The sequence below is a fragment of the Salvelinus alpinus genome, chromosome 26 (assembly GCF_045679555.1).
Source record: "Salvelinus alpinus chromosome 26, SLU_Salpinus.1, whole genome shotgun sequence".
Lineage (NCBI taxonomy): Eukaryota > Metazoa > Chordata > Actinopteri > Salmoniformes > Salmonidae > Salvelinus > Salvelinus alpinus.
This window is the reverse complement of record NC_092111.1, coordinates 1,717,278-1,949,509: the sequence shown is the minus strand read 5'-3', so window position 1 is coordinate 1,949,509 and position 232,232 is coordinate 1,717,278. Positions and strand designations below refer to the sequence as shown.

The following is a 232,232-nucleotide window of genomic DNA, read 5'->3' as shown; positions in this document are numbered from 1 at the left end:
GTCTAAACCCAGCTCACGTTCCCTATTAGTGGGTGAACAATCCAACGCTTGGTGAATTCTGCTTCACAATGATGCAGATCGCACTGAAATCATCTCTTTCGGGACCTGCAGCCCTCTATAGCAGTCAGTACACAACAGTATGCTCATAATTTCTTAATATGATCAGATGGTGACAGGGGTCCCAGCAGGGTCAGACAGCAAGGGAATGGAGCTCAGGGAAATTTTGCAGTATATTAACAATATCAGTGAATGATACAAAGTTCCATCTTGAATTGATGGACAGCAGTTTAGGCTTAAAGCTACGGTCTGGGATCTGGGATTAATGGTCATTTCAATTATTGAACCATTGATTCTGTTCTGGGATAATATAATGTCTAAATGTACACCAAGGTCATTCTTTGCCGTGCCTCATTTTAGGGGGATCAGATGGTGACAGGGGTTTCAACAGGGTCAGGCAGCCAGGGAAGACCCGTCTGTGACGGAGGTGAGGTGAATTCTTGCAGATACAATACTTTGTTCTCTCTGTGCAGAAAACACTGGACAAGACAGATGTTATTTTAAGGCAGTCTGACAAACTTCCAAAGTTGATTTCAAAACTTTATCAAGGGTTGATAGAGGCTTCTCCCGATGACACAAAACATGTAAAACAAAAATATGAGGAAGACCTGGTAGAAGCTATTGATGGTGATGAATGAATACAGATATGTTAGAATGCCCAGTCATATTCATATCATTTCTGACATAAATTAGTGCAGTTTAAGACCATCCATAGAACATATATGCCAGTGAAACTGAATATCATGCACTCAGAAATGTCATTCCTCTGCCGTGTAAAACACAAAACGGGACATATGTACATATATTATGGTCTTGTGAAGGCTGGCTGAATTCTGGCAAAGAGTATGTTATTTTATCTCAGCATGTCTCCCTTCTCCCTGTTTTTGTTTGCTTGGAAATGTTGATACTGGAGACTGTTATTTGAAGAAACTGTGTAACCAAGCATTTAACAGCCTAACACACCCGAAACCAATAATGAATGTTTCACTAAGATCCTCTAAAGCTGAGTGGGATGTGTTGGGTTGGGGCACTGCAGGGTGATGGACCACTAGGGTCAGGACGGGGCTACCCAGCTATATTGTGTACAAGTAAAAAGAGCTCTACAGTACTATTAGTCCTATGAGATTAATTATATGGAGGATTTGTTGTTTCTGTGTGTTAATGTATGAGGTGTAGAGTTTTTTTGTTGTTGTTTTTTCCCCAAAATCTTTCCCTTGGGAATAAAACAAATTTAAGGTGTGAACTGGGAAGGAAATTGTGTTTGGAGAGAGATGAGTTATTGACTAGACTGGTGGGGGTCGGGCGTGCAGGCGGCTCGGACGTTTTAGGAAAGACAATCAAAGGTCTTTGTATTTTTTCAAGAGTTGTTCATTTGTTAGGCTATTGGTTAAAGGTGCAACATGATATTTATGACTGAATTACCTTTGATCTTGTTCAGTCTTATGAATCACTTAAACATATTTAATAATGATATTTTACCTAGCTTGATGACTGTGGGCATTTTTGCTTACTATTTGTTCTAAATAGAGATGCCATATTGGAATGTGTAATATTTCTGAAAATTAGCTTTAGATACCCAAACAAATTCTGGGGGAGGACACCCCACCTCTAAAACCAAATTGGCGCCCCTGAGGAGAAGTGCTGTATTATCATAAGAGACGTATACTTGGATTACAGAAGAGGAATGGAGGGGAAAAGAGAGGCAGAGGAGGTTGGAGAGAGGAAGAGGGTGAGCTTGAATTGGTTAAAAATGGAGGGAAAAAGGGAGATGGTTTGTTGAAGAAGTATGTTAGAAAGTGTAAGCAGAGTGAGCTATACACCGGATCGAAGAGATGAGGAGAAATGGAAGTAAATGAGGGCGAAGTATCAGAGGTGGTAAGTGTGGTAAAGTTCTTGGAGCCCGAGGCTTGCACCGTGGGTCAGGATAAAGATGAGTCTGTGACGGTAGTGACATTTTTTGAAAAAGTGGACCCTTGCCTTTTGGCTGATTCATTTGTGGTTTCAGGGTGGGTGAAAACGTAGTTAAGTGCTGTGGAATTGGTGAAGGTAACCCAAAGCATAGTCGTGGGAAGTAGGGGTGCTGCGGATGCTGCCGCACCCCCCGAAAAATCTGAATAAAAGAAAAATATGTATAGTTGAAGTCAGAAGTTTACATACACTTAGGTTGGTGTAACGGCTTCCGTCGTTGGAAAGAGAGGAGGACCAAGATGCAGCGTGAATATCATCCATATTTAATGGGAAATACTTAAACACCGAACAAAACAACAAAAAGGAACGAAGACGATATAGTCCCGTAACGTGAACACTAAACACTGGTACAGGAACAATCACCCACAAACAAACAGTGAAAACAGGCTACCTTAATATGGTTCCCAATCAGAGACAATGACAAACACATGCCTCTGATTGAGAACCATATTAGGCCAAACAACAAACCCAACATAGAAACACAAAACATATAATGCCCACCCAGCTCACATCCTGACCAACTAAACAAAGACTAAACAAAGGAAATAAGGTCAGGAACGTGACAGTACCCCCACCCCCCCCAAGGTGCGGACTCCAACTTGACAGTTGGAGTCATTAAAACTCGTTTTTCAACCACTCCACACATTTCTTGTTGACTGTGCTTTTAGAACAGCTTGGAAATTTCCATAAAATTATGTCATGGCTTTAGATACTGCTAATTGACATCATTTGAGTCAATTGGAGGTGTACCTGTGGATGTATCTCAAGGCCTACCTTCAAACTCTGTGCCTCTTTGCTTGACATCATGGGAAAATCAAAAGAAATCAGCCAAGACCTCCACAACTGGTTCATCCTTGGGAGCAATTTCCAAACGCCTGAAGGTACCACGTTCATCTGTACAAACAATAGTACGCAAGTATAATAAGTATGGGACCACGCAGCCATCATACCGCTCAGGAAGTAGACATGTTCTGTCTCCTAGAGATGAACGTACTTTGGTGCGAAAAGTGCAAATCAATCCCAGAACAACAGCAGAGGACCTTGTGAAGATGCTGGAGGAAACAGTTACACAAGTATCTGTATCCACAGTAAAACGAGTCCTATATCGACATAACCTGAAAGGCCGCTCAGCAAGGAAGAAGCCACTGCTCCAAAACCGCCATAAAAAAGCCAGACTACGGTTTGCAACTGCACATGGGGACAAAGATAGTACTTTTTGGAGAAATGTCCTCTGGTCTGATGAAACAAAAATATAACTGTTTGGCCATAATGACCATCGTCATGTTTGGAGGAAAAAGGGGGAGGCTTGCAAGCCGAAGAACACCATCCCAACCGTGAACCACGGGGGTGGCAGCATCATGTTGTGGGGGTGCTTTGCTGCAGGAGGGACTGGTGCACTTCACAAAATAGATGGCATCATGAGGCAGGACAATTATGTGGATATATTGAAGCAACATCTCAAGACATCAGTCAGGAAGTTAAAGCTTGGTCGCAAATGGGTCTTCCAAATGAACAATGACCCCAAGCATACTTCCAAAGTTGTGGCAAAAATGCTTAAGGACAACAAAGTCAAGGTATTGGAGTGGCCATCACAAAGCCCTGACCTCAATCCTATAAAAAAATGTGTGTACAGAACTGAAAAAGCGTGTGTGAGCAAGGAGGCCTACACACCTGACTCAGTTACACCAGCTCTGTCAGGAGGAATGGGCCAAAATTCACACCAACTTATTGTGGGAAGCTTGTGGAAGGCTACCCAAAACGTTTGACCCAAGTTAAACAATTTAAAGGCAATGCTACCAAATACTAATTGAGTGTATGTAAACTTCTGACCCACTGGGAATGTGATGAAAGAAACCAAAGCTGAAATAAATCATTCTCTCTACTGTTATTCTGACATTTCACATTCTTAAAATAAAGTGGTGATCCTAACTGACCTAAGACATGGAATTTTTACTAGGATTAAATGTCAGGACTTATTGTATTTGGCTGAGGTGTATGTAAACTTCTGACTTCAACTGTATTTTGGGCCTTTAAAGAAAGGAAAGGGGAAATGTACAACTGAATGGATTCAACTGAAATATGTCTTCCACATTTATCCCAACCCCTCTGAATCAGAGAGGTGCGGAGGGCTGCCTTAATCGACATCCACGGCGCCCGGGGAACAGTGGGTTTAACTGCCTTGCTCAGCAGCAGAAAGACAGATTTTTACCTTGTCAGCTCGGGGATTCAATCCAGCAACCTTTCGGTTACTGGCCCAACGCTCCTACCCACAAGGCTACCTTCCGCCCCCCAATAGTCCTGTATTAGCGGACCTATATAGCCGAATGCAGCGCGGGCAAAAACTCCCTACATAGCACCTCACCCACAAACTACTTCCCCACTACTATGACCCGAAGTGGCCTTGTGATAATTGTTTGTGTTTCTGTTGGTCAGAGGGAGCAGGTTCTCCGTATCAAACGACTGGGGACAAGAGATGTGAATTGTTTTGTGCTCAAGAAAAGGGTGCCATTGAAAGGAGTGATTACTGGGGTAGCGGTAAATATGAAAGAGGACCAACTGAAGGAGAAGATTCCTAGTGTTCGTGATGCTCATCGTTTGGTGCAACAGACAGGGTGGCATGAGTGGAGAAACAGAAGAGTCGTTGTCTGTTCTTTTGTGTTTTGATGTTGAGTCTTTGCCCGACAAAGTGATGCTAGTATATATCAGTTAGGAGCCGTGTGAATAGTAGATCTGTACCAGTACAGAGGGATAGGCCAACAAGTGATATAATGTATGCTTCAGTAAGATTGGATTTTTTGAGTTTATAGCAATGGTTATAAACTATACTACAGGGATGGGACGTTAGTCCCAGAAAATGCAGGTTGCGGTGGCAGCTGCAGAGAACTATTTGGATGTACAAGATTTGACGTCAGAGGAGTTACAGGGTGTATTAAGTGGTAGTGTCCCGTCCTTTCAGGCTGTTGGCCTGAGTTAGGACTAGTTAGATTTAGTGGAGTAGGGTGGTATTTTTTTTGTTTTGTTGTTTTGTACTTTTACCAAACAAGGTCGAGAGCCATGCGTCCTTCGAAACACGACCCTGCCAAGCCAAACTGCTTTTTGAAACACTGCACGCTTAACCCGGAAGCCAGCTGCACCAATGTGTCAGATGAAACACTGTACAACTGGTGACTGAAGTCAGCGTGCAGGCACCCGGCACGCCACAGATGTCACTGGGCGTGATGGGACAAGGAAATCCTGGGTGTCAAAACCTCCCCTAACACGGACAACGCTTGGCCAATTGTGCAGCGCCTCATGGGTCACCTGACACAGCCCGGGATCGAGCAAGGGATTTGTAGTGACGCCGCAAGCACTGCAGTGCAGTGCCTAAGAGCGCTGCGCCTCTCTGGAGGCCCAGGGTGGTGGGTTTTTAATGAGTGTAGGGTTAGATGATTGGTAAAAAAATATATATATATATATTATTATTTTCATGCAAAGTATAAGGGAGTTATACTCCAGTGTAGTTGGTGGCGGTAATGCAACATTTATTGGATGCCAACCGCCATTAAACCAGAGTGGGCCCCCAAGTGGCGGAGCGGTCTAAGGCACTGCAGCTCAGTGCAAGAGCTGTCACTACAGTCCCTGGTTTGAATCCAGGCGTATCACATCCGGCTGTGATTGGGAGTCCATTATGGCGGCGCACAATTGGCCCAGCGTCGTCCGACTTTGGCCGTCATTGTAAATAGGAATTTGCTCTTCACCGGCTTGCCTAGTTTAAATAAAGGTTCAATTTAAAAACTTTTTTTTTTAAAACCGCATCGAAGAAGAACATCTCTTTTTACACAATGCTATCTAGCTATGTGTCTTCTTCACAATTGTTATTTGATTAAATGTGTAGCTAGCTTGCCTCAAAATCAATACACTGTTTCGTTGGAATATCACTCACACATTGGCTCAATGTTTGATTCACTATCTCCTGGGATCTAGCCAGCCAACCCTTAGATCTAGTATCTAACGCAGAAATATTAGAGAAAGGAGGAGATAGGAATCGCATCGGCAATAAATGGACCTACGTATTATGCCCCACCCAGCAGACTGTCGACCAATCGTGTTAACGTTGTCATGCTGCGTCGCTCAATCCCTTCTCAAAGTCAGGATATGAGTTGATTAGCCTGCTATTTTCCTCGAAAGTACGTAATGGCATGATTCCAAACTATAAGATATTACAGAGAACGTTAATTATCTCACATTTCTGAAAATATTTGTAAAGTTGTACTTCTTGTTCACGAAATTGTTGTAGCTAGCGCTGCCATTCACGCCTTGCAAGAGAGCTCTCCTTGTCCCAGAATCGCCCGGAATGCCCATTGACGACGCCTGGGCGTTAGCACGATTTATATGGAGTTTCCCATCTCCTCAAAAGTATATCTGGGTAATGTAGCAAACCCAAGAAACCTCTGAAGAAGGACATTTCAGAATGGCCGAGTCACCTCTGTCCGGTGTGAATGTAGTGCTAGTTATGGCATATGGCAGCCTGGTAAGTGATATTTTAAATTCATTACTAGGCGCAATCAATGACTTAGCTATATGTACACATCATTGGGTGCAATCCGCGAGAGATGTACCGCTAGCCAGCCAGCTAAGCTATGCATACAAATAGCCCCTGATGAATAGGCTAACAACAGTTAGCTATCTATCTAACGTTAATGTTACAGCTTCTTTGTGATATATGGTTGCATGTCACATGCCTTAGACCAGGGGTCTCCAATCCTGTTCATGGAGAGCCCTGCCTTAGACAATCGGGGTATATTTCACTACTTAAAATGACTTATAAGTAGCACAAACTGGTATGGATTGTGCCTTTTTTTAAAGTAACCTATACTAATATTGCTTATTGCTAATATTCTTGACATTCTGACTTGGATAGTTTTTTTGCACAGGTGTTTGTATTGCTATTTATCTTCGTCAAGAGGCAGATCATGCGTTTCGCTATGAGGTCCCGCAGAGGACCCCATGCCCCTATTGGACACAACGCACCCAAGGCAAGACCCTCAGCTGTCAATAGAGACAAACCTCTCGGTCATCTCTCTCATTTACTATTATCCTACTCTATGCTGCAATCAATCAAACAGATTAATACCACAGTATGTGTTATCTTTGTATGTTGATGGTTTGAGCCTTGTGGGTGTTTCCGCAGGGTTTGCGGGAAGAGATTGACGCACGCCTGTCCAAGGTTCAGGAAATCCGCTTCGAGCCGCGTCTGCTCTCTGAGGAGGATGATAGGCTGAAGCACGGGACACAGTTCAGTAAGTCCCCATTCAAATGTATACATGCAACAAATTTGTTCTCTGTAGTGGACAAGATGTTGTGTTTTTATAGTACTGTAATAGTATCATTAATGACCTCCATGATATTCTCAGGTTGCTACAACTACCTGTACAGGATGAAGGCTCTAGATGCCATTCGGGACTCGGGTAAGAGCCGATAGTAGAGATTTTAAGATACCTATGGTTTAAAGCATGGCTGTATATTCCAATTGGCATTACGTTCTCCTCTTTCTTATAATTATGCGTCCTCTCTCCAACCCCAGGGATCCCGCTGCAGGAGATGGGCCGCAACCCGAACGCCATCACAGGACGCAGTTTCCGCAACTGGCTGCTGGATCTGCGTAACTCCCACTCTCTGATCAAGAGCAGCCGTAGCACCCTCATTGACAACCTGTTGGAGGGATATGACAGTGCACGCCATGGCACAGGGGTAAGTGTTTGTGTGTGATTTTTTTTTTTTTTTTTTTTTGTGAATTGACTGTTTTCGTGTAGACAGTGTTCGTCAGTGGAAGTGACTCTGTGTTTTAGGTATTTGGGGAACAGGAATATATGAAATACCAGGATGCTCTGAATGAACTGGCTGATGTGTAAGTATTATTACAAAAAGTAATGTGTTTGCTCAACAAATAAATATATCAGTAGGAAGAGATGTTTTTCGTCCTCAACTCCTCATCATGTCACAGAAATCTTCACTCTCACGTTATCATGTCATTTAATTTCAGTTTGACACTACCCTCTCTCTTCTCCCCTCAGTGTGAAAGCCTACTCCAGCACCACCAGTCTGGACCAGCATCACCAGTCAGCAGCCAAGGACCTGACAGGCTCCCTAGCCCGCAGCACCCCCTCCACCATCCAAGTTACCTACCTGCCCTCCACCAGCCAGCGCAGCAAGAGGCCAAAGCACTTCCTGGAGCTCAAGAGCTTCAAGGACAACTACAACACACTGGAGAGCACCCTGTGAGAGGTGACTGTTGGGTCAGTTAAATTTCAATTCCTGCTTGTTGAATCCATAGGAATTGTATTCAATAGCAATAATTGGAATTGTGATGGAATTGACCCCAGCTTTGCTATGGGGACTATCAAAAACATTGTAACAGATCAAGCATGTAGTGTATATACTAAAGCTTGCGGAAGATTGCATGTACGTTTTACTTTATTTCCATTGGCAATAAGGAGAATTGTCCCATAATACAAAGCATTTGAATAGAGTCCTATCGTCATATCAGGGTCTTTATCCCAGGAATCTACTATGAGTCTATGGTTCTTCAATGTATTGGTGCTGACACATACACTAAGGACAAAGACCATTGTACAACAGTTATGCATTACAACTGTAAATTCCCCCTACACTTGAATTGTAAGTTTCACATGTATGTGTTGTTTGTATAGATGAAGAAAATATATTTATATTCCAACAGCTTTTTTTATTTTTATTAACCATGCATGGTGATGTCTTGTTGCTCCTGGTTCACACTTCCAGGAAGGAATTTGAATGCACTTTGAAAATAAATAGCAAATGCTAAATTGGGCAGTTGGAAAATTGAAACAGCTACTTTCCATTTCACTTTGCACTTTGCATTTACAATTTTCCCTTAATCATTTGCCATTTTCTGTTTAGAATTTCCGTTTACCGGTTCCAATTTAAGCAGCCATTTTCATTTTATTTTAACATTGAAATGTCATTGTGGCAAGAATCATGAACACTATGAAAATGTAAACGCATTTATCATTTTCGCATTTCAATTGAGAATCTAAGTATTGCAATTTTGAATTGGCACTGAACACCCTCCATAAAGTGTTTATTATAATAATGCTTTTTTGATTTCTCTAAAGATATCTAACATGTGGGACAGAAAAAGGAGGGAACAACTTTTTTTCAACTACTTTAAATAAGCTTTATTTTGACAAACAAAGACACAGATAAAAGTACAAAGTACAAAGACTACATGCACAAAGCTACTACACAACTTATCTACAATAAACAGAGGGACGGTTTTCACATTAAATATTATTGGTTTGTAAAAGGGCCCTTAACTGTAACAGAAAAATATTTTGTTTAACAAAATAAGAGCTCTTAAACCAGACAGCAAAATCGGTACTAACGATATAGGAAAATACCACACAATGGTTGCGTCCCAAATGGAACCATAATCCCTATGTAGGTAACTACTTTTGACCAGGGTCCAAAAGGGGGAATAGGGTGCCATTTGGGGGACACACTATAATCATCAGAAGTTATATGCATGCAGGGTGTAATGATAGTGCGTTAAACTACCTCCTTTGAAATTATACCATCTATGGGGGCCTCCCGAGTGATGCAGCTGTCTACGGCACTGCATTTAGTGCTAGAGGCGTCACTACAGACCCGGGTTCGATCCCAGGCTGTGTCGCCACGACCGGGAGACCCATGAGGCGGCGCACAATTGGCCCAGCGTCGTCCGGGTTAGGGGAGGGTTTGGCCAGCCGGGATGGCCTTGTCCCATTGTGCTCTAGCGACCGGGCGCATGCAAGCTGACTTCGGTCGCCAGTTGTACGGTGTTTCCTCCGACACATTGGTGCGGCTGGCTCACGGGTTAAGCGAGCAGTGGGTCAAGAAGCAGAGCGGCTTGGCAGGGCCGTGTTTTGGAGGACGCATGTCTCTCGACTTTCGCCTCTCCCAAGTACGTACGGGAGTTGCAGCAATGGGACAAGACTGTAACTACCAATATCACGAAATTGGGGAGAGAAAAAAACATACCATCAAGGCCCAACCTCCATCTAATTTCAGATAAAAACAAGTAGATGAAATCAGAGACATCTTATTGTTAACAAGCAACTGCATGCCTGTGTGTGTAAGGTGCACTGCAAACACAGGAGTGTGACCTATGGACCGTGAAGCGGAGGTGTCCTGGTTAAATAGGCTACGGAACTGGGTGCTGAAAACTCCCCCAGTGTGTGTGAGTAACTGCTTTGTCTTGATTGTCTCCCTAGGGTTAACTAGAAAACACAGCCATCAACTATTTTAAAAGGTGTCAATTGAGCACCAATTTGAAAATGAGCTCACTCCTTATATCAAGTCATTCCATATATTGGCCAAATTCCCAATTCTAGATACCACTTGGGAAAAGTTGAGAGAGACAATAATGCACACATAAAACAGTCTCAAATGCGGTTATGCCTCAAGCAATAAAGTAATGATGGAAATGGGACTGTCACTGTAACCAGAGTGCTTTGTTACCATCGGGTTTATCTAGTGTATGTCAGGCGTCAAATCACAACGAACCAACAGATATCAGTATCAACGCTAGGAGCTGGCTATATATATATATATATATATATACACATATACACACACTACCATTCAAAAGTTTTGGGTCACTTCGAAACGTCCTTGTTTTTGAAAGAAAAAATGTGCTTTTGCCCATTAAAATAACAGTGAAATACAGTGTAGACATTGTTAATGTTGTAAATGACTACTGTTGCTGGAAACTGATGATTTTTTATGGAATATCTACATAGGCGTACAGAGGCCCATTATCAGCAACCATCACTCCTGTGTTCCAATGGCATGTTGTGTTAGCTAATCCAAGTTGATCATTTTAAAAGGCTAATTGATCATTAGAAAACCTTTTTGCATTAATGTTAGCACAGCTGAAAACGATTGTCCTGATTAAAGAAGCAATAAAACGGTCCTTCTTTAGACTAGTTGAGTATCTGGAGCATCAGCATTAACGGGTTCGAATACAGGCTCAAAATGGCCAGAAAATAATAATTTTTTTCTGAAAGTCGTCAGTCTTTTCTTGTTCTGAGAAATTAAGGCTATTCAGTGCTAGAAATTGCCAAGAAACTGAAGATCTCGTACAACGCTGTGTACTATTCCCTTCACAGAACAGTGCAAACTGGCTCTAACCAGAATAGAAAGAGGAGTGGGAGGCCCCGGTGCACAACTGAGCAAGAGGACAAGTGACCACAAACTTTTGAACGGTAGTGTATACAGTTGAAGTCGGAAGTGTACATACACCTTAGCCAAATACATTTAAACTCAGTTTTTCACAAGTCCTGACATTTAATCCTAGTAAAAATTCCCTGTCTTAGGTCAGTTAGGATCACCACTTTATTTTAAGAATGTGAAATGTCAGAATAATAGTAGAAAGAATGATTTATTTCAGCTTTTATTTCTTTCATCACATTCCCAGTGGGTCAGAAGTTTACATACACTCAATTAGTATTTGGTAGCATTGCCTTTAAATTGTTTAACTTGGGTCAAACGTTTAGGGTAGTCTTCCACAAGCTTCCCACAATAAGTTGGGTGAATTGTGGCCCATTCCTCCTGAGAGATGGTGTAACTGAATCAGGTTTGTAGGCCTCCTTGCTCGCACATGCTTTTTCAGTTCTGCACAAGGATGAACCAGACTTGTGGTGGTCTACAATTTTTTTTCTGAGGTCTTGGCTGATTTCTTTTAATTTTCCCATGATGTCAAGAAAAGAGGCACTGAGTTTGAAGGTAGGCCTTGAGATACATCCACAGGTACACATCCAATTGACCCAAATGATGTCAATTAGCCTATCAGAAGCTTCTAAAGCCTGGTCTACAATTTTTTTTCTGAGGTCTTGGCTGATTTCTTTTGATTTTCCCATGATGTCAAGAAAAGAGGCACTGAGTTTGAAGGTAGGCCTTGAGATACATCCACAGGTACACCTCCAATTGACTCAAATGATGTCAATTAGCCTATCAGAAGCTTCTAAAGCCATGACATAATTTTCTAGAATTTTCCAAGCTTTTTAAAGGCACAGTCAACTTAGTGTATGTAAACTTCTGACCCACTGGAATTGTGATAGAGTGAATTATAAGTGAAATAATCTGTAAACAATTGTTGGAAGTCCTAACCGACTTGTGTCCTAACCGACTTGCCAAAACTATAATTTGTTAATTAACAAGAAATTTGTGGAGTGGTTGAAAAACGAGTTTTAATGACTCCAACCTAAGTGTATGTAAACTTCCGACTTCAACTGTAGATACACACACACACCAACCATATGTCTCTCTCATTTGATCACTTCCTCTATCCATCTCTCTTGATCTTTATCTCCCTCTGCTCAGGACATGATATCGATGACTCCGATTAAAGGCAGTGACTTATTTCCGTGCATTGATGAAGGTGGGCAAAAGAACAGAAATATACCAACTTCCTTGGCCCTCTTTTCTATCCTGGAACATTATACTGTGTTGCTGCTGTGTTGTTCATGAAGATAACCACACATTGACTGAATTGATTTTTGTGTAAATATATCTTTTTCTTTTTTGACTCAATGAAAAATCTCCATTACAATAGCTTTTTAGTCCTGGAATAGGTTTAATCTGTGTCCGGGAAACCGACCCTATAGAGATAAAAGACAGGAAGGTGTTGTTGTCACCTGTAGATAATCTGGGGATTGGGTTTGCATTCTTTGGTGGGCGGAGAAGCAGGCTTCTGACCCTCCTGGAAGTACTCTATCTGGTCACGCATCTCTGTGTTCTGGAGAGGAGAGGGTTCAAAGGTCATTCAGACAGAGAGGGACCTAACACAGGGACCCCTATCCCCCCCCCACACACACACACACACACACACACACACACACACACACACACACACACACACACACACACACACACACACACACACACACACACACACACACACACACACACACACACACACACACACACCACAAATAGTTGTATGAGTACTGACCTCAGCTTCCAGAAAAGCCACCTTCTCCTCTAGATCCCTGATCACTCTCTCTCTCTCCTGTATTACTGTCCGTGAGTTCTGCAGCTGTAACACACACAAAACAAATACACTTAGATACTACAGAGGAAAACCAACCTTCACTCTAACTTCCACAGAAGAGGATGCTCCATCACTTATTCATGATGAGTGTTCTGTTTCAGCAAACAGTTTAGCTTGGCTTACGGTAATTCCCCTATTGCCTTTACAAACCAAAGCAATTAGGAACCCTCTAATCCCTCCTTTTCAATATCATTTTCCCATTGATGGCTGCTACGCATGCAGGGTTTGTGTGTGTTTGTGTATGAGTGTGTGTGTGTGTGTATGTGCTTGTATATACATGTACGCTCTGTGCACATCCATCTGTGTGTATCTGCCGCATGTGTGTACGTGCGTCCATGCATCCATATGTGTGTGTTCTCACCTGTTCGATCATGTGGCGGACCTTCCTCTGCTGGCTCTTCAGCATGTCGTCCAGGTGATGGATTTTCTCCTTCAGGACAGCCAGCTCCTTCTCCAGCTCCTCAGTTCTGACAACACACACCACAACCCACTGGTTACATAAGCATAATTACCATAATATTTGCACTATATATAAACTTGCCATATTTATGGGTCCAGAGTTTAAAGAGAGTATACAGTATCCTTTTAAGTGTCTTGGATAAATATGGCAATTCATTAATGATGTAGTCTATACAGTAGCAATGTCTGCAGCTGAGGACTGTAATGTTTGTATAGTATCTCATATACAACTCATTTAGAGTAGTGTAGGAGTTGTATATGTGATACTATGTGCAGACAATCTACGTTTCAGTTTTATGACTGATTTGTAGTCCTTATGGTGACAGAGCCTCTTCACCTCTGCTTTTTCTCCTGCACCCCCCCCTGGGCTGCTCTCAGCTGCAGCAGTTCAGCCTCACTGGCGGCTATTTTGCCCCTCAGGACAGCACCCTCCAGCTCCATGCCCCCCAGCAGCCTCTGCAACTCCTCCACCCTCTGACCTCGCTCCCCCGCCTCCCCCTCCACCCACTGCAGGTGCTTCGACTGCTCGTCCAGGCGCCGGCTGAACTCATCGCTTTCAGCCTGCAGGGGGAGCCAGATAAGTAAAGTTCCCAATTAAATCTAGTTACAGTAATCGTCAGGAAATAGTTAAAATGTGTTACATGATCAGTGGATATTCAATTGTGGACTGGGATGGCTTAAATGCAAATACCAATACTAATATCAAAGATGAATAACTGAGCCCTCAGTCTTTAGTGGTCAACAGTAATACTTCTAGGTCATTCTTATCAATACTACCAGTCAATCTACAGTACCAGTCAAAGGTTTGGACACACCTACTCATTCAAGGGTTTTTCTTTATTTTTTACTATTTTCTACATTGTATAATAATAGTGAAGACATCAACTATGAAATAACACATATGGCATCAAGTTGTAACCAAAAAAGTGTTAAACAAATCAAAATATATTTTACATTTTAGATTATTCAAAGTAGCCACCCTTTGCCTTGATGACAGCTTTGCACACTCTTGGCATTCTTTCAACCAGCCTCACCTAGAATGTTTTTCCAACAGTCTTGAAGGAGTTCCCACATATGCTGAGCACTTGTTGGCTGCTTTTCCTTTACTCTGCGGTCCAACTCATGCCAAACCATCTCAATTGGGTTGAGGTCGTGTGATTGTGGAGGCCAGGTCATCTGATGCAGCACTCCATCACTCTCCTTCTTGGTTAAATAGCCCTTACACAGCCTGGAGATGTGTTGGTTCATTGTCCTGTTGAAAAACAAATGATAGTCCCACTAAGCGCAACCCAGATGGGGTGGCGTATCGCTGCTGTGGTAGCCATGCTGGTTAAGTATGCCTTGAATTCTAAATAAAGCACAGACAGTGTCACCAGCAAGCACCCCCACACCATCACACCTCCTCCTCCATGCTTCAAGGTGGGAACCACACATGCGGAGATCATCCGTTCACCTACTCTGCGCCGCACAAAGACATGGCAGTTGGAACCAAAAAGCTCAAATTTGGACTCATCAGACCAAAGGACAGATTTCCACCGGTCTAATGTCCATTGCTTGTGTTTCATGGCCCAAGCAACTCTCTTCTTCTAATTTGTGTCCTTTAGTAGAGGTTTCTTCGCAGCAATTCGACCATGATGGCCTGATTCATGCAGTCTCCTCTGAACAGTTGATGTTGAGATGTGTCTGTTACTTGAACTCTGCGAAGCATTTATTTGTGCTGCAAATTCTGAGGCTGGTAACTCTAATGAACTTATCCTCTGCAGCAGAGGTAACGCTGGGTCTTCCTTTCCTGTAGCGGTCCTCATAAGAGCCAGTTTCGTCATAGCGTTTGATGGTTTTTGCAACTGCACTTGAAGAAACATTCAAAGTTCTTGAAATTTTCCGAATTGACTGACCTTCATGTTTTAAAGTAATGATGGACTGTCATTTCTCTTTGATTATTTGAGCTGTTCTTGCCATAATATGCACTTGTTTTTTTGCCAAATAGGGCTATCTTCTGTATACCAACCCTACCTTATCACAACACAACTGATTGGCTCAAACACATTAAGAATTAAAGAAATTCTATAAATTAACTTTTAACAAGGCACACCTGTTAATTGAAATGCATTACAGGTGACTGACTACCTCATGAAGCTGGTTGAGAGAAGAATCTAAAATCTAAAATATATTTTGATTTGTTCAACACTTTTTTGCCGGTTACTAAATTATTCCACGTGTTATTTAAGACATAGTTTTGATGTCTTCACTATTATTCTACATTGTAGAAAATAGTACAAATAATGAAAAACCTTAAAATGAGTAGGTGTGTCCAAACTTTTGAGAGAGAATCTATCCATACACTGACCTGCATTCTGTCTCTCTCCTCCTGGTGTCTCTTCTCTGACTCCTTCAGCTGGGCATACAGGCGCTTGCTCACGTCCCTTATCTTTGCACTGTCCTCTGAATTCTCCCTGACCTTTAAGGGAGAGACATAGATCAGGCTAAGTACAAGGTCAATGAACTTGAACACAGAGTAAACACAAACATACAGAGTGCTAGGTGCTGACATGCCATTTGCATACCATTTCCGTATTTGCCTGAGGTAAAAGGCCACCTAAAAGGGTTGGTGTGTCAGGTAAATGTCAGGTGTCTGCCAGCTAAACACACTGGTTTTCACAATAAAATACCACACCATGTATTGTGTTCCCTAACATTAACACAGTTTAGAATGGCTAAAAAGGCCAAAAAGATCATGAAGGCCACTGCCTATTCACCCTACTATCATCCAGAAGGCGAGGTCAGTACAGGTGCATCAAAGCTGGGACCGAGAGACTGAAAAACAGCTTCGATCTCAAGGCCATCAGACTGTTAAACAGCCATCACTAGCACATTAGAGGCTGCTGCCTACAGGCATTAGTCATCTCATATGTATATAGTGTATTCTATACTATTCTACTGTATCTTAGTCCGTTCCGCTCTGACATCGCTCGTCCTTATGTATCTAGTCTTAATTAATTCCTACTTAGATTTGTGTGTATTGGGTATATGTTGTGTAATTTGTTAGATATTACTTGTCAGATATTACTGCACTGTCGGAGCTAGAAGCACAAGCATTTCGCTACACTAGCAATAACATCTGCTAGTCACGTGTATGTGACCAATAAAATGTGATTTGATTTGAACGGAAGGCATCGTAACAAGACTCTAACCAAAGGACAGGTCATAGAATACAGTCACTGTCCAGACATACAGTACATTCCCTTAGAATGTATTGTTATTCCTACTAGTGCTGAGAGAAACTTAGTGAACTCTTCAGCATTTTCTGTATTTCTGCATAGATTTGACATAAAATGTGATCAGCTCTTTATCTATGTCCTAATAATAAATCAATGCAAATCGTCTGGGTAGCCATTTGATTAGCTGTCTTATGGCTTGACAATTTTTAGGGCCTTCCTCTGACACCGCCTGATATAGAGGTCCTGGATGGCAGGAAGCCTGGCCCCAGTGATGTACTCGGCTGTACGCACTACCCTCTGTAGTATCTTTCGGTCGGAGGCCGAGCAGTTGCCATACCAGGCAGTGATGCAACCCGTCAGGATTCTCTCGATGGTGCAGCTGTAAAACCTTTTGAGGATCTGATGACCCATGCCAAATCTCCTGAGGGGCAATAGGTTTTGTCGTGCCCTCTTCACGACTGTCTTGGTGTGCTTGGACCATGTTAGCTTGTTGGTGATGTGGACGCCAAGGAACTTGAAGCTCTCAACCTGCTCCACTACAGCCCCGTCGATAAGAATGGGGGCGTGCTTGGTCCTTCTTTTCCTGTAGTCCACAATCATCTCCTTTGTCTTGATCACGTTGAGGGAGAGGTTGTTGTCCTTGCACCACATGGTCAGGTCTCTGACCCCCTCCCTATAGGCTGTCTCGTCGTAGTCATCTATTGTGTCATCAGCAAACTTAATGATGGTGTTGGAGTAGTTTGCAAGCCTTGCCACATTCGAACGAGCGTCGGAGCCGGTGTAGTATGATTCGATCTTAGTCCTGTATTGACGCTTTGCCTGTTTGATGGTTTGTCGGAGGGCGTAGCGGGATTTCTTATAAGCTTCCGGGTTAGAGTCCCGCTCTTTGAAAGCGGCAGCTCTACCCTTTAGCTCAGTGCGAATGTTGCCTGTAATCCATGGCTTCTGGTTGGGGTATGTACGTACAGTCACTGTTGGGACGATATCCCCGATGCACTTATTGATAAAGCCAGTGACTGATGTGGTGTATTCCTCAATGCTATCGGAAGAATCCCGGAACATATTCCAGTCTGTGCAAGCAAAACAGTCCTGTAGTTTTGCATCTGCTTCATCTGACCACTTTGTTATAGGCCAAGTCACTGGTGCTTCTTGCTTTAATTATTGCTTGTAAGCAGGAATCAGGAGGATTTTGTACGCATCTCTGTGTGTGGAGTAAAGGTGGTCTAGAATTGTTTTCCCTCTGGTTCCACATTTAACATGCTGATAGAAATGAGGTAAAACTAATTTAAGTTTCACTGCATTAAAGTCCCTGGCCACTAGGAGTGAAAAAGATTAATGTTTTTCTGTTTGCATATGGCGGTATATACAGCTCATTGAGTGCGGTTTTAGTGCCAGCATCAGTCTGTGGTGGTATGTCGATAGCTACAAAAAATACAGATGAAAACTCTTTAGGTAGATAGTGTGGTCTACAGCTTATCATGAGATACTCTACCTCAGGCGAGCAAAACCTTGAGACTTCCTTCGATGTCGTGCACCATTTATTGTTTACATATATGCATATGCCCCTGCCACGTATCTTACCATAGGCTGCTGTTCTATCCTGCCGATAGAGTGTATAACCCGCCAGCTGTATGTTCTTAATGTCGTAGTTCAGCCACGACTCGGTGAAACATAAGATATTACAGTTTTTAATGTCCCGTTGGTAGGATATACGTGCTTTCAGTTCGTCCCATTTATTTTCCAGCGATTGAACGCTAGCTAGCAGGACGGAGGGCAAAGGCAGATTAGTCACTCGTCGCCTGATCCTCACAAGGCACTCTGATCTTTTTCTGCAAAATCTCTGTTTCCTTTTCCAGAGAATGACGGGGATCTGGGCCTGGTCGGATGTCTGTAGTATCTCCCTCCCATCCGACTCATTGAAGAAAAACTCTTTGTCTAATCTGAGGTTAGTAATCAGAGTTCTGATGTCCAGAAGCTCTTTTCGGTCATAAGAGATGGTAGCAGCATCATTATGTGCAAAACAAGTTACGAACAATGCGAAAAAACTAACAAAATAGCATAGTTGGTTAAGAGCTGCTAAGATAAAGTGAACCTGATTAAATTACTTTTATATTTCTTTATTGAGCAAATTGATCCATCATTCAATTTCTTTGTTGGAAAAAGTATGTGAACCTCTAGATTAATGAGCTCAATAAAGTAATCAACATTTTTGTATTTGGTCCCATATTCCTTGCATGCAATGACTACATCAAGCTTGTAACTTTACAAACTCGTTGTATGCATTTGCAGTTTTTTTGTGTGTGTTTTGGGTTATGTTTTTCCCAACCTGAACTGAATGGTGAATAGTGTCTTGTGGCATTTTGGAGTCAGTTTTATTGTAAGTAAGAATAGAAGATGTTTCTGAACACTACTACAACAAAACATGTTAACATGCTGTCTTACAATAAAAGTGACTCCAAAATGGCACAAGACATTATTCACCATTCAGTTCCGGTATTGGGCAAAACATAGTGTAACCCCCAAATGCAAATGCATACAACGGGTTTGTAGAGTTACAAGCTTCATGTAGTCATTGAATGCAAGGAATACAGGACCAAATACTAAACTTTTGATTACTTGAATACACTTAATTGAGCACATTAATCTAGAGGTTCACATACTTTGTCAGACAAAGAAGTTAAATGTTGGATCAATTAAAAAGTACAAGTGTTTTTTGTGTAATTTTTTTAAATCAGGTTAACTTGATCTATTATTTAGACTAGGTCAAATCTATGCAGAAATACAGTAAAATGCTAAAGGGTTTACAGACGTTCTCTCACCACTGTAGGTAATGGCTGTCTGGTGTCCTTTTACAGGATGCTATGTTGTGATGCACTGAAATTGGATATGTTGTTAGAGCGTGTGTGTGTGTGTGTGTGTGTGTGTGTGTGTGTGTGTGTGTGTGTGTGTGTGTGTGTGTGTGTGTATATATATATTGTGTGTGACATCTCTGTGTGTGGTCTATATCACTATACTTTTAAAATGGAGACCAGCAGCCATTTAAAAAAACAGAGGGATGTGGTTTGTGAAAATGTTTTTAAAAGTATTTTATAGTTTGAATATAAATGTAATTTTCAGTTCATGTTCAAATTCCTATTCAAATCGTCTCCACAGTAGTTAAATACTTCCTTTCTATAAAGCACTAATGTGGAACTGATGCAAACAAAACAAAATATTTAAGAGAACAAAAGTTTGAGTAAATGTTGATATGCAAATAAGGTCTTACATTTGTTTCTGACTCAGTCCCAACAATTTTACAATTGGTGACAATTGCTGGGTTGGTAGGCAGGGTGACACTGACTTTGTAACCATTGGCTGGAAGCTGAAGGAGAGAGCAGAGGTTAGTGGAGTTATTTCATCAGTATTTGTATCTATTTGTTTGTATTTGAGTATCTATTTGTTTGTATTTGAGTATTAGAAAGTATAAGAATGAGTTAAGTGCTTTCAGAAATTATATATATTTTTCCCACATGTTGGTGTGTTACAGCCTGAGTTTAAAATTGATTCAATTGAGATGTTGTGTCACTGGCCTACACACAATACCTCATAATGTCAAAGTGTAATTATGTTTTTAGAAATGTATTCAAATTAATAAAACATGAAAAGATGAATTGTCTTGAGCCAATAAGTATTGAACCCCTTTGTTATGGCAAGCCTAAATAAGGTCAGGAGTAAACATGTGCTTAATGAACATTTTACGGAAAACGGACATCAAACAAAACAAGAACAGTGTCTGGACGGGGGAACAAAACGTCATTACGACAATAATGCTGACACGGGGAACAAAACTGAGGAACAGACAGATATAGAGGGGGTAATCAACAACGTGAAGGAGTCCAGGTGAGTCCAATGAGCGCAGATACACGTAATGATGGTGACAGGTGTGCGTAATGAAGGGCAGCCTGGCACTCTCGAGCACCAGAGGGGAAGCGGGAGCAGGTGTGACAGTACCCCCCCTTCTAGGGGCACCACCCGGCGTCCCACCTGTGCGAGCCTGATGGGCCGGCCGAGGCATGTGCGCTGGACTAGTCGGTTGAGGCGTAGAAGCACGATGAATTGGCTGAGGCGTGGGACCCTGACGAGCCGGCTGAGGCGTGGGACCCTGACGAGCCGGCTGAGGCGTGAAAGCCTGACGATCCCACTGACGTGTGGGAGCCTGGCGAGCCGGCTGAGGCATGACGTGGGATGGGAGCCTGCCGAGCCAACCGAGGCAAGGAAACCTCTAAGGCATGGAAGCCCGCATAGCCAGCTGAGGCACCCCCAGTTCCATCAGCGGCGGCACCCGGACCTGACGTCACCACCAAAAACAAGAACTCCCTGATGCTTCAAATAGTGCTGTCAGCATTCTGTAAGGACCGACGCTGAAGACGAGAAGCAAGTACAGGGAGTGAACATTTAATGGAAAAAGGACTTCAAACAAAACAAGAACAGCGTCTGGACGGGGGGAACAAAACGACATTACGACAATAATGCTGACACGGGGAACAAAACGGAGGAACAGACAGATATAGAGGGGGCAATCAACAACGTGAAGGAGTCCAAGTGAGTACAATGAGTGCTGATGCGTGTAATGATGGCGACAGGTGTGCGTAATAAAAGGCAGCCTGGCGCCTTCGAGCACCAGAGAGGGGAAGCGGGAGCAGGCATGACAATAATACTGTTTAACATAATTTTTGAATAACTACCTCATCTCTGTACCCCACGCATGCAATTATCTCTTAGGTCCCTCAGTCAAGCGGTACATTTCAAACACAGATTGAATCACAAAGACCAGGTAGGTTTTCCAATGCCTCGCAAAGAACGGCACCTATTGGTAGATGGGTAAATAAAATAAAAAGCAGACATTGAATATCCCTTTGAGCATGGTGAAGTTATTATGCTTTGGATGGTGTGTCAATACACCCAGTCACTACAAAGATACATGCACACTTCCTAATTCAGTGGCATGAGAGGAAGTAAACCGCTCAGGGATTTCACCATGTAGTCAATGGTGACTTTAATAGAATTACAGAGTTCAATGGCTGTGATAGGAGAAAACTGATGATGGATCAACAACATTGTAGTTACTCCACAATACTAACCTAATTGACAGAGTGAAAAGAAGGAAGCCTGTACATAATATAAATATTTGAAAACATATTTGAAAACAATATTTGAAAACATGCTGTTTGCAACAAAGCACTAAAGTAATCCTGCAAAAAATCTGGCAAAATGTTATGTTTGGGGCAAATCCAATACAACATATTACTGAGTACCACGCTCCATATTTTCAAGCATAGTGGTGACTGCATCACGTTATGGGTATTCTTGTTATCGTTAAGAACTGGGGAGTTTTTCAGAATAGAAATAAATGGAATGGAGCAAAATCCTAGAGGAAAATTTGGTTCAGTCTGCCTTCCACCAGAAACTGGGAGATGAATTCACCTTTCAGCAGGACAATAACCTAAAACCCAAATATACACTGGAGTTGCTTACCAAGACAACTCTGAACGTTCCTGAGTGTCCTAGTTACAGTTTTGAATTAAATTGGCTTGAAAATCTATGGAAAGACTTGTAAATGGCTGTCTAGCAATGATCAACAACCAACTTGACAGGGCTTGATACATTTTTTAAAGAATAATGTACAAATATTGTACAATCCAGGTGTGCAAAGCTCTTAGAGACTTACCCAGAAAGACTCACAGCTGTAATCGCTGCCAAGGATGATTCTAACATGTATTGACTCAGGGGTGTGAATACTTATGTAAATTAGATAATTCTGTATTTAATTTTCAATACATTTGCAAACATTTTATAAAAACATGTTTTCACTTTGCCATTATGAGGTATTATGTGTAGATGGGTGACTTAAAAAATATATTTAAGTCATTTTGAAACCAGGCTGTAACACAACAAAATGTGGAATAATCAAGGGGTACGAATACCTCCTGAAGGCATTGTACCTTGTTATTCTGTCTGGTGGCCATCTGTTCCCTCAAGGTCTTCAGACAGTACCGAACCTAAAGAGAGACAACACATAACACACATTATATGTTTTATTTCCACTACACCAGCATGCGCGCACACACACACACACACACACACACACACACACACACACACACACACACACACACACACACACACACACACACACACACACACACACACTAGAAGGACTTTACATCAACAACACACACCCTTCCTCTGTACACCCAACCCACCCATTAATTTCCCTGTCCTTCAAGAGAACCCCACCCACTGTGTAATGTTGAGTCATTCTCCCATATTGCTGGTGCAGAGAAAACTAAATCAAGATGGCAGCACTCACTGACCTCCTGTATCTGAGACACCTCGTCTGTCAGCATCTTGACACTCTGCTGGTGTTCTCCTTCTTTGTTTGTGGGACTTGAGGTACACCTGTACAATAGAGCTGGGGTATTCTGTTAGTCAAGGGAAGCTCTGAAATCACATACACACTAATGCACACAGGCTTAAACTTGCTCATACACACCTTAAGGACCTCTACTTTCTCTTCCCAAAGGTGGGATCAGATTTAGCCTCTGGCTAGTCTGGTATTCACTGGTTGACTGGTATTCACTGTTTGACTGTGGCTGTGACTGTGAGAAATAGAGTAAGAATACAATACAATATAATCCTGACTATTATTTAGTAATAGTGAGAATAAAAAGAATGATCAATGTACCTTGTCAATGAACTGTTCTGATGACTGGGTTGACTGATTCTGTGCTTGTAGAGTGAGTCTGAGCAGCCTGCACCCAATCTGAAATCAGAGGCAAGAGGACTAAGTGTAACAGTTTAACTTTAGTCCGTCCCCTCGCCCCGGGCGCGAACCAGGGACCCTCTGCACACATCAACTGCAGTCACCCACGAAGCATCGTTACCCATCGCTCCACAAAAGCCGCGGCCCTTGCAGAGCAAGGGGAACCACTACTTCAAGGTCTCAGAGCAAGTGACGTCACCGATTGAAATGCTATTAGCGCGCACCACCGCTAACTAGCTAGCCATTTCACATCCGTTACATAAGCACCCCTCTGTTTCTGTATATGTCTGATGTTGTCTTGTCAAAAAGATTATGACATTGTTAACGCCCGTAGCAAACCATTTCATATTTAACTTACGTTGATTGGATTAAATTGTTTTTGGTGTCTTTTAGTTGTCACTGTATTAGACTAAGAATCGGTGATTGGATGATGTTGAAGTTGAAATGGTGCTGGTTCCATTTGGGACACAGACACTGACTGCCTGTTGTTTCCACCGCACTGCTTTTCTAATCCAACTCTGGATCTGACCTAAAATTACAGTAACTAACTAGAAAAGTCAAACCAGTCCAACTAAGTACTGTGGGTCCTTAAATAGCAACACATTCCACATTAGGGATGGCTGTCACTTCACAGTTGTGCCCTGTCCCTTTGGCAATACCAGCAAAATGTTGACAACATAGCAATATATACTGTTAATAGGCTATTTGTTCTCTACTGTATGGACTGAATATGAAAATGTGTACTTTATCATAAATAAGGCATAGATTTCAATGTGGTCAAAATACCTGTTACTCTAGTAAATCTTAATTTATGACATACAATGTGTGAATTAACTCAGGTGATCCTCCTTATATTATTTACAATTAAATGGACAATGCTTAAGTTATTGAAAAATAATGGTTGAGTAACAATGGTATATTCTGGAATCATCCCACTGGCCAAAGACTGGTCGAATCAACGTATCAAGGCACAAGGTGAGACCCAGATGCAGATACAGGAGGCAGATGGTTGGAGTCTTACAATGTTTAATAATCCAAAGGGGTAGGCAAGAGAATGGTCCTGGACAGGCAAAAAGGTCAAAACCAGATCAGAGTCCAGGAGGTACAGAGTGGCAGACAGGTCAAGGGAGGCAGAATGGTCAGGCAGGCGGGTACAGAGTCCAGAAACAGGCAAGGGTCAAAACCAGGAGGACTAGCAAAAAGGAGTAAGGGAAAAACACGCTGGTTGACTTGACTAAACATACAAGACGAACTGGCACAGAGAGACAGGAAAATAAGTGACACCTGGGGGGGGTGGAGACAATCACAGGAACAGGTGAAACAGATCAGGGCGTGACACAACGTTGTTAACATGTCATTTCAACCAAAAAATCTATCTGATAACGTTGAATCAACGTGGAAAAAGTTGAAAACGTGGATTTGCAAAAAGTCATCAACGTAAGGGGATTTAGTATTTTTCCCCAAAACATTTAACCTAAATCCAATGACATGGTGACATTTTTTGTTGATTTCTCGTTGAATTCACGTTAGTTGGAAACTCAACCAAAACTAGATGTTGAACTGATGTCTGTGCCCAGTGGGATAATTTCAGGCTCTCGAGTGGTGCAACGGTCTAAGGCACTGCATCTCAGTGCAAGAGGTGTCACTGCAGTCCCTGGTTTAAATCCAGGCTGCATCACTGGCTGTGGCTGTGGTTGGGAGTCCCATAGGGCGGCGCACAATTGGCCCAGCGTCGTCCCGGTTTGACCGGGGTAGGCCATCACTGTAAAGAAGAATTTGTTCTTAACTGACTTGCCTAGTTAAATAAAGGTTCAATAAAAAAGGAGCCTTATCAAATGAGTTTTAAACACTTAACTTCGAACGTTTGAAATAATTTTTCATTCTATGGTCTTAAACATGTGTAATTTAATTGTCATAAGGTCTTTTCTCAAAAATAAACAAACATTCTCTTTGGGGAAAACCCCTTTTTAATAAGGGAGGTTAACTGCTTTAGCATCAGTCTGAATGGGAAAATAAAACACTATAACGGCAGTTCCACATGAATTAAGAGAGTGAATAGTCTTCGGAGAGGTGGTTTAGGCTTTACTTAACATGATTGTAAAGGCAGCTTCTCTAGATGTCACTGTCTGATCTGATCCTGCGTCTACAGAGAGTTTCAATGCAGTTAATCCATGTTTATGTTATTTATACTGAGCCTTCCTGAACTTGTGTGTACAGTGTGTGTACAGAGAGGTGAAGAGGTGTGTTTGTGTGTGTTTGTGCGTGCCTGCATGTGTTCCCTTACAAGCCTGAATGTGTTTGTCCGACTGCCTCTATACCGGCTCTCCCTTCATCCAGCTCAGTATAGACCAGTGGTGGCTCTTCAGAGGAGGAAGGGGAGGACCATTCTCATCAGTGAATTTCATAAAAATGTAAATTGTAAAACATTTAGAAAGTTACGTTACGTTAATGTAGTGGGTTTACTAACGTGTTAGTTCTATTAGCTATGCTGACTATGTTACTTTAGCTAATATGGAGCCAACAATCTAGGCTGTGTGTAGCGGTTTGGTTTGGAAAGGTTATTTAACCTGGTCACATACAGCTGATGTGTTGTGCATTGAAGTCCACAAGTGAAGGGAAGAGGTGAGAGGAGGAGAGTGCATGAATGCGAGAAGGAATACAACGTGGCTGCTGTGAAAAGAAACTGAACTGAAAATGAAATTTACGCGTGATAAAAGGGGTGTATTCTTTCTGCCGATTCTGTTGAAAAAGTTTCTTAAACGGAAGCAAATGGTACAAAATGGGGATAAACATACCTAAATTTGTCCAATAGAAACTCTCGTTTGCAACTGTTGGACTAATGACTACACTAATGACTATCAGCTAGATGCAGGCAAGAGTGTGCAAGGCAGTACTGCATGTCACTGTCTGTCACATCAAATTTGTCTCTCAACCTGTTTGCACCCACATTGTAAACGTTCATTCATAGGCTAGGTTGTAGCAACCTCATGATGGGTATAAGGGAAATTCGAGTATCATGTAGTAGCCTAAACCTATCGCTGTTGAGAGTCATCCAATATGCTGTAATAGAAATAAGGCTATGCTCATGAAAAAAAAGGCCTACCTCATTTTAAAAGGCACTGACAACCACTGATATAGACCCCATTTGCTTTATGTACACTGAACAAAAATATAAAACGCAACATGTAAAGTATTTTATTTTTATATTGTGATAGCTTTTACTTCCATCAATGTCTGCATCATTCCAATCCCACATATATTTTTTTGCTAAATATATTATATATACACACACACACATACAAATACCCACACATATATACAGTATATGTATAAATAAACATTCATGTAAATACACACATATATATACATACATACATACATACATACACAAAGTGTTGAAATGAGCTGAAATAAAAGATCACAGAACTTTTTCAAACGTACAAAAAGCTTATTCCCCTAAAATTTTGTGCACAAATGTGTTTACATCCCTGTTTGTAAGCATTTCTCCTTTGCTAAAATAATCCATCCACCTGTTCTCCACAGATTAATCCCGGTTTCAACTTTACCGGGCAGATGGCATCATGTGGGTGAGCGGTTTGCTGATGTCAACATCGTAAACAGATGGCCCCATTGTGGCGGTGGGGTAATGGTATGGGTAGGCATAAGCTACGGACAACGAACACAATTTGAATGCACAGAGATACCGTGACGAGATCATGAGGCCCATTGTCGTGCCATTCATCTTCCGTCATCACCTCATGTGTCAGCATGATAATGCACGGCCCCATGTTGCAAGGATCTGTACACAATTCCTGGAAGCTGAAAATGTACCAGTTCTTCCATGGCCTGTGTGTACGACCGCGTGTTCCAGTTCCCCCCATTATCCAGCAACTTCGCACAGCCACTGAAGAGAAGTGGGACAACATTCCACAGGCCACAATCAACAGCCTGATCAACTCTATGCGAAGGAGATGTCTCATAATATTTCTAAATCTATACACCTGTCTCCGTCCTGCTTTCCCATGACTGATATACAGTGCATTCGGAAAGTATTCAGACCCATTCCCTTTTTCCAAATTTTTTTCAACGTTCAAGCCTTAATCTAAAATGGATTAAATAGATACAAATTCTCATCAATCTACACACAATAACCCATAATGACAAAGCGAAAACAGGTTTTTATAAATGTTTGCAAATGTATAAAAAAACTAAACTGAAATACCTTATTTACATAAGTATTCAGACCCTTTGCTATGAGATTAGAAATTGAGCTCAGGTGCATCCTGTTTTCATTGATCATCCTTGAGATGTTTCTACAACTTGATTGGAGTCCACCTGTGGTAGATTCAATTGATTGGACCTTGATTTGGAAAGGCACACACCTGTCTATATAAGATCCCACAGTTGACAGTCCATGTCATAGCCAAAACCAAGCCATGACGTTGAAGGAATTATCCGTAGAGCTCCAAGTCAGGATTGTGTCGAGGCACAGATTTGGGGAAGGGTACCAAAACAATTCTGCAGCATTGAAGATCCCCAAGAACACACTGGCCTCCATCATTCTTAAATGGAAGAAGTTTGGAACCACGAAGACTCATCCTAGAGGTGGCCACCCTGCCAAACTGAGCAATCGGGGGAGAAGAGCCTTGGTCAGGGAGGTGACCAAGAACATGATGGTCACTCTGACAGAGCTCCAGAGTTGCTCTGTGGAGATGGGAGAACCTTCCAGAAGGACAACCATCTCTGCAGCAGTCCACCGATCAGGCCTTTATGGTAGATTGGCCAGACGGAAGCCACTCCTCAGTAAAAGGCACATGACAGCCACTCGGAGTTTGCCAAAAGGCACCTAAAGAACTCAGACCATGAGAAAACAGATTCCCTGGTCTGATGAAACCAAGATTGAACTCTTTGGCCTGAATGGAGGAAACCTGGCACCATCCCTACGGTGAAGCATGGTGTTGGAGCAATATGGCTGTATTGTAACAAAATGTGGAAAAAGTCAAGGGGTCTGAATACTTTCTGAATGCACTGTGTGAACAAACGGATTCTAAATCTCCTTGTGATCATGCGTGGACACAGCTCCTAACAGAGTTTTACAAAAGCTCCCTTCCTCCACACATCTGCTCTTTGAACAGACAACAATGCACTTGGCACTGCTAAATGGTTAATCGATAAACCGATAAGCTCGACTCTTCAAATACCGTAAGTATTTGTATGTGTATAACATTTAGATTCACTCAGTTTTGGAGAAGTAGGTTATGTAGTTTATTCCTAAGAAAACTGGTTATGGATGAATATTGGGTAAATCCATTTGAATTCACTCACTTTTTTGATTTAAACAAAACTTTTCATATGTTTGCTCACAGAAGAAGCGGTCAGAAAGTGACCTTTTGGACCTGAATGCCAAAACATTCAGGAGGTTGTGATGCTCAAAGTTGACCCATTGTGCATACCCCACCAGACCATGAGACATCAATGTATTCCTCACTGTAAAATATATATGGTGGAGTTTGACATCATTTAAAATCAAAACAATTTTATTATTGCTTACATTTTTTTTTAAATAAAAATAATTTGTAAACCTTTAACGTAAATTATCTTAAACTCAGATTTTTTTACATTTGCATATGTTGTCGCTTAGACCCCATTTCATCTGAGGCTTTTGTCTTGTGCCCATTGGTTGAGACACAACATGCTCTTGAATACAGGGTTGGTGTCATTTCAATCATATAAATAGAATTCATAGAAGAATGGATTTATCCCTTCCCTTCAACATTGAAATTTTTATTGAATTGAAATTTTAACTTATAATTACTACCACAAAGATGACCGCCGGTACCACCCACTGTCGAATGTCAACTTAAACAGTCATGTATATTCTATTTTCTATATTTCTATGATTTCATTAGGTTTCCTATGGATGATTGACAGTATAATTGAAAACAACAGATATTCCCATTCAAGCCAACATTCTCTGATGTGTGGACCTCCAACCATCTTTGAGGTACCATTTGAAAGTTTATTAGCCCAAACATGACATCCATCCTGTATTCAAGAGCATGTAGTGTCTCATCCAATAGTGGGCACAACACAAAAACCTTAGATGTAAATAGGGTGTAAGCTACAACATATGAGATTGTGAGTTTACGTATTTTTTTATAATTTACAGTTGAAGTCAGAACTGTACATACACTTAGGTTGGAGTCATTAACTTGTTTTTCAACCACTCCACAAATTTCTTGTTAACAAACTATAGTTTAGGCAAGTCGGTTAGGACATCTACTCTGTGCATGACACAAGTCATTTTTCCAACAATTGTTTACAGACAGATGAATTCACTGTATCACAGTTCCAGTGGGTCAGAAGTTTACATACACTAAGTTGACTGTGCCTTTAAACAGCTTGGAAAATTCCAGAAAATGATGTCATGGCTTTAGAAGCTTCTGATAGGCTAGTTGACATCATTTGAGTCAATTGGAGGTGTACCTGCGGATGTTTTTCAAGGCCTACTTTCAAACTCAGTGCCTCTTTGCTTGACATCGTGGGAAAATCAAAAGAAATCAGCCAAGATCTCAGAAAAAATGTGTAGACCTCCAGAAGTCTGGTTCATCCTTGGGAGCAATTTCCAAACGCCTGAAGGTACCACGTTCATCTGTACAAACAATAGTATGCAAGTATAAACACCATGGGACCACGCAGTCATCATACCGCTCAGGAAGGAGACGTGTTCTGTCTCCTAGAGATGAACGTACTTTGGTGCGAAAAGTGCAAATCAATCCCAGAACAACAGCAAAGGACCTTGTGAAGATGCTGAAGGAAACAGGTACAAAAGTATCTATATCCACAGTAAAACGAGTCCAATATCAACATAACCTGAAAGGCCGCTCAGCAAGGAAGAAGCCATCATGTTGTGGGTTAGGAATGGGAATGGGCCAAAATCCATCCAACTTATTGTGCGAAGCTTGTGGAGGGCTACCCGAAACGTTTGACCCAAGTTCAACAATTTAAAGGCAATGCTACCAAATACTAATTGAGTGTATGTAAACTTCTGACCCACTGGGAATGTGATGAAAGAAATAAAAGCTGAAGTAAATCATTCTCTCTACTTTTATTCTGACATTTCACATTCTTAAAATAAAGTGGTGATCCTAACTGACCTAAGACAGGGAATTTTTACGAGGATTAAGTGTCAGGAATTGTGAAAAACTGAGTTTAAATGTATTTGGCTAAGGTGTATGTAAACTTCCGTCTTCAACTGTATGTTTAAAGGTAAAAAGGACATTTTTTATACAAAACTTTTTCCCAGAAATGACTTAATAGTTTGAAAGCCCTATTTGTAAGCTTTTAAATGATATCAAACTCAACTGTTTATCTTTTCCAGTGCTAAAGACATGGATGTCTCATGGTATGCTGGGCTATGCAAAATGGGTCAACTTTGAGCACCTTGATAATAATACTAATACATTTCTTAAATGTCTATAGTGTTTTTCATGTCTATAGTGTCTCCAAGTGCTTCAAAAGCAAAATACAAAACAAGTAATACATCATCATGAGTAACAATAGTTAGGTCAACCAATAGAGGCCATGCATCCTCCAAAGAGAGGGACAGTTCATGACTTGATTCTAGGAAAGTGGTCAGGGAGATGCTTGATGAAGAGTCTGGTGATGATCATGTAAAGGACTACTCTGGGAACCAGCCTGAGTCCTATAGCTACTGGATTTATCCTTCACAGAGTATGCCACACACTTGGGTGATGCCTCAGCAGCTCTTGGCACCAGAAAGCTCACCACACACAGTGGTTATCTCTTAAATGTATTGGCATTCATGTCCAAAAAGTCACTTTCTTGGCACTACTACAATGGGCATATATGTATGGAAAGTTTCATTCAAATCAAAAGGGTTGCTGTGAAAAATGGATTGACTCTATTATACGTTTGATATTTGTATCCAGCCAAGCTAAATGTGTCTCGGTTACCCTCATTTCCATTGGCTTCTTTCACACACAAAGAAGGTATTTTTCAATAGGCTTCTTTTACTCACAACAAAGCATTTTCATAAGTGTCTTAGGACAGGTGTGACTCTCCTACCACGTCCAAAGGCACATAGCTTTGGAGTCCGATAAAGTGCCTTAAATAAATGTCTTTATCCTGTCCATCCCTTTTCAGTTGTATTACCATGTTAAGTAGGATTCATTTTCATGTGACAGTCATCACATTTGTAATGGTAAAATCACAAGACAACAGAGACAGATTTCATTATCAACATCTTTGAGCTCATTATTTTCCAATATACAAAAATGTCCTCCTAAAAAAATATATACTGTACATACACCCATACACATCCCTAATTGTTTAGCGTGAGTGCAACAGCTGTGATTACAGCACAGTAATCATAATGATAGTGGCAGGCTCTGACAACACCTTCCTAGCATACCACAATCTGTTACCAGTTAGGAGGACATACCAGCAAACAACACACCAACAACAAAACACTGACTGCAATACACACAGCACGAGGACATATTGCAGTGATACTAAGTACTGTAAAGTCTCGGTCTTAGCGCAAATCAAAGTTACAATAATGTAATTATGGTAAAGAACAGACATGTTTGTTTAAAAAGAGGGAGAGTGGGATCACGCTGAGTCACTCACCCTAAAACACCCTGCCTGTCTATGTAATAATATAGCCTAGTCATATAGCAGGCATTTACAGTTAACACTCATAGGCGTACAGGAATCAAACCCCCAATTTTGATGTTACAAGGACTATGCTCCAATCAAGAGAGCCATTGCACCCCCTCAGTCCTTCTCAAACCACATCCTGCAAATGAGTGTCTCCATAACTGCAGATCCTCTGACTGTAATAGGGGAGCCAGCCAAGCAGTGGCTTGTCTGCACAGGAGCATTCTGCCTTAAGTGGAATAGGCTGGGGCATCATCCATCCATAGAGGGTAGAAGAGGTGATGAATAAGAGTGAAGACAGGAGATGAGTCCATCTGACTCACCATGTGAGCCGTAATAGAAGATCCAGCTGTAATAGGAGATGCCTGATAAGGGTGGAACACTGCATGTGGCGCCGCCCAAGGACAAGGATATTAGCTATCACGATACAGTATGACGACTACTGAGAAACAGCATGTACTACAGTAAAATGTACATAGGAATGTGTCCATTTGCATGCATGTGTGAGGATAGAGTACAGTACATGCATCGACGTAATGTGTATTTGCATAGTTATGTTTGTATCAGGGTGTGCACCATTTTGAGTGTACTGTATTTACAGTATTTGTGTGGTGGTTGAAAAAGAGTCCTAGATTGAAGTTGGCAAGCTAGATTAAGTTGTATAGGGTGTACCTTAATGATTTTCTCCCTCTAATGTATTGTGTGTAATGGCAGGGCTTGTAAAAAAAACACTAAACCATCAGTTGTGGTTGTATCAGCCAGCTCCCTGCACTATGAGAGTTTGAGATCACAGGGAGCGACAGCCCCAAGGCTTATCTCAGTCAGAGGCACAAAGACAGATGGAGAGAGAGCGAGAGAGCGAGAGAGCGAGAGAGCGCGAGAGCGCGAGAGCGAGAGCGAGAGCGAGAGAGAGAGAGAGCTAGAGAGAAAGAGAGCGAGAGAGAGTGTATAGCCACACCACCACACCCATTGCTCACACGCCCCTAACACGGAGACACAATGTTCTCTCCCTTCACCACACACTCCTTCTCTGGCTCTCACACAGTCATTGCATGGCAGAGATTCGTTTTAGCGGTCCAAATTCCGCGAGGGGGGGGTTTGTGTGTACGACTTGGCTGTCTGACAGAGTCAACAGGAGTTTGTGCTTGGTTGTCACAGCTTTTACTGTTAATGAAGCACTTTTAGTTTGATTATGGTGATTAACTCACACGTACATGCACATTGCTCACAGGCAAACACGAAAGGCATGTGATACGGAAGAACATCCCATATACATAAACACATGAAATACAAAGTCCCATCCAACCAAGTTTGTTCTGAATCCCTTAGTAATTGTTCAATCTAGCTTCAAGACACACTGAACTTTAGCTTTAAAACATCAACCTCAGGCGTCAAAATATAATAGGCAAGCTTTGTTTTAATAAATATATGTTGGGAAATAGATGAACATGTATCCACTTATACTTGTAAATGTGAGGTCCTTTTTATCTAACTTTATATTTACAGCCTGATAAATGTAACCACCTGTCCTGAGCTGTAAGTTAAAAGGGAGGCGCCTATAAGTCTAGAGGCACAGATGCCTGGGGCCTGTACCACCCACATGAACAAAATACTACAGTCTACTATTGAATACTACAGTATTTACTACATAATTATGTAGTATACTATACTTCACACTGTAGTATCCCTTGATCATGTGTAGTGCTTACTATAGAATGTTGTAGTATACTGTAGAATACTATAGTATTCTGAAGGAGAAAGCCTGCACCTCTATGTCAAAGATAGTAAAACAAAAACATATAGTAAATACTACAGTAATGTCCGCAAAAAACATTGCAATAAATACTACAGTAAATATCTGCAAAAACACTTCATTAATTACCATAGTGTATAAGGCAAAGTGCAGTATCTGCAAATTCGGTCAAAGATATTTTATATTTTGTAAGGTCCGGGTGTAATATCTGATTAATGTGGAATTTAGTTTCCTGACACAAGAACAAGCCAGATTTTCAGAATAATTCATGAAGTACCAAAAATGACTCTCTTTGAAGTCAGATTTTGAAGTAAAATATTTTATGTAGTTTCTGCACTTTGCCTTTGTAGGGCAGTGCAGTTATTTTACTACAGTATTTATAGTAGTTACCTTTAAATTCTACAGTATACTGCAGTAAATACTAGTATTCACTGTAGTGTTTTTGCAGACTTTACTGTGAATAGTACAATAGTCTACAAAATACTATATATATACACTGAACAAATATATAAAACGCAAAGATTTTACTGAGTTACAGTTCTTTGCTTACCGCCCCAATAGCTCCACAGACGATGCAATCGCCATCGCACTGCCCTATCTCATCTGGACAAGAGGATACCTATGTAAGAATGCTGTTCATTGATTATAGCTCAGCATTCAACACCATAGTACCCTCCAAGCTCATCATTAAGCTCAAGGCCCTGGGTCTGAACACCGCCCTGTGCAACTGGGTCCTGTACTTCCCGACGGGCCACCCCTAGGTGGTGAAGGTAGGAAACAACACCTCCACTTCGCTTATCCTCAACACTGTGGCCCCACAAGGGTGCTTGCTCAGCCCTCTCCTGTACTCCCTGTTCACCCATGACTGCGAAGCCACGCACGCCTCCAACTCAATCATCAAGTTTGCAGACGACACAACAGTACGCTTGATTACCAACAATGGCGAGACAGCCTATGGGGAGGTGGTGAGAGCTCTGGGAGTGTGGTGCCAGGAAAATAACCTCTCATTCAACGTCAACATAACAAAAGAGATGATCGTGGACTTCAGGAAACAGCAGAGGGAGCACCCCCCTATCCACATCGACGGGACAGTAGTGGAGAAGGTGGAAAGCTTCAAGTTCCTCAGCATACACATCACGGACAAACTAAAAAGATAATCAAGGACAACCACCACCCGAGCCACTGCCTGTTCACCCCACTATCATCCAGAAGGTGAGGTCAGCACAGGTGCATCAAAGCTGGGCCCGAGAGACTGAAAAACAGCTTCTATCTCAAGGCCATCAGACTGTTCAATAGCCATCACTAGAACATCCATATATTTATATATTCTTAATTCCATTCCTTTACTTAGATTTGTGTGAAAATGTTGTGAAATTGTTAGTTATTACTTGTTAGATATTACTGCACTGTCGGAGCAAGAAAGACAAGCATTTCTCTACACCCGTAATAACATCTGCTAAACACGTGTATGTGACCAATAACATTTGATTTGATTACAGTGCACTCGGAAAGTATTCAGACCTGGACGTTTTCCACATTTTGTTACGTTACACCATTATTCTAAAATGGATTACATATTTTTTTCCCCTCATCAATTGACACACAATATCCCATAATGACAAAGCAAAAAGGTTTAGACTTTTTTGCAAATTTGTAAAAAATTATGAAGTGAAATATCACATTTACATATTGTATTCGGAAAATATTCAGAACCCTTGACCTTTTCCACATTTTGTTACATTACAGCCTTAGTCTAAAATATATTAAATAAAAATCCTCAAACCTACACACACACGACAAAGCGAAAACAAGTTTCTATAAATTTTTGCAAATTTATAAAAAATAAAACACAGAAATACCTTATTTACATAAGTATTCAGACCCTTTGCTATGAGACTCGAAATTGAGCTCAGGTGTCCACCTGTGTTAAATTCAATTGATTGGACATGATTTGGAAAGGCACACACCTGTCTATATAAAAGGTCCCACAGTTGACAGTGCATGTCAGAGCAAAAACCAAGCCATGAGGTTGAAGGAACTGTCCGTAGAGCTCCAAAACAGAAATGTGTCGAGGCACAGGTCTGGGGAAGGGTATCAAAAATGTCTGCAGCATTGAAGGTCCCCAAGAACACAGTGGCCTCCATCATTCTTAAATGGAAGAAGTTTGGGCCTGCAAAACTGAGCAATCGCGGGAGAAGGGCCTTGGTCAGGGAAGTGGCCAAGAACCCAATGGTCACTCTGACAGAGCTCCAGAGTTCCTCTGTGGAGATGGGACAACATTGCAGAAGAACAACCATCTCTGCAGCACCAATCAGGCCTTTATGATAGAGTGGCCAGGCGGAAGCCATTCCTCAGTAAAAGGCACATGACAGCCCGCTTGGAGTTGGTAGCTGGCCACCCGGCAAGATCAGGCCCCAGTCGTGAACCGAGGTTGCCTGAGCCACAAGCAGAGGTTGTGTAGGCCCCCCTGCTTGCGGGGCCAGCCCCCAGTGGTGGACAGAGGTTGGTAGCTGGCCCACCATGGTGCAGGAAGCCTGGAGGGTGACCTTTTTTTTTCATTATGATTTTTTTATGTATTTAATTTGAAGACTGTACATTGGAAATCTCAAGGTAGTTTTTTGTTTGTTTAATACGATACAGTTGAAGTCGGAAGTTTACATACACCTTAGCCAAATACATTTAAACTCAGTTTTTCACAATTCCTGAAATTTAATCCTAGTAACAATTCCCTGTCTTAGGTCAGTTAGGATCACCACTTTATTTTAAGAATGTGAAATGTCAGAATAATAGTAGAGAGAATGATTTATTTCAGCTTTTATTTATTTCACATTCCCAGTGGGTCAGAAGTTTACATACACTCAATTAGTATTTGGTAGCATTGCCTATAAATTGTTTAACTTGGGTCAAACGTTTTGGGTAGCCTACCACAAGCTTCCCACAATAAGTTGGGTGAATTTGGGCCCATTCCTCCTGACAGAGCTCGCGTAACTGAGTCAGGTGTGTAGGCCTCCTTGCTAGCACATGCTTTTTTAGTTCTGCAATTTCTATAGGATTGAGGTCAGGGCTTTGTGATGGCCACTCCAATACCTTGACTTTGTTGTCCTTAAGCCATTTTGCCACAACTTTGGAAGTATGCTTGGGGTCATTGTCCATTTGGAAGACCCATTTGCGACCAAGCTTTAACTTCCTGACTGATGTCTTGAGATGTTGCTTCAATATATCCACATAATTGTCCTTCCTCATGATGCCATCTATTTTGTGAAGTGCACCAGTCCATCCCGCAGCAAAGCACCCCCACAACATGATGGTGCCACCCCCGTGCTTCACGGTTAGGATGGTGTTCTTCGGCTTGCAAGCCTCCCCCTTTCCCTCCAAACATAACGATGGTCATTATGGCCAAACAGTTCTATTTTTGTTTCATCAGACCAGAGGACATTTCTCCAAAAAGTATGATCTTTGTCCCCATGAGCAGTTGCAAACCGTAGTCTGGCTTTTTAATGGCGGTTCAGGAGCAGTGGCTTCTTCCTTGCTGAGCGGCCTTTCAGGTTATGTCGATATAGGACTCGTTTTACTGTGGATATAGATACTTTTGTACCGGTTTCCTCCAGCATCTTCACAAGGTCCTTTGCTGTTGTTCTGGAATTGATTTGCACTTTTCGCACCAAAGTACATTAATCTCTAGGAGACAGAACGCGTCTACTTCCTGAGCGGTATGACGGCTGCGTGGTCCCATGGTGTTTATACTTGCATACTATTGTTTGTACAGATGAACGTGGTACCTTCAGGCGTTTGGTTCATCCTTGGGAGCAATTTCCAGAGTTGTGGAGGTCTACACATTTTTTTCTGGGGTCTTGGCTGATTTTTGATTTTCCCATGATGTCAAGCAAATAGGCACTGAGTTTGAAGGTAGGCCTTGAGATACATCCACAGGTACACCTCCAATTGACTCAAATGATGTCAATTAGCTTATCAGAAGCTTCTAAAGCCATGACATAATTTTCTAGAATTTTCCAAGCTGTTTAAAGGCACAGTCAACTTAGTGTATGTAAACTTCTGACCCACTGGAATTGTGATACAGTGAATTTATAAGTGCAATAATCTGTCTGTTAACAACTGTTGGAAAAATTACTTGTGTCATGCACCAAGTAGATGTCCTAACAAGAAATTTGTGGAGTGGTTGAAAAACAAGTTTTAATGACTCCAACCTATGTGTATGTAAACCTCTGACTTCAACTGTATATCCTAATTGTAGAGCTCGGGTATACAATGACTTAAAAACTGTTATATAGTGCGTCCCTTGTTCGCCGATGTGAATCGGAATGATTAGCTTTTAACGTAATAAATATGAATAGATGTATTATATGGCTAGGATAAAGGATTATATAATTAAAAACCTGCCTAGGTTCTCTATTGGAATAGGCCTGTATGATTATAAAATAATTGGTATTACCCTTTTACATTTTAAAAACAATTAATCTCAACATAAAAAATGTAAGGAATGATTATTCTTCTGATACACACAGGCAAATGGATGGATTAGGTATTGTCAACCGGGTTGTTGTCTCTAGTGTGTGTGTGGGCTGGTTAACACTGGGATAAAGTGATTAAAGTTAACGATAATTGGAAGCATATGGAAGCACTTCTCTAAGCGAGAGAAAGGTATATTATATATTTCTATATAAGCTAGTTATGCTACCTTGTATATTCTTGATCCTTATGATATAGGCCTAGCTGTAAAACAGCCAAGGTGATAGGGCAACGACCCTGGAATAAAAAACATAATGTGTAGGGTGGAGAGAGGGTTGGTTTTACAGGTTTACTCGCTCTGGATTGTCAGTACTGCATGTGTTCTTGGCTGTCGTGGTGTGGCTGTGTCGGAATCGATTGTGAGTTGAACTTGAGTTTCCCTTCACATAAGGGAGTGCCCAGGGTTGACTTGCGGTCGGCTCTGGCACAGCCATCAGCTTCGGTATCCTCATAGATAATTATGTTATCATGGGACTGCCCAAATTTCCCTCTAGCCAACACCAATTGGCGGCCAAGGGTTTGCCTTAGGACGCAAAGGTGCATCATGAGTCAGGGAGATGGTCTGATTGTCTTAGTAACAACAGACCTAGATATGGGGGAGATTTTAGTGTGTGGAATATTAGGACAATTGGAGGTTTACAAAGTTGCAGCTACAGTATGCTTAAAAACGTCTTGTGAATAGGGGGGCGCTGTTTTCACTTGGGAAGAAATCGTGCCCAAATTAAATGGCCTCGTACTCTGTTCTAGATCATACAATATGCATATTATTATTACTATTGGATATAAAACACTCAGAAGTTCCTAAAACTGTTTGAATTATATCTGTGAGTAAAACAGAACTCATTTGGCAGCAAACTTCCATATAGGAAGTGAAAAATCTGAAAACGAGGCTCTGTTTCAGGGCCTGCCTATTCAACTGGCTTTTATTTATCGATATGTATGCACTTCATACGCCTTCCCCTAGATGTCAACAGGCAGTAGAAGGTTGAATGGGGTGTCTAGCCTAATGTGAGGCCGAATAAGAGCTTTTGGAGTGACAGGTCCGGTATTTTGTTTGTTTTCGACGGCGCGCGGGGGACCTCAACATTGTCTTCTGAAAAGCGTTCGGTATACATGACGAATTGCTCCGGCTCTGATTTGATTTGATACATATGAGAAAAACATCATAAAGTAGGATTTTTCAACCGAGTTTGATCAGTTTATTCAACGTTTATTGGGACTTTTGGAATTTTCCGTTCTTTGCGCCAAGAGATGATGGGCATGTTCGCGCCACAATGCTAGCCAAGGTTGCTAATTCGACAGAAGAAATGGACATTCTAAAACCAAACAACGATTTATTCTGGAAATAGGACTCCTTGCACAACATTCTGATGGAAGCTCAGCAAAAGTAAGACAATTTATGATGTTATTTCGTATTTCTGTGTAATATGTTGACTCCAACTCGGCGGAGAATAGGTGAGCGCTGTCTCACAATAATGCATTTTGTATGTTGTAGTAAAGTTATTTTTTTAAATCTAACACAGCGGTTGCATTAAGAACCAGTGTATCTTTCATTTGCTGTACAACATGTACAGTAAAGTTTAGTAAAGTTTATGATGAGTTCTTTGATTAGATTAGGTGACTGTCCAAAATATCTCCGGAGATTTTGGTGAATTGTTGCTACGTATTCACAATGTATAACCACGATTTGCAGCTCTAAATATGCACATTTTCGAACAAAACATAAATGTATTGTATAACATGATGTTATAAGACTGTCATCTGATGAAGTTGTTCAAGGTTAGTGATTAATTTTATCTCTATTTTGTCGGTTTTGTGAAAGCTATTTTGGCGGGGAGTAAATGGCATTGTGTGTTTGGCTATTGTAGTGAGCTAATAGAAATATATATTATGTTTTCGCTGTAAAACACTTTTAAAAAGAAATCGGGAATATTGGCTGGATTCACAAGATGTTTATCTTTCATTTGCTGTACACCATGTATTTTTCTTAAATGTTTTATGATGAGTATTTATGTATTTCACGTTGCTCTCTGTAATTATTCTGGCTGCTTTGGTGCTATTTGTGATGGTGGCTGCAATGTAAAACCAGTATTTGTAGCTATAAATATGCACATTTTCAAACAAAACATAAATGTATTGTATAACATGATGTTATAAGACTGTCATCTGATGAAGTTGTTCAAGGTTAGTGATTAATTATATCTCTATTTGTGGGTTTTGTGAAAGCATGGTGAAAATATGCCGTTGTGTGTTTGGCTATTGTGGTTAGCTAATATAAATACATATTGTGTTTTCGCTGTAAAACATTTTAAAAATCAGAAATGATGGCTGGATTCACAAGATGTTTATCTTTCATTTGCTGTATTGGACTTGTGATTTCATGAAAATTATATTATATGATATCCCTGTCCCGTTAGGCTAGGCTATGCTAGTCAGCTTTTTTGATGAGGATGCTCCCGGATCCGGGATGGGTATTAAGTAAAGGTTTTAACAGTGGAAATTATTATGGTACAGCAATATTGACACTTAATCATCATTGTGCTTTTTCCAGCTTACAATTGACTAATTCATCTCTGTAACCATACCCCAAATTGTTGCTGTAAATGAGAATGTGTTCTCAGTCAATTTACCTGGTAAAATAATGGTTAAATAAAAGATACATTTTTACATGGCTAAAAGAGAAAGAATATAATATCTATTGTTTACAGGAAAATCATTCAACAAATATAGATGAGTTTGGGTGGAAAAAGACTGGGAGGGAGAAATATATTTTTGTCATGGTCAAAAACTCAAAAGGGGTGATTATTCAAAATAATATACATTTTTATCCGATTGTGCAAACTGATCCGCAAGGAAGATGGATTGTTTTAAATTTGCTATTTGTTCAAAAACAGATCTGGCTAATTAATCTATATGGGCCAAATAATGATCCACACTTTTTCAAAAATATATACAGTGGGGAGAACAAGTATTTGATACACTGCCGATTTTGCAGGTTTTCCTACTTACAAAGCATGTAGAGGTCTGTAATTTTTATCATAGGTACACTTCAACTGTGAGAGACGGAATCTAAAACAAAAATCCAGAAAATCACATTGTATGATTTTTAAGTAATTCATTTGCATTTTATTGCATGACATAAGTATTTGATCACCTACCAACCAGTAAGAATTCCGGCTCTCACAGACCTGTTCGTTTTTCTTTAAGAAGCCCTCCTGTTCTCCACTCATTACCTGTATTAACTGCACCTGTTTGAACTTGTTACCTGTATAAAAGACACCTGTCCACACACTCAATCAAACAGACTCCAACCTCTCCACAATGGCCAAGACCAGAGAGCTGTATAAGGACATCAGGGATAAAATTGTAGACATGCAACAGGCTGGGATGGGCTACAGGACAATAGGCAAGCAGCTTGGTGAGAAGGCAACAACTGTTGGCGCAATTATTAGATAATGGAAGAAGTTCAAGATGACGGTCAATCACCCTCGGTCTGGGGCTCCATGCAAGATCTCACCTCGTGGGGCATCAATGATCATGAGGAAGGTGAGGGATCAGCCCAGAACTACACGGCAGGACCTGGTCAATGACCTGAAGAGAGCTGGGACCACAGTCTCAAAGAAAACCATTAGTAACACACTACACCGTCATGGATTAAAATCCTGCAGCGCACGCAAGGTCCACCTGCTCAAGCCAGCGCATGTCCAGGCCCGTCTGAAGTTTGCCAATGACCATCTGGATGATCCAGAGGAGGAATGGGAGAAGGTCATGTGGTCTGATGAGACAAAAATAGAGCTTTTTGGTCTAAACTCCACTCGCCGTGTTTGGAGGAAGAAGAAGGATGAGTACAACCCCAAGAACACCATCCCAACCGTGAAGCATGGAGGTGGAAACATCATTCTTTGGGGATGCTTTTCTGCAAAGGGTACAGGATGACTGCACCGTATTGAGGGGAGGATGGATGGGGCCATGTATCGCGAGATCTTGGCCAACAACCTCCTTCCCTCAGTAAGAGCATTGAAGATGGGTCGTGGCTGGGTCTTCCAGCATGACAACGACCCGAAACACACAGCCAGGGCAACTAAGGAGTGGCGCCGTAAGAAGCATCTCAAGGTCCTGGAGTGGCCTAGCCAGTCTCCAGACCTGAACCCAATAGAAAATCTTTGGAGGGAGCTGAAAGTCCGTATTGCCCAGCGACAGCCCCGAAACCTGAAGGATCTGGAGAAGATCTATATGGAGGAGTGGGCCAAAATCCCTGCTGCAGTGTGTGCAAACCTGGTCAAGAACTACAGGAAACGTATGATCTCTGTAATTGCAAACAAAGGTTTCTGTACCAAATATTAAGATCTGCTTTTCTGATGTATCAAATACTTATGTCATGCAATAAAATGCAAATTAATTACTTAAAAATCATACAATGTGATTTTCTGGATTTTTGTTTTAGATTCCGTCTCTCACAGTTGAAGTGTACCTATGATAAAAATTACAGACCTCTACATGCTTTGTAAGTAGGAAAACCTGCAAAATCGGCAGTGTATCAAATACTTGTTCTCCCCACTGTATATAATAATCTATTGAGCTAGTTAACTCTTACAGAATTTCCACGTGGACGGGGATATTGGAAATGTAATCAAAGCCTATTGGATGACAATTTGTTCTTAACAAAATAATTCAGAATTAACTTTTTTTTGTACAACATAGGTACAGCAGATCCCCTTACTGTATGGGACACTTTCAATACAATACTCATGAAAACAAAAGCAGTTTAGGTCAAAAGAGAGACTAATAAAGGAAATAGAGGAAGTAACAGCGCAAGTAGATGGTAATGGAAACTGTACTATAGAGGCACAAAATAGGTTAGAGGAATAACAAAAAGAAATGGAGGTACTTATTCAAGAATGATCAAGTGTAATGTATTACAAAAATAAAGCGAATTGGAAATGGGGTGCATTATCTTTTACCAGATCTAATGTGTTATATTCTCCTACAATAATTTCACATTTCCACAAACTTCAAAGTGTTTCCTTTAAAATGGTATCAAGAATATGCATATCCTGGCTTCAGGTCCTTAGATTACAGGCAGTTCTTCTGTGGTAATTTCAGTACTTCAGCATGACGTTTCCTACAGGTTTCCTCATGTTTCTATTTAGAGTCATGTTCTCAAATTTTTCCAAGAACGTTATTAAGAAAACTTTCCATGGAAACCACAAGAAAACTTTAGTAATGTTCATAGACCGTTCCAGTAATGTATATCCCGGTTTCAGCATCAACAAACTATCCTGTTATGTGTGTTCAGGTGTGTTGGCCTCACTCCCTAATTGGCCACAGCTGAAATTAGTGCTTGTTTCCTTTGAAATGGGGTCTGTTTGAATCATAGAAAATGATAGAGGCCTCTAGTGGCCCAAAGGACATTTTAGCATGGGCAACGCCATTGAGGGCTTCGACCATTTAAATATAGTCAACTGGGTGGGACTTCCAACTTCTTTGGCTGATCCCTCCTGGTGACCCTGTTGTTGTCAACCGGGTCATCAGGAGGGATCAGCCAATCGTGAAGAAAATTGACTGCTTCAAAATGGAGATAGACTCAATGGCGCTGCCCATGCTGTTACAGACGCTATAAATGGCACAGATAAAGATTAGTCCTCTATCTAATCTCTATGGTTTGAATAAACTAAAATGAGCAGTTTTCTTATGAGTTTAAAAAACATGGCATACTTGCTCCATCCTGGTGGCATAGTGGACTAGTTCCATGGACAGACAACAGAATATCATAGGTTTGAATCTCACTGATGCAGTGTCACAATCCCCAAAACAATGTGTTTGTATGATTAATGCCTAAGCAAAGGAATTTCCATGTCTGCTTGGAGTTCAAAACAGTTAACCTAAGCTAGCAGTATTATTAAAAGTCTTGCTGAAACATGATGTTCACTTCCATTCTCAGAACATTTAAAAAAAAGTTATCGGTGAGGAAACTTACGGCTTCATTCACAGAACCAATGGGAAACCAAAAACATATGTTCCCACAACTTCCAAGGAACCAAATGTGTTAGCTGGGCTCTTAAGTTAGTAGCAAATTACTCACTCTTCATATTGGGCTTTTAAAAGCAATGGAAGATTTACATGTACGCAGGAGTTATACACACTCATCTCAAGTCAGAAAAACCATGCTGTTCATAAGTGTGACGCTCCATTCTTTAGCCAAAACAACTAAATGGTTTACAACAGCACAATAATATAATTTTTATTTTATTTAACTAGGCAAGTCAGTTAAGAACAAATTCGTATTTACAACGACGGCCTACACCGGCCAAACCTGGACGATGCTGGGCCAATTGTGCGCTGCCCTATGGGACTCCCAATCACGGCCGGTTGTGATACAGCCTGGATTCTAACCAGTGTGTCTGTAGTGATGCCTCTAGCCTTCAACCGTTGCGCCACTTGGGAGCCCCAATACTGAATCACATCCTAGGTAAGCCATGAAAATGATCTGGAACTCCCTTTTGTGATTCTATCAAGTCCAAAAGCACAGGCACAATACATACATTAACAATTTATTGCTATTTAAGGGATACACAAAATTATTTTACAAATATCTTCTAAAGTACACATGCCGTATCTTAATTTGACCCAGTTTTTCACAGCAGGAAATGGGAATTATTATGTGGATTATAATTCATGGATGTTTTTTGTAGGGGTGGATACATTTTTCGTTAGGGCAAATGATGTCTGAAATTTAAAGTGGAAATTACAAACCATAGAAGTCTTTTTAAACCTGGAATACACTACAAGTTTGCATTTCCTGCAACAAGGATCAAATTAATATACAGCATCTGTAATATCTGAACATTTTGCTTAGTTAATACTACTTTGCTACTGGGTCGTTCCATACTTGCGGGTAGTAGGGGTGCTGAGGGTGCAGCACCCCCTGAAAAAGTAGTGCACTAGGCCTTTACTAGTCCTGTATTAGCAGACCGATATAGCTGTCTTTAGCCCGGGCAAAACTCCCCCACCCCCAAACGTAAGTGTAGGTGAATGGATGATCTCCGCATGTGTGGAGCATGGAGGCGGCAGTGTGATGGTGCTTTGCTGGTGACACCGTCTGATTTATTTAGAATTCAGGGCACACTTAACCAGCATGGCTACCATAGCATTTTGCAGCAATACGCCATCCCATCTGGTTTGACCTTAAATGGGACTATCATTTGTTTTTCAACAGGACAATTACCCAAAACACACCTTCAGGCTGTGTAAGGGCTTTTTTTTTTACCAAGGAGGAGAGTGATGAGTGCTGCATCAGATGACCTGGCCTCCACAATCACCCGACCTCAACCCTACAGATGGTTTGGAATGAGTTGGACCGCAGGTATGAGGAAAATCAGCCAACAAGTGCTCAGCATATGTGGGAACCCCTACAAGAATGTTGGAAAAGCATTCCTCATGAAGTTGGTTGAGAGAATGCCAAGTATGTGCAAAGCTGTCAACAAGGCAAAGGGTGGCTACTTTGAAGAATCTCAAATACAAAATATATATTGGTATGTTTAACACTTTTGGTTACTACATGATTCCATATGTGTTATTTCATAGTTTTGATGCCTTCACTATTATTCTACAATCTAGAAAATAAAGAAAAACCCTTAAATGAGTAGGTGTGTCAAAACCTTTGACTGGTACTAATATATATAATCTCTCTCTCCTGACAATGGATACAATAAATTATACTTGGGGAAATTCAACAGAGCCACATTGACTAATCCCATCTATACAAATTCTGGTTATGGAAACAAAATTAACTCATCATCATACACTATATATTCAACCATCCCAAAATGTTAGCATTGCTGCTTACATTAGAGGAACTTCTTATATGACAACTCAGCATTAAAAATATGCTCTCAGTCACAGGTTAACACGATTACTGATATATGAAGTCAATATCAAAAACCATTGTCTCCTTGTCTAAGAGCAATCAAACGTTTACATACAAACACACCTGAGAATAACTAATTTAAAATCTCTCACCACTACTACAATAATAAAGCACCTTTACATCTAAATCACAGGTTAACACTATTACTGTAATACAAACAGAAAGCAAACAGCGCTTTATATAGAAACACACCAGAGCTCTACTTTAAACTGTGTCAGCACACTAGTCTAGAGTAGCTTTACCTCTACCTGTCTCACAAGCCCACATGCCACCCATTTTCAATGTACCTGTATCAGAGCAGTTGTCCGTGGGCCTTCCTGACGGTGATCTGACTGTTGCGACTGTGTGTCTGTCGGTGTGTGTGAGACTCAGTATGGGAACCTACTGTAGCATGGGAACCTACTGTCTTGCCTTACATGGCAGGGTGAGGCTCAGTCACCAGCCCAGCCCTGTTCCACCAGACTATGCAGCTCCCACCTACAACCCAGACAGGACTAGCTCCCCCTACAGGGAGAAGAATGACGGTGCACTGGTGAACACAGCAGATGGGAGAAGAAATAGCCAGCCTCTTAAGGATCGGTGTCCCACCCTCAGGACGGTTGAGCTAACGTGCACTTACGTGATTAGCATGAAGTAACAACAACATTTCCCAGGACATATACATCTTATTTGGGCAGAAAGCTTACATTTCTAACTGCACTGTCCAATTTACAGTAGCTATTACAGTGAAAACATACCATGCTATTGTTTGAGGGGAGTGCACATATATGTACTTGAAAATGTATATATTGACTAATTAGGCACATTTGGGAAGACTTGATACATTTTGAACAGAAATACAATGGTTCTTTTTTTCAAAATTGAAAAAAGGGTCCTATCCTTACTATTAGTGGTTATAGACCGGCCATATTCAGATAGGCCTGGTAAAGATAAAGGTCAGGGTTGGAAGGCCACTGTAAAGGCAAGGCTTTTCTTTTTTATTTTACTGTCACGTTGTCAGCGGAGTTGAGTGTCAGAGGGACTAAAGGCACCTGTCAAATTATTTGAGTCCATGGTGTTTCTAAGTGTCCTATGTATTAATAATTCAAGAGGAGCTTTCATACTTGGTTTCGGACTTTATTGACGTGAAGGAGTGCGTAGGTGCCTTTGTTTGAGAGCGTCTGTGTCTCTTAAAACATCCCTTGAAACAAGCTGTAAATTGGCTCGTTAGGCTGTTTTCAGTTGTTATACCTGGTAAAGGAAGAGTTAAAACGTGATCAAATCAAAAGGTGTTCCATCGCTACATGGTGGCAGTGGTACCGCCATGGTGCAGAATGTGGTTCTGTCACATACGTGATTAATGAAGCATCTTTATATAATAGCCCTCTGTCGTGAGAGATGTGCAGTGTAAACAGGACTGTGCAAGCAAAACATGTCACGGTGTCCAAGAATGTGTGTGTACCAGTATGTGAATTTAGTCTGTCTATGCGTTTGCATGAGTTTCTTTGAGTCTGTGTTGAACTTTCCATTCTTGCATGTCTGTGTGTTTAAGCATTTTATCACTTGTTAACATTTTAGCTGACTACACTCAACAACATACGTTGGAGTTTAGCAGCGACAAGTGTGGGCGGATTGCACCTCCGACTACATTGAGTCACTGTCAGTCGATACTTCCATTCTTTAATAATTTCCTTGTACCTGTTTGTAAATAATGCAAGTCTACCGCAGAAGCACCGTTTAAATATTATCGAATGACCACCTACAGTAATCGTATCATGCAAATGAATTCTAGGTAGAATGTTCATCTTGGCACGTGACCATATGCCACGTAGCAGTGTAGACCCAGCCACCCTAGTGTGGATGCAGGGACAGATAGAGAAGCTGTCAAAGCTGTGGAGCTGTGGCGAAAACCAGTATCTCGTCATTAGTGATGATTAAATGGATCGCCTGACGTGAACAGCGGTCGCCATTGCAGGTAGCGTAACATGGAAGACAGGACAGAAAGCAGCGCTAGTTTGAGCAATGATAGCTGGCCTACCTTTACCCTTCCTATTAGTTTGGGAATGCTTTACCAACAATGAACATGCGAGTGGCCATAAATCAATAAAAAAATCGTGAGATCATGCAATTATTAAAGAAATTAATATGAATTGTATTCCCCAACCGTAAAATACCAGGAGAAAGCCATAAGCAGCTGCTTCTAATTAAAATAATTGTACGAGCCAAAACGCCCTTCCCTCAACATGAATATTTTTTGCATAGAGTGAGGGGGATGGGTAACCTCTTGTCTTTGCCCGAAGATTGCAATTTTGAAGCCCATGAGGTGGAAAAAGCCGCCATCTTGGTGTATGAGGATATTCTACCTATGCAAAGTAGCTAATGGTCCACTGGCTGACAGAATCATGATCATATAGCAATACCGCAAGAACTCCGGTAGGTTTCGCAATCCTCAGAATAAATTGTAACAGCAGAGGATCAGAGTGAAGCTAGGATCAATTGAGGAGCAGTAGCAGATGCAGAATTGGGCGCCAATAGCTCAGAGCTAGCCGTCAGCGCTGACGAAGGAACCAGAGCCGTGATCCAGTATCTTTTCATTGGTGACCAGCATCAAATGTTGGACAGAGGTTCGTCGAGTGCTGTCCGTGCTCAGCATGCAGGCAGCATAACATGAGGACAAAGCAGTGTTCATTCTGGTGATGATGACAATGTTCCACATGTGGGAGGCCATAATGCAAACAGAATTTAAAAGATCATGCAAAATAAAAAAAGGGAAGGAACATTTAGTGTATTCAGACTGAAGAACACCATCATATGGACCTCTGGAAAAGAGTAATGTAAACTCAACACCGTTGCCTTAAACATGCTCAAACTTGTGCTACCGAGAGAGAGGAGAGATACTCTGAAATGCATGTTTGTTCCTTCTCCGTAGGCCATGAAGAGTAGGCAGGCAGATGGATTCTTGAGCAGACTGCACGCTGAAGGGTCCTGACGCCCAATATGAACTGAATCCCTGCTATTTGAGCCTGATACGGCATCATTTGCCTGACTGAAATTGGAATAGAAAAGGCACGTGGTTCTATAACAGCCGGCATAGTACAGAGAGAAGACCATACGGTCTCTCTGTACAGCGGCACAGCTCAGCCATGATATACCATCACATAGTAATAATGTATGTTTTATGCCAACAAACTGAAATTGCTCAACAGTAGCAGATGCATCTTCAGCATGCACAGTGAGTGACCTGAATCCAAACCTAGACTTACAAATAGTCTACTTGAGCTAAAGGCTAATGTTTATTATATCCTGGCAAGCCATGAGAAGAATAAATTATAACCTGATAATGAAATAAAATAGACCCCATAGATTACTAGATAAGCTTGCATATAAGAGTGTCTGAATAAGCTCTAACAGATCTTTCCATAAGAGGCAATGAACGCTTGATCAACACTGATTGCCATGTGGGTGTTTAGCAAGCGGGTGTAGGTAATGCTAGTATCAACAGCCCATCCAACACGCTGAAACTATAGTAAGCCTTGATTAGTCATCGAACAGCTATATGCGTCAGCTTCCCCACTAAGGTCCAGGGTGACAACTAAAATATGCTCGTCATAAAAAGACCCAGTAAATGTTTAGCCGACGACAGACTAACGCCATTCGAGAGTAGGACAAGATATCACGCAACTTGACTGCTGAACATTTCATGTAGCGCCCACACGTTTGGACCAGCACAAGTTGGTAGATTTGAGTCAGGCTCAGTGAGCTGCATCAGGATATAAGATGCCTGCACACGCACTGTACAAGCATGCATGATAAACGCACAAACTTGCTTTCCACTCTCCTAAAATGATGTGCTGTCGTACTGCAATGCTCCAGCATATGCTATGGAAGGAATAGCTAGTGTTGCCCTCTAAGTACCCACAGCCTCACTGTGTGCTCTTGCAATAATAGCAACCATGCCATAACACTATGTGCACTATGTACAGAACATAGTCAGCCAATGCATGAATAACACAACATCCACCTAGGTGATGTATACGGAGCCTAACCACCATGTGCTCCCATGATGAAATATTGGCAGCCATGCCAGAGGCATACTGTGTGCAGAAAATGAAACATGGAATATCATCTTACACCTGAATGTGCCAGCATTCACCACAACATTAAGAATTGCAGCCTAAACACATAACTAGTATTTAAGACATGAAAATAACAAAATTAATTAATACCAGTACTAATATATGATTAGAGTGAAGTGAATGCCCAGAGCGCACTCGAAGTGCACTCTAGATTGAATTTACAAACACACTTTTCGTCTCGGGCCTAACATCTGTGCCAATATCCTCCAAACACCGGCTTCTCAGGCGTTATCACTTAAAGGGAAACTGGTGACAGTTTTTCATGGTCATGGATAGCGTAGAAACTGATTCATTTTTTAAATTGTATTTATTTCACCTTTATTTAACCAGGTATGCTAGTTGAGAACAAGTTCTCATTTACAACTGCGACACACACAGAGTTACACATGGAATAAACAAGCGTACAGTCGTGGCCAAAAGTTTTGAGAATGACACAAATATTAATTTCCAAAGTTTGCTGCTTCAGTGTCTTTAGATATTTGTCAGATGTTACTATTGAATACTGAAGCATAATTATAAGCATTTCATAAGTGTCAAAGGCTTTTATTGACAATTACATGAAGTTGATGCAAAGAGTCAATATTTGCTGTGTTGACCCTTCTATTTCAAGACCTCTGCAATCCGCCCTGGCATGCTGTCAATTAACTTCTGGGCCACATCCTGACTGATGGCAGCCCATTCTTGCATAATCAATGCTTGGAGTTTGTGGAGTTTTGTTTGTCCACCCGGCTCTTGAGGATTGACCACAAGTTCTCAATGGGATTAAGGTCTGGAGAGTTTCCTGGCCATGGACCCAAAATATCAATGTTTTGTTTCAGAGCCACTTAGTTATCACTTTTGACTTATGGCAAGGTGCTCCATCATGCTGGAAAAGGCATTGTTCGTCACCAAACTGTTCCTGGATGGTTGGGTGAAGTTGCTCTCGGAGGATGTGTTGGTCCCATTCTTTATTCATAGCTGTGTTCTTAGGCAGAATTGTGAGTGAGCCCACTCCCTTGGCTGAGAAGCAACCCCACACATGAATGGTCTCAGGATGCTTTACTGTTGGCATGACGTTGGGGACAGAGAATAAAAGGAGCAGGTTTCTGGGCATGGTAGAATAGATTCAGGGCATAATGTACAGAAAGGGGTATGGTGGGGTGCGGGTACAGTGGAGGTAAACCCAGGCATTTTGTGACAATAGAGGTTGCATCTCTGGATGTACTAGTTATGCTGGGTCAGAGCACCGCATGTGTGGGAGGTGGGACAAAGGAGGTATCTGAGGCATGTTGAGTGGGACTAGGGGCTCCGCAGTAAACTAAAACAATGATAACTATCCTTAACAACAATATACAAGACATATTGACATTTGAGAGACTTAAAGCGAGGCATAAAGCAATCACAGGTGTTGATTGGGAGAGCTAGCTAAGACAACGGGTAAGACAACAGCTAATCAGCTAAGACAACAACAGGTAAAATGGCGATGAATGGGCAGAGGGTCAGTTATCTACACACAGGGCCTGAGTTCGAGGCTGGGGCCGACAGATAAACAAAGAATAAACAAAACAGAGTACCGTGATTAATGAACAGTCCAGCAGGCATCAACTATGTAGCCAAGTGATCATAGGGTCCAGTGAACAGCAATAGATGAAACAGGGAAGCCGCTGGGTATTCGTTACTACCTAGCAAGCGGGAGACACAGCGTTTAAAGTTAGCAGGCTGGGGCTAGTAGAAGCGCCTGCTCCGATGGCAAAGGCCGGTTGGTGGCACAGCGGATGGAGTTACGTCTGCAGACCAGTCATGGTGGAACGGTGGCGCTTCCTGTCGACAAAAGGGTCCAGGCCAGTTGGCAAAAGAGGTATTGCGGTTGTAGTAATTTCGTTTGCTAGCCGGGAGATGCGCCTGGCTCGCGGCTATCTTGGCGTAGCAGTGCAGCCATCTCTATTAAATTAGTTACACTTTATGGAAAAATAACTTATGGTCACATCCACACAAAGTCCAACATTTATTTGAAATACCAAAGTGTCAAAATACTGGTAAAACTCGAGCAGATTTCTACCACATCAAGTGTTACAATAAACAGTAGAAACTTCATAACCTGGGCAAAGTTGCCCCAGAAAGACATCTGAAAACTACCACATTCAAAGTAAAAATCTCAGCAAATGTACTTAAGGGAGAAAGGTTCATTGTACATTCACTAAAAAGGCAGACATAATGAGAAGAAATGTACTATTGCACTTCCAATCATATGATTACTCTGTTGGTAGGAAAGCAGATTCAAGCACTGACAAGTTACTCTTGAAATAACCTTTAGCTGCATCTGAAGGAAACATACAAACGGTACAAACGACAATAGTAGCAATTACAGCATCAGTATTAATAAATAACCACAACAATTACGGTAATAATTTTAAGGCATTCGAGTGAAAACATTAGCACAGACCAGCAAGATAAATACTTAAAATAAGGAACAGGATAGAGAAAGGCTATTAAGTGAGAGGTAATGGAAAGAATAGAGATAGAGTGGGATTCACCCACAATTCAAACCATTGTGCATGTAGCAGATTGTCATAAATATCTGATGTATACAGCAGGAAGAGTAGGAAAGTGTAAGCCCCAGAAAAGTATACAGCTCTTTGTTACAGTACAGTCAATAGTAAAAATAACCACAAAGAATACCAAAACCAAAGGAAGGTGAATGTGAGCACCTGCATCTACCACCTGAAGCCACTGTACGATAAAGTACAGCTTAACATGCCCATGTAAATACAACAACATTGTACCGAAAATATCTCAACGGTCATAACAGTGACCAATATGTTTACCACCTTTTGGTTTGAGAGTAGCATGTATCTCTTTGGTCTATCTATGTGTTGTCTCTCTATTTATGTGTGTTTTGTCCTATATTTTTATTTTATTTTTAAATCCCAGCCCCCGACCCCGCAGGAGGCCTTTTGCCATTTGGTAGGCCGTCATTGTAAATAAGACTTTGTTCTTAACTGACTTTCCTAGTTAAATCAAATAAAAAGTATCGAGAGAGTGCGTGTGAACACGCATGAGCATGTGAAAAAGCTTGCCTAGAATTTAAACTATGTACTGCATTGAAACACTATTTCTGCTGTGTTTAATATCCCACCACAAGTCATCAGTGTAAAGGTGCCGTAAAACACTCAAGCAAGTATTCTTATAAAACATCAAAGTCAAGTTGAGGCACAGCAAAACCCTGTGATTCCAAGTTCATGAGTGTCCCAAATGGCACCCTATTCCCTATACAGTGCACTACTTTTGACCAGAGTTCTTTTGGCCCTTGGCTTAGTCAATCTACAAAAGATCTCATATTTCATATTTTAACTGACAAAAGAAAATAAGAAATGATGGTGCCAGGATGACAGTTGATTGTACTGGCAACCAACCTCTGACACAGCAATCTAGTTCTCATAAAACCAGAAAAATAACTGCAAATCAATTTCGTAGTGCTTGGCATGTTAGCTACTTCATGTCGAGTCCTGAGTACCTCCCTCTAACCAGCTATATTTCAATCTATTAATTTACTATATGAAAAAATCTCTCTCCCTAGCAGTTGGTGGTATGTAATTGTCCCTCAGTGAGGATGGATGTGATACTGTTGTCGTAAAAACCGTCCTCGTCCTCAGAACTGAGGTTGGAGGCTCCCAGGACAGGTCGACGCGTCTGATACGCCTTCCGCCTGAGCGAGGAAACAAGACACGGTTGTCATTAGCTCATTGACTGTAGTTGTTACTAAAAAAAAGGACACAGTTCCTACTGAATGTACTGGAATTTGAGTGTTTTTTGTGTTGTTCACTGAACCATTCCAATGTCTGCTAATGCATTTCAATAGAGGACTAAAACAAGAAATAGGTATTTCTAAATTTGAGCAAGTTTGAGCAGTGGGCTGAGTGACATTGAAGCACCACCTGCTGGCACCGAGGGGTTTGACAACACTGGTGAAGGTGTCTGTACAGGAGTGTGGATTATAATACACTGCTCCAAAAAATAAAGGGAACACTTAAACAACACAATGTAACTCCAAGTCAATCACACTTCTGTGAAATCAAACTGTCCACTTAGGAAGCAACACTGATTGACAATAAATTTCACATGCTGTTGTGTAAATGGAATAGACAACAGGTGGAAATTATAGGCAATTAGCAAGACACCCCCAATAAAGGAGTGGTTCTGCAGGTGGTGACCACAGACCACTTCTCAGTTCCTATGCTTCCTGGCTGATGTTTTGGTCACTTTTGAATGCTGGCGGTGCTTTCACTCTAGTGGTAGCATGAGACGGAGTCTACAACCCACACAAGTGGCTCAAGTAGTGCAGCTCATCCAGGATGGCACATCAATGCGAGCTGTGGCAAGAAGGTTTGCTGTGTCTGTCAGCGTAGTGTCCAGAGCATGGAGGCGCTACCAGGAGACAGGCCAGTACATCAGGAGACGTGGAGGAGGCCGTAGGAGGGCAACAACCTAGCAGCAGGACCGCTACCTCCGCCTTTGTGCAAGGAGGAGCAGGAGGAGCACTGCCAGAGCCCTGCAAAATGACCTCCAGCAGGCCACAAATGTGCATGTGTCTGCTCAAACGGTCAGAAACAGACTCCATGAGGGTGGTATGAGGGCCCGACGTCCACAGGTGGGGGTTGTGCTTACAGCCCAACACCGTGCAGGACGTTTGGCATTTGCCAGAGAACACCAAGATTGGGAAATTCGCCACTGGCGCCCTGTGCTCTTCACAGATGAAAGCAGGTTCACACTGAGCACGTGACAGAGTCTGGAGACGCCGTGGAGAACGTTCTGCTGCCTGCAACATCCTCCAGCATGACCGGTTTGGTGGTGGGTCAGGGTCAGTCATGGTGTGGGGTGGCATTTATTTGGGGGGCCGCACAGCCCTCCATGTGCTCGCCAGAGGTAGCCTGACTGCCATTAGGTACCGAGATGAGATCCTCAGACCCCTTGTGAGACCATATGCTGGTGCGGTTGGCCCTGGGTTCCTCCTAATGCAAGACAATGCTAGACCTCATGTGGCTGGAGTGTGTCAGCAGTTCCTGCAAGAGGAAGGCATTGATGCTATGGACTGGCCCGCCCGTTCCCCAGACCTGAATCCAATTGAGCACATCTGGGACATCATGTCTCGCTCCATCCACCAACGCCACGTTGCACCACAGACTTTCCAGGAGTTGGCGGATGCTTTAGTCCAGGTCTGGGAGGAGAGGCACCATCCGCCACCTCATCAGGAGCATGCCCAGGCGTTGTAGGGAGGTCATACAGGCACGTGGAGGCCACACACACTACTGAGCCTCATTTTGACTTGTTTTAAGGACATTACATCAAAGTTGGATCAGCCTGTAGTGTGGTTTTCCACTTTAATTTTGAGTGTGACTCCAAATCCAGACCTCCATGGGTTGATAAATTTGATTTCCATTGATAATTTTTGTGTGATTTTGTTGTCAGCACATTCAACTATGTAAAGAAAAAAGTATTTCATAAGAATATTTCATTCATTCAGATCTAGGATGTGTTATTTTAGTGTTCCCTTTATTTTTTTGAGCAGTGTACATAATCATATCTGGCATAACTGGTATGACAAGATGCAACGCTGTACAGAACAGCCATATAGAGGGTATGGGATACTAAAGAATACATTTGGTGTATACTGCTTGTATGTACTGTAGATAGATATCTGTCAGGGAAGGAACTCACTTTAGCTCACTCTCCAGTGCTGTGACTTTTGCCTGCAGATACTAAGGAATTTGTTTGTGTGTATATATTTATCAGGGAACTCACTTCTCAGACTCCAGTGCTGTGACTTTGGCCTGCAGTGCTTCCTGCAGCTCCTGCTGCTCCTCCAGGTCCCTAAGAGCCTTCCTGCGGACCCCCTCTAGTCGTTCCACCTCGCCTTCGCTCTCGTCCAGCTGACGCTTCAGGGCCTTCACACGCAGGGACAGCTGGGGACAGAGGTGGACAGGTGGTTAGGATACTGTCACACAGCACAAGGGACCAAGGAAAGGTAAAAAGGTCAGCAGGACACAGCAAGTCCGCTATTAAATGCATAGAAAAGACAACGTCCTGAAGTGAAGTATTTATGGTATGTAGTTGTAGAGTGAGGAAACAATAGGAATCTCCACCAAAAACCACCTAGTTCTCTGTCATTACATTCATTTTCATGTTATAGTACACATACTGTATGTACATAGACATGAATGTACTAAGGGATAATCAACAAGGGGCTATGCGTTCCCTGGAAAATAACAAGTATTCAACAATGCCATGGTATAAAATAATAATATATGCCATTTATCAGACTATTTTCTCCAAAGCAACTTACAGTTATGCGTGTAAACACTTTACATACTGGTGGTCCCGGGAATCGAACCCACAATGCTGGCATTGCAAGTGCCATGCTCTACCAACTGAGCTAGAGGACCACCAGTATATATTAACATGTACCTGGTCTCGTTGCTCAGCGTGCTGGTTCCTCTCCTGGTCCAGAGTGACGATTATTTCCTTCAGCTTTCTCTCTACTCTCCTCTGGGAGGCCTGGATACTCAGCTTCTCTCTGAACACGGAGACATATCATTACACACAATACTCATACTATTCAGATCAACTATAGTATCCACAAAGCCAGGACTACTGCTAGTCAATATTATGGTGCTTGGCATGTTAGTACTTCATGCAGTGTCCATAGTACTTGAGCAGTTACTGTACACACCTCTCTTCACTGTGTAGCCTCTCCTCCAGCTCCTGCACTTTACCCTCTAACAAAGTGATTCCAGCGGAGGGACGGGACTGTGTCTCCATGTCTGCCACACGGGACCTCAACTCCTTCACCTGAGGAGAGCGCGTTGGCATATCAAGATGTGTTTGAGCAAAAATGTTTGAGGGTGATGACACTTAGAATTAGGCATTTTCTGTTACATAAAATGTTGGATATGAAAAGTGAAATCTGTACCTGTCTCTCTAGGACACTCTTGTCCATCTCCAGGTCATGTACGGTTGAGCGCTCCTTCATCAGTTCTCCACGCAGCTGGTCAATCTGAGAAAGAATGGAAGAAAGAGAATAAGCAAACATTCTGAGTGACTTAGTTTGTATGGAAATCAGTACCTGCTTGTGTGTGTGTGTGTATTAAAGTACAGTACCTGTTCTCGACTGCGTGCAACACGATCATTGAGAAGCTCCACGCTGCTCTTCTCCTCATCCAATTCAATTTCCATCGTCTTCACTTTGTCCTGACACGCATCCACCCAAGTTGTAAACAAATTAGTTTGACCATGTCTTTTCAAGCTCTCCTCCCCTTCCCAACACCATATACTCCATGCTGATAGTCCCAGGCTAGAAGTCTTTCCCATACAATTCCCAAAGCTCTCAGAAGAACCCTTGACCTCTAACCTCCATTTCCCAGACATACAGTATTTCCACACCTATAATTCACCCCAAAATCTTTGACATTTAAAGGTAATGACCTTTGACCCCCTCACCTCCAGGCCTCTGAGTTCCCTGTTGCGGTCCGTCTGAGAGCTCCTCCCAGAGTCCAGTTCGCTTTCCAGATGTTTGAGGCGGCTGCTGAGCAGGTCTCTCTCCAGCTGGGCGCTGTCCCTCTCCTCCCCACACACCAGCAGCTCTCTCTTCAAACGAGAAACCTGGACCACGGAACGGGGATGGAGTCAGTGGTTCAACATTTGGAAAGGGGACATAAAATTCCCAATATATTGATAAGCCACATAAGGATCACCTCAAGTTTGTCTAAACAACTGTAACTCACTTCATACCGTATCTTTATATTTTCTTCCTTCTCTTCCCTCAATCCTTTTACTCGCCTTCCTGCTTTCTCTCTAAAATACACCTGCAAACTCTCTCTCTCCACTGTTCTCACTCCTTTCTTTGTACCTGAACACCATCTTCCTGTCCTTTCCTTTGCTCTGCTCTCCCTCCCCTCATCCTGAAGTGTCCTTAGGTTGGCCTGGGGCCTCTGCAGTTCAGCCAGTCTGTCCATTCCCTCTCCCTACATCTCCTCCTCCCGCTCGCTCTCTCCCTCTCACCTCTTCCTGCAGTGTCTTCAGGTTGGCCTGGGCCCTCTGCAGTTCAGCCAGTCTGTCCTTTCCCTCTCCCTACTCTCTCAGTCACCTCCTCCCCCTCGCTCTCTCTCTCCCTCACCTCTTCCTGCAGTGTCTTCAAGTTGGCCTGCGCCCTCTGCAGTTCAGCCAGTCGGTCTTTGCCCTGCCGCTGGGCATCCTGTAGGTCTCTCCTGGAGCGCTCTCTGTATTCATCCATCTGGCTCTGCAGGGCCTGCACCGACTGACGGGAGTCCCCCAGCATCATCTCCATCTGACGGGTTGAGAAAGGGTGGGTGGAAAGGGCATGGATGGGAAATAAGGTTAGGGTGATCTTTGTTAATTCAGTTTTAAAGCAATCCAAAACCCATACCAGGGCAATAGGAAATAAATACATAAAAAAGCAGATGCGCGCACACACACGCGATGCCGCACCTCCTTGCTAATCTTCTCCAGGGCCCGGTCTAACAGTCTCTTCTGCTCCTCCAGGTCACTCTTGCCCTTGCGCAGCGCGTCTCTCTCCAGATCTCTCTCCTCCAGCCGTTGGCCCAGCTCATCCCTGTCCTTGCCCAGACGGGAGAATCCTCGCCTGGCTTCCTCCAGTTGGGACCTCAGGGAGCGGTTCTCATCTTCCAGTGCCTGCTCAGCCTCTGAGCTCTGGGGCACGCTGGAGTGAAGCCTCGTCTGTGGAACAGAAAAATACCCATTTATTTAGGAGTATGTGTATTTAGGTATACCTTAACGTAATAACAGATCAGAGTTTATGAATCCATGCATTACTGTGTAGTAATTATGTGTCCTTTTCTAAGATATAAAAGTCTCACACTTGCATTTGTGCCTAGTGGTGTAGCTTATGTTTGCCGAGTGTTACTCCTGTGTGTTTTTCCATAGCTATACATGCATGCTGCGGTTTTGGTAAGTGTATTTTACCATGCGAGTCAGTCTTTCTCTCAGCCTTGTGTTGGCTTCCTGAAGCTCCAGACTCCCCTGATCCAATGGTGAGGACCCACCTGACGACTAGAGACCGCGAGAGAGAGGTAAAAGAGTTCAACCTCGCATCCATGATCCATCCCACACTCAGTCAAAGTTTAGATGTATCAAGTTGATGACACCTCACCTGCTTTGCCTTCTCAAGTGCCATCTCGAGCTCATCTTTCCCCTGCCGTGATTGGTCCTTCAGCCTGTCATTCTCTGACCTCAATTCAGACTCCCGTACTTGGCTAGCCCTCCTCAGGGCTTGAAGCTCCTCCTCCTTCTCATTTAGCGCAACCTTTTGCCTGTTGACCTCCGTGCGAGCCTGCTTGATATCATCATTACAACGCTGAAGATCCTTGGAAAAAGCAAATCGTGAGGAACAGAATGTGTGCAACTGCCTTTTGTGCGTGCGTGCGTGAGAGAATGAGTTAGAATGTGGGCGTATTTAATTGTGTACAGTGCCTTCAGAAAGTATTCATACCCCTTGACTTAATCCACATTTTGTTGTGTTACAACCTGAATTCAAAATGGATTAAATATATACATGTTTCTCACCCATCTACACACAATACCACATAATGACAGTGAAAACATGTTAGAAATTCCAGCAAATGTATGGAAAATGAAATACAAAATGTATTTTACATATCTATTCACACCCAAGAGTAAATACTTTAAAAAATGTTTTTTTAATTTTAAATATTTTTTTTGCACCTTTGGTAACAATTTCTGGGTAAGTCTCGAAGAGCTTTACACACCTGGATTGTGCAACATTTGCCTATTATTCCTTTCAAAAGTCTTCAAGCTCTGTCAAATTTGATGTTGATCATTGCTAGACAACCATTCAGGTCTTGTAGATTTAAGTCAATTTTAACTCGCCCACTCAGGAACATTCACTGTGTTCTTGGTAAGGAACTCCAGTGTAGATTTGTCCTTGTGTTTCAGGTTATTGTCCTGCTGAAAGGTGAATTAATCTCCCGATGTCTTACGGGGAGCAGACTGAACCAGATTTTCCTCTAGGATTTTGCCTGTGCTTAGCTCCATTCAGTAAATGTTTTATCCTGAAACTCCAGTCCATAACGATTACAAGCATATCCATAACATAATGCAGCCACCACTATGCTTGAAAATATGGAGAGTGGTACTCAGTAATGTGTTGTATTTGCACCAAACATAACACTTTGTATTTAGGACAAAAATGTAATTGCTTTGCAACTGTAGTGCCTTGTTGCAAACAGGATGCGTGTTTTGTAATATTTTTTATTCTGTACAGTCTTCCTTCTTTTCACTCTGTCATTTAGGTTAGTATTGTGGAGTAACTACAATGTTCTTGATCCATCCTCAGTTTTCTCCTATCACAGCCATTAAACGCTGTAACTTTTAAAGTCACCATTGGCCTCATGGTGAAATCCCTGAGTGGTTTCCTTCCTCTACGGCAACGGAGTTAGGAAGGACACCTGTATCTTTGTAGTGACTGGGTGTATGCTCAAAGTTGTATTCAATGTCTGACGTTTTTAGTTTTACCCATCAATACCTACCAATACCAATTCTTTGTGAGGCATTGGAAAACCTCCTGTCTTTGTGGTTGAATCTGTGTTTAAAATTCACTGCTCAACTGAGGGACCTTACAGATAATTGCATGTGTTGGGTACAGAGATGAGGTAGTCGTTCAAAAATCATGTTAAATACTATTATTGCACACAGATTGCATGCAAGTCATTATGTGACTTAAGCAATTTTTTTTACTCCTGAACTTATTTAGGCTCGCCATAAAAAGCATTCTACTTTGACATTATGGGGTATGGTGTGTAGGCCAGAGACAAAAAAAAAAAGGTCAATTGAATCCATTTTAAAATTCCAGTGTCAACACAACAAAATGTGGAAACAAGGTGTGAATACTTTCGGAAGGCACTGTGTGTAAGAATATGTGTATGCTCAATCTGTGACATTGTGACCATGAAGAAGCTTACCTCTGCATAAGAGTCTGCCTCGTCAAAGCCAGGCATCTGCTTCTTCATGGACATCAGTGAATCCTGAAGCTCCTTCAGCTCCCCCTCAAACTCTTCCTTCTCCAAACGCGCTCTCATGAGCCTACACAAACACAGCCAATAATTATTAAAACACACAGCATGTACGATCATCATGTGAACACAACAGCTAATGCGCAACAAACAATGCACACTTTTTTGAATCTTCACACCGTCACAAACCTGTTGCTATCTAGGAATCTAAAGTAATCTCAATACATAGGAAATTGTATCATGTTTCATTTCAATAGTTTAGATCATATGTCTGTTTATAACATAGTTGATATGATTACTTCGATGAATCATTTGTCAAGATGGCTTGATTAATAAAAATAGCTTGAGATTCATTTGAGAAGTTATAGAAATTGGTAAATAAATCTTGATTGATCATTTGTTCAGTAGATTGTAGTTAGTATTTATTCTTCTAATGATCAGATCATTAGTCACATCAAAACTTCAGATACGAGCATGTTATTTGAGTGACGTGTTATTTGAGGAACAGAACTCAAGTTAAAGATTTGGCCCCATGAGACTAAACTATTCTACTCAAACCAAACAGAGTCCGTTTGAGTTTCTCGCTCACGTTGGTGTGTTGCTCTGCTCCCCGTTCCTGCCCAGTAAAAAAAAAGTCAGGGATAAAAAATATAAAAAGGTACATGCATTAAAGGGAGGGAATAGAATAACATCTAAGGTCAGAACCAAAGCCACTGGACACATTACAGTTTCAACAAAAAATTGAAGTATTCAAATGCAATCCAAAATAAATAAATAAAAAAGGTGTGACCATCGGTAAACATCTTAGGAAAGTGTGACAATGCAAACTCTCTCGTGTTCCGAAACTGAGACTCCTATTCAAATGAAAATACTCGGGAGCAAACGGTCTCCCTTTAGCAGGGCTGGGAATTGCCAGGGACCATACAGTATTATCACAATACATAGGTGCCAATACGATACGTATTGCGATTCGCATGACTCACGATTCTATATGTACTGCAATTCGATACTCCGATTTTGTTGCAATTTTATGCTACAAACATAGTGCTTACTATGTCTGCTGCAGAGAGAGAGAGCATGAAGAAATTTGTTTTGATCAGTCCTGGAAACAAAAGGTGTTGAAACATATGGGCTCACTACTTAGAAGACGGAGAACAAAGCTATAGGATGAACATTACAGGTGTTTTGGAGCAGGTACAGCAGACTAGCGCCAGCTGAAAAGATACTATCAAATCCAATTCTATTTGTCACATACAACAGTTATTCACCTTAGTGAAATGCATGAAATGCTTACAAGGCCTTAACCAGCAATGCACTTAAGAAATAAGAAATATACAAATAATTAAAGCGCAGCAGCTTAGGAAATTGCCACGTCTCCTGATGTACTGGCCTGTCTCCTGGTAGCGCCTCCATGCTCTGGACACTACGCTGACAGACACAGCAAACCTTCTTGCCACAGCTCGCATTGATGTGCCATCCTGGATGAGCTGCACTACCTGAGCCACTTGTGTGGGTTGTAGACTCCGTCTCATGCTACCACTAGAGTGAAAGCACCGCCAGCATTCAAAAGTGACCAAAACATCAGCCAGGAAGCATAGGAACTGAGAAGTGGTCTGTGGTCACCACCTGCAGAACCACTCCTTTATTGGGGGTGTCTTGCTAATTGCCTATAATTTCCACCTGTTGTCTATTCCATTTGCACAACAGCATGTGAAATTTATTGTCAATCAGTGTTGCTTCCTAAGTGGACAGTTTGATTTCACAGAAGTGTGATTGACTTGGAGTTACATTGTGTTGTTTAAGTGTTCCCTTTATTTTTTTGAGCAGTGTATATACATGTGGATAGAGTTACGAAAGAGGGGGGGGGGGCAATATAGAAGTAGTCTGGGTCGCCATTTGATTAGATGTTCAGTAGTCTTATGGCTTGGGGGTAGAAGCTGTTTAGAAGCCTCTTGGACCTAGACTTGCCCTCTGGTACCACTTGCAGTGCGGTAGCGGAGAGAAAAGTCTATGACTAGGGTGGCTGGAGTCTGACCATTTTTAGGGCCTTCCTCTGACACCGCCTGGTATAGAGGTCCTGGATGGCAGGCAGCTTGGCCCCAGTGATGTACTGGGCCGTACGCACTACCCTCTGTAGTGCCTTGCGGTCGGAGGCCGAGCAGTTGCCATACCAGGCAGTGATGCAACCCGTCAGGATGCTCTCGATGGTGCAGCTGTAGAACCTTTTGAGGATCTGATGACCCATGCCAAATCTTTTCAGTCTCCTGAGGGGGAATAGGTTTTGTTGTGCCCTCTTCACGACTGTCTTGGTGTGTTTGGACCATGATAGTTTGTTGGTGATGTGGACACCAAGGAACTTGACGCTCTTGAACTTGAAGCTCTCAACCTGCTCCACTCTCAACCTCTCCGTTGATGAGAATGGGGACGTGCTCGGTCCTCTTTTTCCTGTAGTCCACAATAATCTCCTTTGTATTGATCACGTTGAGGGAGAGGTTGTTGTCCTGGCACCACACGGCCAGGTCTCTGACCTCCTCCTTATATGCTGTCTCATCGTTGTTGGTGATCAAACCTACCACTGTTGTGTCATCGGCAAACTTAATGATGGTGTTGGAGTCGTGCCTGGCCGTGCAGTCATGAGTGAACAGGGAGTACAGGAGGGGACTGAGCACGCACCCGAGGAACCCCCATGATAAGGATCTGCGTGGCGGATGTGTTGTTACGTATCCTTACCACCTGGGGGCGGCCTTTCAGGAAGTCCAGGATCCAGTTGCAGAGGGAGGCGTTTAGTCCCAGGGTCCATAGCTTAGTGATGAGCTTTGAGGGCACTATGGTGTTGACCGCTGAGCTGTAGTCAATGAACAGCATTCTCACATAGGTGTTCCTTTTGTCCAGGTGTGAAAGTGCAGTGTGGAGTGCAATAGAGATTGTATCATCTGGGGCTCTGTTGGGATGGTATGCAAATTGGAGTGGGTCTCGGGTTTCTGGGATAATGGTGTTGATGTGACCCATGACCAGCCTTTCAAAGCACTTCATGGCTACAGACATGAGTGCTAGAGGTCGGTAGTCAATTAGGGAGGGCAGGGCAGGCCCCCCCAAAATCAGTACTCTTTAGCAATCATATGTGTAAGTTTGCCTTAGAACAGTGTTTCTCAACCCTGGTCCTCAAGTACCCCCAACATTACACATGTGTACTGTAACTCTGGACAAGCACACGTGATTCAACTTCTCAACTAATCATGAAGTTCTCAATGAGTTCAATGAGATGTGTTTGTCAAGGGCTACAACGAAACTGTGTAATGTTGGGGGTATTTGAGGACCAGGGTTGGTAAACACTGCCTTAGAATACCAGGTAAGGAGCTGCCACTGATAAGGTGCCACAATATCTCTGGTATTTTGGATCATAGGGCAAGACAATATAAAACTGACCTGACAAAGACTACTAGTTTAAAGCTAATATGAAGACAACTTCACAGGTGTAGAGACATGTGTATGACGCACCATTGATATACTACAGCCAATGAAATAATTATATATTGAGGCACTCACTCCTGCTTGGTGCTGTGAAGCTCCTCTGTGGTAGTTTCCAGCTGCTTCCTCCACTGGCCTCCCTGGTCCCTGCAGCTCTCTAGCTCCTCCTCCAGGCAGAGCATGGCATCATTCACCCTCTGCCTCTCCTCCTCAATCTGCTGCTGGGACTAACACATAGCAGGGAGAGTGCAGATATATGGTACATACATGCAGCTGAAGTCGGAAGTTTACATACTCCTTAGCCAAATATATTTAAACTCAGTTTCCCACAATTTCTGACATTTAATCCTAGTAAAAATTCCCCGTCTTAGGTCAGTTAGGATCACCACTATTTTAAGAATGTGAAATGTCAGAATAATAGTAGAGAGAATGATTTATTTCAGCTTTTATTTCTTTCATTACATTCCCAGTGGGTCAGAATTTTACATACACTCAATTAGTATTTGGTAGCATTGCCTTTAAATTGTTTAACTTGGGTCTAACATTTTGGGTAGTCTTCCACAAGCTTCCCACAATAAGTTCGGTGAATTTTGGCCCATTCCTCCTGACAGAGCTGGTGTAACTGAGTCAGGTGTGTAAGGCCTCCTTGCTCGCACATGCTTTTTCAGTTCTACCCACATATTTTCTATTGGATTGAGGTCAGGGCTTTGTGATGGCCACTCCAATACCTTGACTTTGTTGTCCTTAAGCCATTTTGCCACAACTTTGGAAGTATGCTTGGGGTCATTGTCCATTTGGAAGACCCATTTGCGACCAAGCTATAACTTCCTGACTGATGTCATGAGATGTTGCTTCAATATATCCACATAATTGTCCTTCCTCATGGTGCCATCTATTTTGTGAAGTGCACCAGTCCCTCATGCAGCAAAGCACCCCCACAACATGATGCTGCCACCCCTGTGCTTCATGGTTGGGATGGTGTTCTTCGGCTTGCAAGCCTCACCCTTTTTCCTCTAAACATAACGATGGTCATTATGGCCAAACAGTTCTATTTTTGTTTCATCAGACCAGAGGACATTAATCAAAAAAGTATGATCTTTGTCCCCATGTGCAGTTACAAACCGTAGTTTGGCTTTTTTATGGCGGTTTTGGAGCAGTGGCTTCTTCCTTGCTGAACGGCCTTTCAGGTTATAGCGATACAGGACTCGTTTTACTGTGGATATAGATACTTTTGTACCTGTTTCCTCCAGCATCTTCACAAGGTCCTTTGCTGTTGTTCTGGAATTGATTTGCACTTTTCACACCAAAGTACATTAATCTCTAGGAGACAGAACGCGTCTTTGTGAGCGGTATGATGGCTGTGTGGTCCCATGGTGTTTATACTTCCATACTATTGTTTGTACAGATGAACGTGGTACCTTCAGGTGTTTGGAAATTGCTCCCAAGGATGAACCAGACTTGTGGAGGTCTACAATTGTTTTTCTGAGGTTTTGGCTGATTTCTTTTGATTTTCCCACGATGTCAAGCAAAGAGGCACTGAGTTTGAAGGTAGGCCTTGAGATACATCCACAGGTACACCTCTAATTGACTCAAATTATGTCAATTAGCCTATCAGAAGCTTCTAAAGCCATGACATCCTTTTCTGGAATTTAAAAGCTGTTTAAAGGCACAGTCAACTTTATGTATGTAAACTTCTGACCCACTGGAATTGTGATACAGTAAATTATAAGTGAAATAATCTCTGTAAACAATTGTTGGAAAAATGACTTGTGTCATGCACAAAGTAGACATCCTAACCGACTTGCCAAAACCATGGCTCGTTAACAAGACATTTGTGGAGTGGTTGAAAAACAAGTTAATGACTCCAACCTAAGTGTATGTACAGTTCTGACTTTAACTGTACATACAGTGCATTCGGAAAGTATTCAGACCCCTTGACTTTTTTCACATTTTGTGATGTTACAGCCTTATTCTAAAATGGATTAAACTGTTTTAAATCCTGTCTCGGAGCTCTACAAACAATTCCTTCGACCTCATGGCTTCGTTTTTGCTCTGACAGAGTCTCTTTCCAAATCACGTCCAAGCAATTGAATTAACCACAGGTGGACTCCATTCAAGTTGTATAAAGACCTCAAGGATGATCAATGGAAAAAAGATGCGCCTGAGCTCAATTTTCAAGTTTCATAGCAACGGGTCTGAATACTAAGTAAGGTATTTCTGTTTTTTATTTGTAATACATTTGCAAAATGTCATTATGGGGCATTCTGTGTAGATTGATGATTTTTTTTTTTTTTATTAAATTTTAGATTAAGGCTGTAACGTAAATTTGTTTGGGAAAAAGTCAAGGGGTCTGAATACTTTCCGAATGCACTGCACATACTACAGGAGGTTGGTGGCACCTTCATTGGGGAGGACGGGCTCGTGGTAATGGCTGGAGCAGTCAGTGGAATAGTATAAAATACGTCAAACATGGTTTCATGTGTTTGATGCCATTCCATTTGCTCCGTTCCAGCAATTATGAGCCGTCCTCCCCTGATACATACAGACTGAAATAAATAAACCAGTCCCTGTTTCGCAGGGACCTCCAACCAATGCATATACTGTGCTGTTCCATTTCAGCACTACCATACCGGATTTAACTAATGAAGGGGTAAATTGGGATTGGATAGCTTAACACTGAACATTTGACATATGAAGAGTTTATTTCCAAAACGCTATATCCACCAATTTCTCATGTGTTTTTTCATCAGAAATGATTTCTTATGGGTACCTTCATGTGTGTAAAATATTACTGTTCAGTTTTTTTTTATCCATAGATTTTAGATGTGTACACATTATTTTTGGGGGGGCAAAACGTTATATATCCTTTGTTTAGCTGGAATGTAATGTTTGTATCCTGTATATTCACTGTGATATGTGGTTGTCTAACCTAGCCATCTTAAGATGAATGCACTTTATGTAAATTGCTCTGGATAAGAGCATCTGCTAATGACTAACATTTCAAATGTAAATGTTTTACATACAGATCTCATATTACTGTATTGAAGAATTTTAAAAACATTTTAAAAATAGTGATGTCACAAATGTATACTTTGTACAGTTCCTTAAAATGTCGTTGTTTGTTATATTTGACCGTGTAAAACCTAGCGTACAACTTATTTCTCTGAGAGTGAGGCGGATATGTCAAGTGATAGATTTGAAACAAATACATGTGTCATTGAACAACCCCATGCCATGCTTATGTAACGGATGTGAAATGGCTAGCTAGTTAGCGGGTACGCGCTAGTAGCATTTCAATCAGTTACGTCACTTGCTCTGAAACCTAGAAGTAGTGTTGCACCTTGCTCTGCAAGGGCCGCGGCTTTTGTGGAGCGATGGGTAACGACGCTTCGTGGGTGTCAGTTGTTGATGTGTGCAGAGGGTCCCTGGTTCGCGCCCGTGTCGGGGCGAGGGGACGTACTAAAGTTATACTGTTACACTTAGATCGTTTTTTCACTCTCAATTTCTTTAAACAATAAAAGCTCATTTACCAACATTTCTGAAAATGGATATATAGCATTTTGGACTGAAACTTCCACACACACACCAACGTATCTACCTGTGACACCTGTTCCATGGTGCTCCTCAGGGTTTCCATGTCCTGGCTGTACTGCTCCCTGAGGGCCTCCATCTCCTGGTCGTGGCTCCCCACCTCTTCCTTCAGCGCCCCCTTCAGGGCCGTCAGCTCTCTCTCCCTCTGACGCAGCACCTCCTCCTGACGCTGGCGCAACATTGCCGCCTCCGCCAGGTCCGCCTGCAACGACATCACATCCTGCAAGGGAGAGAGAGGAGAAGGGGAGAGAGAGTGTAGAGTGTGTGTAAATAGCACTGAATGGCTGCCGTTCATCACCTGGGAGTTCATAAAATGCCACCATACAATGTTAAGCACTTTGAATAGTGCTACATAAATGCAAGACATCATCATCGAGGCGGCAGGTAGCCTAATGGTTAGAGTTCTGGGCCAGTAACCGAAAGGTTGCTAGATCGAATCCCCGAGCTGACAAGGTACAAATCATTCTGCCCCTGAACAAGGTAGTTAACCCACTGTTCCTAGGCCGTCATTGTAAATAAGAATTTGTTCTTAACTGACTAGTTAAATAAAGGTTAAATAAACATTTTAAAATCATCCTTGTCGTACCGCCTGCAGTGACATGGAGTCTGTTTGTGGTGTGTTCTCTGGAATTCCCCTCAGCTCCTCCTGAAGCTCAGCCAGCTGGTCTTCCTGTTGACGCACCCGAAACTCTGCCCCCTCTCTGGCCATCCGCAGCTGGGTCAACCTGACAGGGAAGACACCAATCGATACCCCAATCAATATACTCATTAACGTATCAGTCAATTAGACAATCAATCCATCAACCGAACAATTAAAGAAGCAGGAGATTAAGGACCCTTTAATGGGCTGCTTAAAGGTGCAATCCATAGGTTCTCTATATTTTGACAACAAAACGTAGAATAAATACATACGGTGACATCACTTTTGGGGGTCTTAACACACATACACTGCAAATGCACACAGATTCCTGACACAGATTAAACCTAGTCTATTTAAATGTGCTTTTTAGTCCAGGGCTAGGCCTAATCTGTGACAAGCAAAACCAGCCCTAGGTGTGTGAAGCCTAGCTTACTCTTCTTGGGCCATCTGTAGTTCGGTTTTGTTGCGGTCCAGTTGTTCCTGAAGCTGGTGGTTCTCATTCAGACGCTGCTCCAACTCCTTCTTCAGATTCCCATGAGACCCTTGTTTAGGAGGAACCTGACAGAGGAGACAAGTCAATATACATACAACTGTACCTACTATATATGGTACAGCATTCAGCGGTGTACTCATGTATCCTAGTGGTTAGAGCATTAGGCCAGTAACCGAAAGTTTGCTGGATCGAATCCCCTGAGCTGACAAGGTAAAAATCTGTCGTTCTGCCTCTGAGCAAGGCAGTTAACCCACTGTTCCCCGGGCGCCGAAGACGTGGATGTCGATTAAGGCAGCCCCCTGTACCTCTCTGATTCAGAGACTGACTAGGTATCCCCCTTTCAATCTACAATTCACTATCCCATCAGAATTGCCTAGAAACCTGCATTCAACACTACATTGTTGGCAACAAATAAATTGATACAGATTGGCATCAATGTTATCGCCAAAGCGCAGTATCTACAATATACACCATCAAATAGTGCTAGGGGGTGTCATTCACAGGAGGTTGGTGGCACCTTAATTGGGGAGCCTGTGCTTGTGGTAATGGCTGGAGCGGAATAAGTGGAATGGTATCAAACATGGTTTCTATGCGTTTCATGCCATTTCATTAGCGCCTTTCCAGACATTATTATGAGCCAGCGTCCACTGGTGTCAATCAAATTATTTGAAGAAATGACAATATTTCTCACATTGCTCAGTATAGTAAACATCTATCAGCGTGTCCAACTATCTGAAAGGGTAAAAAGCACCCGTATGTCTGATCCAACACCCACACCAGCCCACTGTTTGTCAGGAGAGGTTTTTAAAACCTTGAATAAATCTTAGTCCAGTCACCTTATACTGTATAATGGCCCTGCGTCCCAAATAGCACCCTATAAAGTGCGGACCAGGGTCCACAGTAGGGTACTATGTAGGGAATAGGTTGCCATTTGGAACACATCCTGGATGTTGCTCAGTGACAATACGGATGGAGGGTAAAGTTTTGCCCTGCGGAACTAACATTCCTCTGACAATTTCCTCTCACATATTATCAGTGATAGATTATGGTCTGTGCTGCAGAGATTCTGCTCTCCTCAAGGCAACTGGCAAATCACTTTGTTTTGGTTTTATCTGTTTGTGAAGAGGGGTAATGTAATGTAGAGTTGAATTGACTATGAACTGGAAAGTAGAAATAATATAATTTAGCCAATGGACAGGCCAGTTAGCTGCTAGCTATACCCTTGAGGGAAATCTGAATAACCATCGGTATAAATGAATAGTACATGAAATACTGAATATCATACAAATTAGATAACAGGTGTTCCTTCTGGCCGTAGGAGGCGGGCAAGCAGACCACCTGCTTCAAGTAACCCAACACACCAGCTTATGTTCCACCACACAGGCAGCAGAGAAACTCTATACGTCTGCTATTTCACACTGATACCAGTATACCATTTAACACTGCTCTAGAGCCAGCCAAAACAATCTACTGATGTTCAGAGAGCACTTAAACACGGAGTTGAATCAACAATCATATCTAGTAGAGTGAAGAGAACACGTTATACTATATTTGTACTAGGATTGTCAAATCTCTGGCTGCTTATACTGTATGCTTAAGCAGAATTAAACTATTACTAATGGTACCAAGCTATTAAGTAATGTTGATACACTACTTGATCAAAAGTATGTGGAGACCTGCTCCAACGAACATCTCATTCCAAAATCATGGGCATTACTATGGAGTAGGTCCCCCCTTTGCTGCTAGAAAAAGCCTCCACTCTTCTGGGAAGACTTTCCACTAGTTGTTGGAACATTATTATTGACTTGTTTATTGTTTACTCCATGTGTAACTCTGTGTTGTCTGTTCACACTGCTATGCTTTATCTTGGCCAGGTCGCAGTTGCAAATGAGAACTTGTTCTCAACTAGCCTACCTGGTTAAATAAAGGTGAAAAAATAAAAAATAAAAAAATAAAAATTCCTGGGGGGGGGGGGACTTGCTTCCATTCAGCCACAAGAGCATTAGTGAGGTTGTGCACCAATGTTGGGCAATTAGGCCTGGCTCGCAGTTGACGTCAACTCATCCCAAAGGTGTTCAATAGGGTTGAGGTCAGGAATCTGTGCAGGCCAGTCAAGTTCTTCTACGCCGATCTCGACAAACCATTTTTGCCTAGACCTTGCTTTGTGCACGGGGGCATTGTCATGCTGAAACAGGAAAGGTTCTTCCACAAACTATTGCCAAAGTTGGAAGCACAGAATCATCTAGAATATCATTGTATGCTGTAGGATTAAGATTTCCCCTCACTGGAATTTAGGGGCCTAGCCCAAACCATGAAGAAACAACCCCAGACCATTATTCCTCCTCCACCAAACTTTGCAGTTGGCACTGTGCATTGGGGCAGGTAGCGTTCTACTGTCATCCACCGAAACCCAGGTTAGTCCGTCGGACTGCCAGATGGTGAAACTTGATTCAACACTCCACAGAACGCGTTTCCACTGCGTCCAATGGTAGCAAGCTTTACACCACTCCAGCCGACACTTGGCATTCAGATGTTGATCTTAGGCTTGTGTGCGGCTGCTCGGCCATGGATACCCATTTAATGAGGCTCCCGACGAACAGTTCTTGTGCTGACGTTGCTTCCGGAGGCAGTTTGGAACTCGGTAGTGAGTGTTGCAACTGAGGACAGACGATTTTTACGCGCTTCAGCACTCTGCGATCCCGTTCTGTGAGCTTGTGTGGCCTACCACTTCGTGGCTGAACCGCGAAGTGTTGCTCCTAGACATTGCTCCTAGATTGCATGGCGGTGTACACCTGTCAAGGGGTACGGCTTAAATAGCAAAATCGACTAATTTGAAGTGGTGTCCATATACTTTTGTATATAAAGTGTATAGGTGTAGTATTTAGAACTAAACTGTGTTTGAATACTCATACTAACTGCATTATTTAAGACGTAACTTGAGTATGTAGTATGCTAATTGGTCATAGTATGGATATAAAAGGGAAAGGAGGATACCTAGTCAGTTGCACAACAATGCATTCAACTGAGTGTGTCTTCCGCATTTAACCCAACCCCTCTGAATCAGAGAGGTGCAGGAGGCTGCCTTAAATCGAAATCCACATCATCGGCATCTGGGTAACAGTGGGTTAACTGCCTTGCTCAGGGGCAGAACGACAGATTTTTACCTTATCAGTCCGGGGGATTCGATCCAGCAACCTTTCGGTTACTGGCCCAACACTCCTACGCCAGGCTACCTGCCGCCCCAATATAGTTAGTATGCCAAAATTTCACGGATGTCGTACTACATTCACCAAAATACAAAGTATACAAGCAGTAGACAGTATTTCCATGCTTTTAGGGTCCATAATGAAATTCTTCAGAAAATGGGCAGGCTTCATAAGATTTTCAGATTTGAAGAACATTTCGGAAAATATGCAGCCTAAATCCGACAAGAGCGGCTACAAATTCTTGCTTTAACTAATTATGACAAATGGTAAGCAATGTAATAAAGTAATGACTTTTCAATAAGTTATGTTGGCTGACAATTTGTAGGCTAAGCTAGCCTTACGAACCGCATAGCATATCATTACAGCAGTTGCTTGTATGTACTGTTATGTTAGCTAGCTACCTAACGTTAGTTGGCTACTAAGACATGAAAATTGCCAGTATATTAACTATATGCTATCTAACTAAGTACCAAACGTTTATTAACTTGATTATTCATGTCATTCTTAGCTTAGCTAAGTGGTATAGTTGTGCTTTCTCAATGGACATTGTTAATGAAGTCGTAAGATGTCTAGCTAGTATTTGTTATGGTAACTGGAAGAAGCTTGGAAGACGTTGCATAGCGACAGCATCAACTTTCGGTTGAGACAGGCAAAGCGCTAGTACAAAGCGCTAGTACACTCAACTGAAAGGATACTGTTCCTTTACAGTATACTAAAATGAACTAATAGTATATATTAAGTGTTATACAGTATGTTAGTATGGGTATTCAAACGAAGCACTAGTCTTGAACCAGAACTAGCCTTGGGGAACAGTGGTGTTAGAAAAAGGCATCTCATTATTAGAACAGTCCTATTACGGTGCCAGTCCATTTACCACCCCCTCAGCCATCACAGGCCAAAATGTCTCAAGAGCCACCACTTGTAGTGATGAGTTAAGATGGCCACCCTTCACAGCATCACCATGGATACCACCGTAACACTGGGCCCCACACAATTATTGATAGAACCCAATGACTGAGCTCTTCAAACAAACACTGACTGGGCCCATCCTAATCAGCTTTTCTCTTCAGATGCTGTTGTCAAGATACCCCACAGATGATTTACATGGTTAGTAGCTACAATCACACTAAAGGCTATATAATGAGATATAAATGACAGCTCATATACATAAGTGGTCATACCTGGAGGTTGCCATGTGCACATATAAAATGAATGTCTGCATAGAATTAATACTAGGCCAAGGCTGTGGATCCGTAGGTAACTGCCCGCCTGTATCCCTTTTCCCTACAGCTAAATTCTGAATCAAGTTCTGTGCATGCGTTTCTTTACAAAAAATGTTGGTCATCCTCCCTTCACATTTCTCACTGTCAATCATGAATGATACGTTTTACAGGTGAAATATCCATGCAGCATCTGCATACCAACCACTTGATCTCAATCAGTTTCATGGGGATTTGATTTTAGACCTTGAGTCATAGTGTTGTTTCAAAGTAGTGTTGTTTTGAATTATGTACAGGTTGCAAAATCTAGAGCAGATGGTGTTAAAGGCCCAGTGCAGTCAAAAACGTGATTTGTCTGTGTTTTATATACATTTCCACCCTACGAGGTTGGAATAATACTATGAAATTGTGAAAAGTATGCTAATACCATTTTCGTATGAGAGCTTTTGGGGGAAAAACACCTGAAATTTCAGCTTGTGGGATGGAGTATGGCCTGCCTGGTGACATCACCAGAAGGTAAATTTGTTAATAGACCAATAAGAGAGTTCCAAACCCCTCTGCCAATAACAGCTAGTTTTCAGTTTTCCCCTCCCCACTCAGACCACTCCCACAGTTCTAACTCTTCGCTAAGAAGCTATTTATATATTTTTTAAATACAGTTTTAATTGAAAACAATCACAGTAAGCTACATAATTGTTCCCCGAAAATTTGATATTGAGATCAAAATGGCTGCATTGGACCTTAAACTGTAGAAATACCCGTGTTGAGTTTCAAATCAAAGAACAGACTGAACAAAACTATAAAACGCAACATGTAAAGTCCCATGTTTCATGAGCTGAAATAAAAGATCACAGAAATGCTCCATATGCACAAAAAGCTTATTGCCCACAAATCTGTTTACATCACTGTTAGTGAGCATTTCTTCTTTTCAGTTGTCACACAACATATTGCCACACTTCTCTCAAGTTTTGAGGGAGCGTGCAATTGGCATGCTGACTGCAGGAATGTCCATCAGAGATGTTACCAGATAATTGAATGTTCATTTCTCTACCATAACCTGCCTTAAACTTTGTTTTAGAGAATTTGGTAGTACGTCCAACCGGCCTCAACCACAGACCACGTGTATGGCATTGTTTGGGCTAGCGTTTGCTGATGTCAACATTGTGAACAGAGTGCCCCATGGTGGCGGTGGTTGATGTCAACATTGTGAACAGAGTGCCCCATGGTGGCGGTGGTTATGGTATGGGCAGACATAAGCCACAGACAACGAACACAACTGCATTTTATCGACGTGCAATTTGAATGCACAGAGATACCGGGAACGAGATCCTGGGTCCTACTAAGGAATCTGACCAACAGATGCATATCTGTATTCCCAGACCTGTGAAATCCATTGATTAGGGCCTAATGCATTTATTTCAATTGACTGATTTCCTTATCTGAACCATAACTCAGTAAAATTGTTGAAATTGTTGCATTTATATTTTTTCTAGTGGTGCGCGCTGTTAAGTTTTGGCAACATGTGAGAAATTTTACCATTTGCACAATCATCCTAAAATCTCATAAGAAATGAAGTGATGTTCTGTCTTACAGTAACGTTATACTATTATATTCAGTTATGTAGAATACCATCTTTGTGATCTTGCAGACATTGATTCAGCTTTGATCTAACTTTATTAAAACGAGCACCACTTGCCAGACTAGCCTGTTCTCTACGAGCAGAACAGAAACTGTGCGTGAAGTAGAAAATACAGACTTTTAGCTGTCAGGAAGAGGGGTTCAGAAAAACTTGAATCCACACCCACTCTGTAAATACCATATGCATAAAGAAAATAGGCCTATACAAAGACCGCTGTACACAAATATAGGCTACTGACCGCAGGAACAAACTGTACAGAGGAGAATACAATTTTGACAGTGCAAAAATGCTGACTGTTGCCAAAACTGACCGTATCATTTTGAATACCCTGCGAGCCGCTTGATCTAATCTCCACATTTTTGGGGTGTCAAAACGGAGCTCTTGGAGACACAGAATATTACTATAAAGGTTATACAAACTCCCTCTTATATGTACAGAGAACACACACATCCTCAAGCTGTTACTCTTACATACAAAGATCAAACACGCACACACACATTTATAAACAAAAACACTTTTTCTTTGATATGAGCACACTAAAAGGGGTCAATCTCAGCTGAATAAGCACACAGTAGTACAAACACTTTCACCCCTTTTTCGTGATTATCCAATTGGTAGGTAAAGTCCCATCGCTGCAACTCCCTTATGGACTTGGGAGAGGCGAAGGTCGAGAGCCAATGCGTCCTCCGAAACACGACCCTGCCAAGCTGCACTGCTCGCTTAACCCGGAAGCCAGCTGTACCAATGTGTCGGAGGAAAACCCGTCCAACTGGCGACCGAGGTCAGCTTGCAGGCGCCAAGCCCGCCACAAGGAGTCGCTAGAGCGCGATGGGACAAGGAAATCCCCAGCCAGCCAAACCCTCATGTTGGGACCAATTGTGCAGCGCCTTATGGTCTCCCAGTCATAGCCAGCTTTGACACAGCCTGGGATCGAACGCGGGTCTGTAGTGATGCCTCAAGCATGGCAATGCAGTGCCTTAGACTGTTGCACAACTCGGGAGGCCATCATTTCCTTTAAAAATAAAAAATAAAATAAAAACTTTCATTCTTACCTTAGCACCACTGGTCGTCTCGTAGACAAGGTTGCCTTTACGTTTGATGGATACATCACTCTCACTTGTCCTAATGCAGAGGGCAGAAAATGACATGAAGTTGTGCTTTAGTAAGATAAGGATACCTATGAATGCAAGTGATCTCCAGTGGTAAACATTAGAATTAAGCAATAAGGCCCGAGGGGGTATGGCCAACATACCACGGCTAAGGGCTGTTCTTAGGCACGACGCAAAGGTATATTAGCCATATACCACAAACCCCAGAGGTGCCTTATTGCTATTATAAACTGGTTACCAACATAATTAGAGCAGGAAAAACAAATGTTTTGTCATACCGTGGTATACGGTCTGATATACTACGGCTGTCAGCCAATCAGCATTCAGGGTTCAAACCACCCAGTATATAATTACTGATATGAGTGTAATTGTTTTCTAAGAGTACAGGACATTTTGGTACAGGAGTAACAAAATAAATAATAATTTACGGTGAAACATTGCCCAATTCAAGCTTCAGTGTAGGATCTCTTGGTTTTTACCACTACCACAATAACATCTATCACAATGTAACTGCAGAGACTCGGAAACAACAGCCTTCTGGGTCACATGTTTGTAACTTTCTTTACCCCTCTTTCAGGATGGTGTAGACAGCTTGTTTGGTTGGTGGTTCCTCTCCACTGATGACCTCTCCAATCTGATTCCTCAGAGGGTCCGGCATCCCCTTCAAATGGTAAAAGACATTGAGGGTCAGAACAGATACATTATACTGCTCACACACACAAAACTCAACTCTGTTACTTACTGTCTTCTTTGGTGGGATGGCAGGAGGGGTTTCCTTGACTAACTTCCCAGGTGACTTTATGAAGCTCAGCTTGGGGCCAGGGAGGGCTGTCACCTTGGCAACTGAGGCAGTGCTCATCCTTAGGCTACTGTATGAAGGTGTGGATGACGTGGATGAGGAGGTGGAGGAGAAGAGCAAGGAGGTAGTGTTGGGAGTTGGCGAAGGAGGGGAGACCTCGGGATGAACGTCTTTGCAAGCATCCAGACTTCTGGAGCGTCTGCGTTCGTCGTACTTGAGCCGCAGCCTTGTTCCGGAGCGCCCCCTGGTCTCTCCAGTAGGAGTGCCAATGTTGAACTTGCTGATCAGCTTGTTGATAGGCGCCAGGGAGGTCTTGTCGATGGCAGGAACAATCGCCTCATTGAACGACACTGGAGGAGGGGGTTCTGGGATGGACAAATCAAGTCCATTTCTGCCCAGCAAACCACCGAGCCCCACCCCATTCTGCCTGGCCCCTCTGGGACAAACAGGCTTGAGCCCTGCCTCATTCAATTCCTCCCCGTTGACCCAACCTCTCTCCTTCATATCCACTCTGTAGGGTTCCGCTGCTGTGGGACTGGGTTCTTCCTTGACCTTTACCTTCATCTGTCCTTCCCTCCGGGGCCCACCCTCACCCTCTCTCTGGCTCCCAGCCTGGCCATCCCCAGGAGGTCTCTTGAAAGGACTCCCAAAGTCCTCCCTGGCCTCGCCCTCTGGTGTGGACTTTGGAGAGACCGGAAAGCTGAGTCCTGCAGGGGCGTAAGGGTTCTGGACGTTCCCCCCTTCCTTCCTCTGGGGCAGACTGTTGTAGGGCGAGGAGAGGCCTGAGTTGGGGTTCTGTGACTGGGCCTGCTGGGTTTTCAGCTGCACCCCATACGAGTCTCCCTTCTCCCCATCCTTCAGCACCACGTAGGGCTGGCCGGAGATGCCCTGTACCCGCACGGCCACCCCGTACTTGGAGGGGGGCATGGCGCCGCTGCCCCCTCTGGTCTTCTCGGGGTAGCCCCCGCCAGTGTCATGGAGGTCCTTGATGAAGCGGATCTGGACGCCGTAGTCAAGCGGAGGCTTCCTGTCTGTGGAGAGCGCCATTTTGACTTCCTGGTTGGGCAGAGGGGGAAATTCTAATCAGTCCACACACCACACACACACGTTGCAGTTGACAGCCAGCTTCACAAGTCATTTTTTAAAGAACAGTTGTACAGAAGTCAAAATAATATTTGTTCTCTTTATGCCAACAAGTCTCTCCATTTCTATCAAAGCCATTGTGTTTCAGGTTCTACACCTGACAATGAGCAGGTTACTGGCACAATGCATTCCCTGAAACTGACTCGCATCACACGGTTAATCATCCACTTAGTGCACCGCTTTCATTCTCACAAAGACATACTGTACACTACACATGAAATTCACATCTCATTCTGGTGTCTCACTGTTTCTCTACTAGTCTAGAATTTGCCTGGGGCTGTTTAGTTTCCTCTTAGTCACTGCTGCCTGCCACCACAGGACGGCCATTGATGGGGTTTGCATATGACCTCCATTATACGGATTGACATCCGCTTGGATCTTTTTCATATTTCTCCTACTTCATTTCACAGACCTTTCCTTATACTTGCGTAGTGTATGACCCACTGTTGCTTAAGGACAACAAGTATGATGCAACTGGTATAGTATGAGATATGGCATATCTTCATGATACCCTATCATATGCCCTATTCTGTACAATTGCTTTTCTCACAGGATGTAAAGTATTCATTGAGACAATTATGCCACTGGGCGACTGAGCATTTCTTTGTGCTGATGTAGTCCTTTCTGTGTGGGCGTAATGTGTGAGAGAGGAGGAGAAAGATAATGACTGAAGAGAGTGGGTTTAGAGGGCCTGCGGGTCCGACAGCGATCATTGTGACGTAGTCGGAATTTTTCATGCTGCCCGCTCATAAAAGATAAGCTATATCCTATATGCAAAACGTAGCTCAAGAGAAAGTGCAAGTGTCCACGCTCATCATTCTTGGCGCTTCAAGTTCAATAGCCATAGCCTACCTCTGCGTGCGAGATCAGGTGTGCATGTAGTCTCAATTAAATAGAATAATAGCATTGGCGGAGAAGCACACACAGTTATCTTTCTAAATAGGTTTACTACATTGCCTAGAATTAAATATTGATCACCCATATGTCTCCATCTGAAAACCATCCCGCTCCTAAAAAAGGTAGGCTATATGCAAAACGTAGCTCAAGAGAAAGTGTCCGCTTTCTCTCCAACTTTGTTTTATGTCCACGACCCCATTTTGATATCTGAAATTTCCCTAGAAAAAAAATTACCTAATTTAACAGCCAATGTTAACTTTTTTTATTTGAGTCTATGGCAGTCACTGTTAGAATGTTTTTCTATTTATTTCTGATTGTCTCCTCCACTCACCATCACATACTTTCAATGTGGGGCTATGACAGTCAATTGCAAATTAGTCTGACATAAGGTCTCATCTCACCACCACTAATGAGATGGGTCTGCTTGATGCATGTCGCTTGGGAGATTCTCAAAGTCAGGGGGCGTGGTCGACAATGAGAACACTGAATCCAGCGTCATACAGATATAAGCTGGCGAAGGGTAGCCTACCATGAGTTATATGGTGCTTTGAAATCAACTGGAAAGTCGGGAAAAATACACAATGTCAAATCATGAAGACAGTGAACTTTTGGTCGGAAAGTCAGAGCTCTATATAGAAGCCAGAGTTCCGAGTTCCCAGTTGCATCACATGTCTAAAATAACAATGCAGGACTGAGGTTGGTTTCGGGACCAGTTCTTGCATACAGAAAAATAAAGGCAGTCAGATAGTTATGAAAAGCTGCGGGTGTGGGTGAGATGAAGAAATCAGTGCCGCGCAGACCTCCAAGTGGGTACTTGTTTGTGCGTAGCATAAATTACTAGCTAGATATACGACTTCAGGTGTGTTAATATACTGGCAAGTCCGATGTATTAGTAGCCAACTAACGTTACATTGCTAGCTAACGTACCAGTACATACTGCTGTAATATGCGTTTCGTAAGACAGCTAACAAATTGTCAGACAACATAACGTGAAACGTAACCTATTTGAAAAGTCATTACATTGCTTTAACTAATTATGACAAATGTTGAGCAATACATTTTCATCCACGCTCATCGGACTTTGGCTGCATATTTTCCGCCATTTACTTAAAATCTGAAAACGTTGTGAAGCCATGCCCATTTTCTGAAGAATTGCATTATGGGCCTTAAAAGAACGGAAATAGTGTTTACTACTTGCATAATTCATATTTTGGCAAATTTAGTACGACATCTGGGAACTTTTGGCATACTAACTATTAGAGGTCGACCGATTATGATTTTTCAACGCCGATACAGATTATTGGAGGACCAAAAAAAGCCGATACTGATTAAATCGGACGATTTTATATATATTTGTAATAATGACAATTACAACAATACTGAATGAACACTTTTATTTTAACTTATTATAATACATAAATAAAAATCAATTTAGTCTCAAATAAATAATGAAACATGTTCAATTTGGTTTAAATAATTCAAAAACAAAGTGTTGGAGAAGTAAAAGTGCAATACGTGCCATGTAAAAAAAGCTAACATAAGTTCCTTGCTCAGAACATGAGAATATATGAAAGCTGGTGGTTCCTTTTAACATGAGTCTTCAATATTCTCAGGTAAAAAGTTTTAGTTTGTAGTTATTATAGGACTATTTCTCTCTATACTATTTGTATTTCATATACCTTTGGCTATTGAATGTTCTAATAGGTACTTTAGTATTGCCAGCCTAATCTCGGGAGTTGATAGGCTTGAAGTCATAAACAGCGCAGTGTTTGAAGCACAGTGAAGAGCTGCTGGCAAATGCATGAAAGTGCTGTTTGAATGAATGCTTACGAGCCTGTCTCTGCCTACCACCGCTCAGTCAGACTGCTCTATCAAATCATAGACTTAATTATAATAACACACAGAAATACGAGCCTTAGGTCATTAATATGCTCAAATCCAGAAACGATCATTTCGAAAACAAAACATTTATTCTTTCAGTGAAATACGGAACCTTTCCATATTTCATCTGACGGGTGGAATCCATAAGTCTAAATATTGCTGTTACATTGCACAACCTTCAATGTTATGTCATAATTATGTAAAATTCTGGCAAATGAATTACCGTCTGTTAGGAAGAAAATGGTCTTCACACAGCTCTCAACAAACCAGGCGGCCCAAACTGCTGCATATACCCTGACTCTGCTTGCACAGAACGCAAGAAGTGACAATTTCCCTACTTAAAAGAAATTCATGTTAGCAGGCAATATTAACTAAATATGCAGGTTTAAAAATATATACTTGTGTATTGATTTTAAGAACGACATTGATGTTTATGGTTAGGTACACATTGGTGCAACGACAGTGCTTTTTTCGCGAATGCGCTTGTTAAATCACCCGTTTGGCGAAATAGGCTGTGATTCAATGACAAATTAACAGGCACCGCATCGATTATATGCAACACAGGACAAGCTAGATAAACTAGTAATATCATCAACCATGTGTAGTTAACTAGTGATTATGTTAAGATTCATTGTTTTTTATACGATAAGTTTAATACTAGCTAGTACCTTACCTTGGCTCCTTGCTGCACTCGCATAACAGATAGTCAGCCTGCCACGCAGTCTCCTCGTGGAGTGCAATGTAATCGGCCATAATCGGTGTCCAAAAATGCTGATTAACGATTGTTATGAAAACTTGAAATCGGCCCTAATCAAATCGGCCATTCCGATTAAATCGGTCGACCTCTACTAACTATAGCCATACTATGATCGATAAGCATACTACATACTCAATTTACATCACAAATAGTATGGTTAGTATGACTATTCGAACACAGCTACATTGTTCCTTCTCAGTATCTATACACCATCTTGATATTATTGACCATAACCTCCCGAGTGGCGCAGCGGTCTAAGGCACTGCATCTCAGTGCTAGAGGCGTCACTACAGGCCCTGGTTCGATTCAGGCCGTGATTGGGAGTCCCATAGGGCAGCGCACAATTGGCCCAGCATCGCCTGGGTTAGGGTTTGTCTGGGTTAGGCCGTCATTGTAAATAAGAATTTGTTCTTAAACCTCTTGACGCTAGGGGTCAGATTATTATTATTATATTTTTTTAAATAACGTTCCCAAGGTAAACGGACCATTTCTCAGGTCCAGATCGTAGAATATGCATATAATTTACAGATTAGGATAGAAAACACTCCAAATTTTCCAAAACTGTCAAAATATTGTCTGAGTATAACAAAACTGATTCTGCAGGCGAAAACCTGAGGAAATCTAACCCGGAAGTGATTTCTTTTTTAATCTGTTTCCTTGCCCGTCTTTCTTCCATTTAAAGGGGTATCAACCAGATTCCTTTTCCAATGGCTTCCTCAGGCTGTGACCAGGCTTTAGACATAGTTTCAGGCTTTTATTTTGAATAATGAGCCAGATTTTTCAAAAGTAGTCAGGTGTCCTTGATTAGTTCCTGCGCGCGAGAGGGTTACGGTCCGGTTGAAATATTATCGATTATGGTTTGTTAAAAACAACCTGAGGATTGATTATAAAAACATTTGACATGTTTCTAAGAACATTACGGATACTTTCTGGAATTTTCGTCGAACGGAACGAGGCTGTAGTTTTCTGAACATGAAACACCATTTGGGTTGCGCGTTTTTGTTATAAAAGTCATATTTATTGAACAAAAAGAACATTTGTTGTGTAACTGGGTCTCGTGAGTCTCGTGAGTGCAAACATCCGAAGATTATCAAAGGTAAGAAATTAATTTTATTGCTTTTCTGACCATGCTAATTTGGGGCTAGCTGTTCTAGCATTGATTGATACTCACAAAAGCATGGATTGCTTTCGCTGCAAAGCATATTTTCAAAATCTGACACGATAGGTGGATTAACAACAACCTAAGCTGTGTTTTGGTATATTTCACTTGTGATTGCATGATTATAAATATTTGTAGTAATATTTTGCGCCCTGCAATTCAGCGGTTGTTTAGGAAAATGATCCCGCTAAAGGGATCCGTAGCGCAGAGAAGTTAACTGACTTGCCTAGTTAAATAAAGTTTTTTTTATTTTTATTTTTTAACTATTTAAAAAAAATGTGTTATGGCTTTTCAACCTTGGCTCTGAATCCACGATATGGCAATCTATCTAATGGAAGCATCTCTAATGTCAAACATGTAAAGTGTGGTGTACCGCAGGGCAGCTCTCTAGGTCTTTTCTATTTTTACCAATGAGCTGCCACTGGCATTAAACAAAGCATGTGTGCCCATGTATGATAATGATGATTCAACCACATACACATCAGCAACCAAAGCTAATGAAGTCACTGAAACCCTTAACAAAGAGTTGCAGTCTGTTTTGGAATGGGTGCCCAGTAATAAACTGGTCCTGAACATCTAAAACTAAGAGCATTGTATTTGCTACAAGTCATTCCCTAAGCTCTAGACCTCAGCTGAATCTAGTAATGAATGGTGTGGCTGTTGAACAAGTTGACGAGACAATTACTTGGCGTTCCTTTAGATTGTCAACTGTCATGGTCAAAACATAAATTCAATGGTTGTAAAGATGGGGACAGGTCTGTCCGTAATAAAGATGCGCTCTGCTTTTTTAACACCACACTCCAAAAAGCAAGTCTGGCAGGCTCTAGTTTTATCTTATCTTGATTATTGTCCAGTTGTGTGGTCAAGCGCTGCAAGGAAATACCTAGTTAAGCTGCAGCTGGCCCAGAACAGAGCGGCACATCTTGCTCTTCATTGTAAATCAGAGGGCTGATATAAATACTATGCATGCCAGTCTCTCTTGGCTAAGAGTTGAGAAGTGACTGACTGCATCACTTCTTTTCATAAAGAACCATTGAGTTGAAAATCCCAAATTGTTTGCATAGTCAATTTACACACAGCTTTGACACACACGCGCCACCAGGGGTCTTTTCACAGTGACCAAAATCCAGAACAAATCCAAGAAAGCGTACAGTATTATATAGAGACATTATTGCATGGAACTCTGTTCCATCTCATATTGCTCAAATTAACAGTAAACCTAGTTTAAAAAAAACAGATAAAGCAACACCTCACGGCACAACGCCTCTCCCCTATTTGACCTAGATAGTTTGTGTTTGTATTGATATATAGGCTACATGTGCCTTGAGCTGTTCTTGTCTATTAATGTTCTGTATTATGTAATGTTTCATGTTTTGTGTGGACCCCAGGAAGAGTAGCTGCTGCTTCTGCTACAGCTAATGCGGAGCCTAATAAAATACCAAATACCCCCCCCCCCAAAAAAAATGGGTAAACATACCATTGTTCCACCTCACCTGGAAAGTGCTTTGATTTATAAATCAGTAGCACTCAACATGAACATGATCTTATACTGAACAAAAATATAAAAACACAACATGTAGTGTTAGTCCCATGTTTCATGAGCTGAAATAAAAGATCCCAGAAATGTTCCATATCCACAAAAAACCAATCTCTCAAATATCCAGAAACTTCGCATAGCCAATGAATAGGAGTGAGACAACATTCCACAGGCCATGAAATCAACAGCTTGATCAACTCTATGCGAAGGAGATGTGTCGCACTGCATGAGGCAAATGGTGGTCACACCAGATACTGACTGATTTTCTGATCCATGCCCCTACCTTCTTTTTTTTAAGCCATCTGTATTCCCAGTCATGTGAAATCCATAGATTTGGGCCTAATACATTTATGTAAATTGATTTCCTTATATGAACTAACTCAGTAAAAATCATAGAAAGTGTTGCGTTTATATTTTTGTTCAGTGTATATAATACATACACAACGCACACTTACAATAACCCCTAATGACAATTAATTGATGTCAATGTATCAATCATGCAATGATTTGGATTAGTAGTAGATAGCACATTGGACTGGAGTATGCATTGGCTGTTATAAACTGTTGTGAATGCTTATTGCTTACGACAGGTATCATGCTCTGGTTAAATTGCCGTTGTACAAGCTTTATGACACAGTTTCAGTTACATGTGGCCCATCAACCATGTAGCCTCATGTAACCATGAGCAGGGGGGGGAAAGGTGGACAGGATACTCCTATTGTCCCAACTCCTTGGAGCATGATCCACCAGTGGCTATGCTAGGAATGGGCCTTTCTCCGCTCATCTACCACAGAGCCATCTCCCACAGACTTCATAGACCCATCAGTCAGAGTGTGCACACCCTCCACCCATCTGTCTCAACACAGAAGCTGCCTCACTCCTCTTTTATTTTCTTGCTAGTTTCGGGCTACAGATGCTGCCAAACTGCTCAAGTTTATCCCACAGCAGTTGAGTGAGGGCCGTTCTCTCGTTTTCTGATTAATTGGTAACCCGGGGGCAATGAATCAATAACCAGAGGTAATTAGCTATTGGTTTACACTGGAACAGCCCATGCCTTGACCATTAGGCATTAGGTGAGATTAACAAGTCAGCCTTTGTCTTCCAAAAAATTTTCAGGATTCCAGACATTCTCTCTATACTAAATGTTCTGCGTGAGTTTCCATTGGTTTAAGAAGCGGATGAGGAGGAAGCTGTACAATTGGAGAATTGGGGCATCTAATGTATGAATAAGGGAAGTTTTAGTTTGAGGGTTTAAACAGAGTTGATCGGAAGGGGTTAGTTAGTAAGGCTAACTGCCATCTCATTCCAAAATCATGAGTATTAATATGGAGTTGGTCCCCCTTTGCTTCTAACAGCCTGAGTAGTGAGTGTTGCAAACGAGGACAGATGATTTTTACACGCTACGCGCTTCAGCACTCCCATTCGGTGAGCTTGTGTGGCCTACCACTGTGCTGCTGAGCCGTTGTTGCTCCTAGACGTTTCCACTTAACAATAACAGTTCTTACAGTTGACTGGGGCAGCTCTAGCAGGGCAGAAATTTGACGAACTGACTTGTTGGAAAGGTGACATCCTATGACAGTGCCATGTTGAAAGTTACTGATCTCTTCAGTAAGGCTATTTTACTGCCAATGTTCATCTATGGAGATTGCATGGCTTTGTGCTCGATGTTATACACCTGTCAGCAACGGGTGTGGCTGAAATAGCCAAATCCACTCATTTGAAGGGGTGTCCACATACTTCTGTACATATAGTGTACTATAGGACAGAAAGTAAACATATCTATATTAAGTTAACTGGCAAATGTTATTACAAGGGAGACTCCTTGTCAAAACATGGATGAATCAACTGTGTTGTGGTACTTCGCCATTAGAGAAACTACAGGATTTTCAAAAATGGGAGACATAAGCCCGGATGGCAATGTTTGGTGAACGTATTGGGAGGCTACGCCGTTACAACCCAGTAGCAGGCCAGGGTTTTGCTCCATTGGTCTCACTCTCTCAGACAAGGCCACGTCACAATGCATTACTATGTCAACAGAGAGCGGAATGTCACCGAACAGGACTGTTTGCCAGCCAGCCATCGTCCTTCCCTCTCCCCACGCCCCTCCCACTCGCCCTCTCTGCCCCACTTCCTCACCCATGCAGTTTGCCCTATATGTGAAAAAGCACCACCACTGGAGTTAAAATACTTTTTTTTTTTATCCATCCATACTGTATGGGGGTTTTGAATGACTAAATTACATATTTTTTATAATCACAACTACTTTATAATCACAACCCTTGGAACACAAGGGAGTAAACTAATTCAAATCTACACAACCCTAAAGCCTGAAAAGGTGAGAATTCGTTTTTTTAAATTCAAAGAACACCTGGATTGTACAATATTTGCACAAGCTCTCAAGTTGGTTGTTATTCATTACTTGACAGCCATTTTCAAGTCTTGACAGATTTTCAAGCCGATTTAGGTCCAAACTGTAACTAGGCCACTCAGGAACATTCAATGCCATCTTGGTAAGGGACTCCAGAGTATATTTGGCCTTGTGTTTTAGGTCATCATCCTGCTGAATTTGAATTTGTTACCCAGTATCTACTGAAAAACAGAACCAGGCTTTCCTTTAGGATTTTGCCTGTGTTTAGCTGTATTGTTACTTTGTATCCTTTTTTTTTTTTTTTTTACTCCCGGAGTCCTTGCCGATGACAAGCATACCCAAAACATGATGCAGTCACCCCCACGCTTGAAAATATGAAAGCGGTACTCAGTAATGTGTTGGATTTGCCTCAAACATAACGCTTTGTATTCAGAACATAAAGTTAATTTCTTTGCCACATTTCTTGCAGTTTTACTTTAGCGCAACAGGATGCATGTTTTGGAATAAAACATTCTGTAGAGGCCTCAACTACAATGTTGATCCATCCTCAGTTTAATTGCTGTGATAAGAGAAAACAAACTGTTTTAAAGTCAGTATTAGGCTGATGGTGAAATTCTTGAGCACTTTCTTTCCTCTCTGGCAACAGTTAGGAAAGACCCCTGTATATTTCTAGTGACATCTACCGATAGCTTCCCTTCTTTGCGAGGCATTGGAAAACCTCCCTGGTTTTGTGGTTGATTCTGTGTTAGTTGAACAGTGTATTTCAGAGGGACCTTGCAGCTTGATGTGCACCCACACTGCCCGTTCATCATGACACAATTAATAAGAAATTATGGCATAGCACTGGGAGTCATTACTTGAATGTGTCACCCCTGTATGGGATTGTCCCTTATTGCCCGTTTCCACCTAAGTGGAAAACCTGAGTCTCATTGCTTAACTTGCACACATAATTATCAGAGAAGTTCATGTGGAGGACCATCTAATTGTGCTTAATATTCTCTTTGATGTATCTGAACTGAACTGGGGAATCCAGTTGTAGTGTTGACTGCCATTCTCCTCCAGCTCACAGTTGAACTCTTTAAATCAACTCCCCTATGATTCCTATTTTGGTTCTTTACACAGTTTTTATAGTTCTTATCACCAACTGCGACATATTCTCTCTGCCAGTGCTCCCATGTGGCCTTTATTAGGGTTGTGATCAGCAAACTGTACTTCATCGAAGCAACATTCAGTGCATTCACGGCGCATGCATCTTTTGTCCTCTATTACACGTTATACTTGACAGGAGTGGGGACAGACTTTTAGTAGGAACCATGTCTCCGTTTCCCAAACTGTCAATGAGAAGATTCTGGTACTTACAGTTGTGGATGGCATGCACACGTACTGCGGTCACTAGGCTTAGTCTCGAACATAGAATGGCCTGTATCTTCTGAACAGTCTGTAGGACAAGCGGTGTTGCCTCAACACTTTTGAGTGTAGTCCTTGTGCAGTATTCTCCTATCTTTCTTATTTCCTTCCAACAGTGTCTCTTCCCTGAGAGCAGAATGATGTTTTTTTTGCTTTTCACTGGTAGATTTATTTTTCTGTTGCATGACGGGCAATGGTATTCCTCACTGACCGTTGACGTTAGTTCTGTTTTTGTTCTGTAGGCCTTTTTTCTGTACCTCAGCCGTTCAATTAATCTCATCAGCATCTTATTTTTGCTCTAAGGTTTTTCCATCTCCCCTTTGAGTTTCACTCGCTCTGCCAGGGCCTAGTGTTGATCTTTGTCTGTTCCTTGGTAGGATAGGTGAATGCTCTGGTGTGCTGCATTGTACAAGGGCTGGGTCTCCCTGGATTTCCTGCTCTTAGATTAATTAGTTCATGAAGGTTCTCTTTCACTACACCTCTTCTTTGAGTTTCTCCATTTCTCCCGAAGTTTCACTTTACATTTCTCAACTCGATTTCTGCTCTGGATATCCCCCCAAAAATGTTTTTAAAACAATCTCAAAATTAGGACAACAATTTAGATTTGCATAATGACTTCCTCTCAGGATCAGCATTTTGTCTCTCCCTGTATCTCAGTGTTCTCTCTGCACTCAACATCTCACGTCCTCAAGCTGACATGGATAAAAATAGAAAATTAGTCTAGAACAAACTACCTGCCCTCCAGGACACCTACAGCACCCGATGTCACAGGAAGGCCAAAAAGATCATCAAGGACAACAACCACCCGAGCCACTGCCTGTTCACCTCGCTATCTTCCAGAAGGCGAGGTCAGTACAGGTGCATCAAAGCTGGGACCGAGAGACTGAAAAACAGCTTCTATCTCAAAGCCATTAGAACGTTAAACAGCCATTACTAGGCAGCTTCCACCCGGTTACGTAACCCTGCAGCTTAGAGGATGCTGCACTACATACATAGACTTGAAATCACTGGCCACTTTAATAAAGGAACACTAGTCGCTTTAATAATGCTGACATTTTTGCTTTACTCATATGTATGGAATACACTGTATTCTATTCTACTGTACTTTAGTCTAATCCTAATATATTCTTTAATTCCATTATTTTACTTTTAGGTTTGTGTGCATTGTTAGATATTACTGCACTGTTAGAGCTAGAAACACAAGCATTTTACTACACTCGCAATAACATATGCTAAACACGTGTATGTGACTAATAAAATGTTATTTGATTTATAACTATACTGAACAAAAATATATAAATGCAACGTGCAACAATTTCAAATATTTTACCGAGTTACAGTTCATAAGAAAATCAGTCAATTTGAATAAATGCATGTGGCAGTAATCTATGGATTTCACATGACTGGGAATACAGACATGCATCATTTGGTCAAAGATACCTTTAAAAAAAAAAAGGATACCTGGTGTGACCACCATTTGCCTCATGCAGCATGACATCTCCTTTGCATTGAGTTGATCAAGCTGTTGATTGTGGCCTGTGGGAAAGATGTCCCACTCATTTTCAATGGCTGTGAGAAGTTGCTGGATATTGGCAGAAACTGGAACATGCCGTTGTACACCTTGATCCAGAGCATCCCAAACATTCTTAATGGGTGACATGTTTGGTTAGTATACAGGCCATGGAAGAACTGAGACATTTTCAGCTTCCAGGAATTGTGTACAGATCTTTGCGACATTGGTTTGTGCATTATCATGCTGAAACATGAGGTGACAGCGGCAGGCGAATGGCACGACAATGGGCCTCAGGATCTCATCACGGTATCTCTGTGCATTCAAATTGCCATCGATAAAATGCAATGGTGTTTGTTGTCTGTAGCTTATGTCTGTCCATACCATAACCCCACCATGGGGCACTGTTCAAAGTTGACATCAGCAAACTGCTCGCCCACACGACGCCATACACGTACGTGGCCTGCGGTTGATCATGATTGGACATGATTTGGAAAGGCACACACCTGTCTATATAAGGTCCCACAGTTGACAGTGCATGTCAGAGCAAACACCATGCCATGAGGTCGAAGGAATTGTCCATAGAGCTTGTCCAATTGTCCACACAGGATTGTATCGAAGCACAGATCTGGGGAAGGGTACCAAAAATGTCTGCAACATTGGTCCAAGAAAACAGTGGCCTCGATCATTCTTAAATGGAAGAAGTTTGGAACCACCAAGACTTTTCTAGAGCTGGCCGCCCGGCCAAACTGAGCAATCGGTGGAGGAAGGCCTTGGTCAAGGAGGTGACCAAGAACCCAATGGTCACTCCGACAGAGCTCTAGAGTTCCTCTGTGGAGATGGGAGAACCTTCTAGAAAGACAACTATGTCTGCAGCACTCCACCAATCAGGCCGTCATGGTAGATGTCAGACGGAAGCCACTCCTCAGTAAAAGGCACAACGGCCCGCTTGGAGTTTGCCAAAAGGCACCTAAAGACTCTCAGACCATGAGAAACAAGATTCTCTGGTCTGATGAAACCAAGATTCAACACTTTGGCCTCAATGCAAAGCGTCACGTCTCGAGGAAACCTGGCACCATCCCTACGGTGAAGCATGGTGGTGGCAGCATCATGCTGTGGGGATGTTTTTCAGCAGCAGGGACTGGGAGACTAGTCTGAATGCACTGTACGGCTACTATATCTAGGGAAACCAAAGTTCCAAAGGCTGGGCCTTATATAGTGTATAAGAGGTCATACAAGACGTTTTGTAGTGATTCCTATGTTGTTGATGTAAAGAATATTTCTTGGTCCGTGGTGTGTAATAAGGAGCAAACAGACGTTGCAGTTGACCTGAAATTGCTTTCCCCAGTTACTAATAAGCATGCACACATGACATCATATGAAAATCAAAAGATATCAGCCAAGACCTCAGAAATATAATTGTAGACCTCCACAAGTCTGGTTCATCCTTGGGAACAATTTCCAAACACCTGAAGGTACCACGTTCATCTGTACAAACAATAGTACGCAAGTATAAACACCATGGGACCAGGTAGCCGTCATACCACTCAGGAACAAGACGAGTTCTGTCTTATAAATTAACGCAGTTTGGTGTGAAAAGTGCAAATCAATCTCAGAACAACAGCAAAGGACCTTGTGAAGATGCTGGAGGAAACAGTTACAAAAGTATCTATATCCACAGTAAAAGGAAGAAACTACTGCTCCAAAACCGCCATTAAAAAGCCAGACTACGAGGCCTCCCGGGTGGCGCAGTGGTCTAGGGCACTGCATCGCAGCGCCAGCAGAGTCTCTGGGTTCGCGCCCAGGCTCTGTCGCAGCCGGCCGCGACCGGGAGGTCCGTGGGGCGACGCACAATTGGCCTAGCGTCGTCCGGGTTAGGGAGGGTTTGGCCGGTAGGGATATCCTTGTCTCATCGCGCTCCAGCGACTCCTGTGGCGGGCCGGGCGCAGTGCACGCTAACCGAGGGGGCCAGGTGCACGGTGTTTCCTCCGACACATTGGTGCGGCTGGCTTCCGGGTTGGAGGCGCGCTGTGTTGGGTTGTGCTTCGGAGGACGCATGGCTTTCGACCTTCGTCTCTCCCGAGCCCGTACGGGAGTTGTAGCGATGAGACAAGATAGTAATTACTAGCGATTGGATACCACGAAAATTGGGGAGAAAAGGGGATAACATTTTTCAAAAAAAAAAAGAAGTAGGGATTGCTCCCTGTTCTCAGGTGGAAAGTTGTATGTGACATGTGCCGGAGATTGTTAGCACTAAACCAAGGCTCTGCACAGGAAATTCTAATATTAAATGGTTGATGGCAGTGGGTAACCAAATCACAGATTGCATTCGCCTTGTCCAAACATTTTGGGACGGCTGATCTACGTTTCCCAAGTGCTGGGTGTTTGAAAGCATTCTTGTTATCACAATTTCTCCCAACAAAAAAAACAAGAAAAATCACCCAACCTTCAAGAAAAATCAAATGAATTTCAATATTCAGACGGTTTGTGCGTACTAGTTGAAAATCCTTGCCATCTTCTTACTCTACATAGACAAAATATGCGTTTGAGTTGTGCACAATAATAAATTGTCAAATTATATTTGAGGCCTGGAGCATTTAATATCCAATGATTATTTGTATGACTTATTTAACTGTACATGGTGAATGGCTGGAAAAATACAGCCGCAATTAATTTTCAAAGTATGTAATCAAATGATTACACTTGCAGGTGCTCTGATATAAAAAATAAAAAAATAAAATGTACGCATTGACAATGGACTAATTAGACAAATAAAAGCAGTACGTTCAATGCGTGAGATATAAGAGGTGTGGACTGGGAGCATGAAGAGTCAAATGCGTGTCTCATGGCCAATGTGTGAGAGTTGGCAGCTCTGAATCATAGCACATATTTTACTTCCTTCTTTGCACCAATGGGTACACTCGCAATGGCCGCCAGTCCACCCATTACGCCATCGGCTTGAATGGGGACGCCCGTTCTAGTCATATGGCAGCACATGCAGTCAGGAGCAGAGGAGAGGATGCGCCTTTTTGCTATTCAAAACGGTTATTACGGTGACCATGGTCATTTGGCAGGCCAAAATTCCATGACTGTCAGAGCGCCCTTTTCCATCCCTCTGGAAACTGTCGTTCTTATTGACGGATTTATCAGGTGGGTGAGAAGCCTGACTAATGTCACAAAAATTACTTTAAAAATCCTGTGCCTAATTGAATTTAAGAATTCTGCATGACCTACTTCTAATCTTGGCATCATTTTCTACACTGATCTCTGAGTGAAGCAATTTAAGGATCCTATGGTTCTAACAATGAAATTAGCTTTAATAAGATGCATTTGGGAAACCGGGCCCCGGACCCGTTGTGCTTTCCCATGAGTACCTTTCCACATGTTTGATACTTATTGACAATTTGTCCTATAGGAGGGAATCATTTCATTACAACATGAATTGATATATGTGACCTGTTTCAGGAAACTAGGCATATGTCGCAAGTCACAAATTCACAGGAGCCATTTGAACGTAAAATAATCGTTTTCTTGAACATGTGAACTTTCATGTGCCTTAATACATTTTTATGCCATCTGTACAAGACTACTACCAATTGGATACCACGAAATTGGGGAGAAAATATATAAAAATAAACAAAATAAAAAAAGAATTCAGAGCCTAGTTGGTTTAGCCAAAGAAAAAGGAAGGGACCTTCCTGCTAGCCATGATTGGCTGAGATAATGAGTGGGCTGGAGTTTCAGATTGGTCTGTGGTGTAGCATCGGGTCTATAAAATGAGCTGCTCGTTATGCGTACCTAATCCTTTCTACTGCAGTTTATTTTATTTTTATATAACGTTAGCCATGGACAACTGCAAATATGTTGCTACTGCTCTCAATAACATTGCTGCCCTGAATTTATCAGGTGCTAAATCGACAAAGCTCAGTGGGAAAAATGTGATTGACTATCTTCTGGAGGAACGATTGTGCCATGCACAATCCCTGATTTAGGTAAAAACATTTTAAATCGAAGACATTGTAGTCTTCTGATGAATGAAAAACACACATACCCATTAACAGTACACCCTCCATATAATTCATAACATAGGCCTAATAGTACTGTATAGTTATTTTTACTTGCACACATAGCTGGGTCACCCTGTCCTGCCCCGACACACCCCAATCAGCTTTAGGATCTTAGTGAAACATTCATTGGTTTCAGGTGTGTTAGGCCAAGGCCAGTGTGACAACAGTACGGCAGACTCCCAGGGAAAGGACTGAGCAGCCCAGCAGCTAGGGATCGCCTAAATATGTATCTCCCCTGACGTGGGCATGTCTTCAATACAGACTCCTTTTGTTGCACAGTATTCCATATAAGGCATCCAGCCAGACCTTATGAAAGTTGCACAGTCTACCCTTAATCTTTAAAACAAATCTAGTGATATTGTACATAACTTTATATTTCTTCCATGCATTGTGTCTGGATAACCAATAACCTTCCAATAAATGGCAATTCATTTAATAGCCAACATAAATGCTGGGTTGTACAATTTCTTCTGATAATTGCGTAAGTAAATCATTCTGTACTATTATTCTGACATTTCACATTCTTAAAATAAAGTGCTGATCCTAACTGACATAAGACAGTTAGGCTCTCCAGTATCAACATTTCCCAGCAAACAAAAACATGGAGAAGAGAGAACCTGTAGACATGCTGAGAAAAGAACTTACTCTTTGCCGGAATTCAGCCAGCCTTCACAAGAACACAACATACAGTTGAAGTCGGAAGTTTATATACACCTTACCAAATACATTTAAACTCAGTTTTTCACAATTCCTGACATTTAATCCTAGTAAAAATTCCCTGTTTTAGGTCAGTTAGGAATTCCTTTGATTTTCCCATGATGTCAAGCAAAGAGGCACTGAGTTTGATGGCAGGCCTTGAAATACATCTACATGTACACCTCCAATTGACTCAAATTATATCAGAAGCTTCTAAAGCCATTACATAATTTTCTGACATTTTCCAAGCTGTTTAAAAGGCACAGTCAACTTAGTGTATGTAACTTCTGACCCACTGGAATTGTGATAGAGTGAATTAATCTGTCAACAATTGTTGGGGAAATTACTTCTGTCATGCACAAAGTAGATGTCCTAACCGACTTGCCAAAACTACTTTGTTAATTAGAAATTTGTGGAGTGGTTGAAAAAACAGTTTTAATGACTCCGACTTCAACTGTATGTCCCCTTGTGCTTTACATCTCCAGCAGAATAATCATATTTCTGAGTGCATGATATTCAATTTCACTGGCATATAGTACATTCTATGGAGGTTCATAAACTGCAGTCAATACAGCTGAGATTATATGAACATGTCTGGGCATTCTAACATATCTGTACCCATTCATCATCAAAAGCGTTTCCCAGGTCTTCCTCACAGTTTTGTTTTACATGTTTTGGAGGATTAGATGGGGCTGCCTGACTCTGCTGAGACCCCTATCAACATCTAATCCTCCGAAAATGAGGCGTGACAAAGAATGACCTTGGTGTACATTTATACATTATATTATCCCAGAACAGAATCAATGGTTCAATAATTGAAATGACCATTATTCCCAGATCCCAGAATGTAGCTTTAAGCTTCAGCTGCTGTCCTGTAGCTACTGAATGTCTACCCATCAACGCAAGATGGAACTTTGTTTCATTCACTGCACAATCACATTGCAGTTACCGTGAATATATATATTTTTTAAAATATGATTACCCTGTAGTTTACTAGTGTCTGTAAATAAATATGGATAATGAAAAAAAGTGAAGGGTGCTCAACCAACGTAAGTCGACGTGCAATCAAAACATTTAATCATTGAAAAACGGCACAACGCGCATATAGGTTAGGCTACTATGGTGAGCGAGTATTGCGCCTTTTCATTTTCAATTTAATACCCATTTATTTGTCTTTGCCTGCAAATTGTCCTCCTAAAAAAGTTAGGGTATATCCTATAGGACTCTGAGCTGTGTCAGATATGCATAAAATAACATTGCAGGACTGCGGTTGGGTTTGGGACCTGATCTTACGGAAGCGGGTGGTAGTCGATAGAAATCCAGCAGGTGTGGGTGGGATGTCGGTCTGCGCAGACCTCTACTGTGCACCATGACAGTGAAGCCTGTAATGTTAGAGCTGTTTGTTACTGTGTCAGTGTGAAAAGAAGGGAATTAGCTAGGGAAACTGACAGATCAATAACGTTACATTGACATAATGACTAATACAACTCACATTGCACTGAGAAAACAGAAAATCAATCTTCAATCGTTACACCGATGGTTTCATCGTTTGATTCAGGTCTAGTTTGATTGAGGAAAAAAAAGAATAGTTAATGTAATCCCAACTTTTGGCCAGCTCTCTCCCGCTTGCCAAGTTAATTTACTTCTGAAACAGGACAAAACAAAGTTCAAACATTTCCATAAATGTTCTAATTACTGTTAGATAGGGATGCTAGTGCTGACCTGGATGTGGTAGTTACTCACTAGCATAGCTTGTCATTCATCTCAGTCGAGAAAGGATGAAACATTAGCTGACGTCACATGTCAGTTACAATTCTAGCTCAGCACTGCGAATAAACACTAGTTAACAGAAAAAAATTAAGTTAAACAGCAGTTACATGGCCAGCTACATCAGTCAACTAAAGAGTAGCCATTTTCTGTTCTGCATCCTTTCACTACTTGGTGAAAGAGCGCAACGCATACACACTGAACTATGCTCAACTCTCCGGTGCTGGTCCAGCCAGCCTTCCAGAAGTTGCCTTCACACAGCCGGTCCTAAATCCAGTCAGATAAACACGCCAAACAGCCTACCCGACCGCTCGGAGGCATCCACATGGTCCTAAAGCACACTGTCCCCCCCATCCTCAGTGAAAGATGCACGCCTTTGTTTTTGTAATTCAATCCGCTCAGTTTGTGAATATCAAATTAATCTTTGCCTGGCTATTTCTGGTGGGCCCATGAACCATTTGACAGTTACCTAGTTTTGTCATGACTGCTTTAAGCCTACTTTTGCCAGGGTTGTCCATCCAGTTGATATTGAAGTCCCCAAAAACCAGCCATGCAGACTTGGATTTAAGAGATTTAAGTAGTTCTTCTAATTTTGCATAATATTGTACATCACATGCAGGGGGATTATACCCAACTAGAATATAAAAATGCATTTGTGATGACAGGAACACATTTACACCAAGACATTCCATAGGTGGCTCACTTCCCAGGAGCACTTCTTCGCACTTAATGGAGTCCTTGATGTATATCAAAACACCCCATTCTCTCCCAGTGGTTCTCTCTCTTTAAAACATTTGTATCCAGCAACATCAATCATATTAATTTAAATGTTACTATGAAGCCAGGTTTCTGTAAGACAAAACAAATCTAGATTCGACCCAGGAAGCAATGATCTAATCATCACTACTTATATTCAGATGTCCTCCAAATATGCCTTTTGGATTTACTCTGGGATCCCAGACCACTTTTGCACAATTAAACATATCGATCTAGCAGTGTTCTTCAACCATGACAACCGTACTGTCAATCCACAGCCAATCAATACTGTTCACACTACTTCAGTACTGGGAGAGAATGGGTTTGGGCAAAGTGGGATGGGCAGGCTGGGTTGTGTAAAACAACATTGCAGTGAAAGTTTCACATTGTAGCTCTACGTATCTGTTTAACCAGTTTCTCATTGTAGCTCTACGTATCCGTTTAACCATACACTTTCTATTGAGCTATGAATGTCAGCCCTTAAGCACAGGTTTTAGGCCAAGTTCTGTATTAACACAATTTGCTTAGAATTTGTGTTAAAATGTAGCCTACTGGTAGCAACACTTCACCCTCCAACACTGCACCCATTCTCCTATCAGATTGGAAGAGATACGAAAGGAAGATTAGAAGAGGACACAGGTATCATCATGCCCAGGTGATAGTGAAGTGTTGTGGTGAATGTTTACAGGGAAACTATATTATCATAATACAGGCTACACCAACAAATCAAATCAAATCTTTGTCACATGTGCCGAATACAACAGGTGTAGACCATACAGTGAAATGATTACTTACTAAACTTCTTAGGGCTAGGCACCTTTTTCTCCACTTCCTGCCTGAATGACATGCCCAAAGTAAACTGCCTGTAGCTCAGGCCCTGAAGCCAGGATATGCATATAATTGGTACCATTGGAAAGAAAACACTTTGAAGAAGTTTGTAGAAATGTTAAAATAATGTAGGAGAATATAACACATATTATAACACACACTCCCTGGATGCAATTCATATGGCTTCCACAGGGTGTCAGCAGTCTATGTTCAAGGTTTCAGGCTTGTAAATTTAAAAACGAACAAGAAATAAAAGTTTTAGTAGAGGGTAGAGGTCGACCGAAAGACAGATTTTTAACCTTGTCAGCTCGGAGGATCCAATCTTGCAAACTTACAGTTAACTAGTCCAATGCTCTAACACCTGATTACATTGCACTCCCCGAGGAGCCTGCCTGTTAGCGAATGCAGTAAGCTAAGGTAAGTTGCTAGCTAGCATTAAACTTATCTTATAAAAAACAATCAATTAATGACTGTCATTGCTCCAATGTGTACTTAACCATAAACATCAATGCCTTTCTTAAAATCAATACACAAGTATATATTTTTAAACATGCATATTTAGCTAAAAGAAATCCAGGTTAGCAGGCAATATTAACCAGGTGAAATTGTGTCATTTCTCTTGCGTTCATTGCACGCAGAGTCAGGGTATTTGCAACAGTTTGGGCCGCCTGGCTTTTTGCGAACTAATTTGCCAGAATTTTACGTAATTATGACAACATTGAAGGTTGTGCAATGTAACAGGAATATTTAGACTCATGGATGCCACCCGTTAGATAAAATACGGAACGGAATAAACGTTTTGTTTTCGAAGTGATAGTTTCCGGATTAGTCAAAGGTATAAGGTTTAGAGAGAAATAGTCGACGCGTTATAATTCCTGTAATAACTTGCGGCTGAACTTGACAGGGGTTCCTTCGTTATTTCACCGTTCATGTCTTCCATAGAGAATGTCTTGATCTACTTCAAATAAGGTCTGTGTTTCGTGGAGGCTTAAACCGCCTCGACCTTTTGATACCCGTGTAAATCTCACTAGAATAAGGTAACGTTTGTCAACATATTTTCATAAATCCACTCTACAATTTTTTTTATCTTCGCTTATATTTAGCCAATGTTGATCAGAGTTACCTTGTCTTATGGATATCTACACAGTTATAAAATTGGCACGGTGATGTAAGCCTACACGAAACACAGACCTTATTTTAAGTGAATCTAAAAATATCCTATGGAATAAATGAAGGAACCGCTTTTCAGATTTTGCTAGGTGTCATGGGAATTATGACTCGCACTTTGGTTGTCAATTCTTACCATGCCCATTATTAAAATAGGATTTCCTGCATATAGAAATTAAAGTTTTTGTTTTCAACATTCATCACAGGTAACTTAAACTCTATTTTTATTCAAACAGTTGAGAGTATTTGTCTCCTAAGCAGACTCTTCAGTATCATTGTCACTTCAGAGCTGTGTGTGTGTGTATTTATATATTATTTTAAGTTAAAATAAAAGTGTTCATTGAGTATCGTTGCAATTGTCATTATTACAAAAATGTGTGTGTGTGTGTGTGTATGATATATATATAAAATTATTATATATATTTTTTTTAATAAAATCGTCCGATTAATCGGTATCGGCTTTTTTTGTCCTCCAATAATCGGTATCGGTATTGAAAAATCATAATCGGTCGACTTCTAGTAGAGGGGCACAGCTACTGTAAATTGGAGTTAGCAGTTAGATTAACAAGAATTTAAGCTTTCAGCCGATATAAGACACATGGACATATATGTTTAAAATCCATCATTTTTATGATTATTTATTTGAATTGCGCGCCCTCCAGTTAGCGGGACACTTAGCCTTAACCAACAATGCAGTTTAAAAAAAATGAGTAAGAATAAGAAATAAAAGTAACAAGTAATTAAAGAGCAGCAGTAAAATAACAATAGAGAGACTATACACAGGGGGGTACCGGTAGAGTCAATGTGCGGGTACACCGGTTAGTTGAGGTAATATGTACATGTAGGTAGAGTTATTAAAGTGACTATGCATAGATAACAACAGAGTAGCAGCCATGTAAAAGAGGGGGGGGGGGGGGTAATGCAAATAGTCTGGGTAGCCATTTGATAAGATGTTCAGGAGTTCAGGCTTGGGGGTAGAAGCTGTTTAGAAGCATCTTGGACCTAGACTTGGCGCTCCGGTACCGCTTGCCGTGGGGGTAGCAGAGAGAACAGTCTATGTCTAGGATGGCTGGAGTCTGACCATTTTTAGGGCCTTCCTTTGACATCTCCATGGTGTAGAGGTCCTGGACGGCAGGAAGCTTAGCCCCTGTGATGTACTGGGCCGTACACACTACCTTGTGTAGTGCCTTGCGGTCGGAGGCCGAAAAGTTGCCATACCAGGCAGTGATGCAACCAGTCAGGATGCTCTCGATGGTGCAGCTGTAGAACCTTTTGAGGATCTGAGGACTCGTGCCAAATCTTTTCAGTCTCCTGAGGGGGAATAGATTTTTTTCTGCCCTCTTCACAACTGTCTTGGTGTGCTCGGACCATGATAGTTTGTTGGTGATGTGGACACCAATGAACTTGAAGCTCTCAACCTGCTCCACTGCAGCCCCGTCGATGTGAATGGGGGCGTGCTCTGTCCTCATTTTCCTGTAGTCCAAAATCATCTCCTTTGTCTTGATCAAGTTGAGGGAGATGTTGTCCTGGTACCACACAGAATACAGCTCATTCAGTGTGGTCTTAGTGCCAGCATCAGTCTGTGGTGGTATGTAGACAGCTATGAAAAATACAGATGACCACACTATCTACCTAGAGAGTTTTACAGCTTATCATGAGATACTCTACCTCAGGCGAGCAAAACCTTGAGACTTCCTTAGATGTCATGCACCAGCTGTTATTTACAAAAATATAGTCAGCCGCCCCTTGTCTTACCAGACGCCGCTGTTCTGTCCTGCCAATACAGAGTTTAACCAGCCAGCCATGTTGATAATTTCGTTGTTCAGCGACGACTCCGCAAAGCATCAGATATTACAGTTTTGAATGTCCCAGTCGTAGTTTAATTTTCTGCATAGGTCATCCATTTTATTTTCCAAAGATTGCACATTTGCTAGCAGAATGGAAGGAAGTGGGGGTTTATTCGATCACCTACGAATTCTCAGAAGGCAGCTTGCCCTCTGACCCCTTTTTCTCCACCTTCTCTTCACGCAAATGACGGGATCTGGTCTGGGCCTGTTCCCGGGGAAGCAGTATATCATTCACGTCGGGCTTGTCGGACTCAATAAAGGAAAATAAGGATTATGCCAGTCCTGGGGAGTAATCGCAATTCTGATGCCCAGAAGTTATTTTCTGTCATAAGAGAAGGTAGCAGCAACATTATGTATCAAATAAGTAAAAAAAGTTAAACGCAAAGAAACAAACAAAAAACACTATTGGTTAGGAATATGTAAAATGTCAGCCTTGTTCTCTGGTGCCATCTTAAAAAGGTAAACTTCAAAGGAGTCATTGTTAACATACAGAGTAGGCCTAACTCAATTTGACCTGAATTATTTTCATATGTTCAAAATCTTTATAAGGTGACAGGAATAACCACATGCAAACTCTGCTAATTAGGGAAACAATAATAATTTCTCAAATTTCCTCAGAACATCCACACGTAGCTTATTATTTAGCAGACAGTTGCTTTTAGATATATATAAAAAATTATGTTTATGTTATAGGCCTATGACAAATAAAATAAGCATTATTGAGGGCCTAATTGAGGGCCTAAAGACTAACTGTCACCTGACCTCATCGAATTAATTGCGTCACACCCACCCACCCAGTATCCGTGTGAACGAAACTAGGGATGCGTGTGTGGCACGATGACCACAAGAGAAGCGGGAAGAGACTCGAATATGACCAGATATATCAGCCTGTATCACGTAACACTTGCGACCTACACGGAGATATGTGTTCACTATTCTATCTACAAAATGCTCAGGGTAGGCTGCTATTGCCTATCGACCCCTATATGCGGTTTATAGGCTACGTGTCGATATGCATACAATTACAGCGCGATAATACGATTTCTATCACCAGTCTGTAGTTGTGGCCAGGAAAAGCGGAGTATAAGTAAGACTGCTGCCAACGCACCACAAAGCCACAGGTGTCCCCTCTCTGTGCTTATCCCAAATGAACGCTCGCTCTCCAAAACGCTGATCAGCGAAATGCAGAGAGGCTATTTAATACGAACGATTCAACAATTCCCTTTGGCGTTCCTTTACTGACCCCGACCGACGCCAATAACAAATAGACAATAACCTAAGCAAGTAATAAGTAGGCTACCCCAGTATCTGTGCGTTATAAATGTCGACGATGAGTAGGCTATGACGCGTAGGCTATCGTTGACGTCTCTAACGCATATACTGGAGCAAATAAGTAGCGTCGCTGAATGCAGGCGCGTTGTTATACTCTTACCTGCTAGAATGGAGGAAGGTCCAGGCGAGATATCAGAAGCGACGTCTAAAGTACCCTTTGATTATCGAGAGATGCGTGTGCTCACTTGCGGTGTTGTAGCCCAGAATATGTTTCACAATACACTGCAGACATGAACAAACTCCTCCTGGTCCGGCTGCTGCTGCCGCTGCTAAAGCAACCTGTTTGCCAGTAGGATACGTCAGATAATCTCGCCCCGCCCTCGAAACAAGCCGATTGGCGCGGCCCATATTGAATGTAAGGTCTTTTCTATATCGGCGGGACAGTGCTGCCAATCAAAGGTCTATCTATTACGATTATTTAAAGCCCATTTGCGCTCCATGGCTCCATTTGCTACAGGCTACATGAGTACATTAATGCGGTTCATTTGCATTAGACTAAAGTAGGTTGTAGGGCTATTCTCAGATAGTCTAGAGATATATGATCATGTATTGATCAGCAATGATCATTGATTGATCACAATTCATATTGTAATTAAATATCACAGTTGAATACAACAGGAGAAATCTGGCAGTAGTTTAACATGCGTGTTTACGCTACACAATTATATAAAGTGTCCTGTACTCCGAGCATGCGCTGACCACCTGGCAAGTTGGGGCGGCAGGTAGCCTAGTGGTTAGCGCGTTGGGCCAGTAACCGAAAAGTTACTAGATCGAATCCCTGAGCTAACAAGGTAAACATCTGTTGTTCTGCCCCTGAACAAGGCTGTTAACCCACTGTTCCTATGCCGTCATTGTAAATAAGAATTTGTTCTTAACTGACTTGCCTAGTTAAACAAAAAAGTGTCTTCACCTACATTTTCAACTTGTCCCTGACTGAGTCTGTCATAACAACATGTTTCAAGTAGACCACCATAGTCCCTGTGCCCAAGAACACTAAGGTAACCTGCCTGTAGCCTTGAAAGGCTGGTCAAGGCTCACATCAACACCATTATCCCAGAAACCCTAGACCCACTCCAATTTGCATACCACCCCCACAGATGATGCAATCTCTATTGCGCTCAACACTGCCCTTTCCCTCCTGGACAAAAGGAACACCTATGTGGGGATGCTATTCATCGACAGCGTTCAACACCATAGCACAGCGTTCAATGTAACAGTATAACTTTAGTCCGTCCCCTCGCCCCGACTCGGGCGCGAACCAGGGACCCTCTGCACACATCAACAACAGTCACCCACGAAGCGTCGTTACCCATCGCTCCACAAAAGCCGCGGCCCTTGCAGAGCAAGGGGAACCACTACTTCAAGGTCTCAAAGCGAGTGACGTAACCGATTGAAAGGCTATTAGCGCGCACCACCGCTAACTAGCTAGCCATTTCACATCCGTTACATAGGCATGATCACCAACAACGATGAGACGGCCAGGTCTCTGACCTCCCCATAGGCTATGTGGTGCCAGGCACACAACCTCTCTCTCAATGTGATCAAGACAAAGGAGATGATTGTGGACTACAGGAAAAGGAGGACCGAGCACGACCCCATTCTCATCGACGGGGCTGCAGTGCAGCAGGTTGAGAGCTTCAAGTTCCTTGGTCACCAACATCACCAACAAACTATCATGGTCCAAACACACCAAGACAGTCGTGAAGAGGGCACAACAAAACCTATTCCCCCTCAGGAAACTGAAAAGATTTGGCATGGGTCCTCAGATCCTCAACAGGTTCTACAGCTGCACCATCGAGAGCACCCTGACTGGTTGCATAACTGCCTGGTATGGCAACTGCTCGGCCTCCGACCGCAAGGCACTACAGAAGGTAGTGCGTACGGCCCAGTACATCACTGGGGCCAAGCTTCCTGCCATCCAGGAACTCCATACCAGGCTGTCAGAAGGCGGCCCTAAAAATTGTCAAAGACTCCAGCCACCCTAATCATAGACTGTTCTATCTGCTACCGCACGGCAAACGGTACCGGAGCGCCAAGTCCAGGTCCAAAAGGCTTCTTAACAGCTTCTACCCCCAAGCCATAAGACTCCTGAACAGCTAATCACATGGCTACCCAGACCCTAGGTTTACACTGCTGCTACACTGTTTATCTATGCATGGTCACTTTAACTCTACCTATGTGTACATATTACCTCAATTACCTTGACTAACCGGTGCCCCCGCACATTGACTCTGTACTGGTACCCCCTGTATATAGCCTCGCTATTGTTATTTTACTGCTGCTGTTTATTATTTATATTTTTTGTCTATTTTTTCCTTCTCAAAGTATTGTTGGTTAAGGGCTTGTCAGCAAGCGTTTCACTAAAGTCTACTACACGTGTTGTATTCGGCGCATGTGACGAATACAATCTGATTTGATAAGGTTGCAGTTCCCCTGTGACCATATCAGGTATGGATTTGAGGTGATTTTTGCGTGAATGCGACTAAGGGTTCATTTAGTTTTTGGTCATGAATGGTAATATAGTTGTTGGAGTGCAGATTCTCCTGGCCCATAGACTACTTACATCATGCCATGGTAATAAACAAATCTCATTAACATGATGACATTTCTTCATAGCTCGCCTATTACCAAAAATAAGTTCCGTTGGATTGTTACGCATCAGTGGAAAGTTATGAACTCAATACATTTCCGCAGAACAAAATTCTGTTTCTCAGACATCAAGAGTGCATTTAGATGGATATAATCCCCAAGATAGACACTGAAGGATGGAAATAGCATAATGGTTATCAATGCTCATGTGAGGGTTGGTCAGTAACGTCCAGGGTTTGGGTAAAAAAAAAAATATATTCACTCAAATCACTCTCAGAAATCCCAGACCTAGGGCAACAGCACTATATGTACTGTATGTCAGAACATTGTGGGAGGCAACCCATCTGCCTAGGGCTGGGTTCCCGTACTGGCCACCCAAGTTCTCTGAGCAAAAAACATACTTACATTTTTTTTTTTGGACATAAGACTGTAAGGAAAACATTTTAATTTTGGAAATCTGTTCCAAATTATTCCCATGGATAGATATGATCGTATGCCAATGTAGGATTTTTTTTCAAAGGAAAATGTATATTTCAGTTTACTTCCTGAATTGACTGATTTGAAAGGGAAATGACTCAACCCTGGTACTGCCATTAGACAATTTGAAGTAACTAGACTAGAGTAGCAGCATATGTTTTAGCAGGTTTAGTGTATCCCCATGTTTAATACAACAAAAGCCACAAATAAAAAGATTTGACAAGGGCGAGTACAAAAACAATTCTCTTTACTCGACAGCCTTGGTTTCTCTAATGATTGCCTCGCCTGGTTCACCAACTACTTCTCTGATCGAGTTCAGTGTGTCAAATCGGAGGGTCTGTTGTCCGGGCCTCTGGCAGTCTCTATGGGGGTGCCACAGGGTTCAATTCTTGGACCGACTCTCTTCTCTGTTTACATCAATGATGTCGCTCTTGCTGCTGGTGATTCTCTGATCCACCTCTACGCAGACGACACTATTCTGTATACTTCTGGCCCTTCTTTTGACACGGTGTTAACAACCCTCCAGGCGAGCTTCAATGCCATACAACTCTCCTTCCGTGGCCTCCAACTGCTCTTAAATACAAGTAAAACCAAATGCATGCTCTTCAACCGATCGCTGCCTGCTCCTGCCCGCCTGTCCAACATCACTACTTTGGACGGCTCTGACTTAGAATATGTGGACAACTACAAATACCTAGGTGTCTGGTTAGACTGTAAACTCTCCTTCCAGACCCACATCAAACATCTCCAATCCAAAGTAAAATCTAGAATTGGCTTCCTATTCCGCAACAAAGCATCCTTTACTCATGCTGCCAAACATACCCTTGTAAAACTGACCATCCTACCAATCCTCGACTTCGGTGATGTCATTTACAAAATAGCCTCCAAAACCCTACTCAATAAATTGGATGCAGTCTATCACAGTGCCATCCGTTTTGTCACCAAAGCCCCATATACTACCCACCACTGCGACCTGTACACTCTCGTTGGCTGGCCCTCGCTTCATACTCGTCGCCAAACCCACTGGTTCCAGGTCATCTACAAGACCCTGCTAGGTAAAGTCCCCCCTTATCTCAGCTCGCTGGTCACCATAGCAGCACCTACCTGTAGCACGCGCTCCAGCAGGTATATCTCTCTAGTCACCCCCAAAACCACTTCTTCCTTTGGACGCCTCTCCTTCCAGTTCTCAGCTGCCAATGACTGGAATGAACTACAAAAATCTCTGAAACTGGAAACACCTATCTCCCTCACTAGCTTTAAGCACCAGCTGTCAGAGCAGCTCATAGATTACTGCACCTGTACATAACCCATCTACAATTTAGCCCAAACAACTACCTCTTTACCTACTGTATTATTTATTAATTTATTTTGCTCCTTTGCACCCCATTATTTCTGTCTCTACTTTGCACTTTCTTCCACTGCAAACCAACCATTCCAGTGTTTTTTAGTTTTTTATTTTACTTGCTGTGTTGTACTCATTTTGCCTCCATGGCCTTTTTATATTTTTATTTATTTATACATATATTTGTTTGCCTTCACCTCCCTTATCTCACCTCACTTGCTCACATTGTATATAGACTTATTTTTTTTCCACTGTATTATTGACTATATGTTTGTTTTACTCCATGTGTAACTATGTGTTGTTGTATGTGTCGAACTGCTTTGCTTTATCTTGGCCAGGTCGCAATTGTAAATGAGAACGTGTTCTCAATTTGCCTACCAGGGGCCTGTTGCACAAAAGTAGAATTAAGACATCCGGGATAAATGACTCAGCTGAGCTCAATGAAGCCAAAACATGTGCGTCCAGGCTTAATTGGTTGCACAAAGACCAAGCCAGGATGAGCAGACACGGATTCATTAAGCCAGGTGAAACCAATCCTGGATAGGTGCGCGCTCACGGCTCACTCAAATAGACCCCGCCACAGATCACAGATTAACTGATTTACCATGGCAACTAGAGCCGCGTACTTTTCCCCGTCGGAAGCACAAATCCTCATGGAGGCATACGAGGAGGTAAAAGATATAATTAAGAAGAAAGGCAACACCGCCACAGTGATAAAGCAAAGAGAAAAAGCGTGGCAAAGTATTGCAGACCGCCTGAATGCGTAAGTAGTGCACAATTACACACTCACCGCTCCGCTGAAACATCACAATTACAATTCAAATATTTAATTCACATCTCCAAAAATGCAGTTGTACTGTAATTATGAAACGGTTAAATTTTGAATTGAAATGCACTGCAGATATGAGTGAAATTGTGTAAAGTAACTCCATCACACTGTATAAAGCTATGATAAATTTTTTGATATTTTCAGAGTTGAAATGACCTTTGGCCTCCTGAAGGCACGCTTTCACTGCCTTCACAAATTAAGGGTCAGCCCTGTTAGGGCATGTGATATTACTGTGGCTTGTGCTGTCCTCCACAATGTGGCCTGCCTGAGGAAGGAGAGGGCCCCCAGAGTGCCACCAGCCATGGACTGGGACAATCCGGCAATCTTCCCTGATGACGACAGTGGTCGGCTGCTGAGGGACCAATAAGTGTTGAATTATTTTAGTTAGTATGTGTGCTTTCAATTTTGGTTAAATATGTCCTGCGGTGGCAGAGGAATTTGGGTTTTTTTGGGTTCGTTTTTTGACGAATTTGGCCTCTTATGATGTTTGTGCGGTATACTGTGTGTAATACAAGGCTGCAGGGAGGCTACTGCATCCATTCATTTGTCTGTTCAGTTGATGTGTATGGATTTGTCCTGCATTTATTTTAGTGTGCAGACATGCAGGGTGTGTTATATACAGACCTTTGAATGTGTACAGTGGGGAGAACAAGTATTTTTGCCGATTTTGCAGGTTTTCCTACTTACAAAGCATGTAGAGGTCTGTAATTTTTATCATAGGTACACTTCAACTATGAGAGACGGAATCTAAAACAAAAATCCAGAAAATCACATTGTATGATTTTTAAGTAATTAATTTGCATTTTATTGCATGACATAAGTATTTGATACATCAGAAAAGCAGAACTTAATATTTGGTACAGAAACCTTTGTTTGCAATTACAGAGATCATACGTTTCCTGTAGTTCTTGACTAGGTTTGCACACACTGCAGCAGGGATTTTGGCCCACTCCTCCCTACAGATCTTCTCCAGATCCTTCAGGTTTCGGGGCTGTCGCTGGGCAATACGGACTTTCAGCTCCCTCCAAAGATTTTCTATTGGGTTCAGGTCTGGAGACTGGCTAGGCCACTCCAGGACCTTGAGATGCTTCTTACGGAGCCACTCCTTAGTTGCCATGGCTGTGTGCTTCGTGTCGTTGTCATGCTGGAAGACCCAGCCACGACCCATCTTCAATGCTCTTACTGAGGGAAGGAGGTTGTTGGCCAAGATCTTGCGATACATGGCCCCATCCATCCTCCCCTCAATACGGTGCAGTCGTCCTGTCCCCTTTGCAGAAAAGCATCCCCAAAGAATGATGTTTCCACCTCCATGCTTCACGGTTGGGATGGTGTTCTTGGGGTTGTACTCATACTTCTTCTTCCTCCAAACACGGCGAGTGGAGTTAGACCAAAAAGCTCTATTTTTGTCTCATCAGACCACATGACCTTCTCCCATTCCTCCTCTGGATCATCCAGATGGTCATTGGCAAACTTCAGACAGGCCTGGACATGCACTGGCTTAAGCAGGGGGACCTTGCGTCCGCTGCAGGATTTTAATCCATGACGGCGTAGTGTGTTACTAATGGTTTTCTTTGAGACTGTGGTCCCAGCTCTCTTCAGGTCATTGACCAGGTCCTGCCGTGTAGTTCTGGGCTGATCCCTCACCTTCCTCATGATCATTGATGCCCCACGAGGTGAAATCTTGCATGGAGCCCCAGACCGAGGGTGATTGACCGTCATCTTGAACTTCTTCCATTTTCTAATAATTGCGCCAACAGTTGTTTCCTTCTCACCAAGCTGCTTGCCTATTGTCCTGTAGCCCATCCCAGCCTTGTGCAGATCTACAATTTTATCCCTGATGTCCTTACACAGCTCTCTGGTCTTGGCCATTGTGGAGAGGTTGGAATCTGTTTGATTGTGTGTGGACAGGTGTCTTTTATACAGGTAACGAGTTCAAACAGGTGCAGTTAATACAGGTAATGAGTGGAGAACAGGAGGGCTTCTTAAAGAAAAACTAACAGGTCTGTGAGAGCCGGAATTCTTACTGGTTGGTAGGTGATCAAATACTTATGTCATGCAATAAAATGCAAATTAATTATTTAAAAATCATACAATGTGATTTTCTGGATTTTTGTTTTAGATTCCGTCTCTCACAGTTGAAGTGTACCTATGATAAAAATTACAGACCTCTACATGCTTTGTAAGTAGGAAAACCTGCAAAATTGGCAGTGTATCAAATACTTGTTCTCCCCACTGTATGTATCATTTTGTATAATATGCTTGGATTCTGTGCTTTCCATCTTGTAGAGTCACTGTGACTTCAGTTTCGAAAGGAGCTGATGGTTTACCTGCTTTGTTTTGTCCTTATTCAATAAAGGAACATAATGTTACACATTGTGTTTTTATATTCATATGGAATGTGTATTTGTTTATATGACAGAGTACTAGGGCCACACTGAAGAAAAAGGATAAAGTCATAAATTTATGAGGCTGGTTCTTTCTGCAGAAAAGCTACATATTGTTTTTACAGTTTTGATACTTATGACAATGTGATACTTAATATTCTGGCACATCAGCATGTCTTTGTTTATGAAACCATACTGAAGTACAATTTCACGAAATGCCCCACATCTGTCATTTTAACAACTGTCCTCCTTTAAAACAACTGGTTACAATATTATGACTTGTGTTTTTTTCCCCTCTGTGGCCCTAATATTCTATCATTTTATATATAGCCTTATAGTCTATGGGAAACTGTAAATTATCTAATGATAGCAACATCATCTAAAAATCATTTTTTATCCAAAATCATTGAAATTAATGATCACAAACGTTTAAATAATAACAGTGGGTCTAGTTATATGTGATAACAATGTATAGTGAGCAGTGAAATAACTATTGGTTTCCATTTGTGGTGACTGCTGACTGACATTAGGGATGAGATTAAATAGATCCTGGAATTTAGCCTGGTCTGGAGCAGGCTAGCTCCACAGAATAAATCTCCATGGTAATTTATACCATAACATATCCTCCTGCCCCCTATCCATCTTTAGTGCAACCGGATTACGGATCAATTGAGCCAGGATCACCAAGATATCCTGGCTTAATCCCTTATCCTAGTTTTGTGCAACAGGCCCCTGGTTAAATAAAGGTTAAATAAAAAAATAAATAAAATAAATACTTCTTCAGAGTTCAGTACCCCCCCCCTGTGTGGGCTGCTGGTCAGTCCCTCAGGTTCCCACCAGAGGGCGCCTGAGTAGAGCACATTATTATACAGCAGATAGCAGTACAAAAAAAGTGAATGGGGTGAGAAAAAGGCAACTTGGACAGAATGTTTTTTTTTTTTTTTTAAGAAGGAAAATTACAAACACCTGACATGACAATAATATGAACATTGATATTTTTCGCTCTGTTATTTGGTCTACTTCGAGGCCTCTAGCAGAGACCAAATTACAAATAAAAACAGATTGGACAAAGTTACTGCATTTGTTCACATGCATTCCCAAAAGACTAGTACACACATTGGATATGACCATGATGTCACTACTTGTAGCTATTCCAACACCATCCAACAGCACTGATATCACAACTTCTGTGTCCAGTGAAGAATAGATATAAAAATGGTTGATTCAATGTATAAAAACAAAAAGTCCATTGACATATCCAAGACATAATATAATTACATTTTTTTGTTCATTGGTTGATTCTCCTGCATTCCAAGATGGACAGAGGCGTGTTTTGGGCAAACGTTCAGGCTACATATCTACAATTTTTTCTGTGGCGCCATTCTTTTCTCTCTGGAGGTGTTGTGGGTGGGAGGACAGTCTAGTACATTGAGGAGTGGCCTGGGTCTCCTTTGGATTCATCTGCTCTGGGTCAAAACCAGGTATGTATGCATGTATGTATGTATGCATGTATGTAAGTAAGATGACCACGCTCCTACCAGGGGCCAGTCAAGTCAGTCTGTCAGTGAGGGGTCTGTGTTGGTCAGTCACAAAGTATGAGGTAGTGTGTTGGTGTCAGTGCTTTGCTTGTCGCCAGGCCAAATGTCTGGGGGGGGGGGGGGATAATGTGGACAGGGCATTGTCATGTACGGGGAAATCAGTTGTTCAGTCCAAAAGAGTCACTAAAAGTGCTTCATGTACTCACTAGCCAGTTTATTAGGTACACACATCTAGTACCGGGTCGTACACAGCTTTGCTTCCAGAACAGCCTGAATGTTCCATGCAATGTTTTCCACTCAATTGTCCAATGTTGGTGATCACGTGCCCACTGAAGCCGCTTCTTTTTGTTTTTAGCTGATAGGAGTGGAACCCGGTGTGGTCATCTGCTGCAACAGCCCATCCTTGACAAGGATTGATGAGTTGTGGGTTCCGAGATGCCATTCTGCACTTCACTGTTGTACTGCGCCGTTATTTGTCTGTTTGTGGCCCACCTGATAGCTTGCACGATTCTGGATGTTTTGTTTGTCACACCATTCTCAGTAAACCCTAGACACTGTTGTGCGTGAAAAGCCCAGGAGGGAGTCTGTGATCCTGGATCCGGTGCCCCCGGCACCGACAATCGTACTACGCTCAAAGTCCCTTGCTTAGGTCACTTGTTTTACCCATTCTAACGTTCAATCGAACAGTAACTGAATGACTCGATGCCGGTCTGCCTACTTTACATGGCAAGCCACGGCCACATGACTCATTGTCTATAGGAGCGATCCGTTTTCCTGTACCCAATAAACTGGCCAGTGGGTGTAAGTGTGTTTATGTATGTAAAAGAGAGATTTGGGCATTGTAAACGGCTTATCAGATAAGGTTGGGTGAGAGAGATCAGAGCAGTCATTGTCTCTTCCCCTGCACCCCTCCCAGTCTCTCCTCCTCCGCCTCCAGTTCCTCAGCCTTCATTGGCAGCCACCAGCTGGCCCAGGCCCTGGCGGACGTACACAGCCTGGATCTCCTTGGTTTTGAGGCAGAAGTCGCAGGCCCAGACGGCAGAGCTCTCCCGGGTCAGCAGCCCGTAGGCCGGCTCAGTCAGGCCCGTGCAGTCACGGTGGAACCAGCGCTGGCACGAAGCCTCGCACAAGATGGCATCCTGGTCATCGTGCACCTCTGACAGGCAGAAGCCACAGGGGAACACCATGCCCGGGCCCCCCATCTTTCCTGGACCGGCGCCTGGGCCCGTGGAGGTGTTGGCGGGGCCGGGGGGCAGCGGAGACTGGGTGTTGGGAGTGGAGTTGGAAGGGGGGTTAGGGTTGCTGGCGGGGGTGTTGCCCCCACTGTTGGTCAAGTTGTTCTGGGCAGAGTTGGGGGGAGCATTGGGCATGGGGCATCCACCAGGAGCGTTGTTCTGCTGGTTGTAAGGGGTGGAGCCGGGGGCAGAATTGGGCAGAGTCGACTGCTGCTGGGATGGGTTATTGGAAGAGGGGGTGTTGGTAGAGTTGGGCCCCTGCAGCTGATTCGGCGGCAGCTGCTGAGGCTGGGATCCGTTGAGGGGGCCGGTGGGGGAGGAGTTAGGGTTGGGCTGGGGCGGTGCTGAGGGGGGCTGGCCGGGTGTGTTGGGGTTGGGATGCTGGTCAGGGTGTCCAGGGAAGCCTCCTCCAGGCTGGGGAGGGCCAGAGTTGGGAGGCCCGGGGGGAGTGTTGTTGGGACCTGGGGGACCAGAGGAGTTTAAGTTAGGCTGCTGCTGCTGCTGAGGAGGCCCAGACTGGGGCCCGCCTCCACCAAAGTTCTTCCCTTCCTCATTTCCTGGGCCCGGGGGGCTGGGGCCTGGGTAGGGCCCATCTTGTGAAGGAGGGAACTGTCCTTGAGGGGGTAGACTTGGCGTCCCTCCCATGTTTCCTCCGGGGCCACCTCCCATGGCCCCCATCATGTTCATCCCTCCAGGCATGCCCCCCATGGGGGTCATGGGGCCATGGGGGGGTCCCCTGGGGCCTCCGCCACCTGTTAAAGGGGGGCTGTTGAAGGGGTGCCCACCCTGTCCGTGCTGTTGCTGCGGGGGCATCCCAAACCGAGGGTGTGGTGGCCCCCCTCCTCCAGGACCCCCCATACCACCAGGGGACAGCATGGGGTTGAACGCTGGTCCAGGGTGCATGGGGGGACTGAAATTGGGGGGCATGTTAAATTGCGACGGACCCCCAGGCCCAGGGAAACCTCCTCCACCACCTCCACCCCCAAAGCCAGGCATTCCCCCAAAGCCCAGCTGGTGGTGCGGTCCTGCGTTGGGTGGTCCTGGGCCGAAAGGCGGTCTCCGACCTGGACCTCCAGGGCCTCCTACGGGTCCTCCGGGGCCCCCCATGAAGCCCATGCCCCCGGGGCCCATCCTGCCTCCACCCCCATACGGCCCTCCTCCTCCACCTGCCCCGGGGCTGGGGAGGAAGGGACCCCCTCCTGGACCTCCAGCCCCACCGGGTCGGGACGGCAGTGACGGGGGGCCAAAGTCATCGTCAAAAGGGTTGGAGGCAACCAGGTGGTCCACCATGGGGGTGGGAGGGGGCGCAAACTCAGAGAGGTGGGAGAACGCGCCACCAGGCCCCTGAAACACACAATGAGTAGAGACAAGAGAGAATGGATTATTGAGATTGAACGAGGTGAGTTTGGTAAGAGCAGAGAAGCTACACATAGTGTAGAATGGTTGAATAGTAAACTAGTAAATAGTAAACCACACATTTTTTTTTACTTAAGTTTAGATCATGCTTAAATGTGTAACAAATCATAAGACCAGCACAAGAAAAAGTGAACACAACAAGTAAACCTTCTCCCAGACAAGCCCACCAGTCAAACACGGCAAATATGTTTACATTAAGGAAGAATGTCTTCAGATCAGAATCGCCAAGGCAGTCGTTACCTGAGCATTGGATTTCCTCTTCTTCTTCTCTGGGCTCTTCATCTGTCCACCTAAAGAGGGGAAGACAAAGAGAAGAACATGAGAGATAAAGAGGGACATTCTAGCAGTATCTTTCCGGTTTACAGATGAACATACACATTGTCTATTTTTCCCTCATTCCCTAAGAAATGCTTTTTGAGAGGGTGGGTTTGGAGTAAGTAGTGTGAAGATTAACCATGGTGACATTGCAATAAATACAACGCAATACTGTACATTTGTAACACAGAAACCAGATGTAAAGATCAAAGTCCAGAACCAGGAGTGGACAGAAACAACATTCCTGACTGACTGGAATGAGGACAGTGTGTGGAGGTGAGGACCACAGTCACCCAAGCCACGGACTGTTCACTCAGCTACATTCAGACAGATGGAGTCAGCACAGATGCATTAGAGCAAAGACAGAGAATAAAAACAGCTTCTACTACCAGGCCATCAGACTGTTGAACAGCCATTACTAGCCGTCTACCAGGTGATGCACACTCACAAAAAAATTAATATATAGATATACATAAAAACACCTCATACTGCTTAACATACCATTAGTATCTCGTGTAAAAAGACAGAACAACTGACTACAGTCCTGTAGACACGTGGATTTGCAGCAGCGGTAACTATCTGAGACAGACGGGATGGATAAATGATCAAAATCCTACCTTTGCCTCGCTTTCCTTGGCCTTGTCCTGCCAGGAGTCTCCCCGATTCGGCAGCCATTAATATGACTGTTGGTGTTGTGCAATGTCACCGTTCATATCATGTAAGAAAAATGTAAAATTACGAATAGTCTTGAGAATTTGGACCCGAGCAATACTAGAAAGTGGAGTCAAACAGTCTTTGGATTTGAGGACAGTTTCTATAGATAGATAAGTAATGTGCGTCTTCCCTTGCAATTTACAACTCGATATCTTGTTCCCCACACTTTGACTGTCACGGGGTCTGCTGGCCAACACACTTGCTCAAAAACTGTGGCTAGCCAGGGTTACTTTCAGCAGCCAGCTTGTACAAAATGAAGAGCCGGGCTGAATGAAACTGAACACTCCCCCCTCCTCCCTCTAAAAATGATCACTTACAGATGTGTAACGTTAGCAATTAAGCTAGCTAGCTGGATAGCAACGTTAGCTATCACATTTGGGTAACATTAGTCGTTAGTTAACTATGTTATTTTTTTTATAGATTACATGTAGATTATGATTTACAACAATGAATAACCTACATTCAATTTGTTTAATTTACACATTTCGCCTCTATGATAGCCAGCGGCACAAAATAACCGGTCTCTAGTTAATAAAATATTGATTAACGTTAGCTAGCTAGCCTGTTAGCGTTATTGGGAAGCAAACTATACCCTTTCTCCGTTGCTTGCTCTGTAGTCGTTAATATGAACCTCTCCAGTGTGTCATTGCCGATATACCAGTCGTCACACGGTATATGCTTTCTGTTGTGGTACAGCTTAAAATAATAATTGATACAAACACGCACATTTTGCCATATTAATCACGGCCTACTGTCGCCGCCGGACAAAGAGGGCCAGGCAGGAGAGACGCGCATCCGGGAACATTACAACTCAGAGGGAAAGTAGGGTTGTCCTAAAACGAGTTTCCTAATTAAAGTCACTTTATGCATCTAGATTAACAATAGACGTAATTACACTTCTCAATCATTTTAAGTGTAGTTTAACTGATTTATTTTGTGTAGTAAATAGCACACATGATATAATTAATTTGTTCATTTCTTGATTAGCACCCCTTTAATTTCAGGTTATGGAGCAGTCTAGAACGGACCACTTTCAACGCTGAGGTAGGGATGGACACACAAGGCGTTCCGTTTTACAATGCAATCTGGGATCCTTGGGACGTCCCTAACCTAAACCTAAACCCCAACGCTAACCTTAAAGGTAGCTATTACTGTAACCTTACCATTAACATTTCAACTTCAATGGGGCAGGACGTCCCAAGGGTCCCGGATAGCAAGGACCATGGGGGTGGGTATCAATCATAGGGCAAGGTATCAAGTGGCTCCTGCAACTTATACTTAGTCTACTCTACTGTCTATACATTGAATGAAACATATACAGTAATCCCTCGTTTATCGCGGGGGTTACGTTCCGAAAATGACCCGCGATAAGTGAAATCCGCGAAATAGAAAACTTTTTTTTTTTTTACAATTAGCAACTATTACATGTATACAAATACAGTGACTCACGTGTAGGCCGTTTCACTGCTCTTCAGACTGGGCCGCTGCATCCTGACTGCGCTCTGCAGTGTTCTCTTCTTCTGAAGCCCGCGGTGCAGGTGTGTTTGTTCGGTGCAGGTGTGTTTGTTCGGGAGAAGAACATAGTGATAGGCAGCTGTTGTCGCTCTTTTTTCTTCTTTGCAAAAAGATCCTTGTACACCGACATGCCACCATCGATTACGTTGGAGAACTGTAATGAACGGCTCATCAAAGGGTCCCATTCCTCAGCTACTCGCTTAAGTTCAGTGGCCATTCGCACCATGGTTGCTAAGCGACCAAGCGTTAGTCCTTCCTTCCTTCCTGGCCAACTTAATGTAAATTTGCCAAGCTGTTTTATGTACGTACACATAACTGCACGAGACGACAAAATGATAGCACAATTCGTAGCATGTTTTGATACAAGAAGCGGGAGTGAGTTTTTAGCGAATCAGAATGCAGAGCACAATGCACAAAAAAAAAAAAAAAAATGCATTATGAAAATCCGCGAAATAGCGAATCCGCGATAAGTGAACCGCGAAGTGGCGAGGGATCACTGTATATATATATTGTTCACAGCATTTTAAGTGTTCATAATTATTTATCTGTTTTGATATATTCTCTTTTTTGGGGTTAAAATTGGGTTAAAATTTGGGTTTGAATTTTTCAGAAAAGCTGTGCCACCTGGTACCTATGTCACGCAATGCTGCTATGTAGCTTTTTTCATAGGCTACTGTGTATAAATCATAAAACTGCATAAGAATGTCATATATAGGCCTATTCATGACTGAGTCTGTTTTTCGCTGAGGATTATAGGCCCAGGTCAGCCTGGTCTCATAGACTAGATGTAACATAGTAAACGCCAATCTGAGACACTAAAATGAGTATGATATAAAATCAAATCAAATCAAATGTTATTTGTCACATGCGCCACATTTCACCTTACAGTGAAACCTTACACCTTACAGTGCAGTTTTAGGAAAAATACAAAAAAAAAAGAAAATAAATAAAAGTAGCAAATAATGAAAAAGCAGCAGCAAAATAACAAAAGCGAGGCCATGTAATTGAGGTAATAATGTACATGTAGGTAGAGATATTAAAGTGACTTATGCATAGATAATAACAGAGAGTTGCAGCAGCGTAAAAGGGGGGTCTGGGTAGCCCCCTTTTACATTGCTGGGGGAGTGGTAATGCAAATAAGTCAGAAGGTTACATTAGGGTTGATGGGTGGTAACATATTGTACAAATTGCAATTTGTAACATATCATACAAATTGTAAATAATAACACATCATACAAAATGGATGATGGACATCCACAAATTAAAACATACCATACTATGTAACTGTAGTGTCCTGGATTTACATTTACTATGTTTTGTCTACCCCTGAGTCCAGGTTGCCCTAGTGAAGACAACACTGCAAAACAAGGTTGTTGAGAAGGATGAAGTAGTATAGCCAATCTTTTGGTCCAAGCTATAAACATCATGGACAATTTTTTTTTTTTTAAATGGTTCCCCATCTTGCATCCATGACACAGGCAGTCAGGATAGTAGACCACTCTAGAAAAAATCACCTCCCACTGTAGGCTAGTCTGTGTTCCTGCTATGTTACCCCACCCCTCTTTCCCACCCTCTCAACTTCTGGCCACAGTCAGTGGGCTACATTGTAAGAATAGACAGCCACAAGATTTGACACTCTGGGAATGGGATCACTAATAAGAACCAAGAAAAACTTTCGATTCTTTCGAGTTTTCCCACTCCAAAGACTTCTCTTCATTCAAAGGGAATAACTCTACATGCAGCTAAATGGAAGAGGGATAATACCTGACTTAAAGAAAATCACAAATGGGATAAAAGTAGGAAGAAATCTTCCAATATAGGCTACAGCAGGTTTTTATTTTGTTATAAGCTATCACATGTAGGCTATTTGTTATTTATTTCATGTTGGTTTTATCTTGTGGCCTTTATTAGAAAACGAAATGTAACATGCCTATTAAGTTAGCCTAATCAATGTTTCATCGGATTATCAAATGAAAAAAATCATATTCTATTTAATTTGGAATTTCTTATAGCCTATAATTAGACAATTTGACTATGATAACAATATCCGCTTTTTTTCAAAGTAAAAGATAAGCCAGTGAAGGCTTTAGACTACATGCAGAACATCTCAAAAAACAGCCTTGTGTTGAAGCAACGGAAGTCTTTTGTGTCAGAAAGCCTACTCTGATTTCTAAATGTGCGTCTTTGGGGCTGGCACAGTGCATGGCGCATAAAGGTGTTGGACCAAAGAGAGTATTAGCTTTATACAGAAACCATGGCAAAGTGGTTCAAAGAATTCCCCATCAATTTGAAGAACGGTACTGATAGGATCCGCTCAGCTTCAGAATCAGGTTCCCAATCCAGGGGTAAACTTGGACTGGTAGCTGGCATTGGCACCAAAGTAACCAGCTCCAAAGTGAGTTCGAGCAAAAACTCGGGAATGGATAGTAGTGGCGGTGGTGGAGGCGTTGGTGCTCTACTGTCTGGAAGAAATAGAAAAAATTCTGCCATCGAACTGGGAAGGAATGGCACACGTTCGATAAAGGATGGAAACGTTTGGGATAGCCTTATAGGTAAAAGTCGCAAAAATTCCAAAGCAGAAACGCCAGTGTTTGATGAGCACCAGCCACTGAAAAGTTCCAGTTCTGCGAATGCCTACATCAGTCGTCTGATTAAAGTCGATAAGAAGGACAAGAGCCCAAACTTCAACAGCAGCCCAGTGGTACTCGATACAGAGAAATCACAGCCACTGTGCAAAACAGAGACGGTAAGAAAGGTTGAAGCACTTTAGAAATTGTAGACTATTTCTAGTTTCAACTGGATGTGATGCTGGACTCAGGGGTAGACCTAACATTGTAAATGTAAATCTGTCTCCCTACATTTAGTATGATATGTTACGTTTCGTATGGTATGTACAATGCCTTCAGAAAGTATTCCCCCTTTACCTTTTCCACATTTTGTTGTGTTACAGCCTGAATTGAAAATGGACTAAATTGAGCTTTTGTGTCACTGAGCAACACACAATACGTCATAGTGTCGAAGTGGAATTTAGTTTGTAGAACATTTAAGAAATTAATACAAAATGAAAAAACTGAAATGTCTTGAGTCTATAAGTATTCAACCCCTTTGTTATGGCAAGCCTAACTAAGTTCAGGAGTAAAAATGTGCTTCACAAATCGCATAATAAGTTGCATGAACTTATTCCGGGTTCAATAATAGTGGATAACATGATTTTTGAATAACTGCCCCATCTCTGTACTCCACACATACAACAATCTGTAAGGTCTGTCAAATCATCAAATCAAATCAAAGTTTATTTGTCACATGCATCGAATACAACAGGTGTAGACCTTACAGTGAAATGCTTACTTACAAGCCCTTAGCCCTTAACAAACAATGCAGGTTTAAGAAAAATAAGTCTTAAGAAGTATTTACTAAAATAAACTGAATAAATATAAAAAATAAATAAAAATAATGAAGAGCAACAATAAAATAACAGTAGCGAGACTATATACAGTGGGTACCGGTCAATGTGCTGGGGCACAGTTTAGTTGAGGTAATTGAGGTAATATATACATATAGGTAGAGGTAAAGTGACTATGCATAGATAATAAACAGAGTAGCAGCAGGGTAAAAATGGGGGTGGGGGGATGTCAATGAAAATAGTTCGGGTAGCTATTTGATTAGCTGTTCAGGAGTCTTATGGCTTGGGGGTTGAAGCCTTTTCGACCTAGACTTGGCACTAGGCGTGCGGTAGCAGAAAGAACAGTCTATGACCAGGGTGGCTGGAGCCTTTGGCAATTTTTAGGGCCTTCCTCTGACACTGCCTGGTACAGAGATCCTGGATGGCAGGAAGCTTGGCCCCAGTGATGTACTGGGCCGTACTCACTACCTGTATGCACTATCCACTAGTGCCTTGCGGTCGGAGGCGAGCAGTTGCCATACCAGGTGGTGATGCAGCCAGTCAGGATGCTCTTGATGGTGCAGATGTAGAACGTTTTGAGGATCTGAGGACCCATGCCAAATATTTTCAGTCTCCTGAGGGGGAATAGGCATTGTCGTGCCCTCTTCACGACTGTCTTGGTGTGACAGTCTTTCACAATTCCTGACATTTATTCACAGCAAAAATTCCCTCTCTTAGGTCAGTTAGGATCACCACTTTATTTTAAGAATGTTAAATGTCAGAATAATAGTAGAGAGAATGATTTACTTCAGCTTTTATTTCTTCCATCACATTCCCAGTGGGCCAGAAGTTTACATACACTCAATTAGTATTTGGTAGCATTGCCTTTAAATTGTTTAACTCGGCTCAAACGTTTCGGGTAGCCTTCCACAAGCTTCCCACAATAAGTTGGGTGAATTCCTGGCCCATTCCTCCTGACAGAGCTGGTGTAACTGAGTCAGGTTTGTAGGCCTCCTTGCGCGCACACGCTTTTTCAGTTCTGCCCACAAGTTTTCTATATGATTGAGGTCAGGGCTTTGTGATGGCCACTCCAATACCTTGATTTTGTTGTCCTTAAGCCATTTTGCCACAACTTTGGAAGTATGCTTGGGGTCATTGTCCATTTGGAAGACCCATTTGCGACCAAGCTTTAACTTCCTGACTGATGTCTAGAGTTGTTGCTTCAATATATCCACATAATATTCCTACCTCATGATGCCATCTATTTTGTGAAGTGCACCAGTCCCTCTTGCAGCAAAGCACCACCACAACATGATGCTGCCACCCCCGTGCTTCACGGTTGGGATGGTGTTCTTCGGCTTGCAAGCATTCCCCTTTTTCCTCCAAACATAATGATGTTCATTATGGCCAAACAGTTCTATTTTTGTTTCATCAGACTAGAGGACATTTCTCCAAAAAGTATGATCTTTGTCCCCATGTGCAGTTACAAACCGTAGTTTGGCTTTTTTATGGCGGTTTTGGAGCAGTGGTTTCTTCCTTGCTGAGCGGCCTTTCAGGTTATGTCGATATAGGACTCGTTTTACTGTGGATATAGATACTTTTGTACCTGTTTCCTCCAGGATCTTCACAAGGTCCTTTGCTGTTGTTCTGGAATTGATTTGCACTTTTCGTAACCCAAAGCAAGTTCATCTCTAGGAGACAGAACGCATCTCCTTCCTGAGCGGTATGCGTGGTCCCATGCTGTTTATACTTGCGTACTATTGTTTGTACAGATGAACGTGGTACCTTCAGGTGTTTGGAAATTGCTCCCAAGGATGAACCGGGCTTGTGGAGGTCTACAATGTTTTCTGAGGTCTTGGCTGATTTCTTTTGATTTTCCCACGATGTCAAGCAGAGAGGCACTGAGTTTGAAGGTAGGCCTTGAAATAAATCAACAGGTACACCTCCAATTGACTCAAATGATGTCAATTACCCTATTAAAAGCTTCTAAAGCCATGACATAATTTTTTAATTTCCCAAGCTGTTTAAAGGCACAGTCAACTTAGTGTATGTAAACTTCTGACCCACTGGAATTGTGATCCAGTGAATTATAAGTGAAATAATCTGTCTGTAAAAGATTGTTGGAAAAATTACTTGTGTCATGCACAAAGTAGATGTTCGAACCGACATGAAAAAGCTACTTTGTTAACAAGAAATTTGTGGAGTGGTTGAAAAACGAGTTTTAATGACTCCAACCTAAGTGTATGTAAACTTCCGACTTCAACCGTAGGTAGGAATAAAGTATAAATATATCAATGATGTCGCTCTTCCTGCTTGTGATTCTCCGATCCACCTCTACGCATACGACACCATTCTGTTTACTTCTGGCCCTTCTTTGGACACTGTGTTAACAAACCTCCAGACGAGCGTCAATGCCATACAACACTCCTTCCATGGCCTCCAACTGCTCTTAAATGCTTGTAAAACCCAATGCATGCTCTTCAACCGATCGCTGCCCACACCCGCCCACCCGACAAGCATCACTACTCTGGACGGTTCTGACTTAGAATATGTGGACAACTGCATATACCTAGGTGTCTGGTTAGACTGCAAACTCTCCTTCCAGACTCACATTGTGCATCTCCAATCCAAAATTAAATCTAGAATCGGCTTCCTATTTCGCAACAAAGCCTCCTTCACTCATCCTGCCGAACATACCCTCGTAAAACTGACTATCCGACCGATCCTTGACTTTGGCGATGTCATTTACTAAATAGCCTCCAACACTCTCCTCAGCAAAGATGTAGCCTATCACAGTGCCATCCGTTTTGTCACCAAAACCCCATATACTACACACCACTGCAACCTGTATGCTCTCGTTGGCTGGCTCTCGCTTCATACTCGTTGCCAAACCCACTGGCTCCAGGTCATCTAAAAGTCTTTGCTTGGTAAAGCCCCGCCTTATCTCAGCTCACTGGTCACCATAGCAACACCCGCCCATAGCACACGCTCCAGCAGGTATATTTCACTGGTCATCCCCAAAGCCAACTCCTCCTTTGGCCGCCTTTCCTTCCATTTCTTTGCTGCCAATGACTTGAACGAATTGCAAAAATCACTGTTGCTGGAGACTTATATCTCCCTTTCTAACTTTTAGCATCAGCTGTCAGAGCAGCTTACCGATCACTGCACCTGTACACAACCCATCTGTAAGTAGCCCACCCAACTACCTCATTCAAATAAATTGTTATTTATTTTTTCTCTCTTTGCACCCCAGTATCTCTACTTGCACATCATCATCTTCACATCTATCACTCCAGGGTTAATGCTATATTGTAATTATTTCACCACTATGGCCTATTTATTGCCTTACCTCTCTAATCTTACTACATTTACACACACTGTACATAGATTTTTCTATCGTGTTAGTGACTGTATGTTTGTTTATTCCATGTGTAACTCTGTGTTGTTTTTGTCGCACTGCTTTGCTTTATCTTGGCCAGGTCGCAGTTGTACATGAGAACTTGTTCTCAACTGGCCTACCTGGTTAAATAAAGGTGAAAAAAAAAAAAAAAAGTGAATAGGCAACAGGATATATAGTAAACAGTAACAGCAGCGTATGTGATGAGTCAAAAGGGTCAATGCAGATAGTCCCGGTAGCTCTTTTAACTAACTATTTAGTAGTCTTATTGCTTGGGGGTTGAAGCTGTTCAGGGTCCTGTTGGTTCTAAACTTGGTGCGTTAGCAAAGCGAACAGTCTATGACTTGGGTGGCTGGAGTCTGACCATTTTTAGGGCCTTCTTCTGACACCGCCTGGTATAGAGGTCCTGGATTCCAGGGAGCTCGGCCCCAGTGTGATGCTAATGATAAATTCTAATAATGCATTTGATAATTAGTCTTTATTTGTTTGTTTGTTTAGCTTGCAATACGTTTTATTTTGGGGGTATAGGCCTATGTAGCAGTAATTGTATGAGGGCCGGGGTGTATAATGACTACAAATTCAAAGTATAAACTTGAACTTCATTTGGATAACTATCAATGAATGAATGAAGCATAACTATTATATTATATTAACAGCCATGAGTATTATACGCCATAGTAGGCTGCAACACAAATCCTACTCAAAAATAACATGTGGTGTCATTAATACTGTTGACACTGAAAAGCAAAGGAACAGTCGAAGCTGTGAAAGTTGATATCATTGTTTCAGTTTTCCTCCCTCCCCTTTGTCTCTGAATCTCATTGTATCCACTCCTCCTTGTCTGCCTCTCTTTCCCTTCCTTTCCATCTCCCTCTAAATTAAATTCAATTCAAAGGGCTTTATTGGCATGGGAAACATATGTGTACAAGTGAAATAGATAATAAACAAAAGTGAAATAAACCATACAAAATGAACAGTAAACATTACACTCACAAAAGTTCCAATGGAATAAAGACATTTCATATTTTCACCCCTATTGAAAGTTATCCCTCCAATCCCCTCTGTTCCTGGCACAGTGTTCCCCCTCTCTCACCCCTCCACCTCCACCTCATCCTTCTCTTTTCTCTCTTTCAAGCCCCAGGTGAAGGCTATCATGTTGTAAAAAGCATTGTGTGCTAATCCAGGTCCCCTCTGGCTAGGCTTTGAAAATAAAAAAGCGAGTGAAAACGATGTAGAGAAAAAAATATATAAAAGAGGGAGGAGAAATAGAGAGTTTTATGTTTTGAGGGGTAAATCCCTTCCCTGACTCCTGAGTGCCCCAGTCGCTGGGGTTGTCAATCTGCCTGTCTTTGTTTGGCTTTGAAAGGGGAATCTCTCAGGGGCCTCAGAGGAAGCTACAGTTTTGCAGCATTTCCATTATAAGACTTTATCCCGGTGTTTGGCATAAAGACACAGACTTTTGTGTTTCCACCTATGAGGCCTGGCCCCCCAAAAAGTATACATGGCCCTAAAAAGACCTAACCTGACATGGGGCTGAGTAACTCAGGGTGTGATAAATTGTAGCCTATATATAATTTCGCTTATCCTACGCACCATATTGTGGTCAGGTCACAGGAAGTGCTAAAGCATGTGTGTGTGTGAGCAAGAGAGAGACAGAGATTGTGTCTGTGTGTGTTGTTGGAGTTGTCCCTAAAAGTGCTAAAGCAATCACCAGTTGAATCAGATTTGGCATACTCTGTGCTGTTAGATCCTGGTAGAAGGATGGATGGACGCATTGGGGCCTACAGATGTAGGATCTTAATTTGATCAGTCTTTTGTTGATGAGAATTTTCCAGGCACAGCAGGAAATGCACACTTGTAGTGTATTCAAGTTTTAAAAAGTTTGTAATTTCCACTTTAACATTTCAGACTTGATTTGCCCTAACGTAAAATGTTTAATTTCCCTACAAAAAATGTCCATGAATTATGATCCACATAATTATTCACCTTTCCTGTTGTTACAGGAATATTTTCCTGCTGTAGAAAACTGTCTCAATTTAATATCCTACATCTGTATCAGTCATTGACTCAGTCATCATGCTTGCAAGGCAACATGACTAGAGATTACTTGATCTTGTTCACCAGCCGGCTCGCTATATATATATATATGTTTTTAAATAACCTTTATTTAACTATAAAAGTCAGTTAAGAACATATTCTGATTTACAATGACAGCCTACACCGGCCAAACCCAGACGATGCTGGGCCAATTGTGCGCCGCCCTATGGGACTCCCAATTACAGCAGGATATGATACAGCCTGGATTCAAACCAGGGACTGTAGTGACGCCTCTTGCACTGAGATGCAGTCCCTTAGACCGCTGCGCCACATGGGAGCCCAGGTTAGAGATGACAGAACAAGAACACTTATTACAGCAAAACGACCCCCTGTACAGACACTGACCTGGTATCTAGTATCAGGCAGTGAGAAACTTGAAAGGCCTTGGCACTAATAAAAAGACAGAGCAGAGCAGTCAAGTGTGAATGAATTCCTTTTGCAATGTTGGAATTTAACAGATACTGTAGGTGGTGTTGTTAGGATAATGGTTCTGGGACAAAGAAGATGCTGTCACGTTCGTCATAAGGAGTAGACCAAGATGCAGTGTGGTATGTTTCCATCCTTTTAATATGGAATAGAAAACGTCAAACAACAACACGAACAAACGAACCGCTATAATAATGCTGACAGGCAACTAAACATAGACAAGATCCCACAAAGCACAATGGGAAAATGGCTACCTAAATATGATCCCCAATCAGAGACAACGATAAACAGCTGCCTCTGATTGGGAACCATACTAGGCCAACATAGAAATATAATTCACCTAGATAACCCACCCTTAAATCACACCCCTACCTAACCAACATAGAGAATAAAAGCTTTCTATGGTCAGGGCGTGACAGATGCAACAATGATACCGCTGTACTCTCTTTGAACATTGACAATAGATGGGCCTGATTGGGTACTGCTTTGTATCACTGATGATATATGTATGTTTGATCTCTTTGGGAAGCAGGGCAATTTAGATAATATATAAGATAATGTCACCAAAAACCCCTTGATGTCTCTTTGTTGTTATCTCACCTCTTCCTTTCCCTCTAGTGAATCATACTTCTACTCTGTGGGCACAGATTAAGACTAGTCTTGGACTGTAAAGCATGCTCAATGGATAATCTCAATTGAAATAGTTTTGAAATCTAGGACTAGCCTTAATATGTGTCTGGGAAACCAGAGTCTTTGAGTAGTTTTCATGCGTATTCATTTTGCTGTGCTCCTTTGCTTCAGGTCATCATTCTTGAGGACTATGCAGATCCCTTTGACGCCCACAAGACTCGGGAGCAGAGGGAAGCGGAGAGAGAGGGGGAAAATGATGGATACATGGAGCCTTACGATGCACAGCAGATGATCACAGGTGACACATACTATTCAGTATTTTAGCCTACTAAAATTTGGATAACAAGCATTGATTTTGGATCAGGTCCCATCTTTGAGGATGAGGGATTGGCCTTTGGTAATCTGATCTGATATCAGTGGCCAGGAAAGAGCAGAGTTTGTGGCTGTTTTTTTTATTGTTGTTCGTATGCATATTTTTAGTTTTAGTTCTATGTGTGTTGGTTTGTGCAGGCATGTGTGCGCCAGGCCTCATTGGCTGTATTCTATGTATGTGTGTCTTTCATGGGTGAATGATTAGACTGCCATTTTTAGTATAGCCAGAAAAGAGCGATTAGAAATGTTGAAGAACGTGAACTCAATCGCCTAGCACTGGAGGTTGCTATGGCAACTGTGTTGTGCTAGGACAATGGGTGAAGTTTCCTGTCTCTGCTTCCTTTTTCCTGTCTCTGTTTCCTTGTACTTTTCTCCTGAAAGGAAGTTTGCCCTCAGTGACTACTCCCCCTCCGCTCTCCTCAGACAGAGCCCCTGCAAGGCCCCCTATATGCGCAGGCTCTGACCATTTTTCAAAACATCCAGGAAGACAACTGGTCAGTCGACCAATCACTTGCTCTCTTGACCTCCTTTGATTCTGTCGCTTCATTGTTTTACCCAAAATGGTACAATACACTGCTGTGACACTGAAAATGGCCTGTTACTAGGGTGACCAGACGTCCCCGTTTTCCGGGGACAGTCACCGTTTTCCGGGGACAGTCCCCGTTTTTGGTGGCCTGTCCCCGGCTGGAGCTGTCCCCGGAAATGTCCCCGTTTTTAACTGTGCGTTAAAAACAGACTGCAAAGTGAAATAATATTTTACGTGGCAAGAAAGACCGGGCAGCAGAGCCTACCGGTTTACGTCTCAATCGGTTGGGCTTGTTTTGTCCAGCAGAGGGGGCTGCTCGCTATATCAGCTTCATTCACTCTTCTTCGACTAACTACTTGCTCGCGCTAGTTTTAGAAAAAACTGCTGTGGAAAACTTTGCTAGAAGCTAGCAAGTGTCAAGTGAATCTATAACATCACCACAAAAGTATTTTCAAGCCAGGTAAGTTACAATTGTTTGAGATACTAGCTAATGATGTTATAATGTCACAATTTATTATATAGATAGATGATCTGCTTTATAAGGTTTTAAATAGCTTATGCTAGCTAACATTAGCTATGTCGACTAAGTTAACGTTATCTAGCTAGGTTAGCTAGCTACTTTCATGGTAACGTAAACTCACGTAAACTCGTACATCGCCTTGGTCCATACTTATTTTAGCACCCCCAAAACGTAATACTTCCAGATCAACTGTAATGTCAATACCATTGTAATGCACAATTTCTCCTCTTTCCAACAAAATCAATTACATGACCTAAACACTGCCTGTTTCTGCATAATTCAAGCAGGCAATGAGCCCCGTCGGGTCTTTTTAAAAATGGCGGGTGGGGAAGCGAATCTAATGCGTTATAGTGAGAAGGACAGATGTCCTGTGGGAAAATTGCTTTTTTCACTCGATCTGTCCAACTTATCACCTTATCGCCTCTAAAATTTAAATAAAACACTATAAAGAGTTTATATAATGTGTCATTACATACCTATTTGAAGGTTTGTGTCGAATTTGAATCGGGTTTTTAGGGCGGTGCTAAAGTGATCTTGAGAATGATGACCACATGCAATGATGACGAAAAAAATGACTAGGTATCCCCCCCTTACCCCCGGCACTGTCCATTTCTTGTTTTTAAACGATGAGAGAAGTGCTACACCTGGTGGAGAGAGATTGTAAGACAGAAATAGTTGCTTTATGCGTGCTGTACGTTACGACATGACACGTCAAGATGTAACGGAGGGTCAGTTTTTTCAACTTTTCTCCAATACTATAGAGCCATTACCATGTCGATCAACGCTTGAATAGAAACCTAGTTCACACCCCCGATTTTGAAGTCAACATTAGTTGACAGTCCCATTAGTTTTCTTTGTAGCCTCGTTTGAATGTCGCGGTTACGCACATTTGTACAGAATGGGGTGAGTTTACGTTAGCTAGGTTAAAAAACGTTCACATGTAAACATGCAGTGGACGGGCTATTTTGAAAATATGATTATATTAAATTAATGCATAATTCTGAGAATATTTATTTGTAGATTACAATTTTAATGGTTTGGCATTATAAGTAGTGTGAAAATACATTTAGAAATTTTCATGGATAACATTAGCATAATGTTTTCTGTTAGAGAGTGGAGAGGAGGAAGACTGGAAAGGAAGAAGAGTGAAAGAGAGAGAGGAGGAAACGTAAAGATACAATTGCCAATTTATTATTACAAACAATGTTTTTGAGATAAAATACAAAAATGAGGCAAGCAATGCGAATCTGTTAACCAAAGTATTTTATCTAATAGTGTACTATTTATTATTAAAGATTAGAGAGGAAGGAGAAGGAAAAATTAGGGGAGTAAAAAGAGTGAAGCGAGGAGAGTGTGGAAGAGTGAGGTGGAAAGAAAGAAAGAAAGAGCAGGAAGACGAGTGAAGAAAAGAGGAGAAAGATTGGAGGAGAAGAAAAAGTTAAGAGAGTGAAGAAGAGCAGACAGGAGGTACAATGGCTCTTTCCAAGAAACGGAAATGCCATTTTAATGACAACATGATGAGAGAATTTCCATTTATACGCTCAGGTCAAGACGATAGAAGGGTTAACTGCACCCTTTGTAATTCCTCTTTTTCAATTGGCAGCGGGGGAAGAACGGCAGTGGTAGAACATCAACAGACGAAAAAGCATAAAGCCTCTCTGATTGCCCGTGTTGGTATGCCCTCTGTCACCACATTCTTCAAGTGCCGACAGAGATGGCCGCCTCGCTTCGCGTTCCTAGGAAACTATGCAGTATTCTGTTTTTTTACGTGTTATTTATTACATTGGTACCCCAGGTAATCTTAGGTTTTATTACATACAGTCGGGAGGAACTACTGGATATAAGAGCAACGCCAACTCACCATCATTACGACCAGGAATATGACTTTCCCGAAGAGGATCCTGTGTTTTGCCCACCACCCGGGACAATGGATCGGATCCCAGCCGGCGAACCAATACAACGACGCTGTAAAAGGGGCAGACGAAGCGGTCTTCTGGTCAGGCTCCGTAGACGGGCACATCGCGCACCGCTCCCGAGCATACTACTCGCCAATGTCCAGTCTCTTGACAACAAGGTTGATGAAATCCGAGCAAGGGTAGCATTCCAGAGAGTCATCAGAGACTGTAACGTTCTTTGCTTCACGGAAACATGGCTCACTCGAGACACGCTATCGGAGTCGGTACAGCCAGCTGGTTTCTTCACGCATCGCGCCGACAGAAACAAACATCTTTCTGGTAAGAAGAAGGGCGGGGGTGTATGCCTTATGATTAACGAGACGTGGTGTGATCATAACAACATACAGGAACTCAAGTCCTTCTGTTCACCTGACTTAGAATTCTTCACAATCAAATATCGACCGCATTATCTACCAGGAGAATTCTCTTCGATTATAATCACAGCCGCATATATTCCCCCCCAAGCAGACTCATCGATGGCCCTGAACGAACTTAATTTGACTCTATGTAAACTGGAAACCACATATCCTGAGGCTGCATTCATTGTAGCTGGGGATTTTAACAAGTCTAATCTGAAAATTCTATCAGCATATCGATTGTGCTACCTGGGCTGGTAAAACCCTGGATCATTGTTATTCTAACAATTCCAGCTTTCGGAAAAGCTGACCACGACTCCATTTTGTTGCTTCCAGCCTATAGACAGAAACTAAAACAGGAAGCTCCCGCTCTCAGGTCTGTTCAACGCTGGTCCGACCAATCTGATTCCACGCTTCAAGATTGCTTCGATCACGTGGATTGGGATATGTTCCGCATTGCGTCAAACAACAACATTGACGAATACGCTGATTCGGTGAGCGAGTTCATTAGCAAGTGCATTGGCGATGTCGTACCCACAGCAACTATTAAAACATTCCCCAACCAGAAACCGTGGATTGATGGCAGCATTCGCGCGAAACTGAAAGCGCGAACCACTGCTTTAACCAGGGCAAGGTGACCGGAAACATGACCGAATACAAACAGTGTAGCTATTCCCTCCGCAAGGCAATCAAACAAGCTAAGCGTCAGTATAGAGACAAAGTAGAGTCGCAATTCAACGGCTCAGACACAAGAGGTATTTGGCAGGGTCTACAGTCAATCACGGATTACAAAAAGAAAACCAGCCCTGTCGCGGACCAGGATGTCTTGCTCCCAGACAGACTAAACAACTTCTTTGCTCGCTTTGAGGACAATACAGTGCCACTGACACGGCCCGCTACCAAAACCTGCGGACTCTCCTTCACTGCAGCCGACGTGAGTAAAACATTTAAACTTGTTAACCCTCGCAAGGCTGCAGGCCCAGACTGCCGTCCCCAGCCGCGTCCTCAGAGCATGCGCAGACCAGCTGGCTGGTGTGTTTACGGACATATTCAATCAATCCTTATCCCAGTCTGCTGTTCCCACATGTTTCAAGAAGACCACCATTGTTCCTGTTCCCAAGAAAGCTAAGGTAACTGAGCTAAACAACTACCGCCCCTTTGCACTCACTTCCGTCATCATGAAGTGCTTTGAGAGACTAGTCAAGGACCATATCACCTCCACCCTACCTGACACCCTAGACCCACTCCAATACCTATGTGAGAATGCTGTTCACCGACTACAGCTCAGCATTTAACACCATAGTACCCTCCAAACTCATCATCAAGCTCGAGACCCTGGGTCTCGACCCCGCCCTGTGCAACTGGGTACTGGACTTCCTGACGGGCCGCCGCCAGGTGGTGAGGGTAGGTAACAACATCTCCACCCCGCTGATCCTCAACACTGGGGCCCCACAAGGGTGCGTTCTGAGCCCTCTCCTGTAGTCCCTGTTCACCCACGACTGCGTGGCCATGCACGCCTCCAACTCAATCATCAAGTTTGCGGACGACACTACAGTGGTAGGCTTGATTACCAACAACGACGAGACGGCCTACAGGGAGGAGGTGAGGGCCCTCGGAGTGTGGTGTCAGGAAAATAACCTCACACTCAATGTCAACAAAACAAAGGAGATGATCGTGGACTTCAGGAAACAGCAGAGGGAGCACCCCCCTATCCACATCGACGGGACAGTAGTGGAGAGGGTAGAAAGTTTTAAGTTCCTCGGCGTACACATCACGGACAAACTGAATTGGTCCACCCACACAGCAGCAAGAAATAGGTTCACTGTTCCAACCATCAAGGCCATGCTTCACGGAGAAGCTGGCCAAAGACAGAGCAATCCTGAAGAAGATACATTCTTCTGAGAAATATACAGATTAGGTTGGTATAAGTATACAATGTAGGTACGAACCTCATCATCGTCTTATTTCTTTATTATGTTGTTAACTATTTCACATATACTATTGCCTGTTTTTTTCAATTTTGCTCATGTTCTCTTCTGCTCTTATTCTACCCAGACGACCAGGACCACTGAATGGCTGTTCAGATTGGACAGTTCTGTCTTGTCTGTAGTGTTTCTGTAATATAGTTGTTTTCTCTGTCTATCACAGTGTGCCTGTTAGACTAAATACACGAAACTGGAATTGTCCCCCTTTTTTATTTCATAGATAATAACATTGAATGATATATTGACCGCCGAACTGGAAATGTCCCCGGTTTTAATTTCAGAAATCGGGTCACCTTATGTTACACACGAATCATCAAGGCTTTACCAATGTATATCTTACTACCTGGCTAAGTTGGGAAAGCCCGTTTATAGTGCCCTGGGGAATATGGCTGACCGCAGATAACACCATTTTAGTAGTGTGTCACACTTAAGTACATTCTCATATTGAAGTGGTGCAGGAACAGATGTGACCAGTGCATTGTGACATACAGTATTAAACAGTGGTTTAAGTATTTTGTGACAGTCCAAGCTCAGCACATAATGTTTTGGCATTGACAACATACACCAGCTGACATCACTCGTCAGCTGCATGCTATGTCAAGTGAATAACTCAATTGCTCAACTGTTCAAAGCCCATTTACGCTTATTATATTATTATTTATTACATTTTATAAACACATGTTTTCTCTAAACACATCATGCTTTCTCTATTCCTCATTGTTGCACTGACCATAATTGGTGGTTCTGTTCTAGGATCAGTTAACCAACATTTATCAGATACTGATATGGATGTGTGAGGCAAAATACTGGCCTAGGATCAGATGTCTGGGAATGGTAACTCTAGCTGTTGCCTGAATTGTTGGGTTGGACACACCGTGACGACGAACAGCTAAAAGCTGGGTGCCGGTGAACGGTGGCTCCTTGTTACTGATTCAACATGTAGAATAATCTGAAAATGAACAGAAAATGGCGGCCAATACTCTAGTCAGAGGCACTCTGGTGTGTTTCCTCTCTAACAAGAGTCGCTGCTTTTTTTTAAACAGAGATCAGACGGAGGGGTTCCAAGGACATGCTGAAGATGTGTGTCCTGCTGGAGGGGGTTGAGGGGGAGGTGGAGGAGGGGCGACCCGTGCCCCCCCAGATCTACGACATGACCTATGAGGGTGGTGTGGAGGGTGACGGAGGGAGCGCGAAGACCCCGGTCACCAGGCCAGAGTTAGATCCCCGGCTCCCTGCTGAGAACCAGCTGCCCTGGGAGTGGAAGAAGGAACAGACTGTCAAGGCTCTGCCTGGTACTATAGTTGAGACAAGACCTACTGCACAATCATACACAATTCTAGCACGCTACCACTGGCTATGCAGCTATGCAACCCCTATCACAACAATCTGCTGATGCAATGATGCATCTATTAAGTGGCTGACCCCTCAAGCTCTAAAGTCTATAATGTAATTAGACATTCTAAACCAGTACACCAGATCAATATCAATATACAGTATTTGCTACACAGAAGTTGACCACCCCTTTTACATATTTTCTCCCTCTGCTCTGACTCCTCCTCGTCCCCAGCCCAGTTTGACAGCCCTGAGCACCCCACCCCAACCAAAGAGGACCCCCCCGCCCTCACCCTCACACGGCAGCCCCAACAGCAGCCCCAACAGCAGCAGCAGCAGCATCTGCGACAAAAGAGCTGGAGCCAGAAGATCCTGAAGTCCTCTCCTACTTTCTTGCCCTCCCTCTCCTCCCCGCCCAGCATCAGCCCTGAGGCAGAGGTGTGCCGGGTGGACCCCACCCTGCCCCTGGAGAAACAGAGGTGAGGATGGGAGACAAGGGAGACAGGGTTTATAGGTCAACGGCAGGGACAGATGCAATAGATTGTTGCTTTAAAAAAAACTTCTCTTCAGTTTTTTTCTGCAGCACATAACAATACATTTGATATGTAGATATGTACCTGTCACTCTTTCCATGTACCGGTAGGGGAGAGTGGGGTAAGTTGAGTCATTTTTACATTCAGCATCACCATGTCAAGGGAAATATAGTGCTTTTTCTAACAAAGGTATCTACATATATTTCAGAATGTTGTGTATCTCTAGAAATAATCAGAATTCATGTGAACATAACAGTTTTGAAAACATATCTTACCCCAGGTATGGGGTAAGTTGAGCATAGGGAAAGGGTAGGTTGAGCTGACTTGGGGTTGTTGTCCTTGTGCTTCTGCTACTCTATCATAGCCTTTTTTCATAGTTTTTTTTCTTCTTTGTCACTGTGTCTCTTCCGTGTCATTCAGTCAATTTCTTTCATCCCTTGCTGCTGCTCAAATGGACTTCTTCCCTTCTCTCACTTCCTTGGCTGCTCTGGACCCCTGCTTGTTTTATGTTTGTGTATACAGGGCATGATGATGTCTGCTCTGTAACAATACATATTTTGAGTTCATATGCCTATGCTATGCATATACTATGCATAAACTGGACGAAATGTAATCACCCATTGGCTCAACTTAACATTTTGACTATATTAGCCCACACAGCTACAAGGATGCACTTGAAGGCTATTTTTAGGACCTCATATTGTAGCTTATAGAGACCCCAAGTGATGTATAAAACAATCTTAAAACGATCTACTTTGGTTTAAATACAAGCATCATGAAACCTATAACACTAATTAATTTGACTTTGTGAAAATCCGTATTTTTTTGGACCTAACTTGCTTACCAATTTTGTTGTATGTGTTTTTTCTGTCACAAATGACATGAAATGATGATCTCTTCCTAAATCTTTGGTCACATGATTCATTTAGTGTTGGGCTTCCTAGGAACAAGTGGTGGCACATCCAGGGGAGAACGACGGCCCCCTCTGATTGAAGCCACGGAAGTTCAAGGCCAACTGCGGTACTGCAGGCATTGTTGGCAGAAAACAGGACTCCCCAAATATAGTGAATAGAAAAATGGCAATCTTTAAGTACATTTTTTTTTTTACGAAGACAATCACGGTACCAATAATTTATTCAAATACAGCAGATGTATGTAATTGAACAGACTATTTAAAATTGCACACAGAAGAAGTTCCCCGGTCGGCCTTCAACTTGAGAGACTCAATTAGAAGACGCAGCACTGAGATAGCCTGCAACGGCACTTCCTGGAGTAGGTCAAACTGTGCACGTTATCTTTCCATGAGACGCCATCTTTAACCGACTTCATTTGGCTTCAATACGCTATAGTCTTCACATAGGAATGAATGGTGTCACGTGACCGATGGCTTTGTCCATTCATATATACAGTCAACGAACCCTTTAGCTCAACCTACCCCACTCTCCCCTATACCTTGCAGTTATACCTTGGTTTGAATCCAGGCTGTATCACAACCGGCCGTGATTGGGAGTCCCATAGGGCGGCATCCGGGTTTAGCCGGGGTAGGCCGTCATTGTAAATAAGAATTTGTTCTTAACTGACTTGCCTAGTTCAATAAAGGTTCAATATAATATAAAAATCCTCCTCTCATTTCTGACCCCTGTGCCTTCCGTTCCCTCTGTCCTTCGGTTGCTCTAGCTGGTACCATGGCTGTGTAACACGCCAGGAGGCAGAGTCTCAGCTCCAGTCCTGCAAAGAGGCCAGTTTCCTGGTGAGGAACAGTGAATCAGGAACCAGCAAATACTCCATTGCGTTAAAGTGAGTATACTAGTCACTAGTACATCTGTTTATTCTCTTCAGAGCTGATACCATACATAATATGTCCAAAAATAATTGCAGTTGATGCATTGGATCCCTAAATGCTAATTTAAGGCTACATATTATGAATTGTGTGGAATAGCGAGCCAGGGTTTGAATTTGAGATTTCAATTAAGTAATCAATCCTTTTTACCTCTGTACCTTTTTTTACTCACTCTCTCTCAGGACAAGCCAGGGCTGTGTTCACATCATTGTTGCCCAGACAAAGGAGAATGGCTACACGCTGGACCAGAGTAGCTGTGTGTTTCCCAGCATTCCAGAGGTGGTGCACCACTACGGCACTCAGCGGCTGCCTTTCAATGGGGCCGAGCACATGGCCCTGCTGTACCCCGTGCCACGCCTTTACTGACTCCACCCCCACCACACTCAGGTGTACCTCAACAACCCCATGCCTCTGCATCTGCATGAAATCATCCTCAACGAACTCCAATCTAATGCTGGCCCCCAACAGCCTCAATACATATATCTCTTTATCTATTATCATTCACTCTTCAGTCCCTCTCTCTTTAATGTTATTTAATCCATATCAAAACTATTTTTTTTCAGTCTTATTTTCTCCTGGATCAACAGAAGACAGCAAGCTCAGAGACCTGGGTATTGCTCTTGCTGTACAATCATTCCCTCACCTTTCATATGCAGCTAATGCAAAACACCCAGGCTTCTGTTTTGCATGTGAAACTTGGGAGAAACTCAACCCATGCCTTGATTGTACAAACGGGGCAGAAATGAATGATCAAATGAGTCAGAGCCCTGCCAGTTAGAATTTAGTCAGAATTTCTACTCTCAATTCAAAGATGTGTAGAGAATACAGTATCATTAATCATAATTTTGGTTTAAGCTGGTTTAAGCTGCAAAGGGATAAAGCTAGTGCTTTGTTCGAACGAAAAACAGTAAAGTTACTCTCTCACCCTCTGGTGGATGTGCTGGCTCACTGCACCAACTGTACACAACCCTGTGGAGAACAACAACTACTGTACCTGACAAAGACTACTATAGGGAAAGGGTAATACCTAGTCAGTTGTACAACTGAATGCATTCAACTGAAATGTGTCTTCTGTATTTAACCCAACCCCTCTGAATCAAAGAGGTGCTGGGGGCTACCTTAATCGACATCCACATCATCGGTGCCCGGGGAACAGCTGCCTTGCTCAGGGGCAGAACGACAGATTTTTACCTTGTCAGCTCGGGGATTCGATCCAGCAACATTTCGGTTACTGGCCCAACGCTATCCAACACTGTACAAAGACTACTTCACGTCTACGCTCACAGCAAACATTTAACTTATGTTCTTAGCCTTCTTTTTTATATAAAGGAGAGATATCCTCCCATCACCCAATTTTCCTCATCTTATCTACTGTACAGTGAACAGTGACAGTTGTGTGACTATCTGTACCACCTGCATTGTGAACCATTGAGTGATTCACCCTAATGTAATGTGCCATGGGTTAGGCTAGCGTCACCCTACGGGATTGAATATCCCTTGATAATTACATTAAACCGCAGGCTCCTAATCCTGGTCTTCAAGTACCCACATGTATGCCGGTTTTCACCTCATATGATCTCTGCATCATTAATAGAATTGTTGATTGAGCACTCATATGACTGGTTCGATTTTTAAAACCCTGACCATGGCCAACTTGCCTAAAGTCAGTGACTGTAAAACTGAGCATCAACAACTAGTTAAGATGTTGTTGGAAAGCTGATGGAGTTCCATGTGTTAACTACTGCCTGAAACAAACCAAGAAACAAAATACTTGATTTAGATGCACAGCGCTGTGGAATATGACTGAAAATGTGTCAACAGACCCCATGTTAATTTCCAATGTAAATTGGTGAGATATTTGGTGGAGGAAAAAAATCTGACGTTTGATCTGTGCCTTACCTTCCCTGTCACATTGCACCACCTGGTGCTAACAAATGGACCAACAAAATAAAAAGTGGCAATGCATGTTTGCTTTGATTTGATACTACGTTGTCTCGCTCACCTGCCGGCTCTTTCTACAATTCGAGCCTGGGGACGAGGTTAGATACCATGTAACCCTAGATAATGACTTGTGTGTGTACTCGTTATGAAAAGATATGCTAATACCATTGTCAATCCTACTTTGTCTTTTGGTGTAAAACAAGAATGAGTTACTGATGTGGCTGATTTAAATAAAATGTCCTTAGTTGGTCCATGGTCGTTTACCTATATCCTGTGGACATTTGTAGTCTCTCTTTTATTATTATTCAAGTGGAGCATACACGTAGGAATCTCGAATGATTATTATACACTTGGTTAAATAGCCAATTGTCTAGTTGCTATTATTGACAGCTCTGATCGACATGTTCAATTGGCATGGCTGGTGTGACGTTCCCCTGTGGGGTTATATAGGTGCCTCCCAACTTGTCCTACTCAAGGCTCTGATGAAGGCGAACTCCACCGAAACGTATGCCTGTTTGTTTGTCCCGTTAATAAATCAATCAGATCTTTATTTCCCTGCATAGTCATCTGTTGAAGTGTCCTGGGGTAAGGAATGTTTTTTTGGATTGAGTGGTCTGTGTTTTGGGATTTTACTGCCTTAAAAGCGGATCATACGTGAAGAAAGTCATATTGTATGGGATCAAGATGTTGTGATGGTAGTGCATGCGGCCATATGGAGGCGTGCTATGGGATGATCAAGGTCAGTACAGGCAACTCTATACACATCTGTGAATCCAAATGCCCACAGTTCATTAGTGACTAAAGTTTTGTCTGTAAATGTTTCAAAGATCCTAGGCATATTGTAATATAATCTGCTTCATTTAAAGAATACAGCTATTTAGACGTTGTCCACTTACTATATTTCCCACACCAATTCCCTGTAGGCTTTTGTATACCCTTGCCCCATCACTGCTGCTGTCTATGTCGCTGAAAAATGTATAACTTTGTCAGTATCGGGTGTGCTGCAGAGTGCATTCAATTGGTCAGCAATCAAGCAGCTTCTATTGCCGTATTTAAATGTGTAGTTCAGAGTGTAAAGGGAAAGAGTCTGGGGATAGATTGGGTGTAGCGTGGACTCAGCAGAGTGAGGATCGGGTGTAGGGTTAGGCCTGGGACAAACCGTTAAGGTAGAGGTTAAGAGCAGGGGCACCCAGGCCACTTTGCGTGCAATTGAGGTAAATGCATCACAAAGAAATGCATAAGTGTAACATCATTACACCCAGTGGTATCAGGGATACTTAACGAGAAGGAAGGAAGAACACCATCCCTCTCTCTGTCCTTGACTGTCTGTTTCTCCCCCTCTCCTTTATCACTTCATCACTGTGATATCTGAGTCTGATAATCTATCAACAGAAATCACCTTGTCTTATTGAGAGGGCATTCCACATGTGTTGGTCCTGAGTCAGGTTGACGTGAACATTGAGATGGTTAGAGTTTCAAGTCCACTTGTGAATGCAAGTCCTGGGACCTAAGGTTGGGTATACTATTCCTGAAAGAAACACAGACTAAGCACAATGTTTTTGTACCTCAGTTGTCTGGTACCTCAATTGTCTGCATTCTTATAATACATGCCATTTAGCAGACGCTTTGATCCAAAGCAACTTACAGTTATGCGTGCATCCATTTTTTTACATATGGGTGGTCCCAGGAATTAAACCCACTATCCTGTCGTTGCAAGAGCCATGCTCTACCAACTGAACTACAGAGGAACACTTCTTAGAAAATCCTACATCTAGCTAGTTAGTTCAGCTTAACTTAATAAAGCAGGTAAGGTAACCAAAGCACCATTTAAAAAAAAATTCAATACAGCAGTTGTGGTCCTAAATTGTCCTGGTCATTGAGTCCTTTGGCACACCATTATAGTGCACAACTCAAGTGGCCATAAGAGACATCGACATGTTCTACTTATGGACTACTTATACATGATCAAGGTGTGCCTTTTTAAATTCTACTTGAGTGATACAGTAAGATAAGTGCTAGATATACATTAGGATGGGGTCCTAGTCTAGAGCGGTAGTTGGGTTACAGTTGGGTGAATATACAGGATACAGAATATCTATTTTCTTTTTGTTTGATTCCATCTTTCCCTCACGCTATCTCAGCCCCTCCGGCTCCTTCGGCTTGCGTGACAGACAGGACCGTCTGACTGTGACTGATGGACGGGGCAGTTTGTCATCTTGTTGTCGCTTGACCTGGCCCGCCGGTAACCGAAGTGTCCCTATCGTCCTTATCTGCCTGTGCTGTCTGCTTCCCCAGTGACAGGACCAGGATCTGTGTCCCACTTCTCCTTACCTTACCCAGGCTGGCCCAGCCATGTGTGTCTCATAAAGGCCGAGTGAAAGGTCCAAGGTCAAATGTGTATTTGATACAAGTATTTTGAATGAGGTGCTGGTTCACTTGTTTTGGTTTGTAAAATAGCTAGGCAATCGCTCTGTGTGTCCAAGAGATGTACCGTAAGACTTCAATTAATCGCCCAGGTGTTTATTTGCTTCAATCACTGAACACAACCGGTGCTAATTAGAGACAGGCTGAGACAGGATTCTATTTCCTTAATGCACACAGCTTTTGCAGAATAAAATTGTGAAAGACTACCACACTGTTTATTGTTACCAGTATGACCGGTATAAACATTATAATAACAAATCCATCACAGACTTACAATGACTAGGATGCCCATCATACTAGGATGCCCCCCGATTTTATGCTTCAGCACCATTCTCTCACTCGTTGCGCTTCTTGTATACACCGTAGTTGCGGTGACCATGTCAAACCACACTGCTGTCTCATCCATGGCAGTGACGTTGCTCTCCTCTCACTGGGCACACAAAACGTCCTGTCACTGGGCACACACCTGTTTGAATCAACGTTGTTCCCCACGTCATCGCAATACAATCATGCTGAACCAACGTGAAATTGACATTGAATTGACGTCTGCGCCCAGTGATCTGTATCTTCTTTTGCGCAATCTTTACCATACTCGCTGAAGTTCACTGATAAACAATTCATTCCAGTGTTTATTTGAAACAAAGTATTTATTTGCTAAACTGTCTGCCGATGCCCGGCTATTAAAAGGGACAGGCGGCTATTTAGACTCGGCATTTAATTTAAGTTTTACAATATTACTCAACTTATCACTTGTAGATTAAGACATATGTGTCCTATACCCAATTACAGTGTCTCCTGATATCATAGTGGTTGGCTAAGGTATACTATGATCAAAGTAAATCTGTCAATTCTGTGTTATGTACAGTGGGGCAAAAAAGTATTTAGTCAGCCACCAATTGTGCAAGTTCTCCCACTTAAAAAGATGAGAGAGGCTTGTAATTTTCATCATAGGTACACCTCAACTATGACAGACAAAATGAGAATCCAGATAATCACAATGTAGGATTTTTAATGAATTTATTTGCAAATTATGGTGGAAAATAAGTATTTGGTCACCTACAAACAAGCAAGATTTCTGTCTCTCACAGACCTGTAACTTCTTTAAGAGGCTCCTCTGTCCTCCACTCGTTACCTGTATTAATGGCACCTGTTTGAACTTGTTATCAGTATAAAAGACACCTGTCCACAACCTCAAACAGTCACACTCCAAACTCCACTATGGCCAAGACCAAAGAGCTGTCAAAGGACACCAGAAACAAAATTGTAGACCTGCACCAGGCTGGGAAGACTGAATCTGCAATAGGTAAGCAGCTTGGTTTGAAGAAATCAACTGTGGGAGCAATTATTAGGAAATGGAAGACATACAAGACCACTGATAATCTCCCTCGATCTGGGGCTCCACGCAAGATCTTACCCCGGGGCTCAAAATGATCACAAGAACGGTGAGCAAAAATCCCAGAACCACACGGGTGGACCTAGTGAATGACCTGCAGAGAGCTGGGACCAAAGTAACAAAGCCTACCATCAGTAACACACTACGCCGCCAGGGACTCAAATCCTGCAGTGCCAGACGTGTCCCCCTGCTTAAGCCAGTGCATGTCCAGGCCCGTCTGAAGTTTGCTAGAGAGCATTTGGATGATCCAGAAGAAGATTGGGAGAATGTCATATGGTCAGATGAAACCAAAATATAACTTTTTGGTAAAAACTCAACTCGTCGTGTTTGGAGGACAAAGAATGCTGAGTTGCATCCAAAGAACACCATACCTACTGTGAAGCATGGGGGTGGAAACATCATGCTTTGGGGCTGTTTTTCTGCAAAGGGACCAGGACGACTGATCCGTGTAAAGGAAAGAATGAATGGGGCCATGTATCGTGAGATTTTGAGTGAAAACCTCCTTCCATCAGCAAGGGCATTGAAGATGAAACGTGGCTGGGTCTTTCAGCATGACAATGATCCCAACCACACCACCCGGGCAACGAATGAGTGGCTTCGTAAGAAGCATTTCAAGGTCCTGGAGTGGCCTAGCCAGTCTCCAGATCTCAACCCCATAGAAAATCTTTGGAGGGAGTTGAAAGTCTGTGTTGCCCAGCAACAGCCCCAAAACATCACTGCTCTAGAGGAGATCTGCATGGAGGAATGGGCCAAAATACCAGCAACAGTGTTTGAAAACCTTGTGAAGACTTACAGAAAACGTTTGTCATTGCCAACAAAGGGTATATAACAAAGTATTGAGATAAACTTTTGTTATTGACCAAATACCAAATACTTATTTTCCACCATAATTTGCAAATAAATTCATTAAAAATCCTACAATGTGATTTTCTGGATTTTATTTTCTCATTTTGTCTGTCATAGTTGAAGTGTACCTGTGATGAAAATTACAGGCCTCTCTCATCATTTTAAGTGGGAGAACTTGCACAATTGGTGGCTGACTAAATACTTTTTTTGCCCCACTGTAAGTGTTCATCCTCACCGAACAGACAGTGACTTTATGCTACATTCTCCAGAGCCTGCATTTGAGTGTAATGCTATGTTTCACCTATAGTGATGTCATACCTTTGAGGCTAAATATTAGCTTTTGAAGGAATGAATGTCCTCTATCTTTTTCACTGAGCAAAACACAGTCTGATGTATTTGAAACATCCAATGACTAAAGACCTCTGAACACTCCTGTGACCAAGTGGAATGAGATTGAGATACTCAAGCAGGAAGGGGAGGGTCTGTCTCTGTGGTCAAAACATGTTTTCACTGCACACCATTCCTTTCACATACACACCTGGACAAAAGGAACACCTATGTGAGAATGCTATTCATTGACGACAGCTCAGCGTTCAACACCATAGTGCCCTCAAAGCTCATCACTATCAATCAATCAAATGTATTTATAAAGCCCATCTTAAATCAGCTGATGTCACAAAGTGCTGTACAGAAACCCAGCCTAAAACCCCAAACAGCAAGAAATGCAGGTGTAGAAGCATGGTGACTAGGAAAAACTCCCTAGAAAGGCCAGAACCTAGGAAGAAACCTAGAGAGGAACCAGGCTATAAGGGTCCTCTTCTGGCTGTGCCGGGTGGAGATTATAACAGAACATGGCCAAGATGTTCAAATGTTCATAGATGACCAGCAGGTTCAAATAATAATAATCACAGTGGTTGTAGAGGGTGCAACAGGTCAGCACCTCAGGAGTAAATGTCAGTTGGCTTTTCATAGACGATCATTCAGAGTATCTCTACCGCTCCTGCTGTCTCTAGAGAGTTGAATACAGCAGGTCTGGGACAGGTAGCACGTCCGGTAACTTCCGTAATAGGAAGCCAGTGTAGAGAGGCTAGCGCTGGAGTAATATGATCAAATGTTTTGGTTCTAGTCAAGATTCTAGCAGCCGTGTTTAGCACAAACTGACGTATATTTATTGCTTTATTCGGGTAGCTGGAAAGTAGAGCATTGCAGTAGTCTAAAGCATGGATACATTTTTCTGCTTCATTTTTGGACAGAAAGTTTCTGATTTTTGCAATGTTACAAAGATGGAAAAAGTAAGTAAGCATTTCACTGTTAAGGACTACTGTTATCACCCAACACACACACAATCTTCTGAGGCAGTTTATCCGCCGCAGGTCCAAGTCAAACATCTGGGTCAACTTACAGTATATCTAGTCGAGCAGGACTTGCAGGATATAGTTGGCAGGATGTGTGTGCTGGAGCAGTTTACTCTGCGTGAATCCCCTCTCCGCGCGCACACACACATGGGGTGGCAGGTAGCCTAGTGGTTAGAGCACTGGGCCAGTAACTGAAAGATCAAATCCCCAAGCGGAAAAGGTAAAAAAATCTGTCATTCTGTTGCTGAACAAGGCAGTTAACCCACTGTTCCTAGGCTGTCATTGTAATTAAGAATTTGTTCCTAACTGACTTGCCTAGTTAAATAAACATGCGCAGGAATGTTTTGGGTCATGAGAAGTTGAAGAAGGACAGATAGGTGGTGGACGGGTTGAATAAAGAGAAAACAATGTATTAAAAATCCATGAATGTATCATTCTTGTGCAATTCATATCTATATTGAGGTTTTTCTTTTGTTATTTTTTATCTGCCATTAGTGTGTGAGCCTAAGCTTGCCTAGGTCACACCTACAGCGTCATTGCGTTTTGGTACACCAGAAGTAAGCCCTACATTAATTTCCAATGGAACGCTGCATTTGCGTTGCGTTGCAGAGGCAGTGGAGGTGTGTTCTGTGTAGTGCATTCGTTGGATTTATCCAATGTTGTCACGCCCTGGCCTTAGTTATCTTTGTTTTCTTTATTATTTTAGTTAGGTCAGGGTGTGACATGGGGGATGTTTGTGTGTTTTTTGTCTAGTCTAGGGTGTTTGTATTGTATAGGGGTTTTGTAGAGTTCATGGGGTTGTGTTCAGTGTAGGTGTTTATGTAAGTCTATGGTTGCCTGGATTGGTTCTCAATCAGAGACAGCTGTCTATCGTTGTCTCTGATTGGGAGCCATATTTAAGGCAGCCATAAGGCATTAGGTAGGTTGTGGGTAATTGTCTATGTGTAGTGTTTAGTGTCAGCACTATCTGTTTATATAGCTTCACGGTCGTTTGTTGTTTTGTTAGTTTGTAAAAGTGTTTGTTTCATCTTCATTATAAAGAGAAGATGTATCATTATCACGCTGCGTCTTGGTCCTCTCTTTCACCTAACAACGATCGTGACAAATGTACAGTACCTTCAGAAAGTATTCATACCCCTTGACTTATTCCACATTTAGTTGTGTTACAGGCTGTATTAAAAATTGATTTAAAAAAAATTCTCACCCATCTACATACTATACCTCATAATGACAAAGTGAAAACATATTTTAGACATTTGAGGCCAGTTGAGGACTTGTGAGACGTCTGTTTCTCAAACTAGACACTCTAATGTACTTGTCCTCTTGCTCAGTTGTGCACCGGGGCCTCCCGCTCCTCTTTCTATTCTGGCTAGAGCCTGTTCTGTGAAGGGAGTAGTACACAGCATTGTATGAGATCTTCAGTTTCTTGGCAATTTCTCGCATGGAATAGACTTCATTTCTCTGAACAAGAATAGACTGACAAGTTTCAGAAGAAAGGTCTTAGTTTTTGGCCATTTTGTGCCTGCAATCGAACTCCAGATACTCAACTAGACTAAAGAAGGCCAGTTTTATTGCTTCTTTAATCAGAACAACAGTTTTCAGCTGTGCTAACATAATTGCAAAAGGGTTTTCGAATGATCAATTAGCCTTTTAAAATGATCAACTTGGGTAAGCTCGCACAACGTGCCATTGGAACACATGGTTGCTGATAATGGGCCTCTGTACGCCTATGTAGATATTTCATAAAAAATCTGCAGTTTCCAGCTACAATAGTCATTTACAACATGAACAATGTCTACACTGTATTTCTGATCAATTTGATGTTATTTTAATGGACACACTTTTGAACGGTAGTGTAAATACTTTCTAAATATATTTTAATCTAATTATAAAATGACTAACTATAAGATTTCACCTTCCTTATAACTGTAAAAATTAAACATCTGCCTCCTTCGCTGTGAATGGCTTCCTGAAGTCCTTAGGAATTCGCCTTTCATCTCATATGAATCTTGTCTGTCTATGACAAACAGAAAGTTTTTTTTGAATTGCTGGCTATAAATCGATCTCTGAATGTGCCACAGTGATGAAACCACTCTCTCCTTCTGGCCTCTGGTGTAAGGATTACAGGCGTGTGTCAGTGGCTGTGAAGTAGGGTTCGGCCAGGAGTTGATGGAAAGTCGGAAGAGCGAATGAAATGGTAGGAGGGACATCCCAGCTTAAAGTGGTTTAAGATTTCACATCCTACCTTACACAGGCTCAGAAAATATATAACTGTGTCTGTGGGAACCAGGGCTATTGCTCAATGCAAGCCATTTCGGTGTCCACAGATCAAATGTATAAGCTAAAATGTCAATTGGAACCGGTACCAGAACCACGCAGGTCCCCTTAACAGAGGATTTTACATCTAAGAGGTTTTAAATAGGCTATGTCTAAATACAGTTACAGGCACCATAATTGCTCCCCGTGGGCATATAATACAGACAAGGCAACTATGGAGGGGTTTTACGCACATCCAATCTTTTCACAGGAGCTGGATAAAGAACCATTATAAATTGAAAGGGTGAACGTCCACTCACCATTATACTGCTCACAAATGTAATGTTTATAAACATCATGGAACCATCTCACAGATCATATTTGCACTTCTAGCTGACGAAATTGCATTGCATGTAGCCTACGTTCTGACCATAAACCCATGGGCAGTGGATTTATTTAATAAATGTGTTTTTTTAATTAAACAGAAAACATTCAACCTGTTTTTTAAACAAACAACAATATTTAGAAATAGGATCGGGTCAGAAGCATAATATCATACATTGTTTCTCTCAATCCATGGCACTATGTGCACACTTATGCCTACCTGGTTTTGCTCATAACATCATACTCCAAAACAAACTACTAGGCACCTGTCAATTGTATCGTTGCCTGAGCGTGAGCCAGGTTCTCAAACAGAAATCTTCCGTTAAGGCATTGTAGTTTGAAAATGGGGATGGATAGCTTACGCGAACAAGCAAAATGAAGTATGCAGGTATGTGAATTGGGAATAATGAAAAGGCATGAGGGCAAAAAACCCTCCAAAATATTTTCGAAGCACTCTCAATAGACCATTTCAAACATTCAAAGGCTAGTTGGTTTATGGCCAGGGGAAAAAAAAGACGCACTGCGCCGAAATCAGCCTGTTGTTGTGATTCTGAATGGCCAGATTGCTAGCAAGAATGACAAGAAACTGCTATGTGGAGAGGAGCTCATTTCAGCTTGTTTCATCTTTGTATTGATACCATGTCTTGTTAAGATGTGTTTTGACTGATTTCATGGCAATGTTAATATGGCACAAAATGCACATCTCTCTTCCAGGGGCACTGTGCATCATGGCTGGATAGGCTGCACTTCCGCTCTCAAAATCCATGCCATTATCAACTGCGCAGTAGCGGTGTGTGGGTAAAATGGCTTGGGAAGCCTTGCCAGAAAAAAAGCCTTATTACAACCTATGTGTTTGCTCTATAACCTGTTAGTACATATGCCTTGCCACGGTGATATACAGGCCTAAGGCCAAGACAATTAGAAGACACGGTAGCAGAATAAATTCAACCACACCTTTGTTTCATCACAAAACGGGAGAGCAACCTCTGTCAGGTGAAGTCCACAAAGCATATTGCAGGTAACAAACAGTTACATGACCTACAGCATGGTCAAGCAAGTTAATGTTTCTGACATTTTCGGACGACAAAACAACTATTGATTTAGAACCAAGGAAAGTTACCGCAAGTCACAAAGAAAACAGGAGCTGCCTCCACTATTCCAGCACCATTTCAACTTCATAAAATCACCTATGTTTAGTCTAATACAGTGACAACTGAAAGATACCCAAAACAATTTAGTTAAATCAACGTAAGCTAAATATGATGTGGCTGTCCATGGTTCTGATTTCTCTGTGTGTGTGTGTGTGTGTGTGCGTGTTCGTGCAAGAAAAAACATGCTGACTCACCCTACTTGTAGAGAAATGCCAATGCCATCCTCCTCTCTTTCATGTTGTCATACTGTCATACAGTACACGCTTTTAGTTTTAGTTTTCCTAGGCTACCTGGCTAAAATGCTTGCTCGCTAGTCTAACTTCCTTTCATGGGCAACGATGATTCAGCAAGTTAACATTAGCCTACTACATCTAGCTTCATATTGAATTTCCATCCTCTCAGGCTAGGGGCACGACATATGAATTTATGGTTGGATCAGAATCACTGTTATAATCATTGGCCTGTACGAAGAATTAAGTAAAACCAGTCCAAATCCCTATCTCCATCCATGGCTAATTTAGGAAAGGACCAATGTTAGCTAGCTAGCTAGCAACCAGAGGACAACAACACAACGAGATAAAAAAAAATGCATGTTTTTTCTGTCAATTTTGATGTGATGTGATTGGTGTGAATTGAAGGACAATTATGAAACACGGACAGACGAAAGATACATTATTTTATATGTTTTGTATTTTTGTATAATTGGTCAATTATTTGGTAAGCCTGGCTTCCCTTGGCAACTATAAATACATGGCACTGCAACTACTGTTAAGACCAGATGTTTGTGGGTCTTAAAACATAGCGCTGCATGAAATTATCACTTTTGTGCATGTTTTTAAGGACACACCTCAAATGAGCTGATGTTAGACAGGTAAATTGCCGTTCCTGGCGTTAGGGCTGGAAAATGCCAGTGCACCACTTTTTACATGACAAGATTGGTGCGTTTGACACCAAAAATAGAGCCCTGAGAGTTGAAAATAAAGAGAAGCGAGAGCAAGAACAGTACCCTAATGTTTGGGAAAGATGTTACGTGTGATGATTGTGAGGCGCTATACCGGGGCTCTCCAGCGATGTTCCTGGAGAGCTACCCACCTCTAGGTTTTTGCTTCAATCCCAGTTGTAACTAACCTGATTCAGATTATCAACAAACTAATTATTAGAATCCGGTGCGCCAAGATTACAGTTGAAGCGAAAACCTACTGGATGGTAGCTCTCCAAGAACAGGGTTGGAGAGCCCTGCACTATACACATTTGACAGTCACAGGGACTTCAAATATGGCACGTCAAGGGAACTGTACTGTTCAGATGGGTTAAATGAAATAGTAACTGAAATCTGGACGCTGACTGTAGGCCTATAACCTCTAACATAGCCTAATATTATATTAACTCCTGAAGAATTAAGCAGTTTTTGCAGTAAAATGATACATGCACATTTTGACTCGGGAACAGGAGGGGAGGAATATGATTTCTTTCTTTCAGCATCTTGAGAGAATGTGAACGGGCGCTTCGAGAACGTCTGTAAAGGTGCAGTCTTTATCAGCATCATAATAGATGATATTAGGCCTATTTCATGGTGTTAAGAATTTTAAAAATTCAGGTGAGAGGAATAGACTTGAACGCAAGACTTAACTAGATGCCTTGAACACAGCTCCCTAAAATCTCAACAAGCACCAGCTGCTAACCATTGCCAAATCAGCTTCTACTACTGTTTGCAACACTTAACTAGTTGCCATGAATGTAATGTAACAGGGTTGGTTATGTTTCCACTTGCCTCTAAAGAAATGTGTATTTAATGTTCAAGCATTCTTATTGGTTAGTTCAACTCTGATGACAATAAGGTGTGATGTGATTGGCCCCGCTTGCAGATAGGGGGAGATCGCGAACGTCAGGTCTTCCCAGTAGGAAAATGTGATGCAAGGGGTAGGTCACGTTCTGAATACTGTTTTCTATTTTCTATTTTACAATGTGTACAAGTTTGCTGTACGTTACTGATTTATACATGTGTGGGTATATGGTACCTGATAGGGATTGAGGGGCTTTCTGGGATGTGCTTTGGCATATGATTGCTGTAAATAAGTGTGTTAGCTAGCATACACCGATGTCATGGTCACATAAGCCACTGCTAACACAGTTGTCTTCATGCTACAGATTTTGCCATCGACAGCCATCAATACTGTTAAGCCCTGCACAACTAACGTGCTGTTTCCCATTTAACAACAGAAATAAATTATGCTCAACTGGGACCACTGGCCGAAGTGATTTATTTTGAGAAAACACAACGCATGGAGAGTACATTATACATCTGTTACAGTAGCTCCTCAAACAAGCTACAGGTGCTATTAACTGTTAATCAGCCTCCACATTGGTTCTCACTCTCCTTAATCACCACTACCACCCTATTTAAACCCAACCAAATACTCATTCCTCCTCCTGGTTTTGCTTCTCATGCGAGACGAGCCTTGATTTACCAAAGGTCTACGCAAAGGTTAGTTACTTAAGAGAACTTCCTTGGTTTACAATGGCAATTGATCTCACCGCCTCGGATTCTGAGATGTTTTCAGAACGTCTCCCCTCTTTTCCCGCTTCCACCTCTGAGGCACCCAAATCCAGGCCTCCAGTGCTGTCGGACTGGACTGTTTCCAGGCTACAGAAGAAACTCTGGGAAAGTGGTATCCGTTTCCGTCCCAATGACAACGTTGAGCTGTTCTGCCTGTACGTGGGCTCTCTGGGGGGTAAATATCCCGGATGCTATGTCTCTGCCACCTGCCAAGGGCTTTCCACCTCTCTGTGTCCTCCTATCCCTCCCAACCCCTTGTCTACTTTATCTTCAGCTTTTCCCAAACTCCATCCTGCCCTCCCTGCCCTTGTCTCCTCCTCTGCCAGCAGTGGCCTCCCCACATTGTACACCTCTACTTCCTTTCCTCTTGCTCCTACTTTTCTCTCTGGCCTCGCTGGCTCCATGACCCACTCTCTCTGCCCTCTTGCTCTCAGCATAATGCTTCCTTTATTCCCCACCTCTCACTGTCTACGCTTGCATCGCAACTGGTCTTCCAGTTGCCCGCTCTGGCCTCCTGGCTATTTGCCCCTTCCCTTCCCCACCATTTTCCACTTTCAGCCACCTTGGAGTACCTCTCTCCAAGGAGAAGACGGAAGTCCCCTCCACTCACCTCAATTTTCTCGGCATCATGCTGGACAATCTCCTTTCAGGCCTCCCTGCCTCAAACTTCAGCGCATTTCCCTCCTGACCAATTACTCGGAAACACCCAACTGCACTAAACATAAGCTGCTTTCACTGCTGGCCACCCAAATTATTCCATCAGGATCATCACTCAAGGCTGCTCCCTCCTGTCCCACCTTCTCTCCCAGGCCGTCTCCAGGCTGTCGCTGCTTCACACTGTGGTCTTCAACCTCGTGTCACTCAGAGCTCAGGTTTTGGCACCTCAGTCATTGGAACTGTATCACCTTTTTCTATGATGACTGTCTCTTCTCCTGAATACTTACAGCTGTTCTTTGACACTCCCTTCCATCAGGTACGTTTTTTTTTTACAACGGTTGTTGGTTTGCTGCCGCATGGCCCCCAACTTGCCTCTCTGTGGCCTCCTCCACCCTGTTGGAGTTGTACCCCATCGTCGTAGCTGCCCTTCTGTGGTACACATCATAAACGAGGGCTATTCTGACTCCCTATTGATTTTCCTAAGACGTTCTCTGGCTATCTGGCACCCGTCAGTTCCTTCTCAGAGCTGCACATGTACAGTACCTGGCCAATGTAACTCAATCGCTGATTCTTTGTCCCGTCTCCAATTTCAGAGAATCAGGTGCTTGCAGAACCCCTACCAACCGCGGCCCCTCCTTATTCCATGATAACCTTCCAGGCAACCATCCACTCCTTCGCCTCATCTCCCAGTCATGAAATTGCATCCTATTAGCTGTTGCACCAAGTACCTAGTATTCTTACTGGACGACCTGGAGATGCTTCCAGATGCATACCTTCTATCACCTGCCTTTTCCCTCTGATGACTTGGTCATCATGTCTACCTTCAACACCCATATCAGGTCATCTCTCCCCATGCAGACATCCTCCATTCAGACTTACCTGGCCGAGATCAGTTCCTATCTAAAGTTACTTACTGGGTCTCCATGTTACTCCTCTCACCTGCAACTCTCCCTTTTCCTCAAGTGTCTCCAACGCACAAGTCCGCCAGCCAATCACACTCGACATCCCGTCTGCCTGCGTCAAAACGGTTTATGATTGGGCCCTCCCACTCTGGTCTGGTTACATATCCATTGCATTCTCTTCCACGCTACAGTCAATGTTATTTTTTGGGGATTCCTGAGATGTTCAGAGTTTACTTCCTCATCTACAACATTCTTGTCATCCCAATGTGTCAGATGTCACCATCCTCTACAAATATATCCTCATCTTTACCATCAAATACAGCAAAACCGATCAGTTTGGCAGAACCACACCAGTCTACCTGTTCCGGCTACCTTCTACCCTCAGCCCTTACGAACCATTTACCTACTTCCTGCAGCTCAGAATCTCAACAAGGCTCACCATCCGATCCACTATTCACCTACGATTCTAGTTCCATCGCCTCTTGCCAATGGTTCCGTTTCCCTCCATGGCATCCAGACCACACTGCAACTCCTCGGCCGCCTATCAAGCCTATCATTCCTACATCCGCTCTGACATCAACATCACGACAGCCCACAACATGCTTGTCTCTCAGAACCTGCATTAACACAAGCACAGACCAGTCTCTGCCTCATTTACGGACACCATCTACCTCTCACATTGTATCCTACCCAACCAGCCATAAGAGGATTGGCTCCCTAGCTGAGCCTGGTTCCTCAAGGTTTTCTTCCTTTAAGGGAGTTTTTTTGTTCTTGCCATCAGTCCTGCTTGCTCTCCTGGGGTCTAAGGTTAGTTCACTCTGGGCATCTCGTCCGTATGCCTGTACTACCTCCAGTATATCGTTTATCAACTATTCAGTACCTGCAGTCCAGAACAGCTCACTTCCCCTCCAGGGTCAAACTAACTTGGACTTCTCTTTTTGGGGATTGCCTTCACCACAGCAGCCTAACTACCACACCATGACAGGGATACCTACCTGAGACTCCAAGCCAAACCCTACAGTCAACCCTTCTGGATCTTTCATCTGCAGCCCTTGGCTTCATCCGGTCCATTTCCATTCCTCTCCTGGATCCTCATTCTCACATCCATTTCCTTAAATATTCTACATTTCATGTCTGGTCCCTAAACTCGTGAAATGGTGTTAAGAAAGATCAAACATTCAGCAGCGAGGACCAGACTTGAATGCAAACCCTTAACTCAACAAGCACTAGCTGCTAACCATTGCCAATCAGTCTCCACTACTGTTTGCAACACTTAATTAGTTGCCTTGAACACTTGAAGCTCCAGTTGCTACTAACTGTTAATCAGCCTCCACACCTGTTCCCACTCTCCTTAATCACCACTTCCACCCTATTTAAACCTGACCAAACAGTCATTCCTCTGTCACATCCCTTCTCCACCTAACTACCATGGCCTGATGGTGATGTCTACCTGAGACGCCATGCCAAACCCTACAGAGTCAACCCCTCCGGCTCCATCTGCAGCCCTTGGCTTCATCCGGTCCGTTCTCCTCCTGGATACTCATTCTCACATCCATTCCATTTCCTCAAATATTCTACATTTGTTTAATCGTCTGGTCCTTAAACTTGTGAGAACCACAAAATATGCGTCCAAGCTGAAACGAAATTCTTATCAGAAACATGTTGGGTCGTTTTCACAGCTTTTTGGGTTATGGATGTCACATGGAATGTGGGGTTGGTTTTCACAATCAACTCAATTATAAAACATTTTGGGGGCTGGTTGTGTGACGTTCCATGGTAACAGAACTACATCATTGGTCCCTGATCTGTAATATACAGAAGTGCATAATTATGAATGTCATCATTTTTATGGTGATGTATCCTGAATAGGTATACAAAACAGAAATGTAGAACTCTCCTTTGCATGTTTGAGTATCATTCTACACATTGGCTATTATTCTAATGAGCATTCAAGACCAATTTTGGTTGGACCGGACCAAATCTGTACCAATCATAGACGTTTGGACAGCACAATAGAGCACAGTAGAATAAAGCTCAGTACAGTAGATTTCAGTACAATACAGTAAATTGTACTGTCATGCTTGAGCTGACTGTTCCATGGGAGGAGATGATTGAGGAAGCCAACAAGGAAGCTGTTAAAGTACCATGCACTTGTGGATGAAGAATGTACTGACAAGGGATGGAAGGCCAAGTGTCTATACCAGTGGAGGTTGGGGCAAGAGGCATCCCAGGCCAGTCTCTGTAAAGTGCACTAAGTATCCTTGGAGTAAAAGGAGCTCAAAGGAAGATCTGTCACACAGCTGGGCAGGAGACAGAGAGGGCATCACAATGGCTGTGGAGGGAGGAGCAGTGGTTAAGCCAACCGGGTTGAGATCGGGCCTGATCAACACGTTCGTCGCACCCTTCAGAAGGAGTAGTGAGCAGCGCTGAAACACCTACTGAACAGTGGACCTCACCTGAGGATGACCCAGGAGCAGCACAACCATTGTTTGCAGGTAAAAGTGTGACAACAAACCCCGGTCTACCCTGCTGTGTATAACGCAGTGCTGACCCACTCCATCCTGTGGATCATCTTACACATCACTCCTTGCTTCCTTGTATTCGATGTTGTCTGTTTACACTCTGCAGCCCTGGGATGATGAAGGCTTACATCTGATTTGTAGTTAACCCAAATCCATCAACAATTTCACACTTAATTGGTGTGTATCACTATCGTGCTAGGAAGGTTCACAGTTTCTGACGCAGAAAAGACCAAGCAATATTCATAGCTGATTAAATGTCATGTTTAATGTTTGGAAGAACACATTGGTAATTACCAAAAACAGATTACAAAATATGTGCAAAGAAATGTAAATTATGTTCAACACTGAGTACATAATAAATATCTTAAATATTTAGAATAGGTTATCTTTGATATCATCTTTATATTCATGACACTCCGAGTATCACCCTGTTCTGCTTTAGGCCCCGACCTTACTCCATTGGTTGTAGTGTGTTACAATAACATCCACTGAAATAATTCATATTTTCAATTAAATCCATCCTGAATATGCATCCAAATCATTTAAACAGTTGATTTGGAATTTGAGACTGAATAGAGAACACAACTGAACTCACACATACTACCCTGTATACCAGGGGTAGGCTACTAGATTCAGCCGGGGGTCGATTTTTGTTGGAGAGGATGATCAGAGGGCTGGAACATAATTATAATAATCTGTACACTGCAAATGTACTACAACTAAGCGCAAAAAGAGATTGTATTTGAATCATTTCATACATTGATTACATTGAGACGTGATCACATATAAAATTAAAATTAAAAAACCTTTGTGTGAATACTTGAACAGGTTTTCTAAAATAAACACATTTTTGCTGAATTCCTGGTTATTTTACAGAAAAAACTAAAATCACCAGAAAATATTTCTTTCACCAAAAAGTTCGGGGGGTGGCAAAAAAAATCACTCGCATGCCACAGGACGCCTGTTGCCGACCCCCTACTGTATACGGTGCCACTCATGCATTTGAGGACACAGAGTAACTGACTCCGAATCTGTGACTTAACTATGGTATGAAAAGTATTTGGATAGTTGCAGATGGAACACACTGTTCTTCCATCAGCCAAACCTTACTTAGTGAAGTTCCCTCAGCCTCTTTTCACACATTTCATTTGCACTGTTTAGAAATTTGCATAAGATGACCATATTGTACCCTTTCACTGTTGCTCCACAGTTCACTGCCCCTTTCCATCCATCTCCCACTTCCCTCCTCCCAGTCCCGCCCCACTCCTCCCATTTTTTCCTTCACTCTTTCTTCTCCGCTGTTGCCTCCTTTTTCTCAAAGGGTGTGTGGACAAGTTTCTCGGGCTTGTATTCCATGAAGAAGTCGTTGCAAGCCACTGTCAGGGCTCCCATCAGGATGATGAACTCTGTGAAGTCCACCTCACCGTCGCTGTTGGCGTCCAGGTCGTTCATCACCTTCTCAACCCCTTCTCCATCCCGGGCGTTCTGGATTAGAAGAGGGAGAGGGGAGGGAGGTTAAAGATTGTGTGTGTGTGTGCGCCAGTCTCTCGTGGTGTACACTCGTCTTACCCCTAGGTAACTCCCCAGCTCCTCTGTTAGCAGCTCTCTCAGCTCTCCCCGGCTCAGAGTATACTTGTCACCCTCCTTCCCTGAGTACTTGTGGAAGGTTTTGATCAGCATCTGCATGGCATTCTCCAGGTTGGAAGAGGGTTCCTTGGACATACTGGAGGGAAGGGCAGAGGGCATAGTGTCAGACACTATGACAGTTTGCACGCTCCATCCCAGCCGCATGTGCGGTCACATGACGAACATGGGTGTGAAGCCTCCACCAAGACAGAGTGAAACACACACATCAGACAGAAGAATATCAGCAAATTAGAGGTGTCCCAATTATAGGCCTAGGTTACTATATGCAAAGTTTAAATTACAGGCCACACATGAGCTATTCCTTCTCAACATACAGTGGCTACTGGACAGTGTTTTGTAACCTTAATTGGTTGACGTGTGAAAGATGTGAGGGATATGAGATGAAGAGATGGCTTTTGAAAAGCAACAGTCTTACACACATTGTGTCCGGCATCTTGGAATCTTCTTGAGTTGATTTCGTTGGAAAGACTGTGCACACACGGACACAGATTTGTCAATGACACTGACTCACATAATAGTTAGGGTGAAAAACACCAAGAATTCCGTCACTTTTTTTCAACATTATACTGTACATCATTTTCAAATTCGAACATTGTGAGAGGGTCCATTTTTAAGAATATTTCTCAGTTGACAGACTTGTAAGCTGCTTGTTAAGTAAATATAACGTCATTGAGGTAACTTGAGATAGAGGTCTCAGGGTTTCACAATCATATCGATCATGTAACAATGACAGAAGGGAACCGCAAGTAAAATGCAAAACAAACCACCTGGCAATCACAATCAGGAGCTCAGGACAGGCTCTATCCATTCTGAAAAATGAAAAATATCCCTTTGCAGATGTTCACTGAGTGATCAATAATACAGAAGTGCTCAATATAATTTTTATCGGAGATCCTCTACTGAGGAATTCTAATTTTAATCAAATAACTGCAGCGTAGAAGAGTCTGGCTATAAAATCAGTCATTTGCGTAGTAAAGAAAGAGAGTTAAGGTCAGTGAAGAGGACAGAAGAGAAGAAAATAGGTCAGTAGAGAAGAGACACCACAGCTGACTGGAAATAGGGATCTAAAGGGATCAGCTGCATCATTGACGGACAGAAGACAATGGGAAACCATGGCGACCCAACTGTACACAGTAATATATTACTGAGCCCTGGAATTATTGCGGAAAAAGGCTTCTCCAACAGATTCCTCTGAAAGTACATTTATTTTCACCCTTTTAACAATTTCCCATATAGACAGTTGACTATTTTACCTTAAAATTAAGATATTTCAGATATAAAAAGTTAGAACCTGAACACAGGTTTTGGTCCGTCCAACTAAACTTTTTAAACCTCCTTTACAACAGGCAAACCAATTGTAGTTTGAGGTGATGAGCTCAACTTATTCCTCCATAAGTCTTATTGCTCTGGATACCAAGGTGCCCCTCAGCCCTGGGTATCTTACCGTGAAAAATACCAGTGTTCCACTATTCACAAAGCACATATAAAAACATTGTTCAACTGATCCCAGAAAACATTTATCAGTTACAGAGAAGGAGAAAGGAGAAGGGCACAACAGTCCTCTACTCTATCCATCTTACCTGATGGAGTGCTGATGGAGGGCCTCCTTTGTCTTTGGTGAAGAGGGAGAGAGAGAGAGCCAAGGGAAGACGGATGAGGAGAGAGTCGGACAGCGGCTTAAATATCACCTGTCCCCTCCTCCTCCCCTCTCCCACATACGTACCACCATCCCTGCGTCTATTTCTCTATCGCTCTTTCCTGTCCTCACTCTCTTCCCTCCCTCCCTCTCTTCTCAGGTGCTCACACATGCAGATAGGGTGCCTAACCTCAGCACACAACATTATCATCAGGACAGATTAGACAAGAGGCTTGTGTGTTAGCATCAAAGTATTTTATTTTATTATGGGTCTTTACACAGTGGTTACATACATACTATTAGCGTAGCTTAGTGAAAATGATACAGCATTGCGGGTGAAGGTGTAACATTGGTTCATTACTATGGCTTTTGGTGAGCATGGCAGTGGCTCTGTGGAGAACTTGTGTGCAAAAGCTAATTGTGTTGTGGTGGGATGATCTACCTGTAAACACTCTACTTCTGTCTATTTAATATAGTATACCACTGGAAAAGAGACCATCTCCTGGAAACAGAAAAGAAAATGTGTATCTGTGTATCCTGTACACATCAGATTTGTGGTCAATTTGATTTTAATTTAGCCAATTTACAAAATTGCTGTTTACTTTTGGTGAGGATTTTGTTGGAATAGACCCCAACCCAACACAGCTAGCTCATGAATACAGTACAAAGTGCTAGTAGATGAGACCTATGCACATAGCCGTGGAAAGTAGTTTGGGGGTGCTGCAAATTATTACAAGAGAAATTACAAAATGTGTCTGCGCTGAAGAAGTCTATAGCCTATTGGTCCACTGATACAGGACTAGTAAAGGCCCAGTTACTTTTGTGAAAAAAACAAAACTAAATGTATTTGATTGTACCAGCATTTGTAACTTGAGTCTGATAATTATCTGTACAACAAAGAATATAAAAATACTTGCTTGATATATGTTTTCCAGTTTCTTGAAATACAAATGCAACTTATTTCTATGTGAAAACTGAAATGGTCTATTTATTCCTTCTCCCTTTTAGTAGACGCTCTTATCCAGAGCAACTTACAATAGTGAGTGCATACATTTTCTAACTTTTTCGTACCTGTCCCCCATGGAAAACAAACCCACAACCTTAGCATTGCAAGGGTCATGCTCTACCGACTGAGCCACATGATCAAATTACATCATCACAATCCACTTGACGACTCAATGTACTCAATTACTGTATTGTACATTGTTTATCTTCATGGTGATGGAAAGTCTACAGGTACAAACCTAGATGACCAGCCTATGTACAATGCAGTAATGTACATTTACACTAAGTGGTTTGTAAGGGTGGTAAATTAACACGGATTAAAAAGTGTTATTTGATCAAGAAAAATATTTAATTTGATGAGGATGCTTTGTGTCTTTACCCATAACTTTGCACCTTTTGATGTAAATGTTTGTGGACAGGGTTTTGTTCTTTCTGGATTCCATTAAATGATAATCGCAGAGGAAGGGACAGGGCAACAACTCTTACAATTCCAACTATTGAATCCTGCAAGATACTGTTCTTAATGAAACCTTTTTTGCCAAAGCAGAGATGCTGATTGTTTTGTTGTTGCCTGCACTACAGAGGTATATATTGGTCCACTAATACCAGTAAAGGCCCAGTGCACTATTATTATTATTATTATTATTAAATATTATATTATATATTTTTCAATTTAGATTTTTCAGGGGATGTTGCAGCACCCTCAGCACTCCTAATTCCTGCGGCCATGTCTATGCACACACTGCAGCACTACCAGGAGATGTTAGCATGATGCTAACTGCAGAGGGTGCTAGTGAGTGGCATGGTTTTTCACCCCAGGAGGTTGATGGCACCTTAATTGTGGAGAACAGGCTCGTGGTAATGGCTGGAGCCGAATAAGTGGAATGGTATCATATACATCAAATACATGGTTTCCAATCGCTCTATTCCAGACATTATTATGAGCCTTCCTCCCCTCAGCAGCCTCCATTGTTTTTTACATAGTCGAGACAGACAACCGTAAAGTAATGTCGCTGTGTGTCACTGTAAAATACATTGGTTTAGAATATTACAGTACAAAATATACTCTTTAACTAGGTTTAGTTAAAAAAAAAGCATGTTCTGATGAGTAAAGAATGACAGATGAGCCTTTGCTTTTCTAAGTTGAAATGAATCACGCAAGCAATACAGCATAGTACGAGCAGAGCGCAAGAGTGTAGTAAAATGCATGGATAAGTGAAGGGAAGACTATTTACAAGTGTCAAAGTGTGACATTTTGACCTCATTACAGGTCATTATCACTAGTAGATTTGACATAATCTCTATTTCACTGAAGATTTGAAGCTCAACCTGTCATAATAAACAAACTATGTATTTATACAGTAACTTCAGAAAGTCGTCACACCCCTTGACGTTTTCCACATTTTGTTGTGCTACAGCCTGAATTTAAAATTGATTAAATTTATATTTTGTGTCACTGGCATACACACAATACCACATCATGTCAAAGTGGAATTATGTTTTGACACATTTTGACATATTAATTAATCCAGGTGTGCAAAGGAGATTTACCCAGAAAGACTCACAGCTGTAATTGCTGCCAAAGGTGATTCTAACATGTATTGACTAAGGGGTGTGAATACTTATATAAATGAGATTTCTGTATTTAATTTTCAATACATTTGAAAACATTTCCAAAAACATTTTTTCCCTTTGTCATTATAGGGTATTGTGTAGACGGGTGATTTTGAATTCAGGCTGTAACACAACAACATGTGAAATCTGTTTCTGAAGACACTGTACATCTCCATGTCCTGGTCGGTGGTGCTATGTGGTTGCACGTATGATGCAACATGAGCTTTTTCTGATGGTTGTATTATTAATGATGCGACAATTTACAAATCATTAAACTACAATTAACAAATTGTCTGTGTACATCTGACAAATAATTGCTAGTGTGTAAATAACCTGTGTGTTGGGCTGTACAGTACCACCCCTGTGTTCCTTTAAAGTAAGTGTCCAAGGTTTCCAGATTTCTCTGAAATACCTATAATTAATTACAATATCAGTGTAATAGTTTTCTTTCCCAGAAATGGTAACAAAGTACATTAAAAAGCAGCGTCTCTGTGTTTGAGTGGTGTGGGCATATTACTGATCGTTAAAAATATCATAAAAAGTCATGCAAAAACAGCTTTCTACCACTCCCTTCTGGTTAGTTTAGTCAGTCAGCTGAAACTAATTGACCAGCTCAGCCATTGAGCCAATGTGACTCATGTTAAATGAGGAAATATATGCTTTAGCCACAAATACTAATTCATGCTTTGACCACAAAACAAGAATAGTCAATAGTCAACAACATTATTTGGGTATGAGTTTTTAAAAGGGAGATTTTCACTGGACAGTTATTTTAAGGCTTCCAAAACTCGTTAGTGGTCCAAATCCAAACATACATAATAAAATAGTATCATATTACATGCAAGTTATACAATTCAAGCCATTAGAATGGCTGGAGTAATAATGGTGATATTATCAAATAATAGTAGCTGTTTTATCAATAGAAGATAGTAATATTAACAAAAGAATATATAGCAAACAATAGTCACATGCTGTGTAACACTACTGGGTTAACGGGTAAAGCAGTTTACAGACCTGGGTTCAAATACTATTTGAAATAATTTGCCAAGATTTCCTTGCTTAATGGACCAATAAGGATAGTCAAAAAACTGCAAACCCTGCCCATCTGGCACTCCAGGCAGGCTAGAGCAAACACTGAAAGTATTTAAAAGATTTCAAATAGTATTTGAACCCAGGTCTGACAGTTTCATTGGAACTCAGGATCTTCAGATGAGTCACAGATAGCTATCAGTAATCAAGTAACTCTTGTGTTGGTTTTTGTCCAAGGATGTGGCCACTATGGTTAAGGTAATGGTTTTAAGCCATGGCTAAGTCAATGGTTATAAGCACTGAGACGTAGTTGCAGGTCAAACAGGGTTTCTCAACACAGAGAACAGGGGTGTGACCAGGTAACGCAGCAAACCTGATGGTAGCAGAACCAAGAAGATAACAAAAAAAAATAAAAAAAGATTCCAAAAGGGTTCTTCAGCTGTCCCCATAGTAGTATCCTTATTGGTTCCAGGTCGAACCCCTTTGGCCCTCTGTGGAAAGGGTTCAACATGGAACCCAAAAGGGGTTCTTCAAAGGGTTCTTCAATAGGGACAACCGAAGAACCCTTTTAGGTTATAGATAGCAAAAAAAATTCTAAGAGTGTAGAAAAAATACCTGCACAATACCTAAACAAGGGTCAAGTTTCTGTTGTCAGGTGTGACGTCTCCAACAGGCTATAAGAGCCCCTTTTCTTAACGTTTGGGTGTGTTTTTTCCCCTTTCCTCCTGGTTCTGGTCCCGGTGGATTGGGTTGCTTGGAGAAACGGCTTGCACCCAATCTCAAGGGCCCCTAGGGGCCAGGGTCAGTGGCCTGCTGCTTGAGGGCTATTTCGGGCTCCCTTGGGGCCACAAGGGTCCCCTGGTGTTAATTCCATCCTGGGCCCCTTAATTATTTACTAGAAGGCCATTATTAGGACACACCACACCTGATCTTCCAGCTCCAAATCCATGGCTATTGGCTAGCTAGTAGCGGAGAGGAGTCCATAAACTCTAGATGCTACCCTGCTTGGATCTTCCAGAAAATGAGATGGACAAAGAAAAGACAGAGAAAGACTAGTCTGAACTAAGTAAGAACCCCAGCAACACAATTTGTTTATTGTCATGACATGCCAGAGCTTCATTTAATGACAGAGTTGCAATGAAAGAGAGAGAGAGAGAGAGAGAGAGAGACAGAGACAGAGACAGAGACAGAGACAGAGAGAGAGCTTACATATTCACTCTGTAAATGATATAGCAACACTCATTGGTGTAAAAGAATCCCAGTGTTGGTTTTAATAACCAGTGTTAAACCGAAACCAAGCACATCATTATCATATTTCCCAGCATGTTCTATTGCAGGTAGAGTTTTAGATTTTTTTTCAATAAACAGTACCAGTAAAAAGTTTGGACACACCTACTCATTCAAGGGTTTTTCTAGATTTTACTATTTTTAATTTGAAATAACACATATGAAATCACGTAGTAAACAAAAAAGTTTTAAACAAATTAAAATCTATTTTATATTTGAGATTCTTCAAAGTAGCAACCAGCTTTGCACAGTTGGTATTCTCTCAGCCAGCTTCATGAGGTAGTCACCTGGAATGCATTTCAATTAACAGGTGTGCCTTGTTAAAAGTCAATATGTGGAATTTCTTTCTTTCTTAATGCGTTTGAGCAAATAATTTGTGTTGTGACAAGGTAGGGGTGGTATACAGAAGATAGCCCTATTTGGTAAAAGACCAATCTATATTATGGCAAGAACAGCTCAAATAAGCAAAGAGAAAGGACAGTCCATCATTACTTTAAGACATGAAGGTCAGTCATTCCAGAAAATGTCAAGAACTTTGAGTTTATTCAAGTGCAGTTGCAAAACCATCAAGCTATATGATGAAACTGGCTCTCATGAGGACCGCTACAGGAAAGGAAGACCCAGAGTTACCTCTGCTGCAGAGGATAAGTGCATTAGAGTTAACTGCACCTCAGATTGCAGCCCAAATAAATACTTCACAGAGTTCAAGTAACAGACACATCTCAACATCAACTGTTCAGAGGAGACTGTGAATCAGGCCTTCATGGTCGAATTGCTGCAAAGAAACCACTACTAAAGGACACCAATAATAAGAAGAGACTTGCTTGGGCCAAGAAACATGAGCAATGGACATTAGATCGGTGGAAATCTGTCCTTTGGTCGGATTAGTCCAAATTTGAGATTTTTGGTTCCAACCACCGTGTCATTGTGAGACGCAGAGTAGGTTAACTGATGATCTCTGTATGTGTGGTTCCCACCGTGAAGCATGGAGGAGGAGTTGTGATGGTGCTTTTCTGGTGACACTGTCAGTGATTTATTTAGAATTCAAGGCACACTGAACCAGCATGGCTACCACAGCATTCTGCAGCGATACGCCATCCCATCTAGTTTGTGCTTAGTGGGACTATCATTTGTTTTTCAACAGGCTGTGTAAGGGCTATTTTACCAAGGAAGAGAGTGATGAGTGCTGCATCAGATGACCTGGCCTCCACAATCCCCTGACCTCAACCCAATTGAGATGGTTTGGGATGAGTTGGACCGCAGAGTGAAGGAAAATCAGCCAACAAGTGCTCAGCATATGTTGGGACTCCTTCAAGACTGTTGGAAAAGCATTCCAGGTGACTACCTCATGAAGCTGGTTGAGAGAATGTCAAGAGTGTCTAAAACTGTCATCAAGGCCAAGAGTGGCTACTTTGAAGAATCTAAAATATAACATATATTTTGATTTGTTTAACACTTTTTTGGTTACTACATGATTCCATATGTGTTATTTCATAGTTTTGATATCTTCACTATTATTCAACAATGTAGAAAATAGTACAAATCAAGAAAAACCCTTGAATGAGTAGGTGTGTTCAAACTTTTGACTGGTACTGTATATGTTTTTTGCATGTAATCCAATCTGTTACTTTGGACTCTCGCACCTGTTGCTGAAATGGTTGTTCCAGTTAATTAAGATGGTTTAGGTAGGGTCTCCCGAGTGGCACAGTGGTCTAAGGCACTGCATCACTAGAGATCCTGGTTCAAGTCCAGGCTCTGTCGCAGCTGATGTGACTGGGAGACCCATGGGGCGGTGCACAATTGGTTTGGCCATTTGTCCCATTGTGCACTAGTGACTCCTGTGGTGGGCTGGGCGCAGTGCACACTGACACAGTTGCCAGGTGTACGGCATTTCCTCTGACACATTGGTGTGGCTGGCTTCCGGGTTGAGTGGGAATTGTGTCAAGAAGCAGTGCAGCTTGGCTGGGTTGTGTTTTGGAGGACACATGGCTCTCGACCTTCGCCTCTCCCGAGTCCGTACGGGAGTTGCAGCGATGGGACAAGATTGTAACTACCAATTGGATAGCACGAAATTGGGGAGAAAAAGGAATTTAAAAAAATGGTTTAGGTAGTCTCATATCTTAATCTTCTCAACCCGGCAGTCAATCTGAATGAAAGTTGCGGGTGAATAAAAATCCCAAATGTTTAGGATTTTGTGGCCTGATGTGGCCTGTAAACCATGAGTTTCAGGTTACTGTATTAGGGTAAAACTAAGGCCTTATGAAATACATGTTGTATTGTGTTAAATAATTACATTTTAATGAGAACATATTCACTTAGGATCTAACTTGGTGAAGGCCACAGGACTTAAAACTGATGGATGCAACAACCATGTTTCTGTCACTAACAAATTACAGTCATGGGTGGTAATTCTGCACTTCACTTGAAAGGTAAGGCACTCTGGGAAATATGCAGATAAGGCTTTACACTAAGCAGTGTGTTAATTCAACACCAACAAGTGTGGACCGTATAGACACTGGACCAGTGTTAAATGTAACACTGTCAGTGTTGATTTAACACTAGAGAATTTGCTGTGTAGAATATGTCATGCATCCATGCATCAGTGCTTACTTGCATCAATGCAAAGCCATTAAGCCGAGCAACCTTCTCAGAAGAACGAGTTGAGATGGCCTGACTTGACTGTACATTGTGGAATGTACTGTAGTATAGTTTTGCATTACGTCATTGTAGATATGCAAAGGGAGAGAAGGAATGCGAAATATAACTACATTTAGTATTGCATCATACAATGACACACAGAGTGGCATGTGTGTCAGTGTATGTCAAGGTCATTGAGTTCTCCATGTGTGGAGATGTGACAACATTTCAGAGAGTGTGTCAAAATGTCACATGTCAATGAATGGCAGAATGTATTAAATATCCATATAATGAGCTATAGTGTGCTATATAGTTGGAAGTATGTCAACATATAATGGCATGTACTGCTGTAATGTAAGTAATTATAGTGTAATGCATGTTAGTAATACTAAGTATACTGTATATCAAGAAAGTATGGATTGGGGTTTATAGTATGTTGCAGTGTGTACTAGTGTATTTTAGGACCAAATACTGGGTGTATGTATGTGTGTATGAAAATAAATGTGTTATTGTGGGGTTCCAACATATACTGTAATGTTGTGTGGTATTATTGCAGCACACCTGTTTGAAGGGTGGGTTGTATAGTGTACTGTAGTGTGTATTAGGGTAGTGTGGTGTATATCAGTTTGGTGTTGGTGTGTATTGTAATGTCTGGACAGGACCTGTGGTAAACTCCTATGACGCCTCCTCTATCTTCTCCCCGGCTGCTGCTGGCTCCTCCACCTTTTCCACCTCTTCCACCTTTTCCACCTCTTCCACCTTTTCTACCACTTCAACCTTCTCTTCCTCTACAGCTGTGGCTGCCTCTGGCTCTGCCAATGCCTCCTCTGGCTGTGCCTCCGCTTCTGCCTTCTCTTCCTCTACGTCTGCTGGCGTACTCCCGATCTCCGGTGCGGTGGCAGCGCTCTCGGCTGGCGTCTCCACGGCGGCGGTGCATTGCACACTCAGGGAGGTTGCCAGGTAGCCCACCAGGTTCATGTACTCCTCGAAGTTGACTTTACCGTCCTGGTTGGAGTCCAGGCCCTGTCGCATATTCTTCACCGCCTCGGAGCTGTCCGTGTCCTGGGTGCAGAGTAGATACAGAGACGGGCAGACATGACTCAGAGGCGACGCCAGCAGAGGTGACCTCAGTAGTAACTGACCCCTTACATCACAAGGTGCAGTATTGTTTTGTGCAGCATGATTAATAGACATACCTTGATTTAACCCAGTTTCAGAATTGATTCATTTTAGGTGCAACCCACCCTATTTTATATGTTAGTCTCAAGGTCATCAGACTGCTAAACAGCCATCACTAGCACATCAGAGGCAGCTGCCTATAGACATAGATTAGGAATCACTGGACACTTTTAGAAATGGATCACTAGCCACTTTAACAATGTTTCCGTCTCATATGTATAAACTGCACTCCACACTATTCTACGGTATCTTAGTCACTTTTAAATTGTGTTTACATATTGCATCACCCATTTCAAATGTATAAACTGTATTGTATTCTAGACTACACCTCTGACTGTTAAACAACCATCTCCAGCACATCAGAGGCTGCTGCCTACAGACATAGATTAGGAATCACTGGCAATTTTAAGGAAATGAAACACTACCCACTTTAATAAGTATCTTGCATTACTGATCTCATATGTATAAACTGAACTGTACAAAATACTATTCGACGGTATCTTAGACACTTTAATTGTGTGTAAAAATTGCATCACCCATTTCATATGTATATAGTGTACTCTATACCCTGCCACTGTATCTTAGTCCAATGCTGCTCTGACATATATGTATATATATTCTTAATCCATTCCTTACTTAGATGTACAGTTGAAGTCGGAAGTTTACATACACTTAGGTTGGAGTCATTAAAACTCGTTTTTCAACAACTCAACAACAAAAACTATAGTTTGGCAAGTCAGTTAGGATATCTAGCTTGTGCATGACACAAGTCATTTTTCCAACAATTGTTTACAGACAGATTATTTCACTTATAATTCACTGTATCACAATTCCAGTGCGGGTACATCATGTTGTGGGGGTGCTTTGCTGCAAGAGGGACTGGTGCACTTCACAAAATAGATGGCATCATGAGGCAGGAAAATGATGTGGATATATTGAAGCAACATCTCAAGACAACAGTCAGGAAGTTAAAGCTTGGTCGCAAATCGGTCTTCCAAATGGACAATGACCCCAAGCATACTTCCAAAGTTGTGGCAAAATGGCTTAAGGACAACAAAGTCAAGGTATTGGAGTGGCCATCACAAAGCCCTGACCTCAATCCTATAGAAAATTTGTGGGCAGAACTGAAAAAGCGTATGCGAGCAAGGAGGCCTACAAACCTGAATCAGTTACACCAGCTCGGTCAGGAGGAATGGGCCAAAATTCACCCAACTTATTGTGGGAAGCTTGTGGAAGGCTACCCGAAACGTTTGACCCAAGTTAAACAATTTAAAGGCAATGCTACCAAATACTAATTGAGTGTATGTAAACTTCTGACCCACTGGGAATGTGATGAAATAAATAAAAGCTTAAATAAATCATTCTCTCTGCTATTATTCTGACATTTCACATTCTTAAAATAAAGTGGTGATCCTAACTCACAATTCCTGACATTTAATCCTAGTAAAAATTCAGTACCATCCGGCATATAGAAATTGTTACCGAGGATGAACCAGACTTGTGGAGGTCTACAATTTTTTTTCTGAAGTCTTGGCTGATTTCTTTTGATTTTCCCATGATGTCAAGCAAAGAGGCACTGAGTTTGAAGGTAGACCTTGAAATACATCCACAGGTACACCTCCAATTGACTCAAATTATGTCAATTAGCCTATCAGAAGCTTCTAGAGCCATGACATCAGTTCCTGGAATTTTCCAAGCTGTTTAAAGACACAGTCAACTTAATGTATGTAAACTTCTGACCCACTGGAAATGTGATACAGTGAATTATAAGTGAAATAATCTGTATGTAAAAATCTTTTGGAAAAATTACGTGCTAACTAGAAATTTGTGGAGTGGTTGAAAAACTAGGTTTAATGACTGCAACCTAAGTGTATGTAAACTTCCGACTTCAACTATATATATATATATATTATACATACATACACACAGACACACTACTGTTCAAAAGTTTGACGTCACTTAGAAATGTTCTTATTTTTGAATAAAAAAAAAAGAAAGAAAAGAAAGGAAATACCCATTTTTTTGTCCATTAAAATAACATCAGATTGATCAGAAATACAATGTAGACATTGTTTATGTTGTAAATGACTATTGTAGCTGGAAACTGCAGATTTTTCATGGAATATCTACATAGGCGTACAGAGGCCCATTATCAGCAACCATCACTCTTGTGTTCCAATGGCACGTTCTGTTAGCTAATCCAAGATTATCATTTTAAAAGGCTAATTGATCATTAGAAAGCCCTTTTGCAATTATGTTAGCACAGCTGAAAACTGTTGTGCTGTTTAAAGAAGCAATAAAACTGGCCTTCTTTAGACTAGTTGAGTATCTGGAGCATCAGCATTTGTGGGTTCGATTACAGGCTCAAAATGGCCAGAAACAAAGATCCTTCTTCTGAAACTCGTCAGTCTATTCTTGTTCTGAGAAATGAAGGCTATTCCATGCGAGAAATTGCCATGAAACTGAAGATCTCGTACAACGCTGTGTACTACTCCCTTCACAGAACAGCGCAAACTGTCTCTAACGAGAATAGAAAGAGGTGTGGGAGGCCCCTGTGCACAACTGAGCAAGAAGACAAGTACATTAGAGTGTCTAGTTTGAGAAACAGACGCCTCACAAGTCCTCAACTGGCAGCTTTATTAAATAGTACCCGCAAACACCAGTCTCAACGTCAACAGTGAGGACTTGTTCTTGGCAAAGTTGCAAAGAAAAAGCTATATCTCAGACTGGCCAATAAAAATAAAAGATTAAGATGGGCAAAAGAACACAGACACTGGACAGAGGAAGATAGGAAAAAAGTGTTATGGACAGACGAATCTAAGTTTGAGGTGTTCGGATCACAAAGAATAACATTCATGAGACGCAGAAAAAATGAAAAGATGCTGGAGGAGTGCTTGACGCCATCTGTCAAGCATGGTGGAGGCAATGTGATGGTCTGGGGGTGCTTTGGTGGTGGTAAAGTAGGAGATTTGTACAGGGTAAAAGGGATCTTGAAGAAGGAAGGCTATCACTCCATTTTGCAACACCATGATATACCCTGTGGACAGCGCTTAATTGGAGCCAATTTCCTCCTACCACAGGACAATGACCCAAAGCACAGCTCCAAACTAATTTTAACCTTTATTTAACTAGGCAAGTCAGTTAAGAACATTCTGTATTCTGTCTATAATGGAGTGCCCAGCAGTCACCGGATCTCAATCCTATTGAGCTGTTATGGGAGCAGCTTGACCGTATGGTACGTAAGAAGTGCCCATAAAGCCAATCCAACTTGTGGAAGGTGCTTCAGGAAGCATGGGGTGAAATCTCTTCAGATTACCTCAACAAACTGGAATGCCAAAGGACTACAAAGCTGTATTGCTGCAAATGGAGGATTCTTTGACGAAAGCAAAGTTTGAAGGACACAATTATTATTTCAATTAAAAATCATTATTTATAACTTTGTCAACGTCTTGACTATATTTCCTATTCATTTATGTTTTCATGGAAAACAAGGACATTTCTAAGTGACCCCAAACTTTTGAACGGTAGTGTATATAACATTTTATTGGTTGCAAGAAGAGTCACAAGCTTGATGTGGTCATTGGAATATGGGACCAAATACTAAACATTTGACTACTTTATTCATAAGAATCTGTAGGAGGTGTCAATAATTTTGACCCCTACCTTTTTGAGAAAACATTTTATTACTTGTTAAACAAAATCTCTTTCTCTGAGCAATTTAATTAGTATAAATAATATAGCTCAGCATATAATAATATAGCTCAGCATTTGAATTACTTATTTTATATAGTTATTATTGGTCCTCTTTATCAAGGGTGACAATCATTTCGGAACACCAGTGTATGTGTGTATTTCGGAAGCGTTAGGATAAAGCAGACATACAATTGACGAATAAAGTGATATTAAGCTTAACAAATATAGCTCAGTCAAAAGGTTCAGAAAGGTGTAGTATTTATAGCTGGTGGAGGCTGCTGTCTAACTGACCATCATGATGTTGTGGAGTTGGCTCTTCACCAGCTTCTGGAAGTCATTCCCTCCCAAACTCTCCTTCCCCTTGGCAGACTTCAGGAAGACACCAACTACAGTCTGAATGGCCGACTCCATGACTGCTCTCTCTGCCCAGAGAAAGAAGGGTAGGGTGTGATAAGTTTTTTTTTGACAAGGTGGTTGAGAGAGAGAGAGAGAGAGAGAGAGAGAGAGAGAGAGAGAGAGAGAGAGAGAGAGAGAGAGAGAGAATTTTATTCGTCACATGTGCTGAATACCTTAGTGAAGTGCTCACTTACAAGCCCTTAACCAACAATACAGTTGTAAGAAATAAATGTAAGAAATAATTAAAGAGCAGCAGTAAAATAACAACAGCGAGGCTATATACACGGGGTACTGGTACAGAGTCAATGTGCGGGGGAACCGGTTAGTCGTGGTAATCGAGGTAATATGTACATGTAGGTAGAGTTATTAAAGTGACTATGCATAGATAATACCAGAGAGTAGCAGCAGCGTAAAAGAGGGAGGAGAGGAGGGAGGGGGCAATGCAAATAGTCTGGGTAGCTATTTGATTAGATGTTCAGTAGTCTTATGGCTTGGGGGTAGAAGCTGTTTAGAAGCCTCTTGGACCTAGACTTGGAGCTCCGGTACCGCTTGCCGTGCGGTAGCAGAGAGAACAGCCTATGACTAGGGTGGCTGGAGTCTTTGACAATTTTTATGGCCTTACTCTGACACCGCCTGGTATAGAGGTCCTGGATGGCAGGAAGCTTGGCCACAGTGATGTACTGGGCCATACTGTAGTGCCTTGCGGTCAGAGACCGAGCAGTTGCCTTACCAGGCAGTGATGCAACCCGTCAGGATGCTCTCGATGGTGCAGCTATAGAACCTTTTGAGGATCTGATGACCCATGCCAAATCTTTTCAGTCTCCTGAGGGGGAATAGGTTTTGTTGTGCCCTCTTCACAACTGTCTTGGTGTGTTTGAACCATGTTTGTTTGTTAGTGATGTGCACACTAAGGAACTTGAAGCTCTCAACCTGCCCCACTACAGCCCCGTCGATGAGAATGGGGGTATGCACGGTCCTCATTTTCCTGTAGTCCACAATCATCTCCTTTGTCTTGATCACGTTGAGAGAGAGTTTATTGTCCTGGCACCACACGGTCACGTCTCAGACCTCCTCCCTATAGGCTGTCTAGTCGTTGTCGGTGATCAGGCCTACCACTGTTGTTTAATCTGCAAACTTAACAACGGTGTTGGAGTCGTGCCTGGCAGTGCAGTCATGAGTGAACAGGGAGTACAGGAGGGGACTGAGCACGCACCCCTAAGAGGCCCCCGTGTTGAGGATCAGCATGGCGGATGTGTTAATACCTACCCTTACCAGCTGGGGGCGGTCCGTCAGGAAGTTCAGGATCCAGTTGCAGAGGGAGGTGTTTAGTCTCAGGGTCCTTAGGTTAGTAATGAGTTTTGAGGGCACTATGGTGTTGAACGCTGAGCTGTAGTCAATGATTAGCATTCTCACATAGGTGTTCCTTTTGTCCAGGTGTGAAAGGGCAGTGTGGAGTGCAATAGAGATTGCATCATCTGTGGACCTGTTGGGGCGGTATGCAAATTGGAGAGGGTCTAGGGTTTCTGGGATAATGGTGTTGATGTGAGCCATGACCAGCCTTTCAAAGCATTTCATGGCTACAGACGTGAGTGCTACGGATCGGTAGTCATTTAGGCAGGTTACCTTAGTGTTGTTGTGCACAGGGACTATGTTAGTCTGCTTGAAACATGTTGGTATTACAGACTCAGACAGGGAGAGGTTGAAAATGTCAGTGAAGACACTTACCAGTTGGTCAGAGCATGCTCAGAGTACACGTCCTGGTAATCCATCTGGCCCTGCGGCCTTGTGAATGCTGACCTGTTTAAAGGTCTTACTCACATTGGCTGCGGAGAGCGTGATCACACAGTCATCCGGAACAGCTGATGCCCTCATGCATGCTTCAGTGTTACTCGCCTTGAAGCAAGCAAAGAAGTAATTTAGCTCGTCTGGTAGGCTCATGTCACTGGGAAGCTCTCGGTTGTGCATCTCTTTGTAGTCTGTAATAGTTTGCAAGCCCTTCCACATCCGATGAGCGTCGGAGCCGTTGTAGCACGATTCGATCTTAGTCCTGTATTGACGCTTTGACGGTTCGTCGGAGGGCATAGCGGGATTTCTTGAAAGCGTCCGTGTTAGAGTCCCGCTCCTTGAAAGCGGCAGCTCTACCCTTTAGCTCAGTGCGGATGTTGACTGTAATCCATGGCTTCTGGTTGGGGTATGTCACTGTAGGGCCGACGTCATCGATGCAATTATTGACGAAGCCAGTGACTGATGTGGTGTACTCCTCAATGCCATCGGAAGAATCCCGGAACATATTCCAGTCTGTGCTAGCAAAACAGTCCTGTAGCTTAGCATCTGCTTCATCTGACCACTTTTTTGTTGACCGAATCACTGGTGCTTCCTGTTGTCTTTTTTGCTTGTTAAGCAGGAATCAGGAGGATAGAATTATGGTCAGATTTGCCAAATGGAGGGTGAGGGAGAGCTTTGTACGCGTCTCTGTGTGGAGTAAAGGTGGTCTAGAGTTTTTTCCCCCTCTGGTTTTACATTTAACATGCTGGTAGAAATTAGGTAAAATGGATTTAAGTTTCATCCAGTGCATTCGGAAAGTATTCCCCTTGACTTTTTCCACATTTTGTTACGTTACAGCCTTATTCTACAATGGATTAAATCGTTTTTTCCCCTTATCAATCTACACACAATACCCCATAAGGACAATTTTATGTTACAAAAAACAGAAATATCACATTTACATAAGTTTTTACTCAGTACTTTGTGGAAGCACCTTTGGCAGCGATTACAGCCTTGAGTCTTCTTGGGTATGACGCTATAAGCTTGGCACACCTGCATTTAGGGAGTTTCTCCCATTCTTCTCTCCAGATCCTCTCAAGATCTGTCAGGTTGGATGGGAGCGTTGCGGCACAGCTATTTTCAGGTCTCTCCAGAAATGTTTGATCGGGTTCAATTCCAGGCTCTGGCTGGGCCACTCAAGGACATTCAGAGACTTGTCCCGAAGCCAGTCCTGCATTGTCTTGGCTGTGTGCTTAAGGTCGTTGTCCTGAGGGAAGGTAAACCTTCGCCCTTCACCCCAGTCCGAGGTCCTGAGCAATATGGAGCAGGTTTTCATCAAGGATCTCTCTGTACCTTGCTCCGTTCATCTTTCCCTCGATCCTGACTAGTCTCCCAGTCTCTGCCACTGGAAAACAACCCTACAGCATGATGCTGCCACCACCATGCTTCACCGTAGGGATGCCAGGTTTCCTCCAGACGTGATGCTTGACATTCAGACCAGAGAATCTTGTTTGTTTGCAGAGATGGCTGCAGAGATGGTTGTCCTTCTGGAAGGTTCTCCCATATCCACAGAGGAACTCTGGAGCTCTGTCAGTGTGACCATCGGGTTCTTGTTCACCTCCCTGACCAAGGCACTTCTCCCGCGATTTCTCAGTTTGGCCGGGCGGCCAGCTCTAGGAAGAGGCTTGGTGGTTCCAAACTTCTTCCATTTAAGAATGATGGAGGCCACTGTGATCTTGGGGACCTTCAACGCTGCAGACATTTTTTGGTACCCTTCCCCAGATCTGTGTCTCGACACAATCATGTCTAAGAGCTCTACGGACAATTCCTTCGACATCATGGTTTGGTTTTTGCTCTGACATGCACTGTCAATTGTGGGACCTTATATAGACCAAATCATGTCCAATCAATTGAATTTACCACAGGTGGACTCAATTGAATGTACCACAGGTGGACTCCAATCAAGTTGTAGAAACATCTCAAGGATGATCAATGGAAACGGGATGCACCTGATCTCATTTTCAAATTTTTAATTTTTAATACATGGCAAACATTTCTAAAAACCTGTTTTCGCTTTGCCATTATGGGGCATTGTGTGCAGATTGAGGAACATTTTTTATTTATATTTTAGAATAAGGCTGTAACATAACAAAATGTGGAAAAAGGGTAGGGGTCTGAATACTTTCTGAATGCACTGTAATTATTTTCGTGACAATCTAATTTAAGGAGACAAAGACAGGCACCACAGTGGAAAAAGAAACAGTGAATCTCCTTGAGATATACAAAGGCTTGTCGTTTCAGGTGTTGAGTCTGGAACTCCTTGGTAGGATAGGGTAGGTAGGCGACAGACAGGCGATGCGCGATAAACTAAGAAGGTGAGAGAGAGTCTGACTGAGAGACAAGCGGCGATGCACAATGGAAGTTCTGATCTTTGATAGGTCATCTGATCTACTGAAGCCACCACACGGCCAGGGCTTCAGATTACCTCAGGGATTACCCGCCTGCTCTCAACCTTTTTCAAGCTCTCTCTTGCGATCTCTCTCTCTTTCTTTATGTCTCTCTCTCGCCTCCTCTATCTCTCTTTTTCATTCTTTATCTGTCTCGCTCTGTCTCTTTTATCTCTCTCTCTATCTCCGTTGCCTACTCACACCCGTATGCACAGCACACACTCTCATGTGATTTCAAAAGGCATTTCAAGATTTTGTGAGGGACAGACATTTTACATAGTGAATATGTTAGTGTGTGTATGTGTGTGTGTGTGTGCGTGCATGCGTGTTTGTGTGTGCTGTATGCCCCTGAGTTTATATATGAGTAATACGGTTGTATGTACAGTACCAGTCAAAAGTTTGGACACACCTACTCATTCAAGGATTTTTCTTTATCTTTACTATTTTCTACATTGTAGAATAATAGTGAAAGCATCAAAACTATGAAATAACACATATGGAATCATGTAGTAACAAAAAAAGTGTTAAACTAATCAAAATATATTTTATATTTAATATTCTTCAAAGTGGCCACCTTTTGCCTTGACAACAGCTTTGCACACGCTTGGTATTCTCTCAACCAGCTTCACCTGGAATGCTTTTCCAACAGTCTTGAAGGAGTTCCCACATATGCTGAGCACTTGTTGGGTGCTTTTCCTTCACTCTGCAGTCCAACTCATCCCAAACCATCTCAATTGAGTTGAGGTCAGGTGATTGTGGAGGCAGCACTCTATCACTCACCTTCTTGGTCAAGTAGCCCTTACACAGCCTGGAGGTGTGTTGGGTCATTGTCCTGTTGAAAAACAAATGATAGTCCACTAAGCGCAAACCAGATGGGATGGCGTATTGCTGCAGATTGCAGCAATTACAGACAGTGTCACAGGAAAAGCACCCCCACACCATCACACCTCCTCCTCCATACTTCAAGGTGGGAACCACACATGCGGCATTCATCAGTTCACCTACTCTGAGTCTCACAATGACACAGTGGTTGGAAGAAAATATTTCAAATTTGGACTCATCAGACCAAAGGGCAGATTTCCCACCAGTCTAATGTAAATTGCTTGTGTTTCTTGGTCGAAGCAAGTCTCTTCTTATTGGTGTCCTTTAGTAGTGGTTTCTTTGCAGCAATTCGACCATGAAGGCCTGAAGAGTTGTTGAGATGTGTCTGTTACTTGAACTCTGTGAAGCATTTATTTGGGCTGCAATCTGAGGTGCAGTTAACTCTAATGAACTTATCCTCTGCAGCAGAGGTAACTCTGGGTCTTCCTTTCCTGTGGGGGTCCTCATGAGAGCCAGTTTCATCATATAGCTTGATGGTTTTTGCGACTGCACTTGAAGAAACTTTCAAAGTTCTTGAAATTTTCTGGATTGACTGACCGTCGTGTCTTAAAGCAATGATGGACTGTCGTTGCTCTTAGCTTTTTTGAGCTGTTCTTGCCATAATATGGACTTGGTCTTTTACCAAATAGGGCTATCTTCTGTATACCACCCCTACCTTGCCACAACACAACTGATTGGCTCAAACGCATTAAGGAAAGAAATTCCACAAATGAACTTTTAATAAGGCACACCTGTTAATTGAAATACATTCCAGGTGACTACCTAATGAAGCTGGTTGAGAGAACGCCAAGAGTGTGCAAAGCTGTCATCAAGGCAAAGGGTGGCTAATTTGAAGAATCTAAAATCTAAAATATATTTAGATTTGTTTATCACTTTTTTGGTTACTATATGATTCCATGTTTTATTTCATAGTTTTGATGTCTTCAGTATTATTCTACAATGTAGAAAATAGTCAAAATAAAGAAAACCCCTGGAATGAGTAGGTGTTTCCAAACTTTTGACTGGTACTGCATGTAATATAGGCCATGAGTGTAGGACTGATTGCATGAGATATGCGTGATATGTGTCCTATTACTCACAACAGACAGCTATAAGTGTAAGATTTCCCTCACACTGAGCACAAAATACAATGCATGCCAGTGAGTGACACATCCATGCAGGAATTTCATACATTTTTGTCAGTGGAGATCAGTTAAACATGATAGGAATTTACAGGCCAACTCTGCTCCAAGCTAGATTGCCCCAGCGCTTTTTGACCAACCTCACTCGTTTGTCAACTTATTTAAATGTAGCACACAAAGTACACACACACACATCTGCCAAGAAAAAGCATACACTGTAAAGGGGTTACTGTGAATTTGACAGTAGTTTACAGGCAGCTCGGTGGCAAGTGAAAATCTGTATTTCATATTACAGTACACCTACTGTAATATAGATACGGTATCAAAGAAAGTCCTGTGTAATGATACAAGGGATTGGTGCAAGCAGATTAGATCCTAAGTGTTTACACATTACAGTATATTACTGAATATTTGGTGTTTAATTTCACTTGCACTTCTAGAGGTCTTAAAGAAGGGTCTAAGCCATCTGACCAAGATGTTTTAATGGGGTCAAGTTTAAGGAGCTCCTTTAGCACCTCAGACTCAGTGACCGCCTGCAGGGAGAAACTTTGTAGCGGGGCTGGGGAATAAGATGGAGAAGCGTTGGGGCTAGTCGTATTAGAAGCGGTGGGAGATGAGGAAATGTTGGACGGGCAAGGAGGCATGGCTGAGTAAAATAGGAATCCTGACTTAATGAAGTGATGATTAAAGAGCTCAGCCATGTGCTTCTTGTTACAGTGTACCTTATAGCTTTTTACAATAGACTTTCGCTTGTTAAATCTGTCTTTGGAAATCCGAGGGGGCTTTTGAGAAGGTAAATAAATCTGCCATCGTAAAGAAACATGTCACACTTCAGCACCCCCTCATCACCTTCTTCCAACCCCTCCTTCTCCTAGTGCAATCACCACATCCACAGGCTGCAGGCAATTAGGAAACATGGATATTAGCCTAATTATGCCGAGAAAAAGCGAGGGCAGCATATTAAAAGCGACACTTTCATTGTCCGCTCTGACAAGCTCCAAGACTTACTGTCAACCGCAACCGGTACTAAGTCTGACCCTGTGGTTCTAACACTCTTTACTGTTGCTAAATCTACATTAACACCCTACATTGATTGATACCGATTACCGAAGAGATGTGCCACTGTGTGGTTATATATAGACCTACCATATATGTGATTGAAAAGAGGCAACTGATAAGGGTAAAGTCCAATGAGAATGTAGTAGCTACTTTCTGGGTTTTTATAGACTTGAGGCATTAGAGTAGGCTGTTTGGATAAACATATATTCTTTCTGATTATTGAAATTTAAAAAGTTGTACAGTTAGATTGTTTTTAATTGCACTACGAATTGACATGCTAAATCTAAATATGGTCCCAACGAAAAGGTGAAACCCAAGGAGAAACATTGATAAGTAGGCCTAACCGATCCATACGCAACAGAGTTCACACCTTCGCGGATGTTGGCCTACATGAACCACAATGACCCGTCATTCCCTTGTAATCCTCAAACTCTTTACAAACAAAACCCACAGTCACTATTCTTGCATTGCCATTTCTGTCCTATTCTTACATATATTATTTACTTGGTGGACTGGCTGCAACCTGGCTATGCCTTCTCACAGTCAGGGTCAGTGACAGTCAACCTCATCTCCAAACTAATGAACACAGGGCTTCTATTACTTAGCCAACGTCACAAGGACAGCTCTGACCCCACCTCAGTTCCGACACACACCAACTATTATGTCGAGCAAAGGCCAAAAAACAACTCAGCAAATAATTAAATATAGACACCCAGAGGTTTTCCGTTTCACTCCAGAGCCCAAAGTAGATTGAGTGTTGCCTTTCCAAATGGGCGAATGTGATACAGTACGTGCTCTGAGTAATGACAATACTACCGCTCGTGTGGCATGAAATATTAAGAGAGGAACAAGTTAGGTTGTGGCTATATACTTTAGCTAAAATGCAAAAAGTTGTCTGTGATTAGATTCAAACTCGCAAGGGTGGTAGAGTGAGCGTATAACGCAAACATCTAGCAACCCAAAGGTCACAGACAACTTTAGCATTTTAGTTAATTAGCAACTTTCAATTACTTACTACTTTTTAGATACTTTGCAACTACTTAGCATGTTAGATAACCCTTCCCCTAACTCTAATCTTAACCCTTTTAGCTAACCCTTCCACCAACCTTAACCCTTTTAGCTAACCCTTCCCCTAAACCTTTAGGAGTTAGGTTAAAGGTTTATTGAGATAACCCTTTAACCTAACTCCTAAACTTAACCCTAACCCCTAGCCTAGCTAACATTAACCAGCTAGTTAACGTTAGCCACCTAGCAACCTAGCTAGAATTCGTAACATTTGATACGTTTTGCAAATTCGTATTATATTGTATGTTTTGCGAATTGGCAACATATAATACGTATTATAATTCGTAACATATAATACAAAATGGGTGATGTACATCCACAATTAATAGATACCATAGATACCACCGTAACATATCATACTAAATGGTGTGTCTCGCATTTATGTACATGTAACAGTATAACTGTAGTACGTCCCCCTCGACCCGGGCGCGAACCAGGGACCCTCTGCACACATCAACAACAGTTACCCACGAAGCGTCGTTACCCATCGCTCCACAAAAGCCGCGGCCCTTGCAGAGCAAGGGGAAACACTACTTCTAGGTTTCAGAGCAAGTGACGTAACTGATTGAATCGCTATTAGCGCGTACCCGCTAACTAGCTAGCCATTTCACATCCGTTACATACAGAACAATACGAAATGCTCTGAGGCCAGGTTGATTGGAGTGGCAGCAAGTATTAAACCTTTAATTACAGTAAAATACTGTGAAATACAAATCCTTCCCCTCAACTAATTTAATTAATCCATTAATTCATTCCGATTACAGTAGAATTTACTTTTTTACAGTTTAATACAGTCATGTACTATGTGTCATTAAAGTGCTTGCTTTGATACCATATTACAGTAGGTGTACTGTACTGTAATATGAAATACAGAATTTGACTTGCCATCGAGCTGCCTGGTAACCCATTTACAGTGTAGGTTTAATATGTTCTTTAAATAGTAAATACATTTTAGGCCAGTTGTACAAACCAAACAGGCTCATATTGCTCATGGTAGGCTAGATGATCGATCCGTTTTACAAAAGAGGCACATTTATCGGCTATTTTTGGGTTGAGAGTGCACACGCTATGACTGATCAATAATGATCAAGAATGGCTATGCGTTTATGATAAATAATGCACTATTGACATGTAGTTAAATCGTTTTTTGCCCTTTAAAATCGAACGTTATCTGCATCTTGCTACTTTAAAAAAACAGTCTTTCTTGAAGTCTCCAACAGCTTCGTCATTGGCACTGTCCCTTAGAGCGTATTCGTTTCACGAGACAGTTCCTGCAAGGGTGTATCTAAAACGTGGCATTAAGCGTTATGATTTAAGCACGTTTACAGTGCAAAACTTTTTCAATAAAGCATGAACAAAATATGTAACTCACCATATACTTCCTACAGGGCAAGCAAACAGTTCAAATGTGCCCAATTTTGTGTTTATTTTCCCGTCTATGTCCTCTGTTTGAAAACCCCCCAAAACGTGCCAAACTAGGGCTGCAGAATCTCTTCCGTGATTTATTTTTTTCTTAAACTTGTTCCCCTGACAAGTCAAAGGGCGTGTACCTGGGAGAGTGCGAAAGTGGGGAATGTGGAAGAGAGACGTAAAACAACTTTTATATGAGTGGGTAAAAATGTATATCAACCTTGGAACTTATTTTCTCTCTATTCTATTATCTTTGGCATGTGGTGCTAGTTTATGTCGTCTGATTTGCATTGTTACAGGCCAATAATTCGAGTATGAGGGATATTAGGATAAATAGAAGGCTGGGAAGATGAGACAGGGAGAGATTTGAGTGTTGAGTTGCTTTTAACCCTTTATATCCAAAATTAACTGCCAGTTTCATTTTATGAAATTAACACAAGTTTAGACTTACACCTAGATCACCCCAACACTGTCATTACACAAAATGGTACGCAACATCATCTGGATATGTGTGCAACAAAAGTTCAACATTCATCCTCTGCTACCATTTCTGTCACGCCTTCGCATACAGCATACTTTCGATAAATCCTACATATGCACCACACAGAACGTACTGAACTTTTCTCTGCAACGAAATGCTGCAAGGCAAATGCAGCGTTCCATTGGAAATGAATGTACTGTGGGTGTGATTGAGGCATTAGGCTAATGTGTGCACAGTAGTGATCTTTACCCCTGTCATACACCCAGACTCAAGTCAAGCAAGTGGTAACTGCCTTAGGAGGATATCCAGACCACTCCAGGACCACTGTAGTGAAATGCATGTGCTCTCTCTCACACACACAACCTTTGATCCCACTTAGAAGTCTAGTCCTGCCCAATCTCTCACCCCAAGGAACGCTGTTTGTCATTGTCGGTGCTGACAGTGATTTGTCAGCCGTCACACCCACACTGGTACCTTGTGTTTAATTAGGATGTAAAGTCCACAGTATGTCCAGTATCAAAATTGCAATGGAAACATCTAATTCCCCATATAGTGCACTATTTTTGACCATTCACTAAACAAACAAAATGTACATGTAATTAAACAATAGAGTGCATGGACAGTCAAGCAACTTTCCTGTATCCAATGTATTGTTGTTGACCTAGGATAAAACGTAGACTGGTAATGGAGACAGAGATGGTAGTTAGCAGCAGGGATGTAGACTGCACTTACATCACTGTGTAACAATTGGAAAGGCAGCTTTGTATAGGCATTATGAACCCCTATGGAACAGGATCGCTGTAACTCATGTAATTGTGGGAGCAGTATACTGTTACTATCCAATTATGCTATTAAAGGTTGTAATGCACCCACACTAAATGAGAGGATGAACAAAAGGGTGGTGGACAGGGCCGGACTGGGACCAGAAATCTCCCCCCCGGCATTTCCCCCCCTCTAGGCCTCCAATCCACCATTTAGACAGGCCCACTGAGCTAAAGATGGACCAGCTAATCTGGCATTTTCCAGAATTGCCCCATGGCCAGTCCGTCTCTGAGTAATGGATGTCAGTGAACCAAAAATAGACAGAAAACAGAAGGAGAGTTAAGACAATGGTCACCTGCTTTAGAAAATGATCAACTGAAGAATTGTGCATATCAATTCAGATAAAATGCTTGCCACACAGCTACATAGAGGATCATTTAATTGCACATTGATACACATCCAACGGAATCCCACATCTTTTTTATTGGCTAAAAGCACCCTTGCTTGTTGGCAAGTTTTCCAATCAGCTGCCAGAACTGTCAGTCCCTGTCGTTGTTTTCATCCAACGAACCCAGGTTGCTCGATCGCGCCTGCATCGCTGGTATTCTGCAGGCAATCAGAGAGGAAAGAGGGGACAGTGACCCATTCAGGCCCAGACTGGGTTAGCAATGAGTTGCATGGAAAGGCGCCTCTGCCATCTAATGGTCAAGAATACTGCAGATCATTTGGCACTGAGTCGGAGTTCAACAAACTTTGGTTGCAGTGTCATTTTGCTAAATAAAATGGAAGGTTTATGGCAGAGCAAATATCAGTGACTGCGTCCCAAAAAGCATCCTATTCCCTATATAGCGCACTACTTTGGGTGCGTGCGTGTTTGGGTATGCAAGCTCATCCGAGAGCAATAGAAATTACACAGACAAGGATTAGGCCTGCAATCACTCACATGTAGGATGCTTGTTATCAGGCTGTCATTCAGCCACTCACTCACTGCTCTAGATAATAATGTATTGCGAAATGGATGCCAAGTATTAAGTGGGTGCTAAAGAGGGCTAAGGCTAAATCCCAAATGGTACACTATTCCCGATGTAGTGCACTACCTATGACCATTTACCTTGACAAAAGCAGGTAGTTGAGAGACCACCAGGCTGCTGAACTCTTTGTTCAGGGTGTTTGAGGATCCATCATTCCCAGCAAAGGTCTTGAACTGGGAGACAACTACGTTGATGACAGAGTCCATTGTATTGATTCAATATGGAGTTGACTGCAAATACATGAGAAATAAACAAGTCTGCTTGTAAAGTCTATACATGTTACATTTTTATCCATTGTAGAGATACTGAAATAAAGTCAGCAACTAAATCATGAAAAACCAGAAAACGACATGAAATCAGATTGAGAGAGGAAAGACAAAACAGTATTAAAGGAAAACCAGTCATATTTCATCCCACCTGGTGAGGTATGGTCTGGTTGCAGCAGCCAGGGTATGGAGAATCGTCCCATCTCTCCACTCTTTCCTTTGTCGTCTCCATCCTGTTCACTATGAAGCTAGGCCTAGTGCGGAGGCCCAGTATTAGAGCCTCTGCCTGACCAGGTGTTTGGGGGATGTAAAATGATAGGTATGACAGCCTCTGCGGGTTTAAAGTGTTGGTCAGAAAACATCCATCATTACTGACAGTTTTACTAATCAGCTTATCTGGTCAGGATCTGTCCAGTCTCATTGGTTCAGTCACTCATAGGTTACGTCCCCAACGGCACCCTATTTCCTGTATAGGCAATTTGTATAGGGCCCTGGTCAAAAGTAGTGGACTATAAAGGGAATAGGGTGCCATTTGGGACGCAAATACAGTGCTAACGTGTGGACACGAACAAGTCGTCATGTGCATGTTTCTTTGAGGTTCTTACAGTTTCATTATTACTTACAAGGGATTAGTCTGTGTCAAATACCTTTGTCTAGTAATGTGGACACAACAAAAGATTCATTCCACACATTTATGTACTTCCCCCTCCTCCGCCAGTAGCGTAAGTGACGTACACCTAAACCTTGTTCACACTGCCTAAATTCTCAAACCAGTTGTTAATCAAATTCATTGCAGAATACTGATTGTCCAAACAGCAAGTTAACAAGTGACCAAATCGTATATATGCGTGTTCGGACAGCAGTCATTTGCTGATATGGCTATGCTATTTGTCATAGTAACGACAGGTGTGAGCGCATTGGTGCAGGCTGATTAGTGGTGGTGCTCGCGCTTCCCGTCACTCAAAAGTTATGTAGCAAGCTTCAAACTGCCAGTGTGAACAAGCCTTTGGGACAAAGGAAAATAAACATACATTATCTTTCAAGATGAAGATTTTTTTATTGTAATCTTAATTTAAAAGTCCAACACAAACCCACTAAGAGAGACGGCTGCTGAGACTCGATTACTCATTCGGCTTAACTCAATTTCATTAAATGCTAAACTGGAACCGTCCTGACTCCTAAATTATCTAAAGGATATGTCCATTGTAAAATAACATTGTTACACATGTAATCATGTGCATTTTGGAGAATTAAAAAAACAGAATTTCCTCATCTTATGCAGTTTGTTTATAACCTCAAGTTTTTTATTATTTTAAGTATTTATCCACATCGTTGCTAGACTTCTTTGGTCAAAAAGCTTGAACAATGAATTTACATTTACAGGTTTTAAATTCAACCAAAAACATCTCAAATATGATCTAATTAAATTCACAAAAAGGTGTAACCCCCTAAATTTTTTTCTCTTGACAAAAGACCAAAAAAATTACCGGACCATAACCAATCAAGTTAACAAATAGTTTGAATTCTTAAGCTTACAGAAGCAAAACAATTTAGTTGTCTGTCAAACACTGTCAATCCAAGTGTGAAAATTGACTTGTAAAAAGGCACATAGCTGGCAGAAACAAAATCGTCAAAATAAACTTGAGCAATTTCTTTCACATTATATACTTTAAAAGGACTTATGACATTTGAACATCTAGTGTTGGTTTGATGTTAAAATGCTAAGCAAAATTAGGGACTAGTCTTATCTTTCTTTTAAAAAAAACACAAAAAAGCTATGAAAACCTGAAAGCCTAATGTAATTGATACAGTGAGTGTGACAACAGCTAAACATAAAAACAAAGGACACAGTCATCCAGAAATGTGTACAGGTTCAACTCTTGTAAAGTCCCAACCATTACTTTTAATATGTACTAATGTCATAACCTCGTACTTAGTTTGACTTTGAAATCTGGCGTGAACTCAAGGTAAATGGCATTGCGTGACAAAACATCAGTTAAAACGATCTCATATAGACATCATATTTTCCAGGTTACATCACCGTAATCAAAATAACTATAAAAAAGTAAAATGCAACCAATAACAGTGCTTATTGAAAATACCATTGATTGATCAAAATGTGTCAAAAACAATAGTTCAGATGGGTCAAAATTGCCAATTTGTTTTTGCACTCCTTATCAATATGTCTAACTCAGCATAGTACACTGAGCTATATTAGAACCGATTCCTGACACGTTAGGACACCACAATCATGATCTCAGTGTGAATAAGTAGTAAGAACTCCCGCTTGTGCCAAAGCGATTGAGGCAGCAGAGCTGGGCCTCTGTCCTGGCTTGGCAGGGCACCTTCTGCTTTCATTAAAATGTTCCAGAATGTTCTGCTTTCACCGACCATTATACTCAAATGGTAAGACAATTAGCAAAAAAACAGAAACCAACCACTAAGGGCCTAGCGCCTACACGGCACTGTATGTTTGCAGAGCTGATACAACAGAAGCTAACAGAGCCGATACAGAACCGGTTCGACTAGATCTGATCCTAACGATGACAACAGAGGAGAGACTGCTCAGCAATCAGTTGTTGTGGGAGCATCGAGTTCACATTGCTGTGAATCTTATCCTGTTTTGATCTTGAACTGCGACATTACAAGTGCCAAACACTATATGCAAATCAACTCCACACAACTGTCAACATGTAGGGCTTGGAATTGAAGACATGACATGAACTGACATAAGGAGGTAACGACCGAGTCCCAAAAGACAAGAACGATTTCAGCTAATTATAGATGCAGAGATAGGGACATGTTTACGAGATGCAAGATCACTCCTTGTTCCGGAAGCCTTAAAACACCTGCTGTACACCACCATGTAATACCATTGCTGTATCTTGATGTTGCATTGTCTTCTGGATTATTTCTATCTATGTAGTGGCTGCAAACTTCCACAAAGCTTCTCGCTCAAACTCCTCCATCGCCTCCTCCAGGGCATCATCATCCTGCCCATCAACCTCCAAAATGTCCACCATGTCCTCTAAAATGTCCGCCACATCTTCAGCGAAGTCACTGAAGAGAACTTTGTCATGGACGAACACACCGTCTCGGAAAAACATGGCGGCCAGCTTCTGGATCTCGGCCTTGCTGTCCGATGTAGCCCTCTCCAGCTTGCTCAGGTAGCCATCTAACAACTCCTCGAATTCAGACAGTTCCACGGGAAAGAGCCCTTCCTGGCTAGCGCAGTCCTCAACACTTCTGCAGCCCGCCAGGGGGCGAACGTTACGTCCAAGTTTCTCTTCCTGGTGCTTCCAGAAGCTGGTGTGTTCATATTGATGGGGCTGATGTTGCTCCTGATAGTTGGAGTCTTGTTGATGGTGATGATTGGACTTTTTCTTGTAGTCTTTCCTGGACTGCCAGGGCCTCTCCTGCTTTCTTTTATCCCTGTCCAGCCTGCGCTCGTTCTTCTCCCATTCATCCTGGGATTTCTTGCAGGCCTCTTTATGAGAGTTTTCTTTGTTAGCCTTCCAGTCCCTCTCCTTTCTCTCATCTTTCTCCTTCCATCTGCCCTCCATGCCATGTTTACAGTACTTCTCTCCCTTCTTCTCTTCCTTTTTCCAGTGGCCTTTGCTGTTGTCCTTGCCTTTTTTCCCATCCTTGTTCCTGCTTTCCCATGGCTTTTTCTTGCCCTCACTCCTCCCCATCTTCTCCACCTGCTCACTGAGCCTCCTTTGGATCTCAGCCAGGCTCTCCCTCACCCTCTTCTGGTACCCTTCATCCTTCTTCCTCCCCTCCAGTCTCTTCCTGCTTTCCTCCAACAGCACCTTCTGCCTCTGAAGCTCTTCCTTCACCCTGGCCCCCTCTCTCAGGTCACTCCTCCTTTCGGGCACTACTGTGGTGCTACTCTGGTTGCTAATTCCAGGTTGGCCAGTAGGTGATGGAGTTGGGCTTGAGGGCGGTGGGGCTGTATCCCAGTTGGCTGAGGTAGACATTATCAGAACAAATCAGTGAGTTACAGAGCATTCAGCTACCAAACCAGAGCTGTGATTGAATACCCACACTAACATACTGTATACACACACTACATACTTTTAGTATACTGTAAACAAATGGTAACCTTTCAGTTGAGTGTACTAGCTCTTCGCCTGTCTACTGGAAATTGGTGCTGTTGCTATGCAACCTCTTGCTAGCTAGTTAGCATAACAAATGACTAGTTAGACATTTTACAACTTTTCTTTTTACGGGTGTTAAATTCAATCTGGAGTGCTAGAGTGCGCTCGTAGACAGAGCGTTTCACTCTCGGAGCGCACACTGGACGCTCGGGCTGAGGAGTAGGGTTGATGTGAGCCGTTCTGACCTTACAACTGTCAAACACCTAAGCTAACGTTGGCTAGCTTGCTAGCTACTTCCAGAAAAAATTTGACCACTATGACCATTTTACTCGCCTTAACAGAGCTGGTTAGGCAGTTTATGTTATCCAGAGCATTGGAGACTAACTGTGCTGTTGGCAAAAAAGCGTAATTAAATTGTTGCCAACGGTTACAGACACTGGCCATATTCAACGGGTGTTGAGCTCTCGTAAATGCATTATTCTGCGCTCTGGTACACGCAGACGAGAGTGCTCAAATCTGAGTAGATATCCAGAGCGAATTTACGAAAGCACCCGAATGCCCATTGAGAACGCACAACGACTACACCATTTAGCTAAGCGAAGAATGACGGGAATAATCAAGTCAATAAACGTTGGGTAGTTAGATATTAACTACATGCTATACTGGCAAGTTTGATGTACAAGTAGCCAACTAATGTTAGGTAGCTAGCTAACATATCGGTACATAGTGTAATGGTATGCTATGTGGTTCGTAAGGACAGCATAGCTAACAAATTGTCAGCCAACATAACATGTAAGGTAACTTATTTGAAAAGTAATTACTTTATTACATTGCTCAACATTTTCTTAACATTTGTCATAATTAGTTAAAGCAATGCATTTCTATCCGCTCTTGTTGTACTTTGGCTGCATATTTTCCGCCATTTTATTCAAATCTGAAAACGATGTGAAGCACGCCCATTTCCTGAAGAATTGCATTATGGGCCCTAAAGTACAGATAGTGTCCTCAGCGTGTATACTTTATATTTTGGCAAATTTAGTACGACATCCACAAACTTTCGGCATACTAACTACATCCATACTATGACCAATAAGCATACTATATACTCAATTCAAGTCACAAATAGTATAGTTAGTATGGAGTATTCTAAAACAGCTCATATGATTGTTACATGCATGTTGAAGCAGAGATTTACAGCAGTAATAAAACCTCCACTGAACCATACAGTTCACTTTGATCAGGGGGTAAACTCAAATTGAAGGCATTCAATTCATGAATTGATTTGAATAAAAAAACAATTTTTAAAATGGAACAACTTGAAATAAAAAGCTTAGAGTTGTCAGCTTATTGAGAAGTCATTGGAATTTCATTTGTTTTCTTCCTTACATTTAACCTTTATTTAACTAGGCAAGTCAGTTAAGAACAAATTCTTATTTACAATGACTCCTACCCCGGCCAAACTCTAACCTGGACGGTGCTGGGCCAATTGTGAGCCGCCCTATGGGACTCCCAATCACGGCCAGTTGTGATACAGCCTGGAATCAAACCAGGGTCTGTAGTGACGGCTCTAGCACTGAGACGCAGTGCCTTAGACCGCAGCGCCACTTGGGAGCTCAGAGTGCATTATTATTCAAATTTACCAAAAATATTGACTTCCATGTATACAGTCGTGGCTAAAAGTTGAGAATGACGCAACTATAAATGTTCAAAGTTTGCTGCTTCAATGTCTTTAGATATTTTTGTCAGATGTTACTATGGAATACTGAAGTATAATTACAAGCATTTCATAAGTGTCAAAGGCTTTTATTGACAATTACATGAAGTTGATGCAGAGTCAATATTTGCAGTGTTGACCCTTCTTTTTCAAGATCTCTGCAATCCGCCCTGGCATGCTGTCACATCCTGACTGATGGCAGCCCATTCTTACATAATCAATGCTTGGAGTTTGTCAGAATTTGTGGGTTTTTGTTTGTCCACACGCCTCTTGAGGATTGACCACAAGTTCTCAATGGGAATAAGGTCTGGGGAGCTCCCTGGCCATGGACCCAAAATATTGATGTTTTGTTCCCCGAGCCACTTAGTTATCACTTTTGACAAGGTGCTCCATCATGCTGGAAAAGGCATTGTTCGTCACCAAACTATTCGTGGATGGTTGGGAGAAGTTGCTCTCGGAGGATGTGTTGGTACCATTCTTTATTCATAGCTGTGTTCTTAGGCAAAATTGTGAGTGAGCCCACGCCCTTGGCTGAGAAGCAACCCCACACATGAATGGTCTCAGGATGCTTTACTGTTGGCATGACACAGGACTGATGGTAGCGCTCACCTGGTCTTCCCCGGACAAGCTTTTTTCCGGATGCCTCAAACAATCGGAATGGGGATTCATCAGAGAAAATGACTTTACCCCAGTCCTCAGCAGTCCAATCCCTGTACCTTTTGCAGAATATCAGTCTGTCCCTGATGTTTTTCCTGGAGAGATGTGGCTTCTTTGCTGCCCTTCTTGACACCAGGCCATCCTCCAAAAGTCTTTGCCTCACTGTGCGTGCAGATGCACTCACACCTGCCTGCTGCCATTCCTGAGCAAGCTCTGTACTGGTGGTGCCCCGATCCCGCAGCCGAATCAACTTTAGGAGACGGTCCTGGCGCTTGCTGGACTTTCTTGGGCGCCCTGAAGCCTTCTTCACAACAATTGAACCGCTCTCCTTGAAGTTCTTGATGATACGATAAATGGTTGATTTAGGTGCAATCTTACTGGCAGCAATATCCTTGCCTTTGAAGCCCTTTTTGTGCAAAGCAATAATGACGGCACGTGGTTCCTTGCAGGTAACCATGGTTGACAAAGGAAGAACAATGATTCCAAGCACCACCCTCCTTTTGAAGCTTCCAGTCTGTTATTCGAACTCAATCAGCATGACAGAGTGATCTCTAGCCTTCTCCTCGTCAACACTCACACCTGTGTTAACTTCTTATGGATGGGGGGCAGTATTGAGTAGCTTGGATGAATAAGGTGCCTAGAGTAAACTGCCTGCTACTCAGGCCCAGAAGCTAACATATGCATATAATTAGTAGATTTGGATAGAAAACACTGACGTTTCTAAAACTGTTTGAATGGTGTCTGAGTATAACAGAACTCATATCCAACCAGGAAGTGGGAAATCTGAGGTTTGCAAGTCTTTGCCTATCCAAGATAGGCAGTGCAATCAGACCAAATTTATACTAAGGCTTCCACTACATGTCAACAGTCTTTAGAACCTTGTTTCAGGCTTCTACTGTGAAGGGGGAGCGAATAAGAGCTGTTTGACTAAGAGGTATGGCAGAATGCCATGAGCTCAGTCATGTGCGCGGCCGTGAGAGCTAGCTCTGTTCCTTTTCATTTCTAAAGACAAAGGAATTGTCCGGTTGAAACATTATTGAAGATTTATTTTTGATAAAAACATCCTAGATTGATTCTATACATCGTTTGACATGTTTCTACGAACTGTAATGGAACTTTTTGACTGTCTGGACTAAGTGTGCCTGCGCCTCATGAATTTGGATTTGTGAACTAAACGCGAACAAAAAGGAGGTATTTGGACATAAATTATGGACTTTATCGAACAAAACAAACATTTATTGTGGAACTGGGATTCCTGGGAGTGCATTCCGATGAAGATCAAAAGGTAAGTGAATATTTATAATGCCATTTCTGACTTCTGTTGACTACACAACATGGCGGGTATCTGTATGGCTTGTTTTGGTGCCTGAGCGCTGTACTCAGATTATTGCATGGTGTGCTTTTTCCGTAAAGCTTTTTTGAAATCTGACACAGTGGTTGCATTAAGGAGAAGTATATCTTTAATACCATGTATAACACTTGTATTTTCATCAACATTTATGAGTATTTCTGTAAATTGATGTGGCTCTGTAAAATCACCGGATGTTTTGGAAGCAAAACATTACTGAACATAACGCGCCAATGTAAACTGAGATTTTAGGATATAAATATGACATGTATTGTGTAACATGAAGTCCTATGAGTGTCATCTGATGAAGATCATTAAAGGTTAATGATTAATTTTATCTTTATTTCAGCTTTTTGTGACTCCTCTCTTTGGCTGGAAAAATGGCTGTGTTTTTCTGTGACTAGGTGCTGACCTAACATAGTCGCATGGTATGCTTTCGTCGTAAAGCCTTTTTGAAATCGGACACTGTGGTGGGATTAACAACAAGTTTATCTTTAAAATGGTGTATAATACTTGTATGTTTGAGGAATTTTAATTATGAGATTTCTCTTTGAATTTGGCGCCCTGCACTTTCACTGGCTGTTGTCAAATCAATCCCGTTAACGAGATTTCATCCATAAGAAGTTAACAAGAGGATCACTGACATGTCAGCTGGTCCTTTTGTGGCAGGGCTGAAATGCAGTGGAAATGTTTTTGGGGGATTCAGTTCATTTGCATGGCAAAAAGTGACTTTGCAATTAATTGCAATTCATCCGATCACTCTTCATAACATTCTGGAGTATATGCAAATTGCCATCATACAAATTGAGGCAGCAGACTGAAAATGAATATTTGTGTCATTCTCAAAACCTTTGGCCACGACTGTACATTATCAAACGAATGAATATATATGAGCAGTGGAAGAAAGGCATGAATGAATCATTAAGGAATTCACAGTGAGATGAAAAAATACTGTACCTGCAGTGAGTTGGGACAGTTCGGTCACTCTGGCCCTCAGCGACTCCAGCTCCTCCTTTAGGCCAGGCAGGGATGACAGCTCTTCTTTCATAGTATTTTCTTGCTCCAGATCTCCTTTTCTGTTTTCATTACCCGTTGCTGATCCTGCATTTAGTGCTGAGTCAAGTTCTTCTTTATGGGCCTATAACAGAGAGGGGGGAAAAGTTCTTAGAAAAGGTAGGACATAACAAGGATTCAAAAAATATTTCTTAAAAATGTAAAATAATTAGGCCGTGGCTGTGGATCCGACTTTTTCGGGGTCTTTTAGTCCAAAGATCCGAAGCTTCCGAGTATGCTCGTGCCACTCCGACATTGCTCGTCCTAATATTTATATATTTCTTTATTCCAATTATTTTAGATGTGTGTATTGTTAGCTACTACTGCACTGTTGGAGCTAGCAAAATGCTTGTGTTCCTACACCCACAATAACATCTGCTAAATATGTGTATGTGACCAATAAAATTTGATTTGTGCGGCTCACATTCTGCACGTGTATATTCTCTCCTTTACACGCAGAAAACAGAGTACTCAGGCGAATGGTGCTTGTTTAATAAAAGTTAGATCAAAACTGAATTATTGTCTGCAAGATCACATAATGATCACAGTAATTACATAACAAAACCAAATATAATAGTAATTATGAAATGTAGAATACTGTGATATTGCAGACATTAATTCAGCTTTGATCTAACTTTATTAAACAAGCACCATTCGCCTGAGTACTCTGTTTTCTGCGTGTAAAGGAGAGAATATACACATGCTCAGATTGTGATCCACACATACGCAGAAGCGTTGGGAAGCAATGGATCTTTTAGTCCAGTGGACTGAAGATCCCGAAAAAGTTGGATCCGCAGCCACTCCAAAATAATATGGTTCATGGGCTGACCTGGAGCTGTGTTTCTAACTGGGAGATTTGATGATTTTCTTGTGTCAGTTTGTCCAAAAGCGCCTTCATCTTCTGAGGATCGTTTAGCCAGTCCTGTGCAGCAGAATACAAATCACAGACAATCAACAACACAGCATTATATACAGTACCAGTCAAAAGTTTGGACACACCTATTCATTCATGGGGTTTAGATTTTTACTATTTTCTAAATTGTAGAATAGTGACGACATCAATACTATGAAGTCATGTAGTAACCCAAAAAAGTGTGAAACAAATCCAAATATATTTTATATTCTTCAAAGTAGCTACCCTTTGCCTTGACAGCTTTGCACACTTGGCATTCTCTCAACCAGATTCATGAGGTAGTCACCTGGAATGCATTTCAATTAAACAGGTGTGCCTGGTTAAGTTAATTTGAGGAATTTCTTTCCTTCTTAATGCGTTTGAGCCAATCAGTTGTTGTGACAAGGTAGGGGTGGTATACAGCAGAAAGCCCTATTTGGTCAAAAGTCCATATTATGGCAAGAACAGCTCAAATAAGCAAAGAGAAACGACAGTCCATCATTACTTCAAGACATGACAGTCAGGGAATTCGGAAAATTAAGAACTTCGAAAGTTTCTTCAAGTGCAGTCGCAAAAACCATCATGCGCTATGATGAAACTGGCTCTCATGAGGACCGCCACAGGAAAGGAAGCCCCAGAGTTACCTCTGCTGCAGAGGATAAGTTTAGTTACCAGCCTCAGAAATTGCAGACCAAATAAATGCTTCAGGGTTCAAATAACAGACATCAACATCAACTGTTCAGAGGAGACTGTGTAAAATCAGGCCTTCATGGTCAAATTGCTGCAAAGAAACCACTACTAAAAGGACACCAATAAGAAGAGACTTTGTTTAGGCCAAGAAACATGAGCAATGGACATTAGACCGGTGGAAATCTGTCCCTTGGTCTGATGAGTCAAATTTGAGATTTTGGTTCCAACCGCCATGTCTTTGAGACGCAGAGTCGGTGAACGGATGATCTCTGCATGTGAGGTTCTCACTATGAAGCATGGAGGTGGTGTGATGGTGCTTTGCTGGTGACACTGATTTATTTAGAATTCAAGGCACATAACCAGCACCTCCAGGCTGTGTAAGGGCTATTTGACCATGGAGAGTGATGGAGTGCTGCATCAGATGACCTGGCCTCCACAACCACCAACCCAATTGAGATGGTTTGGGATGAGTTGGACTGCAGAGTGAAGGAAAAGCAGCCAACAAGTGCTCAGCATACGTGGGAACTCCTTCAAGACTGTTGGAAAAGTATTCCTTATAAAGCTGGTTGAGAGAATGCCAAGAGTGTGCAAAGCTGTCATCACTGCAAAGGGTGGTTACTTTGATTTGTTTAACACTTATTTGATTACTAGATTATTCCATGTGTTACTTCATAGTTTTGATGTCTTCACTATTATTCTACAATGCAGAAAATATTAAAAACCCTTGAATGGAGGTATCCAAACATTGTACCTAAGCATATCTTGTAAATCCACAACACAATATAAATCAACAACTCAGCATTATATACAATCAACACAGTAGTTATATACAGTTGAAGTCGGAAGTTTACATACACTTAGGTTGGAGTCTTTAAAACTCGTTTTTCAACCACTCTACAAATTTCTTGTTAACAAACTAGTTTTGGAAAGTCGGTTCAGACATCTACTTTGTGCATGACAAGTAATTTTTCCAACAATTGTTTAGACATTATTTCACTGTATCACAATTGCAGTGGGTCAGAAGTTTACATACACTAAGTTGACTGTGCCTTTAAACAGCTTGGAAAATTCCTGAAAATTATGTCATGGCTTTAGAAGCTTCTGATAGGCTAATTGACATCATTTGAGTCAATTGGAGGTGTACCTGTGGATGTATTTCAAGGTCTACCTTCAAACTCAGTGCCTCTTTGCTTGACAACATGGGAAAAATCAAAAGTAATCAGCTAAGACATCAGAAAACAATTGTAGACCTCCACAAGTCTGGTTCATCCTTGGGAGCAATTTCCAAACGCCTGAAGGTACCACGTTCATCTATACAAACAATAGTATGCAAGTATAAACACCATGGGACCACGCAGCCGTCATATCGCTCAGGAAGAAGACGCGCTCTGTCTCCTAGAGAAGAACGTACTTTGCCGCAAAAAGTGCAAATCAATCAATCCCAGAACAGCAAAGGACCTTGTGAAGATGCTGGAGGAAACAGGTACAAAAGTTCCTATATCGACATAACCTGAAAGGCCGCTCAGTAAGGAAGAAGTCACTGCTCCAAAACCGACATAAAAAAGCCAGACTACGGTTTGCAACTGCACATGGGGACAAAGATTGTACTTTTGGGAGAAATGTCCTCTGGCCTGATGAAACAAAAATAGAACTGTTTGGCCATAATGACCATCGTTATGTTTAGAGGAAAAGGGGGGAGGCTGGCAAGCCGAAGAACACCATCCCAACCGTGAAGCACGGATGGGTCATCCAAATGGACAATGACCCCAAGCATACTTTCAAAGTTGTGGCAAAATGGCTTAAAACTGCCTGCTACTCAGGCCCAAAGCTAGAATATGCATGTATTTATATTTTAATAGAAAACATTCTGAAGTTTCTAAAACTGTTTGAATGAGGTCTGTGAGTATAACAGAACTAATATGGCATGCAAAAAACGGAGAAAAAATCCAACCAGGAATTGGAAAATCTGACGTTTGTAGTTTTTCAAGTCATAACCTATTGAATTTAGTGTCTACGTGGTCATATTGCACTTCCTAAGGCTTCCACTAGATGTCAGTCTTTAGAACCTTGTTTCAGGCTTCTACTGTCAAGGGGGAGAAAATAAGAGCTGTTTGTGTCAGGTATCTGGCAGAATGCCATGAGCTCAGTTCCCGTGAGAGTTAGCTGCGTTCCTTTCTAAAGACAAAGGAATTGTCCAGATGAAACATTATTGAAGATTTATGATAAAAACATCCTAAAGATTGATTCTATACATCGTTTGACATGTTTCTACGAACTGTAATATAACTTTTTGGACTTTGTCTGAACTAAGTGATCGCGCATTGAGCACTTGGATTACTGGGCTAAACGCGCAAACAAAAAGGAGGTATTTGGACATAAATGGACTTTATCGAACAAAACAAACATTTATTGTGGAACTGGGATTCCTGGGAGTGCATTCCGATGAAGATCAAAGGTAAGTGAATATTTATAATGCTATTTGACACCTCTCCTTTGTTGGAAAATGTTTGTTGTATTTTTTTCCTGTGGCTAGGTGCTGACCTAACAATCGCAAGGTGTGCTTTCGCCGTAAAGCCTTTTTGAAATCTGACAGCGTTTGCATTAAGGAGAAGTTTATCTATAATTCCATGCATAACACTTGTATCTTTTATCAATGTTTATTATGAGTGTTTCTGTAATTTCATGTGGCTCTCTGCACTTTCACCGGATGTTTGTTTGAGACAATGCATTTCTGAACATAAAACACAAATTTCAAATGAGGTTTTTGGACAAAGATTAACTTTATCGAACAAAACACACTTATTATGTAACATGAAGTCCTGTGAGTGCCATCTGATGAAGATTAGTGATTCATTTAAATCACTATTTCTGACTTGTGAGCCCTCTCCTGGAAAATGGCTGTATGGTTTTCTGTGACTAGGTGCTGACCTAACAATCAAAGTTTGGTGTGCTTTCGCTGTAAAGCCTATTTGAAATCGGACACTATGGCTGGATTTACAAGAAGTTTATCTTTAAAATGGTGTATAATACTTGTATGTTTGAGGAATTTTAATTATGGGATTTCTGTTGTTTTTAATTTGGCGACCTGCAATTTCACTGGCTGTTGGCGAGGTAGCGTAACACATATCCCAGAGAGGTTAAGGACAACAAAGTGCTTTGTGGGCCGAACTGAAAAAGCGTGTGCGAGCAAGGAGGCCTACAAACCTAACTCAGTTACACCAGCTCTGTCAGGAGGAATAGGCCAAAATTCACCCAACTTATGGTGGGAAGCTTGTGGAAGGCTACCCCGACACATTTGACCCAAGTTAAACAATTTAAAGGCAATGCTACCAAATACTAATTGAGTGTATGTAAACTTCTGACCCACTGGGAATGTGATGAAATAAATAAAAGCTGAAATAAATCATTCTCTCTGCTATTATTCTGACATTTCACATTCTTAAAATAAAGTGGTGATCCTAACTGACATAAAACAGGTACTTTTTACTAGGATTAAATGTCAGGAATTGTGAAAAATGGAGTTTAAAATGTATTTGGCTAAGGTGTATGTAAACTTCCGACTTCAACTGTGTATGAGCAAACAGCGTAAAGCAAAGATTGGAACTATGCATATCTTATAAAAGTTTAGTCTAAGGAAGATGTTAATTACTGATTTAAAGGGTCAATCTGCCATTGGTACATCAATTTCTTGACTTATAAATGAAATATACACCCATAGACTTTTTTTAAATATAACAAATGCTTCATACCCCATCAGAACCCAAAATATAAGCTTGTTATACACCAATGTAAAATTGTAAATACTATATAGCCTTAAAAGATGGGTAAAACTAGAATTTGGATCTCATGGATGGTCCATCCTTGAGTCCATAGCTTTGTGTATGAATTTAAAAGTTAAATTTCTCCAGCCTCATCCCTCAGCCATTTACCAAAACAGTGGCAGCGTGGTCACTTTGTTGTTGTTTGAACAGCAGATTGCCCCTTTAATATCATTCTATTACACATTCTTATCTCTATGTTTGTCCAATTCCTTTAACTTCCACCCCAATACAACATTGTTGAAAGGTAGGAAGTAGGATAGAGGAACAGACCTGGTTTTGTTCTGCCACACTCAGCTCATCCGAGTCATCTGTCAAAAAAGAAAACAATACAACATTTTCCAAACTTTTGTAACGTATATTAAAGGCACATGACTAAATCGTTTATTTCCAAAATAAAAACACTGATGCCATTGCAGTCTGTATTGCATTAATGATCTTGAAGTGTAATTTGCCAGCTCTCTCAACTGGTCTAATTTCAGTTTTCAAATCATTAACACATTTACAGTTGTGTTACACCTCAAGTCCTCTGAAGGATGAAAGAACTCCCTGCTGCAATGACGACTGCAGATGATTACTAGATAAAAAGCCAATAGAAAGACTACACCCAACAATTTTTATTTTTTATTTTTAAATCACACTTTCAAAAGTTTGGGGTCACTTAGAAATGTCCTTGTTTTGGAAAGAAAAACACATTTTGTCCATTAAAACAACATAAAATTGATCAGAAAATACAGCGTAGACATTGTTCATGTTGTAAATGACTATTGTAGCTGGAAGCGGAATATCTACATAGGTGTACAGGGGCCCATGATCAGCAACCATCACTCCTGTGTTCCAATGGCACGGTGTTAGCTAATCCAGGTTTATCATTTTAAAAGGCTAATTGATCATTAGAAAACCCTTTTGCAATTATGTTAACACAGCTGAAAACTGTTGTTCTAATTTAAAGAAGCAATAAAACGGGCATTCTTTAGACTAGTTGAGTATCTGGAGCATCAGCATTTGTGGGTTCGATTACAGGCTCACAAAAGCCAGAAACAAAGATCCTTCTTCTGAAACTCGTCAGTCTATTCTTGTTCTGAGAAATGAAGTCTATTCCATGCGAGAAATTTCCAAGAAACTGAAGATCACATACAACGCTGTGTACTACTCCCTTCACAGAACAGAGCAAACTGGCTCTAACCAGAATAGAAAGAGTGGGAGGCCCCGGTGCACAACTGAGCAAGAGGACAAGTACATTAGTGTCTAGTTTGAGAAACAGACGCCTCACAAGTCCTCAACTGGCAGCTTCATTAAATAGTACCCACAAAACACCAGTCAACTTCAACAGTGAAGATGCGACTCGGATGCTGGCCTTCCAGGCAGTATTAAACCACCCAGACACAAAGATGCAGTCGTCCTTCTGAACTGAGCTGTTGGACAGGAAGGAAACTGCCTAGGGATGTCACCATGACGCCACTGGTGATTTTAAAACTGCTTCAATGGCTGTGATGGGAGATAACTTAGGATAATAACCTAAATGACAGAGTGAAAAGAAAAATATACAGAATATGAATGCAACAAGGCTCTAAAGTAATACTGCAAAAAAAACACAGCGAAGGAATATTTTCAACCATGGTGGTGGCTGCATCGTGTTATGGGTATGCTTGACATTGCAAAAACTGTGGCGTTTTTTTAGGATGAAAACAAACGGGATGGCGCTAAGCACTGACAAAACCGGCTTCAGTCTGTTTTACACCAGACACTGGGAGAATAATTCACCTTTTAGCTGGACAATTATCTACAACACAAAGCCAAATCTACACTGGAGTTACTTACCAAGAAGACAGTGAATGTTCCTGAGCAGCCAAGTTAGTTTTAACTTAAATTTCCTTAAATCTATGGCAAGACTTACATTTCTGTCCAGCCATGAACCCCAACACCTTGACAAAGCTTGAATAATTGAAATAATAAAATGGGCAAATACGGCACAATACAGGTGTGCAAAGCTCTTATGAGACTTACCCAAGAAGACTCACAGCTGTAATCACTGCCAAAAGGTGTTAACATGTATTGACTCGGGGGGGAGAATACTTATCTAATCAAGGTATATTAGGGTTTTAACTGTCATTAATATTTTAAATATAGTTGCTATTTTTTTAATATATTTTCTCCTTTGAGTATTTTGTTGACAAAATGACATCAATTTGAATCCCACTTAGTAACACAAAAATGTGTTACTAGCCAAACCTGGTTCAGGCTGAACTTACCGGAGAGGAAGAGGGACCCTAGACAGAGCAGGACCAGGGATGCCACAATGCATGTGTTCATAGAAAAGCCCTTCTTCCCCCCTTTCCTCTCTGCCAGTTTGAACTCCACCTCATCATCATCATCATCCTCCTCCTCCTCCGATGTCATTGTTGGTGCCACATTTCTCCTCCTCAGACCATTTCCTTCCTCAGCACTCGTGTCAGCTCTTCCAAAGTCAAAGCTACTGGGAGATTCTAGCAGAAGGAGAGAGAATATGAGCAGAAAGATTGATAATATGCAGAGAAAAAAATAATAATCATGCACTAAAGGTATTGAAACTACTTATGCAAAGGTATTAGATAGTAGAATGCTCTGAATGTAGATTTGTCTTCTGTGGAATTCTAACACAAATGTTGTTTTTGTAACTGTGCGTTGAGGTGCGTTAACAATAGAACCGCCATAATCCAACGGTCACTGACATTTGAATGAACTGGAGTCGGATATTGAGCCTGAAATCCACTATGGCTATGACAATGTGAGGTCTTTATCCGATGTTGGCTTTCTTTTACATTTCTGTTTGCAATATTTTTCAAGTGTTGCCAAATTATTTTGACTGGATGTGATTTCAAATCTAAACTTGGGAGAATAGAGCCAAAAGAAGAAAAAAAATCTTCACGTTACTCTTAACGTGGAAACCAGTCGACACAAATGCCTTTGAGAATAAAAATTTTAAAATCCCTTGCCATTTTTTATTATTTAAATACACTGCTCAAAAAAATAAAGGGAACACTTAAACAACACAATGTAACTCCAAGTCAATCACACTTCTGTGTAATCAAACTGTCCACTTAGGAAGCAACACTGATTGACAATAAATTTCACATGCTGTTGTGCAAATGGAATAGGCAACAGGTGAAAATTATAGGCAATTAGCAAGACACCCACAATAAAGGAGTGGTTCTGCAGGTGGTGACCACAGACCACTTCTCAGTTCCTATGCTTCCTGGCTGATGTTTTGGTCACTTTTGAATGCTGGCGGTGCTTTCACTCTAGTGGTAGCATGAGACGGAGTCTACAACCCACACAAGTGGCTCAGGTAGTGCAGCTCATCCAGGATGGCACATCAATGCGAGCTGTGGCAAGAAGGTTTGCTGTGTCTGTCAGCGTAGTGTCCAGAGCATGGAGGCGCTACCAGGAGACAGGCCAGTACATCAGGAGACGTGGAGGAGGCCGTAGGAGGGCAACAACCCAGCAGCAGGACCGCTACCTCCGCCTTTGTGCAAGGAGGAGCAGGAGGAGCACTGCCAGAGCCCTGCAAAATGACCTCCAGCAGGCCACAAATGTGCATATGTCTGCTCAAACGGTCAGAAATAGACTCCATGAGGGTGGTATGAGGGCCCGACGTCCACAGGTGGGGGTTGTGCTTACAGCCCAACACCGTGCAGGACGTTTGGCATTTGCCAGAGAACACCAAGATTGGCAAATTCGCCACTGGCGCCCTGTGCTCTTCACAGATGAAAGCAGGTTCACACTGAGCACATGTGACAGACGTGACAGTCTGGAGACGCCGTGGAGAACGTTCTGCTGCCTGCAACATCCTCCAGCATGACCGGTTTGGCGGTGGGTCAGTCATGGTGTAGGGTGGCATTTCTTTGGGGGGCCGCACAGCCCTCCATGGGCTCGCCAGAGGTAGCCTGACTGCCATTAGGTACCGAGATGAGATCCTCAGACCCCTTGTGAGACCATATGCTGGTGCGGTTGGCCCTGGGTTCCTCCTAATGCAAGACAATGCTAGACCTCATGTGGCTGGAGTGTCAGCAGTTCCTGCAAGAGGAAGGCATTGATGCTATGGACTGGCCCGCCCGTTCCCCAGACCTGAATCCAATTGAGCACATCTGGGACATCATGTCTCGCTCCTTCCACCAACGCCACGTTGCACCACAGACTGTCCAGGAGTTGGCGGATGCTTTAGTCCAGGTCTGGGAGGAGATCCCTCAGGAGACCATCCGCCACCTCATCAGGAGCATGCCCAGGCGTTGTAGGGAGGTCATACAGGCACGTGGAGGCCACACACACTACTGAGCCTCATTTAGACTTTTTTTAAGGACATTACATCAAAGTTGGATCAGCCTGTAGTGTGGTTTTCCACTTTAATTTTGAGTGTGACTCCAAATCCAGACCTCCATGGGTTGATAAATTTGATTTCCATTGATAATTTTTGTGTGATTTTGTCATCAGCACATTCAACTATGTAAAGAAAAAAGTATTTAATAAGAATATTTCATTCATTCAGATCTAGGATGTGTTATTTTAGTGTTCCCTTTATTTTTTTGAGCAGTGTACATTTGTAAGCATTCATATGTATTATTATGCATTTGTAAGAATTCATATTTTATCATTTCTTTGACTGGATTATATTACCTACCATTACTCATCGAATGTACAAATAAAATGGATACAATTTATGACATTGTAGTCTTTTTATTGCAAGAAAGTGTTGAAGTAGGCCTTTGTAGAATAATACATACAGTACCAGTCAAACGTTTGGACACACCTACTCATTCAATGGTTTTTCTTTATTTTTACTATTTTCTACATTGTAGAATAATAGTGAAGACATCAAAACTATGAAATAACACATATGGAATCATGTAGTAACCAAAAAAGTGTTAAACACTTTTGGTTACTACACGATACCATGTGTAGTTTCATAGTTGAGGTCTTCACTATTATTCTAGAATGTAGAAAATAGTAAAAATAAAGAAAAACCCTTGAATGAGTAGGTGTCCAAACTTTTGACTGGTATTGTACATGTCTATGTGCATGTTATGTACTTCAAAATATACAGTATACAAATAATCAAAATATTCTTAAGACATTACTACATTCAATCAAAATATTATATTTTTATACAAAAGGTAGTCATTTAGGTTGATTACAGCACAGTAGGTGAATCTGATGTGTAAGCTTAAAGGGACTCGACTGCGTTCTCTAGCGGGTACTTGTAGGCTGAGAAAGCCAGCAGTTCTAGTGTTAATTGTATGTCATATCTCAGAAGATATTTCCTGATTTCCAATCTAGTGTACACATCCATACCTTTTTCCTTTGGTATATCAGTCACTTTTTCAGGCAATTCTGTCTCCCCCGTTTCCAGTGATGGCTCTTGTGCTGCATCCTCTGAACCAATGGTATCTGGAGGAGGACTATCAGGGGCTGGGCTTTCTGGGGCAGGGCCAATATCAGTGTCAGATGGGGGGCCCGTTGGGGTGGGAGTCTCTGTGTGAATGCTTATGTCATGTTCAGCACTAGGGGCACTAGTCTCTAGGGCAATACTCTCAGGTACAGGACCTGTATCAGTGTGGGTATCAAGAGGAGAGCTCTCAGGGACGGGGCATAACTCAGGCTCAACCTCTGAGGGGGGTGGTTCTGTGAAGGACGCATCCAATGGCACAACCAGGTCGACATGAGTGACAAAGGGCATGGCAGCGAGTTGCTCATTGTCAGTGGGGGAGCTGGTTACCATAGAATGGATGATGGGGGGCTCAGGTTGACTCTCCAGGTCATGGTCAAGGGGCACACCGCTAGTCGGGGATTGGCTTAACAGGGTAGGTCTGGAGGGGACAGGGCCCTCACAGGTATCAGGAGCCATTTCCTGGCAAACCTGGGAATCAGAGGAGAATGAAAGCACAAACCTTAATAGTCATTGGTAATAATGAGTTATAACCATAGACATATGCCATATACCATAAGACATCATTTTTAACTTTGTATTATGAAAGATTATGCGGTGAGAATGATACCCTCAGAAAGAAGTGTGTTCATCAGGGATTCACAGTACAGACCTGTTGGCCCTCCTCTGACAACACTGTTTCTATTGGAGTCTCCGGTTCACTCGGCTTAGACTCCACAGTGGCCCCTGGAACAGAATTAACATAATGTTAACACATTAATAACATAACATTGACATAACACATTGAATAATAAATTACTTCCACAAGTTCATTATGCAACATCCATACATTAGGACAATAACACAATACTCCAGACAGAAAGCATAGGGAAACCGTATTGGTGTGAGAGAGCCCAGGTACCTGCGACTTCCTCTGACAGACTAGGGACATCACAAAGACTCTCAGTCCCATCATCCACAGGATCAACAATTTCAGCAGCTTCCTGAAATGTAGAAGGCAGTAGGTTATTATGATCTCATTAGAGGGCATAGCATTCTCAACTAAACCGTTATCTATTCACCTCACCATTCATTCATTAATTTAATCGTTCACACTGCCACAGACACACAATGTGGGTAAAGTGGAAAAGTAATATAAAACTCACATTGAATACTAACCTGAAATCCAATACTGTGTTGAGGTGATCAGCCTATTCTCTTGTCATTACAGTTGGCACGGTGTTGGCACCAGACCTGGATTTTAATTACTTTCAGCATTTGTTTGAATCTGCCTGGAGTGCCAGATGGGCAGTGTTTGCAGTTTTAGGGCTTTTGCCAGGCAAGCTCAAACAGGCACATATAAAGTATTTGAATTGATTTAAGTATTTGAAACGCAGGTCTGGTTGGCACACCATTGACACCCTGTACCAACCTATCTTACCTCTGGGGACAGCATGGTCCAACTGGTGGTCAAGGATCCGCTGCGGCTGCTGCCTGTGCTGCTGCTGTTGTCAGACATCGCCCCCTTGAGGCTCAGCACAGAAACTACAACTTATTCTGCAGAGAACAGAGATTCACTCACTTGTAACAAATATGTAATTATGAATTACCCAATAATAACTCAGTGGTTTCACAATGTCTGCAGTATCTACATATAGTCCAGTAGGACTGTGGTCTACTTGCACTGGGTTCTCATCATGCATTTGCACAAATTCAATTCATATAGGCATAATAAAGTATTAGTAGAGAATAAAATATCATGCCAGTGTATTGGAAAAGTGCTTTTCAAACCAACATTGTATCAGAGATCATATTACACCAAATTGTTCACCTACAGTGAAGAATCTGACATTAATAGAGAAACTGAGAAATGCTGCATAGCCTACCTTCTTGCTCCAGTTGCAATAATTATAATCTGTAGCATACGCAACAGCCTATAAACCCTAAAATTAGTCAAATAAACTACATTATTTCAACTTAAATTGAGACAACTGATAAGTGACAAACATTGAACGAATCGCGATAGAGTAAGTGCCTATTTTAAAGAAAGACGGACCCTCATTATTGCTTGGTTAGGGCCTCACACTGTAGACTCAATTGTTTCTATACTTCGGTGCCGCTCAGATACGACCAAGAAATGTCAGATCCAGATGGCAATGGGGCTGGAGGCTAGTTGTTAAAGGTAGCTAACAAAATCAGAGCTGTGGGTTCATCTTTGACAAACCCAGGCGACATGTTCTCTTTTTTGTCCGAGTCTTACATTTCCGTCGTGTGAATTATCGGTTTGCTCCTGTGAGAAGTTGAAGTAAGAGTAGAAGTCATGACGCCAAATTCACTGAAAACAAATGTTTGAAGACGATATGTAGCCTACTTTGTTCAACTTCCCATGGTAAACAAAGGCTGCATGGAATCACTCCCACATTTAAGCACTCGCTTCCGTGTACAATAGCAACGGGTTGACCACACACACACAATACTTTCCCCTAAATAATAAAATACATGTAAATAGCATATTCTTACCCCGCTTACTTCACTTCAATTTCACCGTTTAAGCTCCGATAGTCCTCGAAATTTTATTTTACAGACAGCATTCCGGTCGTGATCATCGGAAATTTGGGAATTCCAAGCTGCGTCACTCCGATGCTGCACTGTGTTTTCCAATGGGATGTCAATATGGCCGTTTGCGTTACCTCCCTTAAAAAGAACAACCAACCAAAGTGATGTGTTGTGTAACGAAAACGGCTTGATTGACGCGCGCAGGTGAAATTGGTGTCAGGTAATGGATACAGACCCCTTCTTTCACTGATAAGATGCTTGCATGTGCACATTATATACCGGAGGGGAGGCATCTTTAACCAGCCGTACATTGACACGTCTGTACTGAGCTATATTTGTCGGGACTTCCCGCCTGACTTCAACCCTGTTGCATGGGATTGCCCATCTGTTCCACTATTGCTTCCCACTTTCGTCAGATTCTAAAATAAACCGTACAGTTTTGTCTCTGTCTGTGTTGGACACCTATAGGCCTATTGTAATTTATTGTAACCCTTAAATCTTCATCCTAAACCACATTTGACCACTTTAATAAAACCTTAAATATTGAATGCACATTTACTAAATTAAGAAAACCTATATTATGATTGTATATAATTGTCTTTTTTTTAACACAGAAGTTATGCATCTGATACTTTCTGAGGGGGCACTAATGGTATCATTTTATACCATACATTACTACAGTCAAAGATTGTCTATTATATTGACAAGATAGTCTTTTGAGCGCTCTAAAAATGGAAATACATGTCCTTAAAGATGGAAGGCAGGAGGGAGGAAGAGAGATCAGGTGGGACCATTCTAGCCAATAAGAGGGCAGATACACAGTTTTAACAGCATGCCATATAGAAAAATAGGGGATGACAGCATGGGCAGCATCATTGAGGCTATCTCCATTTAAAGTGGTCAATTATCTTTTTTGCATTGGATGATTGCTCCCAACACAAAGTTTTAAAGTTGACTACTTTAAAATGATTGAATCCCCTCAACGACAATGTCTATGTTAAAATGTATCTACACTGTAGCCTACGACACTATACCACAGAGAAGTAATAATCAAGTTAAAATTGGATGAACATAAGGGTACATCTAGGGTAAATCTAGGCCTTCTATAGTGATGTTGTGAATCAAATTAAGCAGCTAAAATAACAAAAATGTGCTAAACATTGTGACACAGAGAGTGAATAGACACAGAGAGCATGGGCTCCTAAGTTCTTCTGTAAAAATATAGAATTAGAGGATACATGTATTTTTATTTTTTTATTTCACCTTTATTTAACCAGGTAGGCTAGTTGAGAACAAGTTATCATTTGCAACTGCGACCTGGCCAAGATAAAGCATAGCAATTCGACACATACAACAACACAGAGTTACACATTGGTCACCTGACGGCTCTGTTTACCTCGGCTCCCGTGCTGGCTCATCCGGATCCCTCTTTGGCGTTCATAGTGGAGGTGGATGCGTCCGAGGCTGGGATAGGAGCCGTGCTCTCTCAGCGCTCGGGTACGCCACCTGTTTTGTTTTCACCCTGTCCTACAGACCAGGTTCCCAGAATGCTAAGGCAGACGCACTGTCCCGGATCTATGACACAGAGGAGCGGTCCATAGATCACACTCCCATACTTCCGACCTCTTGCCTTGTGGCACCGGTGATGTGGGAGCTGGACGCGGACATCGAGCGGGCGTTACGTACAGAGCCCACTCCCCTCCAGTGTCCAGCTGGGCGTCTGTACATTCTGTCCGCGACCGTTTGATCTATTGGGCCCACACGTCACCCTCCTCTGGTCATCCTGGCATCGGTTGGACAGTACGCTGTCTTAGTGAGAAGTACTGGTGGTCCACCTTGGCCAAGGACGTGAGATGGCCCAAAACTCGCTCCGCCACTCCTCCACTAACCTCTCCCCCTTCCAGTGCATACTGGGGTGTCAGCCGGTTCTGGCACCTTGGCATCAGAGCCAGATCGAGGCTCCTGCCGTGGACGAGTGGTTTTAGCGCTCGGAGGGACGCCGCTCATGTGCACCTGCAACGGGCCGTGAGGCGTCAGAAGACGAGCGCCGACCGCCACCACAGTGAGGACCGGGTCTGGCTCTCGACCCGAAACCTGCCCCTCCGCCTGCCCTGCCGGAAGCTGGGCCTGCAGTTTGTGGGGCCATTCAAAGTCCTGAGGAGACTGAACGAGGTTTGCTACAGGTTACAGCTTCCCCCCGATTACCGTATTAACCCCTCATTCCATGTGTCTCTCCTCAGGCCGGTGGTGGCTGGTCCACTCCAGAAGTCGGAGGTGCGGGAGCTTCCTCCGCCCCCTCTGGACATCGAGGGGCCCCGGCGTATGCTGTTCGAGCCATACTGGACTCGAGGCGTCTTTGTTTTACACACCTGGTTTCAATTCCCCAATTACATGTTCATTATTTAAACCTCTGTTTTCCCCATGGTTTTTGTGCGTGAATGTTTTATGTATGTTTGGTCCGTTATTGTGGACTCGGTATTACGACATGTTATTGGAATATTTGAGTAAAGGTACTTGTGTTACTCATCTCTGCTGTCCTGCGCCTGACTCCTCTGCACCAGCTACACCCAGACCACTACACCTAGATTTGAGTCAATGTCTTAAGTAGGATTACTCCAACCTTGTGAAAGTGACACACTGACACATTTTCATTTTCGTCAAAAACAACTTCATGTTGAAGGATTGCCTTTGATTTGATGGTATGTACATGTGCAGTTCAGCAGGAGAACACCATAAAACATATAATTACGAATTAGAATACTAGAATGGGCATGAACCTTCTTATAATGGTCCAAAGGTCAGCCATGTGGGTCAGGGAGTTGGTCAACAATGGTTTGCCAGTGCTGTGATAAGATATTGTGTAAAACAATAAATGTGAAGAATGTATCAAATCAAATTTTCTTTGTCACTAACGGCTGTTGGAAGGAGAGGACCAAGGTGCAGCGTGGTACGTGTCCATAATTTATTAAATGAACACTGAAATAACAAAAAAAACAACCGAAACAGTTCTGGCTGGTGCAGACACACAAAACAGAAAACAACTACCCACAAAACACAGGTGGGATGAGGCTACCTAAGTATGGTTCTCAATCAGAGACAACGATAGACAGCTGCCTCTGATTGAGAACAACACTCGGCCAAACACATAGAAATATAAAACATATAACAAAAACATAGAATGCCCACCCCAACTCACAGTCACATGTGTCGAATACAACAGGTAGACCTTAGTGAAATGCTTAAATACAAGCCCTTAACCAACAATGCAGTTTTAATAAAATACCTAAAAAAGTAAGTGATAAGAATAACAAATAATTAAACAGCAGCAGTAAAATAACAATAGCGGGGCTATATACAGGGTCAATGTGAGTGGGCACCAGTGTCGAGGTAATTGAAGTAATATGTACATGTAGGTAGAGTTATTAAAGTAACTATGCATAGATAATAACAGAAAGTAGCAGCAGCGTAGAAGGGGGGGGACAATGTAAATAGTCTGGGTAGCCATTTGATTAGATGTTCAGGAGTCTTATGGCTTGGGGTAAAAGCTGTTCAGATGCCTCTTGGACCTAGACTTGGAGCTCCGGTACAGCTTGCCGTGAGGTATCAGAGAGAACAGTCTGACCAGGGTGTCTGGAGTCTTTGACACTTTTTAGGGCCTTCCTCTGACACCGCTTGGTATAGAGGTCCTGGATGGCAGGACTTTTGGCCACGGTGATGTACTGGGCAGTACGCACTACCCTCTGTAGTGCCTTGCGGTCGGAGGCCGAGCAGTTGCCATACCAGGCAGTGATGCTGCCCGTCAGGATGCTCTCGATGGTGCAGCTGTAAAACCTTTTGAGGATCTGAGGACCCATGCCAAATATTTTCAGTCTCCTGAGGGGGAATAGATTTTGTTGTACCCTCTTCACAGCTGTCTTGGTGTGTTTGGACCATGTTTGTTTGTTGGTGATGTGGACACTAAGGAACTTAAAGCTCTCAACCTGCTCCACTACAGCCCCGTAGATGAGAATGGGGGCGTGCTCATCATGCAAGGTTGTTGTCCTTGCACCACACGATCAGGTCTCTGACCTCTTCCCTATAGGCTGTCTCATCGTTGTCGGTGATCAGGCCTACCACTGTTGTGTCTTCGGCAAACTTAATGATGGTGTTGGAGTTGTTCCTGGCCGTGCAGGCATGACTGAACAGGGAGTACAGGAGGGGACTGAGCACCCCTGAGGGGCCCCGTGTTGAGGATCAGTGTGGCGGATGTGTTGTTACCCACCCTCACCACCTTTGGGCGGCCCGTCAGGAAGTCCAGGATCCAGTTGCAGAGGGAGGTGTTTACTCCCGGGGTCCTTAGCTTAGTGATGAGCTTTGAGGGCACTATGGTGTTGAACGCTGAGCTGTAGTCAATGAATATCATTCTCACATAGGTGTTCCTTTTGTCCAGGAGTGAAAGGGGAGTGTAGAGTGCAATAAAGATTGCATCCTCTGTTGGGGCGGTATGCAAATTAGAGTGGGACTAGGGTTTCTGAGATAATGGTGTTGATGTGAGCCATGACCAGCTTTTCAAAGCATTTAATGGCTACAGACGTGAGTGCTACAGGTCAGTAGTCCTTTAGGCAAGTTACCTTAGTGTTCTTGGGCACAGGGACTATGGTGGTCAGCTTGAAACATGTTGGTATTACAGACTCAGACAGGGAGGCAAGTAACACTGAAACATGCATGAGAGCATCAACTGTTCCAGATTACTGTGTGATCATGCTCTCCGCAGTCAATGTGAGTAAGACCTTTAAACAGGTCAACATTCACAAGGCCGCAGGGCCAGACCGATTACCAGGATGTGTACGCCGAGCATACTCTGACCAGCTAGCTGTCAGGACCTGGTTACGAACTCAGGTCTCCGGTGAGAGAAACAGCCACTTAGCTAACTGAGCCACAAATAGTCGGCAGAACCCAGAAGATGAGGCAGACACAGCAGTACTTGAGACGGTGTTTTAATAAAGTTTTAATAAAGTAAAAAGGAAAGTACTTCAGGCAAAAATATAAATCCACAACGTCAAAAGTAAATCCAAGAGAAAAAAGGTATATCCTCCAAGTCACAAGGTAAATCCACAAAAGTGGTAAGTACAGCAGGGAAAAAACCTAAAACCCCCCCCCCAAAAAAACAATTAACAAGAACAAAAACAGAGTGCCTCAAGAGAATCCAACTGGAGTAACAAAAGTTCACAGCATGGCTGGGGCTGGGTGCTAACATACAAACACAGAGCAAAGAACTGAGGAAAACTAAGGGTTTAAATACATACAAGGGAAACGAGGCACAGGTGAAAATAATAACTGGAAATAAGGAAAAACAAAAGGGTAAAAAAAGCCCAATGGGGGCATCTAGTGACCAAAACCGGAACAATCCTGGCCAAATCCTGACACTGGCAAGTGTCTTCACTGACATTTTCAACCTCTTTTTAAGCTTCCGGGTTAGAGTCCCTCTCCTTGAAAGCGGCAGCTCTACCCTTTAGCTCAGTGCAAATGTTGCCTGTAATCCATGGCTTCTGGTTGGGGTATGTACATACAGTCACTGTGGGGATGACATCCTCGATGCACTTATTGATGAAGCCAGTGACTTTAGTGTACTCCTCAAAATGCCATCGAAAGAATCCCGGAACATATTCCAATCTGTGCTAGCAAAACAGTTCTGTAGTTTAGCATCTGCTTCATCTGACCACTTTTTTATAGACCGAGTCACTGGTGCTTCCTGCTTTAATATTTGCTTGGAAGCAGGAATCAGGAGGATAGAATTATGGTCAGATTTTCCAAATGGAGGGCGAGGAAGAGCTTTGTCTCTGTGTGTGGAGTAAAGGTGGTCTAGAGGTTTTTTCCCTCTGGTTGCACATTTAACATGCTGATAGAAATTAGGTAGAACTGATTTAAGTTTCCCTGCATTAAAGTCCCTGGCCACTATGAGTGCCGCCTCTGGATGAGCGTTTTCCTGTTTGCTTATGTTGTTAACCAGCTCGTTGAGTGTGATTTTAGTGCCAGCATCAGTCTGTGGTGGTATGTAGACAGCTACGAAAAATACAGATAAACTCTCTAGGTGGATAGTGTGGTTTACAACTTATCATGAGATACTCTACCTCAGGCGATCAAAACTTCGAGACTTCCTTAGATATCGTGCACCAGCTGTTGTTTACAAATATACTTAGGTTCACGCCGTGTGTCTTACCAGAGGCTGCTGTTCAAGCCTGCCAATTAGTGTATAACCCGCCAGCTCTGTTTCTTTCTCCATCAAATGACGGGGATGGGGGTTTGTTCGGGTGTTTGGAGTATATCCTTCCCGTCCGATTCATTAAAGAAAAATTCTTCATCCAATTCAAGGTGTGTAATCGCTGTTCTGATGTCCATAAGCTGTTTTTGGTCATAAGAGATGGTAGCAGGAACTTTATGTACAAAATAAGTGTCGTGTAAAATTGCAAGATTATGTTATAATGCTTGTATTAGATTATAATAGTTGTTACATTCGACAGAATAGAGTATTGTGTGTGTGTGTTCCACTGAGGATGGGCCTCTATGAGATAACACGGACAGAGGAGATTTACAATGTCTTTGAGGTGATAAAACCTAAAGAGCATTCCAGATAACATGAGCTAATGGTTCTGTTCTATGCCGTACCAGGGAGAGACGGTTCCCTTTTAGAGTGAGGGGGCCAGACACTGGTCTTTACAATGAGAACTGTTGACACAGCAGTAACTGTCTGCTATGTTTTATAGATATCTTTCATACAAATCTTAATCTTTGTGAACTGTTCCTAAGATCTGTGGTTCGTCAGTGTAAGTTGAGAGGGGTGTATCTTGGCTATAAAAGATCTTTGTACTTTTCTGGTGGTACTTCTCAACGGTTCATTAGAAATAGTGAATTGTTGAAAGTCAAATGCTATTGCAAAACTTATTATTATTAAAGATGTAGTTTAAGTGTAACTCTGACTGGTGTGTAGTTTGTAACTCTCCTCATTTGGTAAAGAAGAAATATGCCACCACATAAGTTAAAAACAATACGAAAAAACAAACACATAGCACGGTTGGTTAAGAGCCAATAAAACAACAGCCATCCTCTCCGGCACCATCTTTTATACATTGTATGTGTGTTAGCTAGCTAGCCAGCCAGATTTAGAAGATTGATTCCATTCAGAGCCGGTCCTTGCTGTTCTACGAGACCAAAAAATGCCACCTCTCGCAAAACTTGAATGGTCCCAGTAAGTAAAATGATGTTGAAAAGACATCAACATTTTTTTTTCTGAATTAAAGCTGTTGAAATCAGGCTCATTTTTGGTTCTGAATGAAAGTTGAAAAGAAGTCATTTATAGATATCTATGTTTGGGCGAAATCAAGGCTGGTCCAGACTGGACAAAATCTGAACCAAACATAGACGTTTATGATTGGTTCAGATTTGGTCCGGACAGGACAAAAAATCTATGTCCGTGGGCGTTGACATCAACGCTGGTCTGGACCACACCAAAGAAAGATGTCCAAAAGGCATCGGCGTCGGTCAGTGCCCACTGAGGTCTAGCCTACAGTGTTGCCTGAAATGGAATTGTATTCATGCCCATATGGTAAGCCTATCGTTTGTAAAACACCAAAAAACAACATCCGGAAAGGACTAAAAAAAGACATCCTAATAACGTTGGCTCGTGATTACTGGTGTGTAACCTACCATGTCAGTCCGCAATGTAATTTTCTGAATGCCCATCCATTGGTAGGCTCACTGTTTGTAAAACAGGCCATTGCATTGGCTTTAATTAGTCCTGATTCCTGTGAGTAATCAATTTGGCTATTTAAGCTCTGAATATCAGCCACCCAACTTTATCAGGAGTTATCGCAAGCCTATTTGCAATGTGTTTACACACCGGGAAATGTATTTTATTTTTCACTATGATAAGCTTGTCAAAAATGGATGGATACAAACTTGAAACCACTGGAAATGACAATGGGGTGAAGCTTCTGGACAGTTGTGATTGTCCATTTTACTCTAACCTGTCCTGTTTTTAGGATATGTTGTTTAACATGACAGCACATTTTTATTTGATTGAGCGCCATTTAGCTTACATGCTGAGCAGACCACTCATGCGTGCGCCATCGCGCGCATGTTGATTTTGTTCACCCACATCAGACGTGATCAGGTTGAAATATCAAAACAAACTCTGAACTAGCTATATTAATTTGGGGACAGGTCGAAAAGCATTAAACATTTATGGCAATTTAGCTAGCTAGCTTGCTGTTGCTAGCTAATTTGTCCTGGAATATTAACATTGGGTTATTATTATACCTAAAATGCTCAAGGTCCTCTACTCTGACAATTAATCCACAGATAAAAGGGTAAAAGTTTGTTTCTATTCTCCTTCAGGCTTCTTATTTTGACTTTATATGGAGTTTGGCAACCAACTTTAAGGTGCATTACCAATACCAACTGGACTGGAGTGTGGACCTCAGTTCATCTTTCAATCACCCACGTGGGTATATGCTCCTAAAAACCAATGAGGAGATGGGAGAGGCAGGACTTGCAGTACATCAAGCGTCACAAATAGAACCAAGTTTTATTTTAGCGCCTGGCTACACAGACGCATGTGGGTGCAATGATTGAATAACATGTAAACTCAGCAAAAAAAGAAACCTCTCCATTTATTTTCAGCAAATTTAACATGTGTAAATATTTGTATGAACATAACAAGATTTAACAACTGAGACATAAACTGAACAAGTTCCACAGACATGTGACTAACAGAATTGGAATAATGTGTCCCTGAACAAAACGGGGTCAAAATCAAAAGTAACAGTCAGTATCTGGTGTGGCCACCAGATGCGTTAAGTACTGCAGTGCATCTTCTCCTCATGGACTGCACTATATTGGCCCGTTCTTGCTGTGAGATGCTACCCCACTCTTCCACCAAGGCACCTGCAAGTTCCCGGACATTTCTGGGGGGAATGGCCCTATCCCTCACCCTCTGATCCAACAGGTCCCAGACATGCTCAATGGAATTGAGATCCGGGCTCTTCGCTGGTCATGGCAGAACACTGACATTCCTGTCTTGCGGGAAATCACGGACAGAACGAGCAGTATTGCTGGTGGCATTGTCATGCTGGAGGGTCATGTCAGGATGAGCCTGCAGGAAGGGTACCACATGAGGGAGGTAACGCTGTAACGGACAGCATTGAGATTGCCTGCAATGACAACAAGCTCAGTCCGATGATGCTGTGACACACCGCCCCAGACCATGACGGACCCTCCACCTCCAAATCGATCCCGCTCCAGAGTACAGGCCTTGGTGTAACGCTCATTCCTTCGACAATAAACTCGAATCTGACCATCACCCCTGGTGAGACAAAACCGCAACTCGTCAGTGAAGAGCACTTTTTGCCAGTCCTGTCTGGTCCAGCGACGGTAGGTTTGTGCCCATAAGCAAAGTTGTTGCCGGTGATGTCTGGTGAGGACCTGCCTTACAACAGGCCTACAAGCCCTCAGTTCAGCCTCTCTCAGCCTATTGCAGACAGTCTGAGCACTGATGGAGGGATTGTGCGTTCCTGGTGTAACTCGGGCAGTTGTTGTTGCCATCCTGTAAATGTTCTGCAGGTGTGATGTTCGGATGTACCGATCCTGTGCAGATGTTGTTACATGTGGTCTGCCACTGCGAGGACGATCAGCTGTCCGTCCTGTCTCTCTGTAGCGCTGTCTTAGTTGTCTCACAGTACGGACATTGCAATTTATTGCCCTGGCCACATCTGCAGTCCTTGCAGCATGCCTAAAGCACGTTCACACAGATGAGCAGGGACCCTGGGCATCTTTCTTTTGGTGTTTTTCAGAGTATGTAGAAAGGCCTCTTTAGTGTCCTAAATTTTCATAACTGTGACCTTAATTGCCTACCGTCTGTAAGCAATTAGTGTCTTAATGACCGTTCCACAGGTGCATGTTCATTAATTGTTTATGGTTCATTGAACACCATGGAAAACAGTGTTTAAACCCTTCAAATGAAGATCTGTGACGTTATTTAGATTTTTACGAATTATCTTTGAAAGACAGGGTCCTGAAAAAGGGACGTTTCTTTTTTTGCTGAGTTTATGATTAGACTGTAGTTTACTACAGTGTCTGTAAATAAATATTGATAATGAAAAGAAGTGGAGGGCGCTCAACCTACCTGAGTTGAAGTGTAATCCAAAATCGTAATCTTGATTTAAAAGGAAAAGGCACAACGCGCATATAGATTAGGCTACTATGGTGAGCAAGCATTGCGGCTTTTCATTTTCAATTCAGTATGGATGACCCATTTATTTGTCTCTACTTGTCGTCAATACCTGGAGGTGGTCTTGAGGAGGGCCGACCGGGCTCTCCTCCAGGTACGATGACAGCGAAGGACAAACATCTGGGTCGAAGATATGCCAACCTCTTCTTCTTGCTCAGGGAAGAGCAGGGGCTTATACCCCAGGGAACACTCAAAAGGTGATAGGCCCGTGGCAGAGCAGGGAAATGTGTTGCAGGCGTATTCAACCCACACAAGCTGCTGGCTCCGGGTGGTGGGGTTGGCGGAGACCAGGCAGCGCAGAGTAGTTTCTAGGTCCTGGTTGGCTTGCTCCAACTGGCCATTGGACTGGGGGTGGAACCCAGAGGACAGGCTGGCCGATGACCCAATGAGGTTGCAGAACGCCTTCCAGAACCGGGACGAGAACTGAGGACCCCGGTCAGAGACCATGTCAACTGGCAGTCCATGGATCCGGAAGACATGCTGCACCATGAGCTGGGCCGTCTCTTTGGCAGAGGGTAGCTTGGGGAGAGGAATGAAGTGGGAGGCTTTGGAAAGTCTATCCACCACGGTCAGGATGGCGGTGTTGCCATCTGACGGGGGGAGACCCGTGACAAAGTCCAGGGAGATGTGAGACCATGGACGATAAGGGACAGGCAGAGGTTGGAGGAGACCAGCTGGAGCTTGCCAAGGAGTGTTCTGTGCACAGACCGTGCAAGCGGAGACAAATGCGGAGATGTCAGGAATCATGGTAGGCCACCAAAAGCACTGTCGCACAAAATCCATGGTCCGATGGAAGCCCGGGTGGCAGGCAAGCCTGGAGGAGTGGGCCCACTCCACGACCGAGGAGCAGACCGCGTCAGGAAATAATATCTTGGTATCTGGACACCCCCCCCAGGTTCGCCTGGGAATGCTGCACCTCACGAACATGCTTCCCTATTCTCCAGCTGTGTGCCATCGCCAGGAACGAGGTGGGAAGGATGGTCTCAGGTTCCAGGGTAGTAGCCATGGGGCTATAGCGACGTGACAGCCCACCCGGCTTGACATTCTTAGTTCCTGGCCGGTATGAGAGGGAGAAGTTCAACCGGGTGAACAGTGGACCCACCTAACTTGTCTGGAATTGGCAGTGCGGAGACATTCCAGGTTCTTGTGGTCGGTCCACACAATGAAAGGATGTTCCATCCCCTCCAGTCAATGCCTCCACTCCTCCAACGCCATCTTCACCCCGAGAAGCTCATGATAGCCCTCATCGTAGTTCCTCTCTCCCAATCCGACATCCGAAACATCGTCCTCCACTACGAACTGGCGGGACGTGTCAGGATGAACCAAGATGGGAACAGTGGTGAAGTGGTCTTTGAGATCCTGGAACACCCAGTCAGCTGCTGGGGACCATGTGAACGGAACCTTGGGAGAGGTGAGTGCAGACAGGGGGAAGCCAGGGTGCTGTAGCTCCGGATAAAGTGGCGATAAAATTTGGCGAATCCCAGGAAATGTCGCAGCTGTACTCTGGACGTAGGCTGGGGCCAATCCACCACCGCTCTCATCTTCCCGGCATCTATCTGTACACTCCTTGCAGTGATGATGTAACCCAGAAAGGGGATGGTGGGGCGATGGAATTCGCACTTCTCTGCTTTTCTTGGAGAACATGTCGGACGTGGAGCATGTGTTCTTGGGTGGAGCGGGAGAAGACGAGGATGTCATCAAGGTAAATGAAGACGAACCGGTTCAACATGTCACGGAGTACATCATTACCGGTTCAACCGGTTCAACATGTCGCGGAGAATATCATTAACCAGAGCAGCAGGGCCGTTGTTAAGGCAAAATGGCATGACCAGGTACTCGTAGTGACCGCTGGCCTAGTTAAAGGCAGTTTTCTACTCGTCCTCCACCTGTATCTGCACCAGATGGTAAGCGTTCCATAGGTCCAGCTTGGAGAACACGGTAGAGCCCTGGAGCGGCTCGAAGGCCGAGGAGATGTGAGGTAGCAGGTAGCGGTTCTTCACAGTGATGTCGTTGAGATCTCGGTAGTCGATGCACCGGCGCAAGGTTTTGTCCTTCTCCACAAAGAAGAACCCTGCACCGGCGGGCGAGGCAGAAGGACGGATGAACCCATCAGCTAGGGAGTCCTCAATGTAGGTCTCCATAGCCTTGGTCCCCGGACCGACAGAGAGTACAGTTGTCCCCGGGGCGGAGTGGTGCATGGGAGAAGGTCAATCCCGCAGTCATATGGTCACTCCGGCGGCAGCGAAGTGACCAGGGCCTTACTAAACACCACCCGGAGGTCCTCGTACTGGGCGTGGCAGAACGGGCTCCAGCCCATGATGGCCCCAGCAGACCAGTCAATGAGGGGATTGTGTTGCTGGAGCCAGGAGAATCCCAATACCACGGGAACCTGAGGAGACATAATAAGCAAGAACTGGATCGTCTCGCTGTGGTTCACTGACACACGTAGGTTGATAGGGGTGGCATTGTGGGTGACCCGGCCTATAGAGCAGGTCAAAACCGGGAATTTAATGAAGAACACTTAAACAAGCTTACAAAACAAATAAGACGACCGCTATATAAACAATGTGCTAACATGCAACATAACATAGACAATAACCCACAACCCACAATACAAAACAGGCTACCTAAATATGGTTCCCAATCAGAGGCAACGCAAAACACCTGTCTCTGATTGAGAACCATATCAGGCCAAACACATAGAAATATACAAACCAGACATACAACATAGAATGCCCACACAGATCACACCCTGACCAACCAAAACGTAAAACATATACAAAGCAAACTCTGGTCAGGGCGTGACAGTATTTGGCTAAGCTGTATGTAAACTTACGACTTCAACTGTATGTATATACTGTATTTTATCCCATTCTACTGAATCTTAGTCTATGCCGCTCTGACATTGCTCGCCCAAATACTTATATATTCTCAATTCCATTCCTTTACTTTAGATTTGTGTGTATTGTGTGTATTGTTCTGAAATTGTTATATATTACTTGTTAGTTTTATTTCACTGTTGGAGCTAGAACCAAGTTTTTCGCTACACCCACAATAAAATCTGCTAAACACGTGTATGTGACAAATAAAATTGTATTTTATTTTGGTGCTAAAAGGGATGAACATATACAAGACCGTTAAGTAGTGGATGAACATATACTAGACCAATGCACGGCTAATACAGTATGCAGCTAGCAGCAGCTCTGTTAGGACGAGAGAGGGCTATGGGGAGAAAACGGGTTTGAGTCAAGGACATGGCGGCGCTAAAACAAGCCACAATGCAAGGAAATGTGAAAGATGTGGTAAAAGCAGGCATGCTAACCAGGAAAGATGCCCAGCGTTCAACAACTCTAATAAGAAAGGACATTTGGTATGTGTGTGTAAAAGCAAACCACAATCTGTGAAGGAGATCACAGAAGAGATAGATCAAGTCCATTTTCTGGCTAGAGAGAACAACTGTGCTGCTCAACATAGGGGACACGCATACAAGCTTTAAAATAGACACCGGCGGCCTCCTGAGTGGCACAGAGGTCTAAGGCACTGCATCGCAGTGCTAGCTGTGCCACTAGAGATCCTGGTTCGAGTCCAGGCTCTGTCGCAGCCGGCTGTGAACGGGAGACTAATGGGGTGGCACACAATTGGCCCAGCGTCGTCCAGGTTAGGGGAGGTTTTGGCCGGCAGGAATGTTCTTGTCCCATCGCACTCTAGCGACTCCTGTGGCGGACCGGGCGCAATGCACGCTGACACGGTCGCCAGGTGTATGGTGTTTCCTACGACACATTGGTGTGGCTGGCTTGTGTCAAGAAGCAGAGCGGCTTGGCTGGGTTGTGTTTCGGAATATGCACAGCTCTCGACCTTCGCCTCTCCCGAGTCTGTACGGGAGTTGCAGAGATAAGACAAGACTGTAACTACCAATTGGATACCACGAAATTGGGGAGAAAAAAATGGGTAAAAGTAAAATAAAAAATAAAATAGACACAGGTGCAGACATTATTAGTGAAGAGACTTTTAAGCAACTCTCACAGAGGAGAAAATTGCACCCTGCTGAGGTGTGTCTGAGCAGCCCAGGGGGCGAGTTAAAGTGTCTAAGTCAGTTTCAGGCTAACACTAGCTACAAGGAACAATAGTACAGTAGTCCTAAAAGAAGATGCCAAGCCATACGCAGTACATGCTGCCAGGAGAGTGCTGCTGCCGCTAATGGCTAAAGTGAATGGAGCTAAATCGCATAGAAAACAAGGACATAGTGGTAAAAGTAACCGAGCTGACAGAATGGTGTGCCACTATGGTGCCAGTGCTACCAGATGGCAACGTTCAAATCTGTGTCGATCTAAAACCACTGAACAAAGTAGTGAAAAGGGTAAAGTACATTCTTCCTACGCTGGAGGAAATCGTGTCGAAACTGTCAAAAGCCAGTGTTCACCTCGCTTGATGCAGCTAGTGGGTTCTACTAAATCGCTCTAGACAAGGAGAGAAGCAAGCTGACTACTTTCATCACCCCTTTTGGGAGATACCGCTTCAAACATCTCCTGTTCAGAATAATGAGTGCCCCCAAGATTTTTCAAAGGAGAATGACGGAAACTCTGCAAGGGCTCGAGGGTGTGGAAATATACATTGACGATGTACTGATCTATGCCAATTCTGAGAAGGAACATGACAAGAGCCTGGGAAACATGCTCTAAGTCACTGAAGCAACAGGCCTCAAGCTCAAGAAGGACAAGTGTAAGTTCAAACAAAGCCAGCTTTGCACCAGGCCAGACCCAAAAACGTTCATAGGGATAAGCAACTTCCCTCAGCCCCAGAACGTCAGCGAGCTGAAGCGTGTCCTCGGGATAGTACAGTATGTGGGGAAATACATTCCCGAGCTATCCACTGAGGCAGCTGCTCTACGACTTCCTCAAAACAAAGGTAGTGGGCCTGGGGACACACACAGGAGGCTGCATTTCAGAGACTTAAACACTCACTAACCACTGCTCCAGAGTTAACTTATTATGATTCCAGGAAGCCTACAGCAGTGTCAGCTGATGCCAGCATCTATGGAGTAGGAGGTGTCCTATTTCAACAGCATGGTGAGGACTGGAAACCAGTCGCCTACTGCAGCAGGCATCTGAGTGATGCAGAGACAAGTAAGAAAAATAGTATTTAGTGAGCGTGTGGGCTTGTGAACGCTTTGAGAAGTACCTTTACGGACTACATAGCTTCAGGCTGGTCACCAACCACAAACCCCTTGTGCCCCTCATTAACAGCAAGGACTTGGACAATGTTCCTATCAGGTGTCAAAGACTGTTGATGAGATTGATGCATTACAGTGGAATCTGTAACATAAACGTTGATAATCAGGATGCAGGTGCAAAAAGTGAGTTTAATAATAATAAAAGGCAGATAAACAAACAACAGGAAAAGCGTACTGAATGAGACAAAACCAATACTGCCTGATGAATGAGGCTACTGAAGGCTAAATAAAGGGAGCAATCAAAATGATGGCGACGTCCAGGTGTGTGTAATGATGGTGCCAGGACCGGTGGTTATTAAACCGGCGATGTCAAGTGCTGGAGATGGAGTGCGGGAGTAGGCGTGACAGTACCCCCACCCTGACATGCGACTCCAGCGGCAAAACGACACCGGCCAGGAATACGGCCCCGAGGGCGGGGATCGTGCAGGTCCGGACGGCGGAGATGGAAATCCCGGACGATGTTGGGGTCCAGGATGTCAGCCACCAGGACCCAACAGCGCTCCTCTGGACCATATCCCTCCCAGTCCACCAGGTACTGAAGCTGACCCCCACGACGTCAGGAGTCCGGTAAGGACCTGACTGCATAGGCGTGGGTCCCATCAATGTCCAGGGGAGGCAGAGGGGTGTTGCGGGGGACGGCATCAGCCAGGGGACCAGGAACCACCGGCCTGAGAAGGAAAACATGAAAAGAGGGTGAGATCCGGTAGTTGGTGGAGAGTTGTAAATTATATGTTACCTGTTAGACCCTCCTGAAGACTGGCAGGGCAGGCGGAGCGGGTGGGGCACTGGAGCCTTACGTGGGCAGTGTTCCAAACTTCCTCTGAGCGCTGGAACCACTTGTCCACCGCAAGGGCTTCGGTATGGCTCTGGGTCCACGGGGCGAGCGCTGGCTGATATCCCAGGATGCACTGGAAGGGAGTCAGCTCGGTGGAGGAGTGACGAAGTGAGTTCTGGGCGTACTGCACCCAGGGAAGGTAACGGGCCCACTCCCCCTGCTGGTCCTGGCAGTGACTCCTAAGGAACCTCCTGGTTGGTCTTCTCCACCTGCCCATTGGACTGAGGCCTGTACCCTGATGTGAGGCTGGCTGTTGCTCCCAGCTTCTCCATGAAGGCTCTCCATACCCGCAACGTGAATTGGGGGCCACGGTCGGAGACAATGTCCTCCAGAAGGCCATAGTGCCGGAAGACCTGCTGGAACAGGGCCTCAGCGACCTGGAGAGTGGTAGGGAGACCAGAGAGAGAGATAAAATGGCAGAATTTAGAGAATCTGTCCACAACAATCATAATAGTGGTGAAACCATCAGACGGAGGGAGATCAGTAACGAAATGTATGAACAGATGGGACCAAGGCCGCTGAGGCACAGGAAGGGGAAGGAGTCTCCCTGCTGTAGCGTGTCCTGGGGAGGAGTTGACATAGCGGGTGACATCCTGCGCCAAGGTGGGCCACCAGTACTTAGCGTAGATGGATTGAATGGTGCGGGTGATGCCAGGGTGTCCAGCGGAGAGCAGTGGTGGAAAAAGTACCCAACTGTCATACTTGTGTAAAAGTAAAGATACATTAATAGAAAATTACTCAATTAAAAGTGACCCAGTAAACTACTATGTGAGTAAAAGTCTAAAAGTATTTGGTTTAAATATACTTAAGTATCAAAAGTAAATGTAAAAGTATTGTAGCTGGCTCAAGGGTGTGGGGTTTCCACATCACCAAGTTCAATAACCAAACACGCACAAGGAGCACAACTAGAATGCAAATGGGGAATTTATTAGAAATATTTGGGAAAGGGGGGAATCCAGCAACCCGTTCACAACGGGTAATCGTGCAGATAATTATCTCGCTACTCACACTCTCCATAACAAGTGTTTCCCTCTCGGTCTTCTCCCTCTTTGTGCAGCCCGCTTCCTCATTTATCTCCAAGCACTCAATGGCTTAACGATCCACCGGCTTGCCTCGTTGGGGTAGGTAGTCCATATCTTCCTTCAATCACCACTCACCTCACCTCTCCCTGCTGTCTGCCAACCCCCTGGGCTGCATGAGCTGCACCTGATCTGTGGATGACAGAGAAAGCAAAACAACTGTAAGGATAGGAACCAGCGGGTGACCCGAGCGTTACTGTCCGATCATACACTGTTTACCAGGGGGCAGGGCTACCGACGTTAAGGCTAATCTGAAGATGGTGCTGGCTAAAGCTAAAACTGGCGAGTGTAGAGAGTATAGAGATATTGTTATCCACGTCGGCACCAACGATGTTAGGATGAAACAGTCAGAGGTCACCAAGCGCAACATACCTTCGGCGTGTAAATCAGCTAGAAAGATGTGTCGGCATCGAGTAATTGTCTCTGGCCCCCTCCCAGTTAGGGGGAGTGATGAGCTCTACAGCAGAGTCTCATAACTCAATCGCTGGTTGAAAACTGTTTTCTGCCCCTCCCAAAAGATAGAATTTGTAGATAATTGGCCCTCTTTCTGGGACTCACCCACAAACAGGACCAAGCCTGGCGTGCTGAGGAGTGACGGACTCCATCCTAGCTGGAGGGGTGCTCTCATCTTATCTACCAACATAGACAGGGCTCTAACTCCTCTAGCTCCACAATGAAATAGGGTGCAGGCCAGGCAGCAGGCAGCTTAGTGGAGTCTGCCACTAGCATAGTCAGTGTAGTCAGCTCAGCTATCCCCATTGAGACTGTGTCTGTGCCTCGACCTAGGTTGGGCAAAACTAAACATGGCGGTGTTCGCCTTAGCAATCTCACTAGGATAAAGACCTCCTCCATTCCTGTCATTATTGAAAGATATCGTGATACCTCACATCTCAAAATAGGGCTATTTAATGTTAGATCCCTCACTTCAAAGGCAGTTATAGTCAATGAACTAATCACTGATCATAATCTTGATGTGATTGGCCTGACTGAAACCTGGCTTAAGCCTGATGAATTTACTGTGTTAAATGAGGCCTCACCTCCTGGTTAAACTAGTGACCATATCCCCCGTGCATCCCGCAAAGGCGGAAGTGTTGCTAACATTTAAGATAGCAAATTTCAATTTACAACAAAAAAAAATGACGTTTTCATCTTTTGAGCTTCTAGTCATGAAATCTATGCAGCCTACTCAATCACTTTTTATGGCTACTGTTTACAGGCCTCCTGGGCCATATACAGCGTTCCTCACTGAGTTCCCTGAATTCTTGTAGTCATAGCAGATAATATTCTAATATTTGGTGATTTTAATATTCACATGGAAAAGTCCACAGACCCCCTCCAAAAGGCTTTCGGAGCCATCATCGACTCAGTGGGTTTTGTCCAACATGTCTATGGACCACCTACTCACTGCCACAGTCATACTCTGGACCTAGTTTTGTCCCATGGAATAAATGTTGTAGATCTTAATGTTTTTCCTCATATACCTGGACTATCGGACTACCATTTTATTACGTTTGCAATCGCAACAAATAATCTGCTCAGACCCCAACCAAGGAGCATCGAAAGTTGTGCTATAAATTCTCAGACAACACAAAGATTCCTTGATGCCCTTCCAGACTCCTTCTGCCTACCCAAGGACGTCAGAGGACAAAAATCAGTTAACCACCTAACTGAGGAACTCAATTGAAACTTGCCCAATAGCCTAGATGCAGTCACACCCATAAAAACAAAACATATTTGTCATAAGAAACTAGCTCCCTGGTATACAGAAAATACCCGAGCTCTGAAGCAAGCTTCCAGACAATTGGAACGGAAATGGCGCCACACCAAACTGGAAGTCTTCCGACTAGCTTGGTAAGTATCGAAGAGCCCTCACTGCTGCTCGATCATCCTATTTTTCCAACTTAATTGAGGAAAATAAGAACAATCCAAAATGTATTTTTGATACTGTCGCAAAGCTAACTAAAAAGCAGCATTCCCAAAGTGAGGATGGCTTTCACTTCAGCAGTAATAAATTCATGAACTTCTTTGAGGAAAAGATCATGATCATTAGAAAGCAAATTACGGACTCCTCTTTAAATCTGCGTATTCCTCCAAAGCTCAGCTGTCCTGAGTCTGCACAACTCTGCCAGGACCTAGGATCAAGAGAGACACTTAAGTGTTTTAGTACTAAATCTCTTGACACAATGATGAAAATAATCATGGCCTCTAAACCTTCAAGCTGCATACTGGACCCTATTCCAACTAAACTACTGAAAGAGCTGCTTCCTGTGCTCGGCCCTCCTATGTTGAACATAATAAACGGCTTTCTATCCACCGGATGTGTACCAAACTCACTAAAAGTGGCAGTAATAAAGCCTCTCTTGAAAAAGCCAAACCTTGACCCAGAAAATATAAAAAACTATCGGCCTATATGGAATCTTCCATTCCTCTCAAAAATTCTAGAAAAGGCTGTTGCGCAGCAACTCACTGCCTTCCTGAAGACAAACAATGTATACGAAATGCTTCAGTCTGGTTTTAGACCCCATCATAGCACTGAGACTGCACTTGTGAAGGTGGTAAATGACCTTTGGCGTCAGACCGAGGCTCTGCATCTGTCCTCGTGCTCTTAGACCTTAGTGCTGCCTTTGATACCATCGATCACCACATTCTTTTGGAGAGATTGGAAACCCAAATTGGTCTACACGGACAAGTTCTGGCCTGGTTTAGATCTTATCTGTCGGAAAGATATCAGTTTGTCTCTGTGAATGGTTTGTCCTCTGACAAATCAACTGTACATTTCGGTGTTCCACAAGGTTCCGTTTTAGGACCACTATTGTTTTCACTATATATTTTACCTCTTGGGGATGTAATTCGAAAACATAATGTTAACTTTCACTGCTATGCGGATGACACACAGCTGTACATTTCAATGAAACATGGTGAAGCCCCAAAATTGCCCTCGCTAGAAGCCTGTGTTTCAGACATAAGGAAGTGAATGGCTGAAAACTTTCTACTTTTAAACTTGGACAAAACAGAGATGCTTGTTCTAGGTCCCAAGAAACAAAGAGATCTTCTGTTGAATCTGACAATTAATCTTGATGGTTGTAAAGTCGTCTCAAATAAAACTGTGAAGGACCTCTGCGTTACTCTGGACCCTGATCTCTCTTTTGACGAACATATCAAGACTGTTTCAAGGACAGCTTTTTTCCATCTACGTAACATTTCAAAAATCTGAAATGTTCTGTCCAAAAATGATGCAGAAAAATTAATCCATGCTTTTGTTACTTCTAGGTTATACTACTGCAATGCTCTACTTTCCGGCTACCCGGATAAAGCACTAAATAAACTTCAGTTAGTGCTAAATACGGCTGCTAGAATCGTGACTAGAACCCCAAAAAATTATCATATTACTCCAGTGCTAGCTTCACTGGCTTCCTGTTAAGTTAAGGGCTGATTTCAAGGTTTTACTGTTAACCTACAAAGCGTTACATGGGCTTGCTCCTACCTATCTTTCCGAGTTGGTCCTGCCGTACATACCTACACGTACGCTACGGTCACAAGACGCAGGCCTCCTAATTGTCCCTAGAATTTCTAAGCAAACAGCTGGAGGCAGGGCTTTCTCCTATAGATCTCCATTTTTATGGAATGGTCTGCCTACCCATGTGAGAGACGCAGACTCGGTCTCAACCTTTAAGTCTTTACTGAAGACTCATCTCTTCAGTAGGTCATATGATTGAGTGTAGTCTGGCCCAGGAGTGTGAAGGTGAACGGAAAGGCTCTGGAGCAACGAACTGCCCTTGCTGTCTGTGCCTGGCCGGTTCCCCTCTCTCCACTGGGATTCTCTGCCTCTAACCCTATTACAGGGGCTGAGTCACTGGCTTACTGGTGTTCTGTCATACAGTCCCTAGGAGGCGTGCGTCACTTGAGTGGGTTGAGTCACTGACGTGATCTTCCTGTCTGGGTTGGCGCCCCCCCTTGGTTTGTGCCGTGGCGGAGATCTTTGTGGGCTATACTCGGTCTTGTCTCCCGGGTGGCGCAGTGGTCTAGGGCACTGCATCGCAGTGCTAGCTGCGCCACCAGAGTCTCTGGGTTCGCGCCCAGGCTGGGCTGGGTTCGCGCCCAGGCTCTGTCGCAGCCGGCCGCAACCGGGAGATCCGTGGGGCGACGCACAATTGGCATAGCGTCGTCCGGGTTAGGGAGGGTTTGGCCGGTAGGGATATCCTTGTCTCAGTATGTAAAAAAATGTAATAAAATGTATGCACTCTACTGTAAGTCGCTCTGGATAAGAGCGTCTGCTAAATGACTAAAATGTAAAATGTTGTCTCAGGATGGTAAGTTGGTGGTTGAAGATTTCCCTCTAGTGGTGTGGGGGCTGTGCTTTGGCAAAGTGGGTGGGGTTATATCCTTCCTGTTTGGCCCTGTCCGGGGGTATCATCGGATGGGGCCACACTGTCTCCTGACCCCTCCTGTCTCAGCCTCCAGTATTTATGCTGCAGTAGTTAATGTGTCGGGGGGCTAGGGTCAGTTTGTTAAATCTGGAGGACTTCTCCTGTCTTATCCGGTGTCCTGTGTGAATTTAAGTATGGTCTCTCTAATTCTCTCCTTCTCTCTCTCTTTCTTTCTCTCTCTCGGAGGACCTGAGCCCTAGGACCATGCGTTAGGACTACCTGGCATGATGACTCCTTGCTGTCCCCAGTCCACCTGGCCTTGCTGCTGCTCCAGTTTCAACTGTTCTGCCTGCGGCTATGGAACCCTGACCTGTTCACCGGACGTGCTAAAAAAGCCAACTGACATTTACTCCTGAGGTGCTGACTTGCTGCACCCTCGATAACTACTGTGATTATTATTATTTGACCATGCTGGTCATTTATGAACATTTGAACATCTTGGCCATGTTCTGTTATAATCTCCACCCGGCACAGCCAGAAGAGGACTGGCCACCCCTCATAGCCTGGTTCCTCTCTAGGTTTCTTCCTAGGTTTTGGCCTTTCTAGGGAGTTTTTCCTAGCCACCGTGCTTCTACATCTGCATTGCTTGCTGTTTGGGGTTTTAGGCTGGGTTTCTGTACAGCACTTTGAGATATCAGCTGATGTACGAAGGGCTATATAAATACATTTGATTTGATTTGATTATTCCGTGACATTTAAACCAGTGGTGCATGGTCCGTCACAAGGGTGAAGTGCCTTCACAAAAAGTAATGTTTGAGCGCCTCCAGCGCCCACTTCATCGCTAGATATTCTCCACAGTAGAATATCTTTGTTCCCGCGACAACAGCTTCCGGCTAATTTATACGACTGGGTGTTCCTCACCTTTTTGTAGCTCTGATAGGACGGCACCCACCCCTGTTTCAGACGCATCGGTCTGTACCACCAGTGGTTTGGAGAAGTCTGGGGTCATCACCACGGGTCCCGAACCCAGGGATCCCTTTAGGTCCTGGAAGGCTTTCTCCTTCTCCTCGGGCCACGTCACCTGGGCGGGCAGACGGTTCCTGGTCAGATCTGTCAGGGGGCTGGCTAGGGAGGCAAAGTGGGGGATAAATCTCCGGTAGTAATTTGTCAACCCCACAAACGTGCGTACCTGCTTCTTGATGAGGGGGCGGGGCCAGTCCCGGGTCTCCTCCACTTTCTTCACCTGGGCTTTTACACATCCCCTTCCGATCGCGTACCCCAGGTACTCATCCTCCCGCAGGCCGAGCCCGACATTTCCTTGGGCTAGCTGTTAGCCCAGACCCCCGTAAGGGGTCTCCCACTCTCCCATGGATTACAATACCATAAAGGTAGGCCGCAGCGTACTCACGATGGGGACGGAGGACCCAGTTCATCAACCTCTGGAAGGTGGCCGGGGCCCAGTACAACCCAAAGATTCCTGTAGTATAACAGTCCGTCGGGGGTGGCAAAAGCAGTTTTCTCCCTAGCCTCGGGAGCTAAGGGTACCTGCCAATAACCCTTCGTCAGGTCGAGTGCTCTGAATCGGGCAGTCCTTAGCCATTCTATTAGTTCATCAATTCGGGACATGGGGTAGGCGTCGAACTTTGAGATTTAATTTAACTTTCTAAAATCATGACAGAAGCAAATGGTGCCATCTGGTTTCGGCACCAACACTATGGGGCTGCACCACTCACTATTCAATGATTTCAGCTTCCAACATCGTTTTTACCTCGGTCCTGACGGCCTTTCTCCTTGCTTCTGGTATGCGGTAGGGTGTGAACTTCACCCTTTTCCTGGGTTCGGTGATGATGCTGTGCTGTACCAGATCGGTGTGTCCCGGTTCATTGGAGAACACATCCTGGTTCCGGCCAACCTACTCCGTCAGCTCCTGCTTCTGTGCTTGGCTCAGCTGCTCCCCCAGTGGCACCTCCACCGGCTTGCTCTCTGTGGTAGCCTTTTTCGGGGGAATAGAGTAGAATACATCACGTGCATTCAATTTCTTTAACAAATTTGCATGGAAAATCTGGGTCAGATGCCTACCTCCTGGCTGTCTGACCCTATAATTAACTTCACCCACTTTCTCTGATGTGGGGACCAACACCAACACTTTGTCTCCTGGCTGGAAGTCCCTCTGTTGTACACCCGCGCTTGAACAGCCAGCATGTGTTCCTGTACCAGGGGTTACAGGGCTGCCATCCGGTCTCTCATGTCTTCCATTTGTTCCACCATCGTTCGATGGGGCGACGGTTGCTGTTCCCAGGCTTCTTTAGCCACATCCAGCAGCCCTCGTGGCCGTCTCCCGTACAGGACTTCAAAGGGAAAGAACCCTGTTGAAGCTTGGGGCACTTCTCGGATTGAGAACATCAGGTAGGGTAGATTGATCCCAATTCCTTCCATCCGCCTCCATCACCTTCTTTAGCATCTGCTTCAGGGTTCTATTGAATCTTTCCACCAATCCATCAGTCTGCGGGTCATACACTGAGGTGCGCAACTGGGTAATTTTCATTAGTTTGCAGAGGTCCCACATAATTTGCGATATGAACGGGGTTCCAGGTCTATTGCGATCCTGCTGAAAGTGTCATGTTTTGTCTTTGATCATGTCATGTTCCTGTAGGTTCATGCTCTACAACATTCGCAGAGTACGACCCTGCCTCACGCAGGAAGCGGCGCAGGTCCTAATCCAGGCACTTGTCATCTCCCGTCTGGATTACTGCAACTCGCTGTTGGCTGGGCTCCCTGCCTGTGCCATTAAACCCCTACAACTCATCCAGAACGCCGCAGCCCGTCTGGTGTTCAACTTTCCCAAGTTCTCTCACGTCACCCCGCTCCTCCGCTCTCTCCACTGGCTTCCAGTTGAAGCTCGCATCCGCTACAAGACCATGGTGCTTGCCTACGGAGCTGTGAGGGGAACGGCACCTCCGTACCTTCAGGCTCTGATCAGGCCCTACACCCAAACAAGGGCACTGCGTTCATCCACCTCTGGCCTGCTCGCCTCCCTACCTCTGAGGAAGTACAGTTCCCGCTCAGCCCAGTCAAAACTGTTCGCTGCTCTGGCACCCCAATGGTGGAACAAACTCCCTCACGACGCCAGGTCAGCGGAGTCAATCACCACCTTCCGGAGACACCTGAAACCCCACCTCTTTAAGGAATACCTAGGATAGGATAAAGTAATCCTTCTAACCCCCCCCCCCCCTTAAAAGAGTTAGATGCACTATTGTAAAGTGGTTGTTCCACTGGATATCATAAGGTGAATGCACCAATTTGTAAGTCGCTCTGGATAAGAGCGTCTGCTAAATGACTTAAATGTAAATGTAAATGTCTTGTCCCTGTGCTTCCCTCTGCTGGTCTTATTAGGTTCTTTCCCTCTTTCTCTCTCTCTCTCTCCTCCTGCCTCTCTCCCTCTCCCGCTCTCTCTCTCTATCGTTCCGTTCCTGCTCCCAGCTGTTTCTCATTCTCCTAACGACCTCATTTACTCTTTCACACCTGTCCCCTATTTTGCCCTCTGATTAGAGTCCCTATTTCTCCCTCTGTTTTCCGCTTCTGCCTGGTCGGATTCTTGTTTGATGTTTGCTGTTCCTGTGTCCTTGTTCCGCCCTGTCGTGTTCTTTGCCTTCTTCAGATGCTGCGTGTGAGCAGGTGTCTATGTCAGCTACGGCCAGTGCCTTCCTGAAGCGACCTGCAGTCTGTGGTCGCGTCTCCAGTCGTTCCTCTCTATTGACGAGAGGATTTCAGTTTCCTGTTTTGGATTGACCATTGATAATTCCAGGAGAATCATTATTTGTTTAATACTGGAATAAAGACTCTGTTACTATTACGTCGCTTTTGGGTCCTCATTCACCAGCTTAACAGAAAGAGACTGAAATGATGGTTAGGGGAATTAAGGGGCTGCGAAAGTGCAGTTTTGGCGCCACCTGCTGGCACTCCGATCTTCCTTCAATAACCACTCCCCTCACCTCTCCCTGCCGTCTGCCACATTATGAATAATTTCAAATTCGTTAAATTAAGCAAACCAGATGGCACAAAGGATAGCCAGGGGCACACTCCAACACTCAGAAATCATTTACAAATGAAGCATTTGTATTCAAATCAAATTTTATTAGTCACATACACATGGTTAGCAGATGTTATTGCGTGTGTAGCAAAATGCTTGTGCTTCTAGTTCCGACAGTGCAGTAATATCTAACAAGTAATATCTAACAGTTCCACATCAAGTAAATAATTCACACAAATCTAAATGGATGGAATAAGAATATGTACATATAAATATATGGATGAGCGATGACAAAGTGTCATAGGCAAGATGTAATAGATGGTATAGAATCCAGTATATACACATATGAAATGAGTATTGTAAGATATGTAAATATTATTAAAGTGGCATTATTTTAGTGACTAATGACCCACTTATTAAAGTGGCCAATGATTTCGAGTATGTTTGTATGTAGGCAGCAGCCTCTCTGTGTTAGTGATGGCTGTTTAACAGTATGATGGCCTTGAAATAGAAGCTGTTTTTCAGTCTCTCGGTCCCAGCTTTGATGCACCTGTACTGACCTCGCCTTTTGAATTGTAGGGGGTGAACAGGCAGTGGATCGGGTGGTTGTTGTCCTTGATCATTTTTTTGGCCTTCCTGTGACATCGGGTGGTGTAGGTGTCCTGGAGGGCAGGTAGTTTGCCCCCGGTGATACGTTGTGCAGACCTCACTACCCTCTGAAGAGCCTTACGGTTGTGGGCGGAGCAGTTG

At 42.7% G+C, this 232,232-nt stretch overlaps 8 protein-coding genes and 1 pseudogene across 19 annotated transcripts; 2 read left to right on the top strand and 7 right to left on the bottom strand.

Annotated features, from left to right (window-relative positions):
- The first annotated feature begins 6,076 nt into the window (after nucleotides 1-6,076).
- LOC139554431 (protein C1orf43-like) lies at nucleotides 6,077-8,871 on the top strand. Of its 4 annotated transcripts, XM_071367200.1 has the most exons (8): nucleotides 6,077-6,191; nucleotides 6,302-6,535; nucleotides 6,939-7,040; nucleotides 7,196-7,304; nucleotides 7,419-7,472; nucleotides 7,589-7,755; nucleotides 7,854-7,912; nucleotides 8,079-8,871. In XM_071367200.1, the coding sequence occupies exons 2-8, from the start codon at nucleotides 6,476-6,478 to the stop codon at nucleotides 8,284-8,286; spliced, it is 759 nt and encodes a 252-aa protein (XP_071223301.1). In that variant the 5' UTR covers nucleotides 6,077-6,191; nucleotides 6,302-6,475; the 3' UTR covers nucleotides 8,287-8,871. The 4 variants fall into 4 exon arrangements, with proteins under 4 accessions (XP_071223301.1, XP_071223300.1, XP_071223303.1 ...); XM_071367199.1 differs by having other exon boundaries at nucleotides 6,089-6,535; XM_071367201.1 differs by lacking the exon at nucleotides 6,077-6,191 and having other exon boundaries at nucleotides 6,324-6,535; nucleotides 6,926-7,040.
- A 3,699-nt stretch (nucleotides 8,872-12,570) lies between these two features.
- On the bottom strand, nucleotides 12,571-46,901 carry LOC139554430 (tuftelin-like). 2 transcript variants are annotated; one of them, XM_071367197.1, is made up of 11 exons: nucleotides 46,791-46,901; nucleotides 23,537-23,614; nucleotides 23,345-23,450; nucleotides 23,166-23,263; nucleotides 22,794-22,850; nucleotides 20,078-20,173; nucleotides 15,942-16,052; nucleotides 13,932-14,155; nucleotides 13,497-13,602; nucleotides 13,037-13,120; nucleotides 12,571-12,820 (listed from the first exon to the last, which is right to left on the bottom strand). In XM_071367197.1, the coding sequence occupies exons 4-11, from the start codon at nucleotides 23,196-23,198 to the stop codon at nucleotides 12,716-12,718; spliced, it is 816 nt and encodes a 271-aa protein (XP_071223298.1). In that variant the 5' UTR covers nucleotides 23,199-23,263; nucleotides 23,345-23,450; nucleotides 23,537-23,614; nucleotides 46,791-46,901; the 3' UTR covers nucleotides 12,571-12,715. The 2 variants fall into 2 exon arrangements, with proteins under 2 accessions (XP_071223298.1, XP_071223299.1); XM_071367198.1 differs by having other exon boundaries at nucleotides 23,166-23,250.
- Nucleotides 46,902-52,589: 5,688 nt separating this feature from the next.
- On the bottom strand, nucleotides 52,590-103,233 carry cgnb (cingulin b). 2 transcript variants are annotated; one of them, XM_071367195.1, is made up of 20 exons: nucleotides 103,045-103,233; nucleotides 77,769-78,881; nucleotides 77,593-77,687; nucleotides 76,970-77,039; nucleotides 69,793-69,917; nucleotides 69,306-69,444; nucleotides 68,727-68,939; nucleotides 65,207-65,355; nucleotides 61,610-61,730; nucleotides 59,782-59,985; nucleotides 59,595-59,681; nucleotides 59,100-59,348; nucleotides 58,768-58,938; nucleotides 58,092-58,253; nucleotides 57,753-57,842; nucleotides 57,565-57,648; nucleotides 57,325-57,443; nucleotides 57,060-57,168; nucleotides 56,397-56,557; nucleotides 52,590-54,303 (listed from the first exon to the last, which is right to left on the bottom strand). In XM_071367195.1, the coding sequence occupies exons 2-20, from the start codon at nucleotides 78,870-78,872 to the stop codon at nucleotides 54,171-54,173; spliced, it is 3,585 nt and encodes a 1,194-aa protein (XP_071223296.1). In that variant the 5' UTR covers nucleotides 78,873-78,881; nucleotides 103,045-103,233; the 3' UTR covers nucleotides 52,590-54,170. The 2 variants fall into 2 exon arrangements, with proteins under 2 accessions (XP_071223296.1, XP_071223295.1); XM_071367194.1 differs by having other exon boundaries at nucleotides 59,782-59,994; nucleotides 103,045-103,232.
- Nucleotides 103,234-112,486: 9,253 nt separating this feature from the next.
- On the bottom strand, nucleotides 112,487-116,586 carry pygo2 (pygopus homolog 2 (Drosophila)). Of its 2 annotated transcripts, XM_071367192.1 has the most exons (4): nucleotides 116,376-116,586; nucleotides 115,687-115,752; nucleotides 114,995-115,044; nucleotides 112,487-114,682 (listed from the first exon to the last, which is right to left on the bottom strand). In XM_071367192.1, the coding sequence occupies exons 2-4, from the start codon at nucleotides 115,742-115,744 to the stop codon at nucleotides 113,045-113,047; spliced, it is 1,746 nt and encodes a 581-aa protein (XP_071223293.1). In that variant the 5' UTR covers nucleotides 115,745-115,752; nucleotides 116,376-116,586; the 3' UTR covers nucleotides 112,487-113,044. The 2 variants fall into 2 exon arrangements, with proteins under 2 accessions (XP_071223293.1, XP_071223294.1); XM_071367193.1 differs by lacking the exon at nucleotides 116,376-116,586 and having other exon boundaries at nucleotides 115,687-116,369.
- A 2,317-nt stretch (nucleotides 116,587-118,903) lies between these two features.
- LOC139554426 (SH2 domain-containing adapter protein E-like) lies at nucleotides 118,904-138,866 on the top strand. The gene is made up of 6 exons (XM_071367190.1): nucleotides 118,904-120,044; nucleotides 127,402-127,528; nucleotides 133,988-134,236; nucleotides 134,512-134,755; nucleotides 136,487-136,606; nucleotides 136,832-138,866. The coding sequence occupies exons 1-6, from the start codon at nucleotides 119,553-119,555 to the stop codon at nucleotides 137,013-137,015; spliced, it is 1,416 nt and encodes a 471-aa protein (XP_071223291.1). The 5' UTR covers nucleotides 118,904-119,552; the 3' UTR covers nucleotides 137,016-138,866.
- Nucleotides 138,867-155,282: 16,416 nt separating this feature from the next.
- Nucleotides 155,283-158,478, bottom strand: s100s (S100 calcium binding protein S). 3 transcript variants are annotated; one of them, XM_071367187.1, is made up of 4 exons: nucleotides 158,265-158,478; nucleotides 157,104-157,152; nucleotides 156,607-156,760; nucleotides 155,283-156,522 (listed from the first exon to the last, which is right to left on the bottom strand). In XM_071367187.1, the coding sequence occupies exons 2-4, from the start codon at nucleotides 157,115-157,117 to the stop codon at nucleotides 156,319-156,321; spliced, it is 372 nt and encodes a 123-aa protein (XP_071223288.1). In that variant the 5' UTR covers nucleotides 157,118-157,152; nucleotides 158,265-158,478; the 3' UTR covers nucleotides 155,283-156,318. The 3 variants fall into 3 exon arrangements, with proteins under 3 accessions (XP_071223288.1, XP_071223290.1, XP_071223289.1); XM_071367189.1 differs by lacking the exon at nucleotides 157,104-157,152; XM_071367188.1 differs by lacking the exon at nucleotides 158,265-158,478 and having other exon boundaries at nucleotides 157,104-158,242.
- A 4,553-nt stretch (nucleotides 158,479-163,031) lies between these two features.
- Nucleotides 163,032-181,020, bottom strand: LOC139554424 (uncharacterized). Its single transcript, XM_071367186.1, has 3 exons — nucleotides 180,871-181,020; nucleotides 171,056-171,186; nucleotides 163,032-166,954 (listed from the first exon to the last, which is right to left on the bottom strand). Exons 2-3 carry the CDS (start codon nucleotides 171,173-171,175, stop codon nucleotides 166,568-166,570), a joined length of 507 nt encoding a protein of 168 aa, XP_071223287.1. The 5' UTR covers nucleotides 171,176-171,186; nucleotides 180,871-181,020; the 3' UTR covers nucleotides 163,032-166,567.
- A 1,554-nt stretch (nucleotides 181,021-182,574) lies between these two features.
- LOC139554423 (protein S100-A13-like) lies at nucleotides 182,575-183,734 on the bottom strand (annotated as a pseudogene).
- A 2,497-nt stretch (nucleotides 183,735-186,231) lies between these two features.
- pbxip1a (pre-B-cell leukemia homeobox interacting protein 1a) lies at nucleotides 186,232-205,788 on the bottom strand. 4 transcript variants are annotated; one of them, XM_071367181.1, is made up of 10 exons: nucleotides 205,642-205,788; nucleotides 204,563-204,678; nucleotides 204,044-204,125; nucleotides 203,795-203,868; nucleotides 203,049-203,613; nucleotides 199,973-200,206; nucleotides 197,994-198,031; nucleotides 193,150-193,242; nucleotides 192,225-192,405; nucleotides 186,232-187,415 (listed from the first exon to the last, which is right to left on the bottom strand). In XM_071367181.1, the coding sequence occupies exons 2-10, from the start codon at nucleotides 204,638-204,640 to the stop codon at nucleotides 186,367-186,369; spliced, it is 2,394 nt and encodes a 797-aa protein (XP_071223282.1). In that variant the 5' UTR covers nucleotides 204,641-204,678; nucleotides 205,642-205,788; the 3' UTR covers nucleotides 186,232-186,366. The 4 variants fall into 4 exon arrangements, with proteins under 4 accessions (XP_071223282.1, XP_071223283.1, XP_071223284.1 ...); XM_071367182.1 differs by lacking the exon at nucleotides 205,642-205,788 and adding an exon at nucleotides 205,382-205,538; XM_071367183.1 differs by lacking the exon at nucleotides 205,642-205,788 and adding an exon at nucleotides 204,301-204,375.
- Nucleotides 205,789-232,232: the final 26,444 nt, after the last annotated feature.

Bases quoted from the DNA above. Each gene is read 5' to 3' on its own strand.
- LOC139554431 (XM_071367200.1), top strand. From the start codon at position 6,476: ATGGCCGAGTCACCTCTGTCCGGTGTGAATGTAGTGCTAGTTATGGCA. The intron at 7,041-7,195 runs GCAAGACCCTCA...GTGTTTCCGCAG, and splicing joins TTGGACACAACGCACCCAAG to GGTTTGCGGGAAGAGATTGA. The intron at 7,305-7,418 runs GTAAGTCCCCAT...TGATATTCTCAG, and splicing joins GAAGCACGGGACACAGTTCA to GTTGCTACAACTACCTGTAC.
- LOC139554430 (XM_071367197.1), bottom strand. From the start codon at position 23,198: ATGCTGACAGACGAGGTGTCTCAGATACAGGAG. The intron at 16,053-20,077 runs GTAAGACCTTAT...TCTCCCTTAAAG, and splicing joins GGACTGAGTCAGAAACAAAT to GTCAGGGAGAATTCAGAGGA. The intron at 13,603-13,931 runs GTGAAGAGGCTC...GTGTGTTGTCAG, and splicing joins GTGCAGGAGAAAAAGCAGAG to AACTGAGGAGCTGGAGAAGG.
- cgnb (XM_071367194.1), bottom strand. From the start codon at position 78,872: ATGGCGCTCTCCACAGACAGGAAGCCTCCGCTTGACTACGGCGTCCAG. The intron at 59,682-59,781 runs GTGAGGTGTCAT...CGCGGTCTCTAG, and splicing joins CACTTGAGAAGGCAAAGCAG to TCGTCAGGTGGGTCCTCACC. The intron at 59,349-59,594 runs GTAAAATACACT...TCTGTTCCACAG, and splicing joins GAGAAAGACTGACTCGCATG to ACGAGGCTTCACTCCAGCGT.
- pygo2 (XM_071367192.1), bottom strand. From the start codon at position 115,744: ATGGCTGCCGAATCGGGGAGACTCCTGGCAGGACAAGGCCAAGGAAAG. The intron at 115,045-115,686 runs GTAGGATTTTGA...TCCCCTCTTTAG, and splicing joins CCAAGGAAAGCGAGGCAAAG to GTGGACAGATGAAGAGCCCA. The intron at 114,683-114,994 runs GTAACGACTGCC...TGTGTGTTTCAG, and splicing joins AGAGGAAATCCAATGCTCAG to GGGCCTGGTGGCGCGTTCTC.
- LOC139554426 (XM_071367190.1), top strand. From the start codon at position 119,553: ATGGCAAAGTGGTTCAAAGAATTCCCCATCAATTTGAAGAACGGTACT. The intron at 134,237-134,511 runs GTACTATAGTTG...CCTCGTCCCCAG, and splicing joins GACTGTCAAGGCTCTGCCTG to CCCAGTTTGACAGCCCTGAG. The intron at 134,756-136,486 runs GTGAGGATGGGA...CGGTTGCTCTAG, and splicing joins CTGCCCCTGGAGAAACAGAG to CTGGTACCATGGCTGTGTAA.
- s100s (XM_071367187.1), bottom strand. The intron at 156,523-156,606 runs GTAAGACGAGTG...CTTCTAATCCAG, and splicing joins AGCTGGGGAGTTACCTAGGG to AACGCCCGGGATGGAGAAGG.
- LOC139554424 (XM_071367186.1), bottom strand. From the start codon at position 171,175: ATGGAGTCGGCCATTCAGACTGTAGTTGGTGTCTTCCTGAAGTCTGCC. The intron at 166,955-171,055 runs GTCAGTTAGACA...CTCTGCACCCAG, and splicing joins AACTCCACAACATCATGATG to GACACGGACAGCTCCGAGGC.
- pbxip1a (XM_071367181.1), bottom strand. From the start codon at position 204,640: ATGTCTGACAACAGCAGCAGCACAGGCAGCAGCCGCAGCGGATCCTTG. The intron at 203,869-204,043 runs GTACCTGGGCTC...ATTCTGTTCCAG, and splicing joins TCTGTCAGAGGAAGTCGCAG to GGGCCACTGTGGAGTCTAAG. The intron at 193,243-197,993 runs GTCTGTTCCTCT...TCTGCTGCACAG, and splicing joins GTGTGGCAGAACAAAACCAG to GACTGGCTAAACGATCCTCA.